Source organism: Otolemur garnettii, unplaced genomic scaffold (genome assembly GCF_000181295.1).
Source record: "Otolemur garnettii isolate 467f Iridium unplaced genomic scaffold, OtoGar3 scaffold00158, whole genome shotgun sequence".
NCBI lineage: Eukaryota > Metazoa > Chordata > Mammalia > Primates > Galagidae > Otolemur > Otolemur garnettii.
Window position 1 is genome coordinate 1,185,408 of NW_003852553.1, and position 206,530 is coordinate 1,391,937.

At 39.7% G+C, this 206,530-nt stretch overlaps 1 protein-coding gene, 1 non-coding gene and 1 pseudogene across 2 annotated transcripts; 2 read left to right on the forward strand and 1 right to left on the reverse strand.

The window, feature by feature from the left end:
• Positions 1-9,209: 9,209 nt before the first annotated feature.
• On the reverse strand, positions 9,210-10,679 carry LOC100965570 (annotated as a pseudogene).
• A 23,891-nt stretch (positions 10,680-34,570) lies between these two features.
• TSPAN7 (tetraspanin 7) lies at positions 34,571-162,685 on the forward strand. Its single transcript, XM_003799887.1, has 8 exons — positions 34,571-34,712; positions 143,007-143,195; positions 147,398-147,472; positions 149,521-149,616; positions 150,996-151,151; positions 155,938-156,021; positions 161,359-161,434; positions 161,682-162,685. Exons 1-7 carry the CDS (start codon positions 34,632-34,634, stop codon positions 161,425-161,427), a joined length of 750 nt encoding a protein of 249 aa, XP_003799935.1. The 5' UTR covers positions 34,571-34,631; the 3' UTR covers positions 161,428-161,434; positions 161,682-162,685.
• Positions 131,836-131,939, forward strand: LOC111728453. Its single transcript, XR_002775741.1, has one exon. It is a non-coding gene; the product is annotated as a small nucleolar RNA U13 (small nucleolar RNA).
• Positions 162,686-206,530: the final 43,845 nt, after the last annotated feature.

Consider the following 206,530-nt stretch of genomic DNA (forward strand, 5'->3'; position numbering starts at 1 on the left):
TGACACAATGACAAAGCAAATGACATAAAATCTATGTGAACCAGCTTGATGAAAGTATTTCAAATTGTATATGAAAACACTACACTGTACCCCATGTTTGCATTAATGTATACAGCTATCATTTAATAAAAAAATAAAGAAAAATAAAAAAAAACAGAGAAGAGGGAAGTACAGGCCCAGTGTTGCCATATTCGAGTTATCTCGATTTTTAACACGTTAGCACCTATACCAGTTAAAATACTAACTGAACAAAACACTTTTGCAGTCCAGAGTTGGTCTACTACTGCCAGTTTAAAACCTCCGGCCCTGAGGAGTAGGTAGGACCATCTCTTTCAGCTTGGCTTTGGTAAATATTGAATGTCACTGATTTGATGGTTATGCTTTTAGATTTGTGTGGTTGGTCATATGTGATACTAAATGCTTTCGTACTCAGCCAACAATAATACATATATGAACAAAAGACTTGAACAAACACTTCCCCAAAAAAGATATCCAAATTGCCAATAAACATATGAAAAGGTGTTAACATTATTAGTCATTAGGGAAATATAAATTAAAACCACGATTAGATAGAATTATTTACCCACCAGAACAGAAAACATCAAAGACACCCACCCAAATGTGGGCAGAGATGTGGAGCAACTGGAATGCAGTCACTGCTGATTGATAGAAATATGAAATTGTACATCCTTATTTCTAATAAAATTTAGCTTATTACTTCCTTATGACCTAGCAATCTGATTTCTAAGTATATATTAACCAAAATAAATGAATGTATATATCCACAGAAAGACTTGAACAAGAATGTTCAGAGCAGCTTTATTCAGACTTACCATTAACTGAAAACATTCTAAATGTCCATCAACAGGAAAATGAGTAAACAGAAACTTTGGAGGATATTCATATAATAAATGAGCAATAAAATAAACTAATTAGTATGCATCCAACAAAACAGATTAATCTCAAAAACATTAGCTTGAGTGAAAGGATCCATATGTAAGGCTACTTACTATGTGATTACATTTATATGAAATTCAAGAACAACAAACTTATGGCAATTTAAAAATCCTCTCTGGGCTGGGAATTTGATTAGAAAGACTCCAAGAAATGAAAAGTTCAAGAACAAAACTTATGGTAATTTAAAAACTAGTTGTCTCTGTGGGTAGAGGGGTTGACTTTGGTTCTGGCAGATGAAAATGTTCTATTTCTTGAGCTGAGTAATGGTTACATGATGTTTATCTTTGTTAAAGTTCTCCAAACTGTATACACAAGATCTGTGTGCTTCACTGTGTGTAAATTGTACCTCCGTATTATGCTAAAATTATAGCTAAGTCTTGGCAGAAAACCAAACCAGAGTACTGCTGGCCTGGCCCAGCCAACCCATCCAGCTTCACTCAGGAAAAAAATGTCATCCTCCTTGTTAGTGAGGCATGCATATAGAGTTCCTCTGAGAGAAAATCCTTCTTTCCTCGGGAGACACCTACTATATAGATAGGCAGTGTGTGCTAATATTAAGCAAATGACTTTGGAGTCAAAGAACATTGATTCAAATTCTGGCTCCCCCAAATATTAGCTGAATGATTTTGAGTAAATTCTTTTACTATTCTAAGCCTCTTACTGCTTATCTATAAAATGGGTATAATAATAGCTTCTTCAAAGTGTTGACATAGAGATTGTAGATAGAGTACTCACTTAACACAGTAACATACATATAGTATTCAATAAGTGGTAGCATTTTACTCTGTAGTCACATGGGGACCAAATGCCTGAATGTGTACTCTTTACGGCTTGTCTGACATCTTTTTAAAGATCCTTTCACTATGCTAAGACTCCTAGGAGGAGTAACAGATTGCCTTTAGCAAGAAATGAGTTCCTCGAAGACAAGCCAGGTGGGCAGGTTATAGGGTAATTTAGTATACTTGAGGTGGATGTGCGGGAAAGCACTGCTGAAGGAGGATGTGTGTGTCACTTAGGGCTCCCTGTCTTCAAGTAACTGAAAGGAGCTCTGCTTAACTGAAGGCAGAGGTGGCAAGTAAGCTTGGGCTTACAGAAACCAAGGTCACTCTATAAGACCAGGCCATAAAATCCATAGCCACTGACTTAAAGCAGGACATAACTAATTAGTGCCTAACCTCCAATTGTTTCTTTACATCAATTCTTCAAGACTCAAAGTCTTAGTATCAGATTATTCAAGCTCAGATCAAATTCTCCATCCTGGTTCTCAAAGTAGACAAGGAGAGGAAGGACCGAATGCCTTTGGTTTCCAAAGGATGAGGCAAGGACTTAGACATACCTTACACCAAGACTACCCTAATAAGGGAGAGATGTTCCTTAAAGGAAAATTGGAGTACTCTTGGCAAGTGGCAGTGAATATTGGGCAGCTGAGAAATAACAGATATCTACCAGGGAGAACATAGAACAGAGTAACGAAAGGCCAGAAATGCCCTTTCCTCCTTCTTAGCAGATTCTTAAGTGACTTTGCATTTGGTACTCACTGACCTTTCTGGTGATCCTATTATTAAATTCATTTCAACAACAGCTCTGAGCAGCAGAGAGGGACTATCAATTTAATTCCTCATTAATGATCTATTCTGTCTCTTATTGTATTTCTTAACAGTCCAAATGCTTTCTGTAGAGGTCAGTAAGAAGCTTAGAGCAAATATTTAAGAGCATCATTTTGAGCTATTGTTTTATACATACCAATGTTAAAAGACTAGAATGACTTTGTACACAAATCATAGGAAAGCAACTGTACTAGTAAATCATACACAGTAGTCATTAGAATATTAAAATACAGAGAAATTTAAATTTTAGTTTTTTTAAATGTTGCCAGAATAATATTTTACTTTCATAGAAATATTACCTTTGTGTTGTTCACTACAGCGGTCTAGGGAAGAAGGGGGCTAAAATATACATTTGAAAATTGTACCTGAAGTTTATGTTAATTTTTAAATTTTCCTGCCTTTCTTTTTTTCATGTATTGTATGGTTTTTTTTATTCCAAATTAATGTGACGGAACAAATTTTTAGGTTACATTGTTCTCATTCCCAAGGTAAAGTTCAAGCTGTAGGAGAGCCCCCGCCACCCTGGTGGGGGGGTGTGCTAAATAGCCTTGCATTGTGCACATTAGGTGAGATCCTACCAAATGCCCTCCCTCCTCCCACCAATTGCCCTCTCCCTTCTCCTCCCCTCTCCCTTCTCACCCCTCTGCCTTGTTACACTATATTTGTGTTTTATCATTCATATGAATGTGTGTTTATATATTGGTTTTGTAATATTATTGAGTACATTGGATACTTGTTTTCCATTCTAGAGATACTTTACTAAGAAGAATGTGTTCCAGCTCCATCCAGGTAAATATGAAAGATGTAAAGTCTCCATCTTTTCTATACAGGAATAGTATTTATTAATCCATTCATGGGTTAATGGGCATTTGGGTTGCTTCAACGACTTGGCAATTACAAATTGAGCTGCAATAAACAGTTTGGTGCAAATGTCTTTGTGACAGAATAATGTTTGTTCCTCTGGGTAGATACCTAGTAATGGGATTGCGGAATCAAATGGAAGGTCAACTTTTAGTTCTTTGAGAATTCTCCATACTTCTTTCCCTAAAGGTTAGAATAGTTTGCAATTCCACCAACAGAGTAGAAGTGTTCCCTTTTCTCCACATCCATGCCAATATGTGCAGTTTGGAGACATCTCAGATTGGTTTTGATTTTCATTTCTCTGATGATTAAAGATGACGAGAACTTTTTCATGTGTTTGTTGGCCATTTGTCTGTCTTCTTCAGAGAAGTTTCTGTTCAAGTCTCTTGCCTACTTATAAATGCAGTTGCTTGTTCTTTTCTTGTTGATTAATTGAGTTCTCTGTAGATTCTAGTCATCAGACCTTTGTTGGATTCAAAACATGCAAAAATCTTCTCCCATTCTGAAGGCTATCTGTTTCCAGAGGCGTCTTCCCCATAAAATATTTTGCCAGGCCAATATTGTCAAGCGTTTTCCCCATACTCTCTTCTAGGATATCTATTGTTTCATGCCTTAAATTTAGTTAAATCTTTTATCCAGAGAGACTCAATTTTTGTCAAAGGTGAGAGGTGTGAGTCTAGCTTCAGTCTTCTACAAGTGGCTAACTAGTTCTCCCAGCATCATTTGTTAAATAGGGATTCTTTTCCCCAGTGCATGTTTTTATTGGCTTATCAAATGATGATATGTGGCTGGGTTCATCTCTAGATTTTCTATTCTATCCCATAGATCTACATCTCTATTTTTGTGCCAGTACCATGCTGTTTTGATCACTATAGACTTGGAGTATAACCTGAAGTCTGATAACATGATGCCTCCAGATTTGTTTTTATTTTTACAAATTATATTGGCTATTTGGGTTTTTTTCTTATTCCATATAAAATGAAGTACTATTTTTTCAAGTTCTTTAAAGTATGATATTGGTGTTTTGATGGGGATTGCATTAAATCTATAGATTGCTTTTAGTAGCAGGGACATTTTAACAATGTTGATTCTTCCCAACCTCGAGCATGGTATGTTCTTTCATTTGTTAACATCTCAGGGTTTCATAGTTCTCTTTATAGAGATCTTTCATGTCCTTTGTTAGATATATTCCCAGGTATTTCATCTTCTTTGGCACTAGTGTAAAAAGAATAGAGTCTTTGATTATATTCTCAGCTTGACTAGTGTTAGCATATATGAAGGCTACTTGATTTATAGGTATTGATTTTGTATCCCGAGACACTGCTATATTCCTTGATCATGTCTAAGAGCTTTGTAGTTGAGTCTCTGGGGTTTTCCAGGTATGAGGTCATGTCATCTGTGAAGAGCAAGAGTTTGACCTCCTCTGTCCCCATTTTAATACCCTTGATCTCCTTTTCTTGCCTGATAGAAATGACTAGGACTTCCAGCACTATGTTGAAGAACAGTGGTGGCCATGGGTATCTTTGTCTAGTTCCAAATCTGAATAGAAATGCTTTTAGTTTTATTCCATTCAATATACCTTTGGCTATGGGTTTGCTGTACATGACCTCTTTCAGTTTAAGAAATGTACCACCTATGCCCATTTTCTTAAATGTTCTATTTATGAAAGGATGCTGAATGTTATCAAAAGCCTTTTCTGACTTGATTGAGAGAACTGTATGGTCTTTGTTTTTTATTTTATTTATGTGGTGAATTATAGTGATGGATTTATGTATGTTGAACCAACCTTGTAACCCTAGGATAAAACCAACTTGGTCATGGTGTATAACTTTTTTAATGTGTCACTGTATTCTGCTTGCTAGGATATTGTTGAATATTTTTGCATCAATATTCGTTAATGATATCAGTCTACATTCTTCTTTCTTTGTTGTATCCTTTCCCAGTTTGAGGATCAGAGTGAAATTTGCTTCATAGAATGTGTTGGGGAAGATTCTTTCCTTTTCTATGTTTTGGAATAGATTGTGTAATATAGGTACTAGTTCCTCTTTGAAGATTTGGTTGAATTCTGATGTGAAACCATCTGGTCCCGAGCTTTTCTTTTTTGGGAGATTTTGTATAGTTGATGCTATTTCAGTGCTTGATATAGGTCTATTCAAAATTTCTAATTCTTTCTGGTTGAGTTTGGGAAGGTGGCATGCTTCCAGGTATTGAGTCCATTTTGACTACTTTTTGGATTTTTATTTCCATATTTTCCTCCGTTCCATTCATCTTATTTGCCATTCATATTCTGAATCTATTTCTGACATTTCAGCAATTTATCTATGGATGGTATTTTCCTATCTCCTTTGTAATCCCTTGGAGGAGTTGATCTGCTCTGATTTTTCATGTTTCCAGGGTTCTTCTGCTGTTTCCTCCCCATGAGTATTTTCAGCTATTTGGCAATTAAAACTGGTAGGGTGAGACTGAATTGGGAGGCCCCAGGAACTGGAGCAAACCACCCCTTCTCCAAAGAGCTGGGGCTTGTGATTATCGCCTTTTCCCTACAGCCTTTCAGAGCTGCAACCAGAGACCCTGAGGGCAGGTTTGGTGAGATAATAGAAGCTGGCTCTGTCTTGATGTCAGCCTGCTTTTACCCAGTTCTAAGTAGTCTTGGTATTATGTTAGAATCTCAGCTGGGAAAAATACAAACACCTGCAGGGGCCCTGCCCACCCCCCACACACATACACCAACGATAGCTGTAGGAGGAGAATTTGCCCCTTTCTGCTGCAACACCACCACTGCTCAACCTTGGAGGATTGCTGGGAAAGTTCTGATCAGATTGCCTCAGGCATACAACACTACTCACAAAAGGAGTTCAAAAGGTCTCCAATCAGCTAGAAAACAGAAATAGTGGGCAGATCTGTCTGCAAATTCCTGAGGGGCTGGAGAAGGGTCCCTTCCTGTGGGAAAGGGAGTCAGAAATTTCACCCACCAAAGGCAGAACTGTGGTGTCACTGCCGCTCGCCTGTCATTGTCACTGTTTCAGCCCACGCCAGCGCCACCATCTCCCTTCATGCTGCTGTTTCTTCATGGGCCAACATCTCCCTGTGCCACTGTTGCCATACGCACCACTGTTTCTGCCTGGGCTGCTTGGCGGCCCACAGAATGCCCAGGCCTCTCAGTGAATTCACCAAACACTCCGGCCTTTGCAGGGGACAGTCCTTCAGGCAACCAGGAGGGAAGGAAGTGTGAACTGTGTGCTCCAAATTGTGGAGAAAATATTTGTTCACTTCTGTGCCAGGCAAGATGATGCCTAGGTTCTGAGATGGGACCTCCCCTGGGGGTGGAGGGAGGCCTGGCTTCAGCGGCTCTCTACTGTAGGGAATGTGAGAGGTCCTTTGTTCCCTGCTGACTTGCAGAGAGCCCTCCTGGGCCTCCCATTTGGGAGAGGGGTTTCCCGTCCTCTTGGCAACAGGCTCTGTTCCTGGTTTTTGTTTTCTTTCTTCTTCTTTCTTAGCCTCACAGCTTGTCTCAGCAGAGATGACGTGCACCTCTCTTTCTTCTTTCCATGCTCAGCTCCCCACCTTCAGCTTCACTGAGTCCACTTCAGTCAAATCTCTCTCCCTCTGCACAGGAGCTTCTGCTGAGAACTATTTCTAGTGGGCCGTCTTGACTCCTCCCACTCCTGTCTTTCTGATATGTGTTTTCCCTCGGCTTCAGTCAAACCGTGTACTGACATACTAAAATGTTTTTTAGGCTCGGCTCCCCTAACACAGTGGTTACCGCAACGGCCACATACACTGAGGCTGGCGGGTTCGAACCCCGCCCGCGGCTAGCTAAACAACAATGACAACTGCAACAGAAAAATAGGCAGGCATCGTAAAATGTTTTTTATTCCATATCAGCTCTATCACAAAATTTTTTTTAGTTCAGTTAATCTGTATGTGTGTGTGAGTGTATGAAATCTTTGTAAATTTCTTTTTGAGATAGAGTCTTCACTATGTCACCCTCGGTAGAGTGCTATGGCGTTCACAGCTCACAGCAACCTCAAACTGTTGGGCTTAAGCGATTCTCTTGCCTCAGCCTCCCAAGTAGCTGGGACTATAGGCGCATGCCACAGTGCCCAGCTATTTTTTTTTTTGTTGTAGTTGTCATTGTTGTTGGGCAGGCCTGGGCCTGCTTCGAACCCACCAGCTCCGGTATATGTGGCTGGCGCCCTAGCTGCTGAGCTACAGCACTGAGTCAAACCTTGACAATTGCTTAGCTGGCCCAGGCTGGGTTCGAATCCGCCAGCCTCGGTATATGTGGCTGGCGCCATAACCACTGTGCTGCAGGTGCCAAGCCAAGTCTTTGTACATTTTGATAACTGCTTTTTCTATTTTGATTGCTATAATATCATAGCACTTTTGGAATCAATTTTGAATTATGTGTGCATTTCAATCAATTCTGAATGTTCTTCTGCTCTATAGGCATCTTCATGTAGAAAAACGGAAAAAAACCCTTGTTTTCACCACGTCACTGTGCTTCATAAAAAATTATTTCCATATTATGTCACAAAACACATAAACTGAATCCTTAATGTCGGATTTTCAACTGATTTTTAAAATATAATTAGTAATGATGTCATATTTTCCCTTTGACAGAATGACCTTAAGATTTTACAATGAACCAGGTGAAAAAAAATTAGGTATCATTGGTTTTAACAGATTTTTTCATTCAAAGCATCTAATATCACTGACCTCATTTAATTCTTTGTGAAGTTCTGCTAGTGAAGTGAACACACTCCATTTTTAATATGTACACATGAAAACTTGAAATAAAAATGTATGACATTAATTTAGGAAAATGATGATTCGATCTAAATTAAAAGGCATGCTTTACTGGGTGATAAGTAAATACTCCTCTGAAGATATACATGTTAAACTGCTCACTTCAGGCCCAAGCTCCTTAAATTAACTACTAAGTTTCAAAATAGATGTTTATGTATCTCGCATAGATTTACCTCCTCAGATTTTAGCCTGTCAATCAATGACATTATTTTGGCTTCCAGGGTGGATGGTAGATGTCTCCAAAAATTTTGTGCAAATTACTCTTTCATAATCAACTTTCATGTGAAATGAAAAATCAGTAGTTTGTCATTATCATGCATTTCATTTTGGGGGGGTAGGAAATGGCTGGTCAGCAGCTTAGAGTATATACACACAACACACACACACACAACACACACACATAAAAAGCACTTGGCCCCTTCTCCATCAGTAGGCCCAGGCAGCTCCTTCCTGCAGGGGCAGGGGAGAGGGTCATCAGTGCAGTGCCTATTTTCTCAAAGGCGCCTGTCCTCCTCTTTCCACGTACTCTCTGCCTCCAGTTCCAGTGTAGGGATCCAAGTGGCAAGCTCCTCTGAGAAAGAAGGGGTCCTTTCTAAGCTTTCATCCCACCTTGGGTTGGGCTGCAGGTGTGGAGGACTTCATTGAACTCTTTTGGATCTCTCACCCCCACTCCCTGGTCCACTGTCCGCACTGGAACTGCAAGTGAGAAGTAGGTGATCTGAGCAGGGCCAGTCCAGTGCTGGCTCAGTCTGATAGTTGCTCACCCTAGAGACTCCCAGGGCTGATAGCTCTGAGGCTGCAGAGTCCTGGCCTAGACTCCTCCAGCCTTTTACTCCCACTGTATTTTGTGTAAAATAATTTTTAAAAAGTGGGGGAGGCCAGGGGCAGCAGAACAGAACACAGGAGACAAACAAAGGTAGTCAGCTGGGGAGCAGAGTTCCTGGGCTCTCCTTGATTGCCTCAGGGTGCTGAGCCTCAGTTGGAGTCAGAATCTAAGGAATCCTCTGAGGAGGAGGAGCTGGAGCTGCCACCCTTGGACTTGTTGTCTTCATCATTATGGTCGTCCTTCTTATCATCCTTGTCCTTGTCTTTTTCATTCTCCTCATTCTCATCCCTGTCCTTGACCTCATCTTTGATGCTGAACGTAGAGGAGGCCCAAGTCTCATCTTCTTTCTCTACTTCATCCTCATCCTCAATATCCTCATCCTCTTCATTATCCTCTTCAGACTCCTACTTGGACAGCAGGGTAGCCCAGGTGGACTTAGGCTCTGGGTGTTGCAGCATGGTCATGCTCTTACCTTTATTGGAGATGTACTCCTTATATGCTGTGTGGTCCTGGGGTGATAGACTCTTGACCCAAAGGTCCAGGTGCACCTTGAATAGCTTTAGCTGCTCCTCAGCTAAAGCATAGTGCTCCTTATGGCTCTGGGGCTGTCCTGCCAGCAGCTGCCAATATCCATCATGATCTCCTTGAACAGCTTCTGGGAGAACTTCTGGAAACTGTTCATGGAAGGCTTCTTAGCTTCTCCCTGCAACTTCATCTTCTTAGAAGAGTTTGTAGCAGCTGGAGGTGGCTGCATCTCACTCAGCTTTCGCTCATATTGCTTTTAGTTTTGGGCTGCCTTCTGAATTCACATCCATTTCTCCTTCTTCACATTATTCTGGGTCATCTCCATAGCTTTCCAGGCCTTCAGCCAGTTGTTCTTAAGGCAGGCCAGGTAGTTGCCAATGGAGCTCTGCTGCCAGATCTCCTTGGCTCTCTTGGGTGGTTCTGGAAGCTTGCCCCTTCCTTTGTGCTCTCCACTGGGCTTCCTTTCAAACTGCACCTTGAACGCTGCCTTCCAGGCCTTGTACTTGGCCTTGTTCTACTCAGACAAGTCACTCCACATTTGACCCAGCAGGCAGGGCAGCTCACTGTCGGAGAGCTTAGGCTGTTCCTCCTGTGGCTGCTGCTGCTTTTCATCAAAAAAGATGAACCTGGGTGATACGAGCCACTCAGCTTTCCCTGAGCTGCCCTTGCCCCCTTCCTGGGCTGACTTCTTGGAGGCCAGGCTGGTGGCTTGCTTCTTGTTGTTCAACAGCTTTTCCTCCCCCAGAACCAGCTGCTGTTCTTCCTCATGCAGGCTCTTGAGAAAACTGAGCAGTGCACTATGCAAGGATAAATTTCAAAACAACTAAGAGTATATTATAAATGTCTCGCCACAAAAAATCAGTAAATGAGGTGATGGTTATTTTAATCAGTTTGATTTAAGCATTCCATATTGTATATCAAATCATCACATTGTACCCCATAAATGTATACAGTTATGATTTAATAAAAAATAAATTAAAAACAGGAAAACTGAGCAGTCTTGCCTTGTAATCTTTCTTTTTCTGGATGCACTTCTTGTGATGGGTGTCCTTCTTCTGGGAGGGCAGCTTCCACTGCTGGGTGCATAGCACCATGAGCTCCCTTGCTGGCCATGTCCTGCATGCCGGCCAGGAGCTCTGCACAGTACAAGTAGATGTTTTGAAGTATCTTGGTGCATTGCCCATCAAACTTATCCTTGTTCAGCCTTGGAGAGGGTGGGCTTAGTGATGTCCAGCTTTCTGATATTCAGCTCAGGGTGCTTCTGGATATAGTCCTGCATAATCTCCTCATAGTTCTTCCCCTGCTAACAGGCCTTAGGGATTCATTTCAGTCTCTTTTAGTCTGATAGCTGAGACCACTGCTTCCCCAGGGAGTCCTTCACCTCCTTCATAGTGGCATCTGGCTGCACTTTGAGATACACTTTCTTCTTATGGGTGTACCACATTTGCTAGGTGATTTGGGGCTTCTTGGGGATGTCCAATTTTTTGACATTCTGAATTAGATCTGGGCCATCCTCCCTGAATTGAGCCAGGTTTCTCTCAAACTCCTGTTTCTATTTCGTCTTTTTCTCCAGAAGTTTCTTGTATGTCTTCGACATAGAGACTTGATGAGTTCCAGGTGGTTCGTCTCACAGTGGAGTTTCACATACTTGGTGTGCTTTTTTATACAGAGGCAGAAATAAGGGCTTAGAGGCCTCTTTGGGAAGTCTGGGTGTTCCTTGAGGTTTTCGCCTTTATAATAATTTTTAACATGTATCTGAGCATTAAGGATCAATTCTGTCAACTTAGCAACTTGCCTCATTACAAATCTCTATCCATTTGAGCTCGCACATTTCCAGAAAAGTCTTTCAGTACTATCCTTTCCCAGTCTACGTGTGACTGGGTGGATTTTTTTGTCTTTAATTTTTTCAGAGAGTGATAGAATCTCACTCTGTTGTTCCACACCAGAGTGCCATGGCATCAGCCTAGCTGACAGCAACCTCAAACTCCTGGGTTCAAAGGATCCTCCTGCTTCGGCCTCCCAAGTAGCTGAGACTACAGGTGCCTGCCACAACATCCAGCTAGTTTTTCTATTTTTAGTAGAAACAGGGTCTTGCTCTTGCTCAGGCTGGTCTCGAACTCCTGAGCTCAAGCAATCCACCCACCTCAGCCTCCCAGAGTGCTACAATCACAGGCATGAGCCACTGTGCCCAGCCGACTTGGTGGTTTTGAACTTGCAACTGTCATTAGATAAAAGTTGTTCCTCATGCATTGCACCAAACTCAGCACGTCTTCCTAGAATAAGTAGTCTTGGCCTTTGGGGGCAGCCATTTTCAGATCTGTAGGTCAGTCTTCTTTTCTGTTTATCCCCCAGCTGTTCAGTCACTACCTCAATTGTGCTGGCTGGGTAATTCAGTACCCAATGACCTTACCCTTTAGAAGACATACCAGTCCCCACCAATCGAGCTGAGAAGTGATGGACTTTGTATCTCAGCCCCCTCAAAAGGGAGAGGGTCAGAGGCACACATCCTTGGAGAAACTCAGCTATGACTTTAATTAGACTTAATTGGCCAATGAGTGTAGGAATGCTTGTACCCTCTTCTTCCTAACCCCCTCCCCTGCCCCTACGGCCTGAGGTCCATGGTGTGCCCATTCCCCTTCCCACCAAAGAGTGCTCCCTGCTCCTGTGGACAGCAAGCACCTGCCCTCAGCCCTCCTTACCCTACCATGGCCCCCAAAATTCTCCTCCTTGGAGCACCTAGCCAGGGGAGGTTCCAGGCTGGAAAGCCTATGTACTTCATCACTTCAGTTTTTAAAAACTCATTGGAATTGAAAGGGTTTATTACAAAATAAATGACTTATCAAACAATAAAATTATTATGGATTAGCATCATATATTAAAAATAAAACCACTGTAGTAAGAGCATTCAGGCTAATACCTCTATAAAGGGTTGGCACACTATTGCCTGCAGACCAAATCTAGACTACAATCTGTATTTGTAAAGAAAGTTTTATTAGAACACAGGCACTTTCTGTCATTTCTATTATCTGTGGTTGCAACACAGACCACATGACCCACAAAACCTAAAATACTTACAATCTGGCTCTTTAAAGTAAGTGTTTACTGATTCCTGCTCTATATGCAACACAGCAGGGCTGCTCAGTCTCTATTTCTAGTATTTTATGTGCACCTAATCTAGAGTTTTTCAACCTTGATATTTCAGGTTCGATAATTCTTTGTTGTGGGAAGAATTGTCCTGTGCATTGTGGGATATTTAGCAGGATTCATGATCTCTACTGTAGGTGCCAGCAGCAGCCTCCCATTTTCTGTGATCAAAAATGTATTTTCCCCCCTGGCATGGTGGCTCATGCCTGTAATCCCAGTACTGTGGGAAGCAGAGGAGGGAGAATTGCTTGAGCTCAGGAGTTCAGACTTGCCTGAGCGAGAGTAAGACCCCAACTCATAAAAAAAAATGAAAAACCCAGCTGGGCATCCCAGCAAGCGCCTCTAATCCCAGTGGCTTCTGGAGGCTGAGGCAGTGAGATGCCCACAGCCAGAATCTGAGGTTGCAGTGAGCTATGACACCATCGCACTCTGCTTAGGGCACAGGGTGGGACTCTGGCGTTGTGGCAGGCACCTGTAGTGCCAGCTACTTGGGAGGCTGAGGCAAGAGAATTGCTTAAGCCTAAAAGTTGAAGGTTGCTGTGAGCTATGACACTACAGCACTCTACTGAGGGCGACATAGTGAGACTCTGTCTCAAAAAAAAAGGAAAAAAAATTAAAAATAAGCAAGGAAATAAAAAATGTATTTGCTAAATATCCTCTGGTGGGAAAAATAACCCCTAATTGAAAATCATTGATGTAACCTATAATTTGTCACTGATCCCACAAATTGGGACATGGTGGTGTCATGCAACTGGAGGCTGTGGCATAATCCATGCCACAACTGGCCAGTCCTCCAGGTGGCCAGCAGCAGCAAAGCAGTGTGGAATATTTTTCCCACCACCTTCCAAGGCTAGTGGCCATTAGCAGTCTCTACTCACTGATGAAGCACACTTTATCAAATCATTGCATTCTGTCCTTGGAAATAGTGTGTTGGTACCTTTGTATTTAGGAAAGGTCAGGAAATGAGGAATGGGTATTTGTTAATCATTTTTTAGATTTAACTGTGTATTAAGATGATAACTTGGTTCACTGTACACACTGCTACAGGAGATTATGGCAGAAGATTTAAATATAAGGTAGAGGTTTAAATCATGTAAGCTAAGAGTGGGTAGATAAATAATACATAATAAATCCACTACAAAATTTCTATCTTCCCAAGTCTTTGGATTCCTTAACCTATCTCATACCAATAAATCTTTTGCATCTCAACTTTTTTTTCCTCTGACCCCCTTATTGAGTCCAGCTGAATAAACAATTAGAACCACATCCACATTCTTAAGGTAACACAATGAAATCAGAATCTCCTGGTAAGTGCTTCTTAAACAATGAACTCAGCCTGATCTTGTATTTTATTCTGATTTCATTGGTATAGCACCTACTGAACCTATTCTGATTCTTGCCAATATACATTAGTAAATTTACTATTTGCCACCTGTAGCCTGCCATGACCTGATTCTACTTTAAGTGTGGCTATAATCAGAAGCTATGGGCTAAAAAGTCAGGAGAATTATTTCCCCTTTTCAAGGTAACCCCCTCAGTGGAGTAGTTACAGGGGCTTCAAAAAATGAAGCGCAGCCTCCTCACCAGGAGAGGAAGGAAGCTTCTGTGGGGTTTGGAGTACTAAGTTATGTGGTTATATGAGTCCTACCATATGTTCCCTTTCCAATTTTTAGGATCCCACTCTCTCCTAATCCAAATATAACTTTTATGTAAAATGTCTGATGAACCAATGTTATTATGCAGCAGCCTAAGAAAATTAGAGTTTTGTTTTCAGCTATCTCAGCCCAATAGCTACAAGTGATAAGATATTCTTTGAATAAAATCATAGACATTTCACAAATTTTTGTTTTTGTCTTCATATAAGACATTAAGACTTTCAAGTTGCTCTTCTGTTTTCTTTAAGCTGTCAAGTTCAGCTAGAAGCAGCTAAGTTATACTGCAAATTTTGCCTTCCTTAAGGCTTTCCTATTATTCTAACACACTGCCACTAGATCCTTCAGAGCCTTGCCCCAAATGAGTACATTATTCCTAATAAGCACAGGTAATAATTTAATTAGCTGTCTGATTGACGTATACTATGTATCTTATACTACCAAGTGAGTTTTTAGAGACATCAACAATTAGAGATAATCAGTCTGAGACTTCCCCCTATCTTCCTGAGGATCTGTTGCTTGCAACCACTTCTGGTACCAATTTCTTGGTCAGATTGGTTATTAAGCAGAAAACTCATTAATTAATAGTTCTTATAATTGCTCAGAGGGCTGGAGAATTGGGCCTGAAGCTAAACTTACTTAGAACCTGAAACTAAACCTCAAAACAGACTTGACACCTACAGCCCCCGATAACTAAAGGAAACCTGCATTGCCACGGTCTTAAAGCTAGATCTGTGACAGAAATACAACTTTGTGTCCACCAGGAAGCGCCTGTCATTGAACCACTAGAAGCTAGACAGATCTCAGGTTGTTCAGGGGCACTAAAAGGGTCAGCAGATTGGCAAAGCAGTCCAGGTTTACAGGAAGAAATATGACATCTACATTGAGCAGGTGCAACGGGAAAAAGCTAGTGGCACAACTGTCCATGTGGACATTTGCCCCATAGCAAGGTGGTTATCTCTAGGCTTAAACTGGACAAACACTGCAAAATGATTCTTGAACAGAAAGCCAAATCTCACCAAGTAGGAAAGGAAAAGGGCAAGTATAAGGAAGAAATAATTGAGAAGATGCAGGAGTAAAATGATCTTCTATACAAGTTTCATTATAAACTGGTAAAATGAAAAAAAATAAAGTTGAAAAGAGACAAGTAAGATCATTATCTACCAGCTTAGGTCAGTTCAGGATCATCAGTGGCTGGAGCCTGTCCCAGCAGCTCAGGACTCAAGGCAGGAACCAGCCCTAGACAAGACGCCATCACATTACAGGGAACACTCAGACGCACATCGGTCATTCAGACTGGGACTATGCAGGCATTCCAGTTAACCTAAAAGGCACATCTTTGGGATTTAGGAATGTAGCGTGCCAGCTGTGAGGTGGCAGGGCCCCCGCGGCTTGGGAGAACATCTAGGGGACAAACCCTTCTCTACTGACCTTCCTCAGCAGATAACAACATATTTTCTCTAAGCTTCAACTTTCAACCCAGCAGAAGAAAAACATGTTTTCCTTACAACGTTAGATTTTAACTTTACAGCTGCACTTCAAAGCAGTCACGTACATTTTCCAGCTAATCTTGTAGACATGTATTATTGCCCATATTTTAGAGGTCACACAGTAATAATAGATTATGTTCACTTGGGAATCTGTGCCTCTTTCTCTTCTCATATTTAAATTGAAAATGTAGCTTACTTCCTAGAGAAACAACTTTGTACTGCCTCCTTAAAAATAAAGCTGTTTGGGCCCTCAGGTGCTGGCGAGAGGGAAAAAAATCCCAGCCCTCCCGATCCCATCTTTGCCTCTCAGTTCTAACTCTGTCTCTCGTGTCTTTGTCTTTCGTGTTTTATTCTGCCATTTCCCACCTATCCCACTCTGGTTCATTTACTTTTTGTGCTGGTTCACATGATAGGAAACCAGAATCCCTGGAGAAAACCCATGCAGATGTGGAGAGAATTTACAAACTCTATACTGACAGTGATCCTGGCTGGAAATCAATTTTTTTTTCTTCTCATCAACATAGTAACAAAATGAAGTTGAATGAAAGGATGTGATTTGAACACTTGCTACATAGAAAGATTATCTAAAGGCTAATGGACAGCCATGAATCTGATGACTATGATGGATGCTCCCTGCAAAATGTGTACACCAAAATATTGATAGTGGTTAGCTAAGGGTTTGGAATTAATGGAAAGATTTTTCTTGTATATATTTTCTGAATTTTCTTTAATTCATACATATACTTTAATTAAAATAAGATATAAATACATCTTCAAATTTAATTTTGATAATCAAGTATATAAATATTCAGTATAAAATGCAGAAAGGAATACCTGTTACCTAACAAATTTTAAACATTTTAACAGCTTTATTGAGATCTAATTTATATACTATAAAATTCATTCATTTTATGTGTACAGTTAAATGCTTTTTAGTCAATTCGTAGTTTGCAAACATCACAAAAAATCCAACTTTAGGACACTTCCCTCATCCCAGTAAGACCCCTCATACCCATTTTCTTTCAGCATTCTTAGACTCAGCCCTACACAACCACTACCTCATTTCTGTCGCTATGGACTCGCTTATTCTGAACATTTCATATAGGTGGAGTCATACAACATATAGTCTTCACTGTCTGGCTTCTTTCACTTAGCAAAATGTTTTTGAGTTCATCCGTGTTTTAGCCTATGTTCCTTTTAACTGCTGAATAAAATTCCATTGTATCAATATGCCCCTTCTTCAGTTGAGGGGGGAGTTTGTATTGCCTCTGGGTTTTGACTATTATAAATCATATTGCTATGAACATTTGTTTACATGTCCTTGTCTGAACATTGTTTTCATTTTTCTTGGGTAAATACTCTCTCCAACGTTGCTGTACCATTTTACACAGGTTCCACGGTGCGTTAGAGATTCTTTCTCCACATCCTAACCAACACTTTTTAATATCTGTCTTCTTTATTGGAGCCATTCTTGAATGTGTGAACACACATCTCATTGTGTTTTTTATTTGCATTTCCCTAATGACTAACACTGTATATTATTTTTCGTGTATTTATCAGCCATTTGTATGTCTTCTTGGTGAAAGATCTACTCCAATATTTTCCTCATTTTTAATTGTGTTATTTGTCTCATCACTGAATCATTAAGAGTCCTTTATATATTCCAGATGGAAGACTTTTGTCAGATGCATAATTTCAAGTATTTTCTCCCAGTCTGTAAACTTTCTCCCTGTTTGTAACCTAAAGTGTATGCTTTCAAGAGTGTAATTCTCACCAATTATTTGAATTTGTTCAGAGAACATACCAAATTTGAAGAAAACTGGAATCAGTGAGAAAGTTTGCTTTGGTAGAGCTCTGTTTCTAAGATTTGAAGATTGAAGGGTGATTGCAGCTATCCAATAGCATTTAGCAAGTTTATAAAATTACATCTTGATCACCAACTTTCACCCAGAGAGAAAAATAAAAAAATATACGCTGCCTAAATGTGATCCCCCAAACCAAATCAATATATTTAATATACATTTCTAATGCTAGTTTAATTTCCAGTGGCACTGAAAATTGTTTTGCCTTGATTATTTAGGAATTGGAAACCAAAACATAAAAGCATATTTTCCAACTTGAGGTGTTTTCTTTAGGTAAACATTCTTATTTCCAAAGGAAGGTAATATTTGTAGATTTTAATTTTACAACAGAAATGTAAATCATTTTATCTGCATCTGGCTGATTTTATCAACATAAAATAAAGCAGGTGGCTCAATTCACGTAAACATTTGCTGAGAAGCTGTTAAATAAAGTCCTGTGCTAGGCATGGCGGAGAATATAGAAATGAGAATAATTGTTGATTTTTGGGTTACTAAACAAGGTAACCAGTTACTCAAAAGGGGAGATGTGCAGGACAATTTTACAAGAGTTGCTACTGATGGCTCAGTGCTGGTAGCTCAGTGAGTAGGGCACCAGCCACATACACTGAGGCTGGCAGGTGTGAGCCTGGCCTGGGCCTGCTAAACCATAATGACAATTGCAACCAAAAAATAGCTGGGTGTTGTGGCAGCAGGCACCTGTAGTTCCAGCTACTTGGGAGGCTGAGGCAAGAGAATCACTTAAGCCCAAGAGTTTGAAGTTGCTGTGAGCTGTGACACCATGGCACTCTACCAAGGGTGACATAATAAGACTGTCTCAAAAAAATAAAAAAGAATTGCTACTGATAAGCTCAATTCCACACTCTACTAGAGAAGAGAGAAATTGCATAAGAGGACATAAGAATGACTTGTTTTGCTTCCATTTTGGCTGAGTTCCTAAAAATGAAGGAAAAATGGTAAATTGCAAATTCTTTCATGTTCCAGAGTGAGGCACTGAACTTACAAAGAGGATGGAGTGAAAGTAATGTTTTCTAATCCTTAGCACATCATGTATCTTGAAGAAATGTAATTGGCTTCAAGGTGGCCACTCAGCTTTATATGAGCCTCTAGAGTTGAGGACACTGATGGCTGATGCTTGTTGAGAGAAGTCCAGAGTGAAGTAACTATGACTGATGCTGAGTCTGCCTGACAGCAGAGTAAGAGAGGGCTGCATTGGAAGTGAGAAGCACTCTCTTCCCTTCACAAGACAGTGGGGCAAGGGTACTTGAGTTTTCTCATGGGCCAATGGAAGGATGGAGCTGGAACTCCACCCATGAGGATTTCATCCTTTCTGCTCTTCTACCTTTGAGCCTTTCTACATTACCCTCCAGAAGCTGAGCAAAAGGCCTGTAATGTTTGAAGTTTCCCCCTACGTGTGGGCAAGAGATGGGATACTTGTGTTCTCCAGTGCTCATGGGCCTAATGATCCATAACTGTATTAGCCCCTTTTGTTACTTTCAGGGATAGCAGGAAAAATAATAGCATCCACAGAGTAAGAGATTCATAACCAGAGCAGAATGTGAGCCAAACACCTGGTAAACATTTGCATCATTCTTATTCTTTAGTTGGACCATCCCTGATGATGGAGCAAGGTTTACTTAATCTGATGGACCTGCCTTCTATTTCTCTTGGAAACATCTACCTCTATAAAGGATAGTGTATGTGTTATTCTGTCAAGTATTTCTCTCATAATTAAAGAAATTATGTAGATAATGCAGTGTCTATATACAGTTGGGGAGACTTAGAAACCTTTTACAGGTATCAAAATAGACATTTGTCTATTTGTCAACAGTCACAACTACTGAATCTCTGTCCATTTGTATGGTTTCTATTGGGGCTCCCCATCCCCATCATCAATATCTCTCTACTTATTCCTATTTATAGTCTTTCACATTTATCTCTACACAACTTGATTTAAGAACTTTTTTTTAAGATACCATGACCACCTAAATTTATAACTTGAAGAAGGCATTACATGATGACTCAAATTTGGCATTGAAACACACAGAAGGTAGGTATCTGTGTGATTTAATTACCGACTTTAATGAGATCTAGCTTAAATCTTGACAGACAAAAGAACTCAGCAGAAGGCTTTGGAAAACATTTTTTCAATTAGTAGTACATTTTGTTATACAAAGGGAAAGACTAAACATGTACATTTTATTACTTTACTTCCAACTTTGAGAGGATGAGCATTTTTTTTTGCTTGTTTGATGTTTATCCTGCCAGTCCTTGAAAATAAATATTCATATTTCCCTTTTTACACAAAAGTTAGCATATGCACATTATACCTTGACATTTTTACTTAATAATATATTTTAGAGTTTGCAGCATTATCAGGACATAAAAAGCTAACTCAATCCTTTGTAGCTGCATAGCATTTTATTACATGGATGTGTCATTATTTCTTAAACCAATCCCCAATTGGGTGGCTACCAAACTTCCCTTATTACCAAAAAAACCCAGCTACTATAAAGAACCTTGCATATACATTTTCTGCATATGTGCACAAGTATCCATCTAGAAGTAGAATTCCTGGGTCCAAATTACATGTGTAATTGTGATGATTATTGCCCAATTGACTTTCACAGGAGATACACAATTCTCCCCTGGAAACGTATATGAATGCTTGTTTCTTTACAAAAATGGCCACAGTTTTCAATGAACTCAGATGTTTTTTAACCAAAACCAAAAGCAAGCAAACAAATATCCCTAGTTTTATAGTACCTCAGCCAGAATCAGGCTTTATTTTCTTTTCCCTGTGTAGGCAAGCTCATTCTTCCAATTTGCAGACAAGCTAACCCCAGTACAAATAGGTTTTTCTAAATATAGGCCTTAAATTATCGCATTTTGAAACGTCTTTTCTTCTGGTTTCTGCTAAAATTTCTGCTTACATGATGCATTGCCTTTTAACTATTCCTTCTTAAAAATGTGAAATAGTTGATCTATTAGGATAGAGTGATGGTAGCTCCACATGAGAGAGGGACTCATGTTAATGCATAACTCTACCTCTTTACTCAAAGAATAAGGGTCCCTTGAGGCTCGACATTATCACATTTGGCCTTACTGTCAGAAATATTACCAGTTTCTGAGATGCAAAGACCTAAAAATCCTTACACATTTATAATTTGGTTTTTTATGTTTTACCACATAACTAAAAATGCCTTAAAACATAAAACTACTCATTCAGAAAAAGATACTTTAAATAATTTTCCCATAAAGAAAAATTAACTTGCCTTTTCAAAGAAGAAAAGGAAAACAAGTTTGGTGATACTATTAATATATTGCATTTTTAAATAATGACATGAGAGTAATCAAAAATTTATAATGTTTTGATATATAACCTCGTTTGGCCAGGCAGAATTTGGGGGCCTTCTTAGGTATAGTGTCATAATAATAACTCTAGTAAGTCACATTATATGGTACTTTATAGTTTACAAAGCACTTCCATATAGATGATAATAATTCCAGATGCCATTGGTTATATATATGAGGTGTTTTGATAAACCATACTGGAAAGTATTAATCTCTTTTCACTCTAGATGAGGGAAATAAAAATGCATTATTTGTTTAAAGTTAAAAAACCAGTGAGTGGTAAATCATAGAGAGGGAATGTTGGTTGCCAAGGGCTTCAGGCAGGAAAGGATGAGGAGTAATTGCTTAATGCATACAGGGTTTCAGTTTTGCAAAATGAAAAGAGTTCTGGGAATGGATGGTGGTGACGGCTGCATAACAATATAAATGTATTTAATACATTTAATTAATACTGAACAGTACACTTAAAATGGCTAAGATAGTAAATTTTATGTTATGTGCATTTTACCCACAATAAAAAAGTGGGAGGAAAAGGCCACGAATGGTGGGTGAGGCTTGAATTTGATTTTATTTCTGTCCAACATTTTCTTTCTCCTTAGACCAGTCATTATTGTCATGTTACAGATGAGAGGACTAAAGCCTAGAAGGAATGAATTGACTTAAGTCACACAACTATATCAAGTGGCAGGGTTGGAGTTTAATCCAATGGAAGCGATTTTACAAACAGAGGTTTAGTATAGGAAGTCAAAATGAAACTAAGGGCTCAGTTAACCACTAAGGGTTGGGTAATCCTGGGTTAATCACTTTACCTGTCAGGGCCCTGGTTTACTCAGCTGCAAAATAAAGGGACTGATATAAATCAGAGGATTTTTTAAAGTCAATGTAATGTTGTAACCATGACTAACAGTAAGATATGTTTTATATTGACACAGTACACACACACACCCCACACAACCACCACCACTACTTTGTCCTAGGTTGAGATCCGCAAACACAGATCTTGAGATAGGGATTTGAGGACAAGTGGTTTATCAAAGATATGCTCTCAGAAGAAGCTGGTATTAGAGTGAAAGAAACAGAGGAGAGAGAAGGAAAGGGGTCAAAATCAATCAAGAGTGAGATTTTAGTTGAAGTCCTAGCCTCAGCCTTATTCTGTAGGGAACTCTGGAGTATAAAATAGTTTGCAGAATTTGACCAGCCTTGAGGTAAGAGAGCTAGGCTTTCAAAGTTCATTACCCATCAATCACTGGTTATGGGCTACCCCAGCAAGAGGTAACTTCCCAGACATTTCAGTTCATGGTTCCTGTGGTAGTCAGTCCCCAAAGGAAGCTCCAATAATCCCTTCACACCTTTGGGTAGTTTCCTTCTATACTATACCATAGTTGGGCTGTGTGACCAATAAAATACAGCAAAAATAATGGTATGCCACTTCTGAGATTAAGATATAAAAAACTACGGCATCCATCTTGGATTCTCTCTTTCTCATGGGTCACTGGCTCTGAGGGGGAGCAAGGTTCCATTTTATGAGCCTTCCTATGAAGAGGCCCATACCATGGACTCTCATGACTAAGAACTAAGGCTTCTAGTCACCAGCCAACAAGGAACAGCAGCATCAACAACCACATGAGTTTGAAAGTAGATTTTTCAGCCCCAATTGAGCCTTGAGATGACTGCAGTCCCAGCTGACAGGTTGAGTGAAATCTCATGAGAGACCCTGAGGCAGAACCATCCAGCTAAATTGTTCATGGATTCCTGAACCTTAGAAATTGTGTGAGGTAGTAAACATTTGTTATTTTAAGTCACCAGTTTTTGAAAAATTCATTAAGCAGCAACAGATGAATAATATACACAGTAAATATATTACACTGGGCTAATGTGGCTCCAGTAGCTGAAGGGTAGTTCTCTGAAGAACAGGAGGGAAGATCATGTAGGAGAGAAAGACAAAGATGCTGGGGGATGGGCAGAACCAGTGGAAGAGACCTGAGGTGACGTAGGCAACATCCATCATGTCGTCGAGCCCCTGAAAACAAACATGTCAGGAAATAACACTTAACTCTCAGGACATGCAATTCACTCTGACATTTTTTATTTTATTTTATTCTTATTTGTTTCTTAAATGCTGGAACAGAGCTCTGAAATTCATTTCATAATCTGCTAACACATGGGGACCTCCAATTGCAACAGTGAACTTAATCATATTTAAGGTCCCTTTTAGAGCTACACTTCTGTAACGAAAAGGTGGCACAGTACTATTATAAGGATAACTAATACATAGTGAGCATCCACTATGCAAGAATGTTACAAATATTTCACATATACTATCTTATAAGAAGACAGTAAGATAGGTACTATTAATACAGATGTGAAAACTGGTGCCAGAGGCCAGGAGGGAATTCAGGCAGACTCCAAAACCCATTGTCAAGAGTGAAGGCTCCTGTATCAGACTGTTTGGGTTCAAATCCTGATGTCAATAGTTGATCAATAAATGTTCCCAAGCCAGGTGCAGTGCTCATGCCTGTAATCCTAGCATTCTGGGAAGCTGAGGAGGGTGGATTGCCTCAGCTCACAAGTTCAAGACCAGCCTAAGCAAGAGTAAGACCCCATCTCTTAGCCAAGTGTTGTGGCAGGCACCTGTACTCCCAGCTACTTTCGAGGTTGAGGCAGAAGGATCTCTTGGTCCCAAGAGACTGAGGTTGCTGTGAGCTGTGACACCACATCAGTCTACTCAGGATGACAGAGTGAGACTTTGTCTCAAAAAAAATGTTTCCAATGATCATGATGATATAATTATTGGAAGCCATCAGTTCACTGATGGGGATAATTCTAATAAAAGAAAGTTTAGGGACAGGGTTATAAACATCAGCATCAACTGAATTTAGCGGTTAACTCACTAATAATCAGCTCAATGTTCAGTACTGCTTCAGCCACCCTGGCCTGGTCTTCACCTTAAATGTAGTCATGGACATATTTCAATAAGATGGGTCCCTAGCCTCGGTTATGTAACATCAGTATATGGTAATGTTTAAAGTACATTTTTATCTCAACTTGATAGAATTTCAACATCTTCATTTGTATGTATTGGTTTATTAGTTAAAATACACTCAAATACAATTCTCTAATAAATGAACCTAACAAAAACAGACTGTCAGCATTATTTAGAAAGTCTTCCTCCTGAAGTCAGTGCACATTCATTCACCTCTGGATTTCAAAAATAGGGTCAATAAACATGACATCATTGAGTAAAATGGTAAAAAAAACTCCGTGTATAGAACCTGGGTACCTGGAACGATCATCTTTTGGCTAAATTCTTCTGAACCAAGTCTGCATCAATTATATCTTTCATGTCAGAGGAATACAGTGTTTGTAACAGATATTGGAGTCAGTGTAAAAGCATATTATCCTTTTAATAAAATATTCTCAGTAACCAAACATACATACATCGTCAAAATGATTTATGTAAAGTGGAAACAGATGGGGGATATTTATCGGAAGGACATTTCAGCAGCTACTATGTCATAATGTGACATGGAGTCTTTTTATTTTTCCTGCAGTTTTTGGCCGGGGCCGGGCTTGAACCTGCCACCCCCGGTATATGGGGCTGGCGCCCTACTCCTTGAGCCACAGGCACCACCATGACATGGAGTCCTTAGAATGGGGGCAGAGGGGTTATAGGGAACAAGAGTGGCTACAACCTAGCTTGGAAAACTGTTAGCAAAGCTAAGATAGTCTTCTCATGTATTTTTTTTGGAGGGGAAAATGACATTTTGAATATGTTGCTAAAAAGAGAGTTACAGAGGGTATGATGGCTCCTCTAAACCAAGTATCAATCTAGATGGCTTAAAAATTCATAATTCAAAACAAAATATTTTCTTTTCTTTTCTTTTTTTTTCATTTTGTTACCCTCGGTACAGTGCTGTGGCATCAAAACTCACAGCAACCTCCAACTCCTGGGCTTAGGCGATTCTCTTGCCTCAGCCTCCTGAGTAGCTGGGACTACAGGCACCCGCCACAACGCCTGGCTACTTTTTTGCTGGGGCCGAGTTCGAACCTGCTACCCTCAGTATATGGGGCCAGTGCCCTACTCACTGAACCACAGGCGCCGCCCAACAAAATATTTTCTAATTGTGAAAGGAATACATGCCTTTACAGAACATTGAGTAAATGCAGAAAATGAAAATAATAAAAGAAAAAATGTCAAAGTGACGAGATATTGGGTCATGAAGTAATGATTGTTAAGCTTTATAAATACATACACACCCCCAAATTATTTGCAAGTGTATGTGTGTGTGTATACACAAAGTGTCAAGTGTGTTTAATTTAAAATTGCACATGAAGTTTATGGACACCCTGTATTGCTTTAAATTGGCAACATATTATGTGTACTTTGGTAATTTCATTTTTTTTCACTTAAAAACATACAGTAGGGGGTGGTGCCTATGGTTCAGTGAGCAGTGCGCCGGCCCCATATACCGAGGGTGGTGGGTTCAAACCCAGCCCTGGCCAAACTGCAACAAAAAAATAGCCGGGCATTGTGGTGGGTGCCTATAGTCCCAGCTACTGGGGAGGTTGAGGCAAGACAATGACAACCACCTAAGCCCAGGAGTTGGAGGTTGCTGTGAACTGTGATGCCATAGGACTCTACCAAGGGCAATAAAGTGAGACTCTGTCTCTAAAAACAATACCACCACCAACAAAAACATACAGTAGGAATTTCCTGTGTCAAGATATTCTAGTTCACCATTAATTTGATGGCTGTATAAAATTCAGTTCTATGAACATAGCATTTATAAGTCCATGTCCAGTCAGGAAAGCAGAAACTACTCAATATATTTAATGCAGAAAAGGACTTAATGCTAGTAATTGCTACAAAGGCATACAAAGTGCTAAAAAGGTAGAAAGGAGAAAGATGTGTATTAGTTATCTATTGCTGTGTAACAAAACACTCTAAACTTACTGGTTTTATTTAAGAAACAATTCTGTGGTCAGCAATTTAGGCTGGGCTCATCTGGGCAGTTCTCTGGTCTCAGCTGAATTTCCTCATTTATCTGTGGTGGGTTTGGGGTTGACTTTCCTGATCTTAGCTGGGCTTCCTTACATATTTAAAGCAGCAGCTGGGACCAAAGAGCTGGCTAGAGTCTGATGCACATGGTTTTTCATCCCCTAGCAGGCTAGTATAGGTTTATTCTCATGGCAGTCACAGGGTTCCATGAGAGTGAGCAGAAGCTGGTGAGTTGTCTTGAAGCCTAACTAAGCTGGACACTATCACAATGACATTTTTCATTACATTCTGTTGTTCAAAGTAAGGAGAAAGACCAGCCCAGATTCAATGACAGATGGAACAGATTCAAATTTTTCTGTTTATGAGAAAAGCTGCAAGCTCACATTGAAAAAGAGTGTGGAAAGGGAAAGAAAAACTCTGGCTAGTTTTGCAAATAATTGACCACACTATGTGTAACCTAGAAACCAGAAAGCTCTTCTACTTTGGAGCTTGGAGCCCACAAACCTGCACTTGATGCTGATATATGAGCAGTGATATCCCTGAGGCTTTGGGGGGTGCTGCTACCAATGAGCAGGTATCCAGGAGTCCATAGCCTTAGTAATGCTGTGAAAATGACCACATATTGTTTGGAAACAAATAGTTGTCTGTAGTCACTATTGCTGCTGCCACTGCTGCTGCAGGGACAGTCCATTCCTGAGACAGAAGGCTTTTCTTTTTCTTCCACCTGATAGTCTCCGTACCAGCCATTCCCACTGGCAAGGCTATCAGGAGACCAGTTGAAAAGGAAATCTGAAAAATGCAGTTTGTGAGTTTCTAGCTCCTGATGATACAGACAACACTCAAAATATAGCTGGGAGCCAAGTGAAAAATCATTGCACAATAATATAATTTTTAAAACTAATCCCCTATTGCTGGATATTTACATTGTTTCTTTGAGATACAACATAAATATGGAAAGAAAAGCTATCAGTGGGATAGTTTTTGAACCCAATGGACAATGATATTTATTTCTAGGAAAGGTATTTAAGAGGGGACATGTCCTCTTTGAGTTCAGGAAGGAACAAATAATACATAAAATGGAGTAGCTTTATGTAGCTCTGTTCTAGTCCTGCAGAGATGTGTATTAATCCTAAAGGGAAAAACACTGGAGCTCTTTGCATGTGGAGCTATAATCGTATAGTTTACCTCAAAAATTCTTGTCACCACATTGTATTCCCATTGGGTTGAGATCTGCAGGGATTATTCTTAAGTCATATTTATAATCTTTGGCATCCCCAAATGCACAAATATTTTCCCTGCATTTCCCTGTGTCCCAATAGCCAAAAAGGTAAATATATGGTATATGGTCCCAATCACAATGTTTCAAAAAGCATTTCTAGGGCTTAGGCTCTATACATAGTAGTTTTTAATCATTTCTTTTTATTATACATATAATACTGCTTATTAAAAAATCAAGCAGGCATTTTCAGAGGTGATAGTCCTTCCTAAGACCATTCAGAGATGGTCATGTATGGTTTCCTGATATTTTCCTATAAACACTAAAATATTTTAAGATTCTTAATATGATCATGAAAGTAGGATATTATAATTCTATTTTGCAACTTTCAAGTTAAAAAAGGTATCTTGTGTTTTATCTTGTGGACCTTTTGTTTTCTCATAATATGGTTAAATATATCTAATTTTTAACCCTGTATCAGATAACTATAGAATGGATATGATAAAATTTATTTTATTTGTTTGTCTTCCTCAGTAGAGTGCAAGCTCCCTGAGGATAGGGACCTTGGTCTTTTTGCACACAGCTATATCCCGGTGCTCGAGACAAGTACTCTGCAAATAGTAGGTGTTCAATAATTTTGTAGAATGAATGAATACATGGCAAAGCACTATTGATGGATTTTTAAATTATTTTCACTTTTTACTATTCCAAGAATAAATCTTGTAATTAGACTTTTTGCATATATATTTTGTAGATGTATTTATTTTTGTGGGGCAAATTTATGGAAGAGGAGTTACTGGGTCAAAGTGCTGAAACAAAATTGGAGAACTCCAACCCTTCCCAATTTCTTCCCAACATTTCCAGAATGTCTTCCAGTGTGAGGGGAGGTGGCAACTGTATTCACAATCCCAATCTTCCTGGCTGAGTACTTCCATTGTAAGTTTTACAAATGTAGTCCTGTTACTAAGTGGGATTCACCTTTTCTTGTTGTTTAGCCTGTTCTGTTTGGGGGAAGTTGTCTGAGTCTCTTATGTTTCCATACCATGTTCTGAGCCATTCAACGGTCATTTTGTTGAAATGAGAACAGTAGAATTTGTCCCTCCTATTTTCTTGTTATGCAAGCTATATGGCTACAAAACTTTGTGCTCCAATATTTTTATGAATTTTTTTCCTAATCTCACTTTGTTGAAAACATCTCCTTAACCCCCAGGCTCAGAGTAAGTGCCTATGGAGGAAAGAGAGGACCTGCAATCATTCATTCTACGTCTATATCAAGCTGTCCTCAGAACAACCATAACCCTCTGACCCTACCCACAACTCCGTGAGCAGAGTTTGCAAAGTTCAGTTCTTTCCCATCTTTGGGTGAATGCTCTCCTGAATTGCAAACATATCCTTGCAGGTTTAGTCTTAGTCCTGTAGACACTTTTGCATCCCAGGATAAAGTTGTTTTGGGTACTCAGGGAGGGATCCCAGAAATACTCAGATATTAGTAAATATGGAAGCGTCTCTAAATGCACATATGCACAAATTTCATGTCAGCAAACTTCAAAGTAGTTTCCCTCTCTTCATTTCTAAAGCTTTAATTTTTAATCTTCTGGGTGTAAGGCTCCCTTTATAGAATATTTTTGTCTGAATATAAATGTAACTAACACACTACCAATTAGAAGTTTTGGGAATAAAGGATGTATGCAAAAGAGAAAATAAAATCACCTATAACCTTACCACCCAGAGGCACCATTGTGGAAATTTCCAATTCCTTTCCCATGGAAAACACTTACTTTTGCTACTAAATTTTAGTTTCAAACAAATATTAATTCATTTATTCCAGATAAGGATACAGCTACGTGCTTCACCCTCTGGTGACTCATACTAAAATTCTCCTGTCAATTATGGGACCCTTTTTTTGTCTATGTTTTCACACAGTTAAGGTCATATTGAATATTCTACATATAATAACAAAAATTTGCCTTTGTAATTAAAAAATTCTTCATATACATACTTGCAAAAATTTGCATGCTAGTTCATTGTTTGGATATACTATATATCAGGGTTGTGTGTTTTAAAAGCTAGCTGTCCAGGGTAGTGCCTGTGGCTCAAAGGAGTAGGGCGCTGGCCCCATATGCTGGAGGTGGCAGGTTCAAACCCAGCCCCGGCCAAAAACTGCAAAAAAATAAACAAATAAAAATAAAAGCTAGCTGTCCAGCAAGGTAGGGCATGGTGGCTCATACCTATAATCCTAGCATTCTGGGAGGCCGAGGTGGGTGGATTGCCTGAGCTCAGGAGTTTGAGACCAGCCTGAGCAAGAGCAAGACCCTGCTTCTACTTAAAAAAAAAAAAAAAAGAAAGAAAGAAAAGAAAAAAGAAAAAAATCAGCTGAGTGCTATGGTAGGCGCCTGCAGTCCCATCTACTCAGGAGGCTGAGGCAAGAGGACCTTGAACCCAGGAGTCTGAGGTTGCTCTAAGCTAGGCTGATGCCATAGCACTCTAGCCCAGGTGACAAAAATAATAAAACAAAAAATTAAAATGAAAAAATGCTGTCCTTCAAGTTGATAGAGACTAGTAGTCAGTCCTATTTTCCTTCATCACTGAGGTCCACTCATTCCTGAAGGCTGTCTATTCTATTTACAGAAAATTTCTTTTATCCATCCAGAGGTTTCAATCCAAGCTGGAGGAACTGGAGAGCTTTGAAAAAATCCTGATTGCTGGGACCGTACCACAGACCAATTCAATCAGAATCTCTGGGAGATGGAGCCCAGACATTCACACATCTGAAAGCTCTCCAGTAGATTTTAATGTGGCTAGAGTTGAGAGGCAACGCTCTATAGTTGTTTCTCTCCATCCCACTCCCACATCCCGAGGTTGAGCCCTCATCAACTTCCAATTAGGCCACTGCAATGACCTCCTAACTCTTCTGTTTCCAGTCTCTTTCCTCGGCAACCTTTATCCTTCATACTGTTTCCCAGGTTACTTTCCTAAAATGTCACTCCTCTACTGTGAGACCCCCACCCCCATCTCCCACTGCTCCCTACTATCTACACTAGAGTCTAACTTGGCATGAACAAGGCCTTCTGCCACCATAGCCTGACCTACATATCTATAGCCTTTCCTACTCTAGCTCCTTGTTTTAATATGTTTTCTGTTGCTTATAACAATACCTGAAGCTGGGTAATTTATAAAGAAAAGGAATTTATTTCTTATCATTATGGAGACTTGAGAAGTCCCATGCTGAGGGGTCACTTCTGCTAAGAGCCTTTTTGCTGATGGAGACTCTGCAAAGTCCTGAGGCAGTACAGGGCATCACGTGACTAGGGGGCTGACCATGTTAACACACTGACTCAGGTCTTTCTTCTCCTTATAAAGCCTCCAGTTCCCTTCTCATGGTTACCCATTAATCCATGAATGAATTAATCCAAGCATGAAGGCAAAGCTGTCATGATCCAGCCACCACTTGAAGGCCCAGTTCTCAATACTGGTCCATTGGGGATGAAGTTTCAATATGAATTTTGGAGGGGACATTCAAACCAAAGCAGTCCTCTAGTGTGCCTCGCCACTTAGTTCTGAGTGAGTTGTGTGCTTTTTTTCAAAGTGCATTTGTTCATGCTGTTCCTAGCCTGTAATGATTTCCTTCCCCAATCCTCAAACCCACCATTATCTTCCTCATACTTCAAGGCCCATTTCAAATATCACGTCCTTATTCAATCAATCAACAATCATTTATTGAGGGACTACTACACATTACTTATTTGTTCAACAATTTTCTTGAGTTCTACTATATCTAAGTGGAGACAACACTGAGAAAAATAGACAAAAATACCTCAACATGTAGAGCTTATATTTAGTGGGAGACACAGGGAAAAAAAAAAGAGACAAGAACATAAATTAGAAGCTATGCAGAGAATCAGAACAGATAGTGACTCAGTGGCTATTTTTGTCTGAAATGGACTCTCTGAGGAGGTGACATCTATACTGAAATCTGAATGACAGGAAGGAAAGAACCAGCCATTCAGAGTTTAGGAGGCAAAGCATTCTGAAGAGAGGGTCGGCCAGTTTGAAGACCCTTGGGCGGAACAAATCCCACTTGCTTGAAGAACAGAAAGAAGAGCAGGGCAGCAGAGGGAGAGCACTCAGCCAAAAGGGGAGTATTGGCAGAGAGAGCCGGAGCCAGCTCATGTATACTTTCTAAGCCAGGGCGAAGAGTTGAAACATGATTCCAAGTGTGATGATGAAAAGCCACTAGAGGATTTTAAGCCAAAGAGTGACATGATATGGTTTGTGTTTGAACAAAAATCACTCTGGTTACTGTGTGAACAACAGATTTGCGGATCAGGGACCGGATAAGTGCTTTGGGGGCAGTCCAGTTCTCTGTGAACTCCTTGCCGAATTTAAAGCAAATAAAAAGCAAAAGCTTCCCTCACTTTTAGGCAAAAGATTAAAATTAATTTTTTTAGTATTACCTACAGAGACCTAAATGGCCTGACCTCTCTCCACCCTTCTGCATACCTTCTTTGCCTCCTGCGTTTGAGCCTTGCTAATGTTCCTTTTGGTTGCCCAAATGCACCATTCCTTCAGGCTACATGACATTTGGACTTGCTGTGGCTACATATTATTTCTCGGTGTGGTAAACTATACGTAACATAAAATTTATCACTTCACCTATTTTAAAGTGACAGTAAGCAATGCTGCCAGTTCAGGGATAGTGTGACCAATATGTCCTGGTTTGCCCTAGACTCTCCTGGCTTTAGCAATTAAAATCTTGAATTCAGAGAAACTCGTCTCAGGCCTGGGTAAACCAGGGTGGTTTTTTCGCCCTATATTGTGAACCACAATTTGAATAGCAAGGATCTGGTTACAAGCTCTGTTAATTTACCTTGCCTTTACATTACTGAATGTTCATATTTAACTTAACATTTTAAAAAATTATTTTTGCTGGAACAGAACAAGTTTTCTAGAATCTGGAACTAACAGATATATTTTTGAAAAGGTTCGGACAAACTGTGTTATACTGAGTTCATTTAAGTTATTGGACATAATATATAAACTGACCAAATGATCTCTAATGCTTAGCCGTGTCCTTGATGGGCTGAACACTGAGATTTCTGACCCCTTACAGAGTAATTAGACATGGCCGAGACTTTTTGAAGCTAAGGGTACTGCTGAGCTTGAAGTCTCAGTATCCTTTTCTTGATGCTGCAATAGTAAGAATCAGCCTGAGAACTGTAAAAGAGAAAGAAAGCTTTTTGAAATTGGGTTCATCACAGTGGGGACATTGACCCTCAACTCTTGCTTCATAAGCATATTAGAATCACTTGAATGGGTAGTGCCTGTGGCTCAAGGAGTAGGGCGCCGACCCCATATGCCAGAGGTGGTGAGGTCAAACCCAGCCCTGGCCAAAGACTGCAAAAAAAAAAAAAAAAAGAATCACTTGAAAAGCTTTAAGAACTGCTAAGCCCTCACCCCACACTAAATGACTCAGAATGGCCAGGATTGGGCACAGGCATTGGTAGTTGTTTTTAAACACCAGGTGATGCAAATGAGCACCCAGTGTTGAGAATCACTGTGCAGTCTCCCTTTATAACAGACACCTTGCTCAATCTGGCCCCAGCCTCTTTCACCTGCATCCAGGTTCCACTCCCTTCTATGCGCACATACCCTTCTTATGGCTCAGCATTTCCTTAACTAGGTTCTCCTCTTCCTCATATTTGCGTCCTGTTTATACAATGACCTCACTGACCTGAGACCAGGTATAGCTCATTGGAGGTAATAATTACTCCTGTTAACAGCTGACCTTGGCAGGCTTTCCCAAGCCTTATTGACTCTATTTTTTACTCTTTCACAAAAGGTATCCTTAACAGTGTCCATGATTGACTTACCCTGTGACAGTGTTGCTGCTTTGACTGCAAATCTCCCACCTGTGTACCTCTAAAAACCAGCCATGGGATATCTAGGTAGAATGCACATTCTTTTTTATTGCGATATGATCCACAATCCTAAAAGTTACTCTTTTAAAGTGTACAATTCAGTGGTTTTTAGAAATCCACAAAATTGTACAACTATCACCTTTATGGGATTCCAGAACATTCTCATCACTATAAAAAGAAACCCCCTACCCATTAATAGTCTCTCCTCATTCCTGCCACACACCCGCCACTACCACTAACCTATTTTCTATCCTTATGGATTTTTCTATTCTGGATGATTCAATATTTGGTTTTTTGTGTCTGGCTTCTTTTACTTAGCATTCTTTTCAAGGTTCATCCGTGTTGTAAGATGTATCAGGGGTACTTCATGCCCTTTAGTTGCTGAATAATTTTCCATTGTATGAATGTACCACACTTAATCCATCATCAGCTGATGAACATTTATATTTTGGCTACTGTGAATAATACTGCTATGAACATTCACATATACAGTTTTGTATGGACATAAATTTTCGTTTGAGTGAAATTGCTGAGTCATAAGGTAACATTATGTTCAACATTTTGAGGAACTTCCAAGTTGTTTTTGAACATTATTTTTGACCATCTTTATGGAGCTCTCCTTTATGGGTGTGAGGTCGTTTGTACTTGTTAGGGTGGGGCAAATGATTCGCAGCCATGTTACACATTTGTTCTGTGTTCCATTAAACATTTTATGTGCAGGAAGAATGATGTCTTATTCGGAACTTTGTCATTTGGCTTCATCATTTCAAAATGTGAGGAAATCTAAAATACAGAGGAGCCTACAGATAACAGTGGTGGCAAGGATTTGGAGTCTCTGAGCTCCTGAGTTCCTGTCCATCTCTCCAGCTGTATCTCCGGCCACCTGTCACAGTCTGTTCCTGGCACAGACAAAGCCAACTTGTTGTCAAGGACATGACTAGTGGGCAACAGTGTCCAAATGCAGAAACGTGACTGATTTGGGAGGACACTCATAACCCTCTCGTAGCCAGGTGCAGACATCCCTGCAAATTTAAGACGCTACTGTGTACTAAGCAGAAACCTAAATGCTAAGGTGGTCTGGGAGAAGTTTCCTTGACCTCTGACCTGGCTTCTAGGTGCTCCCGTTCCCCTCCCCCTGTCCTGCTCCGCCCCTCTTCTAGACTGGGGGTCTGAGCCTGCGCGGGACTGCGGGCTCGGGCGGCCTTCCCAGCATGCGCAGTCGCTGCCCCGCCCGGCTTCTTTAGCGGGAGCCCCCGCAGGGCGCGCGCTCACGCACACGCACGGCCTCGCTTGCGCGTTCACTGGGCCTCTCGCGGCACGCGCCCCCGCCCGGACCCGCCTCGCCCCGCCTCCTCCCCCCTCCCGCGCGCCCGCCCGCCGCCTGCCGCCGCCGCCGCCGCCGGAGCTCTGTAGTATGGCATCGAGGAGAATGGAGACCAAACCTGTGATAACCTGTCTCAAAACCCTCCTCATCATCTACTCCTTCGTCTTCTGGGTGAGTGCCCATGCCGGGCCGGTGGCCGAGCCGCTGCCCATCAGTCCATGTGATGATGCTCTGAGAAAGGAAGAGGGGAGGAAAATTCAAACCAAAAATCAATCTTAGCCCCTTCTTCAAGAAGAGAGGCGCCGGGTGCTGGGTCGGGGCTGCGGGATGGCACGGTGTAGGTCGGGGCTTCTCGGACCCTGGACCCTGCCCAGCGCAGGCTGCAGGGGGCTGCGTATTGGCGGTGACTGCAGGTTGTCAACCTTTGCAAAAATTGTTTAATGCATTGATTTCTTTTTCAAGCTCTCGGGATAGGGTCAGCCCCTGGGGAAAGTTGCAGGTTTATTCGTCTGTTTTCGTCGCTGGACATCCGTCCCTACCCTCCCTTACCAGCCCGTTCGTAGCACATTTTGGAACTAACCTGTGGCCAGCTAGGAGAGGGCGCAGGAGTGCAGGGTTTAATCCCAGATTCCCAGTTATTCCCAACCCCTTGGGGCCGCGGGAGTGAGGCGCCAGAAGCCCTGTACCTGCCTAACTAGGCAAGGGCGACCAGAGTCCCCCAAGCGCACTGATGAAGGGCAGGCGCTGTCACCGCGTGGAGGCGCACAGAGGGGAGAGGGTCTTACATAAGCCGTGGGCATCTTTGAGCTTTCTTAACGACCCAGGATATGAATCTTGCGACCCTTTTTTCACCTCCTTCCATCCTTCCACTGCCCATCTGGCCATTCTGTCTCTGTGTGGACCCAATCCTCACGGCCCTGGGGGAGGACCCCCGCCACTTGGTGACAGCGATAGCGCCCCAACTCTACTCCCCATCTAACCAGTGCCGTCACCGGTCCTTGAAGCTCAATGCAGAAGGGTGACGTCAGCCCCTCAGCCAGGGCTGCGGGGGGCTGCGCGGTGCACCTCGAGAAGGGATGCGCTCTTCTGCGCGCTCTGGGGGAGGAGGAGGAGGAGGAGGAGGAGGGGGCTCCAGGCTTGTGCCTTACCTCATCTTGTTTGGCAAATCCTGGAATCAGTGCAGGGCTGACACTGCAGTGATTCACTTGCAGAGGTGGGTGGTACCTAAAGACCATTCTCTGTTCTTTCTCCTTTCATGTAGACGACCTCCTTTCACCAAGTTCCCTATTCCTCCATCAAGCCATAGTTATCCCTTTAGGGAATGAATATTTACCTTCTCCCCTCCACTCACCCACCCCCAATCTGGGTCATTTCAGCTTCCAAGGCAGTCATTTTGAAATCTGAGGCTATGCGGGAAAAGCTAGTCCCTCTTTTGATTGTTTTTCTCCTTGTCCCCCACTCCGCCGCCGCCACCACCACCACCACATATTAGTCAGAATTAGCCCTAATTTTGCTTTGAAACTGGAGCACAGTGCTGTACAAGGTACCCAGACTCAGCTTGATGGTGAACTGGGCTGTTTGTAAAGGCAGAAGCTGAGATTTATTAAGGATTAAAAAAAATCCCTAATCCCCCCCCCCAGGCATTTCCTTGTCACTGGCTTTGGTGATTCTTCAGGTAGGGGCAACTATGGATTCCAGGGACCAGGCATACCAGGAGCTCGGCAATGAGATAGGATAATTAACTGGTAGCTTACACAAGGCAAACACAAAAACAAGAGTTTATTTGGATTAAAAATGACACAGGTTGAAATATCACAGGACTGGAATTGTGAGCTATGCACAGATCATGTTGTATTATGACCCGCCTGCTAAAAGCAATAACGTATGCTGATTGCTGAAACTTCCCGGTAACCATTCCTGGGAACTGGTTTAGTTTTTTATATGTTTCCTTAAATCTCTTCTTGGTTGGCCCATTATTCTTTATTTACTTGACTTCCTGTTTGTTACTGGAGTAAATCATATGGAGGATTGTTTTCACTTATTGAAAAATAAGGTTTACAGTGCATAAAAGAATGTTCTTTCAACATCTCTGCAAGCTGGTAAGGAAGGGGGGGTCTTCCCGGCTGAGGCTTTTCATAAGAGCTCCTTAACTCTCCCTGCTTACAGCCCTCCCCATGCTCTGATTACTTAATGCCCCCTAATACAGCTTAAATAATCACTGCGTTTTATGTCCTCTGGAAGTTCCTGATGCCTGCGTTTTAATTTTTTTCTACTCAGATTTTCATGGTCTTAAATAAAATATTTAACTGGAATAGTTCCATAATTTAAATAGTATTCAATAAGCATTTCCTGTGTCGCAACCAAAAGAATGAAATATCTTCAGATATGAGGATGTTTTAAAGAAGGTATTTACATTATTAAACCATAGTTCAAGTGCTGTGTTTTCCATTGTACCTTAAATGCTTCTGTTTTAAAAAGCAACTTTATTGAGACATAATTCACATGCCATAAAAGTTACTCAATTAATATATACAATTAAGTGGATTTTAGTATGTTATAAATACATGTAGTACATATTTTCTTAGTGGGATATATTTTAGCATATTTAGTACATTTTAATGCATTTTTTGTATATTCAGACATATATGTAACCATCACCCCAGTACATTTTAGAATATTGCGTCACTTCAAAAAACAACCATCTTTATCTGTCATCTTGCTTTTCACCCCAATTTCCCACCCTCATCTCTGCCAGCTTTAAGCAACCACTAACCCATTTTCTATCTGTATAGATTTTGCTATTGTGAACATTTCATATAAGTGGAATCATGTGATATTCATCCTTTTGTGACTAATTTCTAATATTTTCACAGTCCATCCACGTGGTAGCGTGTATCGCTTCATTCCTTTTTAGAGCCAAATTGTGTGACTATAGCAAATTTTGTTTGTCCAGTTGTCCATTAGTGGGCATTTGGGTTGAGAGTTGATTGGGCCTTTTGACTGTTATGAATAATGGTGCTATAAATACTCATTTACAAGTTTTTGTGTGAATATGTTCTCATTTCTTCTGGGCATGTACCTGGGGGTGGAATTGCTAGGCCACCTGGTCATTCTATGTTTAATTGCTTAAGGAACTGCTAGCCTGCTTTCCAAAGTAACTGCACCATTTTACATTCCTTCCAACAAGGGGGGTTCTGATTTTTCCACATCCTTGCTAATATTTGTTATGATCTGAATTTTTGATTATAGCCATCCTAGTAGGTGTGAAGTGGTAGGTATCTCTGGTTTTGATTTGAATTTCCCTGATGAATGCTGATACTGAGCATCTTTTTATGTGCTTACTAGTCATCTTTTTTGAAGAAATGTCTACCTATATCCTTTGAACAGTTTTATTTGGATTATTTGTCTTTTTTTATTTTTAAGTTGTAAGAGTCCTATATATATAGGACATATATATATGTTTTGTAAATATTTTCTCCTATTTTCTGGATGTCTTTTTACTTTCTTAATGATATCCTTAGAAGTACAAAAGTTTTGTGTTTTTTTTTTAGTTTTGATGAAGTTCAGTTTACCTATTTTTTCTTTTATTGCTCATGCTTTTTGTGTCAATTACAAGAATCCTTTGCCAAATCCAAGGTCATAAACATTTACCTATTACAGTAGTTCTCAACCTTCCTAATGCTGCAACCTTTGAATACAGTTCCTCATGTTGTGGTAACCCCCCAACCATAAAATTCTTTTTGTTGCTACTTCATAACTGTAATTCTGCTACTGTTATGAATTGTAATGTAAATAGCTGAGATGCAGGATGTATTTTCATTGTTACAAAAGGGTCGCAACCCACAGGTTGAGAACCACTGACCTATTAAATGGGGTTTATAAGAGTGATTTCTCAATGTGGTAAATGAAGTTAATACATTAATCTTTCTTGAGCACCTGAAATTATGTCTGGCAAATAGTAGGTACTCAAATATTTGTGAAAACTTCTGGGATTATTCTAGGTAACTAACAAAAAGATGACCTTGGTGTTCTTAAAGTGAGAGATGGAGGAAAGATTAGGTAGAATTGTTTCCGTTGTGTTCTTTGTGAGTTGTTTTAATGGGGCTTCTTTTCTTACCTCGATTTAGATTTAGGCCTAGAAGAAATTTGACCTTAAGACATGGTAGACCAGTAGCATCATGAATGTTGAAGTACCTGAGTTTATTGTAAACCAGAAGTGTACAATGATGAAGGAGATCATTGTTTTATTTGGCCTCCTTTTCTGTCTACAATCACTTTCCCTCTCTGAGGTGTTTCTCTAAAGTGATGGTTCTCAACAGGAAGCAATTTTGCACCCTCTTGAATATTTGGTAATGTCTGAGACATTTTTGGCCCCAGCTAAAGGGGAGGATGATACTGGCATCTAGTGGGTAGAGGCCACAGATGCTGCTGTTATATATCCTATGATTCACAGGATGAAGCCTCATGACAAAGATATTACTTTGCTCAAAATGTCAACAGTATTATCAACCTCTGCACTATTGGACTTAACATAGTAGTGAGTCCTGTGAAGAAAAATCAAACTTTATGCAAAACTCACCATATTTACTGGTGTATGGAAACACCATACCAGAACATGCTCAATACAATCATATATAAGAAGAAAAGCATTTTCTATGGTGTACGTAATTCTTTATTTGAAGACAAAAGGTAGGTACCTCTTGATATAATTGTGTTATAATGGGTAGCATGATTTGTCTTCTAGTTAAATAATATCACCTCAATGCTAGGTAAACAGATCTTTTTTTTTTTCCCTTTGATTTGTATGTTTTATTTTCAGGTTTATAGAAAAGGACAGAAAAACACCCAGAAGCAAATGATCTGTGCTTTAAAGACTAACAAATGGTGCCTGTCACTAAAATAGTAGGTTTTATTTAGTAAATATTTACTGAATGAATGAATAAAATTTTATTAACTATTCTTGGCTTGGACTCATTTATTTCCGCTTACTTCAATGGGGAGGATTTTTGAAACTGTTGTTTCCAGTCTACCTGTGGTAATTTAAATAGTCTTCTCTCATTAAATATATGGAAAGATGAAACAGAAAACTTTACAGGGACTTGCATGTCTTAATGAAAATTCCATCATTATATTTTTGTGATCAGCTAGTTTGCCAGATGTTCTCTTATGTAAATTTTTAATTGGAATTCACTTTGTTATGCTTGAATAAACAATGTATCTATCTTGCCCTATATAAAACAAAACATCCTTCTTTCATGAAAAATATAAGTCTTCAAGAACACATAAGGAAACTTTATACCAGGTAAATTATTTTTATTTACAAATTTTTAATGGATTTGAAATGGTCATCTGAGTTCTAAGCTAAGGTTTAAATCTATCACATCTAAATCCACTAAATAATACTGAAGAGAAATATCCCTTGCTTCATTCCAGTGTATGTTGGATTTGATTTTTTTCCTTTGATTATCTAAGGAGGTAATTAGCATATAAATAGTACGATCAAATTCTCTTGTACAGTATCTGATCCTTTTTTTCATTTGGGAAGTATCACTAATCTTATTGGGGGATAAAATTTTTAAAATAAGAAATAATATAGAAAAAAACTTAAAATAACACTCAAATAATTTTTCTCCTTTTTTTCATCCAGAAAGTTTAGGTACTTAGGTTAAATAGAAAGAGAAAAGGTCCCAAAGAGCAGCCCCTAACATTTTACAGAGTGTTTGAATTTGGGCACAGACTTTAATTTATTGTTGTTCTTTTGCATGTAGCACAATTCAGCAAATGTTCATTGGTTGTCCATGACATCCCAGGTCCTGAGTATTCAATGGAATGTTTACCAACATGTACTAGCTGCTGATTTTTGCATTTTATGTACCTTTTAAAGCAATATACATATTCTACATACTTCTCAACTTTTCAGTTTTAGGTGTTATGTATTGCCTTCCCACTAAGGAAGATGAAGATTCAGCTCCCTGACCCTGCCCCCTTCACCCATACTTGTGTTTTCCCTATATTGTGTTAGACCCTAACATATCATTTATCATTTTATCATTATCATACCTCATTTTGGCTAAGTAGAAGTTGGTGATTTCATTAACATGACTAGGTAAACCTATTCACAGCTCAGTCATGTAGTGTTTATTATGATTTCTTGTATGTAGGTAGCTGTTTGTTTTCTCTGCAATTACGAATTGCCTTGTTTTATCTTTTGTTCTTTAGTTTCCTATGTTCACTGATAATTCAGTTCTAGTCTCCATAAGACAATACCGTGTTTTTTCACTCAGAATATTCAAATACTTCATGTATGCATGAAGTTTCTTCTTCTTGGAGATGTTTCTCCCAAAGCATTTTGACGTTCAATCTGGACCAGTGTTCTTTGGGCCTTTCAAATAGCCATCATTTTAATCTTCCTTCACCATCATTCTAGTAAATCCTTCCTTTTATGTTGGATCCTCAGTTCTAAGTTGTCCTTCCCTTTCTTGGTTTGTTCCTTTATTTTGGTGGAGCAAATCTAATAACTTTTTGGAAAAGAGTGAATAGGAGTTTAATTTTTTGAGGCCTTGCAGCTATGAAAATCTTATTTTTCTCTGACATTGATCAGATAGGTTGGCTGAGTATAGAATTATCATTTGGAAATCATTTACCCTGAGAATTTTGCTATCTCTCCTAATGCCAAGTCTTCTTGTTCTTGCTGTTAATGTTGAGAAATCAGATGTTAGTCAGATTCTTCTTGAATGTTGCTTTTCTTTTCTGAAAGGTTTTGGGATTTCTTGCTTCCTCTTTGTGCTCTCAAAGTTCATGATAATACTTCTTGGTGTATGTCTGCTTTTAATGGTCTCCTGTGTACCCTTTCAATCTGGAAATTTTCCATGTACCTTTCAATCTGGTCCTTGAGTTGGGGGAAATTTTCTTGAGTTTTTTTATTCATTTATTTTTTTGACCTTTATTTTGTCCATAATATTTGGATTTTGAACCTCTTACTGATTCTCTGATTTTGTCCCCTTCTGTTTTCTATCTCTTTGTCTTCTTGTTCTACTTTTTGGGAGATAGCTTCCACTTTATTTTGATGCAATTGCATTTTTTTGTTTTGTATGTTAACTTCCAGAAGTTCCTTTTTGAGGTCTGAATGTTCTTTTTTCTAGCATCCTGCTCTTGTTTCATAACTGAAATATCATCTTAAAATCTCTCTGACAATATTAGTAATTTTTATTAAATTTTGCTTCTTCCTGCATTATTTCCATCAGACTTCTCTGTTTTATGTCTTATTATAGGTTTGCCTCAATTTTCTGGACATGTTTTGCTCACCATCTCACACATATTTGAGAGAGGGTACTAAAAAGCTGATCAGAAACTCTTAGTATGAAGTAGGAGTTTGCAGCTATAAGTTGGGTGACTTGGCTGGGCAGTTGAGTTTTGGAACCAAGGTCAAAGCACACCTCTAGGGGGCGAGACACAATTACAAGAGGGACTTTACCTAACAAATGCAATCAGTGTAACCAAAGTCTTTGTGCCCTCAATGAATCCCAAACAAACAAACAAAAAGATATCTTTAGATTTTTTGTTCTCATCAATTTCTTACAAAAGAGTCTACTAATTTCTTTCTGAATAAAGAAGATGGAGATATGGAAATCTCCACATATAATAATCTTTGCTTAACTCCTGTTTTCCTTGTAGATTTCACGTCCACTATGTTTATAGTCCCTAATTCAGACACCTACTGTTTCACTCTCCAAACAATAAATATCTGAACCTATGGTAGAATGAGGCAAGGCCAGAGCTAGGAAGTTGAAGGAGATGCCATTGTTTTCCAGAAAACTTTTATTAGATCCTATATCCTACCTAATTTAGCTCCCTTTCATCCCTAGTTCCAGGTGTGCATGGAGCTGATAACTCCTAAACATTTTAGGGGTGGTTGGGTATACATTTTTATTCTGGGCTTCTTTCAGAACTTCCATAAGATTTTCCTTTTTTTTTTTTTTTTTTTTTGCAGTTTTTGGCCAGGGCTAGGTTTGAACCCACCACCTCTGGTATATGGGACTGGCGCCGTACTCCTTTGAGCCACAGGCGCCACCAAAGATTTGGCTTTTTGTTAACTTCTAAGATATCACTAGATTTTCTCCTCTTCCATTCTCTTTGTTGTTGTGGGTCAAAAATCCTTTTAGTGTTGTTTCAGTGGAGTTTGGGGAGATAGCCAAAGTAAATGGATGTGTTTAATCCATCATCTTTAGCTGGAAATCCTTTATATCTGTGTCTCTCCATCACATGGGACTAATTAAATACACAGTTGATTGTAAGTGATTGGATAGAGCATCTAAAACAGCAATAGTTAGACTATGCTAATAAATATTGGTATCTACTTTTCAGTTTTTAAAAAGCTTTTCATTTCAAGAGAAACATTTTAGGTTGAGACGGGCTTTCTAAGGCACATCCTCTATAAGGTCATCTGGTCATCAGGGACTGGACAAATGGGAATGCAAGTCGGAAGGTTGCTGCTGCTTTTTATGCTTTTCTTGTTTCTTCCCACCAGGTAAAGTCCCATGTGTCTTCTAAACTAATTCAGATCTTGCTGGATTAATTTAATGTTTATAGTATGTGTAAGCAGAGGCATGCTTAATTTTAAATTGATTATTGCTCTGCTACTTTTTCTGTTACTATAATGATAATCTTTTATGTTTAATATAGGACTTGTTTATTATAATCTGGAGTCTAATCAACTTTACTTCCCATATACAATATGTAGTTAGGATTGATGCAGTAGCTTTTATAACATTTCGGAACATTTGAGTCTTTTCCATTTAGTAGATGCTTGGAAACTACCTGAATTTTGGTACAAATAGAATGGAATACTTTCCTCCATTATAATCACAGCTAGAGTACTTGATTTGACCCTACTATAAGCTATCTTACTTGTGATTCACTGACTGTTAAGCATTATACACTGTTATACACTATACATAATACACAAGTATCTCAGAAGGTATTAAGAATTGAAAGTCATCTGTGACTGTGTTTCTTTGTTTAAACATGTTAAACACTTGACATAGATGACTAATGCTAAACCAATTTGAAACACACTTTAAAAATATATCCTTATGTCTTTTTCTTTTTTAGTCCCATTATAGCAGCTTCCAATTTGAGTTATCTCTTCATGGCAAGCAGATCATTGGATTGTTGCTCTTATATTTTTTCTTTTGGCTGGCTGTTATCCCCCTTGACATGACAGAATGCTTTTCATTTTTGGCTGTACATTTTTGTTCTTTTTTTTTTTTTTTGAGACAGAGCCTCAAGCTGTCACCCTGGGTAGAGTGCTATGGCATCATAGCTCACAACAACCTCCAACTCCTGGGCTCAAGCGATTCTCCTGCCTCCGCCTCCCAAGTAGCTGGGACTACAGGCGTCCGACATAATGCCTGGCTATTTTTTGGTTGCAGCCTTCATTGTTATTTGGTGGGCCCGGGCTGGATTCAAACCCGCCAGCTCAGGTGTATGTGGCTGGCGCCTTAGCCATTTGAGCCACAGGCACTGAGCCAAGAGATTTATTTTTATGTTCTCTTTTTTTTAAAGTTAAGATTGATATGAGGATACAAAAATTTAGGTTACATTGTTTTCATTTTTAAGGTAAAGTTCAAATTGCAATTGAGCCCTTCACCCAGGGGGGTGTGCTGAACACCCTCACATTGTGCACATTAGATGAGATCCTACCAGTCACCCTTCCTCTTCCCCCTTCCCCCTCTCCCTTCACCTTATTCTTCTCCCTGCCCCCTCACTAGACTATACTTGTGTTTTTCCTTCACGTGGAATTGTAGTTGCTTATATATTGGTTTCATATTTGTATTGCATATATTGGATACCATTTTTTCCAATTCTTGTGATACTTTACTAAGAAGAATGTGTATCAACTCCATCTAGGTAAACACAAAAGATGTGAAGTCTCCATCTTTTTTATGGCTAAATAGTACTCCATGGTGTGTGTATGTGTGTGTGTGTGTATATATATATGTGTGTATATATATATACCACAATTTGTTAATCCATTCATGGGTTGGTGGACACTTGGATTGGTTCTATGTCTTGGCGATCATGAATTGAGCTGCAGTAAACATTCTAGTGCAAGTGTCCTTGTGGTAAATTTTCTTTTCCTTCTGGGTATATACTTAATGGGATTGCAGGATCAAATGGAAGGTCCACTTTTAGTTCTTTGAGAATTCTCCATACTTCTTTCCATAGAGGTTGCATTAGTTTGCAATCCCACCAGCAGTGCAAAAATGCTCCCTTCTTTCCACATCCATGCCAGCATCTGCAGATTCGGGGTTTTGTGATGTGGGCTAATCTCACTGGAGTTAGGTGACATCTCAGAGTGGTTTTGATTTGCATTTCTCTTGATGATTAAGGATGATGCCTGTTCTCTTTTATATAGAGCCCTAATATTCATTAAGAAAAGGATGTAGGGGCAAATATAAGAACAAAGCTTTGTTTCCTTTTTTCTTTTGAATATTTGACCAATTGAGTATATATGCATTTAAAATAGTTTGGTGATGGAATTAAGATCACTGTGGAAGATTTTCTTTAGGGCTTTCTACAAGGGCTTTTTCCATAATAATCTGTTTTAGGAGAAATTACAGATGCCTTACACTAGACTAGAGGATGATGGTGTGGGTCAGGTATAGGTACTAGTTAAGAAATCTAGATTAGTGATTCTCACCTTGTTTGGGCATCAGAATTGTCTAAGGCAGCAGTTCTCAACCTGTCGGTTGCCACCCCTTTGTAACAATGAAAACACATTGTGACATTAGGAAGGTTGAGAACCACTGGTCTAAGGAGTCCTAAAAAAGATGGTTAGATCTCATCCTAAGAGATTCTGATTGATTTGGTCTGTGTGGGAGGGTTCAGCATTGATAGTTTAAATAAGCTCCCAGCTGATTCAACTGTGCAATTAAGACTGAGAAACATTGATCCAGAGAGAACTTAGTAGATAAAAGGAGGCCTGATTAATCTTGAGCCTCTTGTATCTGGAGGTAGCTAAGGATCATCTAATCTATGATTGTGCTATTCATTGCCCAAGAGTTGGAGGCCAGGTCCAGTGTGTCTCTGTAAACCAAAATGGCCTTGTCATTATAGGAGACCATACTAGTCATTCCTGATTGAAAGAATACTTATCAGAATCACTAAGGTATTTTCTAAAGCCTAAATTATTAGTCCCATCTCATGGACTTTCAATTTTAATTGATGTGAAGAGGAGCCTGGGTTTGGAAATGTAAAAAAAAAATTCTCAAGATAGTTCAGATTCCTGGGATGTAGCTCTGTGATCTGTGATGAAGTTTGTTATAAATGAATTCTTACTTCATGAATTATTTTCTCTGATGTGATCTGTGATACTATAAAGCTAGTTTGAGGATAATGTTCCATAAAGCAGGGTGTAGCCAATGTAGTATTTCTCTTATCCACTGAACTGGTCTCTGGCAAGGGTCTCCAAGTGAATTCTTGGAGTTTGGAGTAGTTTCCATTGCTTAGGGGGAAATCTGTTTTTGTTCACAGTTGCTCTGAGAATTTAAGAGAAGTCTTAGTTTTCCCTCTCCCCAAAAATGAAACCATTATTCAATAAATATGTAAATCAAAAAGCAGACTATGTTGGTCAAGCCTAATCTGTGAGTGAAGAAGATTGTTGATCTTTTTGAGAAGCATAGTGGTGTTTGGGAGTTGTTTTTGTTACAGATGCATGAGTGGTTGACCTTTGTCTTGGAAGCACAGCTATTTGGGTGAGGCTGTTGTTGATTAACTCTGAAAAGCATATTCACTGTAGTATGTCTGCTGCTGATTGATTAATCTTGAATTGTGTGAGGCTCATTGTAATTGTCTTCCAGAAGTGTGTTCCCTGAAGCAAGTTGTCATTGATGATTACTCCGAGGTAAATTGCCATTGATCAAATATGTTTAAATGTAGGTGCAGGTGATTACTAGTTACCATGGCCATTGAATAATCAATAATTCCCTTCTAAGAGTATAGATACTTTTATTTTTGATTCATACTGCCAATTCTTCTTGGTGAAGTGAGGTTGTTTCTGCACCTCAATTTCCATTCTGTAAACAACATCAGGGTGATGTATATAACCCTTGGGTCATTTCATTTTACTAATCCTACAAACATTAATTTAGAGTCTGTGATTTCTAGGAATTGGATTAGGGCTTCCTAAATGTAGACTCATTTCGGTTGAAAAGGAACCCAAAACTTGATAATGAGGCTAGGTAGAAAATGTTCCTAAATATCTTTTCTACATCCCCATCTCTGCTTGGGTTCAAGTTTTATTTCTGGTGGAGCTTTTGAGGCCTTCTAGCTCTGCCCAACTTCTGTTTCACATTCTAAATTGTGTCACTCACAGAATATTCTTCTGAATATTGCCTTCTCTTGCAGGGGATTTGAAATTAGACTTAGGGGAAGTCTTAGCTTACACATTTGTTGTGTGACTTTAGGCAAGCCACATCATCTCTCTGAGCCTCAGTTTCTTTTTCAGAATTGAGGATAACTTGTGTTTACTCACCTCAGTCATGTGTTGAGGGTCAAATGGTATTTAGGTGTGCAAACAAAAGTGTGATACATGTATGTTTTGGTAACATTCCTTAGGGCGTTTAATTTTTCCCAGTTTCTTGCATATGGGAGGTAATATTTCAGTACTTGATAAATGAATAAATTGATCATAACATTCCCCATCCCTGAAATAAAGGATAATTCACTTTTGGGGTTTTACAGTTTGCTACTAAAGAGAGTTGGGATTCCAGAAGTGTTTGAATAGGAACCAAAAATACATTGAGTTGGGTCACTGTGTTCGGTCCTATCACTGGGATAAGGTATTCCTATTTAGGATTAATACATATGAATCTGATACTTCAAGTGAAATGAAGACTTGATGACTTCCATTATTCTTTCTTAAACAAACTTTTAATTTTAGAAAAATTTTCAATTTACATAAAAATTGTGGAAGTAATAAAGTGCCCACAGATCATACAACCAGTTTCTCCTATTATTAACATCTTACATTAATATAGTACATTTATTATGGTTAACCAATATTGATACATTTTATTAACAAAAGCCCATACTATATTTTCTTTGTTTTTACCTAATATCCGTTTTCTGTTCCAGGATCTCATTGGGGCTACCACATTACATTCAACAGTTATGTTCCTTAGGCTCCTCTTGGCTGTGACATTTTCTCAGACTTTTTTGGTTTTGGTGATTTTAACAGTTTTTGAGGAGTGGTGGTCATGTATTTTGAAGAATGTCCTTCAATGGGATTTGCCCAATGTTTTCTCATGATTAGATTGGGGTTATGTTCAACTACCCAGGTAAAGGTACATAATATCACCATGACTTACTACTGATAATATTGACCTCGATCACCTGGCTGAGATAGTTTATCAAATTTCTTCACTGTAAAATTGTTCTTTTCCCCACTTTCCATACTATATTCTTTCAAAGAAAGTTATTCTGCACAGCTCACATCTGAGTACAGAGTTACATGCTACCTTCTTGAGGATAGAGTATCTACCATTATTTTTATTAATGGAAGTGATTTACATTTAACAAATATTAAAACCAGCAGTATTTGTTCAAACAAATAGTTAAAATGATAAAATAATTCGGATCAATCTGGATATACTCATGGATTTTTGCCTACCATTATTATTTATGATTTAGTTTATGCAATAAAACAACAAAATTAACATTGGAGAAATAAGAGATAAAATTATATATTTTTATAGATGCATTTGTTGCAAAAAAATGGAGAGACTAGTATAAACACTACTAAAAGAATTTGGTAATCTGGATGGATATAAGATAAATATACAAAAATTAATAGCTTTTATTACTATAGCTTAAGCCTTAGAAAAGGAGAGAAAGCATTTCATTTGCAGCAGCACCAGAAAGCATAACTATTTCAGAATAAAGTAAACAAGAAAGGCAAAGTTCTTCTATGAAAAAAATAAAATCTTACTGTAGGTCATAAATTCTGAATAGATTTTTAAAGGACACCTGGTATTCTTGAGTGGGGAGATTTAATATTACAAAAATAACAGTTTTCTAAAAATGTTTTAAATATACTTTCAAATAGAAAACTAACAGGAATTTGGGGGGTAGTTGGTGGTACTTGTTAAATTATATTGTTTATATAAAACAATAAATGCATGAGAAACCAAGAGTTATATGGGGATAAAAGGAAGAATGTGCCTTACTTGTTATCAGAATGTATTGTTGTGGCAGACAGATTGTAAGATGACCTGTATGATCCTCACTTTCTGGTATTCATGCCCTTGTGTAATCTCTGCGTAGCTGTGGGAGGGACCTGTGACTTGCTTCTGATTAATAGAATACATCAAAAGTGATTAAATGTATGTTACTATGTGTGCATGTTATATTTCATAAGACTGTGAAGTCTTTCTCATTGAGACATTCTGTCCCTTGCTGGCTTTGAAGAATCAAGCTATCATGTTGTGAGCTGCCCTCCAAAGGAGGCCACATGGAGGCCTCTGATTGACATCCAGCAAGAACCTAAGGCCCTCAGTTTGCTAATCTGCAAGCAACTGAATGCAGCCAATAATCAAGTGATCTTGGAAGCAGATTCTTCCCTATTTGCACCTCAAATGAGACCACAGTCCCACCTGCCGCTTTGTTTGAAGCTTTGCATGCCTCTGACATAGAAGACCCAGCTAAGCTGTGCCCACACTTTTGACCCCATAAAAACTGTGATATAATAAATGTGTTTTGTTTTGAGCTTCTATATTTGTGGTCATATTGTTATGCAACAATGCATAATTAATACTACTGTAAAGTCATTAACCAATTCAATATGATGTTGGCTTAGAAATGGACAAATAGAGCAGTGAAACAATAAAGAATCCAGAAATAAATTCTATTGAAGATGATTTAGTAAATGAAAAGACGTATTCATTTCAGCGAGAGAAAGCTAGGTGCAAACAATGCTGGTGTTGCTGGATGTTTATTTATACGGCAGAAATAAAATTGGAGCTCTTAAATTATCTGAAAACTTCCATTGATTTAAATGCTCAAATATAAAACTGAAACAAAATCCTTTAAGAAAATACAGAGGCCATATGCATAATGCAGGAGTCAGAGAGACTGACTACCTTAACTAAGAGGTAGACTGACTACCTTAACTAAGAGGAGACTCAGAAGGAATGAAATGAAAAATTAACATATTTGATTATAATTTTTTAATGATATGGCAAAAGTACAATAAAAGTAAACAGTCATGGTAAGATAAGGAGCTTGTGACAGACTGTTAATTACTTCATTCAGAAAGTCTTGTTATAAAAAGTCTATTTACTTTATGATGCAAGCTCCTTCTCAGTGTGGACTGATAACACAGTTTGCTTATCAGCACTGGTTCACTAACCACATGTTAGGAATTACTACTGTAGAGTCAGCAAATCTTTTCTGCAAAAGGCCAGGTAGTAAATATTTTAGGCTTTGTGAACTATGTGGTCTCTGTTGCAACTCCTCAACTTTGCCATTGTAATATGATAGTAACATAGACAATAGGTAAGTGAATGAGCAAGGCAATATTCCAATAAAACTTTATTTAACAAAAACAAGTGGACAGCTAGATTTGACCTATGGGCTATATTATTGACTTCTATTCTAGGGGATGCTATAAGAAAGGTGTAAGCCTTATCCTCAAAATTCAAGTCTATGGTTTAATATAGGCCTATAACAAAAGGAATGAAGCAAGCCTCACATTTTTAGCTTGAAAGAGCTAGTCATGCACTGTCCAAAAAGAGAACCACTTGAGCATGTTAAATGTGGATAGTCCAGAAATGAGATGTACTATAAAGGTAAAATACATACCAGATTTTAAAGATGTATTATGAAAAATATAAAATCTCATTTTTATATTGATTCCATATTAAAATGGTAACATATTACATTAAAAGGCTTAAATAAAATATATTAGTAAGATTAATTTCCCCTTCTTTTTACTTTGTTGCTTTTGATTAAAACTTTGTGAAACACTAATGTAATATTAGACATGTAGCTTGTCACTATATCTATTGTACAGCACTGAACTAGATACTGTAAATCTAAATTAAGTGTTCTGGGACCAAGGAAGAGAGCTCATTGGTCTGTGAAACTGGAAAGATCATGTGGGCGCAGTGCTCATGCCTGTAATCCTACCACTCTGGGATGCCAAGGCAATTTTTTGAGCTCAGGAGTCCAAGACAAGTCTGAGCAAGAGTGAGACCCCTGTCTCTACTAAACATAGAAAAAACTAGCCAGACGTAGTGTCACACACCTGTAGTCTTAGCTACTTAAGACACTGAGGAAAGAGGATTTCTTAAGCCCAAGAGTTTGAGGTTACTGTGAGCTGTGATGCCATGGCACTCTACCAGGGTGACAGAGTGAGACTCTGTCTCAAAAAGACAAAAGAAAGGAAATGTTATGTAGATAGAATCAACTTAAAGAATGACAGGATTTTTATAAGTGATTCTCTGGGAAGATGATGAAGACTGTCAGATGGAATAAGTGGCATATATAAAGGCTTGGAGAAAGCAGAATGATTTCTGTGTTTTGGACAGGAGTGAGTAGCTATAATAAAGAGTGAGGCATGTAGTGACTCTAGGTAGGTAGGTATAGGCCTCATTGTTGGTTGACTTCATAGTTGAGGGCTCTGGGCCTATTTTGTCTGACAAGGGGGGAACTAGGCTACTAGTTTTTGAGCAGGAAGTGGTAACATTGGGAGCTATATGTTACACATCTTATTTGGAAACAGTAAGTTGGTTGGGTTGAAATGACATAGCCAAGAAGTGGTGAAACCACGTTAACTATGTAAGAATGAAAGTCTAATATAGGATGACAATCAGAATGAAGAACAGAGGATAGTAGACAGCTGCTTTATAATGTGGCAGGAACATTTATGAGAGCTCCAGTGTTCTATGCTTAAAGAACCTGGATGGTGGTATACCTCATACAAATATGGACCTTAGAAGGAGCTGGTTTGAGATTAACATGATGTGTCCCATTTTAAATGTGTTTGAGACACCCATGGACTTAAAAGATAGACTGGTTCTCAGAAGCTTGCTTACCTATGTTTTGTGCTGATCGAGGTAGCCATGGACAAGTCTGTACTTCTGATCATCTCTATACTTCCTAACCCTCTCCATTCTTCCCCATAGTCATTGTTGATTGACCTGGGGAGAAATCTCACCCTTGAATATTTCTTGGCTGGTCAGTGGAACCTGAGATGATCAGGCTTGTAAGACCCTGAATGGAGCAGTTCTTTATTGGGATTTTCAACTCGAGACACAAGAGACATGGGTGATATAGGGGTAGAAGGAGAAAGGAACCCAGGAGCAAGCAGCAGAGGAGACATGCGAGTGGTGGATAGCTGGAGTGGGATCAGTGAACTCCTGATCACTGCACTGGGTAGACTCCTGGAAGAAAGCTCTATAGCAGCTCATGCTTTTACCTTCTGGCTTAGAAGAGTGGCTTTTCATGGTTCTGGTGAGGCCTCCTTGCCAATTAGGTGTAATTCCTAACCTCCTCTCTTAAACTCCCTTGGATAGCCAAGAAGGGTGATTAGATGTCTGTTTGAAGTAGCAGGATTGGAATCAAAAAAGGAGGTTGGGGTGGAGATACAAAGTTGTTAAAAACCCATATGTTCATCTCAGAGGCGAGAGATTGACAGTAAATGGTATTTTTTTCAACCGTGCAGTAAGCCCAGAGTTCTGAATGCAGTTAACACTAAGTTGCTTGCTGATAATAGATGTAATAGGTGTAGTGAGGCATTTGGGCAGCTCTAATGGAAGCCTGCCATTCCTGTAAGTCTTGTATAAGGGATAAAGGTTTTTCTACAGGGTAAAAATAAGTTACTTATTAATCTCCTTACCAGCTGCTGTTCTATTTGGGAAGTGAAGCTCATGGCTGCTTTAGTTTATATCTTTCGAATATATTTTGAGGACAAACAAGGAACTGCTTCGTGTGTTGTGTTTTTCAAAAGGTAACCCTGGTATACAGAGGTGCTAACTACATCATGATTTTTATAAATGACCTACAATAGGCAGCTCTATGTTGCCTCAATGAGCACTTTGGGTGTGTGTTTAGTCTGGATGGCAAATGGAGGAAAAATACTTTCCTCCACATCAGAGTCTTCTAAACTGAGATGTCAGAAGCAAACTCTGGGTAGATAGCACATTAAACATTTTGAGATAAAAAAAATATGGGGAAAGAGATGTACATAAGTGACTGTTGTACTAAAAAGTTCAGATGAGCTTTCTGCACAAAAACAAAAATGTATTTGCTATTTTTTGTAAAGAAAGAAAATGTATGTAACAAATCCCAGAGGAGGATCCATATCAAAATGTTCACAGTTGTGGTTGGATGGTATTAATAAGATAATTTATGGGTTAAATTTTTCTATGTGCTTTCTTTATTTTCCGAGACTTTTTCCTCCTTTTAGATATAACACGAATTGCTTTCATAATGAAAAGGAAAACCCAGTCAATTGTTTTTTAAAGAAGAAAATTACCCTGGGTACTTGGTAGTGTATAGTTTTATTTCGCAAAGATGGAGTACCTTTTCTTTTTAACCATACCATCTCATTTATAATGCAGACATTTATTGATCCAGTCTATTTTAGGGATTAGATTCAATTAATGCAAAGCAAAAACACATTCAACTTGATCTTTAAGACTTGTCTCTTCAAAATAAAGGGAAATAATCATTCCTATTAGGCATTAAAAAATTGTGGTATAATTTCAAACATAATCCTAAAACAGAGAATATGAGAATTCCCTGTGTATCTAACCAGTTGTATCAGAACTTGGCATTATGCCTTATTTGCCTCAGATATTTAGTTTTTAAAGAAATACTAAAACATTACATTTGATGTCCCTATATCTCCTTCTCTCTGTCCTAAATTCACAGTTTTATCAGTTGAGACTGTTTTTATGAGCTGACGCACTGCCCGCTGTGCTAAGAGGGCCTCTAGTTAAGCCTGTTTTATACATTTATTATACTTACATTTATGTATCTATAATTAGTATAAATTATTTTTATGTTTAAGACTCTATAAATAGATCATGTCTATCGTATTGAAATTTGCATTTTTGTTCAATGTTGTTTGTTTCCATGTTGATAGACGTGGCTTTAAGTTTAGGGGTTGGCAATCTATGGCCTGTGGGCCAAATCTAGCCAGCCCCCTCTTTTGCAAATCAACTTTATGTATTGTCTATGGCTGCTGCTTTTACACCAAAACAGCAGAGTTGAGTAGTTGCAACAGAGACTGTGAGACCCAAAAAGCCTAAAATATTTACTGTCTGACTCTTCATATAGGTGTTTGCCAACCTCTAATCTAGTTCATTCCTCATATATGAGAGGGTATCCAGCATAACATATTAAATGTTAAACAATCCAGCTTTTATATTTTTGTCTCATTTCCATTCTTAGCCCCCCCCCAAAAAAAAAATCCAAGGTAGTCATGGACCCTGTTACTTGCTAGGTGTTTTATTTTGTGGTTTTGAATAGAGAAAATATTTTTATTCTGAAAATAGATGCTTTTTTTTTTTTTTTTTTTTACTCAAAGTGGATTATTATCATTTAAAGAGGGGAAAAAGCTGTGTGGTCCATATGAAGCAAAACGAGAGTTAAGAATGGTATTGTCAACAAGAAAGGAGTACCCGATGACTATAGTTAACTGTGTTAGTTTATGGTAATGTTATTACTATTAATAGCTGCTACTATGATTATTGAGTGTTTAATAAGGGTCAAGGATAGCACTAAGCACTTGGTATGCATTATTTTGTTTAATCTTTGTGATACCAGATTTCTAACACTGGATTTCCAGGCTCTTGGTCTCGACGATTCGCTGAATGAGTCGACGGACCATAGAATGAATAGTGAGGTTTTATTTACAGCTCAAAGAACCAAACCTCCTTGCAGGGCAGGATGCAAGTGTTATAACTCTTATAAAAACAACTCTTACAAAGAGCCAAGGCTCTTTGTAGAGCAGGATCAGCAGTAAGTGCTACAGCTCTTACAAAGGACCAAGCCTCTTTGCAGGGCAGGATCAGCAGTAGAAGTGTTACAGCTCCTACAAAGAGCCAAGCCTCTTTGTAGAGCAAGATCAGCAGTAGAAGTGTTACAACTCCTACAAAGAGCCTCTTTGTAGGGCAGGATCAGCAGTAGAATTGTCATAGCTCTCGCTCCTTCTTCCTCAGAAGTCTGCAACAGCCTGCTGAAGTCCTGTTCTTCTGCTCTATCTTCCTCAAAGGTCTGTGATGATCTGCCCCCAGGCTCTCTGCTCAGGGGCCTTATATAGGTGTAATAGATTAGCTGTGATTGGTCTATAAAATGGACCAATCAGGAGCAGGATTGAAAATGGACCAATCAGGGATGGGCACCAGTGTTTTCCCTTGATTGGCAGGTCCTCTAGCGGAGCTCTACCGGAGCCTCTGGAAGAGGAAAGCTCCCCTGCTTGCTCCAGCCTGCCCCCAGCTGCTGTCACCAAGACAAGGTGGCAGGTCCCCTCCCCAGGCCCTGCTGGGCTGAGCTGGCTGGGGCACCACTTTTCCGGTATCATTTGTAACAACCTGTTGCGGTTATAATTACTGCTCCTCATTTTGAGAGGAGGCAGCTGAGGTTCAGAGTGTGGCCCAAGGTCATGTCTAAAGTGAGGCTTCTATTTGGATATCTCTACCCCCACTGGGTGCAGTGTTGGATGTCCAGGAGTGCGGTTCTCCATGGTAAACCTTGGAAATGGGTTAGAGAGTACTCTTTGAGAATCCCTGATGCCCCAGGGGATGAATTCTCATTGGCTCCAGCATTTGTTTCTAAAGGTGGCCAAAGCTTCGTGCATAAGTGAGAAGCGTCTGTTTTCTAAAAAGGTCAATATTTACAACTATAGTAGGAATAATTAGCCTCTTTTGTTCCTTTATAGAAAACTGAGGCCTGGCTCATCTTGTCCCATTATTTCCTATCTTGTTAGCTCAAAACTTGGGCTTCCCAAATGAGAGTTCTGATGCTTTACATATAGTGGATGCTGAAGATAGACCAAGGGACCTTATTGTCAGGCCTTGTGCTCTTGTGCATAACTGAACAATTGCTCTTTCACTTCCAAAGGCTTGAATCTATAAACATCTTTTCTCCCCTTCAGTTTATGGCTGCTGTAGCTAAGACATAAGAAATCCTGAAAACTTCCATAGGGATAGTCTTTCCACTCTGTCATTTAAAACAAAATTATCTTGTGCCTAAAATGTTCCAAATTGCTGGCTCAACCTGCCTGAGTATTATTTCTTCTGCTGCTATGAAATATGGTAAAGATGTGAACTTGTCTCCTGTGGTTATAAGCCCCCAACCACTTTGAAAAAGGAAAAAGCCAAGGCATTAAAAGATGCTGGAGATGCAGCTTTTTTTTTTTTTAATCTTTGCTTTAAAGAAACAAAGCTGAAAGCAATGGGAATCATTAGACATTTTCCTGTGGAGCTGACAGTAGCGAGACAGTTACTGAATTCACACATGGACACACAGATAAGGCTCATTGGCACATTGCCATGGAAAAGATTGTCAGCTGGGGTAATCCGCCTCCTCTCCCTGAACCTGCTTTCAGGAAATAATTTGACCAATCGTGTATAGCCCCTCTGAATGGCAAGAGGAATTCTTGCCTGTGTCAGGATAATTAGCTATATTATCTTGGGTGAGAATAATTTAAGTTATTAGGGAAAGTCTGTTTCTAAAAAATAAATCCCTCCCAGGCTGTTAAAATCACACCCTATAGCTGGGCCTCATTTTCTGCTTATAAGACCAACTATATACCAACAGCGATGATAATAATTTCATCATACATTACAAATACAAAGCTCATTAGCATAAATTATTCCTTAAATTATACTAGTTAATGCACATATGTTCCACTTTGTAATCACACCAAATTGGGGTGCTCTTTTCTGGCCCTGATCTATCAGGTGGCAGAAGGAACTGTTTGCGGACCTTGGGCCCTGTTAACCTGGATCCTAGCTTCAACAGATGTGGCTTGAATGAAGTGTTCCTGTGTAACCATGGTAATATTTTTCTTATCCTGCTTTGTCTAGAGACTCTGACTTCTCTCTGTATCAGGTCCCTGTAATTGTAAAGATTTGGGAAGATTTATAATTCGAAAACATCTATTTGTAGTTGGAGAACTGGTCAGAGAGACAGAAAGCTGCATTCAGATTAAGTCTAAATTGACCAGAATGTGCAAAGTTATGTTGTCCCCTTTGTATAAAAAGTAGTCCCCTGCAGCCCCTCCGGCAATTAAAGAATAGTGTTTGTCTTTTTTTTTTTCTCTTGCTTCTGCTTCTCACAAGTGTATCTATTATATCGAGTTGCCTTAGGTGGAAATCCTAGATTTTCACTTGGCCCACCCTCACTCATATCCCATGAATTACCATGCTCTGTCAAGTCTGATTCTTAAATAGCTCTGTCTTCCCTCTCTATCCCATTGCCATGGTCTTTTCTCTCACTTGGACCATTATAGCAGTTTCCTGTTTTCCCTATCTCTTGTTTCCTTATTTCATCCCATTTGTTCTGTGGAAATAGTTATTCTAAACCAAAACAATCTGATAACAGTAGAAGACCAGTAGTTGTTTCATGTTACCTATGAGACTTAAGTTCAAAATTCTATGAGTGCTGACAAAAGACCTTTTAAGCTCCTCACTACATTCCTCCCTCCACCCTCATTTTTTAGCTTCTATTCTGATCACCAGCTCCAGTTCCTCTGCTTAGTAAATCTCACTTGTCTTCAAGATTTCATTCATTTCTGGGACGCTTTGCCTTTTGTCCCAAGATCAGGACAGCCTCTTCCTGCTACTCTAGAGTCAGTCTCTTTCCTGTATGCTTTTTTTGGAACGTTGCTCATCTATTACAGTATTCATATTGTATGGTAATCATTTATTTGTTTATGTGTCAGTTTTCCCCATTTATTCATTGCAGTTATTCAAGGAATATGCTAGGAATATTAAATCCCTGTTATATACCAGGTTCTGTGATTTAACCATGAACAGGATGAACAAATATGTGTTCAGGAGGAAAATAGGTAATAAATAAGAAAATAATTTCAAGCAGTTTTTAAATGCTGTGGATGATGATTGCACTCATTAAAATAATACAATACCCTTCATCACAGTGATGATAAAAACTGTTTGCCATCAAACATACTTGTCAGTCAGAACTTTTTTGTAGCTAATGAATTTCACTTGTAGAATCAGCCCACATCTAGACCTGTGTACAAAATCTTAAATCTCTCAAATATGTACTGTATATTTGACTTCTGTAAACACGTATTAAATATCAATTCAGAGACTTGTCATTCTAAACACATTGTAATTGGACATATTTTTGTGTGTTGATTTTTTTGACACCACCAGTTCTAGATTTAATCTATTATGTGACTTCAGGAAAGACTCTGTCTCCTGTTTTGAAAAGATGAACCTAAGTACTTTTCTAGGAAAGGTGCTTGATGAGCATGACTTTGTCACATCACATCCAGTTAGCCTGTGATCTTTGTCATTGTACCTTCCTATCTATGCAGTTACATCATCTTGAATATACTGAGTTCTGCTTCTCCCACTTAATGTTATTCAGTTGTGAACTTTTGCATGTGTCTACGTGGTTGTATGTCTTTTTTGTGTTTGAAAAATGAGGTATTTATGTTGTGGGAAGGACATAAAGGCTATGAAAATATTTATGTGCAGTTTAAAGAAAATTAAAAATCAATTACTCATATAGTTAACCTTCAAGGTTAAGAAATAGAACATTGTTAGTGCCCCTAGAAGCCACCAGAGTTCTCTTCTCTATTATGTCCTCCTCTTTCTCCTCTTCCCTTTTATGGAAAACTCTATACAAACTTATTGACTGTCTCCTTGATTTTGTTTATAGTTGTTCTATCTATGAATGATTTTTTTTTTTTTTTTTGGAGACAGAGTCTCACTTTGTTGCCCTGGGTAGGGTGCCGTGGCATCATAGCTCACAACAATCTCAAACTCTTAGGTTTAAGCGATTCTCTTGCCTTAGCCTCCCAAGTAGCTGGGACTACAGGTGCCTGCCACAACACCTGGCTATTTTCAGAGATGAGGCCTCACTCTGGCTCAGACTGGTTTTGAACCTGTGAGCTCAGACAGTCCACCTGCCTCAGCCTTCCAGAGTGCTAGGATTACAGGCATGAGCCACTGTGTCCGGCCTCCTGTGAATGAATTCTTAATGGCCAAATTCTTTTCTGTCTCTTTTTTTGGGTGTATTTTTGAACGTTATGTAAATTGAACAATACTCTATATATTTTGTGTCTTCTTTCACTTAATGTTGTTTGCGAGTCGTCCATGTAAGTGCATGGAGTTAGATTCATTTTTCATTACTCTATAGTGTGTTTCATCATATGGCTGTACCATAAATTCTCTGTTCTACTGTTGGACATATGGGTGGTCCTCAATTTGTTTTTATGAATAATGCTGCTATGAACATTTTGTTACCTTTTGAACATGCGTGAAGATGTAGGTAACACCTTTAACTTAATAGATACTTTTAAACTGGTCTAATCTCCAGCTCTTGCTAAAATTCTCCTCCTCAATATTTTTCCAATCTGGAGAATGTGTAATATTAGTAGCATCACAATGCTTTTAATTTGCATTTCTCTGGGTAATAATGAGGAAGTATATATTTTCATATATTTTTTTCTTTTTTTGGCCAGGGCTGCATTTGAACCCGCCACCTCCGGCATACGGGGCTGGCGCCTCACTCCTTTGAGCCACAGGTGCCACGTATTTTCATATTTTTTTGTCCACTTTTATATCACTTTGTGGGCCTTATCTCAATTTTCCATAAGAGACATCTCATTTTTCCCCTAGCTTCTATGAGTTGAAAGACTTTTGATCAATAAATTGTATTGTAGAAAATATTTTTATTAATATAATTGTATATACTATATTTGTATAAAACATTTGTATACAAATAATAATTTTAATGCAGTACAGGAGTATGTAATTGTTCATTGGGTCATTCATCTCTCTGTGCTTATTTCTTTGTTTCTCTGACCTACACAGCTTAGTGCCATTACCTAAGTCTTGGCCCAGATGCTTTATTGTTAAGTCCTGATAATGCACAGTGGGCCCTTTAAGTTCCCTCAGTGGCTTGAAGACTAGGCACTGGACTACACTAGAGGATTGCTCAGATTTCTTTCAGCCAGCATCTATGTGTCTGATAAAGCATTATGTCTGTTGTTTCACCTCAGTTTGCAGAATTGGGAGTTGTGCAATATTTAAAATCAAGACTACTTTGGATATTTTTGGTCTCATTTCTTTGGGAGGTTATTTCCTTGGAATGTGGAATTATAAAACCGTTGATTTCTTTTAACTTCACATGTCATATAGTAGGAGATGAAAAGATCAAATTAGCTATATACCCAGAGTCTGTCCCATACAGGGCTTTATTTAATATGTCTTTTGTTCGTTTAATTAGCAGGCAAGAGTAGTATAGATTTTTCTTTTAATTTGACTAATTGTCAAACTTAGGGCCTGGAAATTTTTAGAAGTCAATTTATTTTATTTTTAAAGCCAATTTCTTGAAAAAATCCTTTACTGAAAGTCTAATACATGTTTTCATTTGGTCCTCAGAGTACGTAGTCAATTCGTTAATTCTTCTATGTTCTACGGAACAAATGACCAATTTGTGAAGTAATTGAGAAAGGTAGTCAATGACAATGATTTGTGGCTATAAAAGTTAACACATGAGTTTAATGACACCTCCTAGAAAAATGTACTTGAGATGTTTACAGATTTACACATGCTTGTTAGCTAGAGGAAGGCATTGATTGTATTGATCACCTATATTTGAAAGTGTCATAAATAACCCTTAAGCAATCAACATTCTTCACTTTTTTCCCTTTCTCTAGGAATGTTACCTTTCACCATCAGCTTTAGCTGAATTTACATAATGAGTCTTGTTATCAGTGTTTAACACAGGGAGCAATTTTGTCCCCTCCTCAGGGGACATTTTGCAATGTCTGGAAAGATTTTGGAATGCTACAACTGAAGAGGGAAGGTGTAACTAACATCTAGTGAGTAGAGGTCAAAAATGCTCTAAACATTCTACGATATTCAGGATAGCCCCCTTCACAACAAAGAATTATCTGGCCCAACATGTTAGTAGTGCTGAGATGAAGAAATCATGCTCTCATGTAAACAAGTTTCTCTCTTTCCTTCCATTTCCTCTCCTTTCACTATTATTCCCACATTCAATGAGTGAGTCATCAGTTTGCATTCATTTTCTATGAGGCTTTAATATAATTAATATTGCTTAACCAGCTTTGTTTTGGTGTTATATATACACAATAAAATTTATTTGCCAATTATAAGTGTATGATTTGATGAATTTTGACACATGTACGACATAGTTGTGTGATCAGCACTGTAACCATGGTCAATATGTTTAATTTTTTATTCTGTAGTTTCCAGTATACATTTGTTAATTGACACTATGTTCCAGGACAGAAGGAAACCTGAAGTCATCCAGGTATGATGGATAGCTTACGACTGACAGGTAAAATATACCCGGTGATTAGTGAAGGATGACACCCCTGAGCTGAATTCTGAATTTTACTCCATTTTAATGTGAATCTGGTGATGTTTTATTTATTTGAAACAGAGTCTTACTTTGTCACACTCAGTAGAGTGCTATGGCATCATAACTCACAGCAACCTCAAACTCTTGGGCTCAATCAATCCTCTTGGCTCACCTTCCCAAATAGCTTGGACTATAGGTGCCTGCTGTACACCTGCCTAGATTTTCTACTTTTAGTAGAGATAGGCTCTCTCTTGCTCAGGCTGGTCTCAAACTCCTTAGCTCAGGTGATCCAGCCACCTCAGCCTCCCAGAGTGCTAGGATTACAGACATGAGCCACCATGCCTGGCATCATGATGCTTTATTTTATTTGGATGATTTTGGCCCCTGGATGATTGGCTAAGATAAGTTTATACATTATATTATAAAACAAGATATCTTTATTAACTTCTACAATGTAATACTGAGTTTTATGTCCACAAATTTCCAGGTATTTGCATTTTCTAGGTCTAGTTTTTCTACAGATATAAAACATAACAGGTGTTTGAAAGCAAAATCAGAAAATATACTTTTTTCCTAAAGGATAATTTCCAGAATATTGGTTGCTTTGGTGATTGAATTTAACCTCGGTAAGTAGTAACAGTTGTCTACGGTAAAGTGGATGGAAATTCTTGCTTCCATTGCTGACCCACCTTCTTAGAGAGAGAAGTTTACCTTGGCCACAAAGTGCTGTAATTAAAAGTAGGAAGAGGGTTTGAGATGAGTCTTGGTATAGAAGTGCATAGAAGGTGTTTTCTCTCTTTCTCTTTAATTCCCTTTCCAGTCAAGGTGGTGTTCATATTCAGGATTTCATAAGGAGTTTGCTGATTTATCTCCAGGAGAAACAAAGAAAAGTTAGGCAGAAAGATGGTCAGCAGTTACTCTTCATTTATGTTCCCATCGTTCTGGTACAATGAGAATATAGTGATTAGTTTGTGATGGCAAAAAATGAGGTAAACATTGGAGCACTGAAACATTTAGAGATATTTCCATCTCAATACTATAGGCTGTAGCTCAGAATAACTATAGGAATCTTTCTGGTTTTATTTGTGGGTTTATTTTAGGCAAGCCATCAACAGTGCTGAAATGATACTCTGTGGAAAGGAAGAAAGAATGTACCCACAAATTGAAAGTGCTGTGTTTGCTGGGTTTCTCTCTTGGCTTTATGCACCAATCAAAAATTGTTGGAGAAAGAAGTCACAGTAAATAATTCTGCCAATTCCACTATGTAATCTTGGGATCATTTGTGTCACCCCACATGGTAACCTTAATATTTCAGAATATTTGTGATGAAAATGGTCTTTCAGCTGGAGAAAAATCAAGGCTCTTTTGGAATATTTCAAATGCCAAGAAAAGACTATTTTTGTTGTTGTTGTTGTTGGAATGCTTGCCCTCAATCCCTTCTTCCTTGGCTTCTTAGCCCAAGATGCCCTCTTTATGCACTGGCTATCGAGTTCTAAGAGTGAGTGTCTTTTCCAGAAGAGCTGTTTGGAAATGGCCTTCCCCCCCCCCACCAAAGAAAGTACTAATAGAATGATTCTAGATTATTGCTTGTAATGGATGAGAATATGGACAAAAATCTTCAGGCACTTAAATTCCCCATTTGTCCCCACTTATCTTCACTGCCTACTTACTCTTTTCTACCATCTATTTTCAGTGTCCCTCTTGACATGGAGGCCATTTTGCTAATGGATTTGTGGTTATTTCACCCCTAGGTCAAGGCTATGTTAGCACTAGAAGGATGGATTGAATTTTTCTGAGTTCAGAATTTCTATTTGTGGGTGCTCAAGGCTTTAATTGGTTAGCCACAAAGAAGTCATATTTTGGTAAAAGTGCTTAAGAAGCAATGCAAAACTTTCAAAATGTAGGGGAATGCAATGGATTTGGAATCACACTGTACTCAACAGATTTGTATCGATATTTTTCATTCAATCAGAATTTTCCCATGTCTTTAAAAATTCTTTCAAAATACCATTAAATGACCATATATCTTTCTATTATGGGATTCATTTATTTGGTAATTTCCCTGCTATTGTATATGTAGGTGATTTCTAGTTGTTCACTAATAAACAAAATTGTGATCAGCAGCACTTAGATATTTGTCTTTACATTTCATTATTTTCTTAAGTTATTAATAATTTCTTTGTTGTAGAAGTATGACTATTTTTGAATATTAAAAACTTATACTAGAAGGGCTTTCTGAAAAGGTGTTTACTAAGATCCCCCAGTTAATAATTGTAGAAGAAAATGTTGCAACACATACTTGCCATTGACAAAATTGTCTTATATTTTATAGATTTAAACAATGGTAAATTATATATATATGTTTTTAATTATAAGATAAAACTTTAAAAATCAGGGGGCGCCTGTGGCTCAGAGGAATAGGACACCAGCTCCATATGCCAGAGGTGGCAGGTTCAAACCCAGCCCTGGCCAAAAAAGAAACAAAAACAAAAACTTTAAAAAATCTATTTAAAACTTTAAAAATAGAAATGTCTATTCGTTTCCTCAGATTATTTTCACATTAGTTGTATTTAATGGTTTTATGAGAGTATTTATAATTTAAAGCTATAAATCTATTATTTTGTTGAAGATTAGTCAGTTTATCATTCTCCTGATAAAAATGTAAATTCATTTATAGCTATAATGGTATAGAGCAGGTTGACATTAATATCCATTTACTTTTCTATAAATACCTAACTGAACATAATTATAAGGTATTATGACTGGGAATTTCTTCCTAATTCTTCCTTAAATGTTTGGTAGATTTCACCAGGGAAGCCATCTGGGCCTAGAGTTTTCTTCATGGGAAGGTTTTTAACTATAAATTCAAGTTATTTAATAGGTTTAGATCAACTCTGTTTATCTTGGGGGGGTTGTTTTGAATGAGCTGTGGTAGTTTGTGTCTTTTAAGGACTTAGGCCATTTCAACTAGGTTATCACATTTATTGACTTAAAGTTTTTAGTAATATTCACTGATGCTTTCAGTAGCTGTAGAATCTGTAATAATGTTCCCTTTCTCAGTTCTTACATTGGTAATTTGTATCTTCTCTCTTTTTTTTCCAGATCAGCCCAGCTAGAGGTTTATCAATTTTGTTGATCTTCTCAGTAAGCAAGATTTTAGTGTTACATTGATTTTTCTCTTATTCTTTCATAGTCTTATTGATTTCAGCTCTGATCTTTCTTTCTTCTACTTAATTTAGGATTCATTTTCTCTTGTTTTTCTGGTTTCTGAAGGTGGATGCTGAAGTCATCAATTTGAGGCCATTCAATGTTATAAATTCTTTTCTATGTGCTATTTTAGCTATATCTCAAAATTTTTGATATGTTGATTTTTTGTATTCATTCAGTTCAAAATTATTTTTAATTTCTCTTTTGATTTTTTTCTTTAACCCATTTATGATCTGGAAGTATGTTATTTTCTTTCCAAATAGTTGGAGATTTTCCAGAGATCTTTCTCTTGTTGATGTCTATATTAGTTTGTCAGAAGAACATACTTTGTATGACTTGAATCCATTCTAAAGTTGTTGAGATTAATAGACAAAAAGGTGGTCTGTTTTGGCAAATGTTCCATTTGTGCTAGAAGAGATTTTATACTCTGCCCTTGTTGGGTGGAGTACTCTGTGCTTGTTAACATTGATACTATTCAAATCTTCCATATCCTTAACTAATTTTCTCAGTACTAGATCTATCAATTGAGAGTCTTTTTGAAATCTCCAACTATAATTCTAGATTTTTCTATTTCCTTTGGCAGTTCTGTCAGTTTTTCTTCATGTGTTTTGAAGTTCTGTTCCAAAGTACTTAAATGTTTAGGATTATTATGTCCTTGTGATAAATTGAGCCCTTTATCATTACAAAATGACCGCCTTTATCCCTGGTAATATTCTTTGTTCTGAAATACATGTTTTCTGGTGTTAATATAGCCACTGAACTTGTACAGGATGTTCCAAAGGTCTCTATACACAGGAAAACAGGTATCTTAGAATGTGTTTGTCATGAATAGAAGAAAAGACTTTGTGTGTATGTAGATAAAGGTGATCAATATGCAGAGAATATTTTGTAAATATTCTGTAAAGTTTTGTAATGAATATTTTATAAGTAAATGTACACTTAGCTATAATTTCCCATATACTTTATGTATAGTAACTTTTGGGACACTCTGTATTTTTTCTAGTATTAGTATAGTATAAACTTTCCCACTCAAAATTTAAAGCTAGTTCTAATTTTTATATAAAATGTTTCTTATAGGCAGCACATAATTGAGTCTTGCTTTTTAATTCAATTTGACAATCTCTGCCTTTTAATTAGGGTATGTACTCCACTTACATTTAATGTAATTGTTGATACTGTCAGGTTCAAATATATTATTTTGCCATGTTTTCTATTTGTCCCACCTCTTCATTTTCTTTTCTTACCTTATTTTTGGCTTAGCATTTTAATGATTCTGTTTTATCTCATCTGTTGGCTTATTAGCTATAATTCTTTGTTTTATCATTTTATTATTTGCTTTAGGGTTCATGATATATACATCTTTAATTTATCAAGATCTACCTAAACACCACAGTCCATTATTACTAGTTTTGTTTAAACAGTTATATTTTAAATAGATTTAAATAATAAGAAACTATCTTATATTTACCCAAGTAGTTATTTCCAGTACCTTTCATTCCTTTATGTAGATCCATATTTCCAACTGGTAACTTTTTTTTTTCTTTTTGAAAGACTTATTTTAACATTTTTTATGATTTGCTGCTGTTGAATTCTTTCAGCTTTTGTAATCTGAAAAAGTTGTTACTTTGCCTTTGTTTTTGAAAGATATCTTTGCTGGTATAGAATTCTAGGTTGTTATATTTTCTTTTTGTATTTTTAATACTGTGGCTCCTAGGCCTTCATGTTTGTGTTGTGTCTAATGAGAAATATTTCACCCTTTCTCCATATGTAACATTTCTTTTTTTTTCTGGTTTTAAAGTTTTTTTTCTTTTTTAATAATCTTGACTAATTTTATTATGATGTAGCTTGCTATAGTTTTCTTTATATTTTACTTGGGGGTTGTTGAGCTTTTTGAATATGTAGGTTTATTTTTTGTATAAAATTTAGAAAATTCTGGCCATTATTTCTACAAATATTTTTTTCTGTCCCACCCTTTTTTTGCTCCTTTTATGGCAGAATGGTATTTATAAATTAGGACATAGGTACTAGGTATGTTTCTTGCTACTGAGGTGTCATTGCTTCTAGGCCTTACTAGCAGCTAAGAAAGATATGTGAGTATACTATGTAATCACAGATGTCTACATATATTTGCTATGGTCTCCAAGACTCATGCTGAAATCTAATTGCCAATGTAACACTATTAAGAGGTGGGACCTTTAGGAGGTGATTAATGAGGACTCTGCCCTTATGAGGAAGTAATACCATTATTGTGGAAACGGATTTGTTACCATGAAAATGAGTTCCTTATAAAAGGACAGGATTTGCTGTCTTTTGGCTTGCTCTTTCTGTCTCTTTTATCTTTGGCCATGTGATGACACAGTAAGACGGCCCTCACCTGATGCCAGCACCTTGACCTCGGACATCCCCACCTCCAGAACTGTGAGAAAATAAATTTCTATTCTTTATAAATGACTCAGTGCCAGATATTATGTTATAGTAGCACAAAACAGCTAAGACATTGTTTTTCTCCCTTTCTCTTTTTCTATCCATCCATTTGTGCATCCATTCATCTATCTCTCCATCCATCTATCAAAAACTATGAGCTCATACTGATATCCTTGATTCTAACCTAAACCAAATGGTTCATTCTAGCCTTCTTTCTTCAATGGTGAGAAACCTGGCTTTCATCATCAATAATATATGTAAATATTTCTGTCTTTCCTTAATCCTAATATACACACAGTAGTTTCAGAACTGCTAACCCATATCTTTGTGAGAGATACATTTACTAACTAGAGGACAGTTCTGGGTGCAGTTTTTTTGTATTATGGAATCCAGTCAAGATACTGTTTTACACACTTAATAAGCTTAATGTTTTTCTTCCTTGCTCCCTTCAGTGTGGTTATGTAATTCACTTGTGATACAATTAGTTTCTTTTGTTACTGTTTGTATTCCATTTTGTCCCATTCCCCCCGACACACATATCCTGGCAGATTTTATATTTTCAGTGTGTACTCTGCTTCTCAGATTCAGAGCTATACAAAATGATACACTCAGACATGCCATTCCTTATTCCCAGTACCTCTTCCCTTTCCTTCCTTTTTTCGTCTCTTTTAATCTATTGCCTTATAAAACCACTTTCTTTAGCTTTTGGCTTATCATTACTGTATTTCTTTTGCATAAGTGAGAAGATATGTGAATTTTTTATATCTCCTTTTTTCTTACATGAAGGGTAGTAGTTAACTATAATTTTTTTTGCACATTGGTTCTTTAAAGCATATATACTTATACAAATAAAATGTGTTTTATATGAATAAAATTATATATATATACACACACACACATATATATATACATATATATATATATTTTTTGGCAGTTTTTGGCCAGGGCCGGGTTTGAACCCACCACCTCTGGTATATATAGGGCCAGCACCCTACTCCTTTGAGCCATAGGCACCGCCCAAAATTATATATATTTAAGGCATACAGGGTGATGATTTGATATACATGCACATTGTATAATGATTACCATAATCAAATTGATTAATATATCTGTCACCATAGTTAACCATTGTGCATGTGTGTGTGCATGCACATAGTGAGGACACTTAAATTTTGCACTTTGCCTTTTATCTTGCAATCATTTCATATCAGTTCATAAAAATCTCCCTCACTCTGATTTTATAGCAGCATAGCAGTCCATATTCCATCATGTGACTAAACCATTTAGTTAACCATTCTACTACTTATGGACATTTAGGCTGCTTTCATTATTTTATAATTGCAAATAATTTTTCAATGAATAATCTTGTGTATGTGTATTTTTGTATATGGGGTGTTTTCTTGTTGTAGATTCCTAAAAGTGGAATTCCTGGGACAAATAGGCCTTCTTGTCCCTCTGTTTGTGTGAAGAATTTCTGACTTATATCAGAAGATAGCAGCTTTTCTTTGTGTTTTCTTCCTCTATTGGCTTTGAGCAAAGCAAAACCAAATTTGTACAAAAGTATAAATGAGGACTTTTTCTGATGTTTGTGTTTCAGATTACACTTCCCCTAATACTTAATCTTCATCCTTTGAGCATTAGAGTCCTGAAATCATATTCCCTCTTCCTTTAGTTACTTCTTTTCATAAAAGTCACTTATATATTTTCAAAAATGTTTTCAATTCATAGCTGAAGCTGAGATTTGCTCATTGAAGTATAATCAACAGTATTTTGTCTTTATCTTGTCAAATCTAAAAATACAACAAAAAACCAGTGTTACATTAGTGAGATATAATCAAATACAGATAGTTATTTTTTCTTCTTAACTGAAATCAGTATCAAGTGTGCTGAAAGAAAGTTGGTATGAGGAAAAAAACAGCTGTAGATCATTCTCAAGTGCCATGGAAAGTCAGACTTGCTTAAGTCATGGAGAACTCCATGTTTGGTCTCCAATGGAACTTTGAGTTTTTAAATTATTAAACACAGCTATCAATTTGGAATAAGTGGCATGCAATGATGAGTCTTGAGTGTCCTAAAGGCATTTCTTACTCTCTGCCTTCCATGAATATTTGCCCCCCTGAAGTACCAGTGAACACACATTTCTTTTTACCATAATCTCCCTGTTATCTCGCACCCATGGGGATTGGTAGATTCTGCATAAATGTAGTTTCTGGTTGCCTGAGAGTTACTATTAAAAATAGACCTAAATAGGACAGTGCCCGTAGCTCAGTCGGTAGGACACTGGCTACATACATGGAGGCTGGTGAGTTCGAACCCATCCCGGGCCAGTTAAAACAATAATGACAACTGCAACAACAACAAAAAAATAGCCAGGCATTGTAGTGGCCACTTTTAGTCCCAGCTGCTTGGGAGGCTCAAGCAAGAGAATGGCTGAAGCCCAAGAGTTTGAGGTTGCTGTAAGCTGTGACATCACAGCACTCTACCCAGGGCGACAGCTTGAGACTCTGTCTCAAAAGAAAAAAAAAAGATGTAAATAGTTCTGTACCCCATACCATACACTCTGTGTTGACTTAATATTGAGATACACTAATTAAAAACAAATTAAGACAAAGAAAAGTAAACTTCCCTTACTGTAACACAGATTTACTGTATTATAAAACAGCTTTGTAAATGCAGTATACAATTTTGGTTAAATGGTAGTCAATATTCTTTCCAACTTTGCTACCATATTTTTTTTTAACTTTAAGTAACCACATTAACACTTAAAAGTGTTACAGAGAACATATGGGAGCCACAGGAGTGATGCCCAAAGCCTCAGTTTACTGCAGGGTGCAGTAAACTCTGATTTTATTTGTTTATTTATTTATTTATTTATTTGGTTGGGTCGCATACTGGTTGCTTCTTGAGAGTGCTGGTTACTTGAGTTCTGGATAATAGGGAGTTTACTTTATCTGGTTTGTGGCTATTTTTGTAGCTCTGCAGATATTTGGAGGTGACTAGTAGTCCTCTGAATTATGCCTTGGAAATCAAATTTCCCCTGGCATGTTTCTATTAAACTGCTCTTCTCATTGGCTTTTTGCCAGATTTCCTTCCAAACAGGACAGGTTGCCCAATGGGCACTTCTATTGCCCTTTATTTCACAAAGTCACCTTTGATAAATCATATGTATCTGGGGGTAAAAGTGCAGAGGCAATGAGAGACAAATGCCTTTATCTGCAGATAACAGCTTCCTAATAACCCCTGCCCTTATCTGCATGTTTAAATGTACAAGTAAGTCGTGGTTTGCCCACTTGTATGTCAGCTGCCTAAACCTGAAGCATTTTGTATCTTTCAGACAATTGTTTCTTTAATTGCTCAATGCTGTCAATGGTCAGTTAGGAGAGGAAAAAAAATACTCCCCAAACTGAGATTTTGTCTGGAAAGCAATATTGAGATCCTAATATAATTTAATTTCCCTTGCAACACTAACAGACTTAGGAAAATGAATAGTGTTGTCTATTCTGGATAATTTTACATGTGTAACTGTTGATATTCTGAAGTGCTCAGGGTTTTTTCATATAAGTAATTATCATCTTTTGATAATTTTGATGTCCATGTTAGGGCTTATGAATTTCCTGGGGGAGTTTGTAATCTATACCCTTGTTGGTCAAACTATATGTAGCATCGGTATCATCTGGGAACTAGTTAAAAATGCAGAATCCTCAGGCCTCACCTTAGATCTCCTGAATTAGAAGTTGCATTATTGACAGGATCCCCAGGGGACTCCTGAAGACAGTAAAGTTTGAGAAGCACAACCATTGAAAATGAAAAAAATGTTTAGGAATCATGACATTTAGAATTATTCCTAGTCCTTTTCATTTTTTTTCTGAAACAAGAATAATTTGTTTTTCATAATTTAAAAAGCGATTTAAAGTTAAGGCTCTCTAGGCTCATAGGAGATGAACAAATTAATATGAAGTCTAAAGAGATACTTTTGGACTCATTTTTGGAAAATCACATCACTAAAGACTTGGCATTGTTACTGACTTGCTCTGCTCATCTACTAAAGCACCTTAGAGGCCACAAGGCAGGGCATAATCTGTTGGAAATACAGTCAGTCCTCACAATGTGTAGATTCTATATTTGCAGATATGCCTATGTGGCCAAAATCTTTATAACCCCTAAATCAATACTTGTGGTGTTTTTCCAGTCACCCAAAGACATGCACAGAGAGGTGAAAAAATTTGAGTCTCCTGACACACACATTCCCAGCTCAAACAAGGCAGTGATCTACCTTCTTATTTTAGCTCTCACACTGTAAACAAATCTCCTTTCTGCAATCTCTTTAGTGCCGTGTTTTCCTCCATTCTCTTTTGCTTCCTATTGGTAATTTTGGTATTTAATGAAGCCCCCAAGTATAATGCTGAAGTGCTCTCTAATCTTCCTAAGCACAAGAGGGGGGGGAGTCTGTGTCTTCTTTTTCAATCATCTTTGTTGCATAAATATCACAGAAGTCTGTGTCCTTTGGTATCCATCATCCATGCAGCTGCTCAGGCCAGGCCTACATCATGCACTGCCTGAATCGTAGACTAATGTTGCAATATTACCCAGAGCCTACTGTCCAGTGCCAAGCATTTTCTAGGACAGAAAATCTGATCCTATACTGGATCTCTTATCTGTGAAATATCTAGTGGCTTCCTGAATAAAGTTGCTCTGGGATAAAGTTTAAGATGCTCTGAGGTTTCACTCCTGACTTCCTTGCCACTGTGCTTGGAGACCCCTGACTACTTGATAACTTTTCTACCTCTGTGCTTTTGCATGATCTGTCCCTCCACTTGGTGGGACTTTCTTCTTCATCTATCAGGAAGTTGATTTCCAGACTCTGCAAATTTCCTCTTATATTATTAATTTTATTAATAATTATAAATTATTTATATATTAATTTTCTTAATGATTTTCTTCCTGCATTAGGCATTGAGAGCTATGTGGGAAAGGAATGGTTTTGTTAAGCTTGATGTCACTAGTGTCTTGTATCTTGTATAGGAGTGTCTGGACATGGGGCCACTAGGAATGTGGAACAAAGTAGAATGTAGGGGTGAATTTAATCTGACTAGCATTGTAATACAGTGGCTTTGTATCAGCAGCTGTGATCTGTATCAGTTCTGGTGTCACTAATCCTTAAGAAAATCCAGTGTAGGATATATAACATTCAATCCTGGAAAATGCAGAAAAATTGAGGTGAAGAAATTAATTATGAAATACAGTTAAAATATGGCGGCACCTATGGCTCAAGGAGCAGGGTCCTGGCCCCATATTCCAGAGGTGGCAGGTTCAAACCCAGCCCCGGCCAAAAAACTTCAAAAAAAGAAGAAAAATAAATAAATACAGTTAAAATAGTAGCAACTTGTTTTGTATGGTAATTTATTTTAAAACAAATGATGATTTATGTAACATTTAAGAAGTAAATAACATTGACTGACTTATGCTACTATAAAACATTACATTTTAATTCCTGTTTTCCCTAATTCACACCATTAGTAATACACAATGGCAGAAATGAATGAACTAGTGCAGACAGCACTATGGATGAATCTTATTAATATACTAATAATTAATATATATTGCATGATAGGAAAGATGAACGCATGATTCTCCATAGTGGTTGCCTTGGGATGAGGGAGGCAGGGGGAGGGGATGAAGATGACTGCATAAGGAGATGTATAAGGGGATGTAAGCTGTTGGGTTAGGTAGTAGGTTAATGTGTGTATATACATGTTAATATCATACACACAAACAAAAAGACCATGATGAGTGGTCTGGAATCAAAGATTTTGATTAGTAAGATTTATTCAATTCTTTTCACCTGAGCTCCACACTTAAAAGAAAATCCTATTTGGAAATATTAAAGGAGCCGCCACCCTTTACTCTCTCTTAAAGTTGAATTAAGCACATATGTGAGAATTTTACATATTTTATATGGGGAACCAGGGGCACAAAATAACCAAATATAAAATGTACTATTAATGGTGAATTCAAAGACAATGGGCATTATGAAAATGAGAAAATAATGGGAAGATTTCACAAATAGCCTTTTTGAGTCAATCAAGTAGTGGGGATGTGGAGATGAATTGCAATCAGCTTTAATGGAGTTCCCCATTTTGTGAGGCTTGTATTAGCTTGTCCTACATTTTCTTGGCAGCAGGGAGGAAGCAAAGGGCACTATTCAAAGAAAAGCAACTGTGTGAGGCTTGTGAGAGAAATACACATCCTATTTCTTCCATGTTGCATACCACGGAAAGAAAGCCTTGCCTTCCAATTTTGTAAAAAATAAGCTTCGTCTGAAATGATTTTGTTTTATATTTCTCCCAACAGTACTCCCTTCTCATGCTCAATTTCTTGTCAATCCTACATTCTCTTTTCTGCTAGAATCCTTGAAATCTCTTTCTAGTAGCAGTTGGTGCAAGACAATGTGCATTTATTTTGGTGGCAGCCTTTTCTAGTTTTCATGCCAGAATGTCTGCCTTCACAATGAGCTCGTTTGAAGGCACTTTAGATTTCAGCTGATTCCCCAGTATCAAAAGTGAACAGACAAAATTCTATCTGGGAATAAAATCTCTCTTTAAACAGGAGCTTTAGTTACTCATTTGGCAGAGTCCAGAGAAAGGAATCAAGTGTTGCTTGAATTCCAAAGTCATTTGCAAAACTATATCATGAGTGTCTTCCTGTCTCCTTGGTGATATGTGACCATTTTCCTCCAGGAAGAGCTATTCTGTGTATTTTTAGTAACAGCGGGAGAGGGTAGATATTTGGGTGAGCTGTGTACCCAGCTGGAAAGCCTGAGCGTACAAAGGGTCTTAAGTTTCCCTTGATCTTGTTTTTCCCCCCAGCTCCCTATTTTCTTTTTTCATAAAGCACAGAAATGGAAGGCCCACTTATGAACAGCCTCTCACTTAGGGCTTACTGGCTGCTATTCTCTTCTGTGGCCCTTTGTTCTGTTCCTTCTATCAGCGAGAGAAGCATATAAGCCCTGCCAGCTGTTTGTCACTTCCAGAGATATTATGCTGTTTCTGTCATGTCTGTCCAGCCCAGCTAAGAGTGGAATCTTACAATTCAATGACCTATAAATAGGAGGCCTGAGAGGGCATAATTTAGCAATATTTTTGTTGTTTCCCAAGCCTCATTTCTCTTACCTACAAAACTAGCAAGTGACATAGACATACTCTCTGATTGAATTTGGATAGTTTCTAACTAAAACTGATGTTCTTTTCTTCCAATTAGCAGGAAAACTGCTTTGCATTCTTTTCTAATAGAAATGGGCATTACATCAGCACCTCCCTTTCAAGAACGCATACCCGGGGCTTAGAATGAACTGCGGCTTTAGAACAATATTATGTTTTTTAGGGTGGTGGTAGTGGTGTTTTTGTTTCTGTCATCTTCCTGAGATAACTTGTCCATTTCAGGCCAAGCTGTGACCTTATTAACACCATCATCAGAGGAGTCACCCAGCATCATACAGGCGTTAGATTGAACTACATGAATTTTCCTTTGTGGTAGACAGAGTATAGTCCACCTTGAGTGGACCTTTGCGCTGCTCATCTCAAATTTTCTTTGTAGAAGGTGCCCCATGTGAACACCCCAGCACAGGAGCCAGTAATAAAGCATAGAGTATGGAAATACATGCGATTCTGAAACAGGCATGGAAATTAGAGGTGAACAATATATAGTGGTTAATTAATAAGCAGGGACACTTCCCTTTCTAGAAGTGCCTACCATATAGGATATTCCATATAGATGGGATAATTTCACTTTAGGACTTCATGAATCATATAAAAGTGTCTAAATAAGAGGTGAAAAAGTCATTCCTGAGAACACAGTGGTAGAGACTATGGCCCCTGCCATGGGCTAAATGTAGTTTTGGGAGGAACCCTGGCTTAGAACTACAGATGTATGTTAAACATTGTTTTACTGAAAGATTTTCAGTTTACAAACTTTTAAGGTTCACATGAAATGATAAATATAAATACAATTAGAGATTATGGAAATTGGCACTAACCATCTACCATTTGTTACATCTCCATTCACAATTCACACAAATATGCATGTTTTTCCTCTAACCCAGCATAAACATTTTGTGTGTGTGTGTGTGTGTGTGTCTGTGTTGAGAGGTTTACTGGATGCAAAACGCTTCATTAAATTGAATTACAAAATACAATATTATACTGGTAAGGAGATGATTAGTTATTACTGTGTAAAAATCCATCCTTAAACTTAGCAACTGAAAACAACCATCATTTAATTGCTCACAATTCTGTGAGGTGGTAGTGTGGCCTAGGCCCAACTAAGATGACCTGTCTCTGCCCCACATGGTGTCATCTGGGTTTACTCATGCATGTGGACTTCAGCTGGAGTGGCACTATGCATTCCCCCTCATCCTCCAGGAGGCCAGCCTAGGATTTTTCATATCATAGCAGAAGAGTTCCCAGAAGTAATGCACAAGCAATCCTCATGCTTCCATCTGTATAACGTTTGCCAGTGTCCCACTGGCTAATGCAAGTCACATCACTAAGCCCAGTGTTACTGGGGCAGGGCTATGAGGAAGTGAGGCTTATTGGGGATGCTAACATCATCATCTCCCACAGTGGATCTTTAAGTTATCAAATGCTTTTAATAAAATGGAGGCAACACTTCTGGTTGCTAGGATGAGGGAGGAGAGCTAAGGATGGAGGAAAACCAAGTTTCTACAGTGGTGTGATGAATGTGCTTTCCGAATAAGACATAGAACAGTCTGGCAAGAGATTTTTATGGTGTGGTAAGTATAAAAATGAACCATTTTGTGTATATTCTTGGGAAGGAAATGCATCGAAGGTAGTGAATAAATATAAAAAAAATAGATTAATCTACATAAAAATAAACTCTCATATGGCAAACACCATGAAAAACAAGGAAAATACAAGCTGGGAAAATTCTTTTTATTTTTTTCAGCCAGAGTTGGGTTTGAACCCGCCACCCTCAGCATATGGGGCTGGCACCCTACTCTTTGAGCCATAGGCGCTGCCCTGGGAAAATTCTTGATAATAGACCAAGGCACAATATTCCTAAAAATTAACAAGAAAGACAAATATGGCAATAAAAATCATCAAAGGTCCTGAATAGAATGTTTAATATAAATATGCCCATGGCTGCCAGTAAACATCTGAGAAAACATTCAACTTAATCAGTAGTCAAAGAAAGGCAAACAAATATAAATTTCTGACAAATATCAATTACTGACATATGTTCCTGGCACTTATATAAAAGCAAGAAAAATGAATGAAGAGATGGGTGGAAGGAATAGCAATTTTAGAGAAGGCGGGCTGGAAAAGCCTCTCAGAAGTGGTGACATTGAATCAGGGGCCTGAATCAATTGAGGTCCCAGGCCATGTGCTCCAGAAGCAATCCAGGCTGAGGGAAGAGTAATGATGAGGTCCTGAGTGCCAACGAAGCAGTGGGAAGGCCGGATATTGTATGGTGGCAACTACCTGAGCTGGGGAGTAGTGGGGAATAAGTTGATATTCTCTGCTACTTAATGATTCAGAGAGACATAGTATGATAAGCAAAACAGATGTCACCACCCACACAATGGGAGAAAGCTTTGTGAATCATATATCTGAAAAGGGACTTATACCAAGAATACATGAAGAACTCACAAGTCAATAATAAAAAGACAAGTAATTCAATTAAAAATAGCATTTTTCCAAAGCAAGTATACAAAAAACACTCCCCCAACATTCTTCCTTACCAGAAGTAGAACATTCCCCCATGACCAGTAGAAGCATTTTTAAATGATTTGATTTCCTAGTATCAGTTTTATTGTAAATCCATTGTTGATTAGGCATTTAAGACCACGTATAAGATTGTTTGTATGAGGAAATGTATTGAGGTTTCAAATGCCTTAAAAATGATCTTTTGGGAGCCCAGATTTGTTTGTGAGATGGAACTGCCTACATTTCAGAGCTCCTCTATGAGTCTTGGCATGAAGGGGGAGAAAGATAGCCTGAGAAAATAAGATAAGGAACTTCAGTTGTTCTTTTCAATTAATAGGCAGTCAAGTTCCTATGCTAGCATGCGCCATTGCAATTTTCTGGGAACTAATCTAGAAGTCTGCACTTTAGTTTTTTAGATGTGATTTGCATGCAGTTGACATCCGAGAGCCCCCGTGGATGATGAATTTCATTAATCCAATGATTGGTAAAAAGAGCTTGAATTAGCTTCTTCATGCTCCGGAGGCTGCGTTGTTCTTTATTGCTTGCCACAGTTTCTCCAATTGTAGTGACGTAAAAATGAAAAGACAGCTTAGGAATGGAAGATAATCTGGAGACCTTCAGGTACCACCTTGCAGATCTTGAAATAGGGCAGGAAAATTAATATAACCTTATTTAGATGTCTCATTTTTTTTTCTCTCCAGTTTTGTGAAGACAGTTATAGTCTTGCTGTGCTTCAGTTTCTTACGCTACAAGTTACCTAGTTCTCACTTAGGTAAGACCCACACACCTTTAGAGCTAGGAAACAGGCCGGTACCTGGCCCCCTACACTGGTAGCTACTGAATGAGTGACTGGGGCTGTGGACTGCATTTCTAACAAGCACCCAGGCAGTGCTGCTGCTGTTAGACCAGTGACCAGACTTATAGGAGCATTCATCTATAAATATTAGAAAACCACTTTCAACTCTGATTTTCTATAATTCTGTCATTTCATGTTCTGACATCTGAGGCATGTGCATAGGACTAAAGGTCCCATCAGAGCACTAATGAACTTGCCTTGACCATCTTTTAGACTCACCTTTTCCCTGATTCTGCAGGAACATAGCTATGCTTTATGTGTTTAGAAGAACTGGTCTCAGATCTATTTTAGCTTTGAGGAAACAGAAGATGGTCTCCCATCCAAGTACTAACCATGCCCAATCCTGCTTAGCTTCTGAGATCAAGTACATTCAAGGTAGTAAGTTTCAAACAAGGTCTGTGGTTTAATAGTATCACACCAGTGTTAACTTAATATCGATAGTTTTGGTAAATGTATTACCTGATTTAAGATATTAACATCAGGAGAAACTGAGTAAAGCATTATGGAACTATTATTTTGCAACCTTTCTGCACACCCCAAGTTATTTCAGATTTAATAGTACAGTAGGGAAATTATAATATATACTTCAAAACAGCTAAAAGAGAAAAACTGTAATGCTTCCAACACAAAGAAAAGATAAATGGTTGAGGTTCTGAATATCCCAATTACCTTGATTTGTTTATTACATGTTGATATCGAAATATCACTTATACCTCCAAAATGTGTACAGCTACTATATATCAATTAAAGTCATATAAAAAATAAAAATAAAATTATTTTCCAAAGAAGGTGGGAAAGAGGAGAACCCAATTCTGAGTTAGAATTAAGATTACCAAATGAGTTTTTTGTTTTTGTTTTTTGAGAGAGTCTTACAATATTACCCCGAGTCGAGTGTGATGGCATCATAGCTCACAGCAACCTCAAACTCTTAGGTTCCAGTAATTCTTCTGCCTCAGCCTCCTGAATATCCTGAGTAGCTGGGACTATAGGTACCTGCCATGATGCCCACCTACTTCTTTTTTCTTTCTTTCTTTCTTTCTTCTTCTTTTTTTTTTTTTTTTTTTTTTTGGTGGAGATGAGGTCTCATTCTTGCTCAGACGATCTTAGCCTCCTGAGCTCAAGTAGTACACCCAACTCAGCCTCCCAAAGTACTAGGATTACAAGGGCCCACCATGCAGGCCCTTGAGTGAGTTTTGGATGGCTCCAAAGTTCTATCATTCTGCTTTATGAGCTTCATCAAACCCTGGAATCCCTTGAATCTTCTCTGACATAGCCAGGTCCTTGGTAGGGAGGGATCCCAGCCTTTAGCAACTATGAGAGAACTGGGGAAATACAGCAAAGCAGAGAGAGATGAGGAGGGCAGAGCTTATAAGAAATAAGAAGTAAGTTGCATACTTTTTTCCATTCTATTCTTGAGAAATTTTACTAAGAAGAATATGTTCTAGTTCCATCCAGGTAAACATAAAAGATGTAAAGTCTCCATCATTTTTGTGGCTCCATAGTATTCCATAGTATACATATACCACAATTTATTGAAACCAATATATGATCACTTATACATTCATATGAATGATAAAACAGAAACATAGTCCAGAAAGGAGGAGGAGAGAGGAGGAAGAGGGGAGGGTAGGAGGGGGAGTGGAGGGAGGGCATTTGGTGGGATCTCACCTAATGTGCACAATGCAAGGGCACAATCCAAAATAACTAAGAGTATATTATAAATGTCTTAGCACAAAACATAAGTGAGGCAATGGTTATATTAATCAGTTTGATTTAAGCATTCCACGTTGTATAGCAAATCATCACATTGTACCCCATAAATGTATACAGTTATGATTTAATAAAAGTTGAGTAAAAAAAGGAAGTAAGTTGGAGACACTAAGCTTTTAGTTGCTTTAAATATTTGTTTCTTTTGGGCAATTCATATCTCTGGGAGATTTTTTGAGATACCATTTAAAGAGAACAAAGTGAGGTAACTGAACTGTTAGCCTATACCATAGTTCCCCGAAACTTGACTGCTGACCCTTCTTACAGCAGAATCTAGTATGTGCAGCCCTCATGTAAGCAGACAGTATTTGGTTAAAATGTTCAGTTCCACTGCCTTTGTTTTTGGGCCATTTCTTAATAGATAAGAGCTATCTGGTAACCTTCCTAGGTGCCATTTCTGAAGCTTGTTATAGACAACTTTTCAGAAATGTAGGAAAAGTTAAAAAGTGGCCTGTTCCCTTTCTTTATTATACATGTATATTGTATTATTCAATATATCTTTATTACATTTTATTTTAACATTGTTATCTCATGTTTTACTCATTTCTATTGCATCAGCCACAATCATTGAATCATTAGAAAGTACTGCCCAAAAGAAAACTTCCCATAATCTCATTAGTCAGAGATAACTTCCTTTAACACTTTGCTGTACATCCTCTAATATGTTTTTTCAATGATTAATATCCTTATTTTGTACAAAAATGGAGCCCTGCTATCTAAATAACATAATGACATTACTACAGATATTGTTCTTTTGTTCTTTTTCAAATAATTTATTTTTATTGATACATACTAGCTTTCCATGTTTTTGAGGTAACATGATACTTTGATACATTGATATAATCAAGTCAGAGTAATTGGGACACCCTTCACCTTAAGTGTTTACCTTTTCTTTACACTAAAAACATTCTAATTATTCCCTTCTAGCTATTTGGAAATGTAAAATCAGGGTGGTGCCTGTGGCTCAAGGAGTAGGGTGCTGGTCCCATATGCCAGAGGTGGTGGGTTCAAACCCAGCCCTGGCCAGAAAAAAAAAAGAAATGCATAATCAATTATTGTTAATATAGTTAACAGTAATATCATTTACCTTACTGATGTTTGTTTCGGTTTGATTTATAGTATTTTTGTCTTTCCTCTCTACCTGGTGGAGGTGGGGTCCTGTGTCTGATCTGGCTGGCAAAGAGCTGATGACCTCAAGGGAATCACCCAACCCAGCACCCCCAGAGGTTGGGGGTCTTCAAGGTTGGGTCATAGTACCCTACTATGCACCTATATTACTCCTGTTTCTTTCAGTCCCTTTCTTCTTTTTGTCAATACTTCCTTTTACTCACTCCCCTCTACTTTCTCTTTTTTCTTTCTTTTTTAAATCTTTTTTCCTTTCTTGCTCTTCAATCTATTCATCCTTCTGGTCCTGTACCAAAAGGACTCATTAAAACTTTAGGCCAGAGGCACAGTTACTTAAAGAGCAAGAAGAAATGAAAGGAAAATTAGGGTAAGGAAACAGATCCAAGAAAGCACTCGTGAAGAATCAGCAGAAAAATCCTGGTAACATGAAATACCAGTCCAGAGTAACCCCTTCTAGGGATTGTGAGGTAGCTATAGCAGAGAATTCCTCCGATAAAGAAATGGTAAAATATTTTTAATTTTATTTATGTTTTATTAGATTTAGGCATACAAGCAGTTTGTGGTCACATGGATGAGTTGTAGAGTGGTGATGCCTGGGTTTTGAGTGTACTCATCATGTGGATAATGTACACTGCACCCAGTAGGTAGTATTTCTTCCCACATCCCCTCCCACCTGCCCCCTTCTGAGTCGCCACCGTCCATTATACCATTCTCTATGACCATATTGCAGATATAGTTTCCATTCCACTTAATATGTTTCTATGTCACAGGACTACATCATATGAATAGTCTGTCCCCTAGGTAACCAATGGCCTTTTGTACTTATTAAGCTATGTTAGTGTGACTTCCCTACACATGCATTTTTTACACGAGTGTCCAGTTACTTCCTAAGGATAAGTCCTTAGAAGCTGAATGCTGGATTAGAAGTGTCGGTAAATGTTTTTGTTTTTTTTTAAGTCATTTCAGGTTAATTTAGGGTACAAAGAATTTGGTTACAATGTTATAAATGCTTTTGGTATCTGGTGCTAAATTGCCCTGTAGAAATATTGGACCTGTTTACATGCTGTCTCAGAAGAGTCTGATTAGTAATCTGCATGTTTTAAAGTGAGTTTTTATTATTTTTAAGAAGTGACTTCATGGCATTAGGGAAATAAAGTATTGGTTTTTAAAGGAAATTATTCATATTAGTAAGCTGAACTTATTTGAAGTGCTTCTCTTTATACAACTTTTCTGCAACATTTTTGCACTGCCTTGATAATGAACCAGTTGTATAATTAGTGGAAGACAATGTGAGAGACTCAGAAATGTTTGCCATCAGCTTTCCTCTGTGTTTATGAGCTACATGTATGAAAATATTTTTTCCTCAAATACCATCGTATATTTACCTGTATAGTTGAATAGCTATGCAGCCAAATATCTGTTCACACATGCATTTCAAGCCTGCATTCATTTTTGGTCTCCTGCTTTAAATATCCTTTAGAAATAGTGGATTTAAATTAAAGTGACAAAAATTCAGAAACCTCTGTTTTCTGAGGGCTACCGAGAGCCCTTTGAAAAAATATTCCTTTATCTTCTGACTGAGGCAGTGACATTCTTCTTTGAAAAGAAAAATTGGGGATTTTAAAGCCATTCTTCCCAATTCCTGCAGATACAACGCTCAGATTTCACGCCAGGATATTAACAAAGACGTAGATGTCTGGAATGATGAAAAGAAGGTTGGGCACAGCGATAAAGAATGTTGCCGTGTTATGTTAAATTTCCCTCTTGGACATCAAAACTGCCCCCTTTTGCCAGGGCTGGTTAAAGTTCCATCATAAAAATAAGAAGTGCAAAACGATTGAGGGATTTTTGTCCTAGAAATGTGCTATTGGCGTCCTGAAGAAAGTTTTATCTGATTTCTGAATTATTTTAGTTAGCACATTTGCAGTTCTTTAGTTCCTCATTGAGGCTTGACGGAAACTGGCTTCATAGTTTAATAAAAATATTTCTAAGGCATGTTCTGTGTCATAGCCATTGTTATAAGCATTCTGTCAATATAACTAATTAAATACCCATCATCCTGTGAGGTATAGGTACTCACATTAGCCCATTTTACAGATGAGGAAATTGAGGCACAGGCAGTTATATATTAACACATTGCCCAAGATCACTCAGCCAGGGAGTGACACAGCCAGGCAGCCCGACTCAACATTCTGTGCTCTTAATTACTTAGCAGTGGTGGGTTCTGGGAAATGTTAGCTTGTATTTTGGACAGGAGGAAAATCGTTACATTATTCTCTAATAGACCATAGTTCTCAACCTTTGTTGCACATTAGAATTACCTGGGGAAGTTTTAAAACTCAAATAACCTGGACCCCACCCCTGACTTGGTAAATCATTTCAGGAGGTGGGACCTGGGTCCCAGTAATTTTTAAAACTCTCCATGTGACTCCAGTGTGTAGCCAAGGTTAAGAAGCTCTGATCTTGGAGAAGAGACATTACCTTTGGCTAATACGTTGTCAGAAACATCTGATGAAAAAGTGTATTTTGCCCATGTCTTGATTCACTTCACTGAGACTTCTCAGAGGTGAGCCTATTCACAAAGAAGCAGTCTTCTTCAAGTTATGTTTGGGAAAAATTCTTTCTGAAGATTTTGCTTCTGATATTTTAGAAAAGTTGGGTGCGAGTCCATCTGCGTGAACATGGTGTCGGCAGCTATGTCACTATTTTACTTGGGTGAGTGAAATAAGATGCTCTTACTTAAATCAGTGTCCAGTTGGTTTTGATTCTCTATATCTAAACTTTGAGGTGAATCCCAAAAGAGGCCAGGGAACATGTTGGTGGTAGGGAAGGCAGGCCATGTTTCAGCCAGATGGCTGAACAGCGTGAGGCTTGGGCTGCGGCATCTTCCATCCTTTGTGACTGCTGTAGAGCAGTTTCTTCTTTTCTTTTAGTGCACACAGAAGGGAAATATTCAGCACATGCGAATTTGGAGAGAGATTTTCTGTTGGAGCAACTTAATGTAATTGAATAGCAAAATGCCTCTTGAGAAAAGTGACTTTCAGTCATGGTGGTATGAACACAGCCTACGTGGCAGTTAAGGAAATCGACCAAACATGGGTCAGTAGTTAATGGTAAACATTTCTGCTGCTTCATTCGAATCATGCTGGGAAAGTGAACCTGTTGTTTAGAGTATTTATTTTGGAATTGCCAGTGTGTTCAAATAAGACTAAGTCACGTTGCGGAAGTGATGAGAGCAATCTCTTCTGCCTACTATTTTCGCTCAAAAGCCTGTCAGCTTGCAGGATTCCTACTGGTCGAGGAGCACTAAGGCATTTCTCATTATGGCTGTACTTGAAAGCTAATTACAGAGGGTCTTGTTCTGTTTGTTCCTGCCATAAAGTGTCTTCTAGAATTGCTTTTCAGTGACTGCTGTCTTGGGGCACATAAAAGGATCGTGATGACAAGGACAGACTATCTACTGCTGTTTCGGGGAACAACAGAGACAAATGGTACAAATTCTTGTACCATTTGTAATAATCTGTGACCCAAATCATCTTGTAAATTGTGAAATGTATTCTAAATAGAACAGAATGTTTAGTAAATGTAGGTACAATATAAGGAATAATAAACACCCATGAGCCCACCCCCTGTTTAAAAAAATGGGACAATGGCAGTTCCTTAAAGGCCCCTTCCTGTACCCTTCTTCAGTTGCATTACACTCCCTCCCTCCAGAGACAACCATTACTCTGACTCGTGTAACTTGTGTCTTCTCCTTGTAGCTTTCCGGCCTATGTATGTATCCCTATGCAGTATGTTATTCAGTTTTGAAGACTGACCAGCAAGCACAAACCTAGCTGGGCAAGGAAAAGGTGACATTGCTTTTGCTTGATGAAGATCCCAAGAGGAAGTAAGCTGAGCCAAGTCTCTGGGAGAATTCTGGCTTCAGCTTCCAAGATCTTATTTTGGGGAAGTTTGTGGGCAAGGCCATGAATGAATCTGTGGGGAAAATGGGGCTCCTTAGACGTAGGGCATCCAACAGCTCTGTAGTGCAGAGCCAGGTACTGAGCGCTCAGCAGGAAGGTAGACAGTGGAGGCCCCAGGTTACTCTGAGCTTCCTGTTCTGCAGCTCCCTGCCACCTGCCTCCAGCTCCCAGGAATAGGTCAGAGCAGAACACTTCTGAAGAGTAAAATGAGAGTCCTCTTCTGGTCCAGGCAGCAGAGAAGAGCAGGAATCTCATCAGCCAATGGCCGGGAAAAACAAAACAGAAGAATCTGGAACTGGCTTACCTGGTTATTGTTTTCAAGTTTGATGGCAACAAGCATCTTGCAACGTCAGTCTGTCAGTCCTCAGTGTGCACCTCTCTCGTGTCATATTGCTCCAATCTAGACTAATTGCCCTCTTCTTTTAGTGTACAGCTATCATCCCAGGATCATCCTGCACTCTGATCCAGAGATATCCAGGCCCCTTCCTGTGTTACAGCGTCTTTTCCTTCTGTGTTCCTCATTGGTTGCTGGTGTTGGTGGAGCACATCTTCCGGGAGCTTTGTGAGAAAGGCATGAGGGAAGTAAATTTTTTGAGGCCTAGCCTACCTGAAGATGTCCATTCTATCATCACACTTGATGAGAGTTTGGGAGTAGAATTCAAAGTTGCAAATCAAAATTCTAAAGGAAAATTAACCCATTACTCTATTGTCTTCTGTTTCTACTATTGCTATAGAAAAGTGTGAAGCTGTTCTAATTCCTAATAGGCTACTTATGACCTTATTTCTTTTCTTCTATGCAAGATTGTAAAATCTTTTTGTCCCCAATAGGGGTGTCCGATCTATAGCCTGCAGGCCCGCCCCATGCTGATTTTATGAGGACTTTCTTTGCTTATCTGTGGGTCAGACATCACAAAAAGTATACGTGGACCATTTTTTGTTCATCAGCTTTTGTTAGTGTTTGGGTATTTAATGTGTGGCCCAGGATAACTCTTATTCTTCCAATGTATGGCAGAGGGGAAAAAAATGGTTGGACATCCCTGAAAAAAAGTCAGACTAATGGGCCATGATATGGGTTTATTTTTTAATCCACTATCCTGGACATTCTATGACATACTGTGCATCAGTTCATGTTGGCACCTCAATCCTCCAGTTCTGGGAAATTTTCTTGGACTATCTTTTTATTCTCCATTTTTCTCCTCATTCTGTAACTAACATTTAAGAGCTGGAGTGTCCATAGCAGTTATGTGAGTTTCTGTTTTCTCCTATTTTTAATATCTTTGTATTTGGTCTCATTTGAGGAAGATATCTTCTAACATTTCTATTTTTGATTTCTCATAATATTTTTCAATTCTAACAATGTGTTTTATATTTTTAATTTTCTGGGTTTTTAAAATAATTTTCCTATTTCATGGATGCAGTATCTTTCCAAGGATATCATTGATATTTATTTGCCTAATTTTTCTTCTAGCTGTGTAGTCTGTGTTCCCACTAAGTTTCTCTTTTGTTTGCTTGTATTGATTTGTCTTCCTTGGTGGAATCTTTGCTCAAATGTCTGATAATCCTTGGTTGCTTGGGAACTAGAAATCTGCTGTGAATCTCTAAGTCGGTTGGTGGAGCTTGTTGAATTTGTTTCACTATAGAATGATCTGGATTGGGTGTTTATTGGGAAACACCAGTGTATCTTTAGGTTTTTTGAAAACCTTGGGTAACTTAAATGCCCTAGAGAAGCCTTCCAGTCTCCTGCTGGGAGGGGTATGTCTAGCATCCAGTGTGGGAGATCCTTGAGTGAAGGAGAGGTAGGAGATTGAAGGTGGTAGTGTCTGCATTCAGGGATTGGCATACATCTGGTCACTTAATGTAACTGTTTTTGGTAGAGTACATAGTACTCATGGCCTGACTATGGCTGCCAGGCTAGATGCCCTGTGTTTTATCCTCTTTAGGAAGTGATTCTCCAGAAGGTACAGTCCCTCAGCACACTGAAAAGAGGAACTAGATGTATCAGCTTCTCAGACAACTTTCTCTCCAGCCTTTGTACTTTTACTGCCCCCTTTACCTCCAGTTCCAGAGGAGTTTGATACCCCTTTTCAGTTTTCTTCTCCATTGATGTGAGAGCCTTTTTTCTTCCATTTTTTTCCTCACCTGCTGATATTGGTTACCATTCACTTGTCTGCTTCGCAGCTTCCAAAATGTTGCTTTTGTCCCCTGTCCTATTCTCCTGTGTTTGTCTTTTAAAAATATGATTGATTCTGTTAAGGAGTCTTAGTGGGGTTGCAAGAGAGTGAAATTAGATGCATATGTTTAGTTTATCCACTTAACCTGGCAGCTAGAACTTCTTTTTTACATTATTGAATCCTATACATTTTTTAGTATTCCAAATAAAAGGCTCCTGGTCATTTAATGGAACATCTTTGTGCCAGATAGAGTTCTGTACATTTGTAGAGATGCAAGTAGGAATGGATATTATACTGTTGATTGAAGACAAATTGAAAATCAGATTAAGCAGTGCACCCAAGGTCACTGCAAAAAGTGGCAGTGCTGAGATTTCAATGCAGTCCAAGATCTAAATTTTGAAACCTTGTGAAAGTTCATTTTATTTATTTATTTTTTACCAGGTCCAGCTCTTTCCTTACACCAGATGCTGATTTGAAAAAAATGTCTGTGAATCTTACTGGGATCTCTGTGAGTTAATTGGACTTTGAAGGACAAAACTATCCCGACATACATTGAGTAACTTTGGTTGGGCTTTTAAAAAGTGATTGGGGCACCCACAAATCATGAGAAGCACCTGATTTCCCCAGCTGCAGGGACTCTCCCCTCTTTGCTAGTTCTGTGTGTGGCTGAAGGTCATTCATGGGCACCATTTTGTGTCTATCTGGAAAACAAAGCATGCCTGGTTTTCTGGCCCACCCAGTTGAATGTGTGTCTATGCATTAGACTGGGCTGCAATGAAAGACTAATTTTCTATGTGGCTATAAGGTTAGGTAACTCATTACTCATTCAATGTCACGAACACCAGCATCCCATTTCCCTATTGAGAGTTTTGCCTTTTTTTCAGTCTGCAACAGTATGAAGGCATTGATTTGCAAAATGGAGTCAAAATGGGAGCATTATAGTCTTTACAGATTTAATTATTTTTTTGCACACTTTTGTCAAACCAAATTATATATCAAAATGTTTATTTAAGCACTAAAGAGCTTCCCATAGCTTTAAGTATGGACTGGGTGGATTTGAATATTAAACTATCAAAAATATTGGTAAACAATGAAACCTCCCTTCCCCTAGTGTTTAGACTGTTATTCTTTTAACAGGTTTCAGCTTCAGTGAGCTAAGCATGGCTGCTTAGTTGTTAATAATAAGATTCTGTTTATATTCGTTCCTAAAACTATAGCTAGTCTTTGCCTAGAAGAATGTAATATAAAATTCTTACAAATAGCTGAAAATAGGTTTTTTAAAAAATGTAAAGTAAAATCAACCTGCTTCTGCCTATGAGGCCTTGAAATGAGCTGGGGGTCCATTTCAATACAGCATTTCAAGCCAAATTATTTTTAGTCTCTATAGAGAGAACCCTTTTCATTTAAAAGGATTAAAAGAGCACTGGACCAATTTCAGCTTCTTTACAATGCACGTATGGGGCCTCTTTATGTTCCCTCAAGTTCTAAGAAAAGAACATTATAAGGACACTCTGTCAACGGCTTTACTATATTGCCTTTCAATTTTAACTAGACCTTTTTACCTATGGAAGAAATTGATGGGTGACATGATATATTTTATTTGAGAGAAATAAAATGCTTGTCCTTATAGTTTATTTTTCTAATGTTTTTGCATCATGAGGATGTCATCTCTTCCATTCTTACCCAAAGACAAATATTTAGGCGTCTCATATCAGAAAAATCTGCTATACCAAAGCCAGATTTTGAATTCCAAGAGAAATTGGAAGACACTATGGATACAGCCCTGTGATTTTGATGTCACCATCACTTTACACCTCATATAAGGTGGTAATACTGGGAAATGCCTGAAATTAGGGGTCAGAGCTAGGTTTTGATTTTGCCTCCACCTTGCATACTTCAAAAAGTCATTTGGGGCTTGGCGCCCATCACTCAGTGAGCAGGGTGCTGGCCACATACACTGAGGCTGGCAAGTTCAAGCTCAGCCTCGACCTGCTAAACAACAATGAAAACTGCAACCAAAAAATAGCCAGGTGTTGTGGGGGGTGCCTATAGTTCCAAGCTACTTGGGAGGCTGAGGCAAGAAAATTGCCTAAGCCCAGGAGTTTGAGGTTGCTGTGAGCTATGATGCCACAGCATTCTACTGAAGGCAACATACTGAGACTGTGTCTCAAAAAAAAAAGTCATTTGGCTTCTCGGGGCCTGGTTCTGCATCATTAAATAAGAAAAATTTGCAACTTGCATGGTTATTTTAAGATTCAGAGAGAATGTACTTGATGGGCCTGCTACAACAGCTGGTGTGTAATTGGGGCCTTCAGTGATAATCATAGTACTAAGCACTTGGTGCTTGTTAGCCTCTGTCCTAAAGATTCTATGTGTATGAATTCATTGTCCATGCCCACAACTCTCTTGGGTAGCTACTATATTAGATAGGGATCACAGTGAAACTCACCCCCTTTTCCCTAAAAGTTAGCTGAATGATCAACTCACAGTTAAGGCAGATTAGTAATAGATATGTTTATTTCCAAATACCATGTGCATGGGAAGAATCACAGATACCATTATAGATGCCTTTTCGGTGGAGTATGCAAATGTTGCTAGGGGGGATGAATAGAGGAAGCAGATTGACTTGTAAGTTAACCTGAGAGACGGGTGTGGTATTTTAAATGACTTGGGCCTGGTCTGCGAGCACTCGGGAAGAAAAGGAAATCACTTGCCCCTCTTTGATCCCCTGATCAGATCAGTCTGGTTTTATGCAGATAGAGGGAAAGCCCCTTCCAAAGCTTTCTGGTTGTGAATGACCTTTAATTCAAAATATTCTTTATGTTAAGTAGTCATATTTCAGGGTAAAATTTCCTTAGCTTCTACAATTAACATCCCCACTTTATAAATGAGAAGATGGAGTGAGTTTAGTGTACATAGGGTTATACAGCTAGAAAGTGGTGGAGCTAGGCTTTATACCCAGACAGACTGGCTCCAGAACCTCTGTCTTAACTGCCACATCTGAACTGCTACATAGGGATGATTGATAATGACATCCTGAATTGTGGTCATCTGTAGGGCAGAGTTCCTGCCTCATCTATCTATGGGACCCATTGCATGTTATAGGTGGTGGTAGGTCCATAACTTACTGAGATGGGCCATTCTTCCTGCACAAAAGGTGTTTTTCTTCAGAGCCACTATATTCAATTTTCCTGAACCCCATGAACCTCCTCTGAGATCTGAGTGCCTGGTACCGAGCCCTGTGTCAGCATTTCTACTCAGCTTTCCATGGCGTGGCTGACTCCATGGCCAACCTGGCCACAATTCCCTTGTGGGGACTCTGAAAGATTTGCTTGATAAATATAGTAAACTCTGGCATATGTATACCATGGAATACTATTCAGCCATACAAAAGATGGAGACTACATCTTTCATGTTTACTTGGATGGAGTTGAAGAACATTCTCCTAAGTAAAGTATCTCAAAAATGGAAAAGCAAGCATCTTGTGTCCTCAATACTAATGTGAAACTAGTAGGTGAACAACTGCAGGCCCACATGAGAGAAAAAACACAATTAAATTGAAGAAGGGCAGAGGGGGGAAGGGGGAGAGGCAGTTTGGTAAGCTCCCACCTAAACAGGTACAATATAGGGGTATACGGCCCACCTCCTGGGTGAAGAACTACAACTTGGACTTCACCTCACAAATGCAAACCAATGTAACCTAATGATATACTATCCTATTAATCGGAAATGAAAAAAAAAAAAGAAAAAGAAATCACACACACACAAATCTTTGAAAATTATTCCTCTAGAGCAGCGGTTCTCAATGTGCGGCTCGTGACCCCTCTGTAACCATGAAAATACATCCTGCATATCAGATATTTACATTATGATTCATAACAGTAGCAAAATTACAGTTATGAAGTAGCAACGAAAAGAATTTTATGGTTGGGGGTCACCACAACATGAGGAACTGTATTAAAGGGTCGTGGCATTAGGAGGCATTAGGAAGGTTGAGAACCACTGCTCTCGAGCAATGGTTGGCACAAAGGGCCAGACATTAAAAATTTTAGTTTTTGCAGGACATAGTCACAACTATTTCAGTGTAGCTCAAAAGCAGCCACAGAAATATCCATGGCTATATTCCAAGAAAACTTCATCTACAAAGAGCCTGCCTGGCTACATTTAGCCTGGGAATGCTGGTTTTCCAATTTCATAGTGCTAAAGAATCACCTTTTTTAAAATGGAGATTCCTGGGCCTATGTCTGCTAAAAGATAATATTCACACACACACACACACACACACACACACACACAAAGTGAAGTCATTACTTTCATACAGATAAAGAAGAGCATGTGTTATTTTACTCTCGTGAGGGAAACTGGCAGATGTTGTAAGCAATTCAAAAGGAAAAAAATTAAAAAGGACAGGTTTATATTGAGTAAAGAATTGCAAATGGAGGCAAAACTGATTTTTCCCCCCAAATGGGGAGAGAAGTCAAGGAAAACTGGACAATGACAGAGTTTTTAATGTGCACCCAGTCACCTACAACTTATAAACTTACTGAATAGCTCAAAAGCAGTGAGAGCTTCAAACCTGGTGCCCTGGAGCAACGTGTGCTCTACATAGACAATGCAGTTTTCTTTCAAGCACTTACTTTATATGCCTGGGAGAGACTGACTCTGTGAGTCCCATGTTATACTCGGAAATCTGCCTTTTTCACAGATTTGGTCAAGCAGGAAGGCTACACACTACTGCATGCAGGTTTATTATTTGCGTGCACTCTCTTTCTCTCTCTTTTTTCTGTAGAATGCACCTCTCTGCTCTGTGGAGTCTCTCCTCTGATTTAGGGAAATCAACCCTCATCCTCTGAGGCTCAGCCACCCATGTGACTAGATGGGTGGCAAAGTAGCTTTCATCATTCTGGGAGTGGTGAGGATGAGATGATTGGACTATGGGAGAAAACTCATCCTCATCTTCTATCTTGACTGTTTCCTCATGTCAGAGAGAAGGACCCCTTTGGTCGTCCCTTGGATGGAGGAAGACTCAAGCCATATCAATGATAAAAATATTTTAAATTGTAATACAAATGTTTTAAAAAATTAGATAAACTAAGGAAAGGGGGTTTATAATGGAGGAAGAGCGAACCTTGGAAGCTCTTTGTGCAGCAAACCTCAGGAAGGTGGAGGGAGGGAGGCGGAGAGAACAGGCCATCACTGGGAAGGACGGCAGGGTGGTACAGACTAGGAGAGCAGGAAGCATGGATTTTAAACAATTGGGAGTACAGAGACCTCAATAAGCCTTTTAGGATGTCAGAACTCATTAAGTTGACAATCCATTTACTTTCTTGCTGATCTTTAACTGCCAGCAGCTGTTCTGCTCCATCAGCTGCTGTTCTTCCCTGGATAGAATAGCAAACTCGGCGTGTGCATTTCCGGAGGATGGGGAAGTTCAGAAAGCCCCCAGACTGTCAGCAGCTGACTTCCTTTTTACTGTGTTTTCTCTCTGTGTGAACAAGCAAAGGGACAGACGCATGGGTGGGTGTCCTTGACAGAGGAAAATGACTGTCAACTTGGGGGTTGAGGCTAATTTCCCCTCTGATTTGCTTTCCAGTGGGAGCAGTCATTGTGTCTGAGAGTGAGGGGGGTAAGGGAGGGCTCAGTCCCCCACAGATCTTTCATTTGAACAGTGCAGCATCTCAGATAACAGCTCTAGAAATAGAGCTACGTTGAGAACAGTACTGGGAGAGCCTTCATCTTCACTCCCATGCTTAGTGAGCTCAGCAGTTTAAAAGGCAGCCATTTCCCCTCATTGAATTCTCTGAAAGATGCTATGCTAGGTCCAAAAGCTTCAACAGAAAAGGGCCTGGATCCTGGCAGTGTGGGACTGGAAGTCAGTGGTCGGTAGTCTCCCTGCGGATGGCAGTATGTGGGAGGCAGGTCAAGTGGCACAGACTGTGGACAAAGTAGTTGCGTTGTACTGAAAGCTGGCTTTTCTTCCTGGCAAGGAAACCATGGCTTAGAGCACATTGCCCTCCTTGGGCACCTGTGCATTGCTATGGATTCTGTTCCTTCTTGTCTTTGCCCTGATATGAGATCTCAGGATCTACCAGTATTGCTGGAAATGTCAAGTTGCCGCTTATTTGGAAATCTTAGTCCAGAAATGCACTTTTCTGCCAGTGTCTAAATGATGAGAATGTCCAAGTAGTGGCCGCTGCTGCCTCTGGGACATCCCAGGTCTCCTGCTTGATGAGGAGGCAACAACCGCAGCAGCTATTTAGGCCCCACTTGCACCAGGGCCCCCAAAGCACTGGAGTCTGCCCTTGCTGTGTTCACTCTTCTGTGAGTACTTGGCACTTCCTGCTAGAACACAGCAGGTGTGCTGTGCTCCTCACTGGCTTTCCTACTCTCACCTTATTTAGACTGCACATAGCACCTGACATGGGCCAGGTCATCAGTGTTAAATAGCTAGGGCATGGCTTCAGCCTGGAGTCCCTTCCAAGAGCTACAGGAAAGGTCTTTGCTTTGTTTCGAAAATGATCTTGCGCTGCTTATTTTTCGAGTTGACCACAGAAGCCCCAGGGGGCTGATAGCCATATGAAAGGCAGGAGCTTGATTTTAGGCAAGACCTATTGTCATTTTAATTCATAACCCTTAGTTCCTAATTGAGACTGAAAAGCTGAGCAGCTCTGTGACTTCCACAGCACTGACGTTCCGATTTCGTGTTCATGGGTTGCCAACACAGGGGATGCTGAGACAAAACTTCCAAACTTTATACAATTTAAGTCTGGGGTCTGGGGGCTCGCCTACATTGTACATGTACCAATCATCTTTTATTTTGAAGTCGTACATTTCTTTTCTTTATTCACTTAAAACTTACGGTGGGAGGTGAATAAAGAAAACTCACTAAAGCAGTAAACTCTCCAAATCAAAAATGAAGCTACTCAGATTTTCCTAACTTAAAGATAAATGTATTTTCCTGCTCTGTAAGACAATGGTACCTATCCTCTGTGCTAAAGAAATGAATGTGCTATATTTATTGTTAATGCAGACCCCTTCAGAAATTCTCAAGAGACGTGGTGCGGGTAGATGGACTTGTCTGACTGCCCAGCAGGATGGAAGCCTTGTTTAGGGGGAGATGGGATGGGACGCGGAAAGAAAGCAGATAGGGGAGTTGTGAATGGGATAGGGTGGCTTCTGCAAGGGCACAGCCTGGACATACCCCTTGCCTTTCAGTTGCAGCTTTATTCAGTTTGCACTGATCACCCATCAGTGATGACAGGCTGTCAGGAAAATCCTCCAAGTCTGTCTCACACACCCCGACCAATGCCAAGTAAAGAATTCTCCTTGGAAGTAGGTGGGATGGCTGTACCTACCTATCGCTTGTTGTCAAGCAAATCCCTGTCTTGGTCCTCAAGTCCTTTCTCAGGAGGTAGGCCCTGAATATGTGGCATATGAAAATCCCTTTCTTAGGCCCTTGGTTTACTGTGTTTCCCTGAAAATAAGATACTGTCTTATATTTGTTTTTTCTCAAGAAGACAAACTAGGGCTTATTTTCAGGGGATGTCTCATTTTTATTAAGTATAACACAACAATCTACATTTATTCAAATACAATTAAGTCATCTTCTTCTGGAACCTGACAAGGGGAGCCAACCTTGTTAGTGTGGCTGGCACTACTGATGTGTGAACTCCTTTACCCTAGCCGTGCACAATAGGATGCCTGCGACCATGGTTACCACACGCACACCCGTGCAAGTGCCAACAGCTCAGAGAAAGGAGCTGTGGCAGATGAAAGGTATTCCAGTCTTCCTTACCGCTCTACCCCAAAATGCAGGGTGTGGCTACGCAGATACACTGCATAGCTGTGCCCATCACTAGGTTTTATTATCGGGGTAGGGCTTATATTTAACAAATGCATAGAAATCCTGCTAGGGTTTATTTTGGGGGTAGATCTTATTTTCTGGGAAACATGGTAGAGATTGGAAGCCAGGTTTATCTCAGTTTTATGTCCCAAATGAAGCAATGTAGTCCCCCTAGACCTATAGTTTCTGTCTAGAGAAAAGTTAGGAAAGGGGTCAGAATTTCCTCCTCAACTCTAGCAGTGGCCTGCCCTGGGCTCTAGATACCTGGCTGTAAGGTGTGGACAGAACCTCTGTTGTCCACTCTCAGCCTTCCAGGGAGCAGCTGCAGCTCTGGCACCCATAACCTCTCAGGGAGGTGAAGAAACCCACCATCATGCAGAGGGCTAGACATAGGGTAGGTGGAGTCTGAGTACATCTTGGCATTATATTTGATGAGGAATAAAGAGTGTGGGGAAACTTGTGACTGGTCTGTACCCCTTTTGGCGTCCTGAAATTACTGACTCATAGAGGGCAGGCATGTGTTTTTCATCATTCTATTCACAACTTTTAGCACCTTTCCTGGCACATAGTAGATGCACAGCAAATATGTACTTACAGCCTATCAGAATTAGGGATGCTTTCCCTCTTAAATAGATTGGGACAGCCTATGGATCTTGAAAGGTCCGATATTCATATAAGAAACCAAAAGTGTTGGACTCAGTGGCTATTAATTACCAAAAAAAAAAAAAAATTACTGTCTTGCAGTCTAAGAAGCAACCGTATCATATGTGAGAAAGCTTGAAATATAAAGACTAGATATCAGCAAGGATAGCATAGATTTGGAAAGATACATCAGGATTATGAAAGTTTTAAGATACATAAAAATCCAAGAAGCATAAAATACACACATACAGAAACAAATGAAGCCCTTCCAGCAATACTGATAGGCTGAGCGAGTTGAAACTTACACGGGTGAAGCAGAAAGGATGCTGTTGACTGTGTTTCTTGGAAGAGAAATAATGGACCATCACACACTCTGTCTCAAAACTTTAGTAGTAACCTATGTATTTAGATATTTTAATTTACATTTAGAACTTAACTACACTGATTTTTCTTTTTTAAAGCAAGATCAGCCCATCATATAGAATTTCATTTTTTACTTTTAAAGAGAATCCTTTTACCATCATTTGACATAGTGGTTTAAGCAGTCTTTTGAACTTCCAGGGAAAAATCCCAGTAAACCAAACCTGAGCCTCAGAATAAGATGTTGTCTGCAGTAGTAGCTATATGCAAGGAATGGTAGATTGTGGGGTTTTTGAATGAAATATCCTATACCAGCAACACACACACACACACACACACACACACACACACAAAACTCAGCTAGGGAAAGGACAAAGAACTAAGTAGTAAGATCTAAGGTTATAAGAAAAAGAGAGAAAAATCAAAGGAATTCTCATAAAAATATTTTAAACAGTGCCCTATTAAAGTTTGTATTAAATTTATTTATGATCTTTTAGAAATAAATTAGAAACAAAAATACAATGGCTTTCTAATCAGTAAGAGGGGATAATTACTATGTCAACTTGCATTTCAGAAACTTACCATCCAAACTTTGGTGATTGTGATGACCCATCCCACTTGGTTTTGCTGATGTACTATAATTACTTTCTCCATCGAGGCTGATTTCATAAACAGATGTAGAATTTTAATCCAGGGTATGTTGTACAGATAAGTAACTTTGCATTTACAATCTACTATTTGGCTTTTTATAGATAATAGTCCCCAAACATCTAAACTAATTTTTAAAGCCAATTTAATACAATACTCTGCTTCTGGGTCCCTGAAGTGAGTCAGAAAAAATTGAGGTTACCAGGCTTTAGCCAGACCACAATATATCAATTATTGGTCTTAAAGTTAATTCTTTAAAAGAAATTGAAAGGTTTTTCAGGCTTAGTTTTCGAATCTATGCTTATTTTGATTTTCCTGGAACTGAAAAGCTCAAAATAACTGAATTTCCTTGGCTCTAAATAACAAGCTGTAACTTTGCTGAGGATTTTCACTGGTGTGTGTTATCTTGCATTAGATCAGGATTGGGTCCTATTTGCAAGAGTGGACAGATTGGTTATACCATGTTTGGCAGTTCACCTTCAGAAGAGTGTAAAGCCTTGATCAGGCAAAGACAAACAGTCCTAGTTGCCATGCCTATGTTTAATTTTGGTTTTTAGAACTTGTTTAGTTCAGACTTGGTTCTTTTCCCTTTTTCCCAGATGTTGATTATGTGATAGGTGAGTCCTCAAAGCAGCATGCAGATGGTAGTTGCGTGCTTATTTCTGTTTGGGATAGCCCCGCCTACTGAAGAGAAGTGGGTCGGAAGACCCAAGTTCTTGTTTGGCTTTTCTGCAACCTAAATGGTTAGCCTTGAATCTTGATTGAGTTATAGTTCTTGTTTTTATCTGCACAGCTGAAGCTAACCCTCCTCACCTCACAGGGAGTTTATGGAGATCTGATGAGAGCTGTGTGAGGCAGCACTTTGTAAAGGCTGAAGTGTGATCATTCAGTTTTATTTACTTCCGTGGGTAAATGTGACTGGCAGACACTTAGGCTTCTGGGAAACTTGGATTTCATTGAAATGAGGAGATAAGCCACTGAAACTAATGTCATGTGGTAAGGTCAGAGACCTTCCCGGAGTTCAGCTCCCATTCCTTCAAATAACAAGAGGAAGATTCAACTTTAATCACAGAGAATTTTAAAACTCACTGGGAAAAATTCAAGGAGTTTCTTTTGACTTGGCTTCCAAAGCACCCCATTCTCTTAATTTTCCTTCTACCTCACTGCTTGCTTTTTCTCAGCCTCCTCTACTAGTTCATCCTCTTCTCCCCAATCTCTTAATATAGGGTGAGTTCCAGGTGTTAGTCTGTGGCTCCTTTCTCCATACTCCCTTGGTGAGCTCTTCCCATCTCATGATTGAAAATACCATTTCAATCCTGACAACTCTCAGACTTTCTCCTGAAATTCAGATTCTCCTCCCACAGCCTTCTCTGCATTGATATGTCAAACTCACTATGTCCCTAAACTGAACTGATCTTCTCCCTTCAAAATAAAAACAAACCAGTTCTGTCTATAGCTATACCCATCCTTGAGCCTCCATGTCTCCTTTCTCCAAATTATGTCCTAGATACTTCTCTGATAAAGTCACAAGAAGAAGAAATAAGCATCTCAGTGTTAAAATTGAAACACAGCCCAGGTTATCTCCCACTACGCTTATTTTAAGGATGAGAAGACAGAGCCAAGGTCATACAACCAGGTTGCATGGATTCATTTTCTCTTGGAAAACAATGCTGTGAGCTTTGTAGCAGGTGTTTGTTTTTAGTCAGAGCCAGTGTAGTCATTTATAAAGATGGGATAGCCCAGGCTGCCTCCGTGGAAAAGGTAAGAGTAAATTATATAATAGCCATAATGTTTCCTTTCAGCATTTCTGTTGTCTATGTAGTAAGCTGTAACCTTCAGCCATCAAAAATATTATTTAAAGCTTCAAATCATAAAGCTGTATCAAGCCTCCTAGCTGGAGGAAATGTTGCTGCCAGATTGGTTCTGACCGTGTGCATTTCTCAAGTCCCTTAAAACCAGATTCATGGTAAAAGCTGCTATGGAAGGAAAGATTATTGTATTTATTTTTAGGCCATTAAATTATGTATGTTAACAGTTGAGAGATTCTCTGTCTTTTGACTAATAAATGTTGACTTCTCTTGATAAGGTCTTAGTGGTACACAGTAACCTGAGGTCACTCAGAAATAGTTGTTAATATTCTCTAAACCAGCGGGTCTCAACCTGTGAGTCGTGACCCCATTGTAACCATGAAAATACAGCCTGCATCTCAGATGTTTACATTACGATTCATAACAGTAGCAAAATTATAGTTATGAAGTAGTAACAAAAATAATTTTATGATTGGGGGTCACCACAACATGAGGAACTGTATTAAAGGGTCACAGCCTTAGGAGGCATTAGGAAGGTTGAGAACCACTGCTCTAAACTAAGAAACATTGTCTAGAAATAGTGCCTAGAGCCTAAAGGATTAAGATAAGAAGAAATGATCAAGGCCGAATTATCTTGCCTGATTATAAGAAGTATATTTATCTTTCTGTATCTTGCTCACTTGAGGTAAAAAGCAAAAATACAATATCAAGTGTCTATTCCACAAGGCAGTGGTTCTCAACCTTCCTAATGCCACAGTGTACTTTCATTTTTAAAAAGGGGTCGTGACCCACAGGTTGAGAACCGCTGTGCTAAAGTGATGGTTCCCACCCTTGGCTGTACATTGGCGTCACTTGGGTGCTTCAGGAGTGCTGATACCTGGGTTTTACCTCCAGGGAATCCAATTTAATTGGTTTGGGGTATGGACCAGGCAGCAGGATTTTTACCAACTTCCCAGGTGATTCTTAATGTGCAACCCAAGATTTGAGAATCTACACTAAAGTCTCGTAAGTAGTTTACAGAATTGTCCTATTTTTTTATTTTCTGGAAGAGACCAGAACGTTCTTGGAATTTTCCACACCTTTTACTCATTGCTAGAAGATAGGAAAATGAAAAACCATTCCTCTTTAAGCAGTATACTTTTCCAGACTCTGGATCGCTAGCAACATGTACATAGCCAGTTCTCAGGGCATTAGCACATACATTTCTGACTCTGTCGTGCTTAGGAGATTCTTATTAGAGTCTCCCTTAATCTGTCTAAATACCTTGATCATCTCATCATCACTCAACCAGTAATTGCAAGCCTGAGATTTGAACCTAGGTCTTTCTGATAACAAAACTCCTCTCCTCTCTCTTCCCCCTTACCCTTTCCCTTTCTTTCTTTTCTTTTCTTTTTGAGACACAGTCTCTTAATATGTTACCCTGCAGTTAAGTGCCATGGGGTCACAGCAATCTCAACCTCTTGGGCTCCTGAGTAGCTGGGACCACAGGCATCCACCACAACGCTCAGTTATTTTTAGAGATGGGGTCTCGCTCTTGCACAGGCTGGTCTTGAACTCCTGAGCTCAAGCAGTCAACCCACCTCAGCCTCCCAGAGTGCTGGAATTACAGGCATGAGCCACCGCACCCGGCACAAAACTCATTTTCTTAACTTCTGGGATGAAGTCTGTTAGGATTCACCAAAATTTATTCCATCTTCTTCCTAGGAACATAGCTAGACTACCTTTCCCAGCCTCTCTCAGTTAGATGCAGTCATGTGACTTGGTTCTAGGTGATACAGTGAAAACAGAAGTAATACGTGCCATCTCTGGGCCTGGCCTCCCCCAGTGAGCCTCCATTCTCTCCCCATCTGTCAGTTACAAGTAAGGAATACTTTTGGATGGCCGCCTGCTAAATTCCCATAGTTTATTCTATGTGAACAAGAAAAATATGTTAAGGGAGAAATTTGAAGGTTTATCTGTTTGAGCACATAGTCTTACATAAAGATAACTGCTGTGTATTAATGACCCAGTGGGGAGGAGAAATAATAGAGACTGTGGGAGATGAGATCCAAAGCACAAGTGGAAGCCTTAGTCTCAAACAGGACACATCTTCGATTTTGACACTTAGAAAGGAGGAAGAATCAAGTATAGGGCATGGAAATTTAGATGTATGGCAGGACATTGAGGCAATTTTTTTCCTGATAGTTTCAATTTTCTTTGTGATATATAAGATATGTCATTTATGGGAAACTTCATGGGTAGGTACTTTGAGGAGATAGTGTTTTGAGAAACATTATCTTGCGGCAGGTGGAAAAGAGATACAAAAGAGATTACAGCAGTCAATGTCAGGAATGTATTGAAGATGGAAATTTCGTGAATTTGTCATTGCAAAGACTATGTTCTTTTGTCCACTGCTGCTTCCTCAGGGCTCAGAATTGTGCCTCAGACAAGGTAGGTTTTGAATAAATGAAGAATAAGTATAGTGTCACTAAAGAAGTGAGAGCTGGAAAAATGGTAGGGTTATGGTGAGAGAGTAGGATTTTAAATTGACCATTCTGAATGTAGAGTGTTTCCAGGTGTTGAAAAATTCTATATTGTGGCCATGAGAGCAGGTGGTGAAAGTGGAATGGAAGAGAAAGTCATTGCCACTGAGGGTACTTCAGAACTGAGATACTAAAGACAGGAAGCCCCCTTGGATAATAAGACATGGAATAGAGAGTATAACTGTCAACCAGCTGTCAATCTTTAAAAATATATAGGCATCAGGACTTGATATTAATGGGAAGAAATCGAGTTTGGGATAGCCAGAGGAGCAGGATGGCTGTTTGGGAATGGAAGGACAATGGTCTCAAAGTTATACTAGGGCATGAAAAGATTCTAACCTCATGGAAATTTGTGTGTTCAGTGTAGGATAAAGGGCCTCAGAAGACACCATATCCTCAGGGGACTGCTGGGTTTTAGGGAGGGCCAGGAGGTGAAGGCAACTTCAGAGGAGAGGAGTTTATTTCTCAGCAGTTATAATGGGAAGATTTTAGAATGGGTTTGCAATATGTACCAGTTATCCCTTGCCACATTAATGCTGTGTAACAACCAACCAGGACTGGGTGCTAATCCCAGCACTCTGGGAGGCCAAGGCAGGCAGATTGCCTAAGCTCATGAATTTGAGACCAGCCTGAGCTAGAGCGAGACCCCGTCTCTAAAAATAGCCCAGTGTTGTGGCCAGGGAGGCTGAGGTAAGAGAATAACTTAAACCCAAGAGTCTGAGGTTGCTGTGAGCTATGATGTCACAGCATTCTACGGGGGTGATAATGTGAGACTCTGTCTCAAGAAAAACTCTCAGAGGTGCACAACAATAAGTGTTTGTTGTGCATGTTTCTGGAGTCAGTTGGAGTTACCTGTGTGGCTCTGATGATCTTAGCTGGGCTTACAAGTCTGAGACTTAGCTAACCTGTGCTGGCCTTGACAGGGAACTTGGCTTTGCTCTGTATGTGTCTCTTCTGCCTCCTGGGACCAGTGGACTAGGTTGGCTTATCCTAGTGAAGACAGGGCAAGCACGAGAGCAAGCTCAGTTGCTTAAGTGCTTTTTGGGTTTGCTAACATCCATAGTTAAGTTCAGGATAAGTCACAGAGTTATATGGAAAAAGTTCTGGATATCAAGAGGGATGGTGAATTAGGGCCACTTTTGTAGTCTGCCGTATGTTGGTAAAGTGGATAAGGAAAGATGAAGGCATTGTTCAACTAGAAGGGCTGACTTCTAGGGATGAACAAGGAGGACTTTGTAAACAGTGAACTTAAGATACGAGGGTAGGTGTGAATGTGTGTACATGTCCATCCCCATTTTTCAGCATAAATCAGTTGATAGCTAGCTAGCTAGCCCCTATGCCTGTGAGTATGCCCAGTCAAGATCATCAGAGCCACAGTGAGAAATGTTGAGACCACATTACAGTGTAAAGTTTGTATAATTGTCTCAAATACCTACAGAAGCCGCAGTGACTCTAACTATAGGTCTCCTAAAAAAAAATTCTTTTTATGTCTTTAAGAGACTATCAAACTGAATGGATATAGGTAGGTGGGTAAATGTCATAGGAGGAAAAATACAGGCCCTAAATCAGTAATAAGACCTGCCTCCTCTAGAGGGCAGTGTCTCTATCCAGCCCCTAGTAGGTAATCTGGTGGCCATGATAGGACTTGATAGCTCTTTTAGAGAACCCTCTGCATTAAGTATCGGAAACAAACCAGCCAAACTCCCGGGGTGGCTTTCACCGGCTGCCTTTCTGACCTCCCAGGGCTAAGAGTGAACATCTCTGCTGTTTAGGATAGGCTTTTCAGATGCAGGGCTCTAGCTCCTATCATCTCTCCTGAGCAGGGTCCAAAAGTGGATCCTCAGCATTAATTCCAATTACTCTTCTCATAGCTCCACCCCTCTACACACACATAATGCTTATTACTGTGGGGCATGGAAGCTTTGTTGTTAAATGCCCTCCCAAAAGTGTCCTTCAGGTTCCAAGCCAGTTATGCAAATGATTCCTGGAGAAATACTGGTCCTACCTATAAGTGAAGACCCATTCTCTATGAATGTGGCTTCAGAGGGATAATGGCAGACATGAGCTTTTCATCTTGAGAGTACTTGAGGTGGCAATTCTGTTTTTAAAAAGAAAAGAAAAGAACTGTAGATCACCTTTACTGAATAAGGAAAGAGTCCTTACCTATGAGTGCTGGGCCAGGTCCATAGTACCCTTTGTGGGCTCAGCACCCATAGCACAATGGTTACAACGTCAGTCACATAATTGAGGCTGGCAGGTTGGAACCCAGCCTAGGCCAGCTAAACAACAATGACAACTGCAATCAAAAAATAGCCAGGCATTGTGTTGGGTGCCTGTAATCCTAGCTTCTAGGGAGGATGAGGCAAGAGAATCGCTTAAGTGGTTCTCAACCTTCCTAATGCTGTGACCCTTTAATACAGTTCCTGTGGGTCATGACCCACAGGTTGAGAACCACTGGCTTGGGCCCAAGAGTTTGAGGTTGCTGTGAGCTGTGACACTACAGCACTCTACCGAGAGCAACATAGTGAGACTCTGTCTCAAAAAAAAAAAAAAGAAAAGAAAAGAAAAGAAAAGAAGAACATAGTACCCTTTGTGTAGGCTTGTAGAAGTATGTTGTGCATTTTGACTTAAGTAGCACAATAAAAATCTCTGCATGTGAAGTTATTCTCTCTGCTTGATTCTTCTTTGTTTCATCTTAGGTTAGTATTAGAGCTGAATGTCAAAACTACTACTTTCCTATTCAGCTGTCAACTATGTGCATGTTCTGATGGTTCCTAACACTTCTGTCCTCTTGATAGAATTCCTTGGTGGGTTTGGAAAGCCGAGTTATTTTCAGCATATGTATTTATCAACTTACTGACTTGATTCTCATTTCACATTTACTAAGGATTTGTTTCTTGACAATTTGATGGCATCACTATTGCCTAGCCTCGTCGTGGCCCAGAGTTAATAATGTGCATTCCTACTGTGAGGATTTAAACTTTGACCGGAGGCCAACTTATTTACAAATTTAGTTGAGCACAAATATATTACAGGAACTTGGCAAACAGTTTCAGAGGTTCAAAAATTATAACCAGCCTATTCTTTGCTTATATGTTTAAGGAAGTGCATTTATCACTAAGTGTTGGTGCCTGGAACAGTATTTATCAGAATCAGGTGACTGACTGACTGTCAGTCACTCTAGTGTCCCAAGGAACTGGGAACAGTGGTCCAGCCCTAGCATGACATTGAAGCATTACCTATGGCTCCTCCAGTAGGGGCTCTTGTAGCTCGCTGGGGGAGAGTCAATCCTCAGCTTCTGTCCCCTCACCCATGTGCTTTGCTGAAATTGCTAGTTCTAACATAGCTTGACTTGGGTCCAGGTTTTTATTTCTTCATAAACTATGAACCCTATTGCCACCCTTACCTGTTTTTCTATACCGCTTGTCCAGTGGCTTTCTTGGAACAAGAGGGCTGGCAGCAGGAAGGGGAAAGTTCTAGTGAAGGAGAGATCTAGAATACTTCTTTTACTTCAGGAATAAAAATGAGAACCTCTGACTTAAGGAACTTCATGCAATGCTAGTGGCTTTGTATCTTCATAGCCATCTTTAATGGCCAGTAAGTTTTAGGCCTTAGATCATCTTTGGGCTTGTGCTAAGTAGTATATAGTCAAGAACCATGCTGTGTATTTCAAATATTTTTCCCTTTTGCTATTTTTGTCTTCTTTTTAAAGAAAGTCTGCAGCAGTTTTGTTCAATAGAAACGTAACGTGAGCCTTTTGTAATTTAAACATTTTAGTATTCACGTTAAAAAGTAAAACAGATAAGATGCATGAAATGCATGAAATATTTTGTATTTGTTTTTGGTACTCTGAAATCCCAAGAAGATTTTAAACTTATAGCCTGTCACGGTTTTCACTAGTCACATTTCAAATGCTCAGTGGCCACTCTGGCCAGTGGCACTGTCATGGATTTCATAGGCCTGCTGCATTAGAAAGGTAATAAGATGCCACGCAGAGAATCTTTCACCAGAGTTCTTGCATTTTTGTTGTTGCTGTTAGCAGAAGTGTCTTGATTAAATTTGGGACAATACGCTTGAAGTGCTTAAATTGCAGTCATTACCATCACACCCTTCCGTTGATTACCCTTTAGCATCTTGCTGCTTTTTGAGCAGCATTGCAGGAAAACTTGAGAACCACTGCTGTTTCCGAAAGAGCTATGGAGTAGTAGCAAAGCTAAGCAGAACTATTCAGCCTGGCTGCTGGGAGAGACTATGTTCATATAGATGCGTATATACATACACGATTAAGATTCACCACTTCAGAGTCACTCCTCTTATGAAAAAGGATGGGAAGCATGATACTCAGGGCCAAAATTAGAGCTTGTTCCATCTTAATGCTCCTCTCACCTGAGGCCCTCAAATGCCCTGAAACATGGCTAACATTACATGGGGTATGTAGGACTTCCATGCATTTGGCCTTCTCTTGGGCTTTTATTCATCCAAACTTGCTCAGTTCCTGTTCTACAATAATAGAGTGCCTTATTAAGAGCCTTGTCTATCTGGAAACCAGTCCATTCTCATCTAAATAGCACTCATTCTCTTTGGGCTCTGGAATCAGCCTAACTGCATAGTTATGACCAGAATGAGTTTGACTTCTGCTTTACAATGTTGTATGATGGGACATTTAAGATTCTTATGGTTATGCTCAAAAAGAATGAGACATCTGAATTTTCAAAATTTAGAATGTTGCTAAGCAGAAAAAAAAAAAAGTGGAAACTAGCATTTCTCCACTTCAATTTAGTTATTTTATTCCAAGTTACAAGCTAAAATGTCCAAACCAGTTTAGAAAATGATTATGTCCCTGATGTAGTCTAAAAAGTGTTGCCATGTACTGTGAAGTTTGATTTATTGTGTAATGTGTAATTATTTCTAGAAGAAAACATGTAATGGATATACCTCTCAGTCCTATAGCTGTCTTTGTATTAATGACTTTTGAAAATCATCAAGCCATGGGTTTAAAGGCTAGTAAAATACACGGGCCTCTCCTGACAAATATTAATCTAAAGGGTTTTTTTTTTTTAAGTTTCTTTCTGTCTCCCATGACAGAACTGAATTTACCTCCATCTAGACCAGTGATTTTCCACTGATGTGCCTTGGCCCACTGGGTGTGCCTTGAAAGGATCTTAGGTGTGCTGTGAAAATTTTTAAAGATCATAAATTATTTTCAAAAGAAGTTCGAAGCACAGTAAGTATATTCTTTTTTTAACTCTTCTTTTCTTGATCAATATAATTTAAGTGTGCTGTGGATAAAAAGGTTGAAAAACACTGCTCTAGACTCAGAGTTGACCCTGGTGGTGAGGACTGTGTCACACTGGTATGACCAGGTACAGACTGTTGATGGATCTGGTAAGATCCTCGATATAATGATTTTTAAATCCAGACATACTAATGAGAAGCAAATACATATAATATGGCAGTTATGTGTACATTTCTACTATTATATGTAATGGTTATGTTAGGTTTACTGCATACCTTTAGGCTATTTGGGGAGCTTTTTCGATCCCTCTTATTTCCCCCACAACCTTTAGTGCTCTCTTTTTAATATAATCTTAATAGATCCAAATGATTTTTTTAATTGCTGAGTAGCCTTTACAGTGTTTCTCAACCTTCCTAATGCTGTGGCCCTTTAATACAGTTCCTGTGGGTCGCAACCCACAGGTTGAGAACTGCTGCTTTAGAAGACCCCTTCAATATAGTACCACAATCATGCAGAAATGCCCCATCTGTGATGACAAGCCTAACAACCGTAAGACCTACTGAATAATTGTAAGGTGTTCATGTTCATCCCTGCACGGTATGAGAGCAGAAATAAAGCACCAAGGACTGCATAAATCTTCAATACTAGCTTTTTTCTCCCCTGTGCTACCCATATACACATTTGTTTGGGACAAAGAAGGGTGGGTAGCTTTTTTGTTTTCTCTTTAAGTTGCATAGTAAAGGATCAGTTGGCCAGAATTCTTCATTATCCATAGGTATAATATGTTTTTTTAAATATGAACTTTTGTTTTCTTATTTTTTTTATTCCACCAAGCTTGAAAGTAACTATTTTCTATCTGAACCTTTAAACATTGGTTATGCCTTTTTTTTTTTAATTCCAGCAATCTAAGGGTGAGGGTCTAAGCGCATTTTATGGCAGGAAGTTTGGGAATAATTTAAAGGATAACTGGTGAGGATTGGCATGGATGCATTTTTTAATTGCTATAAAACTTTTTGGGCATGTCAGCTTCTCACCTATTTGCATTGAGACCATTTGAGTAAGCATTGCTTCACTCTTTATTTTGATAGGTTTTCAGAATCTCAGGTTTAAAACGGAGTAATTGCTATAGTTCCAAGACTTCTCATCTGTCACTCCCTAATTTGGAGGCTGTGCATTGAAGAAACAGCAGTTGCTTCTTGGGTTTCAGGCTGTGATAGTGCCCCTCCAGGACAATGCTCTCAATAGGTGTAAAATTGCCAAAGGCTCTTTCAGCTCTGGTACATCTACAATATTTTTACAATGATTTTGGTAGGTCTTATGGTTGTTAAACTATGAAGAAGACACATGACTTAGACAACATTCTCTAGTGGATTGGTTCTAAAATTAGACTTGTCGTAATTGATATAAACTGCTCACTTCCTAATTGTGCTAATGCCAGTAAGATTTCAATAGCACAGCATTCTGGAAGTTGCCCCAGACAATTGATTGGCATTTTATACCCATAGCCATGATGATGCTAATTGGTAAAATTCCCTTGGACAGAGTTGTTGCATTCTGAATTGGTGTGTTATTGATTTAGTTTGCATAAAACTCTTCTTCTATATACAGCTACTCCAGAATAAGTAGCTGTTAACCCTTTTTACAACTTTCATTTCTAAGGAAGCCTGTTATAAGATATTCTAAAAAGTAGAATCACTGAAATAAGTTTGAGCTGAGGGCAAAGAAAAATGTGTTAACAAAAAAAAAATGGGAATTAATTTCAACTACTAATCCTGTTGAGCTACTTTCTCATCAAGAATGCACTTCCATTTGCCTGCTGTCAGCCAGAAGGGAAGCTGTGAAATGATTAGCCTTTTGGTGCTTAATAAATCTTATAAAAAGTTCAAGTCCAGTTCAATTTCATGACTTAATGCCTTAATAATCACTGACTATCATTTACTACCATTACACCATCAGGAAGGCATCGCTACCAAGTGTTACACATGTGAATATCTACAAAATGGCTGTTAGCAAGGAGGGAACACTGTAAGGCTTGAATATTCCTTGTTATCAGGGCTAGAAGTGAGAAGAATTTTTTTGCTCCAGTTATCAAGAATATAAACCAGATCATTAACTGATAAAGAACACGAAAGATACATTGTAGGAGGATAAACTTGAGGAGGGTTGGAATGGTAAATGACTAGAGGTCAGCTGGTTTAGTTCATTAAATGCAGAAGTCTCTTCTGCCATTTCCTGAATCGAAGTGCATCCACCCTCCAGAGATGTGGAATGTACAACCCCGCCAACTACTCTGAGGCAGTATTGCATAGATTCATTTACTCGAAATTTTTCTTAAAGGTGTATTCTTGAAACACTCTTTCCTTTGGTCTTGGTTTTGCTTCGGGGAGCAGAATAAGCAGAATAAGTTTCCTTGCACTTGAATGTGTTAAACCATTAAGATTTTTAAAGATGTCCATAATGCTTTCCTGATGCTGAAGTCAATTCAATTTATTTGTCAGGGAGAAGATTTAGTTTTTCTACTCAAGGGCCATCCTCCTAATTGATTCAACCATAGGGTAGTTATAGAGTTCATAATTTTATTAAGGACCGGGTGCTTTGGCTCATACCTGTAATCCTAGCATTCTGGAAGGCCAAGGCAGGCGGCTTGCTTGAGCTCAGAAGTTTAAGACCAGCCTGAACAAGAGCAAGACCAAGACCCTATTTCTATTTTTTAAAAAATAGAAAAAAACTAGCCAGGCATCATAGTGGATGCTTGTAGTCCCGGCTACTTGGAAGACTGAGGCAAAAAGATCGCTTGAGCCCAAGAGTTTCAGGTTGCTGGGAGCTGTGAGCTATGACACTAGAGCACTCTATTCAGGGTGACAGAGTGAAATTCTGTCTCAGAATGAACAAACAAACAAGAAACCTACAAATTTCATTAAGGCCTTATAAAACTAAGGTAATACTTGAATTTGGTCTTAAGGGAACTTGTCCAATAATGAAGTTATGTACACAAATGATAGTTACAAAGGAGGCTACAAAATTAGTACCCTTATATAGATGATACTAAATTCTATTTTTAAAGACATTTATAATTATTTTAGCAAAATAATTGTTACATCAAAAATGTAGTGTTAACTGGTTAGTATAATTATAGTATTGACTGAGAGAGTGGTAGGGCTACTTTCCCAAGTACATCTAACTGGTGAACTTAATCCTGAACATCTTTTTCAACATACACATTCTCGTGGCAAGTACTTTTTTGACCCTCTATCCACTTGTTACAGAATTTTAAATATTGATATTTTATTCTTGTCAACATGAAATTGTTGGGTTTTATAGCTAACTGAGCATTTCTTATTTATAGGTTACTGTCATTTGCTTTCTTAAATTTTATTATCTTTCTACATTTCAAAGCGTTTTCTCAGTTTGAATAAAGTAGACCACAGAAGAAATATTTTAATACCAATAGGTTATATTTCTATTTGATTAAAAATGCTTCTTTTTAATGACCTCTAATATTATGTTCTTAGATGATATTCACCAATTTGCTAATTTGATTTTTTAAAAATATGTTAAGTAACTTCCGCCCAAAATTTGATTATTTTTGAGATAATTGCAAGATCCTTATGTCAGAACTATTTCATATTAGTAAAAGATTGGTGCAAGATATTACTACTTAATTCATGGTGGTTGATGCTTAAAAGTATACAAATCAAAATTTTTAGAATGTCATTATTTTAATTCAAATTGATTGGTCTATTAAATACATGTGTAAGCTGGACACCATGGCACATGCCTGTAATTCCAGCTATTTGGGAGGCTGAGGTAGGAGGATTGTTTGAGCCCAGGAGTTCAAGACTATCCTGGTCAACCTAGCAAGACCTCATCACAAAACATATAGATACACAAATGGTGTTCATGTAAAGAAATAACTGACAGAAAGGTCCTTGAATTTGGGTACCTGATAGCAAAGGCTACAGGGGTATCTGAAAATTTGGGGGAGAGAAAAGCACAAATTGGCACATATCCTTAAGAATCTAAAAGTTCCAACAGACCTGTGTAAGGCTTCAGAAAATGAACACCATCAAGTACTCCTCCATCGTTCCACAGCTTGTGTGTATATGGGAATAATTGCAGGATTTCGTAAAAGGTACGTCCATATCAGTTGAGAGATCTGCCTTGTGGTTTTAAAACAGATTTAAAACAGAACCAATGTTTCTGGTTTCTGGGATTTGGCATTCACCTTGTTCCCCTATTAGGGTTATAATTCTCCAGTTAATTTGGCCAAGACTGTAGTTCTACCCCATCTCACTCCAAGACTGACTGAATTTTATGAGTGGACAGAGCCACTGTAGAAGCAGCTTTATCAGTTCCTCCATTTTCTTACAGACTTCATTTCCAGCATCTAGATTTTCTTTTCTTTCCTGCCCCCTTTCCTTCATGAGGGACCCCACATTTACTGACACAGCTCTCTTTAGCATCCAGAGGATCCTCAGAAAACTTATTTCTAGCCTCTCAGGAAAATGAGCAAATTGAGACTTGGAGCTACAAGAACTAGCACTTGAACCTCAGCCATGTGATGTTTCCTAACTACCGCTGCTTGTGTGCACAGCCTGGTAAGAAGCCATGATCAGGAGGGATCCAGGAAGTGAAACCTTCCCCGAAGCACAAACGTGATGATACTTGTCTAGGGCAAAGGCTACAAGGGAAGCAAGATGTGTCTTCTGGGTAGGAGAGGCATAGTCCTGGATCTGACACCATGGTGAACTTCCATGGTGAACTTGAATACATGCTCCATGGACGTTCCGGCATACTCCATTGTTGCCACTTAAGATTACCTTCCCTCTCACTGTTTAATAGTCTTACACAGATGTGTACTGGGAGATACTTCCATGACTTCAAACTTCCCTCCAGAAAAAGAAATTACAGCTTTATCTGGACCTATGAAGCCTGGAAGAGAAAGCAGCTAATTAGCCCAGTTAATGAAATCAATTTTGAATTAATTTTAAAGGAAACATACCCCAAGACCTAGTTTGAATTTTCCACTTTAAGTTGAGTAAAAGGATTTTATAGTAGAAGCTGAGATGCCTTTGAAAGAAGACATGTTATGAAATGTCTCTTGTGTTAGGTTTTGGCAAGACTTTGGGGTGCAGAGGTGTTGCCATAAAGGGATCTTACTTCTGTATTATTTCCATTTCCTGAGGAAGATGATGTAGGTCTCTGGTCAAATTTCTTTTTTTTTTTTTTTTTTTTGGAGACAGAGCCTCAAGCTGTCCCCCTGGGTAGAGTGCCGTGGCATTACAGCTCACAGCAACCTCCAACTCCTGGGCTCCAGCGAGTCTCCTGCCTCAGCCTCCCAAGTAGCTGGGACCACAGGCGCCCGCCACAACGCCCGGCTATTTTTTGGTTGCAGCCGTCATTGTTGTTTGGTGGGTCCGGGCTGGGGATTCGAACCCGCCACCTTAGGTGTACGTGGCTGGCGCCTTAGCCGGTTGAGCTATAGGCGCCGAGCCCTCAAATTTCTTAAGAAATAAACAGCATTTCCCATCTCCATTGATGAAGATTGATGTCTTCTTGCTTTTAGAGACATCCTGTCCAAAAAGGAGAAAAATAAGGCAAAGTCTGGAATAATCTAAAATAATGATGACAACACTTAATGTCTGTGGAATGCCCTGCACTATGTGTTCCCTCATTTAGTTCTTTATACAACCTTGTGAAAAGGTAGTTTTCTTCATTTAACAGATGATGAAATTGAGGCATAGAATAAGTAACTTGCCCCAAGTCCTGCATTGCAGAGTGGGACACTAATGTAGCTGTCCGACCCCAAAGTTTATTTTCTATTTTGTCCCCAAAGTTTCTTTTCTTTTTTTTCCCCAAAGTTTATTTTCTAAATAAACTTACTTACTCTAGCAGTGTGGGTCCTTCCAGGTGAGGGGGGACAGCCTCCTGTGGGGTCTGTGTGGTCACTGCATTTGCAACTCCTGGAGGCGCTATGTATGCCTTACTGTATGAGTAGTTCCCCATGAAATTCATCATGGGCTTTACATTTCTGGCCAAGAATTCAGTTACTCATTTTCAGAAAAAACTTTTGACATTCCTTACTGGCAGCCCCACTAATTTATATAGAAGTGATAATGAGAGTTATTTTTTTTTCTAAAACTGAAATGGGTTGTACCTCAGCATCAGACGGCACATTTGAGCCAAATAGTGCAAAGACCTCTTGCTGTTGATGATCAGAACAGCTAAGTATACTTGCCCTATCCACTGGCTTAACAGTAGGACACAGCAGTTTCTTTTATTGTTTTCTTTCACCTTGCCCATACAAATTGTTTCATAACCGTTCCTATGACTTAGAGTGAATAACTGTTATTCATTCTCTCCTCATAGAGAAATGCTTAAAATTGCAAAAATTACCCTCTGTTCCAAACAGTTGTCGCTGTTTGAAATCAAATTCCTTGCACTTAGGATCAGTGAGACTGCTAAGAAAATCCCTGAGAGAGGTTTTGGATGGGAATTAGCTCAAAGAGTCAAGCCAATGGCAAATGTAGGATCTTCATGTTGAGATGATCGTGTTGAGCTGTAGTAAAAGATGGCAGCAACAATGGAGGACAGTGCTGAGGCGCCTGGGGGATGCGCAGCAGGTCCCTGAAACTCAGGCCTGGAGATCTTGTGACTTGCAGAGTCAGCGTTGAGGAGTAGGCAGGGATTTTTTTTTCCCCCTGTAACTTCTCTAAAAAAACTTCTCCATAGTCCTGTTGAAGAAGCATCACAGACCAAACAGCCAAGATAATACAAAGCATGTGGTGGTAGAAGCCCCATAACCCAGGCTCATTGTTGTATCCTGACTTTCAGAGAATGGGGGGGGGGGGTTTCCTGTGGCCTGCTAGGATTTCAACTTACTGCTGCTTTTGGTTCCTTGCAAATTGGCCTTTGGGTATTCTAATAGGCGCGTTTCCTTCCTGTAATATTCCAAAAATGCTGTTTTTGATTCACATGACCTGTACGTTCCGGTGAATACAGTTACTCTGGTGTTGCTTTAACCTTGTGCACTGTGGCAAATACTTCCTTCCTCTAAAACTTCCCCAGTTTGTTTCTGTTTTCCATGGTCAAGGCTGGTCTATTCTGAGAGATACATAATCTCGCGTCCTTGGTCCTAGACTTAGAAATGTCATGGCCATTGTTGCTTCAGTTCAACACCAGATCCCTCAGGTGGCTCACTTCGGCAGGGCTTCTTTTCCTTTACTCACTTCTCAGTTATTGTTGGGGATTCTGAACTCAGTGTTTTCTTTCTGGTCTCCCTTGAAACACAGCCATCTGCCCTCACAGGAGAGCTAGCCCCTGCTGAGAGGAATCTTTCTATGTGCACTTGCACACAGCAATTTGCCAAAACGGGTGGCTGCCAATGATTTTTTCCTAGTTGCAGAGTTTATTTTCCCTGGATGGCAGTGCTGTGCCACACAGGGGGGCTGTGACACGGTAGACTCCCTGTTGATAGAAGCTTCTTTGTGGAGAAGTGCCTCTGGTGTCCTGGGGGTCCCCACAGGCATATTTGACAGTTCAGTGATCGAATTGTAGTGATTTTCTGCCTATCTGCAGCAGAATGCTATGTCCATATCAGGGCATGCTGTAGGCCCCTTGACAGGTAACAGATGGCCCCAGCCCCAGGAGGGCTGCTGGCTGTCACATCAGACCTGGAGCCACTAGAGAGCTCCCCTGCCTATAGACAGCCATCCATGATTGGCCTATTGAAGGAAAGGGGTAAGGATTCCCCACTATGCACCCTTACTTTGTACAACATGACCTGGCTTCCTGGCAAATTCTGCAAAGTTAGTCAGGAACTTACAGCCGCACTTTAGAAGTTATGCCTCTCTCCCCACTAGCTTTCCAATTCTGCTAAAATGCTGCAGTCTTTAATCTTCTGCCCAGTTTTTTTGATTGAATTGTATTGACTTAGCTCCTTCACCCTCTGTGACTTTCTTTCTTTCTCCAAAAACACAGGGCAGGACCTGTATATTTTTGTACCATCTGAGTGCTATGTATAAAAAGGTTTTTCAGGCTGTGGATTACTAAGAACAACTTCATGGGTCATGACCAACACATACAAAATTGAAGTACAGTAGAGTAGAAAGTAGAATATGTGTTCATAGTGAAAGTAAGTATTGCTTTGAGAAATCCTTGTTTAAGTTGTGTATGTGTATATATGGGGATTTGGTATAAATCTTATTTTTTATGTAATGTAGATCGTGGTCAAGTCTGAAAGCCCTTCACTTGGAGGGCTCTGTCTTCTACCTTAGTCTCAGATTTTCTCCCATTCCCACCAGCTTGCCTTTGCAGTTGGGCCACCTCCTGCTCTGCAATGCATTAAGTGTGTGGAGCCTTCCCTCATTTCCAGGTCTTAAATCATCAAAGACAGATTAAGTTATACCCACACTGCAGGATCTGGACTTCAGTTTTGTGTATGTGTCTGGGTGGTTTTTTTTTTTTTTTTTTTTTGGTTAAGACAAATGGTTTTCTATTAATTCTTGGTTAATAAGAAAAACTCAATGAACCCCAGCATGACACTCTGTAAGCGTTTTGGTTATTCATGGCTTTTCTCTGGAATGCAGGAATTTAAAGCATACAGCAAGCAGGGATCATGCTGTGGAAAGGCTTTGGTGTCTTTTGTTTTCATGCTTTAATAAGTAGGGGCTTCTTCGCGTATGTAGAGAAATATATTTAGCTAGCTATACAGTACCCTTTGCTTCTGACCCATGGCATGAGTAGGGAATCATTCTAGCAAGCCCTTCCCATCCACATCTAGAAAATCTATGTTTATATTCATTTCATCTTTAGCAAGGACTTCCCTGTGTGCTATTGAGATGGAAAAATAGCCGCAGCTCCAAGTTATTGGTATTTATCGTTAGTCACAGGCCTATGTGTTTAGTTTACATTATTTCATCTGATCCCCTTAAAAGCCCCCTGAGGTGCCTGTCAACACCCCCTTACCTTTTACAGATGAAAAACTGGGTCTTTTTTTGTTTGAAACAGAGTCTCACTCTGTCTTCCTCAGTGGTAGAGTGCCGTGGCATCACTGTTCACAGCAACTTCAAACTCTTAAGCTCAAGTGATCCTCTTGCCTCAGCCTCCCAAATAGCTGAGACTACAGGCTCCCGCCACAACGCCCAGCTATTTTTTAGAGATGGGGTCTTGCTCTTGTTCAGGTTGGTCTCGAACTCCTGAGCTTAGGCAGCACACCCCCCTCAGCCTCCCAGAGTGCTGGGATTAGAGGCATGAGCCACCAAGTCAAACAGAAAACTAGGTCTTAAAGAAGTTAAGTGCCTTATCCAAGGTCGCATACCTAAGTGAGTGGAGGAGTGGGATTCCACTGAGTCTGGGGCAGGAGTCCAGTGCTAACATGCCACGTGGGATGGCCCCTTTACATTGCTATAGTATTTTCTCTTCTGCCTAGAGTCTTCTCTCTTGCCCATCCCCAACCATCAGAATCTGTTCCATCTGGCAGGCCCTAGTCTGAATACTAGCTTTTGTGAAACCCTTTTTGCTTTTTCTGGGGAGAAATGATTTCCTGTTCACTGTACTCAAGTGGCTCATGGTTGTCCCTCTTGCGGCATGTCACATTCTGCTACATACTGGGTTATTGTTGTCTGATATAAGTACTGCCTTCCCCTGTGTTGCAGTTCTCACTGGTTCTATTGCTGCTGCTTTTGGGTAAGCAGGTATATACTATCAGCGGGGTCTGTTTTGGCAACTTCAAGTTCATCTCTTTCCCTTCATCTCTGAGCAACGATTCTTATCCTTGAGGGATGGGAATATTTTCCTTCACTTTCACAGTAATTGCCACATTTTATATGAGGATTGTTTATTTTCTGATTGTGACTCTGTTTATCGGAGTTATCAGTTATGAATGGGATACACTAAAATACATAATCAAAAATGGATAGTTTTGTTTTACAATCGATCTGTTCCATGTTTTGCTGTTATGTACCTTCATGGATTTTTGTAAGTAGTGAAGAGGATACCAGGAGAAGGAGAAGTAGGCTTAAGATATGTTGCTATCACAATTGAATTTTTGTTGTATTTTAGTAATAGACATCTGAAGGTAAACTACTTTTGAGCTCCTGATCTGTGCTGTACCCCACATTAGAAATGTTTCTACTCTTCCTGACTTTTTCCCCCACTCCCTTTCAGAACTGTTTTTTGTTTTGTTTTGTTTTGTTTCAGTTTTTGGCTGGGGCTGGGTTTGAACTACCCCCACCCCCGGCATATGGGGCTGGTGCCCTACTCCTGTGATCCACAGGCGCCGCCCCCTTTCAGAACTCTTAATTAGCACAACAGTAAAATATGGGAACAAATGGGCAGTCCCCAAGATTGCCTCTTAGCACTATTTTTATGGGTATGGAAACTGAGGCTTAGTGAGATTGTGCCCAAAGTTACAGAATACCTGTCTGATAGCAACCCATACCCATCTTATCCCAAAGCTCTTTGTCCACAGCATTTGTTATTCAAGGAGAATCTTGGGAAATCTCTATGTGTGACAAGGAGGAAAGTTTTTCAATGAGTTTCAAGTTGCCAAGATCAACTCAAGTAAATATCATTCGCTTTGAGAAGGATTACTATTTTATTGCCTGGTAAGGGCATTTTATCCCTTAAAATGCTAAAAATTCAACTATAGAATATGCCTTTAAAGGTGAAATTGCAGGAACTCTGGCATCTATTAAATGGGAAGGAAAGATTGGACCAAGATCCTGTCTCATGCTTCTCAAATCACATTAAGTAGGAGACCCCTCCTTATGAGTTGAGGGTGATTCTACTTTGAAGGTTAAACAATAGTGATTAGCAATACATTTATTGAGCACGTGTATGTCTTAGGCATAGTAGGAAGCACTTTAGCAATATTGGATTGAATGTTCACCCTACCTCTGAGCTAGGTTATCCTCATATGACACACGAGGTAAGGGAGGCTGTGCCCAAGGTCATATGTTAGGTATTCTTGGGAGCTGGTTCTTGTGTCTGGAAAGATGAAAAGCCCAAAGCCAGCGTTCAGTCTTTCTGCTAGAGAATTGGTGTGTAAAATCTTGGCCTTGGAGACTGGGGCACAACCTCTCAGCAGGAGATCTCAAATATGTTGTCAGCATGATTGTCAGATGATCAGAGTGCAGTCCCCTCTCTAAGTATATCTACTGTCTGTGGTTCTGAAGAGAGGCTTTGAACTTTCTCCAGCAAAGGTTTTTCTTCCTTCCAGATAGGTGTTTGTAGTTGAAGAACAAAGAAAGATGTATGACACTGGTAGTGCAAGTTTCCTTGTGAAGGCATGTGTTTTATTCTCTACTTGCTGAACCCAAGTTCTCACTTATCTTCACCTTCAGAGTGACGTTGGCAGAGTTCTCTGTGAGGGAAGAAGTCCAAAATCTTTCTCTGAAGGAAACAGCCATCCTCTGCCTGACTCTACCCGACCGCAGGGCTCTGTCTGTGAGGCCTTTCCTTGGTGTACCCTAAAACTGAAATCTATCAGGAGGAACTACCAGCACTTCTTCCTTTCACTTCCACCTCTTCCTTCACCTTCTGATTCTTTCTTCAGATTTCATTCATGTACGCCTTCAAGCTCATGCAAACAGGACTGAATTTTTTTCTGGTGGTACATAATCTTTAGAGCACTCTCCTATGTCTTCCCCACTGACCAGGTATTCTCTTCATTTTCCACCGATTAGAGACTGAGGCTCAGAGGTCTTAGCCAAGATCATAGCGTATCGGTGGCAAAGGTGAATGGAAAAGGGAGAGGGTAAATAAGGACCAGAAAAGAAGAAATGCTTCCCCCTGCATCTCTTCTAGTCTTTTGGAAAGGCCTCTTAGCATTTAACCTGGGGATTTATGAAGTCTTTTTCCAGTAGCCTCATGATGCTACTGCCTCTTTGTTTTCATGACAAAGTGTGAAATAGTGATTTCTGTTAGGTATGAAGAATTCTCCTTTTATGGTGGATATTTGTCATGTTTCTCCCGAAAGCCATTAGCAGTTTCTGTTCCATTTTTGGCATGCTCTGGGGTATACATTTGTATTTCAAGAGTGAATCTGCTCCTTCTCTCAGTCCTGCCTGCAGCGATTCCTAGGGTGAAAGGAAACACACACCTCAAGATTACAGGCGCCACTAAATTGAACAGCTGTAGCAAGGACACCTTAAGACTGAAATTAGGACTCAGAGTGACTATGACTAATTGAAAACGTCAGCAAAATGGTGTTGAATAAGGACAAGGAAAGAGAAAAGTCACCCAGTTTCCTAGTGGGTATGTAGAGGCCAATTATGCTTTGCTCACCACTGTGCTGAGGACTATGGTGGACTCAGAAAAGGCTTGGAGGTTGTCTTTACTTTCCAGGAAAAATCTAGTTGAAAAGCCAAAGACCTAGAAACATGAAACAAATAAGGACAGAATAAATGGCTATGAGTGTAAGCAGAGTGGTCTTTGTGGTCTAGGGTGCTAGGAGAAATTGACTTATATGCAGCAAATATCAAGTGGATGAAAGATTCGATAAGATACACCCTCTGTATCTTAAGGATGCCTCCTCTTACTGAGAAGGTGTATGTATGAATGATTCAACTGCAGTGTAATCGTGCAATAGAAGCTGCTACAAGAGTAAACAGCTGGAGGGCAGTGGTTAAAAACACAGAGAAGATGATGTTGCTCGGGTTCAAATCGTGGCCCTGGCATTTAGTGATCATATAAACTTGGGCAGCTTATTTTACCACTATTTATCTCCACTTCCTCATCTGTAAAATGGGAGGTAATAATATTAAAGCTTGATGCAAAAGTAACTGTAGTTTTGGACCATGAATTTTAATCATTATAACTAGGCTCAAACATATCCTTGTAAATCAAAATAGGACCCATTACAGTCAACACATTGTTGCCAATGAGAAATAAGTTTGTTTCTTCCTGTAGTGTAAATATCTGTGCTACTATCTTGGCAAGCATTTTCTACATCCTGCTGGTTGTGGAAGGGTTTTCCCTGCAAAAAGTTGTCAAGATGTTTGAAGAAGTGGTAGTCAGTTGGTGAAAGGTCAGGTGAATATGGCAGATGAGGCAAAACTTTATAGCCCAATTTGTTCAACTTTTAAAGCCTTGGTTGTTCGACATACAGGCAGGCATCGTCACGGAGAAGAATTGGGCCCTTTCTGCTGACCAATGCCAGCTGCAGCCTTTGCAGTTTTTGGTGCATCTCATGGATTTGCTGAGCAGACGTCTCAGATGTGATGGTTTCACTGGGATTCAGAAAGCTGTAGTGGATCAGACCAGCAGCAGACCACGAAACAGTGACCATGACCCCTTTGAGTGCAAGTTTGGCTTTGAGAAGTGCTTTGGAGGTTCCTCTCAGTCCAGCCCCTGAGCTGGCCATTGCCGGTTGCAGTATGAAATCCACTTCTGTCACACATCACAATCTGATCAAGAAATGGTTTGTTGTTGTTACGTAGAATAAGAGAAAATGACACTTGAAATGATGATTGCTCTGATTTTCAGTCAGCTCGTGAGGCATCCACTTACTGAGCTTTCTCATCTTTCCAATTTGCTTCAAATGCCAACCCACTGTAGGATAGTCAATGCTGAGTTCTTTGGCAACTTCCCATGTAGCTGTCAGAGGATCAGCTTTGATGATTGCTCTCAATTGGTTGTTATCAATTTCTGCTGGCTGGCCACTACACTCCTCACCTTCAGTGCTTTTATCTCCTTTGCAAAACTTCTTGAACCACCACTCTACTGTACATTCCTTAGCAGTTCCTAGGCCAAATGCATTGTTGATGTTGTGAGTTGTCTCTGCTGCTTTACAACCCATTTTGAACTTGAATAAGAAAATTGCCCAGATTTGCTTTTTTTTTGCAGTTTTTGGGCTGGGCTGGGTTTGAACCCTCTACCTCCAGCATATGGGGCTAGCGCCCTACTCCTTTGAGCCACAGGTGCCATCCCAGATTTGCTTTTTGTTCTAACATCATTTCCATAGTCCAAAATAAATATAAAATAAACATCAAGTAATAAGGCATTAGCAAAAAAACATAAAGCAAGAAATGTGCAGTAAAATTATGTATAACCACATTTAAGAATACATTCCAGTATCAGGTGGCAAATTTCAACAATGCAAAATCCACAATTACTTTTGCACCAATCTGATAGTACCTACCTGGTGGGAGATCAGATCATTATCAAGAAGGAACAAGCTGAAACCCACTTCAAAGAGTTCCTGGCCCATGACAGTGCTATGTCTAACATGCTGTGGTCACCATGGTGACAGTGAAGAACATCCCAAAAGAACAGAACTTCTGCTGGGATGGGGACAGGGTGGAGGACAGGGCAAGTTGCACAATTCAGGGTTTTTGTTAATGTCCAAGCAGATGAAAAGAAAAACCATAAAATGTCATGATGGGTTGGGGAGTGGGGCTGCACTCTAGTTGTTCATTGTTGTAGCATCAGATTCGAGGGGAGAGGATTTAAATCCTGGGAGAAAATATGACCCAAGTTGAACTTCAAATGATAGGTAGAATATTGGTAGTTGGGAAGGAATGCTTTTCAGGTTGGGGAGAAGGTGTGAGCAAAGGTATGCAGGGTTGGGGCTATTTGTTCAAACAAATATAAAAGAGTATATGTAAATAAAGCAAACAAGGTCACAAGGGGGAGCATGTTTCTGCGGTGGGTTGCTAAGACTCAGCAGAAAGTAATACTAAAACAGCCAATTGAGATTTAGCCTATTATAAATTAGAATTTCCCCAGTTTTACTAAGGAAAGAAAAATTGGAACGGAAGCTAGATCAGTTCAAAGGGGACTAAGTTTAGGTTAAGGAGAGAGAAGTTTAGGAATTTAAAGCAATTTTGTTTTGGTGGCAATGGGTAAGAGATGATGGGTGGACAGAAAGGGTGCTACCTTGGCCATAAAAGAACAACAGGGTAACTGTGGAGTTCAGTTGCTCCTCACTCTGACAGTATGGAGGAATGTTGCTGTCTGCCTAGGATGGATGGCTCCGGTGAGTGTAATAAAATGAGTGGAGCCCAAACTCCCCCTTCTTCCCAAACGGTGCTGACCTCAGGAAACTATGCACTGGAGAGAGGTTTTGATTCAGTAGGGTGATGTATAGGCTAAAATTATTCTGAGTCACCTGTTTTGGGGAATGTTTTGCCAAGAAGCGCTGATGCTTCTGACCTTGAGTTTAAGAAATAGCAGCACTGTTGTTCTGGTGGCATTCTAAGATGTTAAATCTTCATTTCCAACCTTATGTGACCGGATGGTAATTGGGAATGGGGAGAAGGCGTTCTGGTATCAGATTTAAATCTTCATACAGTATACCATAGCTTAGCTTTCCACTTATTTAATGAATGTCCCTTTTGATTCCTATCTTTTGCATTTCCTTAATGAGTTCTGAATTACAGAATAAATTAAATACTGTCACTATAGACAGTCCTGATAAATCTACCCACGTTCCCCACAAGACTCTTTTTACACTGTCCCTGGTAATAGGAATTGTTTAGAGGCCTTTCTTTAAGGGTGACATTTTGAAAGAATCTGTGTGGTGAAATGAACAACTTGGATTCTGGTTCAGGCTCAGCCTCTCACTATGTGATCTTGGGTAAATATTTTGCTTCTTTAGGCTTAGTCTTGTGTGGGTTGGACTAGGTGATGATGTTGATAAAGATAGTAACTAACATTGATCAAATGCTTCTGATGCATCATGGATCACTTCAAGTGCTTTACACACATTAACTCATTTAATCCTCCCACTGACCCTGGCAGGTAGGAACTTGATTATCACTATCTCCATGTTGTAGATAAAGGCCACTTGCCAAAGGTCTCCCAACTGGCAACTGGTCTGGACAGGATTATTCTAACCCAGAAAGACCACCTTTGAGCCTGTCCTCATGGCCACTGCTGCCTCCTAATCTCCCTGCAGACAGTAGATGACTTCTAACATGACATCCATTAGGGGCTTAGAAAATGTCATGACCTCAGTATTTCCACCGAAGTTACCCCACTCACCTGCACTTATACTCTAGCAATGTCAGCTTGAGCCCACACGGGTTGCTCATTGCTCCTATGATCTGTGGCATCACCACAGTTAGCTGCAGTGGGGACACAAGGCAGCATTAGTGATTCTTAGGCGCGTCTAACCGTTGCTCTGTGAGCCCATTGCTGCCTGGTTGGGTCTGGCCCCATTGGCCTCGGTCTCTACGGTAATCCTACCTTGAACCAAAGAGCTAACAAACTGTGCTTCTTCTAAGCTCAATGGCAAACAGCTGCTATTGCTGATTTGAAAATTGATGACAGCAAACTTTCTGCTGAGAAGGTAGGAATAGCTGTGCAGAAAGCGAGGCTATTGATATTTTCTAGATGCAAAACAATATGGTTTAATTTTCCTAAAAGCCAAAGCACATCTCTGGATTCCTAACTGTAAATATTTATCAAAATGAGACTCTCCCAAGAGACAATTCAGAGTGTAACAGGATTCTACGCAGTACTGATTCTTGGTAGCATGCATGGCTGTGGGAATATTTGGAAGTGCTCAATAATATTAACAACAATATTCATAATAATAAAATGGCAATAAGGAATCCACAGGTTTTCCTTAACATTTCCTGCTTATTGGACCTAAATGTCCGCTGAATACAACAGATATGTTATCTATTTAAACCACTCATCAACCTTATGAAATAATAAAGTACAGCCAGTTGCCATGTGAAGAACCTAAAAGTATAAGGGTTGTTTGGGGGATGCCTGCCCAATTCATGCTAAGTTCCAGTATTTCTTGTCAATCACCTGATAGTGAGTTACTGGCCTGGCAAATTCTACACCTTTACCGGTCAAGCAGACTTAAAGGTCTGGTTCTGGACTGGTAACAGGTGGTATATTCTCTAGTAAAGCCTGTAAGGATATTAAAACTTTGGAAAAAATCATCTCACTAAAAAGTATAGCTCAAATACCACAGAGCTTTTGCTATACTAGCTTTTGTATTACATGTTCACTAAAGAAATAAAAGGCTATAGAATTTTGTAGCAGGCAGGAGGTGGCAATGACTTCAGTAAATGCATTTTGTTTGGAGGGTTAGTTCATATGCATATTAACCCATGGGTAGCAGTGGGACTTTGTGAAGATAGTGTTTCTTGTTTCTCTTTCCCTAAGGTGGCAGTGAAAGAGAATAGAAAGATTGAGAAGGATGCATACTTGTAAAATAGGGGTTCTTAACAGAGGATGTCAGAAACCAAAGGAAGGGATGGATGGGGCTGGAGAAAGTGTGTTCACAATTACCATTGCTTGTAAGAGCTTTTGAAATTTCAGATAATCTTAGAGGGGGAAGGGTATGAGTTGTTTTGTGCTAACCAATAGGGGTGTAAGTTTAAAAGTTGAGAAAGTACATAATGATGTGTGGTTTATATGCTATAGTTATATGCATCCCTATGGAGTGGAATATCCTCAAATTTCAAAGATTGCATTATGGTGATAGAATTTGGAGATACTATTTGATTTTTATGATTCTGCCTTTAATGGGGGGAGGGAGAGGCTGCAAGCGCAGGTGCAATCAAGCAACTTCATTACTTCTGGGATATATGTGTCTTTATGTTGCCAGAGAGTGGTGGCCACAAGTGAGCAGGGTTTCTCAGTTTATGGTCCCTCACTGAGGTCAGTGCTTCAGTTCCCCAGTGTTCCACTTGGCAGGAACAGTGCCAATGTGTATATTTAAGATAATTCAACCTGGAAACCAGGGGAGACAATCAGTATCAAAGTTTGGAGAGGGCTATGCTGCCTATATATTTTTTCCAGTTATGCTCAGCAGGATATACATACATTTACAAAATTATGCTCACTTCTCTGTCTTGACACAGAAGTTCTTACAGGTTGGTTTTACTAGCTAAAGACTTTTAGTTAAGCTCTGTAAATTATTCACCTACTCAGATTAAAGGCAAATAACACATTCAGTTAATACATAAACCATCACAGTAAATTTGTCCTGAGTTTTGCTGAAATATTTTTTACTTGCAATACAGCATTTTTGTGTCACTGAATTCTAACTTTTAACATTATTACTTTCTTGAAGTGATCAAAAATATATTGAGAAAAATATACATTTATTGAGTGTGCACTATGTACTGTACTGGGTGCTCCCAGAAATATAAAACACAGTTTGACCTCTAATCTAACCTCAACTGACTGCATACTGTTAAAAATCCAAGATGGGTGGAGGGAGGGTGATTGGTGGGACCACACCTATGGTTCATCTTACATGTAAATCTTTCATGTACATGTGAATCTTTCTAAATGTAGAATATAAATGTCTTAACACAATAACTAAGAAAATGACATGAAAGCTATGTTAACCAGTTTGATGAAAATATTTCAGATTGTATATAGAACCAGCACACTGTACCCCATGACTGCATTAATGTACACAGCTATGATTTAATAAAAAAAGTGGGGGGAAATCCAAGATGGAACACACAAAGTTTCAAGACAGATTGAAACTATAATCTGAAAAATGACATTGTAGCAGTATTCATTTAATAGGCTTTATTTTAACCCTTCAATTTTTAGTCTTTATTCTTATGGTTTAATGATGAGCCCATGACACTGGATGTTAGGCACAGATTGAGTCCTGTAATTATGGCAGAGAGTCACCTCTGATTCCTATCTGCATGGGTGATGTTGCTAATCAGTTCATTGTTCAGAGGAGTTTACAGTGTAGAGACACAGGTTGGGCACGGGAGTTAGATACACAAAATTCAATGAACTAGTCAAAAGGACTCAGCCTGTAAGTCAGGCCATTGGGTTTTTGTTCTGTCTTGGTCCCTTACAGACCGAGTTCAACAATTTTCTCTGAGCCTTCATTCTCCGGTGGAAAGAGTTCCTGCTGCAATCATGATATCGCATGCTGAGCTCCGAGGTCAGAAGGGGAATAGCCTATCTCAAAACACTAAAATGAAAAATAAAGAATTAGCCAGGAGTGGTGGAGTATACCTCTAGTCCCTGGAGACTGGGATGCAAAGATCACTTGAGACTAACCTGGGTTAAATAGAAAGGCCTCATTTCAATTTTTTAAAAAGCAGGGAGAAGGAGTACTATTTGACAAGATGTGGTGAGAGGCTCAATGGAGGCTGGCAGAAGGATATCCAAAGGATCCGCCTGCCAATGGATCATTTAAAACAGACCTACTTTGGTGGGGCGCATTGGTTCACGCTTGTAATCCTAGCACTCTGGGAGGCTGAGGCAGGTGGATTGCTTGGGTTCAGGAGTTCGAGACCAGCCCAAGCAAGAATGAGACCCTGTCTCTAAAAATAGCTGGGCTTTGTGGCTGGCGTTAATTGTCCCAGCTACTTGAGAGGCTGAGGCAAAAGGATTGCTTAGGCCCAAGAGTTTGAGGTTGCTGTGAGCTATGACACAACAGCACTCTATCCAAGGTGACAGGAGTGAGACTCTGCCTCAATTAAAAAAAAAGAGAGAGAGACAGACCGACCTACTTTGTATTGTCCATAGAGTATAGTGAGTCTGGCAGCAAGGCATTTCCTTTAGGGTAGTTTGAGGTCACTTGGCATGGAGCCCTGCATGGTCAAGGGCCTGTGCCACCTGTGTGCAGAAGCTGAGGGAAGCATCTGGCCCCCTGGGAATTTCCAGTGCTGAATCTTCCTGCAATCACCCTGGTTAGGCAGCCAGGGCTGCTTCTCATTGGTGCAGGCTACTTGTGGCTATGTGAGTCAGGTTTCCCCCAGGGTTTTCTTCTAGGCAAAGGGTTATACTGATAATGGGTCTATCACCAGAATTTTCTGGACTGCACAGCCCACAGAGTCAGGCTGAACACATAAACTGCTTCACAGTCCCTATCCTTTATTCTAGGAGGAAAAAGAGGGTGACCAAGTCTCAGTGACATGTTAATCAGCGGGTTGCCCTGCTCATAGCTTTTTCTGAGCATCTGTTCTCCTAACGCTTGCTGTTAAGATGGAGCTTTGGGACATGGATGGCCCTGGCCGCATCACAGCTGATTTCTGAGAGGTGGCCTGACCTGAGCTGGACCTCTCAGATTCTCTCTGCTCACCAGTCTCTGTTGGGTGTTTGGATTGGGGAGTGCTCTGATGGGAGATTTTGGAGGCTAGAGAGAGAGAAGTGCAGCAGATGTGCAGGAGAAGCACATCCTAGATCCACTGCTGTAGGGGAGGCTCCTGTCTCTGGAGTTGTCAGCTGCTTATGCTTTTACACAAGATGCCTGTGGCCTTCGGGAAGCTCCTCTGCCTAAGGTGGCCTACACGACTTCTTTTTCCTGTAGCCACATGATCCATGGTTAAGATACTTTGTGACTGAACAATGCAAGGCAAAATGAATTGAGAGAATGGTTTAGCAAAAAATAGAACTCATTGATTTCAGAGGTCAGAATATAGCTGTGGTGCCTGCCGGTCCACCCTGCCAGCTAGCCAGTGCAGTCTGTGGTCACAGTCATTCAGAGTCTGTGCCAGGGCTTCAGATGGCTCTTGGCTTTGAGTGTAGACATCTGATAAGATCTGGTGGTTTCCCAATGCCCACAAAAGTATGTCCTTGACCCTTATTTTATGTGGGGCACAGGCAGGACTCAGCTATTCTGGCCCCTTTCATGCTCCTTTAAAGAGTGGTCAGTGGGCTAGTCACTTTCAGCTGACACTGTCAAAGAGGAAGGATTTCTGCTTTCTGCTGAGAAGCCTAACTTTCTAAAATAAATTGCTGATGGTGACTTTTGGGGGCTTACATCAGTGGTCCTTGAGTAGGGGGCTTGATTGCCAAGTTGTACTTCTCTAGACTTCTAATTTGCCTGAGGCCACAGCAGTCATATTTGTTTCTAGGGACAATGTAGAAAGAATACAACAGCTTTTAATGCTGCTGCTACACTTGACTATTATGGCCCTGTAGCCTTTTTGTTTTGCACTTTCCAGGCCCCCACCCCACCTCTCCCACCCAATGCCCTCTTAGCAACCTCAGAGACCAGAGAGGGATGCCCTGTTGATGTGCCCTTGATGTGAGATTTGCAATCAAAGTGCCTTTTCTGATCATGTTTCATTATCAAAAGCAAACACCAGATGCCACCGGATTTATATAGTTAATAACAGTTCCACCCGTGACACCTCTGTTTTCTGGGAGCAGAGCACTGGGAGTGCTGATAAGGTGTTCACAAAGCCTTAAAATACAAGGTAGAAATGTCACTCATAAGCAATATGTGGAAACTTTGAAGCGTGTTCAGAGGCGTATGAAATGATGATTGCCTTTTGACATTAGAAAAGGCCTCTTGGGGGAAAGGGCATCTTGGTTATGCTCTAAGGGGCAGGTAGAACCTGGCTAGGCAGTGATGAGACAGGAGGGTCAAGCAGGTAGGACCAGCATGCTTCCCACAGGGGCAAGCCTGATGGCTCTGTTACACCGGGGAGCCAAAAGTGAGGTTTATTTGCCCCCACTTCTTTGCCAATCACAGCAACTAAGGAGCTATACAGTTACTATATAGAAATAGGTTTCCGGTGAAATATGCCCTGACTAATAGCACTTTGTTAGACACTTTCTCTTTTTAATCCCAGTGTGCATCAGATTTTTGGACAGAATTGTTGTCTCTTTGTGAAAAGTATGAAGGTTGTATCTATAGCTTTTGAGAATTTATTTTTAACCAGCTTTACTGAGTCTTAAAGTCAGCCAGGATTTCTGATTCTGGCTGAGAAATGGTAGCGACTACATTTGCCTTGAGAAAATAGAAGTTTTAAAATAATAAGGCAAATGCTCCTTCATGTACTATATCCCACAGCTCGTTTGGGTTTTGCAACCTCATTATACTGAACAGTCTGGTCCTCCTCTTGCTCTTCCTGTAACGAAATTACGTGGCCCATCACTTCCTTTTGGAGGTCGAAAGAAATGAAATTCAGGGCCTGGGAAAATGGTTTTTCTAATTTCTATGCTGCTTAAAGCTCTTATTCAGACATGTATGAAAATCCAGGGGGATAATTGACTAGGAAAATCATAAGGCTTCAGGGACAGTAGTCAGGCTGAGAATAGCTTTTGAAAATCAGTGCGATTTAGCCTTTCCTGCTGGTTTCCCATCCATAGAACTTCTGTCCTATGATTGCCTCTGGAGACTGTGGGGATGCCCAAAAAGCTGTTTACCTTCTGTTGTAACACCTCCCAAGGCAACCCACTCCATTTTGGGCTATGCCTATTATTATAAAGTTCTTCCTTGTATTGAGTCAAAAATCTGTTTCCCTATAACTTTCCCTAATACTGGCTTAAATATAGATTTTTTTTTTTTTTTTGAGGACTGGCCTAGAAACATAGCCACCGTATAGAACACTGTTTCCCAAAGAAAATGCATTTAGAGTTCAAAGTAAGTAATCTTGTGGAACACAGCACAGTTCATAAATTGGAGCATGCCCAGTAGGGAGCCTGGGAGGCATGACCCAGGAAAGAAGGGAAAGGCCAGTGCCTACAGGGTCAGTTTACAGAGTCCATCTCTTCCTACCCTGCCTCTCCCAGGTTTCCTGGCTGTTGACATTTACAAACACTGTGGAAATGGGTTCAGGATGCTGGTTTCCTCATAACTCCCTCTTAGGAAGCCCTTAGGCAGCGTAAAGAAAACCAGGTTTCTGGCTACAGCACTCAGCTACCTAGAGGACAGGGTGGATAATACGGGAGGGAAGAGGAGCCCAGCCCTAGGCCCTGCCCACTTCTCCTTACACTGCCACAGGGTCAGCTGCATTCAAGTTGGACAGAGATGGGTTTGACTCTGGGCTGGACCACTTAGTTACCAAGTTGCTGAAAGTCACCATCTGAAAGCCTCAGGTTGTCATCCACAAGACAGAGATTAAGAATAAATGGGATGAGGCCGGGCGCGGCAGCTCACACCTATAATCCTAACACTCTGGGAGGCTGAGGCAGGAGGATTGCTTGAGCTCAAGAGTGCCAGGCCAGCCTGTGCAAGAGCGAGACTCTGTCTCTACTAAAAGTAGAAAAACTAGCTGGGTGTTGTGGCTGGTGCCTATAGTCCCAGCCACTCAGGAAGCTGAGGCAGGAGTTTGCCCAAGAGATTGAAGTTGCTGTGAGCCCAGGGTGCAAGAGTGAGACCCTGTCTCAAAAAAAAAAAAAAAAGAATAAACGTGATGAAGCATGTAAAGAACACAGTACTGCCCAATAAATGTTGTTTTGACAGACACATACACGTCTAACTGTATTCCAGACTGTGCCCTTCGTTCATGAACAATCCAAGCTCCCTCCCAGGGTGTGGACTGAGCAGACACCATGTCCCCTGCTTTAGCTGGTGACTTAGCCCGTTGCTTTCGGCCAGAGCTAGGTTCAAAGTCAGATGATTCCACAGCTTCAAAGTGGGTTCTCCTATATATTGCTGCTGTGGCCTCTTGGTTTTCTTCTCAGGGCCCAAACCAGAGTCATTCAGTTTCTTAAATGTTTTTTTTCCAGAATGTACTTGGTAGAAGAAAGAAATACTCAAGACACTACATTTTTCCCTTTGCATGTCAGATTTCATGTTGGTTGGTCGTTCGTTTTGGTTCTCTTACAGGTATGTGCAGGATCCCTGACATGGCGAACATTGCTGGTTGATCACGCCATACACGTGAGGATATTTATTCCTCATCTTGCCTTTTAAAGGAGCACAGTACAGCTTGCAGTGGAACTTGTTTTCATTTATATATATTTGCCTATGTGAAAGAGGAAAATGACGTATAGTATTTTAAAATAAATTAATTAGGGTAGGTTTTATTTATTTATTTTGTAGAGACAGAGTTTCACTTTATTGCCCATGGTAGAGTGCAGTGGCGTCACACAGCTCACAGCAACCTCCAACACCTGGGCTCAGGCGATTCTCTTGCCTCAGCCTCCCGAGTAGCTGGGACTACAGGTGCCGGCCACAACACCGGGCTATTTTTTGTTGTTGTTGCAGTTTGATTGGGGCTGGGTTTGAACCTGCTACCCTAGGTATATGGGGCTGGCGCCCTGCCCACTGAGCATAGGCGCCACCCTGCAGGTTTTATTTTTTAACTGTGGCGGTCAAATTCTCAGGGTTGTTTCAATGACAAATCAGTGCCAAGGTGAATAACATTGGCTCAGGAGCTCTTCTTGTAGAAGAGTTAGGAATAGAGGGTTGGGGAGAAAGGCCCTTCACAGGCAGGCTAAAGAGTGCATGAAGGGCTTTGAGTACCTGTTCTGCTGCTCAGTGGTGGTGACCTTGGGTGTGTTTCATAGGGTTATTAGGAAAACTGAGCCGGTCAGGGGGAAGCAGTATGCAGCTTTAAGGCGTCATATGGCCCTTCTGATCCTCAAGTACCCTTTTTAAAAAGGATTTGCTCTGTAAAATTTGGATTCAGTCAAAAGGCTATACACAAGATCCAGAAGGCTGCATGTGGCCCCAAGGCTGGAGGTTAAAAGCATTAAAGCACTTAGCATAGTGCTTAGTATTTAATATGTACCCCAGTTGTGTGGTTTTTAAAAGAGCGAGAGAGAAAGAATCTTTTTTTTTAATTGTTGAGGATTCATTGAGGGTTCAAGAAACCAGGTTTCACTGATAGCATTATTAGGTAAAGTCCCTCTTACAATTGTGCCTTGCCCCCAAAAGTATGTCACATACCGAAAACCCACAGCCCTCTCTCTGCTCTTCCTTTCAGCCGGAGAGAAAGAAATCTTACTGGTATAAACTCTGTTCATTCTCTTGGCTCTGGATCATCAGTTACAGACCTCATGGCTGGGTGCGGTGGCTCATGTCTATCTATAATCCTAGCACTCTGGGAGGCTGAGGTGGGGGATTGCTTGAGCTCAGAAGTTGAAGACCAACCTGAGCAATAATAGCAAGACCCCATCTCTATAAAAAAGAGAAAAAGTGAGGCAAGATAATTGCTTGAGCCCAAGAGCTTGAGGTTGCTGTGAGCTATGACACCACGGCACTATGTTGAGGGTGCCAGAGTGAGAGGGCTCTATCTAAAAAAAAAAAAAAAAAATCCAGACCTCATGGAGTTATAGGATGTTAGATGTTTAAATTACTTTTCCATTAGTGGTGATGGATTAGGAGGAATCATTCCCATGTTTTCTCATTTAGTCCCCCCTGGTGGCCAAAAGCAGACATTTATGAAGCAATGTGATGTATTAGAAGAAAACTGGCCAAAGAATAGGTTTTTATCTGAGTGCAGCTGCCTGGGCCTTTGAAGAGTCAGGCCTACTGTTTGGCCCCTTCAGTGAAGTACTAGTGACAATAAACTTCATGGCCCCCGAAGCTCACTCTTACCTGCCTGTCATCTTGTGTTCAGTCCTTTAGCAAACATTTACTGAGCACCTCCTGTGAGCAGACATTTGCCTTGGTGATACACCAGTGAATAAGGCAAAAATCCTGTCCTTGCAAAGCTTACATTCATTTTGGGACACAGACTAAGAAGGTAAATAGTACACAGTGGTGACAAATGTAACAGAGAAATTTCAGCTGGAGCCCTCCTGGACAGCAGGGTTCTGGTTTTAAATAGGGCCATCAGGGAAGGGTTCAGAGAGGAGCAGAGACTTGAAGCAATGAGTAGACCTTGGAAGTCCAGGCAGAAGGACAAGGCAGGAGCGTGCCAATAAAGAGGCCTGTGAGGCTGGAACAGACGGAGCCTTGCCAGAGCCCCAGAGAGGGCTACCGGTCAAGTACGGCCTTGCAGGCCATGGTGAGAACACTGGCCTTTCCTATTATGGAAAGGTTTGGAGCAAAGGAGTGATGTTACCAGGCTTAGGTTTTAACAGTATCACCCTAACTGCTGTGTTGCGAATAGGCATGGGGGCAAGGCTGGAGTTAGAGAGAGATGGGGGGCTTGACCCAGGGTGGTAGCAGTGGACATGGCCAAGTATCTTCTTTGTGCCTTTCTGAAATGACCTTTTTTCTTTTTTTTGTCAAGAATATATTTCCTTAAGGTTATTTTATTTGTAATTCCATGTCAATATTAGATGTCTGAATTTTCCCTGTTTATTTCATTTGGTGTTAGTGGGACATGTGTATATGAGTGTTGAGAGGAAAGTTAATTAAATCACTAATAGAAGTGGCTTTTTGTATTTGTTTGTTTTCCTTAAATCACTTCAGGAGAGGCCAGGCACAGGGAGTCATGCCTGTAATCCCAGCACTTTGGGGAGCTGAGGCATGAGGATTGCTTGAGGCCATGAGTTGGAGACCAGCCAGACAACATAGTGAGACCCCATCTCCATAAAAAGTTAGCCAGGTGAGGTAGTATATACTTGTCATCCCAGCTGCTCGGGAGGCCAAGATCAGAGAATCTCTTGGGCCCAGGAGTTTGAGATTGCAGTGAAAAAAAAACACCTCAGGAGAAAGGATCACTGAAAAGAATGGCACCTCACTGTTTGTATGTGAATCTTGTTCTTGAATACTGCACACATGCCTTCTTCCTCAGTTTTCCCTCATTTAATTGTAGGTCCCACATCCTTTTGTAGTTCGTAAGCATGATGATTGGGTTTTCACACTGATGTGCGAGATGTGCCTCCCTCAAGCCTTCTTACAAAGCAGGCACATCACCTGTCTGATGGGAGGGAAAAAAAAAAAACAGCAGGTCCTCTGATATTATGTCTTATCCAGTTTCACCTAAAAGACAACTACCTCACCGCAGGACACCCTATTAGTACTTAGGCGCATGGAACTTGGGAATTCAGTGACTTCTTCACCATCTGAGTTCTAGCTGTTCCCTACATATGATACATTTATTAGGACTATGGTTTTGTTTTTGGTATTTGGCAGATTTTCCTATGTAGGAATTATGCAAAGAGATTTCTCCCTTTTGGAGATAATGAAACTCCTGAAAAGCCAAATTTGTTCAACAATATCATCATGAAAGAGATGTGTGCGGCTCTGGTCCAGATTAGCATTTAGGTTCGCATTTATGCAGTGAATGGTAGGATTCGTTCATGCACTTTCCTTTCTTCCTGTAACTGCTGAGGACACGGCCACTTTAAGGGAGCTGGACTAAGGGAGCTGGACCAGAAGAAGAGCTCATTGCTAAGGTTCATTCTGTATTTACTGAGCTCTTACCATGTACTCCAGAGGTACTTTGTGCTATAAGCACAGTGAATGGCTTTCAAATTAAGAAGTGGGAATTATTGTCAGACAAGCAATGATTCTGCTTCAGTGATTATCAGGACAGAATGTTTGAATGACATATTTTCTTGGAAAATAAGGTAGAAGGTATAGCTGAGCTTTGGTTTAAAGAAGGAAAGGACTTAGGGACTTGATTCCCTCCCACATGACTATTTATTTAGAGACAAGGTCTCACTCTGTTGCCCAGCTAGAGTGCAGTGGTGTCATCATAGCCCACAGCAACCTTCAAATCCTGGGCTTAAGCCATCTTCCTGCCTCAGCCTCCTGAGTAGCTGGGACTATAGGTGTGTGTCACCATGTCTGGCTATTTTTTGAATTTTTTTTTGTAGACACGGGTTCTCCCTGTGTTGCTCAGGTTGGTCTTGAACTCCTGGGCTCAGACCATCCTCCTGCCTCAGACTGCCTAAAGTGCTGGGATTATATGAGTCAGTCACCACACTTGGCCCACGTGACTCTTAAAATCTTGATATATATACAATTATCAATAAAAGGTAGGATAAACATGTGGTTAGAAGGAATTTTCTTTCAGCACACATTAATACAGTTGTTTTTGTTTATAAGCTTACTGTGACATGATCTTTTTAAAAAATATCTTTTTTTCATTAGTATAAAATTTGATCAGTCTTTTCATAGTGCTGGTCATGTGAGAAATGGAAGCATGGAAAGTAATTTCTCCCCACAACTCTTTCTTAAGTGGTGATTGGCTATCTGCTAATGATGCTAAGACTCTTGGTAGCTCTGTGTGTGTTAAACTATATCAACAGGATTTTTCGTTTGTTTGTTTGTTTTGAGACAGAGTCTTACTTTGTCACTCTTGGTAGAGTGAGTGAGTGGTGTCACAGCTCACAGCAACCTCAAACTCTTGGGCTCAAGTGATTCTCTCGACTCAGCCTCCTAAGTAGCTGAAACTACAGCTGCCTGCCACAACACCTGGCTATTTTTGGAAATGGGGTCTCGCTTTTGCTCAGGCTGGTCTCAAACTCCTGAACACAAGGAAAATACCAACAGGTTTTATAATAAACACAAGCAAAGTCAACTGGGAGGCTTCATGGAGGAGGTGTGACGTAGAGGGAATCCCCCAAACATTAAGCTTCTGTCACTTTAGTCACTACAGCTGGTCCTGATTTCCAAGTACATAAATCTCCTGGTAAGTGGCTTTGCTGGCCCCAATTCCTAATAGGCATTTACCTATATGACATCTATTTATGTATCTGGGTCATTGTGAAACCAGAGGTGTGAGCTGCATTTGTATAGTCTTAACCTCTGGTTTGCTCCCTTCTCCTTTTCACTGCTCTTGAACACTAGAAGTTGGAGTAAGACACTCCTTATTCATATGGATGAAAACCTTATGTCCTATCTTAAACATTTTCAAGGGGACTTCAACAATGCTTATAAACAAAAAGTAATACCAAGAGGCTCAGAATATACTACCCTTAACATTCCTCCCTGATGTGGTGGAACATTTCTCAGTGCACTGGTACACATGGAGTTAAATTTCTTTTTTTGCTTTGTGGGAGTTCTTTGGGGATTTATATTTTCAGGTGAAGAATATCTAAAGTCCAGAAGCTTGTAGAGTGTAAATAATACAAAGGAAAGGAGAAATCAATTCAGGGCCACCCATTCTTTCTCATTCCCCAGTGGGATAACCAGAATCCCTAATAACATGTTTGGAAATTCTCTGTGACACTATTTATTGAATAATGAAATTAAGTATAAGGTAGAGCTTTGGGGCACTCATTTGAAGGAGTTTAGTTATTTAAGTAGTAGAAGGGTCTCTTCATAAAGTCACATTTATTAACTATATAGCCTTGATTTTCTGTCATAGGCCAATTTCAAAGATCTCCACCATGTTCAGAGCTGGTTTTTAATCCAGAAAATACTGTCATCATATGGATCAATTTCCATCACTTCGCGGACCACTTCTAGGACATTAAAGCCAGCCACCTTTTCGAGTTACCCCTCAGCAAGGCTCCCCTAGGCTGAACACAGAGCCCAGCCAGCACAGGCCTTTGGTGAATGCTGTTCTGTTGAGCAGTGTGTTCTGCATCTTAGCTAATAGTTGAACTTGATTTTGGCTGCTCTGAAGATCATTGGGCAATCCAAAGCAGCATGATCTCACACTGGATGGGCCCCTGGAGATGTCACTGGGCATGTCCTTTCACTTTGTAGAGGACAGGCTAAAGTGCAAGCTGGTGAATGCAACTTAAAGCAACCGAGAGAAGGAAGCATGGTCCGCTGGACTTACAGCATGCCTGAAGCCATTTCCTATGAAATGATCAGTTGCTTTCACTGCACACATAAAGAGCCTGTGATGGACACACAGCCTGGCCTGGAATTTCTGGCTTTTCATCGTGCTGGTTGAAGCCCTTTTCATATTTTCAAAAGCATCTGTGATCTGTTAGAGATAATCTGCATTTCATACCCTGACTGAAGGGTCACTGATAAAATCCAAATAGAGGCTAGAGTTCGCGACGAATTGCCCTAAGCTCAGGACCTAGCTCCTGAAACGTGAAGTCTGTGAATTGGCTACAGGATATAATAATATTTAAATATGAAATCTAATCTCAGGGGGCTTTACTGGGTGAGTAAAGAGTACATGTCTTCTCATTAGTATACCTGTGGTCAAAGACTTGAGCTGGTATTTTGTTTCCCAGCCGTCTTTAAAGAGAAAAAAAGGTTCTTTCCGTCCCGTGTCTCCTACTTCTTCTATTAGCAGTGACCTTCATTGATTCGTCCACTCTGTTCTGTGTCTCCTTATGGCTTCCCGTCTTTCAGCACTGTCCTCCCACATTCTAGTGACACTAGTCTTCCTCAAACCTTAGCCCTTGCTCTTCCCCCTCTGCTGCTGTTTCCTGAGTCTCTTTGTTCCCTCAGCTGTCACTTCTGGCCTCAGTCCTGACCTGTAGCTCTGACTCACTCCTGAACTCCAGCCTCAAACCGTCAGCTGCCTTCTGAGCACGTTCCCTGTGTGGCCTTTGATCACCCCAGGCCCAGTGGATAACAGGGCTTGGGCCAGATGGTCTTTGGATTTCCCTCCTGGTTCTCTGGCTCAGGTTTAACAAATCAGCATTTAAGATTCTCTCACTCCTCTCTCTCTTCTCAACCTCCTTATCCTTTTTTAATGATGCCACTAATCTCTCAGCCATGTAACACCCATTCTCTTCCCCACCGCACCCCACCCCCACACTGGCAAGTACACACAGACATAAAAACAAAATGCAGATTATCTCTAAGAGATCCCAGATGCTTTTGAAAGTGTGAAAATGGCTTCAAGCAGCACTATGAATCAAAGGGTTGAACTGGCCAAAATACTTGCCTAGAGAGGAACAGCTCAAAACATACTTCACATTGCCATTAAGGTAACAATAAACATCATCATGTATAAGGAAAAGGTTTTGTTATGCTACTGAGCTTATGAAATTTTAGATGTCTGCATAATCTACAAATGTGTGCCCTGTTAGGCATTCTTCCTTCTCTCTCTCACCCAGGAGTTTCTTGCTACCTCAGAAAGATAACACAATATTGGACTTCGGATCTAGAATGAACCAACTTTCTTACCACTGCTGCTGCTGGTTTATCAGTTCCAGGGAGACTTCATGAACTTTCTTTTGCTTGTTTGCCCAAAGGCACATAAATATATTTAAATATACTTGAGATTCAGATTTGTTGTAGCGGAATGTTAGAGCTGGGGAGAAGCAGTGGGAATCAGGTTTCTCCACTTCTTCCTCTTACTGAAGAGGGAACTGAGGCCCAGAGAGGTTAGGTGATCTGCCCAAAGTCACACAGCTAATTACTAACAAAACTGTAACTGAAGCCCTGATCACCTAACCCCTAGTTCAGAGCTTTAACTTTCTTTTAAACATATTGAGTCCCTTCCTGCTACCCATCAGGAGTAATTTCTCAAGCCCAGGGAAAAAAACCCAATAAATTCTAGTTCTTAGTCTGTTTTATGTTTTTTTACACTAGTGAAGCAAAGGCAAATTTCATATATTTTAAAACACAAGGTATACACACAAATAATTTGTGATACAATCTTAAGTTGTAAATGTAACAGATTCACACTGTTATTTTTTAAGACTTAAGGAAAAGAGCACGAGATTATAGAAGCTGCTGGTTTCTTTACCTTTCTGGTTGCTTTGTCCACCTCTGCAAAATCAGGTCCCCGCATTGTGCAAAGACTCACACTCACCCCCCCAATCCCCTCAGCACGCAAATCCACATAAAAGTCAGCTGAAAGAGTAGTTTGTTGCCCACTTTTCCTCTTAAATCCTAGTTTCTGAGGAAATCTGTATTTTAATTATGATATATATGGAGTTTCTGTGCCAGATGTTTTTTTTTTTTTTTTCTGAGTCATAGAACTATCTGGAATGGAGGCAAGATAGTTTATAGTACCTCTATATGTAGTTGCCAAGAAGGAATTAACCTGTAAACCTCTGGGATGATTGAATTGCGGCTTTCACCTAAAATGCAATCTAGCTGAGATTTCTGCCTATGATCTCTGCTGTGTTTTCTTTTGATTGGTTTTTAGATGTAGTGTTTTCTATCCCATATAGCTTCTAAGGAAGGAGTCTCTTCTTGATAGCCTGTACCTCTATGATTCAATTTATTGGCTTTTTTTTTCAATTGCATACTATGATAAATAAGAACTTGTATCATCATTAGTGCGCATGTGTTCATTGACAAGGTGGGGCTCACAAACTCTGGATTGTGGATTTAGTGAGAGGAAATTATGACTTTGCCCTCTCTGACCCAAACCTACATGAGAGCAGCTGCAGCAATTTTGTCAAAAGGTCTGTGATTTGAGTGCAAAAAAGAGAGTGGGCCCAAGTCTAATGCCTCTGAGTGTGCGAGAAAGATGGAAACCCTGTACCCCTGGCTCCACTGAGAATCAGGAGGGAGGATCCGGGTAAGATCAGCAAGGAACCTTCTCAGCATTAGCCCAGTTGCCTTGGCAGGAGCAGGAGGACTCATTTTGGGACTCATTTATGTCTGTTACCTACTCCCTAATATCTCCTTTAGGATTAAAAGAAACCTCAATAAATCTCTTCCAGAGCATTTCCGATACCTCTTGGCATATTGTCAAACCTATCTGTAATCTGCTTTCAGTATAATTTTAAAGTAACACATACTATCACGCAAGAGCTTTACTAGTTCTGATCTATGTTATTTAATGGTAGAATACAATTACAGTGTTACTCAACCTCATTTCCAAGCCTAAGTTAATGGTAGTTAGTGGTATTCTGCTACCCATAAATTTTGAACTGTAGTATGAGCACATAGAAAAGCGAGATGCTGGGAAGAGACCAATAGCCTCAGCCTGGTACTGCTGATGAGGGCTGGGCCTGCCTTCCCAGCCTACAGTTGATTTGCGAGCATGTAAGATGGTAGTGATCCTCCATCAGGCCACTTCTCTGGTTTGTCTGTGGTCTTTGATCCGTCTCCTCCTCAAACCACAGCATTGGCTACTTGCTAATCAATTCCTCTGTGAAAGAAGAAAAACTGCCACAGGAAAGGTAGCACACTGATGATTGATTTAGGAATTTGAGGTCTCTGAGGAGCTCAGACAAAAAATTGCTTTGGCGAACTCTGAACTTACTCATTGCACTTAAAAGTAGGAGAGAGAGATGCCAAAAGAACCCACCCCTTGCTTTTCAGTTTGAACTTTTAAATGTTTGAGAAGTGGTTTTCCTGTGGGTATTTGCAAATATGCGTTTATGGGTATGTGTTGACAGGAACGAAGAAAAAAAATCATCATACAGATGACAGTGACTTTTGTCTTTGTTTTCTCTTTGTTATGCTTCTTATCCTTGGAAGAAACATTGTTATAATAGAAATAATGTGGAAAAGCACTAGTTGATTATAGTGTTTTATGGATCATTAGTCCTTTGCTTATAGGTTTTCCCCCCCTTTAATTGCCTGCCAATTTCTCCTAATGTTCACCCCAAATCCACCACTATCACTTACAAATATGGTCTTATTCACCCAAGAGTGTACTATACCCCAACCATTTTTCTCCCTTGTCATTTAATCTTTTCTTTTTTCTTCTTAGCATTCTGCTTTCCCCACTCAGTGGGTCAGATTGGCATCCTTACCATTGCTGATGCCTCACAGTGGTTCAGGGGGTATAGTGGGAGGATGGAAAACTTGAAACTTCTTTCCATTTCTTAATTCTACACCTGGCTACTTGTTCATTCATTCAGCCTCCACAGAGTAGTATTGAGTGTACAGGGAACACAGCTCCTGCCCTCAAGGGCATCATAATCCTAGATGTGCATTGGGTGGGGATAGGGCATAGCAGGAGCATGGCATACTGAAGAGTAGGTTTAAGGAGGTTGGGAGTAGTGGGTACAGTGTATGCCAGAAGAGTTTAGGATATAGACAGGGAGTGATGGGAAGTATAGGAATTTTAGGTAAAAGGATTATCATGAATAAAGGTTGGGAACCACATAGAGAATAGGTTAGTTTTTTTTTTTTTTTTTCTGAAACTATGTAGAGCACATAAAGGGCAGTGAGAGAGGTAAGGCTAAAGAGATGAGCTGTGGTATGTACAGAAGGCTTTATGTATGTGGAGTTCAGGTTTCCAACACAGAGCCTGGTCCAGTAGGAGTTGTTTGAGTAGGATAATAGCAACATTGGAGAAGGCCTTTCCTCTCTGGGTTATTCTTAGATTCCTAGCATATGCGTGCTAGAAGTGGCTGGTCTAACCCAGTCTCCACATTATCCATACGAACGTGAGTGAGTCCCTTAGGAGATAATTAACTTGGTCAAGTTCAGGAAGTTGGATATTATTTTCTCCCATGGAATATGGTGTTCATAGTATTGTATTTGTTTGCACCCACTGGCAAACTTTAAGAGGCACCATTGATCTCTGCAAAAAGAATCTTTTTGCAAAAATGGAATATTGCTGTAATTTACATTATATGGACAATTCTAACACACTGGCATTGTAGGCTTTGTACTTTATATGAGGAGAGGCTTCCTATACACTTCATTTACAAAGTAATGGTTGTATTAGGTTTCGAAAGGAGAAAAGGCATAGAACAGTCTTAATACTGTTTGCCTTAAAATCAGAATTTGTGTTGACTTTGACATACTGCCTTTAACATTTGTTATGATAGTAACTGAACTTCATGAAATCACTGGTCATAGAAAGGTAAGCTAAGACTCTTATATGTGATCAGTAGTACGTATTTTCATTAAAGCAATCACATTCTTATAATGATTGGCAGTAGCAGTTTGTAGAATGCAGCTGTTCATATCTGAAGTGCTATGAATCTTTCAGAGCAATCTCATGGAGTCCAAAGTCTCTAGATGAGACTTATATTCAGCCTAAACAACAACGAGCTTAACTGAGTTTTTATTTTTGTTCAATACATTTACATTGGGATATTTGCAGCGGTAGTCTGTTAATGCTAGAGGGGAAAGTATAGGGCAAGTTTCTCATTGGTTTCATTTTATGTGACCTTACAGTATTTACCCGGCGTAGAAGTTTTATAAGTATTTGACATTTGACAGGCTCCATTTTATAAAATACAGTTTCTAAGGCCCAGAGAAATGAAATGTATTTTTTTCAATGAATAGTAAACATTGACTCTGTGCCTGGCACTGTATTGGGAATTAATAAAAGATAGCCCAGGTACTGTCATTTTCCACATAATATTCATTGTGTTCTTACCCTTAAAGATATGGGAGTTGATTCTTATATTTTGATTTTAGCTGGTAGAAGGCATTTTGTTTTTATCAGCGGAAGTATGGTAGAAGAGGCTGTTTTGCTAGCAACCACCAGGTGTCAGCAGAGGACTTGGAATTTTGGCAACCTCTGCATTCTTGGTTTCCTTAATTCACTAATGGCTTCCCCATTGGAACTTTTCAAAGGCAGTCAACCTCCATTGGGCCACCTTCTCTCAGATTTAATGTCAAACACTTTCTCCTCCGGATTGCATCACAAAATAAAAAACACACAAGTTCCTTGGTCTTTTTCTGATTGAAAAACTAATTGTACCTTTCACAGTAGAGAGGCTGCTGCGGTCGGGGAGAAATTACCAAGCTCTTATTGTTTTTGCTGTCCTCTCCTACCATAGAGGCAGAGGCCACCTTTATCTGATATGGGGAGAGGTACAGGGTCCATTCTTTTTACTCACAGAAAGTCAATCTGATAATGGAGCTTGATGGTCCTAAACTACAGAAACTGTCTTCAGGATGTAAAGTACAAAGGCCTGGGCATTTATTCTCTACAAACCACCTGGTTCATCGTGTAGCATGGATTCTGTGGTCGTCACACACATTAAGGAACGGTGTGTGTGTGTTACCAAAAGTTCTGGTACTGATTCTTGAGGTAGCACCAGAAAAAAATCTAAACAGGTAGTTTTTGAGAAGAAAGGAAAGGGGCCTTTATTACTTTGCTGGGGGAGGGGTTGTAAAATGGCAGAGTGCTCCGGTCAAAATACAAATTAGAAACTCAGAGCTTTTGAAAGAGAGGGCCTATTGTTATTCAACCATAGTTAAAGTCCCCTCTTCCCTGAAGACAAAACTGTGACCTCCTCCGCCCACCTGGGAGGCCTACCCCCACAGCTCACACCTTAGCACCTCAGCCAGCCTGCCAGACGCTGGCCTCCAGGCCCAACTTCTGTAGTGGAAAAGAACTACACTCAGTTCCCTGCTCCTCACTGCCAGAGGTGGGGATACAGGATTTGCTCGGTTTCCAAAAGGAATTTTAAAGAGACAGAAAACTTTTTTGCATCTTTTTCAAGCCATTTCCTCTGTTTCCTGTTGACCAGCAGGGCAAACCTCGGGAAAGTGGGTATTGGTTTGTTTCACGCTGGTTCTCTCGTTTGTCCTCTTGCCTCCTCACTGGAGTGGGCATGAACAGTAATCCGAGGCATTTGGCATAAGACCCCGGGCTTGTAGGGGTGAGGGGAAACTTGCCTGTTTCCCCTGAAAATTCAACTCACAATTAGTGCATTTTAATAAGAGAAATGTCTGTTTCCAAATGCCATGCCTGTGGGGAGAATCACAACAGTGATTACCCAATATTTCAATGAAACTCAGATATTTGTATACCTGCCTTTAGAAGGGAGAGGGGCATCTGAAGTATAGGTGTAACTGTGGTTGGTAGGGAGAAAGAATAGATGTGGGGAAACAGACTGAATTGTAAATTAACCTGAGAGACAGCCCTTGTGTTTTAAAGGATTTGGGCCAGGTCTTCTTGATCTTTCTAGCACTCTGTTGAGGTAACTGGGAGAGGAAAGGAAGTCAGTTGCCCCTTTGATATTTTGATCTGGTCAGTTTAGTTTATGCAGATACGGGGAAGGCTCCTTCCACTGATTTCTGGCCTTATAATTCTAGGTATTCCATATCCCTCGGGTCAAATTACCTTAGTTCCTTCAAGCTTTAGGGTGGGACAAAACTGGGGAAGGGCTCCTTGGACACCCAGGTTACTTTCAAGCCTTGTGTGGTGTCCAAAGAGGTAGCAGTTAGAAAGCTGTCAATCTGAATGAGTTGCTAAGCTATTTGCAAACTAAAGGAGAGACCAAGTCCAGAGATAATTAAAGACAGGAAGCAACTTCACCTGCTAAAAGCTGCTGGGATGTGTGGCCTGCAGGGGATGGAAAGTTAGGCAGAGCAGGCAGCCTCGAGATCTGTCCCCTGAAATAAGGGCCTATTTGCTGTAGGGTTCTAGTTTAGGCATGCTGTAGAGATTTCCTTTGGACTGATCAGTGGGATTTAACAAATCGCATTATAGCCAATTCCAGGAACTGTTCGGATTCTTCTGTTGTTTTATATTGAATAAAGTATTGTAAATGAGACAGCACATCAATAGGGATTCAAAAATACTTGGAATATTTTGTTTTCATGGAGATTTTGCAATAATAGTCAAAGAGAATCACTGTGTTCCTTAAAACATTGTGCAGGATGTCCTTACAATACTGTGTACACACATGCCATCAAAGAGGGCCACTGACATTCTTCTTGGGTTTGTACCTAACTCAGCATTGGAGCAGATCTAATTGGACAAAATCAAAGTGTCTCTCCTCTATCATGGTTTTTTTTTGGGGAGCACAGAGACTTTTTTTGTTATCCAGGCTAGAGTGCTGTGGCATCAGCCTAGCTCACAGCAATCTCAAACTCCTGGGCTCAAGCTATCCTTCTGTCTCAGCCACCCAGGTACCTGAGACTACAGCACCCATCACAACACCCTGCTAATTTTTCTGTTTTGAGTAGAGATACTGGGTCTTGCTTTTTTTTCAGGTTGGTCTCGAAGTCCTGAGTTCTAGGGATCCACCCACCTAGACCTCCCAGAGTCCTGGGATTACAGGCATGAGCCACGGAACCTGACCTCTACAATGCTTTTAATCTCTAACATTTCCTATTGCTCAGAGAATCCTACAACAAGTACCATCGTGTTCGTGGAATCTTGAGCCTCCAAATATGGCCACATGGCTTTGTGTTGATTCTCATCTCTCTCAACAATGGTCTCACACTCTCCTCTCCATCTTTTTAGATCACTGGGGTGATCCTCCTGGCCGTTGGAGTCTGGGGCAAGCTCACTCTGGGCACCTACATCTCTCTTATTGCTGAGAACTCCACAAATGCTCCCTATGTGCTCATCGGAACTGGCACCACTATTGTTGTCTTTGGCCTGTTTGGATGCTTTGCTACGTGCCGTGGTAGCCCATGGATGCTGAAACTGGTGAGTGCGTCACCACATGATACCATCTTTTCAATTTTCTTTTGGTAAACATATATAAAACCACATGAAGGTGAAGTGTTCCTTCTTGAGGCCATAGACAAGGTCTTAATATTCATTGATTTTAATTTAGTCCAGACTCTTACCTAATCTACTCTTTAATCCCCCAAAGGGAAAAACAACCGCAAACATGGCCTGACACAATAAACTAGTCCCAGTGCCTCAAGGTAGATGATAACAAAGCAGAGGCCAGCGATTCTAATAGACCATTTGGAGTCTTATGACAAGATGTCCTGTTTCAGTTTTAAACTTTGTCTTAGAAATGTTCTCGAGTGTGGGAGGTGCAGCTTTGGTTTGCAAAGCAGCATCTGGAACATGAGCACTCTTTCATGTTCTCATTCCCACTGGAGAAACACTTCTGCCTCCTTGACCTTGGCCATGCGTGGATGCATGTGTCAACTAAAATAAAATCTTAAGCCCTTACCCCTGCAACGACTGACTGACTAGACTCCCTCTTGGCCACGAGGATCCCTAAAACTGAGTTGCCGGCCATGAGAAAGGAGATCCGACTTGCCTCATCATGCCTCTTCCCCTTCTTAGAGATGTCCTCTGGGACTGATTAATAAGCCTAAGGCTATGTGAGAAGTACCTGCAGGTCCGAAATATATACAACTAACCCCTTGAGTCTGGGTATCTGTCCTGTAGTTTGTCTCTGATGAACAGATCCTTATCTTAACTCAGCATTCCTTTTCACTGATTCCTGGTCTATTAGAGCTTAACCTTTTTAGCCCATTGTCAGCCAAAGAATCTTTAAACCTATAACCTGTGGGCCCCGGCTTTACGATGTCCCATCTTTTGGGGCCAAACCAATGTGTACCTTTCTCAAATTGACTCATGACTTTACCTGTAATCCCTGTCTTTCTAAAGTGTATAAAACCAAAGTGTAACCCCCACCTCTGTCTACATTCTCGAGGCTTCCTGGGTTTGGCTGTAAGTCGTGGAGCTCAAATTTGTCTCAAAATACACCTCTTTAAATTATTTTACAGAGTATGGCTTCTTTTTTGTCAACACATGTGCATACTCTTCTCTAAACCTGCATCCCTCACTCAGAGTTGAGCTAAGCCAGAGTCTCTGCACTCAGATGGTTGGCATAGTACCAGGTGTTGGCTACCAGGATCTGTGCAGGGTGCTTAAACTCTCTCAGGACAGACAAAGCTGTGATGCTTCCTAAAGAGGGAAGGGGCAGGCTACTGAAAGCCTGTTACTATGAATTGTAGAGTAGAGTGCTGTGGTGTCATAGCTCACAGTAACTTCCAACTCTTGGGCTTAAGTAATTATCTTGCCTCAGCCTCCCAAGTAGCTGGAACTGTAGGCACCCTCCACAGTGCCCAGCTATTTTTTGGTTATAGCTGTCACTGTCATTTGGCAGGCCCAGGCTGGATTGGAACCCGCCAGCTCTGGTCTATGTGGCTGGCACCCTAGCCACTGAGCTACAGTCACTGAGTCGAATTGTAACTTTTTGATAGACCTATTGCCTAATTACCTACTCCCTATCCACATTCTTGGTGGATAAGGATTAACATTAAAGATTTATAAATTCAAATTAGCAAAGACCTCTCCTCAAAAGAAAATTTTGCTTAAAATGATTTATTTCAGGTGTCTCCTCCTATCAAAGGCAGAAGCAGAGAATCCATCAGGGCTGTGTTGCCTGTTCCTGCTCAGCACAGGGTGGAATAACATTTAATACCATCTAGTAACACGTGAATGTGTGAGGGCGATTCATTTGAAAGGAAGCATCTTCCCAACTGTCACTGGGCAGTCAGCCTCTTTTTTGGCACCCTCCTGGAAGTGGTGCTTGACTTGGCCACTTCCTGTCCTATAGACCTTACAGGAAGCTGATGCTTCAGCTACCACCAGCTCTTCCAGGCTGATGCAAGAACCATAGTGTGGCCAAATTGAGGCACTTCTGCTGTTACATGACACTCTATCCTAGCACCCGGAGCCTACCTTTAACTCTTTCCATACACACTGGGGCTTCTTTTGGTCTAGTGTGGTCCTCCCCTCTGGAAGCATGTTTAAATCACCTGGGAAGCTGTTTGAAAACAACTGTGCCAGGGTCCCACCTCAAGTTAATGAAACTTAGAATCTCTGGTAGTGAGGCCCTGGCATCATATCTTCTAAAACAGGCATCCTCAAACTACAGCCCGCTGGCCACATGCAGCCCTCCAAGGACATTTATCCGGCCCGCAGGGTGTTTTTGCTGCTGCTGCCTGTCCTGCTTAGCAGCCGACTCGTCCTGGGGCCGGCAGTCCGGCCTTCCAACGGTCTGAGGGACAGTGAACTGGCCCCCTGTTTAAAAAGTTTGAGGACCCCTGTTCCAAAAGTTCTTCAGAGGAGGCTATTATATACCAGAGTGGACAACCTCTTGTTAAGTACAATGAGTAGCATTGTGAGATTCTCCCTGGAGTAAAGTGTGCTTCTAATTGCATTTTATAGGAAGTTGACAGAGAGAAGTCGCCTACATGGGGCATTCTACTTGTCACTGCATGTTTAATATTTTAGTGGCTGTTTTTCATAGGGAATTTTTTTTAATATGTAGAAAAAAATTGGTATTTTAGGCTAGTGTTTCCTTCTTTGACTACAATGTGCCACTAGCTGAGAAAAATGATTAATGATTCTGGGTTTATATGTATGCCTTATAAGACAGATGTACGCTTTACAGATAAGTAATGGGGCCACGTGCAGTCTGTCCACATTCCACAGCATCATTTAGGGCCATTGCAAATGTTCCGAACCATTGTATTTCACTTTGAGATGAGAAGCAGCAGATTGTAAGACATGTGCCTTATAGGTAAGGAATCAATTCTCCTTCCTTTTATCTGCCTTTCAAACGGACAAAAATGGAAACCTTTAGTATATCATAAGCACCATGTAATGTTGCTGATCTGAGACACGTGCACGTGGGCGCACACACACAGTCAACTTGGGAAGTACAGGCAGCAAGAGATGAGAAGCACCAAGGGTGTTCGCTGCTTGCAGATGTCATTAGTGGTGTAGCGTATTTGCCTTTTGAAAGGCTCTAAGCTTAATGCAGAGTCGTCAGGAACAGTAAAGGCAAGCAGCCCCACAGAACACTGCTGAGGATGCAGTGATCAGAGGTGACTACCATACTGACGAGAAACGTCCTCCTGAGCACGTTCTGCTCTTTGGGCCCAGATGGGAGTGATACAATTCCCAATGAAGTGGTTTTGTAGCTGTTTGTCTGAGACATGGTTAAGGAAGCCAGAGGGGTTGGTCCAAATGAAGAGAAGCACCAGGTTCACATCCTGGCTGTGTCACACACAGAGGGTAGTGCGAGGTTGGGCTGCTGCTTCTATCTGCTTAAAGCACAACCATTACCAGCAAATAGAAGTTAGAAGTAAGCAGTCTTATGGCCAAGGGAAAGGAACTCTTTCTAACAATTGGAACCAGTTCCAAACAGAGTGGGCTGCAGGGGGTGGGCTTGCAGTTGTTAGATGACCATTGTGGGGAAGGTGGTTAAGAAGGACCCGCAGACAGGGGAGAATTAGGTCCCGTGAGTTCCAGCGTAGTTTTTTTGGGTTTTTTCCCCCCTGGCTCAAAGATTCTAGTGTTACAGTGAATACCTTAGTTACAAAAGGTCTTCCCAGATTTCTGGTTGAGCTGAGCTGACAGGCACAATGCTAGTCTCTCAATAAGCTCTCCTCAGCATGCCCACCCCCAAATGCATGTGCATATTAAACCCTTTTTCCTATATGGAGGCTTATCTGAGTAAATCTGGAGAAAGACTTTTTTTTTTTTTTTGAGACAAAGTCTTACTATGTCACCCTGGGCAGAGTGCTGTGTTGTCACAGCTCATAGCAACCTCCAACTCTTGGGCTTAAGCAATTCTCTTGCCTCAGCCTCCTGAGTAGCTAGGACTATGGGCACTGGCCACAACGCCTGGCTATTTTTTGGTTGCAGTTGTCATTGTCTAGCAGGCCCGGGCTGGCTCGAACCTGCCGGCCTCGGTGTATGCGACTGGTGCCTACTCACTGAGCTACGGCGCCGAGCCTGGAGAAAGACATGTTTAAACTTTTTCTGGGACGATTTGTCCATTCCCCCCCAACAGGAAGTCACCTTCCCTGTGGAGAAGGCTTCTCTTCGTCCTGCCATAACTGACTTTGTCCTTGTCCTCTTCATTCCAGTATGCTATGTTTCTGTCGCTGGTGTTCCTGGCTGAGCTTGTAGCTGGCATTTCAGGGTTTGTGTTTCGTCATGAGGTGAGTACACACCACATGGAGAACCCAGTTAAAGGGTCTTTGGGAAGAGGATTTTGGAAACATCTTGAAATGGGTAAACTTAACGGTGCGTATGCGAGCCAGTTTCCCCAGTGGAACTGCTATTTTCCAAATGTCATGTAATAAATAGGACCCGAAACTCCAGTGAAATTCTAAATGCAGGAATTTCACCAAACTCAAAACCTCAATTATTGATCTTCACCCTATTTCTCTACGTAGCTATTACATAAAATGATTTTCCACCTGTTTTTAAGCAGCAACCTTCAACATAAATTAAATACCCCTTTAAAAATAGCTGCTTCAACAAGGCACAAGCACATATCTGGATAATAGGATTTCTGCGACTGTAAAGGCAAGCCAAACTAATTGCCTTGCTGCCCCCCAAATCCATTAGTGTACCCTGTAAATAGCAGTAAAGCCAGAAGTAGATATGCGTGTGTTAAAAAAGAAAACAGTGAAATATAGGTGGCAAACCCACGAGGTAGAGTGTCACTGTGAGTCTGGAAAGTCGGGCACCATCTGTTCCCAGGCCTTGCTTTGGTGCTTGGGCAAGTTCATTTCCCGGCCAGCTTGCCTTATGTGCATTCTGCTCCTTTGCCTGTTGCCCCGGTTTTCCCCTTCACCAGAGAGATGTTAGCCCAGATGCCAAAAGCTGACTTCCCGAAGGCATTTCACGTGACTGCTGCATCTGGAATTACACTCCCCTTTTTTATTCCCCAGTGATGTGAGATTTGCTGAAGTCATGGCCTCGAAAGCCCTGATAGGTGCTCCAAGTACAGTGTGAACTCCAGAAGCAGCCTAGCTCCCTGCTGCCTGAGCCCTTGTGTGCTGTCCTCTCACACACTGCTGTGACTGGGCTCCAGACAGAGGGGTTTTCTCTTACTGGTTTCTCCTACGTAGGGCCTGGAAATTCTTATCAGCATAACTTCTTTTCATGGAAAAGACTTATGGGTGTGGTGGGCAGGGGTTGCAATGCAACTCTTCGACCACCACAACTGGCCATGAGTTTGGCTGAAAGAGTCAAACTCGTAGGTCACATTTAGTGCCATTTACTCTGAAAGATACAGTGAAGGAAGCAGAACTTGCCAGAAGGGCGGTAGCAGGCCTGTTTCTTCAAAGTGGTCCAAGGCCTATTCCTGTGTACAGCTCCCCACCCCAAGAGACAACCCAGAGCAGTGAAATGAAATACACAACTGGGTGTGGTAGCCAACTTGGCTTAGAAGTGCAATGTAAGTACTGACCCTTTATTGCTTGTGACTGTCCCGTGGGCATAGTTTATAGTATTTCATCAAGGAGTATGTGTAGGTAGGAGAGTAACCATACTTAACCCAAAGCTTCCCACAGGTGATTATTGTCATTTGCTGTCCTCCCAATCCACAGGCATTTCACCAATGGGGTCAGTTTCACCATAAGTAGGGATGCCAACTAACACACCTGAAATTCCACCTTATCAGGTTCCTAACCGAAGGACGCTTGAAAGTTACTTCAAGGTCGAATATGTTTACAGAGAAGGGGAAAGGATTTTGTTAACCATTTATTAATGAGAAAAGTTCTTGTCCTTTAGCCTTTTTTTGCCTCAATAAAGACAGGTAAGTGAAAGTTGGTTTTGCCCCCCTCTTGTAGAATAGGGACGGGTTCTGAGCCAAAACATCAGTCTTCCTGTCCCCTCAATGATCTGTCCTTTGTCATTCTTCTGTGTCAGGGCAGAGAAAGAGAAAGAAAAAAGGCATTAATTCAAAGAAAATAACTAGGAAATTCATGCCTTTTAGAAATGGACTGGCCACTTCAGTGGGTCATTTAACAGGTCAGGCTTTTTCTGGATTAGGGCTGAGGGAACATTTTTTTTTTTTTAATTCCTGAGATGATGCCCCCCTTTTCCTCTTATGTCTCAGAAAATGGGGCATTCCTTCCTTGGCCTATATTTATTCAGAGACCTTCAGAAGAGGCTATGTTGAGATAGAAGTTGGTGTGGATCTGAGTCAGTTTGGGCTACCAATGACTACAACTCCCTTCTTCCTTGTCTTCCATAGATCAAGGACACCTTCCTGAGGACCTACACAGATGCCATGCAGACTTACAATGGCCATGATGAGAGGAGCCGGGCAGTGGACCATGTGCAGCGCAGCGTAAGTTCCAGGAGAGGAGATTGGGACGAGAAAGAGTCTGGGCTTAGATGTGTGGGCTGTCAGTAGGTTGGGTCAGCATTTGCTGTTGATTCTTATTCTCCAACCTGTAGTCCAGTTCCATTCCCAAGAGTTGACACCTACTTCTTGTCTAGACAATTAGTGTCAAGGCAGAACAGCTCCCTTGAGTGTGCCTTGAAAGGGTGGCAAGCATGCCAGGAAGAGCTTGTTTGCCCTTAAGATATGAACCCTGAGAAAGGAGTTAGGCAGTGAGTGAGTGTTGCCTTGCTTAGTTGACTCTCAAAGGCTAGCTTTCTGGAATCAATATCTTCAAGCTGGGCAGAGAGCTCGGGTGAGCCATGTTCACTGGTTGGGATAGTAGAATGGAAGTGGAAAATGGGCCTAGGAGAAACTGAGGATCTGTCAGGTACGTGAATGACTTGGGCTGCCTAGTGCTTTGCCGAGGATCTGAGGGAAATGAAAGAGAGTTACCTGCTTGGATGCATTTGGGGTTGCAGGTGCAGGCACTCCACCTGACTACACATCAGGATCATCTGAGGAGGTATTGGCTTTGGGTTTTCTTGTTTTGTGGTTTTTGCTTTACTCCAGAAGCAATATTTTTTTATAATTTATTTTGATAAAGTTTCTAACTTATATGGAAAATTCACAGGAAGACTACAAGGAACTGCATACTCTCTACCCAGACTCATCAATTGTATTTTTGTCCCATTTGTGCTTTAATATTCTCTATATCAAGGGCTGGGAAACCTTTCCTCTAAAGGGTCCAACTGTAAATATTTTATGCTTTGAGGGTCATGCACTCTGCCACAACTACACACCTCTGCCACTAGCCCAAAAGCAGTCACAGACAATATGTAAATAAGCATAGGCATGCCTGTGTCCCAGTAATACCTTATGTCTAAACAGCTGACCTTTATACCAGCTCTCTCTTCCTCTGTGTGCATCTTTTATAAAAACTATTTATTTACTTATTAGTATAGATGCCAGTGGAAAGTTTTTAAAAACCATATTCGCCTCAGCTCCCCCATCAACAATCCTGCTTTAGTTGGTACACACTTCTGTACCTTTAACCGTACCCAATTCACACAGGACAGAGAACCTCTGCTTCGGGTTGTGCAGGTGGTAAGACAGCAAACACAATATACATGTATAATCTAGGACCCCCTTCTTGGAGATCAAATGGGCGTGGAAGTGAGTATGATTGTGAGTGGAGCTTCAGTTCATCTTTACTCACCAAGGCCGTGCATGTTATCTGAGGAGCCTGGCCTGTGTTTCTCTTTTAAAAGTTGCAGGGCAGTGGGTAAAGAAACCAATGTCTTCAATCTGCCACTTTTTGATTCTGCTCCTTTCCGTCTTGATAGTTGAGCTGCTGCGGCGTGCAGAACTACACCAACTGGAGCACCAGCCCCTACTTCCAGGAGAACGGCATCCCCCCCAGTTGCTGCATGAACGAAACTGATTGTAATCCCCAGGATCTGCACAATCTGACCACTGCCGCCACCAAAGTTAACCAGAAGGTATAGCTTCCTCCCCTCCCTGATGGGACCAGTGGTGAATGTTGGGGAGGGCTTTTTTGTCACTGTGAAACTATGACAAATAGGTCAGAAATGGTAGTCCAGGAAAGAATCGAGACTCTTTCTTTGTGGTCCTTAATGGCCTGGAAGAGGCACTTGAGGCTGCTCACTTCTAACAGAGAAAACTGAGGCTCAAACCAGCCTCACATTTCTTTCCTGCAGCAAAAATCTACCAGGCACAGTTAGGAAGACTTAGTAAGTGGTTCCTGTTAACCTTGATGCTTATGTCAGACAGGGAATGTTGGCTTTCTTCTTTCTGGGTGTCTTTCTCCTGCTTAATATACTATCTAAACATGAAATTATTCACAGCTGGGTGCCAGTCTTTGGCAAAAAGATTGGAACAGAATTGACAGACAGCATCTGCTTCTGCTAGGAGGGTGGCCTTTATTTTCGGGAGTTCACTGCCATAGGAAAGAAATCAACAACTCCAATTTAACTCACTGTCAACATCCTGATTTCCAAAGAAATCAGAAAGAAATGATGGCTAAAAGAACTTTGAAAATTAGTCCATGGTAGAAACAAGGAAAATGAAGTTTCAGTAGTCAGAGAAAAGGAAAGTCAATTCTGTGTTCCACTTTGTGGCGAATATGATAAAGACCTGATAGAACTGCATTTGAAGGCTATCAACATTCTTCAATGTTTAAAGAAACTTCATATGTAAAATATGTTTTGGCAAAATTAGACAGGAAGGGGAAGACCTGTGGTTATTCAGCCATGGGGTACATTTTCTTTTCTTACTAAAATTCAATCTGATGTTTTCAAAAGTTTATGTGATTTGATCCAACTATTGAATCATTCAGAGATAAAATAGCCATTCTCTCTAGATTAAAATGTTAAGATGTGCCTTCTGTGTTGTACTCATTTAATGTTGGTATCTGTAGCCTAAGCACTGCAAGACATTTTTGCCATTCTGGAAGCTCATTTGGTCATTCTGGGCTTATTACTTTGTTAATGGTGTAGTTAGTAAGATTCAGTACTTACAGCTTCTTTTTTTTCATTAAGAGGGTGTTTGTTTTTACTGGAATTTCTTTTTTTTAGACACAGAGTCTCACTCTTGTCACCCTGGGTAGGATACCATGGTATCGTCATAGCTCACAGCAACCTCAAACTCTTAGGCTCAAGCTATCTTTTTACCTCCGCCTCCTGAATAGCTAGGACTACAGGCACTCACCACAATACCCAGCTAGTTTTTTTTTTCTATTTTTAGTTGAGATGGGATCCTGCTCTTGCTCAGGCTGGTCTCGAACTTCTGAGCTCAAACAGTCCACCCATTTCGGCCTTGCAGAGTTCTAGGATTACAGGCATAAACCACCACACCTTACTGCAATTTCTGCATGAACCCAGACTTTGAGGTCTAGTTTGCCTCTCATTACTTTGTAAGGTGGCTCCTGGCTTCTCATGGACATGTCCACTGAGCACCCATGTGTCCTTATGCTGCCATTTTATGAAGTACCAAGCATACCTGGCACATAGTGGATGCTCTGGTTGATGAAAGGAAATAAGTGCTTTATGGCAGTGAGATATTTGGCATAGCAGCCTCAGGAGGTCAATTCATAAAAGAAGAAGCACCCATCAACCATCAGCCTTTGGGAAAAGTCTTTTTTTTTCACCCAAACTTCTTGTGAAAGTTTAAGATCTAGAAGTCAAGAGCCCAAAATCTAAAGACAGACTCCAGTTTAAATTCTGGCTCAGTGGCTTGCTATGTATATGATCTCGTTCAAGTTACGTAACCTATCTCAGTATTGATTTTCCCATCTGTAAAATGGGGATAATGGTTCCTGCCCTCAAGACTTCATAAGAAGATTGACTGAGGTATTGTATCCAAAGCACAGTGCCTGGCACCAATTAAGGATCAATAAATGTTAATGTGATGATGATGGTGAAACTTGTCTTCTGTATCATGGTGTATCTTTTAGTAGAAATGATGCCGCAGGTCCTTGTAGGGAGGATCTTTTGTTAATATCTAAAAGCAAGTTTGGAGGTATATCATATAGTGTATCTATAATCCTTATATAATTATTTTCAGAATGAATGATAGGAAGGCATTTTTCCATTTCATTGATAACTTACACACTGACCTCCCTCTCAGCCTTCCCACTACACTTGTATTTTATATTTCCCTGGACACCCCACACACTTGGAAGAGGTGTTTTACTTCTCTCTCACCCCTTATACTCTCCAACCTGGCTCCCTGAAGAAAAAAGGCGAATGAAAACTGAAATTTATCTACTGAGTTTCATTAGACATTCTCATGTAATGCCCACAAGAACCTCTGAGACAAATTGCTTCTCCTGAGTCTCAGACACCTAATCTATAAAAGGTAGGTGATTGGGATGGGGGAATAGGAGATGCTCATAAAAGGCAGCTCCCCCTCCCCATCCACTCCTTCCCCCAGGAGGCTTAACTACTGCCACATTCTAGTTATATGGAACGCATGATTTACAGTAAATAGATGGTCCCCATAAATCCTTGGGTGTCTTGAATCCTATACTCTGATAGCACAGAAAGATGATTCTTGGCTCTTTTACCTAGGAGCCTAAGGAACCTACCATGTATAGATAACTGGAAGAGAGCAGGAGGGAGGGGTGAACAGTTAAATAGGATATTTATTGTTTGGATTTGGGGACAAGTTTTATTTTGGTTTTGCTAGCTGAGTGATGAACTGTCTGCAGGTTCAGTCGCCTAATAGCAATGGTTTAGCCCCTACTTACTGGGGATTCTTTGCAATTTGTAAGAGCAAGAAAAAGAGAGTTAGAGCAGCTACCAAGATACCTCTTCCCAGCACCTCTCTGGGACTAGCCTTCTCCTCCTAATAGTTAAAGCCTGCCACTTGCAGATGTTTTCCATGGTGACCGTGTTGATTTAGATATGCTAAGAAGGTGAACAAATTAACTGTTCTGTTTCTCAGTGTTTCCTAGGAGACTTAGCAGGTCTCCATAGATTTATCTCACACCTGACAACCAGACTTTCATAGTAGGAAATTGAGAGAGATTGTTGTAGGCAGATAAGATCATGGCTTAGTGGATATTAAAGTTGAATGCAAACGTGGCTTGTGGTCGTAGTATCAAAGCAGTTCTTCCAATATGCAGATCTATGGAAAATGAGCTTTTGAATCCATGTGGTGAATAATAGAGAAAAATGCAGAGATGAAAAACATTTCTTTAATATCAATTTTGTATTGTTTAAATAATAGGAAAAGCTAACTCACTTTCATCTTATTTGAAGTAATTCTATCACTGATATTATTTGTTAACTTGCTTTCTTATTTGGAGTCAAAAGTAGTTAAGGGAGCTTTTCTTATAAAAGAATGTTTCTTCAAGTTGAATAGGTATGTGAAGCATCTGGAGATCTGGCTAAAATTTGTTAAAATTTGTTTAAGAGGAATAACCTATGGACTCTGTAAGTATGGGAGGGACCCCCGATTCTGCATTCCTAACAAGCTACCGGGTGTTGCCATGTTGCTCATTCAAAAACCACATATTGGGCCACCCTGCCTGATGGCTCACGCCTGTAACCCTAGCACTCTGGGAGGCTGAGGCAGGTAGATTACTTGAGCTCAGGAGTTCAAGACCAGCCTAAACAAGAGCAAGACCCACTCTCTACTAAAAACAGAAAAACTGGGGCAAGAGGATCTCTTGAGCCCAAGAATTTGAGGTTGCTATGAGCTATGATGATGCCATGATACTCTATCCAGGGCAACAAAGTGAGAACTCTGCCTCAAAAAAAAAAAAAAAGAAATATTATAAAATTTTGAACTTAAAAATCAGAGACATGAAGTTTTTTGTTGTTTTTCAGATGTTATTACAACTGAGTGTTCCTTCCTTTCTTGATAAACAAGAACCACCTTTATCCTGTTTATTAAATTCATGTCTATTTTTCACAGACTTTATACATTCTAGACCTTCAGAAAACTGGAAAAAGACCACATCTTCCTAGCTGAATAAGTCAGTTAAGGACTGTAGGTTGATTTTGTTGTTGTTTATTTCAGTATATGGTAGGGGTACATTTTGGTTATGTATTTTGCTTTTGTAAATGTTAAGTCAAAGTTACAGGTGTAGGTTGATTTGGCCAGTTACAATGAATACACACTCTCTTTGGAAAAGATGATTCTAGAACATAGGATTTTCCTATTGAATGAATCTTAATGGTCTCCTTAGGGAGAACCCTGAAACTCCATGAAGTTGGCAGGTATTCAAACACCACCCTCTACCCAGATGATTTCATATTGTTTATCCAAGATTTTTCTTTTGTTGTCAGAATGTTAGTAACTATGTTTATGATGCTAAGGCTTCCTGTTTAAGGATGCGGAATGCCTTTTCATCTGTCCAAGTCTACTTCCTTATCTCTATAGTGTTAGCCTCATAGATCTTACGTATTTATTGCTGAATTTAATCCCACTGTAGGAACATTTGTGGATGAAGTTATATGTCTTGGGATTGGCTTTAAAGTGCTGCTGCCAGGGGATGGGAGTTAGGGAGGTTCAGATGAAACAAGATCAACCATATGTTGTGATGTTAGGGAAAGGGTCATGTGGAGGTTCATTGTATTATCTGTATCTTTTATATGTTTGAAGCTTTTTGTGTTATTTTTTTAAGTTTGAAAAGAAGGCTAACATGAGTTGCAGTTGTATTTGATGATTAAGGTTGGAATGTATGTGGGAGTGTTTCAAGTGCACATCGGCTAGCCTGGGTGAAAACATGTCTCTGAGACAGTGTCTCTCTGTTTCCAGGGTTGTTATGATCTGGTGACCAGTTTCATGGAGACTAACATGGGAATCATCGCTGGAGTGGCATTTGGAATCGCATTTTCCCAGGTATCCTATATAATTGTGCAGTGCCTGATCTAGCCTTTCCCCCATCTTCCTCCCTGGCCTCCAAGTTCTTAGCGTGCCTTCCTATGCCTTGGGAAAGGCTGATAGATGGGGTCAGAGCTCATTAGTCCTCAGGTGATCTGTTTATTGATTTTCCTTTTTCAACTTAAATGAAGTTTTGTCATCAAGGGAATATTGGTTACAGTCCAACTAATCACTAGCTCCAAAAAAAAAAACAACCCTGCTTTCTTCTGTAGGTCAAATGGAGGTTAACTGAACAACGTGTGGCATAATTGGAGCATAAACAAGTCAAAACATTAAATGGCTTGTCTGGATTTGGGCAAGGGCTTTTCTCTGTTGACCTGTCCATTTTTAGTTCTTAGGGGATTATGCATGAAACCTCTCCCTTTTAAGGAAGCCTAAATTTAGCAAACTTCATCTTCTGATTAGTATTTTCATCTTTAACTTTGACTACTATGTTTTTTAAGAGGAACCAAAGTTTTGTGTATTAACTTTTATATCTCATTATCCCTACCCATCCTCTAAAAAACAATGGGGAGGAGTAATTATGCCAAGTAAGTAAGCCACACATATTCAAGGATGAAGCAAGACTAAACTAAATCTCAAATTTAGCCCATCTGGATCAGGCAGAATCCAGTCCCTCAGGCTTCTGATCTCCCAGCCAAATGATTATATCCTTGATATAATATTGCCATGGGTGAATGAGAGGATTGACATGTGTGCTTAGCAAACACGTGAAAACTTTATTTATGTTTAACTCCGACTTTGTTCAGACCAACAAATCATTTTTCAAACAAACTCCAATTAATGTTGTCTGAGTAATGTTTCCACAGCTCTAGTTTCTATACAGGCAATCTCAAACTCTAATTACTTTTTACTTGCCTGTGTGTACCTCTGGCTTTCCTACTTAGCGCTACAGATGTACTTTAATTTCATTCAAGTTTGTTCTGAAAACTTTAAATTGAAATATGAAATGTACAGAAAAGTGCATAAATTGTACGTTCATAGCTTAATAAATTACCCACAGAATGAACATCGCTGTGTAACACTCACTTAGAGAATAGAACATTAGTCTGATAGTTTGTCTTTGCAAGTGCAGAGCCTGAAAAGCTTTTCTTTCCACGCAGTTACCAAAACCTGTGTAACTTTTCATCTCACAAGAGCATGTGAGCTCAGCCAAGATGAGTGTGTTTCCGGTTGCAGGTTCAAAACTCTTTTGGAAGTGTGCTTCATTTGTTTGCAGCTCATGAAGTGAATTAAACCCTCTACCTGCCAACACACAGACAAACCTGAGTGGGTTCACAAAGAAAGTGCATTAACTCAGTCTCAGAGATATTTCAAAAGCAATTGCTATCCTGAACTTTTATCTGGTTGCTATAATGTTTTAATAATAGTAACATCTCTGGAATGGCCAGGGGCATTTTAGAAGATTCTAAGCCTTCTTACTGAGGCCAGCATGCAAGATGCACTGATGGCCTTAAGCATACTGTCTGCTTAAGACATGTATGTGTAGCATCAGACTTTTTTTTTTTTTTTGAGACAAAATCTAACTCTGTCACCCTGGGTAGAGTGCTGTGGCATCATCATAGCTCACAACCTCAAAACTCAGCCTCCCAAGTAACTTGGACTACATGTGTGTACCATGTAGCCAGGCTAGTTTTTCTGTTTTTAGTAGAGATGAGGTCTTGCCCTTACTTGAGCTGGTCTTAAACTCCTGAGCTCAAGCAATCCACCAGCCTCAGCCTCCCAAAGCCCTAGCATTACAGGCATGAGCTACTGCACCTGGCCATGTAGCATCACATTTTTAACACCAAAGGATCAGACCTGGGTTTAACATTTGAGGGGGATTGTCCTCGTGAAGAGAAAAATATTGTTGAAATCTCTCCTAACAGCTATCCTAGAACCATAAAGGAACATGATGCCAGTACTGTACATGAGGGGAAGAGAACCTCAAAGTGCCAGGAATCCCATGGATGAGACATCTTAGCATCCAAGAATATTCCCATGTGGCCTGAGTGTGTGGGTGGTGAGGGAGGAGGATCCTATTTTCATTAGTGAGATGAATCAAGTCAAATGGATCTTTCTCCAAGTCATAAAGAATCTGATTAATACTTTTTTTCCATTCCTCTTGCCAGGCAGGTCCAGCCGGGCAGACTTGAGACCTGCTGTGTTCAGCTTAGGGCAGGGAGAAGAATGGCTATCAGTGCCTTTTACCGGACAGATGTTCTAAGAACTGCAGCTATTTATGATGCCAACAGCCTCAGTATTCTTGGAAGCTGAAGTTGTCTTCCAGACATCAGTAGATCCATGGCTTCATGGAATGTTATATTCTGGAGTGGAGACAGGAAAGCTGTTTTCTAAAAGGGAAGGGTGGAGTGGCTTGCCTGAGGCTTGAGGTTGGGTAGCTACAATAGATCCAAGATTATAGCTGTGACCTCCTCACCTGGTCTGCTATGTTAAGGCTAGAGATCACCCTATTCCTGCCTCTGGGAGCACCTGAAGGGAATTCATTCTGTGCTTTTATAACAAAACCTTCCAGACTGTAATTAGAAGGAAAAAGGTACTTATTAATAAATATAGATCCTATTCTTACCCATTCCCTGATGCTAACCCCTTGCCTGGCCTCCTCCAGGGTCCACACAGCCTGCCAGAATGACCCATTATATGCCAGTAATTCTTTTTCAGGGCCCTTGAGGAAACCTGTTCACCTTTTCTATGTAGAAGGCAGGATAGAGATGGGGCTATTCTTGGATAGAGGAAGAGAGTGCAACCCTAGGCTCTGTGTGAATTACCTGTATGGTCTTGGAGGAGATTCTTGAACCTCCCTTAAATCCATACTATCTGAAAAATTGAGAATGTAATATTGCACAAGGTTGTGGTAAAGGGTCAGTGCATTCAGTCCTCAGTATAGGTGGACTCCACATCCATAGATTCAACCAACTGTGGATGAAAAATATATGAAAGAATTAAAAATAATACAACAATAAAAAATAAAACAATATATAGTATAGCAACTAATTACATAGCATTTACATTGTATTGGGTTACAAGTAATCTAGAGATGACTTAAAGTATACCAGAGGATATGTGTAGGTTATATGCAAATACTATGCCATTTTATACCAGGGACTTGAGCATTCATGAATTTTGGTGTCCTTGGGACATCCTGGAACCAATCATCTGTGGATACCAAAGGATAACTGTAATTTTTGTTATCCCTGAATGTGTTATATACGCTGATGCTTATTTGAATTTTGGGGGCCAGAATTTGATTTTTTTTTTTTTTTTTTGGAGACAGAGCCTCAAGCTGTCCCCCTGGGTAGAGTGCCATGGCATTACAGCTCACAGCAACCTCCAATTCCTGGGCTCAAGCGAGTCTCCTGCCTCCGCCTCCCAAGTAGCTGGGACCACAGGCGCCCGCCACAACGCCCGGCTATTTTTTGGTTGCAGCCATCATTGTTGTTTTGGCGGGTCCGAGCTGGGGATTCGAACCCGCCACCTTAGGTGTACGTGGCTGGCGCCTTAGCCGGTTGAGCTATAGGCGCCGAGCCCAGAATTTGATTTTTTAATATGATCAAGTGTCTTCTGATATTTGTTGGTCCTGGGAAATAGAAGCTCTAATAAAAATAGATAGATATGCTGTGAGGTTCAAAGACCTTACATTCATAGGGAAACTTTAGTGTCCCATTTGCTAGAATATTCTGGAGGTTACAGCTATGGTATCTTCAGCCCCTTGGCAGTAAGTGCATCATTCTGTGTATTTTGTGGCATAAAATGATGTTGGCCAATGCCTTGGTAGGAGATAGGGTGAATCCTATAAGGTGATAACTTTCCCTTACCTGACAGAGGTTATAGTTTGCATATTTCACAGCATAATTCTCAAAAGGAAGCTAAGATCAGGGACTGGAACTTGCATAAGTGGGTTCAGAGTCAGGAGAATGGAGTTCAGGTGTTGCCCTGGCCAACCTTGGAACCCATTGTGGCTGCAGATGTTTCGCCTGGGAGATAAGGGTGCCTGGGAGGACTAGAGGAGTAGTCCCCTGCCCTGAGAGCTGTTAAAACACCAGAGGATCTGATGCAGGAGGGCTGCAGCCTGAGAATGTACATTTCTAACAAGGTCCCTGGTGATGCTGATGTTGGTGCTGCGCCCACACGGGAGTGACACAGCACCAGATTACCTCTAAAAGCCATTCTCACCTCTTCTTCAATAAAACATGCCAAATGGCTTAGGGAGAAGGGACTGCACTGGCCAAGAGCAAGTGGATTCTAGACTCAAGTGAATAATTGGACTTCTATTCAAAGAATGCTGATCTTCCAGATAAATGAGTGAGAATTTTGTTCCTAATGAGCAGACCAAGATGTGCTTAAGGGTGTGTAATAAAGAGCAACTTTTTAAAATCAGATTCACCTGTGCCAATGGTCCAAGCGTGCCACAGAGACAGGTGGAGGTACTCTGTTACTAGTTGTTTGGTGGGTCCTGGGTGAAGATGAGCCCACTTAGCCATGAGCTAGCTATATGGTTTAGAGACACCATTTAAAGCCCCACTTTCCCCTTCTCCCTCTCACAAGCTGGGGCTTTTTTTTTTTTTATAGAGACAGAGTCTCATTCTATCACCCTCGGTAGAGTGCCGTAGCGTCACAGCTCACAGCAACCTCCAACTCCTGGGCTTAGGCGATTCTCTTACCTCAGCTTCCCAAATACCTGGGACTACAGGCGCCCGCCACAATGCCTGGCTAGCTGTGGCTTTCTTACTTGAAAGACAACTATACCTGGTCAAGTGTCTCTATTCTTGTCTCAAGGAAAGAACTATTATTCTGTCAGCCAGACTTGGCTGGTATATCAGAAATCTTTCAGATACATGTGCTATGGCTTTGAATTAAATTTTGACCTTTTAATGATTATCTCACTAATTCTGTGTTACTTAATTTTTTTCACTATTCTTATAGCATGAACACATCTTAATACTAGTTAAGTGTCAAAAGTTGTTCTTAAATGGCAAGAGTGAGCTACAGCTGGAACCTTAGGGCCAGTTTGTGAACCTCCAGTTGGCCCTGCACTTAGACTCCCTATAGACGAGATTCCACAATTGACATCAGTGTTGACCTTTTGCTCTCCCGCCCATTCCCCATCCCCAAACCCTTGGTTGTTAAAAAATTACATCAAAGGACATGCATATATCAAAACATCACATTGTACCCCATAAATATTTGCTGTTATTATTTACCAATTAAAAATCAAAAAAGCGATAGCTATGAGACAAAGAAGGGTGTAGTTCATTGACTCCATATTCTCATTTTTGTTTTCCTCCCTGGCAACAGCTGATTGGCATGCTGCTGGCCTGCTGTCTGTCCCGGTTCATCACAGCCAATCAGTATGAGATGGTGTAAGGAGAAGGTGAGTGGCACTAGGGGGGGTCTTCACTTTGGAGGGCTCCCTTTGGCAGGAGTACTGCCCAATCACTCAACTCCCTGATCTTGGTGGCTCTTGCCCACTTGCAGAAATCTCATTTCCATGGTGCTGGGGAGGAGGTGTGATCAGTACTATTGTGGAAAAGGTAGAAATGCCCTTTTTAGCCTGTTACTTTTTTTGCTGAGCTTTTTATTCATGGTGAGTTACTCACATGTCTTCATTTCTTTCTTAGTCTTTCCAGAACGACAGCAGCATAAGCGACCTGTTTTAAAAAGGAACTGCAGCAATGTTTGAAAGACTTCCAAAGAATATTAGAGCACAGTACATAATACACCTGCCCTGCTCCCCTCTATCCCTTAACCGCCCCCCACGTGCAACTGACACTCCCGCCCAGTCTCTGCTCCACCTTTCAGCCTGTGTCATGTGTAGTGTCCATTTTGTGAAGCCCTGTTGTGGCACAGAATGTAGCCAGGTCCCCCACGCAGCTAGTCCTAGTGAACCCCACCCAGAGGCCCCACGCGTGCCAGCTCCTCCACCTGTACTTGGTCCAACTGCAGCTCGTTGTAGGTGACTGGCTGTCACAGCACCGCTGGCCCCTTTGGGCCCTGCATGTAGTGTGGGAGGCTCCTGTTAGCTCATCACTGTGGTCCATAAATGCCACACACCTTTAAGTAGATAAGTGGATGATAGTTATCTGTTCTTTTGGCTTACTTTGGTTTGGTTTTCCCTTTACTAAGGCTCTTTCCTACCTTCTTCAGGCTGCCTCAGACATGTAAAGAGACACATCAGTCATTGTCCAGGAGGAGAAAAAAGCATGTGTCACGCATGAAGGAACTTACTGTTGAGCTTTAGGTGGCCTCCTTGCTTGTTATCACATACCTGGGGATGGACAGGCAGTTTAGTGTCCCTTTACCTCTCGGTTGAAACCTGTATAATCCTGTTACAAGGCTGTGTTTCTGCTTCTCGTGAAGGCAATGATATTACTTTGTTTTTTCTCCAATTAATTGCCCTGTGTTGTTTTACCTCTTTTTCTTCCTGTATTTTTTTCTTGCATTGACATTACAGACATTGAGGACCTCAACAGATCAATTTAAAAATGAGTGTGAAGGGGGAACAAAAGTCAACATGTTTTTAAAAGATCTTCAAAAATAATGCCTCTGTCTAGCATGCCAACAAGAATGCATTGATATTGTGAACATTTGTGATACATGTATTAATAAATAGAGCAATTACAAGTGGCTGCATTCCGGTTTTGTTCTTTGGTTATTACACACATTTTTAAAGGCCTATTCTGTTATATCTTGTTCCCCAGGGGATTGCAGCCAGATCACTTCACACACAGACACACTTCTCAGTACATACTCCCACCCCACCAAAGTAGCATCAGGCAGCAGAAAAGCTGAAGGATTAGTTTTTGTTGTTGTTGGTGGTGGTTGTTTGTTTGAAACAGAATCTCATTCTGTGCCCTGGGTAGAGTGCCGTAGCTCACAACAACCTCACACTCTTGGGCTCAAGCGGTCATCTTTCCTCACCCTCCCAAGCAGCTGAAACTACAGGTGTCTGCCACGATGCCTAGCTAGTTTTTCTGTTTTTAGTAAAGATGGGATCTTGGGCAGTGCCTGTGTCTCAGTGGGTAGGGTGCTGGCCCCATATACCAAGGGTAGTGGGTTCAAACCCGGCCCCAGCCAAACTGCAACAAGAACAAACATACACACACAAAAAAAAATAGCCGGGCTACTTGGGAGGCCGAGGCAAGAGAATCACCTAAGCCCAGGAGTTGGAGGTTACAGTGAGCTGTGATGCCACGGCACTCTACCGAGGGCAATAAAGTGAAACTCTGTCTCAAAAAAAAGAAAAGAAAAAATAACTGGGCATTGTGTCGGGCGCCTGTAGTCCCAGCTACTTGGGAGGCTGAGGCAAGAGAATCACCTAAGCCTAGGAGTTGGAGGTTGCTGTGAGCTGTGATGCCACAGCACTCTACTGAGGGCAATAAAGTGAGACTCTGTCTCTACCAAAAGAAAAAAAAAAAAAAGATGGGGTCTTGCCCTTGCTTAGGCTGGTCTGGAACTCCTGAGTTCAAGGGATCTACCCACCTCAAAGTGAGCCACAGCACCCAAATAGATTTTTTTTTATTATATACATTTTAGAAACTTGAATCACTTACGACATATAGGCTACATTGTTGGCTACAGAAATGGAAACCTCATATTATTTCAGGCCTCCAAAATCCACTAAAATAAATACAAAAAAATTCCACTTTTTAAAAGTCTAGATTTCAGGGTAGTGCCTATGGCTCAAAGGGGTAGGGCGCCGGCCCCATATACCAGAGGTGGCAGGTTCAAACTTGGTCCCGGCCAAAAACTGAAAAAAAAAAAAAAAGTCTAAATTTCATTTAAAAAGGAAATGAGCACCTATTCTTTCCTTCCTTGTTTCTACTGAGCGTGTGTTCTTCCTTTCCGTCTTTCTTCTCTGGGTTGAATGGAATAAATGCAATCTAGGGAAGAGATTACATCCCACCATGCAGCTGTCCCAGTGCCCCAATTCATGCGGAAGTTTGCAACACTTACATTTGATTTAAACAGCATTTTAGCAATAGAGGCTGTATCATACATGATCTGTGGTCAATTTTTTTCTTTCTTGTTGAGTCATCCAAAAAACCAAAAACCTGGTACAGGTATAAATGGATCTGTTCTCAAATGAGTAGATTTTAAAAGCTCACTTTTCTCTGTAGAACAATCTATAATTAGGATGGAGATGGTTTTCTAACTCTATGTATTTATCAGCCTAAACTCTACATGGGTAAACCCTGCTAGAAGGCTGACAGTGGGCACTTCCCAAACTTTGAAATGTTCTCTTTTAAAAAGTCAACAATTTTAGCAAATCAAGGAGAGTTCTTTTATGAAAACATATGTAGTTCAAAACTTTTCAACATTTCATTTTGTACTTCTATTTCATTGTGTATCAAAATGAGACTTTCCTGTAAAATCCTAAAGAGCGCTCAACCCATGGGTGAGCTTTTAGCAAACTACATTTATTGGCATACGGTGGTAAGAAATTCATATGCTTTCTAAACTAATTTCAGATCTCAGTATTACATACTTATAATGTGAAACATTTGGACCAAACTTGATTTCCCTTAAAAACTATTTCAACTCTGAATGACGTGTGTATAATGTACTTTCTTCCTTTGAATGAAATTAAGACACAAAATACTTTTTTGAGGCATAATGCTTATGGTAAAGTGCACAGAACAGTAAGCGTACAGCTTGAAATTTTACAGTATAAGCCAGTGTAATAATTGCCCAGATGAGATATAGAATTTTTTTTTTTGCAGTTTTTGGCCGGGGCTGGGTTTGAACCTGCCACCTCCAGTATATGGGGCTGGCACCCTACTCCTTTGAGCCACAGGTGCCACCCAAGATTTAAAATATTTTCAGTGCCCTTGAAGGTTCCCTTATTCCCCTTCTCAGGCAGTAACCACACCCCTCTTGCATCCCCCCAACCTCACCCAGGATTAACCACTACTGTTAATTGTATTACCATTGATGAGTTCTTATGTTAACCCCCAGACTCAATTCAAGCACCACTCTGAGAGTCCAAACATCGCTGCAAGGGCATGAGGAGTTTTATTCATTCAAGCTCAGAGCCTGGGCTGCCCTTTAAGAAAAAGCGGAAACAGCCCTTACAGACTATCCAGAAAGTCCCTTTATACCTCTCCCTCTTCCCTCCCATTAGAGCATCCCACCCCATCCCTTATTGGTAGGTAAACCATGTCTGTCTTAAACTGACAGGTACAGGGTGGTCATGTTCAGGGTTGATTGGCTCAGGGACGAGTCTTCTTTGTCTCAGGTGAGTGAATGAGAAGGAAGGGATAAAGGTCGCAAGTGGGGGTGTGCAGAGTAGAGTGGTGAGTGCAAAAAGGGGAGGGGGTCGCAAGTGGGGCGAGTGCAGAGTAGAGTGGCGAGTGCAAAAAGGGGAGGGGGTCAGGATGTGGGCTCTAACACCTAGGTGTGATAAGGTCCTTGGTATGTGGCGGTCTGTTGTTCTGAATAAACAACAAAAGGAGGTAGTTTGACTTGTGACTTGAGTTAATTAGTTTGGCTCCCACACTTACACTTTATGTAAACAGACTCATACAGTTTAGACTGTTTCATGAACCTTCTTTCAATACTGTATCTGCAAGAGTTAGTTACATGGTGCCTGTAAGCATGGTCTTGTCTTTGTTGTGGTATGGGATTCCATCATATGAATATGGCACAGTTTACCCATTCTCCTGCTGGACATTTGAGTGTCACATTCAGACTACCATGAAGAGACCTGCAATGAGCATTATGGGATATGCTTTATGATAAACATATACACACTTGGAATTGCTCAGAAATAAGGTATGTTTAGCTTTTGAAGGTACTGCCTAACATTTTCCCTAAGCGGTTATACTAATTTATACTCCCACCAGCAATATGAAGCAGCTGTAGTCCTACATTCTCACCAACACTTACTAGTCTCATTCTGATTCATTTTAGCTGTTTTGTGGGTATATAGTGGGATCTCATTTTAATTTGCCTTCTCTTTACTACTGATGATGTTGAACATTTCCATTTTCTCATTGGCACTTTGGTATCCTCTTCTGTAAGAGGTCCAAATTTTTTATTGTTGTTGTTTTGTTTTTGAGACAGAGTTTCACTCTGTAGCCCCAGGCTAGAGTGCCATGGTGTCATCACAGCTCACAGGAACCTCAAACTCTTGGGCTCAAGTGATCCTCTTACCTTAGCCTCCTAAGAAGCTGAGACTACAGGTGTCCACTACCATGTCCAGCTAATTTTCTTCTATTTTTAATAGAGATGGATTCTCACTCTTGCACAGGTTGATCTCAAAATTCCTGAGCTCAGGTAATCCACCCCCCTTGGCCTCCCAAAGTGCTAGGATTATAGACATGAGCCACCTGATGCATAGGCAAGAGGTCCAAATCTTTTGTGTATTTAAAAAATTCAGTTGCTTTTATTGATTTGTACAAACTCTATATATTCTGATTACAAGTCATTTCTTTATGTATTAAAAATATTTTCTTCTAGCCTGTGACTTACCTTTTCAAGTATAGTCCATTCTAGATTAACAACACTCTGGTTAATGGTGGAAGCAATAATACAGATAATTTAAAATATCAGAAGTCCTTTCTTCCTAGCAAGAGCAATATTTGATTCAGTAGGACTTCTGTTGTTTGTTGACTGAATTTACAAGGAGCTTTGCCTTTTATTAGTGTGGAATTTATTACAGTTATTTTAATACAACTATTTTACATTTACTAAATATACAAAGATTTGGGGCTTGGAGGAGTAAATAATTGAAGCATGTCATTCAAAAATGTAGGACAGTCTAAGGAATTTAGGAAATAACAGAAAATACACAAGGCAAATGTTTTCTTACTGTTTGCACACATTTATTTAATGGTCCATGTTAAACATCTCTGGACAAAATTTGGGATTAATAGATATCTGAGATTATAACATAGCCCAGAGATTGATTTCTTGAGGTTTCGCCTGGCCATTGAGATGTTTTGATTTTTTTTGAAAGTTCTCTGGGCAATTCTAGCATACAGACAGAATGGGAAACATGTAAGAATATGCTAGTAAACACTGAAAGTATCCAAGAACAGGAAAATGAACTTCCCCTAGTCCTTTAAGCTCTCTGCAACAAACAGGATTGGATATATGAATAGAAGTTTTGACAAGGGTGTGGTATTTCCAGGGAGTGAAATAGTTTAATTCAAAAATGATTACTTGAAGACCTACTGGATTTAGACCATGAGACATCTGCCTTCAAGGAGTGTTGATTAATTTCCATACATGTAGTAGATCATGCAAGCTCCAGTGGTCTTTTGACTACAATACTTCAGGTTTGTACAATAGATTGTGAAAATGCCAATATAATTTCTATGGTTATGATTGTATCAGTTGCTGTTGCTTTATAATAAATCCTCTATCACTTAGTGGTTTGTAATAAACCTTTACTATCACAGTTTTTGTGGGTCAAGAATCCAAGTGTGGCTTAGGTAGCTGCCTCTGGTTCTCAAGTCCTTTCATGGGATTGTTGTCTCCTGTGAAGACTGAACCTGGAGGAGGAGAATCAGCTTTCTAGATTCTTTAGTTGATTGTTGAGAAGCCTTGGTCCCTTGCCACATGGGCCGCTACTCAGGGTTGCCTTAAGACTTGGCAGCTAGCTTGCCCCAAGATGAGTGATTGACCATCATGTTTGACAGAAACCATCATTTTATAATCTAGCCTTGAAAGTGTCATGCCATCACGACTGTAATACAGAGGGTCCCCCAAAATGTGTACACATTTTAATTAAGAAAAAAAACTATTAAAATTGTAATACTCAAGTCATGTTTCACTTCTACAATTATAAGAGCTATAAGACACGATATACAAGATAACAAATGTTATCAGTATATATTGAGTATTACAATTTTAATACAGTTTTTTTTCCTTAAAATGTGTATGCAATTTTTTGCCACCCTCTATATTTGTTAGAAGTCAATGAATAAGTCTACCCTATGCATGAGCTGAGGGGATTATACAGAGGACTGTTAGGCATCTGGGATCACTGAGGGCTGTCTTGGAGGCAGCCTGCCACAACTCTGCTTAGTTATCTTTCTTCTTTGGGACTTAATGAATGCCTCACACAGTGAACAGAGAATAGCAACTAAAGGAAGAAGATCATTTTATAACTCAGCATCTGTACTACCACACCTCTCTTGGTAAAATAGCCCAGGAGAGAAATCATTGGAAATAACTTGCTTAATATTTGATTTTACCCTTTCTTCCATTACATGTATGCCATGAGGACTCTTTTAAATAATAGTTGATACTGTTACAGAAGTGGAGTGGTGGGGTTTCATTTGTAATTGCTTTGGTAATAAAAATAGTACATTTATAAGTGAACATTGATGAACCCATAAATGACCAAAGGAGTCTCCAGAATATTAAGGGTCTAGAACTCAAGTTCCAGTTGAAGAAATTTACTGTAGTCTGGTTGTGCAGGTTTCTGCATAGGGGCATGGGGCATACTGGTAAGGTACAGGGAAGCATAGGAAACCCCTTTCTTCTTTAAAGATTGAGTTTCTGAGAGCTCAAGCATAGGCCATTTTCTCCATGTTCCCCTCCTAAACACTTGCATCCATCTCTGTTACTTTAATTATTATGTAGATGACAGTGACTTCCATCTTCAAATATCTCTATCACACTTTCTTTGGAGCTACAAATGTGCACAATTCAGCTACCAACCACCACAAGGCTGAAAGTAGCATAGAAAACCAGAATAGTGATAATAGTCAGACCAGCTTGAACTCATTGAGGGAAGGTCCAAATCAGTGTGGTTTGTATTAAAAGAAATGGGAATTTTTAGTGGAGTTTCCATAAATATTTATCAAACACCAACTGTGTGCTGGGCACTGTTCTGAGTATAAGGCTATGGTGATGACAAGACAGACCAAGACTTTGCCATCATGGAATTTACATTTTCATGGAATCAGGTAGATAATAGATGTAAGAATAAGGTTAGTTGGTACTAGGCTTTAGAGTGAAAGTAGAAATGGGTAACGTCGGTGATGTTACTTTAACAGTTGAACTTTCTTCACTGTGTTTGAATTAGTTCATGGACCCAGGCAATCAGGCTCTGACATTATCTCATTTGAGTTAATTTAAGAGATGTCAGACTTGAGTGGGACAATGTGGCCACAGGGACTGTGTGGAAACGAATCATTTATGGCTATATAAACAAGGCTAACCATCTTCCTTAAATGAGGACCCTAAAGAAACTTTCAGAAATTCAATTGATCATGAATTATAGATATTCCCTTCCAAAGAGTTAACTTCAGGCAGAAGAGCACAATAGGTTGTGTACATTGACAAGGAACGTACATGCTGCAATCATGGTTGACTAACTCTGTGGACCAGCTCTGACCCTTCACCCTTGGAAACACCCCAGTTCTACCACCTGTCATTTATATGAGGCTTTGCTGTCAAATTGGATTTGAAGAAACGGTTTCATAGTGTCAACCTTATGATTAAGTATAACATTTATTCACACCCAAAGCTTTAGGATGGCCACCCAGGAGCATAGATTCAAGTTGCCCTGAATATACACTTGGATTAGCAGAAGTTCCAAGTTTTTAAGGAAAAAAGAAGCAGTTCCTAAGTTGTCTACCAACAATTTATGTTGAAATGACATAAGCTATTTCTTGGCTACACGTTATTCTTTGTATCAGAAATTTCAGGAAAAAAATCATGGATGAAGCAACTAGTCAGGAACAAAATGCCTTTAAATAATTGCCGCTGGGCTTGGATTGGCAGGGAAGCATGTCTGAAGTCCCACACATTCGCTCTGGGCCTGATACATTTTGCATACCTCACATAGCTTCTCTGAGCTATTTTTCTTTTCTCAAAAGCTTTCGGACAAAAAGTTTGAAAAGCAGGTGGACACTGAGAGGACTCAGAGGGTGGTTCAGCAGTGTGAGCTTTACCTGGGCACCTGTTAGAACTTGAGCATCTCAGGCTGCACCCAGATTCTGTATCAGAATCTGCATTTTCACAAGACCACCAGGGGATTCATATTCACAGGAATTTGAAAAGTACTGATGTAGGATTTAGGCCACTGGTTGCCAAACTTAGCTGAGTTAATATGAATCACCTGGGAGTTGAGGACTAGACCAGGCATTGGGATTTTTAAAGGTTCCACAGAGGATTGTGATGTGCAGCCAAGGTTAAGAACATTGGTTTAGGTCACAGACTGAGCCCTAACATGACTGGTATCCTAAAAATGTGAGCTGTTTGGTCACCTGGAGACCCAAATTTATGTGTAAATCTGTCAGCTAGAATCCTCAGTGGTAGCACTGAGGAAAAGTGATGGCACCCCACCCAACCCCCTCCTTGCTTATGAAAGCTAATCCATAATGAATGGAGAATGGCTACTCTGGTAAGTGTGTGGGACAAGTATCAAGGGCATTGACACTGCCTTTCCTGCAAATTTTATCATTTATCAGCTGATTTAGATAACAGGGAGATCTCATTTATATGCAGTGATTTTCCCTCTTCACCTGGGATTAACTCAGTAGAAACAGAGACTAGCCTGCCTGCTACTCACTCTGTTCAGTTTAAGTTTATTTTATGTGACTATGCAATTATTTGTGAAATTCTGTCAAGGGAGGAAGCCACATGGATAGCTCAAACTGCCAAAAGCAGTAAATACAATGGCCGATGGCCGGTGGCTCACGCCTGTAATCCTAGTACTTTGAGAGGCCAAGGCCGGTGGATTGCTTGAACTCACGAGTTCAAGACTAATATGAGCAAGACTGACATTCCATCTCTACTGAAAATAGAACAACTAGCTTGTAGACTAACTACAAGTCCCAGCTACTGGGGAGGCTAAGGCAAGAGGCTTGCTTGAGCCCAAGAGACTGAGTTTGCTGTGAGCTATGATAATGCCACGGCACTCTATCTAGGGCAACAGAGTAAGACTCTGTGTCAAGAATGGCCTTTTTGCATTCATTAAGTCCTAAAATAACAACAGGGGGTTATTGGGAAAGGACTGAAGGTGACTGAACAGTTAGAAGAGGATACCTTTTGGGGAGGGCACCCCTTCTTCCACCTCTCTCTGTCTCCTAGAATATGGTTCAAAAAATTCAGTTAGAGTTAGCAGTTTCAATTTTAAAATGAAAATTAAATTATGGAAATGGCCAAGCAATAGGCTATTTTTAAAATTGCAATATGTTAAGTTCCCCGTAGTCCCAAACTTACTTTAACTGAGACACAAATGGAACTGAGTTAGGAAAAGTTCCATCTTCTTAGAAAGAAGGCTGTGGTGAGCTTTGGGTTATGGGTCTTTTTTTTTTTTTTTGAGACAGAGTCTCACTTTGACACCCTCGGTAGAGTGCTGTAGCATCATAGCTCACAGCAACCTCCAACTCTTGGGCTAAAGTGATCCTTTGCCTCAGCCTCCCGAGTACCTGGGACTACAGGCACCTGCACATATCAGTGTCATGCTCTTACTCAGGCTGGTCTCGAACTCCTGAGCTCAACAATCCATTCTCCTCACCCTCCCAGAGTGCTAGAATTACCGGTGTGAGCCACTGGGCACAGCCTGGTTATGGTTCATGCATGCATGCCCATAACATAATTAAGAAATGAAAGCAGGCACCCTGAGTACCCTGAGAGTGTAGGTATTCTTTTTATTTCATAAATGAAGGGATCAAGTCTTTCAGGAGTCACGATGTCCATGACAGCCCAAAATATTACAAAGTGTTTACATTGTAGAGCCGGAATTCATTCTCTAGGTATGAGTTCCATTTCACATAAATTAACCATGGAAATACCCCTTGCCCTACCAGTGCATATGTGATCAATGGATAAGTTTAGAGTGGCCAATCCACCTGGAAATAAGTTATTACAAGTGATTTATCCACCCAATTCCTTTGAAATATCAACATTTCATTTCAAAAGAGACTCTGGCCATTCTCTGTAGATGTTTGTGCCAGCCTTCTTATAATCAAGTGACAGAAAGTCCAAAACCTGGATGTTTGTCTCAGAGTAACCCTTAGAGGCAAATTGTTTCAATTAGAAATGTCAATCTTTCCAGTAACACTTATTCTGATTAATGCCTCCTAAACAAACCTATATCCCATAAGATCCTTATTATATAGGAAATGGTAAAGTGGCTTGAAATTTTTTCATTTTTAAAACTTTTTGAGGTAAAATGTACATATACAATTTGTTATTTTTACTATTTTAAATGCACAGTAGTAATAAATCCATTGAAATTCCTTTTACTGGTATTCTCTTGCCCTCCCCTTCCCAGCCTCTGCTAGCCACCAGTCTACTCTATCTTCACGAGATCTCATTTTTTTAGCTTCCGTATATGAATAAGAACATGCAATATTTGTCTTTCTGTGCTTGGCTTATTTCATTTATCACAATGGCTCTCAGTTCCATTTGTGTTTCTACAAATGACAGGATTTCATTTTTGTGGCTAAATAATATTCCATTGTGTATAGAGCACACTTTCTTTATCCATTCATCTACTGAAGGGCAGTTGGATTGATTGCATACTTTGGCTATTGTGAATAATGCTGCAATAAACATGGGAGTGCAGATATCTCTTTTTGAAATATTGATTTCCTTGCTTTTGGACATGTACCCAGCCATAGAATTCCTCAAAGGAGCCTCCATACTGTTTTCCATACTGGCTGTACTAATTTATATTCCCACCAACAACAGTGCACAAGGGTTCCCCTTTCTCCACATCCTCACCATGATCTGTTCAATTGCCTATCTATTGATATAAGCTGTTTTAACTAGGGTAAGATGATATTACATTGCGGTTTAGTTTGCATTTTTCTGATGATTACTGATGTGTTTTCATATATCTCTTAGCCATTTGCATGTCTTTTGAGAAATGTCTGTTTGGATCTTTTGCCCATTCTACAAATGAGATAATTTGCTTTTTAGTATGGAGTTATTTAAGTTCCTTATGCATTCTGGTTGTTAATCTCTTGTCAGATGGATAGTTTGAAAAATATTTTCTCCCATTTTATTGCTTGTCTCTTCACCATGTTGATTTTTTTTCCTTTGCTGTGCAGAAGCTTTTTGGCTTGATATAATCCTAATTGTCTATTTTACTTTGGTTGCCTATGCTTTTGAGGTGCAGCACAAAAAATCTTTGCCCAGGACAAATTTTGGAGAGTTTTCCTAATTTTTCCTTCCGGTCGTTTCCTTAAAGACCTTGCATTTAAGTATTTAACCCATTTTGATTTGATTTTTGTGTATGGTGAGAATTAGGGGGCTAGCTTCATTCTTCTGCATTGGTTATACAGTTTCCCCAGCACCATTTATTGGAAAGACTGTCCCCTCCCTATTATATATTCCTGGTACTTTTATCAAAGAGGAGTTGGTTGTAAAAGCATGGATTTATATGTGAGTTCTCTAATCTGTTCTATTGGTCTATGTGTCTTTTTTTTTTTTTAACGTTAGTACCATGCTATTTTGGTTACTATAGCTTTGTAGTAAATTTTGAGGTTAGGCAGTGTAATGCCTCCATCTTTGTTCTTTTACTCAGGATGGCTTTGGTTATTCAGAGTCTTTTTTGGTTCCATATAAATTTTAGGATTTTTTTCTATGTCTGTAAGGAATGTTGTTGGTATTTTGGTAGAGATTATATTGAATCTCTGGATAATTTGAGGTAGTATTGTCATTTTAACAATATTAATTCTTCCACTCTATGAGCATGGAATATCTTTCCATTTTTTTGTTTCCTCTTCTGTTTCTTTCATAAGAGTTTTATAGAGTTTCCCTTGTCCAGATCTTTCACCTCTTTGATTGGATTGATTCTTAGTTATTTCATGTGTTTTATAGCTATTGTAAATGAGGTTGCTTTCTTGGTTTATTTTTTTACAGTGTATTCTGTTAGTGTATATACATGCTACTAATTTTTGTATGTTTATTTTCTATCTAGCAACTTTAAGACTTTTTTATGTCCTGATTCTAGTGTCCCTATACCTTCACTGTTATAAGGAAGGTGTAGTCCCATAGGAATAAAAAAAAATGGGGGGGCAGTAACACCATTCCATTTGTATCAACTAGAGCAAATATTCAGATGATGAATAGAGTTTATCACAATACCCCTCTCCAAATAATTTTATGTAAACCATATATATATGTTGGAATAAACATTGTTTAGCAATCTTCCAAATGGTCACTTGATTATGAAGGTAAGATTTGGAAAGATTTGGGGGAGGAGAAGGAGATGCTTTGGAAGTAGAAGACCTGACCAAAATGTAAGTACAAGGCTAGACCATCTCTGGCCTTGTTCAAATTTTAACTTTAAAAATAAATTGCAAGAAATTTTTGAAACTTTTAAAACAGGGATTTCTTAATGTGACAATTTTCCTGGGATGAGTTATGTTGCATAAGTGTCAAAGGAAACATAAAGCCTAAGTATTAGGTAGCAGTGCCGATGACAAATCTACCAAAAATGAAATCATGATGGCTCTGAAATCAGGTCAATGAGAAAATAGGATTTAAAAATCCCTTTACATAGTACATTCTTGGATTGCATGTTCCAGGCCATTGGTAGCTTTTCCTCATAAGCTTTGTATAAATAAAGGTCCTGTTAGCAACCTTGAAGGTGCCTTTGTGATATTGGGCCACGTTGGGTGGATTATTCCAGAGGCCAGGGTATTTCTCTGAACTGATGATCAGTAGTAGCCTGCTTTATAACCCACAGTGAAACATGGTGATAAAATCTGAGCTGTCAGCCCCAAGGGTGGTAGTGAGTTATTTCCACTCCAACATAAACACTACTTTATTGTACTGACAACCCAAAATAAATGACTGAGGTGATGATCTCAATCATTGGAGGTTCATTAAGCCAAAGTTGAAAGACAAGTCAGGGAAAATCACAAACCAAAGAAGCATCCATGACCTGTGCACTACAGAGAGGGTTTTGGGAACTCAGTATTTAAGGGGAGAGGACATGCAGAAAGAAAAAGGAAAGGAAGCAGGAGTGGGCAATGAGGCAAATGATTACATTCTTGTGAGATTTTAATTAGTGTCCAGGAAATCTACATTTTATATCAGATAAGGTGAGTGTTTAAAGAGAAAAAGGGAATAAATCAATTATATAGATGTCCCTGGGTAGATGGAAGAATGATCTCATCTTGTCTCTGTTCTACACCTGGGAAGATAAACGTGTAATCAACTTTATTGGCATGGAACACACTTTAGTTTTAGGAGCTAGACTTGGCCTACAGACTTAAAATTACAATTTGCATTCCCTTATTTATGGGAGGCCAACAAAGAATTTCCTTGTCTGTGGGGGCAATCCTTGGCGATGCCTGAAGCCTTTTACCTTTCTGTGGGGATTTGGCTAATGCATAATGTTAGTAACAGCTATTCATTTAGAAGGGGGTGTTGCATGAACCAGCCTCTAGACTTGATCTTCCCTTTTGCATAAAGAGTTGGGGTTGGGGTGGACTTGAAATTTTTATTTTCCTTTACAGCACTTATCTCTGTGTTCTCCAAAAATGAGACCTAAGGAAAACTATACTTCCACTAGGAAAGTTCAAGGGTAACCCACCATATTTCTTCCAAATTCATTCAAAGCTCACCCCTTACCTACAAACCAGCATCCTAGCAGAGAATAACCTCAAACCATTTTTTTGTGAGAAAAGAAAAAGAGTCATTAATAACTTCCTAGGTGGGAGTCAGGCCCTTTCCCAAAGAGTCCCATGAGATTTGAGGAAGATATTTAAAATTAAAAACAACTACACATTAAAATAATCTAGATAGGCAAGAAAGTGAGAATGAATTGATCACATATGTTGATCTTTAGGCAAACAGCTTGCCACATTTTCATAAAATGGTAAAATTATTATGAAAATTATTGGCTGCAGCATGAATAATCTCAATTAAATACTCAGTGCCTGATGGATAAAGGTGTGGCACAGAGTGAAGTGGACCCAACAGGCATAGAACCAGCCCTGGGTGTTTCATGTCTTCAAACAGGAAAACAATTATAACCATAAGGCCGAAGTTCTTCAAGTCCCCCTACTTAACCTTGACAAGTTACTCTCCCTAGAAAAAGAAGGCAGTTGCTTTGATGGTTTTTTGCTTTTTGCCCAATTTGGTGTTCCTTTGTAACTGATTTGGTTGAAGAAAATCAAATCTTCCATTTTTTACTTGTTTCCCTGAGGACAAGTTAACTTTTTTCCCGGGGCATATTTCGAAGATCTCTGACATCATCAATCCCACGTAGGGAAAGATAACCAGAATTCCATTCAATACCCAGTAAGGGAGATTTGTGGCATGTGCAAGGGTCTCCTGCCACCAGCTATGCTAATTCCTGAAGGCCTTGCAGAAGTGACACTCCTTGGAGAAAAACAATGGAGGGCAGGAATAGCATCTCCTGGTTGGTAGTAGCTAGGGTAATACCTGGGGAATTAGAAGGGAAATTAGATATGTAAAATTAATCATTGACAATGTTCAAATGTAGGTATTAAGAGCTTTCAGATATGGTTCACAATATGGTCCTTCTAGATATATAGCTCAAAATATTGAGTGCATATGTTCACCAAAAGACTCCTGCAAGAACATCAATAGCAGCTTTATTCACAGTAACCCCAAAACAGAACCAACTGAGTGTCCATCGATAAGACAATGAATGCCTAAATAAACTGTGGTATATTCATTGAATAAAATACTTAGCAATAAAAGAAAATAAACTACTGTTTCACACAATAATGTGGATGACTCTCTTAGAAAAAATGTTGAACAGAAGAGTATATAAAACAATACATTATACTATTCCTTTAATATGAAATTCAAAAATAGACAAAGTTAATCAATAGTCATAGAAGTCACAGTAGTGATTACAAGGGACAAGTATTGGCTTGGAAGGAAGCTTTCTGTAACACTTCCTAGAATCTCCATTATCTTAGTCTGAGTGGTGGTTACATGGAAGGATAAATAGTAAATATGCATTGTCTACACTCCCGTGATCATTGCAGCATTCTTCACAATAGCCGAGATACAGTAACAATTGTCTATTGACAGATGAATGGATAAGGAGAATGTGTGTATCTACACATACAGAGACACAATGGAATATTAAGCCTTAAAAAAGAGAGAGAGAGAGAATCCTGCCATTTGTGACAACGTGGATAAACCTAGAGGACATTATGTTAAGTGAAATAAGCCATATATAAAAAGACAGCTACTAACCACATGATCTCACTTATCTGTGCAACCTAAAGAAGGTAAACTCATAGAAAGACAGCATAGAACAGTGGTAGTCAAGGGCTAAGGGGTGGGAATAATGAGGGGATTTTCATAAAAGGGTACAAGCTTTCCTTTAGGAGTAAGTTCTGGAGACCTGATGTATAGCATGGTGATTATAATTAGTATTAAAGCATACTTGAAATTTTCTGAGAGAGTAGACCACAAAATAAAGGTAATGATGTGAGGTGATGGATATGTTCATTGGCTTCATTGTGGTAATCATTTCACAATGTATGAACATATCAAAAATCACATTCCTGGCGTGGTGGCTCACACCTGTAATCCTAGCACTCTGGGAGGCTGAGGCAGGTGGATTGCCTGAGCTTAGGAGCTTGAGACAAGCCTGAGCAAGAGCAAGACCCCATCTCTACTAAAAATAGAAAAAGTAGCCAATGTAGTGTTAGGCACCTGTAGTCCCAGTTACTTGGGAAGCTGAGGCAAGAGGATCACTTGAAGCCAAGAGTAAGGCAACAGAGTGAGACTGGCTCAACAACAACAATAACAACAAAAACAAGACATTGTATGTTTAAATATATATAACTTTTATTTGTCATCTTTACCTCATTAATCTAAGAGAATACAATGAAGAGCAAAAAGAAAGCCTACCTTTTCATTTCCCATGGAAATTAAATTCCCATGGAATATTACAAACTAATTTTTACCAATGACTTGTTATCAGGAAGTGCCTTATTCTGCCTTTCTCAGATTAAAACATACTCATCTCAGTCCCCAACATTTAAATTGCTTATAAGCTAGAAGTAGGATGACATTAAGAGAGAGGATGAATTACACATCAGTATATAATAATGGTGTCTCAGAAATGCCCCATTACTGTTGCACTAATATGGTCATATCTGTGAGGAGGGCTGTGATGCCAGATAGTGGAAGCATTTTCAAGATGGGAGTCCAGAGACCTAAGTCTCTGGGGAAAGTTGTGTAAGTCTCTTAAATGCTTTGCACTTCTATTTCTTTGTACAAAATGATAAAGGTTGGACCACATTTTACTAAGGACCCTCAGAACCACTTTGATATAGCACAATGATTGGTCAGTCACTAGCCATCCTTTGAGAATTCTTTCAACCTAAGACAATTGGGGATTAAGTCAGATCTCCAGGGACAATCCAGGAGCAATCCTGCTGGTGGAGACCCAGCCTCCTGCCTACCAACACCTCCACAGTATCCCTGAATGCCAAACACACACACACCATCGTTGGGCAGAATTTGTAGATCATCTTTCTACAGTAGGAGTTATCTTTTAAATTTGAATATTTGTATCTTTTTGTATGAGTCACTCTCTAAAGAAGAATGTCATGTAATTTTTGGCAGCATTAATTAAAATACAGACTACATTACTTATACATTAGGAATAACAGTAGCAATACATACAATAAAACAAGGTAATATTGGAAAAAAGTCTTCTACCAGAGAAGGATTCACTTAAAAGGAATTATTTCTGTATTAAAGTAGGTATACAAACGGGACTGTCAACTCCAGTAAAACTGGAGTCCAAAGGGCCAGATTTACCCTTCTGTCTGAAAGAACCAAAAACCAAGCAAAATATATGAAACAAAAGTTTTATATAAGACAAGGAAAAGGCAAGCAAAGAAGAATCAGTGATCCTTGAGAGATGGGAGACCAGGAGGTGAGCACTGTGATTCCCCAAGCTCACTTAGAGAGTTTCAAGGTTGAAATGTAAGAGAAAAAAACTCCTTGAAGCAGAATCCCTGAGTAGAACAAAGATGGAAATACTGGGAGGCCCAAGCAGCTAGAGTTTGCAGGACAGAGTATTGGGGAGGAGAGAGCTGCACAGAGAGAGAACTCCAGACAGAGCTCTACAGAGAGACCCCCTTGAATGTTCAGTAGAGTGGAGGTCAGTGCACATATGTGGAAAAGCTACCAGAGGCTGGAGAAAGAATTACCCAAAAGGATTAGAGGGCTCACACAGTCCTTGGGACTTACACAGGTCCAAGAATAGTGCCCCTTTCCATCAGCCAGACTAGAAAAACTCATAATTCACAAAGCATTGAGTGCTGTTAAAAGAAAAATTTTAGACAAATTTAATACAGTTTAGTTTAAGGTGACCAGATTTTAGCATTGGTAAATCCGACGCTATTGACGGGGGCGGGGTCTGGGGGGGGCGGGGCCTGACAACAATGCAAACTTTGATAAGCAGTTCTGGATAATCAATTCTCAACAATTATTTGTTATTATTAAAGTTTAACCTTATAAAATTAACAAAAATAATATAAAACTCATAACCTGGTGAAATAGCCACATGGCAGCCGAAAACCGTATATTCCCTTCCTGTTCTCCTGTGTTCCCTAGCTTGTAGTGCATTCTTTCCAAAAATCGGAACTTTTTTAAAACTCTGCAAGACGTGGGACAAATTGTTAAAAATCAGGACTGTCCTGCCAAAAGCGAGATGTCTGGTCACCTTGCGGGGGTGGTGGGGGGTGGTGGGGAGGTGGTGGTGCGGGATACTTGTTTGTTCCAGACAGTTTGGCTCCTTCTGAGTTAATTGTCCTTGCCTAGAAGCAAGGGAGGAAGCCAGTATCCTTCTGATACCGCTGGGCAGCGACCTTGCCTAGGAGGGGAGTAGGGAATTTACATTAGCCTTTCATTTCCAAATGAAGTTACATTAACCTCTTCATTCCCAGATGGAGTTACATTAACCTTTTCAGTAGCCAAAAACCGTATATTCCCTTCCCATTCTCCCGCTGTTCCCTAGCTTGTAGTGCATTCTTTCCAAAAATCGAGACTTTTTAAAAATGCTGCAGGATGCAGGACAAATCCTTAAAAATTGGGACTGTCCCCGCCAAAAGCGGGACATCTGGTCACCTTAGTTTAGTTGAGAAAATAATCACAAATCAAGCTACCCCCCTCAAACCAGAATAGGTTCAGAAAGACTCCCGCAGTCTGCGTGGCTGGAGAGGATTTAGGGACAGAAAAAGGAAAGTGATGTGCAAAAATGGAAAATAAGGTACAGAACCAGTTGGTTTGTTACAGCTCAACATTTGCCTAGTTGAACACAGTTCCAACAGTTGGTCACTTGTGACTGATTAAGACTCAGTGATTGATACAAAAGTATGTTAGTTTGTTTACACATCCAGTTAGATTATAGTTCACTATGCACAGCGAAACCTTGAGGCCAACCTTAAAATATGTAAGGGGGCAACTTTAAACTTCATGTAACAGTAATCAAAAGGATTTGGCCTCCGTAATGGGGAATAATTAACTCTAGAATAAACATGGCTCTGGCCCCCCTAACAGATCTTAAAAGAAAGACTTGAAAGGAATAAATTGTTTTGAAGTAACTAAATTGTGTTTCAGAGCAAAGCTCAAGAGTATTTATAGGAATACACAACTATCTAGGATTAAACAAGGCAAAATTCAAAATGTCGGGCATCCAATAAAAAAATGACTAATATCTAAAGAAGTGGGAAAATATATCCAGAATGAGAGAGAAAAAGAAAATTAAAAAGAACCCAGAACTAAAACAGATGTTAGATGTGGCAAACAATGACATTAAAATAATTACTATAACTTTACTTAAAAAAATATGGCCAGAATTGCCTCAATTTTTTTTAGAGATGGGGTCTTGCTATGTTGCCCAAGCCGGAGTGTAGTGGGTATTCAGTGGCATGATCATAGCATACTATAGCTTCAAACTCCTGAGCTCAAGCAATCCTCCTACCTCAGCCTCTGGAGTAGTTGGAATTACAGGTATGTACCACTTAGCCCAGCCAGATTTGCCCAAATTTGATAAAAACTATGACCTCACAGATTTAAGAAGCTCAATTAACCTGAAGCACATAAACACACACACACAAATACAGTAAGGCACATCATAAACAAATCGCTCAAAACCAGTAATAAAAAGGAAATCATAAAATTACAGCAAAGGACAAATAGGTTATATACAGAAAAGCAAAGATAAGGACAACATACTTCTCTTTGTGAAAAAAGTGTGAAGAGAATGGAATAACGTTTGTAAAGTACTGAAAAGAAAAAAAAAAACTCTATTAACCTCTGTAGTATAGAATTCTATACTCAGCAAAAAAATCTTTCAAGGCAAAAGTGAAATAAAGACTTTTTCAGACATAAAAAAGCTAAAAGAATTAATCACCAGTAAATCCACAGTATAAGAAATGGTAAGGAAGTTCCTTTAGTCAGGGGGAAAAGGATCCTAGGTGAAAATATATATCTACCCAGAGGAGAGAAGAACACCAGGAATGATAATTACTGCATAAATACACAAGATTTTTTTCCTTTTATTTAAATACCTTTAAAAGATAATGTTTAAAAAGGAAATAATAGCAATATAGTGTGGGTTTTATTATATCTAAAAATAAAATGTATAACAATAATAACACAGAGATGGGAGAGGAGAAATGGAGTATACTATTGTAAGGTTCTTATGTGAAGTGGTATAATGCCATTTGAAGATAGACTGTGATTAAAGATGCATGCTATAAACCTTAAAGCAACGAATGAAATTTATAATGAAGTTATAATTAATTATATGAAGTTATAATTAATAAGACAATAGATAAGATAAATATAATTTTTTAATTAGTCAATGTAAAAGAAGGTAGAATAAAGGAAAAGAAAACAAAGCATAGATAGGGCAAAAAGAACAAATATATATATATATATATGTATTTAATTTTGACCAAAGTACATTACTTAACATTACTTAAACATTAATTTTTAATTCAACTTGTTAATAAGTCGGTTAGGATATTGCATCCTCATTTATAAGTGAAATATGTTTATAATTTCCCCTTTATAATAATACATTTTCTCCAATTTCAATATCAGGTGTATACAGATTAAGTAGAATGATTTTGAAATATTTCTTCTTTTTCTATTGTCTATAAGATTTAGCACGATCTGTTTTTTGAAATTATCTTTTACTTTTATTTAGAAATATTAGTTGTCTATTTTTTGAGACTTTGGAAAAAAAATAATAAGAAGTTAACTGATGACGCCATACTGAACCTCAGAGTGAAAGCAGTCTATAATAGACATAGTCTTATTTGACAACGTGAATGTTACTTTCTTTGCATTATTATTATTAATATTGCTTAATATTTCGATGCAACAATTGTCTGATTTCTTTTCTGAATGTGTTTATCTTCATTCGTTCTTTACGAGGCTTTTGTTTCTAGTCCTTAAACATTGTTATTGTTATTAAATTTTAAGCCTTTTTAATTTTGTGAAGGCAAAAAGTGGAAACCTAATAAACACATGTATATGTAAAAAAAATTTAAAAAGAACAAATATAGTATGATGATAAATTTAAACTTAAGCTGGCTATAGTGGCTTGGACTACAAATCCCAGCTGTCTGAGGCTGACAATCACTCGAATCCAAGGGTTTGAGGCTGTAGTGAGCTATGATCACATCTGTGAATAGCCAGTGCACTCTAGCCTGGGCAACATAATGTAACCCCATTTACAATTTAAAAAAATTAAACATAACCATGTTAATGGTATAAATATTCCATTTTAAAAGTAAAGAATGTCATATCGGATAAAAAAACAAGATCCAACTATATTCTGTCTACAAAAAACACTTTATAAAGACACAAATAGTTAAAGGAAAAAGGAACGAAAAGGTATTCTATACTAACACTAGTAGAAAGCTGCAGGGGCTATATCACCATTAGCCAAATTAGCAAAGCAAAGAATTTTACCAGAAAGAAGGTCATTTCATACTGATAAAGGGCACAGTTTACCAGGAAGAAATAACAATGTTGAAAGTTTATGCAACTAATGACTAAATCAAGCAAAATCTGATAGAACTACAAAGAGAGATTGACAAATCTGCAATTATGGTTAGAGATTTCAGTGCCCTTTTCTCAATAATTGATTTTTAAAAGTAAATATCAGCAAGGATATAATAGACTTGAACAACAAAATCAGCTTTACCTAAGTAACGTTTCTGGCATGTCCCACCCAGCAACAGCAAAATACAAGTCCGTGCGGAACATTTACCAAGATAAACCGTATTATGGACCACAAAACAAGTCTTGATAAATTTAAAATGATTCAGACTCAAAGTATATTCTCTGACTTCAGTGGAATTAAAGTAGGTATCTATAACAGAAAGATTTCTGGAAATTCCTCAAATATTTCAAAACTTAACATACTTCTTAAAAACTCAGAGTTCAAAGAAGAAGTCAAAAGGAAATTAGAAAGTTTTTTGCATTTAATGAAAATAAAAAGACAACATATTAAAATTTTGGAATATCACAAAAGCAATACTTAGGAGGAAATTTATAGCACTAGTTTTTAGTCTCACTCTGTCACCATGGTGTCAGCTCACAGCAACCTCAAACTCTTTGGCTCAAGCGATCCTTCTACTTCATATTTCTGAGTAGCTGGGACTACAGGTGCCCACTACAACACCCAGCTAGGTTTTCTATTGTTTTTTTTTTTTTTTTTTTTTAAGTAGAAACAGGGTCTAGCTCTTTTTCTGGCTAGTCTTGAACTCCTGAGCTCAAGGGATCCACCCACCTCAGCCTCCCAGAGCGCTAGGATTACAGATGTGAGCCACTGGGCTTGGCCCAAAATAGTAAAATCTTAATCCAGAGTCAAAGACATAAACTTCCAGCTGAAGAAATTAGAAAAAGAAGAAGAAATTAAGCTCAAAATAAGCAGATGAAAGGAAAAAATAAAGATTGGATTGATAGGAAATTAGTGAAATGGAAAATTCAAAAACAATACACAAAATCAGTTTAAAAACAATAGCTAGTTCTTGGAGAAGATGAAAAAGATTGACAAACCTATACTCAGAATGATCAGGAGGAAAAAAAGAAAATAGAAATTACCAATATATCAGGAATGAGAGGTGTGACATCAGTACAAATTCTGCAGATATTAAAGAGATAATAATGGAATATTTTGAACTACTTTGTATCAATAGATCTGACAACGTAGCTGGGTGAAAATTTCCTGGAAGAGAATACCCAAGTTCACTTAAGATCAATTTAAGAAGTTCACTTTAAGAAGATAAATTTACACCCATATATCTGTTACAGAAATCAAAACTGTAGTTTAAAATCATCCCAAAAAGAAAACTTCAGGTCTGGATGACTTCACTGGCAAATTTTACCAAAGAGTCCAGGAAGCAATAAATACCATTTCTACACAAAATATTGAAGAAAACTGAAAAGAGGGGATAGTTCCCAAATCATTCTATGAGGGGAGCATTATCCAATATCAAAACCTAAAAAAGACATTAAAGAAAACTACAAAACACTATCCATCATGAACATGAGGAGAAAAATTCTAAACAAAAATTTACAAATCAAACCCCCAAAGATGTAAAAATAATAATTCATAATGACCAGGAATCATTATTTTTCCCAGAAATCAATACTTCCTTTTCCCCTTGTACCAGAAGTTCTAGCCAGGACAGATAGGAAAGGAAGAAATAAAAGTCTTTGTTCATAGAAAACATGATTTTCCATATAGAAAAATTAATAAAAGCTAAAAAACTAAAACCTAATAGATGAATTACCAATGAATATTTGGGAATTGAAATTTTAAAAATACCATTTACAACAGCGACACACATATTAAATACTTGGTGATAAATTTGACAAACAGTACATAAGACCTATGGAGAAAAATCTTAAAAAATATTGCTAAGAGAAATTATAAAAGACCCAAATAAGTGGAGAGATAAATCTTGTTAATGGTTCAAAAGAGTTAGAATTGATAAGATGTCAATTCCTCCAAAACCATAAATCCAATGATTCCTAATCAAAATCCTGACAGGCTTTTTTTTTTTTTTCTTGTAGAAATGGATACTCTGATTCTAATATATATAAGACAATGCAAAAAGACTTAGCCAAAATGACTCCACAAAAGAAGAAAATTGTTGGCAGGCTAACCTTACTTGATTTCAAGAATGTAGGTGAGTCATTAGTAATCAAAACAGTATGGTATTAGAATCCAGTAAACAAAGAAGTTAAATAGGAAGTCCAGAAATAAATCCACACACACATAGGGACAAATGACTTTTCACAAAGTTTCAAAAGCAGTGGAGTGGGGGAAAATACCTCTTTTATCAAATGGTGCTGGAAGATTTTGATATCCACATGCCAAAAAGTGAACTTGTAGCCACACTTTGCATATAAATATTAATTGTATATGAACCACAAACTTCATGTAAAACCGAAATGTATTAAACTTCTAGAAAGCCCAAGAGCCCATCAATCCATGAATGGATCAATAAATTGTGGTATATGTACACCATGGAATACTATGCAGCCATTAAAAAAGGTGGAGACTTTACCTCCTTCATGTTTACATGGATGGAGCTGGAAAATGTTCTTCTTAGCAAAGTATCCCAAGAATGGAAGAAAAAGTATCCAATACTCAGCCCTACTATGAAACTAATTTATAGCTTTCATAGGAAAGCCATAACCCAATTTTAGCCCAGGAATATGGGGAGAGGGGAGATGGGGGAGAGATGGGGAGGAGAGTAGAGGGAGGAGGGTGGGTGGAGGGAGGGTGATTGGTGGGATCACGCCTATGGTTCATTCTATAAGGGTACATGTGAATCTCTCTAAATGTAGAATATAAATGTCTTAACACAATAACTAAGAAAAAGACATGAAGGCTATGTTAACCAGTTGGATGAAAGTATTTCAAATTGTATACAGAAACAGTACACTGTACTACCTCATGATAGTATTAATGTACACTGCTATGATTTAATAAAAAAATAAAAATAAAAAAACCATAGGAGAAAATATGCCTTAGTTTACTAGTGGTTCTCAACCTTCCTAATGCTGTGATCTTTTAATATAGTTCCTGAGGGTCATGGCCCACAGGTTGAGAACACTGGTTTACACAAAGATTTCTTAGATAAGGCACTGACAAGATAGTGAGAAGACAAGCTACAGCTTGGAAAACAAGTTTTCTTTTTTGCTGTTGTTGTTGTTGTTTGCAGTTTTTGGCTGGGGCTGCTTTGAACCAGCCACCTCCGGTATGTGGGGCCAGTGCCCTCCTCCTTTGAGCCACAGGTGCCGTCCCTGGAAAAAAAGTTTTACAAAACATGAATCTGGTAAAGGACTTATTTCTTGAATACAAAAATCATCACAAAACTTAATAAGAAAACCCAGTAATGGCTCAGTGCCTGTGGCTCAAGTGGCTAAGACGCCAGCCACATACACCTAAGGTGGTGGGTTCAAATCCAGCCCGGACCCGCCAAACAACAATGACGGCTGCAACCAAAAAATAGGCAGGCGTTGTGGCGGGTGCCTGTGGTCCCAGCTACTTGGGAGGCGGAGGCAGGAGATACGCTTGAGCCCAGGAGTTGGAGGTTGCTGTGAGCTGTGATGCCATGGCACTTTACCCAGGGGGACAGCTTGAGGCTCTGCCTAAAAAAAAATAAAAACCCAGTAAAAATGGGCAAAATAGCTGAACAGGTATCTCACCAAAGAAGATATACATACAGATGGCAAATAAGTACGTAAAATATACTGAATAACATTAGTCATTAGGAAAGTGGAAATTAAAATTACAATGAGATTTTACTACTCACCTATTAGAATATTTAGAATGGGAATGATTTACTATATCAGGGTTGATTTACCATAACAGCTAGAAAACTTACACACTTTAGGCAGGAATGAAAACCAGCACACTGTACCCCATAAATGCATTCATGTACACAGCTATGATTTAATAATAAAAAAAGAAATGGTTTGATCACTATGGAAAACATTTTGGCAATTTCTTAAAAAGTTACAGATACACCTCACATCTATAAGGTGAGTTACAGAAACACCTCACATCACAATATGATTTAGCCATTCCATTCTTAGGTATTTACCATATTTTATCTAAAATCCACTCCTGTGTTTAATGCACACCCATGTTTTTGGCCTAAACTTTCAGGAAAATGCCCTTTGAGAATGTGACTGGCTCTTGGCCAGGAGAGACACCTCTGCGGAGGGCTAAAGCTCCCTTAGTAAACGTGCAGATTGCACTACCCTCCCACAGCTGGCTCTGGGAAGGCTGCCCCTTCCCTCCCCAATACATAGGGACCTCAGCTGAGATGGCCACACATGTGCCCAGCAGGGCCAGAGCTTCTGGCATGCAGGCAGCCGGGCAGGGCCTTGGGGGACTTCCTGGGCCTCCAGTCCCCTCTACTTGGCCTGCCTCAACAGCCCTGCCACCACTCCCTTCTCGGATTGTGGTGCTTGGCGGAGGACACTCCAGCCCAGTCCCACTGGATCCTGGATCCTCCTGGACTGGAGCACCGTGTGCACAGTGGGCCCAGGCAAGAGGGGGTAGCAACCTTGGAAAGCCCACTTGGCTCCCCTGCTTCCCAGCTCGTGTATGATACAAGTTTAGTTTTCCCTCAAAAATTTGGACAAAAAGTGCACATCATACATGGCAGAATACAGTATCTACCCAAGAGAAATGGAATCATGGTCCATACAAAAATTTGTACAGGAGAGTTCACAGCAGTTTTATTTGTAATAGCCAAAAATTCTAAACAACACGAATGTCTTTCAACAGGTGAGTAGATACATGTTGGCATATTTATAGACTGGATAATAGAAAGGAATAAACTATTGATACACGCAAGAACATGGATGAATCTCAAAATGCTGACTAAAAGAAGGTGGTCAGACTGTGATTCCATCTGTATAAAATCTATATAAAATCATGGAAAAATACAAACTCTTCCACTGTGATAGAAATCAGAACAGTGGTTGCTTGGGAGGAGAGCTGGGGATAGGGAGGGACAAAGAGACACGAGGAAATTGTGAGGTGGGACTAATAGTTATGTTCAAGATCATGATTGTGGTGATGATTTCATGCATTTATACACATGTCAAAATGTATCACTTCAAATAGCTGCAATTTCATTTATGTTAACTATGTGTCAAGACCCAGCAATTCCATTCAGGTATACATATACTCAGGAGAAATCAAACCTCTATTCACACAAAAACTCAAGGTTTAAAGCAGTATTTCTCATAACACCTAAAAAGCAGAAACAGCCCAAATGTCCATCTACTGGTAAGTTGATAAATACAATATGGTGTGTCCATCCATACAACAGAATGCCGTGGTCCCCGACTTGTGATAGTTAGACGTAAGCTTCTGAGTTTATAATGCTGCAAAAGCAATGTGCATTCGGTAGAAACTGTATTTCAAGTACCCATACAAGTATTCTGTTTTTCACTTTCAGTACAGTATTATATGTTACATGAGATACCCAACACTTTATTATAAAATAGGCCTTGTGTTAGATGATTTTGCCTAACTGTGCACTAATATAAGTGATCCTAATATGTTTGAGGTAGGCTAGGCTAAGCTATGATGCATTTTCAACTTACAATATTTTCAATTTACAATGGGTTTCTCAGTATGTATTCCCAAGTTGAGGAACATCTGTATTATTCAGCCACAAAAAGGAATAAAGTACTAGGGTATGCTACAACTTGGATGAATCTTGAAAGCATTATATATAATTCCATTTATATAAACTATAAATAATATTTATGGGACAGAAGTAGACTAATTGTTGCCCAGGGTCTAGAGCGGTGGACACTGGGGAGAAACGGACAGTGATTGCTAAAGGGTACAGGGTTTCTTTTTGGTGTGATTATCTATAACTGATTATGGTGATAGTTGCACAACTCTGGATACACTAAAAACATGAATTGAAAACTTTAAGTGGATGAATTGTATGGTAAGTGAAATATATCTCAATAAAGCTATAATAAAATACTTCAATTATTGTTTGTTAATTTTTTATTTTAAGACAGAGTCTTACTCTGTTGCCTGGTCTACCATGCAGTGACATCATAGCTGCTCACTGCAACCTCCAACTCCTGGGCTCAAGCGATCCTCCTGCCTCTGCCTCAGCCTCTCAAGTAGCTGGTGCTTGCTGCCATACCTGGATAATTTTTCTACTTTTTGTAGAGATGGACTATCACTCTTGCTCAGGTTGGTCTCAAACTCCTGGTCTCAAGCAATCCTCGCGCCTTGGCCTTCAGAGTGCTAGGATTACAAGCATGAGCCACTGTCCCCAGTGTCTTTTTTTTTTTTAAGACAGTGTCACTTTGTCATCCTCAGTAGAGTGCCGTAGCATCATAGTTCACAGCAACCTCAAACTCTTGGGTTCATGCCATCCTTTTGCCTCAGCTCCCAAGTATCTGGGACTACAGGCCCCCACCCCAACACCTAGCTGTTTTTTAGAGATAGGGGTCTCACTCTTGCTCAGGCTGGTCTTGAACTCATGAGCTCAGGCAATCCACTTGCCTCGGCTTACCAAGGGCTGAGATTACAGGTGTGAGCCACGGCGCCCTGCCTAATTATTTTTTGATGGTATATTTTGTGTTGCCAAATTCTTCTGAGTCTTTGCCTAGGGTTGGTTATTTTAAAAAGTGAATAAAGGTCTTGTGCAGACTAGTAAAAATTCTATTTCCATTGTATTGTTTTCTTAAGCAATTGCATTTTCTTAAGTTTATTCAGGTTGTAACACATGAAGGGTGTTTGACTTCCTTGAATTCTTAGCACACCTGCCTACTTCTGAATCGTATCCCTGTATACGTAAATACTTTTAAGAATTGTTTCTATAAGTAATTGCTTTTCCTGCCCATGTGATTCCAAGCTGAAGTCAATAAAGGAAGAGAAGATCTTTGTTTTCAAACTTTTCATTGGCGTGAAAGGCACAAAAAATGTACTTATATATCACAAGCACGTTTTTGATGGGTTTTCCCAAACTAAACACACCCATACCACTAGTACCACATCAAAATATAGACCACCCTCAGCTCCCCAGAAACTCCCTAATGTTTAGAATAAAATGTCTTTTTAAATTTTATGATAATAACCACAAAACATAAGTTTTATCACCTTAACCAATGGTAAGTGTAGAGTTCAGTAGTTTTCAGTATATTTACACAATCGGGAAAAAGAGCTCCAGAACCTTTTCCTCTTACAAACTTGAAACTCTGTATCCATTAAACAACTCCCCATTCTCCCCTACCCCAACTCTGAGAACCACTATTTCTACTTTCTGTTTCTATGAAGTTAGCTACTTTAGAGATCTATAAATAAAATCACAGTTTCTATTTTAATGACTGGCTTATTTTACTTGGCATGACATCATCTATATTCATCTATGTTGTCACCAATGGCAAAAATTCCTTCTTTTTCAAGGCTGAGTAATATTCCATTTTCTGTATGTACCACATTTTGTTTATCCATGGACATTTGCATTGCTTCTACCTCTTGGCTGTTGTGAATAATGCTGCTGTGGATATGGGTGTCTAAATATGAAGATGTCTTTTGATACTAAGAATAGTGTCTGCTTGTTGGCATTAATGTTTGGAACGGTTCTAAAGGCTTTAAATACATGATCTCATTTAATCTTCACAATAATATGAATTAGGGAGTGCTCTTATTATCTCCATTTTGCTTATTAACAAGCTGAGGAACAGGGAGGTGAAGCAACTTTCCAGAAGGTCACAACAGTGTGGCTGGAATTTTCACTGAATCAGTCTGGCAACCACTGTTGCCACCTTGCTTGCTACACAACCTCTTTATTTTCTATAATAATGCTACAAAGTGCCTCCTAAGAAGCACTGCTCGTGTGTGTACTCATAAAATGTCCAGGTCACCCAATTATAGTCTCCTTTAATTAAAAACATGAGCATTCCCTCATGGAGCCTCAAATTTCTTTCAATTTTGACTCATTTACAAACTGCAATATCATAAAGCATATTTATTAAGCACCCGAACTTCTGAAGCTCCTTTTCTTGTTCTGGCCAAGCATTTCCAATATACAGTGGAAGGAAGAAACAAAAGTTAGCTTCACTACTCAATTCCATAAAAGTGATTAGCAATTAGTACAGACTTCAAGGGGGGAGGGAAGTAATTAGCCCTCTTGCCCTGAAAATTAATGGGTCCTTTTCATTATACCCCTCAGGGGTATTTTACCCAATAACATTCCATTTCAGATTAATATAAAAGGAAAACAGCATTATTTGAGAATACTGGCTACATAACCATTACAAACCACAAGTCTCCCAAAGATTAGCAGAGAAGGAAGACCAAGCAGAACAAGTTATTAATAATTCTGGACAAGATGAAAATAAAATCAGTGTCAATCATTCTACCAGAATCTAGAAACCATTATATATATATATATATATATATATATTTTTTTTTTTTTGAGACAGAGCCTCAAGCTGTCCCCCTGGGTAGAGTGCTCTGGCATCACAGCTCACAGCAACCTCCAACTTCAGGGCTCAAGTGAGTCTCCTGCCTCCGTCTCCCAAGTAGCTGGGACTACAGGTGCCTGCCACAACACCTGGTTATTTTTTGGTTGCAGCCGTCATTGCTGTTTGGCGAGCCCAGGCTGGATTCGAACCTGCCAGCTCAGATGTATGTGGCTGGCACTTTAGCCACTTGAGCCACAGGCGCTGAGCCAACCATAATATTTTTTTGAAGGCATGACCAAGTTTGTGTAAAGAGTTGATACCGTTCTTGATAGGTTAAAAGAAGCTTTCAGGAGTATGTAGTTACTGGGTAGTTACTATAGAGTTTAAATATAATCCATTCATTCCAATTTTAAAATGCAAGGGTCTACATGCAAAGACAGGCTCATCTCTCCATTTCTAGGGAAAATCGCATTCCCTTTTCTGAACAAAAAGCAAAAAATTATTTAAAACTTTCAAAACAGCACAGATTGACCATCAGCAACTCCAAACAAACCACTAGGGGACAGAAGCAGACAGAAGCTGATGGAGGGATTACCGGGGAACCCAGTCACATAGGCTCTGAGTGACTTGAGAGTGACACTGCTGATAATTGCCTCCTACATGTTAAGTTGAAGTTGAATTTATTTTATTTTTTTTTTTTGCTAAGACTCAGAAGCCAAGATAAAATTACCTAGTTTTCTCTTTTTGTCTGTATTATGATGCTTAAATAACTATTTCTGAGAAACGCTGACCCAGGAGCCCTGATAACAATTACATGAATGCAAGGACAAAACTATTTTATTTCTTTTCTTCTCCAACTCCAGTTTTCCATTACTCTTCATCGTGACAGCCGCTTGGTGCCTTCTGGCTGACTCTTGTCATTCCCTCCTTATTGGACAACTTGTCTCATTCCAGAAGCAGTATCCCGACAAATCTGATTTTATAAGTCAGCCCATTGCCACACTCATTTAACCTACGCCATAGTCATTTAATAACAGGCATGGAGTTCGCTTCTACCACTCCCTAACGCTGTTTTGAAATTTGGCCAGGAAAAAGTTACAAAAGATGGAAAAAGTAAGTGTCAAACATAGATAATAAGTCATGACATTCCTGCCAATTTCTGAAATCCTTATCTCTCATAAATCCACAAAGACATATCTTTTCAGAAGACAGTTGAAAGTGGGTGATGAAGTACCCCCAAACAATCTCATTCATCATTGAAATTGTTGTCTGTCTGCTGATGAATAAAAATTGATAGTTTTTCATTTAGCAAACTGGACTCTTAAAATGTGTCCGATCAAAGATGTGAAAATATGAACCCTGTCTTCATGGAGCTTGCAATCAAATGGGAAGCAGATACAGAAAAGGAGACATGTCATAAATATACTATCACATTCTATATGAAATAATAGTGATTTGGACAGAATATTTCCTAGCTGATGGGAGGAGACTAGGGAAATAAGAGAGATCAGATATCAGAAAATTCTTCGTTTCCTGGGGAAGGGAACCCTAAGTACAGTGTAAAAGGGTGAATAGAGATGGCCAAGTAAAAAGAAAGGGTAAGAACGTCAGAGCCAAGGTAGACATTTGGAGCAAGAGGCAAGGCAAGAACATGATGGGTATGGTGGGAGGGAGGTGGGTAAATGTCACGGAAATCCTATGTTGCTGCTGTGTTCTCTGTAAGTTGTGAGAGACAGAGTACGAGTAGTCAAGGACAGACTTCTGTGGGCCTCAGATGCCAGGCTGAGGACCATTGTCTTCATCCTTTAGGCAACAAAGAACTGATTTGAGCAGGGGAATTTGATCATTCTGGAAGGATTTGAGGGGCATGAGATTAGGGTCAGAGAGACCAGCTAGGAAGTGGTACAATTACCTAGAGATGCTGCAATCCTGGGCTAAGGCACTGATAGTTGGGGTGGAAAGAGAAGACATTTGGAGTTCAAATTGGTGGGGCTCAGCAATTGATTGGATATGGGGATCAGGTGAGCACGAAGGCAGACTCAGGGATGACTCCTGACTTTCTAGCTTGGAGGGCTGGGAGGATGCTGGCATCACCAGTGGATATGGAGAAAGTAGGAATGGCAGCAAAGTTGGGGGGCAGCAGTGAGTCCAATTTGAGGTAGGTTAAGAGTTTGTGATATCTCTGACATATCTAGGTGCACATATTAGTCAGGTGGATATAAGTGTGGCTCCAGAGATTGCTTAGGCTACACTGTTAAGTCACTGGTATCAGTAAAGGTGGGTGGATGAAATTATTCCAGAGGATGAGCAGAGCAGAAGTGCAAGCAGACAGGAACCTGCAGAGAACCCTGAAGGTGCAGGTGGAAGATGTGGGTCACCAGATTGGGGCAAAGAAGGAATAGTTAGAAGCAGACATCTTGAGGTGGTAGAAAATTCTGAGAAGGACTTCAGATCACAGGTTAGAAGCATTCAAATGTTCTACTCATGTCATTCAGTAGTGCTTGTGTACTTAGTATTGTGAGAGTCCCTATGGGGGCAGAGGAGACACTGAGAAATCTACCCCAGGGTAGATTTCTCAACTAGATTGGGGTAGGGTAAATCTACCCCCAGGGTAGATTTTCTCAACTAGATTGCCCTCAAGGGCCTTCTAGTTGAGAAAAAAAAGCACTGTGGTAAGAGGTCAAATGAAAGCCTAAAGAAGAGCCAAATAGCTGGGGAGGGCAAGGTGTGGACAATTCTGCTGGAGTCAAGGAGCCAAGAAGATTTCAAAGAGAAGTAGGAGGAGGCTGACCTTGAGGGCCAAATGGGCCATGGGTGGAGGATTTGCCAAGGCAAAGAAACATGATGACACAAAGGCCTACAGGGGGACAATGTAGTATCTACTGTAGCCGGGGAAGCTGCTTTACATTAAAGAATAGAGACAGATCGTGCTGGAGAGGTAGCTGGAAGCCAGGTCTTAAAGGGTGTAAATCCCCACCTGGGAGTCAGATCTGTCCCACATAAGGGGAAATGGAAAGTTCCTACATGAAAAGGATTTTTTTCATCAAAAAGCAGTGACCAAGTGTGTATTCTTCAAACAGGAATAAGAAGAAATGTGCTGGGCCAGCACAGTGGCTCAGGCCTGTAATCCTAGCACTCTGGGAGGCCAAGGCGGGGTGGATTGCCTGAGCTCACGAGTTCGAGACCAGCCTGAGCAAGAGCGAGACCCTATCTCTAAAAAAATAGCCAGATATTGTGGCAGGCACCTGTAGTCCCAGCTACTTGGGAGTCTGAAGCAAGACAAACACTTGAGCTCAAGAGATTGAGGTTGCTGTGAGCTATGACACCACAGCACTCTACCGAGAGCCACAAAGTGAGACTATCTCAGAAAAATAAAGAAAGAAAAGAAAAAAAAAAAAGAAATGCGATGAACCTTCAGAGACAAATCAGAGCAATGTTATATATACAGATTCTCCTGAGTAAAGTATCTCGAGAATGGAGGATAAAGTATCCAATGTACTCAGTACTTCTATGAAACCAACTTATATTTACTCACACTTTGTTATGAAAGATAGAACACAACTATAGCCCAGGATGAAGGAGAGAAATGGAGTGGGAAAGGAGGGGAGGGGGGAGGTTTGATAGAGGGAGGGTAACTGGTGGGACCACACCTATGGAGCATACTGCAAGGGTACAAGTCAAATCTGTCAAGTGTAGAACATAAATGTCTTAACACAATAATCAAGTAAATGAGGCAAAAACTATGTTGATTGGTTTGATGTAACCACGTCAGATTGTATAAAAAAATCAACACATTGTGCTCCACATATACATAAATGTATTTATGGTCTATGTGTATATGACTTAATTTAAAAATACAATGGTAGTGTATCATTTATTTTCTAATTTTGAAATAGTCTAACAAGTTACTTTTTTAATTTTTTTCCAGAAGATATCATTTCTCTTCTCTTTTTGTTGTCAAATTACCTGGTTCCTGTTACTTTCTGCCTAACCTGCAAATTAAAAAAAAAAAAAAGAAAGAAAGAAAAAAGGTGCTACCTCAGTGAATCTTAGCCAATGAGATTCTATAAACCTTATAGTTTTATAGTAGCTTTTCTTCTTCACAGAGCCTCAAAGAAACCCATATCCAGATTCCCCAGAAATCACTAAAAATGCAAGTCCATTAGCCAAGAGAATGATAAACTGTAATATCAATTGGTGCTATATAGCAAAAGAACTTTCTAAAGTGCGATTGTGTCCTATCCCTATTTTAAATCCTTAAATCTTACAATTCAATAAAAGAAAGGCTAAAAAGTTAATGGAAAAATGGGCAAAGGGCATGAAGAGGCATTTTGAGAAAAAGAATTGCATATGGCAATAAGCTCATGAAAAATGCTTTCCTTCCCTCTTACATCTCACTAACATTTAAAGAAATTCATATAAAACAGATGAATTGCTGCTTTTCACATTCGAAAGTGTTTGCTATCATCCTCTGCTGGTGAGAGCATAGGGACTCTTGTCCATGTTAATGGGAGCGTAGACATAAATTGGTGCATCTTTTGGGAAGGACAGTTCAGTGTTCACGTTCACATAGTAAATGCATACGCTCCTTGACCCAGCAATTGTACTGCTAGAAATTTCTCCTACAGATAGTCTTGCACAAGTGTTTCAAGATGTGTGTAAAAGGATACCCATTGCCAAATTTCCCTGTAGATTTTTTTTCTTTTTATAAAAAACAAAATCTAGTTCATCCAAGAAGGGGCTGGTTAGAAGAACCACATAGCTACACATCCTGGGCACTGGAAAGTCACAAATAGTATGGTGTACATTGAGGTGTGTTGGTGTGGCTTTGTCCATGATCCACATCTTTAGAGACCTCCTACGCCCTCCCTTAAAGACTCTGATTTGCTCCTGAAAACCTTGCCACCACATGAAGAACTGTTTCCTGAAAAACTGCTTGTATTAAAATAAATGGAGATAATTGTATTGTGCTCTATGGCAACCCCAAATACCCAGCAAATGTTTTGCAGATAGAAAAAATAAGTCAGTTGACTATGAAAACAAGTTTGTGTACTCATAAGTACTAAACATCAATTTGCAAGGGTGTACAAAATGAGAGTCTATTTTTCTTGCCGCGAACAGAAGAGACTTGATAGTGATGGGCACAGTGATGGAGCGGGGTGCAAGTGAGTGATGCCTTTGAGGTAAATTCTGCATTCTGTGTGTTTTCTTCACTGTTATGTGGGCTCATGGTTATCTTACGGTAAAATTATTCTTAAAAATAAAGTTATAGCATAGAAGAACATTTTGAGGGCCACGTAAAGGCTAAACGTGGGGTGCTTTGATCATGTGGAAATAACTCAGGTGAACTATACACTAAAGATGTGTGGAAAATGTTCCCCTTCATTCCTCTCTCTTGGTTTGCATACACAAAGCAAAACATTTCAGTGCTACGTATATGAAAATCAATCACTGGTTTCAAACCATAATTTGAGTAAATTGATGAGTGTGTCTGGGCCTATAAGGTCAAAATTTTCTTTTATTATAGTGCACCTATGGAGTACCTTTTGTACAGGAAACATCATTACGCCGATTTTCAAAAGAAGTCAGCCCCAAATAATGGTCTGACTTTCCAAAAGCAGTTATAAGAAAGATGAGTAATTAAGTGGAAACAAAAGAAGCAAGTTACAGAACAACATAGCACAGTTTCCTTTTTGAAAGGATGCATACCTGTAATATTTGCGTGTTTCTGGAGAGAAAGTCCTGAAAATATACAAAAAAGTGTAGCAGTGATCTTTTGGGAAGAGGAGTGGGGACAAGAAGGACTTACACAGACTGTTTAGGTTTTTACTATGTGAAAGAAGGGCTTTTATAATATAAGACAGGCTAAATAAAGAATACTTCAGTGATTAGAGATTTAGCACAGACTAGAGAAAGGGGTTAGTGTTCAGGGGTTAACATAGAGCACACCACAGGATGTGTCTGTCCACAGCCCCCAAGGCCCTGTGTGCCTCATTATAGCTCTGCCAAACTGTAATACTTGCCATTCTCAAAATGCACTATGTATCCCTGAACTTCACTGTGCCTTAGTAATATTTCCTCTCCCTGGAGCACCCTTTGTAAACTCATCTATCAGAAGACTCCTCATCTTTTAAGATGTAATTCAAATGCACTCTCCTTTTGGGTGTCATTCCTGACTTCTTCAAACCTGAGACCTTCCCCAGGTGGATGTACTTCCTCTGGGATGAATGCCTGTGACTCAGTTGATGTGCTGTGAATGAATTTCCTAGGCCATGCTTGGCTGTTTGATCTGTCATTTTCCAATCTTAGAAAGAAGTAACTGAAGGTACGGTATGGGATGCGTGGAACCGGCCCCAATCACAATGCCATGGTACCTCTTCCAGCTTTTATCCATCAGAGCCAAATAGCTACTTTCTGGATTCATTCCCTTAAAGCTGCTAGACCAAAAGCCAAACAATCTTAATGGCTTAATCCAGGTTAAGACTTGGGAAGATGGGTCTCTGACTACTTTGGGTTTTACCTACTTTATTTTACCTGACAAGATAAGCTCATTCTTTAGATCTTGCTTCTTCTGGGTTACATTGGCCAATGTACAGTTAGTGTTAGAGTCACAATAAAACTCTTTGTGTCGTTGGATTTTTAGAGATAAGGTCTCCCTGTGTCACAGAGGCTGGAGTTTAGTGGCATGATCATAGCTCACTGCAGCCTCTAACTCCTGGGCTCAAATGATTCTCCCACCTTAGCCTTCCAAGTAGCTGAGGCTACAGGCATGTGCCACCATCCCTGGATAATTTTTTGTAGAGACAAGGTATCACTATGTTGTCCAGGCTGGTCTCAAACTTCTGGCCTCAAGCAATCCTCTTGGCTTGGCCTCTCAAAGTGCTGGGATTAAAAGGCATGAGCCAGTGCTCCTGGCCAGAGAAAACTCTTATCTGAACTTGGCAAGTTTATTTAGCCTTAGTTTCAATTTTTCTAACAAGAGGAGAAAAATCATATATAGAAAAAAGTTCCTATAACATATGCATAAGTCTGTTTTGTTCCTCACACACAAGGTTAAAGGATCACAAAGATAACTACAAGAAATATTCACTGGAAAAATATGTGAGAGTAGCCAGTGAAATTCCAAACAAGAAAAATGATATGAGGAAACTAAACCTAGCTGGAAATTAAAATATACAGTGATATCTCAGCAATTGGAAAAGTTACTTGAATAAAGAATGAGGCCAATGGATGAGAACTGAAAGTCCAGAAAGTTATTACGTGATAAAAAATATTATCTCTAAGTTTCCTCTATAATAGGAATTAGAATTAACACTTGTAGGAATGCGGCTGGGTGCAGTGACTCACGCCTGTAACCCTAGCACTCTGGGAGGCTGAGGCCAGTGGATTGCTTGAGCTTATGAGTTCAAGACCAGCCTGAGCAAGAGCAAGACCTCGTCTCTACTAAAAATAGAAAAACTAGCTCAGTGCTATGGCAGGTGCCTGTAGTCCCAGCTATTTGGAAGGCCGAGGCAAGAAGGTTGCTTAAGCCCAAGAGTATGAGTTTGCTGTGAGCTATGATGCCACAGCCCTCTACCCAGGGTGACAGAGTGAGACTCTGTCTCATAAAAAATAAAAAAGATTTGTAGAAGTGTAGTAGACGATAATGATAAACACACTCAGCTGAGAGGTATACAATATTTCATCAGTTTATAAAAGCACATTTTTGCACATATTAACATCTTTGAACTTGGGATTTAATATCTCTGAATTCAGGCTGGGCACCTGTAGCTCAGTGGTTAGGGTGCTGGCCACATGCTCCAGGGCTGGTGTGTTCTAACCCAGCCTGGGCGTGCTAAACAAACAAAGAAACAACAAAAAAAATAGCCAGGTGTTGTGGTGGGCACCTTAGTCCCAGCTACTAGGAAGGCTGAGGCAAGAGAATTGCTTGAGCCCAGGAGTTTGAGGTTGCTGTGAGCTGTGATGGCATGGCACTCTGCCCAGGGGGACAAAGTGAAACTCTGTCTCAATTAAAAAAAAAATATTTAAAAAAATCTCTGAATCCAATGGTGCTTCATAACGAACTGTAACTTCTATATCTAAAAGGAGTTCTTTCAGTATATATAAAAAGTTAAGTGATAAGAAAATAAAATCCCTAACCAGTAGGCTCAAGAGGGCTTTGGACTATTGGATTGTTATCTAAAAAACAATGGTTGGATCCATACCTCGTGCTGTACAACTATACACTAAAACAAGCTCTACATGAACCAGAGATTTAAATGTAGAAAAGAAAAAGAAACAAAAAGAAACCATAAAAGCATTCAAAGAAATGTGGGTGAACAGGTAAAGAGCACTAAACAGACAATTTTGATTCACAAAACTAACATAAATGGCCTGTAAGACATGTAAAAATACCCCATCTCAATCATAATTATAGTGATGCAAAAGAAAATTACACTGAAGTAGTATTTTCTCACCTCTCAGGATGACAAAAATCTCAATGTGTAACAACACATTCTATTGGTGAGCTTGTGGGCAGCAGGTATTCTCGTATATTACAGGTGGAAATGCAAATGTTATAGCCCATATCAAGGTCAAGTTGACACTATCTATCAGCATTACAAATGTGTTTGTCTTTTGAACTTATTCTACAGATGCACTGGCGCATGTAAGAAGTGACACATTCATGAATATTCACTGAAGCAGTGTTCGTAATCGCAAAAGACTGGACACATCCCAAATGTTTGTTAATAGGGGACTGGTTAAATAAATGTTACCACATTCACACAATGGAATATCATAAAGTTGCTGAAAGATGACGAAGGCACTCTTCTCTATGTGCTGAAATGGAAAAACACGCGAACACTAGTAGGGCAGTAGAGAAAGGGGTAGATGAAGACAGGTAGCGGGCATATGATATACCTTAATTTATGTCTTTCCATATCACTTTAACTTTGGACTATTAAGAATGCATGTCCTTTTCAAAAAACATAAATACAATGTACGAAATCTAAGTGTGTTTCATTATATTAACAAACTATTAACAAACTTTGCCTTCTGATTAGACTCTACTGTAATCCTTTGCTTGCTGTAAGGACTCTGTCATATGTCTAATGAAGATGTAATTGTTAACAGAAGTCTAAAGAATACTACTAGTTATGAGGCCTGGCAATTAAGTTCACAAACTCATCCTAGAAAAAGTGCTACATACCTACCTCATTGCTGAATATCACTATAGTGACCTTTGAAGTACTCTCCTTGGGAAGCCATGCACCAAGACCAGCACCAAGCCCACCCTTTAAAGCAATTTTGGAACGCTTTCTGGAATGTCCATGAGAACTGTCATTGTATTTATTACCTTGATGCCCTGAATGTCATCAAAATGTCTTCTTTTCAATATTTTCTTCATCTCCAGGTAGAGAAAAAAGTCACTGGGCCCAGATCAGGTGAGTAGGGAAGGTGTTCCAATATGGTTATTTGTTTACTGGCTAAAATCACCCTCACAGACAATGCCATTTGAGTGCTTTGCTTTTGTGCATCGCCAAGCTCCCTAGGGACCATTTTTGCACACACCTTTCTTATGCTGAGATTTTCAGATAAGATTTTCCCAATTGTTTTTCTATGGATGTTTACCTGGTCTGAAATGCTTCTCACGATCAGGCAACGATTTTGATACACGATTCAATGAATTTTTGCACTGTTTTCATCAGTTCTGTTTGTTACTGGCCACCCTGACCTCTCTTCATCAGTGACACTTTCTCTCCTCTCAGACAGACGTTTAATCCATTTGCACACTGCCATTTTCTTCATGGCACTATCCTCAGACACTTGGACTAGTATGTCCCTGATTTCACTTACACTCTTGCCAAGTTTAACAAGAAATTTAGTGTTTGTTCATTCCTCTAATTCAAGCTCTGACATTCTTGTGATGGCACAAAAAAACATGCAACAATGATAATGAATGCCACTCATCAAGACACCACTACATGTCGACACAAACACAGCTGTGAGACACTGATATACCGAGGTTATAAAACCTTACCAAGTTGTTTCTACAGTGCTGCCAACATAAGCACATGGTGACAAGCTCATGAACTTAATTTTCAGCCCTTTATATACTTATGAGGTTCATGGATTAGAAAAAAAAGGTATACATAGGTAATAGTTATTATACCACATATATTTACATCAATTACTTGAGAATCCATATGGTAGAGGATGTTTGGGCATTTTCTGAGTAAATAAAACCATTATCCATGGCTTCAAGAAAATGACGACATTTCATGGTCAAAATGTGATTTGGTACATCAGCTCCTAATGAGAACTCAGAAGATTTTCTAACTAAGATTAAGTCATTAAACATCATGATTGTTAGGGAAACATCTCTTGGAATCTTATACAGGTTTTGTGGCCATGAGACTGATTTTTATCCTCCACCAACCCCAGAAGTTTTTGCTGTAGTGTAGATCAGAGGAGCATCATGATTCAAGCTTTCCTTTTCACAACTCCATTAACATGTTCTTCTTTATCTCTAGCACTTGGGTTTGCTCTATCGTCTCTGTGTGTTTTTGCTAGTATCTCCCTCCCACCACCTTTTTGATGCTGTTCAGTCACCTAGAAAGATGCACCGTGGCATTCACAGCCAATGATTGGCCTCAGGTTTTCCTCATTATTTTGCCATAGAGTCAGCATTGAAATTGATGGGACACCAAGTGCAATCACATGAAATTGATTGACATTTGGGTCCTATTGATTATCCTGCCAAATCTAAGACAAGAAGAATAGCTATGCTGGATGGCAAAAAGGCAGTGACTGCACAGGCTTCAGTTGTCACTTGTGGTTGGATCAAATAGCATCTGCCCATTGATCTAGTCCAGAAAGTATGAAGGAGAGACCCTTACATAAAAGCATACCAGCGGAGGGAAAATGTTCATTCTTGCTCACTAACGTGGCCTCTTAAACTTACCTTTAATTTAGTCATTCATTAATTCTCTCTTTTTTAACCTAAAAAATTGTTTGAGGACTGAGGACTTCTGGGACCACGGTGGACTGAGTTACTACAGATGATCTTCCCATTATAAACACAAACTCATGCTGGCTGAAAAACATTCATGATAAGTTTTAAATACACAGTATAATCTAGTTCAAAATAAAGGAAAGAGAATATCTGCAAGTATAAAACTAAGAGAGAATCAAAAGCGAGGCCCAGGGTTCAGAGTGGGGATAGGGTACAGCATCAGACCTATATGTAGGTCTGCATGGTCAGGTGTTGGGACTTAATGCCTATATAGCAACAAAAGATGAAGCTTTGGGTCCATGAATAACAATGAGTTGGAATTTATTTTATTTTCATATATAAACCCATGAATCCAGAAGAGCTGTCCCTTCAGTGAAAGTGATTGGTCTGAGGAATTAACAAAAGAGGTTGTCATTACCCATAACTCTAGATGTATTAAAAAATTCCTATAAGGAAATGAAGCCCCCAGGCATGTGCCACAGTGGTGTGGAATATGCATTTTCACTATGCATATGGTATAAGAATAAGAAAAATTAATATAAAAACTAGTTTCAGACAGACAAACTGAGCCACCTGACAGGAAAATGGAAAAACACTGTGGAAGGATTCTACAAACCAGTACACGCGGGATGCCAGACATGTGGTTTAAAAAATACTAGCCAAAAAATTTCTTATGTTCCACTGAGAGGTGATGTCTATGTCCCCTCCACTTAAATTCAGGCAGGTTTGTGACTGCTTTAATCAATAGAATATAGCAGAAGTGATGTTACATGATCTGAGGCTAGGTCTTGAGACTTCTTGAAATTACTATCTTGATTGCTGAAACATTCATGCTGAAGCCCTAAATTTCCATGTAAGGAATTGTCACCATCCTGAGACTGCTATACCAGAGAGTCCATGTGTAGTCAAGTCTTCCTTGAATTTCTGACCCGCAAAATCATGAGTGATATAAAATAATAATTTTAAGCCTCTACATTTTGGGAAAATTTGTTTGTAACAATAGATAATTAGAACAGTGGGGGGAAAATCTTTGCCAAAGACATGCTCACTAAAACAAATTATAAACATGAAAAGAAGTGATCTTCAATGAGGGTGAAATCCACAGAAAATATATAGAACAATACTGAGAACTGGAGACATGGAACCATCTGAATGAGACTATAGGTGAGGTATGTTAAAAATGATTAAAGAAGTTTGAAAACATACTCTGCTAATGAGACTGTGGTGACTCAGACACTTCTAGTGTTGGTATGAACACAAATGGTCTAACCCTTATGGAGAACAATTGATTTATATCAGTCAAAATTACAAATGAATTACATGACCCAGCAATCTGACTCTGTGACTCCATTCCACAGATACACATGAAAACACATAAAATGACACAAATATAAGTTATTTACTATACTATTTCTGAAAACAACCCAAGGGTCTATTAACAGGGTATTGGTTAAACTATCTTGGGCATATCCCAAGATATCCCAATACTATCCCATTATAAAAGGAATGAAGTCACGAGTTCATTTGCGAAAAGTGGCACATGATACCCTTTCTATAATATATGATGCTACTTTATGGTAAGAAAGAAAGAAAATCAGAATATAGATTAAAAATCTTTCAGAAGCACTGAGAAGGTACATAGAAAAACTAATAAATGAAATTACTTATGGGGGAGGTGTTTTGATTTTTTAAGCCATATAAACAACATTTTAAAATAAGACATTTTAAAATAATAAAGGAATGAAAACCATAATAAAAGAAAAAAGAAAACCATAATAAAAGTTTTAAAATAAAACATTTTAAAATAATAAAGAAAGGACTCAAAACCATAATAAAAGAAAAAAGACCAAAAAAGAAAAGAATATGAAAAAGAGAAATGAGAAAGAATCATTAGAATTAAAAACTGAATGGCTAAGTTAGACACAGCTGAGAACAAGTCTGAGAAAATTACTCATAATTCAGCAAGAAGAAGTGAAAAGCTTACAAATACGACAAAGAAATTAAGAAACATGGAGGCAAAAACTAGAAGGTCCAACATACATCCAATAAGAGGTCAGAAGGAGAGATTAGAGAGAATGGGGTAGAAACAATATTTGAAGAAATAATGGATGAGATTTTTCCATAATTGAAAAAAACAATTAATCATCAGTTCCAATAATAGTAAATAAGAATATATTCTAATATAGAAACATTTCAATGAAACTAAATGATGCCAGAAATAAATAGAAAATTTTAAAGTAACCAGAGAAAAATGATTAAGGAAGAAAAATTAGACTAAAATTATACTTAGCAGCTGCAGCAGCAACAATAATGCCAGAAGACAATTGAATACTGTCTTTAACTGTCAACCTCCTCAGCTAGAATTGCATTCAAGATTAAGGCAAACAGACACTCTTAGAAAAATAAATAATGGCAGAATTAACCAATCATAGACCTTCCCTGTAAAAATACTAAAAGATATACTTCAGTAAGAAGGAAATACTACCCAGAAGGAAGATGTGGAATGCAAGGGGCATTGTGACTTAAGTCATTGCTCAACATGGAGTTAACATCTCAATAAACATTTACTATAAAAACAATAACAAGGAGGGTGTGTAATAGGAGGTAAAAAATAAAGGGCAGGAGCGGGGGAGGGGAGAGGACAATTGGCAGAAGGAGGGAGGTCATGAGGTGGGATTTCACCTAATGTGCACATAGTGAGGGTGTTATAACATGCCCCCTGGGTGAGGGACTTTTTTACAGCTGGAACTTGACCTTGGAAGTGAGAACAATGTAACCTAAAAATTTGTACCCTCGTATTATTTTGAAAGAAAAAAAGAAAGATTAAAAAATAAGGGGCAACCAAATATGAGGGAACTTTAAAAATTTCATGGAAAATTAAAGAAAAATTAAAAATATAAACTTTATTTTCCAACATAACCTCTATAAAATCCAAGACACTTTTGTAAGCAATGATATTAGCCATTTTGTCCATCCTTAAACAATTGAGGGTCCTGAGAATTTAACCATGTCAATGCACTCTTTTTTACATTATTAACTGAAGAAAAATGCTTATCCATTAAGTATTTTTCTAAGATGAGGAAACCAAAAGAAGTCAGAAGGACCCAAATCTTATCTATAGGTGAATGCCTAATGGTTTCCATTAAAACTCTCACAAAATTATCCTTGTTTGATGAGAAGAATGAGCAGGACCATTGTTAAGATGGAGAAGGATCCTCTGGTGAAGCTTTCATGGGTGTCCTTTTGCTAAAACATAGGTAAACTTTCTCAAAACACTGTTACAATGTGCATATGGTATTGTTCTTTGTCTAGAAAGCCAATAAGTAAAATATCTCCGGTATTCAAAAAAAAACTGTTGCCATGACCTTTGTTCTTGATTGGAACGCCTTTGCTTTGACTGGACCATTTTCATTTCTTGGTATCCATTGCTTTGATTATGCTTTGTCTTCAAGGTCATACTGGTAAATCCATCTGTCATCTCCGTCTACAATTCTTTGAAGAAATACTACAGGATCTTGATCCCACTTGATAAAAATTTCCACTGAAATCTCTGCTTTGATCCGCAGGTGATCTGGGTTTTAAGCAATGGTTTTAAGCACCCACTAAGTAGAAAGTTTGCTCAACTTTAATTTTGCAGTTAGTATTGTGTAAGCTGGTCCAATTGAGATGCCTACCACGTTGGCTATTGTTTCTATTGTTACTCTTTGGTCCTCTTCACTTGGGGCAAAACAGGTTTTTTTTTTCCCTCAAAAATTGATATGGATACTCTATGGACTATCTTCAATATCATCATCCTTTCTTATAACAAAATATCCATTTGAAACTGCTAATTTCTTTGGGGTATTGTCCCCATATACTTTTTGTAAGTTATTAATGATCTCACTATTCTTCTACCCAAGGTTCACCATAAATTTGATGTTTGTTTTTGCTTCAATATTAGCAGATTTCATGTTACTCTTTTTTTTTTTTGAGACAGAGCCTCAAGCTCTTGCCCTGTGTAGAGTGCTATGACATCACAGCTCACAGCAACCTCCAACTCCTGGGCTCAAGCAC

Coding starts and splice junctions, on each gene's coding strand:
- TSPAN7 (XM_003799887.1), top strand. CDS start 34,632: ATGGCATCGAGGAGAATGGAGACCAAACCTGTGATAACCTGTCTCAAA. Junction 149,617..150,995: donor TGGACCATGTGCAGCGCAGC/GTAAGTTCCAGG, acceptor CCGTCTTGATAG/TTGAGCTGCTGCGGCGTGCA. Junction 156,022..161,358: donor TTGGAATCGCATTTTCCCAG/GTATCCTATATA, acceptor CCCTGGCAACAG/CTGATTGGCATGCTGCTGGC.